Source organism: Salminus brasiliensis, chromosome 25, assembly GCF_030463535.1.
Source record: "Salminus brasiliensis chromosome 25, fSalBra1.hap2, whole genome shotgun sequence".
NCBI lineage: Eukaryota > Metazoa > Chordata > Actinopteri > Characiformes > Bryconidae > Salminus > Salminus brasiliensis.
Genome location: NC_132902.1, coordinates 11,781,228 through 12,069,585, shown reverse-complemented (window position 1 = coordinate 12,069,585; position 288,358 = coordinate 11,781,228). Strand labels below are relative to the sequence as shown.

Genomic DNA, 288,358 nt, shown 5'->3' with positions numbered 1-288,358 from the left:
TCTATTCTTGGCTGTAACACTCCCTGCTAGTTTCTAGCTGTCTCAGGAAACCTTGTCCAATCAAGAACGGCATGTCTGGGACTTCATGAAATGATGTCCATGGCCAAGATCACCACATTTATTGTCAAGTGTTGAAAATGTGTAAAGCATTGCTGCCTCTGAACTCGGGGGCGGTGAAAAAAACGTCCTCTGAAGTGATGAATCACACTTCCCTGTCTGGCAACCTGACAGCACACCGTGATCTCTAAGAGAATTGTGTGCTTCCAGCTTTGTGGCATTGGATTGGGAAAGCCCCCTCGTACAAAGCATGGTCTATAAAGAATTTAAGTTTATGTTTGATGTGGAAGAAAACTGACTGGCTTAAACAGAGAGATAATCTAGAATGCTGACTGTGAGCCAAAACCTATCCCCCAACATCAGAACCCAGGCTTACTCCTTTGGCATTCTCCTCCTTTGGCTGAATGGAAGCAAATCCCCACATTTATGAATCCAGTGGGAAGCCTTCTCAGAAGAATGGAAGGTGTTATACTGTACAGTAAATGTCAGTGGCCATGGTTTTGCCGTGAGATGTTCAGCAAGCACATACGGCTGTCATATGGGTGTCCACATACTTTTGGCCATGCGGTGTACACACATACAGTACATATGCTCAACATGTACTCTCTTTCCCTCCTTAGGCCTCGATCCTGCAGAATCTCCGCACAGCCATGCGCAGGCAGATCCGCCGCCACTCCTCACGTCGCGGGACGTCTCGCCGCAGGCTGGGTCGCCTCTGGAGTCGCCTTTTCCACCGCGGGAGCCGGCTGCGGGGTCAAATCCCCCTGCTCACGCCTCCCGGCCACGCGCACACACGCTCTCATGCGCAGGCGACGCCAGGCCTTCACAGTTACAGAGCGGCAGACACTCGAAGGAGTGACTTGGAGCGGCCCGGAACTGGACACACACTCGTCCCTTGCTCCAACGCTGCACTGGGTCTGGCTCTGCAGGCTCATGCTCAGGCTCTGCATTTACCCCAAAACGAGTCTCCCCCGTCCCCTCTCTCGCCTGCCTCACCACGATCCACCTCTGACACCCTTGAAGACGAAGATGAGGAGGACAGCGACCACAGGTCTCCAGAATTGGCAGAGGACCGATCGAGGTCCAGTCTGGGCAGTGAAGCGCCCTCTGCTGGACACAGAGACATGGGCAAACCTTCTGGAGCGCCAAACGATTCCTCAAATGGGATGTATCGCCTGCGGGTATCCAAGAGAACCGTGCAGAGTCTGGCTGCCGAGCTGGGAGGGGTATCGGTAAAGCGCTATTCCTCGCTGGCCATTTCTCCCCTTTCTTCCCCGGAGTCTCTGACCTCCTCCAGCAGCCAGAATGAGGAAGAAGGGGGCTCTCCGACGGACAAAGAAATGGAAACCTTTCCAGACACGTGCACTGAAACGCACTCTGACTCTAGACCGCCATCCAACCTTGATGACCACTCTAAGAATTGGTCTTTTAAGGAAACTTTGCCTTGCGAACTCACGAGCAGCGACGAAGAGGAGGATAATGTTCCGTTTGTTCATTGAGGAGCCTTCATCACATTTTCAGGTGGATTCATGTGGACACTGATGTGTGGACACATGGAGAGAAGGTGGCTGTGTGGAACACTGGATAAAGCTCTACAACAGGCATGACAACATGGAGTGTACCATTCCCATGCTCTGTTTTAGCAGGAGCTAATGGCTCTGTAGATTTGCGTTCATCTAAAGGTTGACAGAATGGCCTAGAAGAATATCATCACAATACTGTAATTTGATTGTATTCATAAAATGATATACTCACGGCTACTTTATTGGTAACACATTCCCTTGCTAGTGCACAGTTTAGCCTATTTCACACTTTTGAACTGGTAATGTTTGGGTTTTGTGTCATTTACATGAATGCCCAGATGCAGACGTTTGTACTTGCCATGAAAGTGCTGCTAACCAGGATATGATTCATCAGTGGGAAAAATACACATCAGTGAAAACTGAAAACTGTCACAATTTTGCTTTGCTTTTATGCAGAAGATGCCATGAACATTTTGTTCTGCTAAACATGTGTAAGCAAATGAGGTTGCAGGTCAGGTCCATGAGGTGCTTCACATCTAAAAACTATATATATATGTATATAAGTGATACATAAACTTTCCACTTTGTTTTTTACGGCATTCGTTTCACACATTACCCTCTTACTAATTTCCCAGGAATTCTGCTAGGTCTCCTTAAGGTAAATTGCCAGCTCACGCTTACTCTTAAGCCTCTTCCTTATCTGGTTCAAAGCGCCTGTGTGAAAGGGGCTTTTGAGACTGTAGCCTGTGTATTTTGCGATGCATTAAAACCTTTGTTGATGGTCTTAGCAATTCTGACCACATAGCTGCTCTTGGCCGGATCATTTTGGGTGCTGGACTTCTCTTCAACCTTGCAGTCACACCTATATGTGTCAATACCCCAGCAACACCAATGTGTGTGATGCACTCTACTATTACTATTAGTATGCTATTGTGTCACTACCACCATGTCAATGTTGAGAATGGTGCAACGCCCAAATAATGTCTGGCTAACAAAGACCTAGTGGTCAATAACTGCCCAATAATAAGTGGGGTTGACTGACCAATCAGCAGACTGGCGACATTATGTAATGGTAGACCCCAGCAGAGATTCTAGAAAGGTTGGTGCTTGTGGTAAAGTGATAGGTGAGTGTGCCTCATACAGTAAAGTGAATCTGAAAGACACTCTTAAGACTTGCGATGCAAGGCTAGTACTCAGCTGACTTCATTACCGATTCCATACTCAGCAATGCAGACTATATGGCAAAATAACAATATTTCAATATTTATTCCAGATGTCTGGTTTACAGTGGCAGCAAAAAGTATTTGGACATTTCAAATGTGTCTGCAAGCTCAGACTTATTAATTGGATCATGTACAAAGTGTACAAAGACATTTTAGAGATAAACATGCAAAGGTTTGCTTAGAAGTTTCTCTAAATGATGATGATCTGAAGCTCACCAGCCTCTCTCTGAGAGAACAGGGCTGAGTGATTTAAACATTACATCTTTTGTTAAATAATTGATCTAATAAGAGCAAGATTATTACGCTTGTTCAGACAAACAACCTGAAGATATCTGCTACAAATGAACATATGTAAAATTAGTTTTCTCTGAAGCCACAGTTTCAGAAAAATTCAGCCAAAAGTGGAGTAAGCGCAAATGTTACAATTTACCCCATAGACTGAGTTAAAGGTAACAGACTTTGGTTGCGTTCACAAAGCAGGACAAATTGCCATCTTTTTAATGTGACCTATATCTGACATCCTTCTGAGGAGTTTGTGCTCCTAAACTGAAAAGAGCAAAGCTTCACATGACCCGTTTTCCCCTCCTCCATCAGCACACATTTCTAATGAATGACGAGTTTAATTGACATAAAAGTCGCATGAATTCCGCTTAAGGTTTCTGATAGCAAACATGGTGAAGATGCGAAGTTCTCAAAGTAGTTTTTGTCACATACATAGTTCTACACAGTACAGCTAGCAGTAAAATGCTAGAGGTCTGCCATACGTTTCTATTCTGCCCCAGTTTTTTTCTTCATATTAGCAGTGTTCTTTTTTTTTTTTTTTTTTCTTCTAACTTGAACCATTCGCTACTCTGCCCCCATGATTTCCAGTGGTACTGCCCCGGTCCATCCTTATGCATAAGCATTCGCAGAATATTCACAAATACAGACAAAAAAGGCTGCGGAGTACGAATAGAAGGTTCTGTCCATATCTGTATCCGTATTTATCATAGAGCATAAATGAGCCTTAACTCTCCTCAGTGGAGGCTGTACTCGAGCCTGGCTAACTCGCACTTGTTTACGTTCTTCAAAACGATGCTAAAAATATCAAATCTTTAGGGTGTATTAGGCAAAGATGGCCAATAGCATGTTGAACCTGAAACTGATGAGCCTTTGAACCCACATTAGTTTGTGATCAGATAAACGCCACTTGATTTGACCTTTGATTTCCAACACATTGAAATTGTATATTTTTAAGCACGAATGTCCAAATACGATCTGGGGCCTCTGTATCTACTATATATATATATAACCAGTGCCGCTGGTGCAGCTGGAAAATGGGGAGCTAATGTGCAGCTAATGTTCTCACACTGTAGACACATTTTAGGAATGAAATTGGAAGGAAATCTATTTATGGAACCATAAAGATCCTGGCATACAGGCAGCACCTTTCTCTATGGGTTAGCGCTGCGATGTGGTGCTGACTCAGTGCAGTAACGCTCAGCTGAGGGATGTTATATCTTATTATTATGCTGTTCTAACAGAGCTCTGGGGACTCCTTCCCCTCTGAAATCTTATTCAAGACTCATGACTCATCTTTTTTTTTTTATTTCCTGAATGTGTTTTACTTTTTCATTGCCAGAGCCGTGCATGCACCGCCCCGACTACTACACTGAGCTTTACTGGACATTTCAGATGCAGGATGTTTGATACTCGCGTGATGGACTTTAATGTCAAATGTTTGTGTGTGTGTGTGTGTGTGTGTGTGTGTTTTATTCCCTTCTGAAATGTCTGAAGTCCGAGCCTTAACTGTACCCTGCTGCTGAGTGGTGCGCTGAAGGAGTTGCCTGCTTTCCCTTGTATGCCTAATGCTATGAAGTTGAACTACAGTTTCCCAGCTTCAGCCTGCAGTCATCTGCACTGCAGTTTCACTACAGAGTGATCTCTGCTCTAGTGCTTGTGGTTTAATCCGGGACAAAGCAGTCAGAAAACCCTGGATTGGAAGATGGTTTCGTATGTGTGATTTGCAAGGATTCCCAAACATGGCCATATTTCACAAAGCAGAATTCTTTATATATTTTATCTATAGTTCAATAATGTACAAGAATATTTCTGGCTTGCAGCTTAGTCTCCATCTGTCACATCTCTAACACATCTGTTGCGTCAGCGTCAGTTTAAAAAGAGGCAGTTGGCGTATGTGTTAGAGGGCGTGTTTCAGTCTTCGCCCTCCCAGTGTTTGGTGCATTACATGTGATTGGGGAGAGTGCTAATGAGTGGGTTGGGTAATTGGCTATTTAAAATCGGGGGAGAAAAGCTGGGCAGAAATTAAAGGAAAAATCAATTCTGCAGCACATCGACTTTAATAAAGGTCAAATATGGGAAATGGGGGAACTTATGGGGGAATATTGCTCTTGAAAATCATTTTGACGTGGCTGTGGCATCACACGTCTGTCAGTAACCGTACATGCAGGTCTGTGAATAAGCCCATGGTGGTCTCGTGAATGTAATGTGAACTAGTCAGCAGTAAATCCCCTTACTGTGAGTCTGATACGGCCTTCAGATGGCTTGGAGTTTTGTACATTGGCCTTGCGAAGCCAATACCATAAAGAACGAGTGGAGCGAATTCCTAATAACTTGATCTGCGCAAGAAGTGTATGTAAAGGCCTTCTGTTGTAAAAGCCAACACTTCATTTTCAAGAGGTGTGGCTTACTTTTATTTATTTATTTATTTTCATTAGAGCCGATGAAACTCTAAAATGTGTGTGGTGAAAGTACTAAAGCCCTGAATACGGGAAGCGCTGTAGTAGGTTGTTTATTGTGGCCACTGTTGGGCAGGATTGTGGTCAGTCTGTCTCTCTTTAGAGATCTCAGGAAATGTGTGGTGGTTTTCTGTGAGGGTGTTTTCATTACAGTTACAGAGATTATTTCACAAAGCAGGAATTCAGTTCGCCAGCTTGTCCAGGTAACTATAAAAATCCTGCTTTGTGAAAATAGCCCCCTGGTCTGTGTAAATTGTCAGTGTGATAGTTTTCCATAGGCAGCAGAAAGAGAGGGGAGATGTGCATGCAGAGCTGCTGCAGCTTGGATTTCTCAGACATGTACGAGGGTAAAGAGTGAAGAAATGAAGTAAGAAGGACTGAGCGTGTGAAGGAATATGTGAAGGAGAGCCTGTGAATCAAATTTGAATCAAGCCTAGTAGCAGCAGAGCTATGGATCTCTTACAAATTGAATTTCCCCTCCCTCTCCCTCTCCCTTGATCTCTCCCTCTCTTTTCTTATGTAACAGTTTGGACAGTAGCTGCCGGAGCTGACTAAACACGGGAAAAGGCCATTGTGTGAATAGTTCAAAGACAGTGGCCATTTAAGTGAGGTACTCATTTCTTGGACTCATGATGTGTCAAATGTATCATCACTGTCAGAACAAACCCTTGTAAATGAGTTTTTTGGATATTGTTTTTATTATTATTTGACCTTATTGGAAGCACCAGCTCATCTTTGTTATGTGGCCTTTTTTTTTTTTTTTAAGCAAAATGGACCAATAGAAATGGCCCAAAAATCAATATCTTGTGAAGTTATTGTTTTGGAGATACGAGGTTGCATTCTGACAGATTTTTTCCCCCATTAGCCAAGCTAATGCAGTTCATTGTGAATAACCTTCAGTGTAAATGATGTCTTTGAATGTCATGTGAATGTATGCACATTGTGTGCCTCTGGAATCTGGATTTTGCCCCAAGTTTGATGATGGACTGCCTGGAAGACAGCATTTATTGTCTTGTAAATAAAAACAAGCTGAAAAGAATATGGAGTGATGTCTGAGCAGTAAGGTGATGGTTTGCTTATATTAGTAACACACAGGTCGCACAGGTCTGCTGATAAACTCATGGTAGCCACTGAATTTAGTGTATTTATTAATCAGTAAATCCTCTAATTGTGACACTGACAGAGCACGGAGACTAGAGTTTTATACATTTGCCTTGCAAAGCGAATACCATAGAACAAATGGAGCAGATTCCTAATAACTTGATCTGTTTAGGAAGTGGATGTAAAAGAAACAAATGGCAGGTGCTCAAGCAGCTTCTCCTTGGCTTATACTGTAAGTATGTTTTGTATGTTTTATTTTTTTACTATGCATCTAAGCATGGACAAATACACTACAATTACTGTTTGTGTTGTAATCAACCAAGCTCTCTTAACAGTAAAGGTACCAAAGAGCATTATGTGACTTCATGTGCGACGTGCAAACGACACCCATAAGGAGACAGCAATAAGACCGTCTTGGGGGGCCTGGGATCGATTTGAGAACCACTGCCTGCTGAAAAATCCACCTCAAGGCCAGCTTTTGCAGGTAGATGGATGGTCCAAGCTGTCCTTGATAGTTGAGGTGGTTAAACAGCTGATCATCAAGTGAAAACGTACCCTATGGTGGTAAGCTGGCTTGCATTTGGTTCTTGTCATGCTGGTTGACCAGCTTAGTGATGCTGGTCATGCTGGTCTACCAGCATGGTCACCCTTATTGATACTGATTGTCTAAGCTAGGTCCGGTTTATCATACTGGTAGAGCAGCTAAATTATCAAATTAAAAACATACCCCTGGCCCTATTCAGGACATCGCTTCTGAAACCTGTCCTCAGGGCAGGGATGTCCACATGGTCCTTGTGTTAAAGTTGAGTTGGAGCAAAGACCTAGACCATCTGAAGGTCTCCTAGAACTGAGAGACATTGCTTTAGGAAATCAAACATGTGTGTCTTAAAGGAACAGTATGTAGTATTTTGTATCTTTTATAAGGCCAGCTTCAAAATCATGATGCTCCACTGATATGTAGGAGGCAGAGTAGTGTCTATCGTTGCTGCTTGGGGTCAGCATGCTGCACTATGTAACTCAGAAAAACTCTCACAAGAACTGTGTAACACTCCGTAATCCAGATCCCATAACATCACTCTACTGTCTCGGTCCACATGCTTCCTTCACTTTCAGTGACGGTTCTGTATCTCTCAGTACTTCCAGAAATTCCTGTGGAAAGCATGAATTGCACTTCCTGACTGTAAGCGGAGCCCAGAAACACGGAATACCAATTCTCCATACTGCTGCTTTAAAGAACCCTTTATAGCATGTTAATGTGTTCCAGTTCAGAACCCAGGTCTTCAAATCTGGACTTGAATCCAGTTTCCAGTCCTGGATTTTTTTCTTGTTAGTAAGGAACAGTTATTGTAAATGATTGGACATGCAGTGTCACACCCACAGGGATACATGCTGACACCTAGAATCAAGGTCCAGATTTAAAGAAGATGGAAGTGAGATTGAGAAATACTGTGTTTTCGAATAAGCACTTAAACTCAACCCCAAAGCATGGGTCACTTCTAGAGCATTTTAATGTAACATCTGCAAGCTGCACTTAGTGACCTAATGATTTAGGCCGTGTGCAAGTTTAGGGGGTATCACCTCTCTCTTCCATCCACTGTGGTCAATTACAAGTGGCATTGCAGAGCAATTTAAGCGAACAATTAATCGAGGTGCAGTGAGTAAGGTTTAACAGCAGGAGGGAGATGAGCCATTGGAGGAACTTTCCTTTAGGTCTACTGATATTGCTGCCATGAAGTTGTACGAGACTTGAGTCTCTGGCTGAGTTTCACAGCTGAGTGACCCTTTCTGCTCCTCAATCTGCGATCTTGTCTGTACTTGTGTTCTTGTGGTCTGTGAAAGCTCATCAGTCGCAGCCCAAGTACTGTTCCACTCAAAAGTTCACATCTAGCCAAGTTCTAGTTATCGAGGATGCATCAGGACGTGTCTTGTGTGCACCAAGTATCCCCGCAATTACTCCACGACATCCTCCCGTCCTCGGTACTACCAAGTTCACCAGTCCGAACCTGCCGAATCCCCCACGCTACATGGCTGTCCAGGCATGACATTTTAATAAGCAGTTCCTGCATTAATATGGTTTACATGTGGCTACTGAATGTACGCTCAAAAGAAAGTGCCACCCAGAGTTCTTTGAGCAGTGCTGTGGAAGAACCACTTTGACAAGGTTCTTCACACCCACACATCTCATAGAAAAGTGGTTCTCTGAAGCAGTGGATCTCAGGGCCGAACCTGCCGAATCCCCCACGCTACATGGCTGTCCAGGCATGACATTTTAATAAGCAGTTCCTGCATTAATATGGTTTACATGTGGCTACTGAATGTACGCTCAAAAGAAAGTGCCACCCAGAGTTCTTTGAGCAGTGCTGTGGAAGAACCACTTTGACAAGGTTCTTCACACCCACACATCTCATAGAAAAGTGGTTCTCTGAAGCAGTGGATCTCAGGGCCCCTGCGCTGTAGCTTTACATGGTTTGAAGCTTAATGGCTGAGTTGCTGTGATCCCTAAACACTTCCACTTTCAATAATACCACTCACAGCTGATGGTGGAATATCTAGGAGGGTGGAAATTTCACAAACTGGAGTCCAGTGAGCTCTTTAGAGGCATCCATTCTTTCACTAATGTGTGTAAAGACTACATGACATACATTGATTACATACATCTCAATGCAACAAGAGGTGAGTCTCAGAACTAGTTTAGTCTGAGGTTTTGGAATGACTCCACTGATTCTTTATGATTTCTGCAAGTCTTTATGATTACTAATCCACTGTACCATAACTATGCACACTAAATATGATGAACTGAGGAGCTGGGCACCTAGCTGAACATAATCCATCAACTGCAACCGAAAAAATGATGGGTGGTGGAACGGAGAGAGGGAGAGGGGGTTGGTGAATCTTTTCTGGATTATTTTCTATTTGATTTGTCATCAAAGGCCTCTGCTTACAGACTCCAACAGATGGCAGCACTCCAGTGTTGGCAGCTGCCACTGAATCCATTAAAGAAAAACGACCGGCTTTGCCAAGCGCTCAGTCGGGGAAACATAATTAAGACGTTTCAAACGTCTACAAAAATCAATATGTGTTTTTTCCAGTCTTCTTGTGGAGAACAATGTTAAACTCGGAGATCTTTCTTGTGTCCTGTTGTGTTCGGGCAGACAACCTGGGCTGTGCTGTCCAGCTCTTGCCACAATATGATGATGCCTTTGGTATTGAATCATAATCTGATATACTGTCTCTGTTGTTCTTTGTACATTTGAGTATAAGGCTAAAGATTTGCCATGGTTTGCAGTAAGGTGCTGAAAGTATGTCCGTCCTATTGTTTCTCAGTCCTCATTCAACTCTGCAGACCAACGTGTTGAAGCACCTCAGGAGTATTATTCAAAATTATTACTTGCAAATGAAAAAAAAAACTAACCAGTTTGGCACATGTTAACTCTCATGTCTGAGACACTGCTTTAACTCGAGTCTTCAGGCAGTCCTCTCGGGATCAGTTAAGGCCATGTTTCCCAACTCTGGGCCCATTATCAATCTGCGTTCTTGTGAAACATCATCCGTTGCAGCCCAAGTAGTTCCATTCAGAAGTTCAGCACAAATGCCCGGAAGTGTTCTTGCTTTGCCCGTGTTACTGTGGATTCATCAGAGTTCAGGGTTTAGTCATCTCCCCCCTCCAAACACATCTGATCCAACTAATCAGCTAATTAAGTCCTTATGGAGCTGAAGCAATGAGGTAAGAAAGGAGGAGGCTGGCACTTGGTTGAAATATGAATGGGAGTTCTCGTAACCATAGACCCTATATACCTCGTACTGCTCAAAATGGTGCCTGTTTACAGATAAAGTCCCACCAGGGTTGAGGAGCTAGAGGGGTAAGCCCCCTTGATGTGGAGCTCTGTGCAAGCGCAGTAACAAGAACAAACCTCCTTCTGGGGCTGAAGCCCCTTAAATATCTCGTCCTGCTTCTCAGTTCAACTCTGTGTTGAACAAACTTCTCTCCCATCTCCTCTCTTTCTTCCATCACACACCACACCAAATGGGAGGCCAGCTTCACGCTCACACCACAGGAAAGCCAACCTCAACTCAGATCCCAAAAATGTGCCACCCTCCTATTCTATCTCAAGGCATGTCTGCACTAGCATTGTTTTTTTTTTTTTTTTTGGGGGGGGTGCATTATTGAGCCAAACGCTATAAAACTATTTGTGAGGTTCTTGTCAGATTTTATCTGTGATTGAAAATTTGTTGCTGAAACGATAATTTGATCTTCAGTTTATTTTAGACTCTCCCTGTTCATAGAGATAAGAGCCCGGTCTAAAGTGGGTGTGTAGGAAAAAAAAATATGTAGGACAAGGACCAGAGTTGGGAAACTGATTTAAGGCAGTGGTCCCCAACCCTGGCTGTGGAGATTGACTGTTCAGGACACTACAATGCTTTCCTTACTTCCAGCAAGCAAGTGTGTGTGTGTGTGAAAGCAGAGGAAACACAAAAAATGTACAGGGCAGTGGGCCTCCAGGATCAGAGTTGAGGACCACTGCTTTAAGGTAAATGCTAGTCAGTAAAGCAGGAGTCTTCAGTTCTGGTCCTGCAGGGCTGGAGTCCAGCACAACTGTCCTGCTTAAACACTCTGATTCAAGCCACGAAACCTCGCTGAGAACCAAAGCAAGTTTGGGAAATGCCACAGTGTTGTGGTTGCAGAGTTTCCTTTGTAACAATCTGACTTAAAATGCTTCCACAGCAGTGGTCACCCACTAAAGGACACGGTTACATGCATTTCTGGACTTTTGAGAGAAACAGAACCGTCACTGAAAATGAAAGAATCATGTGGACTGAGGCGGTAGAGTTATAGTACAGGATTTTACACAAATATGACTCAGAGTTGCACAGTTCTGATGACTGTTGTCCAGCCCGCTTCACCAGAGCTACATTAGCATTAGTGTAGTGCAGATAGCAGCAGGCCGAGCCCAGACTAGCAACAATACAGATGCTATCCGTCCTGTTCGTCAGTGGAGCATCAGAATCAATTGGAATCTGGAAGTTACACATGTTACATATGTTGGAAGTATACTTTGTAGGAAAGTAGGATTACTGTTCTACGACAGACGTTGCTAATTTCTCTGTTCCTCAAACTAAAGGAGAAGGTTTTCAAAAATGTCACACCCATAATTTGTGAGCATTTGTGAGTTCACTTCTCCTGCTGAGACTTAAAATGCATACTGGCTGATTCCACAAAATCAGTGCTGCATGTTGGACAGTTCTACCATCCAGCAGATGGCAGCCTGAGCCTACACTCTTCCATAAAGGTGCTAAACAGCTGACTTTGTCATGTATCTTCTTTTTATTCTCTGAAGGACCATTCAAACCCTACAGATTTTCCTACACCTATATGTCCAACATTTATTTGTATGAGTGTGCACTGCATCTGCTGCACCATTTCTTCTTGTGTACACCAATAATTGACCCTGCTGACCATTACACTGCTTCTGCTGACGAGTTAAGAGATTACAACTAATAAATAACTGAGGTTCGGGAAATGGATCATTGAGTGTAATGAAGAAGAACAGAGAGCAGAGAGAAGCACACGTTTGCTGAACACATGCTGATGCTGCAAATGTAACATGTGATTTCTAACTGACAGGAAATCCTGTCCTTCAGTGTTGGCATGTCCTAGCTGAAGCTGGTACTTTGTCTCTAAAAGGGCAATGATGTGGTGGTGTGATGTGAAATGCTGCACTGTTGAGAAAAAACTGACCTGTGAATCTAGACATCATCTGTGTTTATAGAAGCACAGTTGATAATGGTAAAATATAAAGAAAGGCTTTTTGGGCACTACTTTGCTCAATAACACCAGACATGTGTGCACCATGACTTCAACCAAAAAAATCAGTTCTATTACAAAACAACATTTTAACCTGTCTGGCTCTTCCACACCAAAACACTCCAAATTACTTTATATAATTAAAATGGTTTGAAAGTTTTTACATAAATTTGAAGTATCCAGATGAAGCTGGTCTAGCTTCTGGATGTGCCATCTGCTCTGGATCCAAACAAATCCATTTTTTGCTCTTCAGTGCTCTTGTGTTGTAGAACTGCACTACTTACACAGTCTCACTAATGCACTCCTAGAAAGCGTTTTCTTGGAAGGCTTTTGTCGGAGAACATTTTCTTTAGGTTCTTTGCGATCTGAAAAGTGCAAAGAAACAGTAACACAGCAGCAATATTACAGCACTAGTGAAACAGGCCTCAAGTGAAAGCACTCCAAAATCCATAACCACACAGTCAAGGTTTGAAGATCCCTTTTTTTTTGCTTTCAAGTGTTTACAAGCACATGCACACAACACATTTCTCTTTAGAATGAAATTTAATGTGCTATTATTGTTACGCATAAACATCCTGTAGGTCTCATTTACAAAATAAACAAACTGGGGAAAAAAACACACTCATAGCACACATTCTGAATGTCTCACACGCAACTCCTCAGGAATGCCGTCTCTTTTTTAACCATATTTACACTGCTTGAGTCTGCGCTGCCATCCGACTTTCAGCAATGCGCTCCTGAACAGGCTGAAGCCGCACAGGCTTTTAGAGAGACAGAAAAGTGCTGGTTGGTGGCTTCTGAACGGCAGATAGAAAGGAAGTTCTAAGCCTGCGTTAACAAGACAACAATTTAAGACAACAACACACTGTCTAGCCTAGGCAGGAATTCAATGTTAACACAACTTTAGCTGGCTGGTAAAAGTGGTGGACAGATTTCTTTAGTTTACAGTGGTGTCCGATAATGATGAAACCAGCAGAAGCGATCTAAGAGAAGAATAACGTTACTGCTGTAACGTCACAGTGTTATGTCCTTTTTCCCTTCTGATGAAGTGGCCCATGTATGGCTGGGCCTATGAACATTTCCCTGTTCCAGTATAACCAACCAATCACTGGAAACAATCATTTTAGCACTGTCATAACAAGACCTTATATCTACAAAATCATGATGTTACAGAAGGTGGTGAACAAAACATTGTGTTACAACAGGGCCCATATGGTACCTTTTAGGTGTCAGGAGGAGGAAAACCTTAACTTTCAATGGTAGTCATTTTAGAGCATTTCCATTGATCCATTTATCATGGAGTTTAGATTTTGCATAACTGCTAAATGCAAGATAAAACAGCCAAAATACAGATAAATAAGAGTTATAGCAAGTACGCATTTATATAACTACATATAGTTAAATAATTATATTAATATAAATATATAATTATTTAACTATATGTAGTTATATAAATGTGTACTTGCTGTAACTCTTTTATTTAAAAAAGCAAGATAAATATGCCTCTCCATTCTTGTTAATTGATGTTTCTGCTGATTCACTCAATATGAATTACTCACACAATTTAAAGGACAATTCCAGTCCTGAGGACTTTCTGACTTTCTGAGAGTTTTCCCTGTTCAAACAGACCTGATTCAGGTCATGCAAATCAATGGCCCCCTAGGACTGGAGTTGTGAACTCTTGGGGAGGTAAACAAACCAACAACCAACAAAACTGCAAAGAGGATACGTAGTTTTGATATGACAGTGACAAATATGTTAGTTATCCAAACACATTAGTCAATAAAATGTCTATTCTGCTATTATTCGCTCACATTACTCAATTACACAATTAAAATTGACCGCCTTTAACAAACACATGTGGATAACAGCAACAGAAGGGCATAGAATTTCTGTAAATTTTTCATTGGCAGTTCTTAAGAATGTGGCCAACAGAAGCACGTTACAGGGTTGTCCATATGAAAAAAAACAAAACAACATATTATTAAATGTTAAAAAAACATTAAAGTCTTTTGCATAGATTATTAAAGGTCATTAATTGGGCCTTATTCAATAAATTACAATAGCTAAGTGATAATTATTTGTGCTTTGCACGAGTGCTCTTTCTCTCAAAAGCATACAGTTAAACATTTAGATCTCGCAGATCATGCTGGGGGGTGAGGGGGTGGGGGGGCGTGCTGGAGTAAAGCACTGGAGTCAGTTAGCTGAGCTCCTTCCATCTGTATGAGGTCCATTCACACACATCAGGTGTCCTTAATACAATTAAACATGCTTTCCTCATTTTCCAGGTTTTCCATCTACAACCCAGCTAACATGTTCATGTGGGGCCTGTATGGGTAGCCCAACTGGGAACCAGAAAGTTGGAATGGGACCAGTGTGGGCCCTATAAGGGTTGTACACTGCACATGGGGCCTAAATGGGACCCATGTGAGATTAAGGTGGAATGTAACAAAGGGACCTATTTGAGAAGCAAAATGTACAAACCCATTCAGAGCCCATGCCCATCTGATACGCACGTAGCACACATTCCACTGATCCCACTGATATTAGCCCCACATTAGCAAGTTGGCTAGGCAGGTTTTGGCAAATTTTGAAAATGTGCAATAAAACCCTGCAAATATCGCCAAAAGATTTTTAAGCTAGGACGAAGCTAGAATGTTTTTTTTGAATGAACGATAACGTATCAAGCCATATATCACATGATTCTCTTGTAAGTTGTAAGGCAGGGGAGGCTGGTGACTTCAAACGACTGGCCCTACAGATGGTCCACTGATGGTTCATTTATCTAAAAATGCTCAGCAACTGTTCCATACTAAACAACACCTAAACAACAATGTATTAAAAGCATTGGAAACCGTTTAGAAATGCCCATCATTTCCAAAAGATTAAAATCAGCTAATCATTATAATACACCACTTGTAATAGTGCACAAATGCAGGATGCGCTGAACTATTTATCTCATAATGAGACGTTCTCCCTTATTGGAAGAGGTATTAGTAACATGGTCAACACTGTCAATCAGGTTATATGAGGCAGATTTAGCTTATATGTGTACACTGTACACACACATCTCTATCATGAGTCATGAAATTCTTCACTACACACTGATCTTCAATATCTGACATCCTTCAAGCTACAGTAAACATCTGGATGGATGGATTAAACATCTGAACACATTGTTACCCCTGGTACATTGCTCACATTTACTGACGGTGTTTAAAATAATTAGCCATCTTACAAGCATAACTAGTGCATTTAGCTATTCCCTTTTTGTCTGTACAGTGTACTTGAGCGCTTATCAGAATATTTGGAGCAGGCGTGCTTTCTGAAGAACACGTATTGAGCATGGTGTTGCTTAATTACGTTATGCTTGACTCAAAGATCTCATAGTATTATTCGCATGGAATCATTTCACACTACTATTAAGTTTAGTGCATCATATACATTGATCAGCCATAACATTAAAACCACCTGCCTAATATTCTGTCTATTCTGCTATACTCATGGGTGTCCTGTATTAGCAGCAGATCCTTGTAAGTCCTGTAAGTTGTAAGGTAAAGCCTCTATGCACTGGACTTGTTTGCCCAGCACATCCCACATATGCTGGATCAGACTGAAATCTGGGGAATGTGAAAGCCATATTTACACCTCATGCTCTTTGCCATATTCCTCAAACCTTTCTCTTCTGTAGCTCTTTTGTGGAATTGGAAAAGACGGGCTGGCCTTCGATCCCTACGAGGATCACTAACCCACGGCTGCCCATGCCCATGTTGTGAATTCTCCGGCTGTCCTTTCTTGGAGAACTTTTGGTAGCTACTGACCACTGTATAACAGGAACATCCCACAAGACCCAATGCTTTGGAGATGTTCTGACCTGGTTGTCTAGCCAGCATAATTTGGCTCATGTCAAAGTGGCTCACATTTTTATGCTTGTCCCTTTTCCTACTTTTAACACATTACCTGTAAGAACGGACTATTCACTTGCTGCTTAATATATCCACCCTTTTACAGGTACCACTGTATCCAGGTAATCAATGTTATTCACTTTGCCTGTCAGTGGTTGTGATATTATGGCTGATTAATATTCATGTTCAATTAGCTGTCATAGAAAGAGTTATACAAATGATGTAAAAGCATTCACAAGCATTGAAAAGGATTGCAGGAGAAAGTGTTCTGTGGTTTTAAGGACACCTGATATAAAACTATGCATGCAAACATCATGTGGTACCACCAGCGATTACACTGCACACACTCCTAAATATAAAGGTTCCTCAAAATGTTAAGAGGTACAAAACCATGTGGAGTTTGAAAGTTAAAAGAACCCCCCATGGTTCTGTACCACTTCAAGGGTTCTTAGTGTTTAATGCCATAGAAGAACCACTTTTGGCACCTTAATTTTTATGAGTGCAGGAACTGAATATTGAAGAATAAAATCTGCAAGAGTTCTTCTACACAAACTTACTCACACATACACACGTACAGATCATGGGAGATTAAGGGTCTGCTGAAGTTAATTTAGAACAACAAAACCAAAGAGAAAATATCCTGTAGGCACGAGAGAATACATGCATAGTATTGTTTTTTTTTTCACAAAAAGAATAACCTCCAGGCAGAAAAGAGAGGAGGTTGGTGCAAACCAGTTCCTTTGAAAGCACAAAAGGTTCGTTTTACGCTTGCTGACAGAGGAGGCGGAAAAAGAGTGGGATACTAAACCAAACGCACGTCCTCTGCCAGGGCTTCTCCCAAGCGCTTGGATATAACTGGAACCTAGAGCACTGTGGAGGAAGCCATCTCCTCACCTGCAGAAAACACTTAACGGAAGATTAAAAAAAAAAGAGAAAAAGAACAAAAAGAACAAAAAAGAAAGGGAAAATATTCCCTGGAACATTTGATGCTCAAAGCTCTGACTTCTCCGTTTTCTCTGTTAGAGGTTCTGTCTCAGAAGGATCATCCTGAGGGAACACGACGTAACACACCTTCTGCCCCAGATACGTCACACGCTCTGAAAAACACACACACATACACACAGAGGCAATTCACAGGGTGAGAAAAACGAAGTGTAATACCAAGAAGTAATCCTGACACAAACATATAACAAAGATCATCTCTCATGTTAACCGTTTTAAATATTAACATTGTTATGTTTTTGCTTTAGATATCGTTCATTAGCCTCCTGTAACACACAGCAGCAGTTTTCTCTGAAAAGGAGAGGACTGCACACACACACATGCTTGTTATGATAAATGTATGATAGTAGTTCTCAAAGCCTCTTTGATGGTGCATATTTTTGCTCAAGCCCAACATTCACATTTAGGAAAAGGGCAAATATGAGGACCGTGTGGGTGCCTTTAGGGCCGGTTTGAGGACCACTAGGTCTGTCGCTCCCGCAGCTTTTAGTCTTTGTTCAGAGAGGCAGGACAGATTTCTGGTCCAGGTCATTTTAGATGTCCTCTCGAATTTCTTTCTTTTTTTTTTTTTGGCATTTAGGGTAAAAGCGTTGGTGGTGCCCGTTCACATTTTCTTAAACATTCCCATCTTAAAAGCAGAGAGTTGGAACTTTAAACAGACATTCAGGAGCATATGTTTACAGTATATGTTGTAGTTTAACAGTATCTGAACAATCTGAAGTCTGAACTAGTGTTGGTCAGCTTACACTAATGTTCTGTTCATGTTGTAGTTAATAAAAAAGTGCAGTGCAGTGGTAAAATGTAGTGTTGTTCTATTATTATTTATCTAGTTAATTATTGTCAATATATAAGTGAATATGTGATCACATAAATGCAACCCGTTAGACAAATGTTGCCTACCCTTCCAATTCAGTGTATTCTCAAGTGCGTTTTTCACAGATTTAGGAAACAAGTCAGATTTTTTCCTGTAGTATGAATCAAGCTTTAGAGGTCACAAAATGTCTCCCACTCAGGGGTGAGTTGATTTGCTAAGAAACTATGTTAGTGTTTGAATTAATCAAACAGAGTTAGTTTAGGGTTGATGTGTTCTTTTATTAAGCACACAAAATTCAGTTTTGTTCAGAGGACACCTAATGCAAGTCTCTCACAGCTGTGGCCTATTCTCTGTTAGTGTTCCTCCTTTTGACACTGACAACACACGACATGACTTTTATTCAAGAATGACTTATTTAAGGCATTTGTTTAAGGCTGGAGTTCTGAACAGATTTTGCTTAACACTAAAAAAGGTCTTTGTAGGGGACTGGGTAATAGGTGTAAAGGCCAGGAGGAACTGAGCGGAGAATAGGAGGTTGTGAATTATATATATATCTTTTTTATAAAGAAATTAGCTAAGAAGAAAACAAACTGGCTCCCAAACTTCAGTTGTCATCACATAATTTAACTGCTGGCTGAAGGGCGGTTCACTCACCCACTACACTGTAGATCCAACGTGGCTTTTCTGTCCAGTGCACTCCGATGAAGTAGATAGGCACCCCAGTGAGCATGATGACGAGGCCCATCCCGCACACCACAGGCTCAGAGTACAGACTGAAGCCCAGCAACACTGCCCAAAACACCAGGTAGCTGATAGGGACTATTAAATTCACCTACAGAGAGAGAGATTTAAAATTAAGAATACATTTAAATTTGGAGCAACCTCGCCAAATAGTTGTGCAACTCCTACAGCGTAGACAGGAAAATATCAGAGATATCTTGTGCATCAGACAATCAAGCAGGTATTTTTATGTCTGTTGGTCTTTATAAAATAAATGGTAAGTGATGAAGACTGCTGGAGCTGCCAGCCAGATTACCTTAATCGGCCTTACGAGTTTGGGTTTCTTCCAGCGATAGTACAGCAGCCCAGCGATGGTGACTCCATATGAGAGGTAGTTTATAAAAGACACGTAGTTGATCAGGTTATGTGTCTCACCAATACAGAGGATCACTATGGTTGCAGTACACTGAGAGAAAAAGAGATGCATGATTACAATGGAATAAAAAAATAAAAACAATTACATGTGTATTATTTTGTTTTTTTCAGGTCAATTTGTATATAAATGTATTAGTTTTATTATGGAGCAGGCAAGTAAGGCAGTCTTTAGATTGTGTTACTGGAGCACAGCACATTGGCCATGTTGACCCCAGCTGTTCATTCTTAAATTTTGCATTTGTATTCAGTTATATCCATACTTATATTACATACGTTTCATAAGGAGCAAATAAAATAATATATTGACAAATAAATAACAGTGTTGGCTGTGTCTCTTACACAGACAAGGAGAGCTGGGATCGGCGTGCAGTTCTTCAGATGAATCATGGCCAGCAGGTAGGGCAGGTGACCCTCTCTTGCTCCAGAGAAACATAACCTAGAAAGCAGAGAAGCTCACTTACAAATCAGACACAACAGCACAATTACAACAGGCTTTATGAAAATACTCTGAGAATACTTTGTCTTTACCTTGAGGAAGTGAACAGGTAGCCGTTAATCCCTCCAAAAGTTGACAAAGCCACGGAGATGGGCATTACCCAGGAGAACATCCCCAACAACTTCTCACCAAACGTCTGGAGGTCAACACAGTCTGTTAAATTTACTTTGCTCATTTCTCATTTTGGTGACACGAAATCAACCAACTTAATCAAAGCCCTGAGATCAGAGGTTACTCACCACAGCAACTGCATTGGACGCAAGCAGTTCCTCAGGGGTCATGGAAGAGAAGTAGGCGATGTTGGTAAGTGTATACACTAAGGTGACCAGAGGAATGGAGATGTAGATTGCACGTGGCAGATTCCTGCAGACACACACACACACACACACAATACAGAAACTGATGTTAATATGTGCCTGTGTGTTGTGTGTACTTGAGTGTGTAGCAAATGATACGACAGCCTACCATAATCTCACAAAACACATCTAACCAACATACCATGACCTTCAGAAGCAATAGCGTTTTCTGTATTAATGTATTGTATGTATTATGTATAATGTATTATGTGCTGGATAAGTTCATGGTGTTCAACTCACTTGCGTGGTTCCACCACCTCCTCCGTGACGTAGTTGAGGAAGTTCCAGCCACTGAAGGCGAAAGAGGCCTGCAGGAAGGCCAGGGCAATCTGCCCCACGGACGGATCTCGAATGAACTCAAATGCTGTCTGTGGCTCCAGAGCATCATAGTGCCCTATACAGGGACAGAGAGCGGGAATATGATGTGTTAAACCGTTTTGAACTTCAATGGACTTCAATGATCTATTTTACTATGTCATCTTAAATAAAATGATACATAGAAACTTTACCTGCCATTTTGTCCAAATATTGAAGGTTTTATTATTTATTTAAAATAAGATATTTATACACATACATTTTGGTGAGCTCATGTATGTTTAGTCAATTTTTACAGTTTATCTTTTGTGTGAAGAAATAGATAAGAATAGAGTAAAAGTTCTGCATTCATTCGCTTTATTAAAGCAACACTATGTAGCATTTCTACCTTAAAATAACAGGTTCAAAATCATGTTGTTGCTCCACTGACTTGTAACAGGGACAATAACGCTGCTGCTGTTACTACTCCAGACTCGGAACACTGCTAACTGAAGTGAGAACTCTGCAACTCTGAGTAACCCAAGTCCTATCTGTGTAAAATCCGGTAATATTACTCGACCGTCTTCAGTGAAAATACCTGTACTCTACTGTCTGTGACTATTCTGTATCTCTCAGCTCCTCCAGAAAAGTGTGTGCTTTAGGGATGGCTCAAAACACAACTTACACTTCCCGTCTGTACGGGGAGCCCAGAAGCAGGAAATGCCAATTCTCCATAGCGTTGCTTTAAAGCAAATGTGATCGAATCTGCAAATCATTTAAATCTGATACATGATCTGACATCTAACACTAGCACAATTATTCAGAGTGCTTCTTTGATTTGGAAAAAATACTTTATTAAATATCACAGTGACCTAACTAGCAGCATTTTGAGCAATGACTGGACAAATTCTTTAGTTAATTCTCTCATATTTCAGTCGTTCATTATTATGTACTTAACTTTTTACATGTCCGTGCAATAATTCTTTAAGCCCCCATGATTATACTTTAACTTTCACCGATATAGCCAACATTAACTTTCTTTGTTTGTGCATCAAGATGTTTTGGTCAAAATGTATCCTCAATTACTCATAAACAGACAGACATGCTCTGCACTTTTTTCTGTCTTATATTAACTCAACTTCTCCAGATCATTAGCCTGCCAGTGTGTTTCTTTGTTTGTGTAAATATAAAATCATCGTTTTGGTATTACAGTTTTCATTTGTTCTATAGGTAAAAAACACACCAGCTGGTCATGAGGGAGATCTGCAACCTACAACAAGCATTTTCACCATCTCATAAAATATCCAAGAACCTATATCTCCACTGCTCTAAATCCTCTCACCTTAATAATCAAATCTTGTCCTAACTCTGTTTGGATTATATAATGCAGCCTGTTAAGGCCAATCCAGTCACCCCAACTGTCATTGAATGGTGTGTTTAGAGCCTTGAGACAATCATTCAGATGAGCATGCAAAGTCCTTCAGAGTCTCCCTCTCGTTTACTCAATTCTTTTCCCTGTCATTTTGGGGAATGCCCAAAAAAGCATGGTTAACAAAAAGAACAAAAAGAATGAGGGAACGGAGAGCAGTGACTTGGACAAAATGAAAATTCACTCATAACCATCAGTGCAAAACATCACAAACTTAAATGAAGCCTAGCGCTGGACAAAACAATACATGTCCAATGGACAATTTCTACTTACTGACAATTGTGTGATTTTGTAAGATTTGAGGTTCAGCACACATTCATGAGGCTGACAAACGTCTTGATCATAATTTGATTAGTCAAATTTCTCAAAAAACGCAGGCCTGTACTCACACAAGCAGCCACAGCAAGACTAAAACTAAACTGTTTGCACAGCTCTGAGGGAGTTTTTCCTCGCCACTGTCGCCGTTGGCTTGCTCACTGGGGGTCTTGGATCCTTAATGTCTTCTTATGTTATGTTATGTTTTTTTCTGTCTTTTACTAATTACTAATTATGTAAAGCTGCTTTGTTAGAACAACAGTTGTAAAAAGAGCTATACTAATACATTTGACTTGACTTGACATCTGCAGAAATAAGATATCTGTAGTGAAAGGCTAATTGCCCATGGTTGTGTGGGTCAGATACAGTGTTCATAGAAACTACCCCCAATGCAATACTGGATAATGCCTCCAGGTGCCAGTAATGGTCATATGTTGACTAAAAAGATCCTTTAGTTAACGCAGAGGGGCCCTTTTTCACTGAGGGGCCTCCATTCCAATCAAGCAGAAGCTCACCTGAGTCTCCTTGTTTAATCAGTTGGTCTCAGCCTTCAGACACTTGATAGTGCGAGTTCCTGCTTTGCTGGAATAAAAACCTGCAGCCAGACTGGCACTTTGAGGATTGTGGGACTGGACACTTCTGAGCTAAGGTAAATGCCTAAAAGGAATATTGTAATATTTGTTATCTAATCTCTACCTGCTACATGCATTGCATTCGGCCAATTACAATAATTCCATTGCTTCAGCATCTGCCCATTGGTGTATATTTTGTAGCAAAATATCTGTTCTTTTGTAAATATAGAAAAACGGTTGTATTCAACTGTATGAGAAATATTAGATCTGAAATAGTGTTCCTTTAATTCACTGGATACGGCTTCACTTAACTCACCCCTGACTAAATTTCTTACCTTACCTCATTTTGAAAGGTTGTGAATGTAAACTTTGTTGTCACATAATATTAGTTAGCTAGACAACACAAAGATCATACAAATCTAAATAATCTAAAATAATCTAAAAAGACTTGAGGAAAGGTGAAGGTCACAATAAGACCTTTTACGCTTAATCAGAACTGTGATAACCAGAGTGTAAACTTTAACCTTTTGGAGTATGCTGTTCTAGAGATCAGCTGAGTGCTTGCTACAGTATGTCAAAAAAGTATAAGCAGTGTGTGTAAGCAAGCATTCACACACACACACACACACACACCAAGCATGGTTGGAGGACAGAAAATTCTCTACAAAGTTTTGAGGTCAAACAATGGTGTTTGAATTACTGACTCGGTCATGTGTTTGTGTGTGTGTGTGTGTGTGTGTGTGTGTGTTTATAGTGCTCCCCTACCCCACACTGTCAGCCCCCCACTGAAACTAAACTGAATTATTTTTAATCGTGCCATTTAATGCCTTATCCTTGACACAAAGGATAACCTATGATTATGCTTCCTTTAGGAGACTAAAAACAGACACTAGAAAAGTTGTAAAAAAACAAAGAAAAAAAGATGAGTGTAATGTGTGTGCCATGTATCACTGTTTTGAGGTTGGAGTTATATTAGATATTTTATTTTTTGTGTCTAAAACCATATCAATAAAGCCATAAATCATAGAAAAACAAGTTGACTCAATTCTGTCTTTAAACAGTATGCAACATCCTGTGGACTCTACCACCTAATAAAGAGTGAGTGAATGAGTTCAGAAAGGTTATGTCCAATATCTAAAGTCCAGCTTAAGAAGATATGAAAGATAAGGCCAGCTCCTTGGTTAACACACAAGCACATACCTTTGCAAATTTGTACCATGCCCACTACTATAATAAGAACAAGGGCGAGCAGTTTGCCGATGGTGAAGAAATCCTGAATGCGTGTGGCCCAACGTACACTGGAGCAGTTCACCCACGTCAGCAGCACTAAGAAAGAGGAGAGAGGGCAGAAAGAGCAGAGAGACATTAGTATATCCATTTGAAGACCTGAAGACAAACTCAGAGATTCAGGTTTGTGTTTAACCAATGTCAATCTACTTTCATTATATGCATGTAACTACAGGGTCAACCGTTGCTATAAGCAGTATATGGTGTTGCTTGGCCTCCTAGCAATTAGGGAGCCCTGATAGTATGGAATGTTTTTTTTCCTGTTCCCAAAATCACTTGTGTCAGTCATAAAAGAGGCAGGAAAAGACCTTATGAGGACATAAATTCTGCCATGATAAACAACTTGGTTCCTTATGAAGAGCAAAATTAATCTTGTTTAAAGCAGCATTCTGTAGGACGTGTACCATCAAAATCATTGGGATGCTCCACTAACTAACAGTGAGTCAGTTGTTGCTACTTCAAGCACAACACTCTGCCAACTGCACTATGTAGCTTTGGTAAAGCAGACAGGGCAACATTTGCAAAAACTGTAGAACGCTGTGTATCTCTAATATTACTCTACTGCAGTACAAGTCCACAGTCCACTTGAGCGATGGTTCAAAGCATGAATTACACTTCTCGACTAACATGAGCATTAAATACCAATTCTCCATTATGCTGCTTTAATTGAATGATGTATAGCAAAAGTAAAGACCATTGTAGTTGAAATAATAATCTAGCCATATTGCCCATCCTTGTTTGCTTATAATTTCTCCAAATTGCTACTTTAAAAGAAAACTAAAAAGGGCAGTCAATGTAAAAAGATTTTATTCCATGTTACTTTGGAGCATTTCTATTGGTCCATTAATCAGAAACACAATGTGAAGGAGAGCTGGTGCTTATAGATTATGTAAAAAACCTGAAAAAACATAAAAATGGAGAGTAGGGGCAAGTTGGTTGTTGCTTATGTCCAACAAAGTGATTAGAAGCAGCCTTCATAAATAATATATTCAGAGTTGTCAAGCAACAAAGTTACCTTTTTTTTTTGGTTATCTATACTTTACTGGAGGAATTATTTTTCAGCCAACATTTTACACATTTGCCTGTACTTTCTACTCCTTACATTTTAGAAATAGCCTCGTTACTCCTATTTCATTTCTGTTTGTTTTCATTCCGGCTTGTCATCATTCAAAAAAAAAAAAAAAACCTATCCAGATAAATAGCGTCATCTGGAAAGTGTGGATTTGATTGTGGTTGGATGAGAAGTATAAACATACACCATTCTGACACCCTATTGGTTTGTAAGCGATCTATCGCACCTGCACCTGTCACGTCACACTCCAGTAAGGACACAGCAGACATATGTAGCCTAGTATGAAGATTTCCGGGTCAGAGAAATGTCCCAACTAAGCCCTGCATTTACATTCTAATAAAGCTTATTGATCACATGCCTCTGAAGTTAGACTTTTTGCACCATTACAATACCTATAGGTAACTACATCATATTTTCCACTTCATGAAACACATGTTAATGCTCAGTATTGCACATAGATGCTCCTTTAATATATCTGATATTACTAAAATGCATTCATTTACAATGGGCAGATATGCAGCTGAAACATTTTTCAACATTAACATTTTAATATAATATTATAGTCATTATGACTTATGAAAAATGATTTTAGGGGAGGTGGGGTAGTGCACTATAGACCCCTGTGTTTGTTTTTCTTACATTACTTTTACTTTTATACTTTAAGTAGTTTTGAAACCAGTACTTTTACACTTTTACTTGAGTAAAAAGCTTAAGTTGATACTTTAACTTCTACAGAAATTGTTTTGCCTTTTTCATTTGTATGGATTTTGCTGCTCCTGGTAGATCACCCCCATTTGTCTCTTGTTTTCCTAATATGTTTGAAACACACACAATCAGCCTTTTCTGAATCTCAGGATTAGGCCTTTAAATACTATAATGAATCACAGTTTTTGAAATCTGCTGAATGCTTCAAACTCATACTTTAAGCCCATATCTCCACTGTGTTCATGATCCAAAAATGGACACAGGTCCCAAACCCCATGGGACCCCAAACAGAGAGTTTACAGAAAGGCTATAAATAAACTGAGGCCATTTACTGCATTCAAAAGAGATCATTGTAATTACAGAGAGGCTCTCTGTACAGTCAAGTACAGTTGAGAGCTGCTCATTCTCTCTCTCTCTCTCTTTCTCTATCTCACTCTCACTCAGCCACTATGTTGGCGGTGTTGTTGTGGTGCCACAAAGTAGGAGTCACGTGTTTCAAGGGGGACGCGTCATGCCGTGGGAGCAACGTGGCTAAGCTAGGCCACGTGGTTCAGATTACAGAGAGCATGGCTTGGGGAAAATTATAGTCATATGCGCTCCGTATGCTGAAGTGTGGTTCAGAGGCTTTCTCCACAGTTCCTGGAAAACACCACTCAGTTACTCCTGCTGAGTGAATTAAGGAAAATTCAATTAAGGAAACTGAGTAGGGATCCAGTCTTTCCTGACACTGTATGCCGTTGCATTCCACAATGGTGACAACACATCTATTACACAAATATGTCTACTCTTTACAGTATGACGTTAAGCTCTGCCCTAAAAAGTGACTCAATGTGTACATAAGTTCCATAATTAAACATATTGAGTTAGCACAAATAATATTTTTGTCCAGATTTACTGTAACAAAAGACATTTTCTTATTTATACCAGAATTACATGCTTCATTTTACTGATTATATGAAATGTGGCACTACTACTGCACTGCTGTTGGGAATTCATAACACAACACTGTCCTACAAAAAAAATATTATGATGATACGCTTCCTTGTTTGAAAGCTGACATGGGTTAAATTATCTTTTTTTTTTTTTTTTTTACAACTGATGTACCAATTTACTGTATAAAAGGCATTTTATTCCATTTAAATTCAGCATCATAGCTGAGACAGACTCTTTGCTGTTCTGTAATGTCAACAACAATTAAATTAAAGTCATAATCTCACCTTATATTTAGTGCTGTCACTCCCTGTATATTACAATGCTTTTTTCTTCCTTTTATTTTCTTGCCAACACTGTGGATGATTTTATTGTTACATTTGATACTATGTTAATATTGCTTATTTACCAAACGTATCCATTTGGATTTTTCCATTATTTGTTGTCAGAAGTACTTCTACTACTTTTCTTAGAGTCTGTAGCAGATTTCTTTTGCCTTTTCTGACATAGCTTGTTCATTTTGACACCCAAACCTGGATTGAGCTTTAGGTATTAATATGTTTCAGCTAACATAAACAACTTCAATGATTGTTGCCAAGAACATGTGCAAAAATCCTGCAGGGATGCTGTGAGCACTGCCATAAATGGAGTTATGACATAACTTAATTTTGGGAGATGGTCCGTGCCATCTCGTGGTCCTTCCACTCAGCCCTATATAAACCTTCATTCTCACAACGTGACACCTTCCGTCTTCTCCCTTCATTACCTTTTTCTCACCTCATGCGGGGGAGCTTCAGCTTCAGGCACCTACCTAGAAGCCGCTCCTAACTCCAGCCCAAAAGGCATCTGAGTGCTGGGATGTAATTGAGTCTATTTACAATGTGTATATAAAGATCTATCTTCTTTACAGCACCCCCCACCCAACACCCGGAATCAATAATCTATCTACACATCCGTCCATCCATTCATCCAGCTGTCCGTTCATCCACGTGGAAGTGATTTAAACATTTGATTCAAAGCATCTCTTTTTTCCAGTATCCCTCTGTTTTACAAGTGAATGTCAGCATCATTTTCACACAGAGCTGCTCTACAAAGCAGCTAAATAAAGCCCGTCAGCTGGTTCCTGTCTGGGCACTGGACATGCTGCATGCATACTCTATCTAAATGTGTGGGGGTCTACATGGTGTGTGTGTGTGTGTGTGTGAGCAGCCTGTTTCTCCTGCATCCTGTCTCGTTTCACAACAGCTCCGGTAGAGATCCGGTGCGTGGAGCTCCGGAGGTCCGTCTCCAGGGCTGGTTGCCGCCGTGGATGCAGCAATGCAGTGAGGGACACTGGGCAAAGGGGAGACGGGTTCCCCTCTCATCCATCACCGCCTGAAGCTGCCCGCCCACCCACACACCACACACACACACTTCAGTGCACACTCACTTAATGTACACACACACACACATCGGGTATCTGTCAGACCCCCCAAAACAAACAGCTTCCGATAGCACCCAACAAAACACGCGATTGCCAGATTTTTTACAAAACACACACACACACACACACACACACACACACACACAGAGTTGACTGGCAATGCTCAGTGCAGACTGAAACTGCAGCCGTTGGATTCAGATACTTTTCTTACACTCAGTATCACTCACCTGTGGATCCTAGACTTATGTCTGCAGCGCAACCTTCTCAGACAAACAGCATATTAAGAGTTAGTAACAACTTAGGCTTACTTCTTGAGCCAATCATAGAGTCATTGAACACAATCCCTTCATTCAGTCCATCTAAGCTGTTAGTCGTAGTTTCATGCAAACACAGGAAAAACACATGGAAAACGTCTCTGGCAGTGTAGACAGTGTCTCTGAATAGGAAGAATCCCTAGATGCTACACTGAAAGTGCACATGTAGGCTCCTAGGCTATAACATCTGCCAGGTGCTTCGATAGCTTCTTGCCTCCTTCTTTCAGACTTGACTTCATTTCCCTCTGTGTTGTATCTCTAAGCGGAAGTTGTCAAGTGCAGCCAAACAGTGTCAAATGAACACAAAGCTAATGAGAGGAGAATTTCAATGAAGTCCCAACTGCTCTGTTTTTCCTGCCAGGCTATTAGCACTCAGGCCAAAAGTAGAGAGGGTTTTCCCTATGCAGCTAATTGACCCATAAAACCAACAAAAAGACCCTCTAAATTCAAAGATGGAAAAGAAAGGACTTAAAACTCTCTGTGGTTTGGGTCTGGAATATGCAGCACCTACAAGGGCCTGGCCGTGGCCTTCGTGGCAACAGTACGAGAAAACCAGCCACACACCTAACTAACCTAAAGTCATTTATCTGAACTGCCCTTTTAAATGTGGCCAAAGATTTTTCACTTATCATTTTTAAAAAATCCAGATCTATCCCACAAATATACTGCAGTCCTGATATTCATTTCATCCCGGGAACTGCTGGACCTAAAAATGATCTTGCCATCTCCTTTGAGAACTCACTGGTCACTCCTTCTACAGAAGCTTGAAGCCTTGCTGTAGTCATGGATGATCAGTTATCGTTCTCAAGCCATGTTGCAAACGTAACTCGGTCATGCAGATTTCTCCTGTACAACATCCGGAGAATTCTACCCTTCCTCTCTAGAGAGACTGAAGACCCTCCTCTTCTGAGAATACTTGGGCGAATAGCAGAGCGGTCACCTTAATGACTTGTGTTTACTAATGTCTAAACTTAGAGGTATCTTTGAATTCTTAGTCTATTAAAACTAGCTGAGGTTTTTCTTGGGTAAATAGCAAAGCACTTTTGTAAGTCGCTCTGGATAAGAGCGTCTGCTAAATGTCTTAAATGTAAATGTAAATGTAATTTCATCAAACCTATAAATAAACTGACCTACTTACAGACCTCAATACAAATGAGCTTTACTTGACCTCCTCATAATTGGTTGATCCATTTCTGCTTAACAAACTACCACAGAATTCTGGAAGCAGGTTAAACACACTGTATGTTGTATGAGTGAATGTCATCCTGACATTCCCAATGGTTTATTATTATGAATCCCTAAAGATTCATTATGACTGCTATACTAATATAGAAGCACAGGGTACAATTAGTGACTGCTCTAAAAGAGTTAAACACTTTTTCCTTAAGTCACCTGGGACACCAGGACTTTTTTGTACACATCGACACTGCTCAAATAAAACCTTGAACCTTCTTTTTTTATAGTTTTTAAAGAAACATAATGTAGATTTTCTTACATAATAATTGATAACGAGGGTAAGGACTTAACAAACGATGCATGTGAAGCCTCTTTTCAAACTGCCGCCGTGGCAGAGGAAAACACCGGGTCCCCAGCTCTGCCACACCAGCTGACAGATGCCTGCGCCGGCCAACATCGCTTAAGAGTGGTAAAGGGAGAGGACGCCATCTACCCAGAGCCTTGGCAACTGTGGGTTTCTCGGACTCCGGCCGCTGATGGCAACCACATGCTTATCTGGACTCACATCAATCTGCAGCTACGACAAAGAGCTCAGCCATATTCTAAACAAAAAAAAAATTCACTGTGAAAATAGTTCAGGTCCAAACGTAATTCTAGTGCAGAATGGAAGGTATTTTGCCCCAATTCAAACAGGCTGACTAACTGTGTGCCTCAAATATGCTTAGCTCAGGCATTCGAGGTTGACGACGGGCCGAGTTGGAGTGTTTGTCTAAGACTGTTATGTCTTCAGCTAGGGCCTTGTAGCACTGCTTTTTCCCAGTAATGCTGTATCTGTGTACGTGTGTTATTCTCACACGGCCTCTAGTCGTTATCTCCCGGGTTTTAAACACAGGTGTCAAAGAACAAGGTGTTCTACAGAGCGGTTTGTTTGCATACATGTGTGTGGGTGTGTGTATGCTGCCATGTGCAATGTTATCTTACTCCATAGTTTTTCAGATCTCTCTCTCTCTCTCTCTGTCTGTCTTTATAACTCTCTGTCCTGCACTGTCTCTCATTTACCTAAGCTTAGAAAAGCTTACGGCTCTCTGAAGTTCCTGACAGGTAGAATGCTGTACAGCACACAAATGTTCAAGAAACTTAGTAGTTCTACGTAGTTCTATCCTTTTTTGTCGACAGGTCTTTCACGGCTACTACAAGGCCTCTATTGCAGGTCTGCAGGAGACTGTTTGGTGCACTGGTTCTGCTGTTGTTTGCTGTGTTTTACTGTGTTTTGTGTGTTTGGTATGTCTTGTTTTGGAGTTCTGGTTGTCTTTTGATACAGCTGTGTATTTCTGGTCCATCTAGGGTAGTGGCAATCGTGTGTGTGTGTGTGTATGTGTGTGACTGCGCAATCAGACTGCAGCAGGCTGACCTTGTGACATTCATTCAGAACATTCAGCAGGGGAGGGCATGTCTGTCTCGCTCTCTCTCTCTCTCACCCTCTTTCTCTGTCAATCTCTCTTGCTCTTTCCTTCTTTATTTCTCTCACATATACCTTCTAACACACAAACATTAACACACAGACAGTCACACAGTGCACAGCATGAAAACACGCGTAATATCAGGCACAGTTCGGTTCCAATACAAACACCAGAAGCTAACTTCAGCACATCCACCAAGCAGCCAGCACATATATTCTCACAGGTTCAAAGAGAAAACGCTGATGGGAGAAGGATGCAGCTTAGACTCCAAGTTGTTTCTCTGGTGTATAGGCCTTATTAGGCCTAACAGTGGGCAGTGAGTGGCTCAGATGTTTGAGAAACTGGGCTCATATGTCGGCTCATATCAATCCTACAGAGTTGTGATAGCTTTACAGTAAGAGTGTAAATCACTCCAGTGGTTCCAGACTTGCAATCATCACTCTCATACCTCCAGCCAGTCAACCTTGCATGTATAATTACTGGATAATAACATTTTAAAGTTCTATTGGATTCAGATCCGGAACCTGAGAAGGCCACTGAAGAACACTGAACTCACCGTCATGTTCATGAAACCAGTTCGAGATGCCAAATTCAGACCAGCCTTCAACTGTCCAGTTTTTGTGACCTTGTGTCCACTGCAGCCTCAGCTTTCTGTTCTCGCTCATGCTTTTCTGTTGACCACAGTTGTACAGAGTGGCTATCTATGCTCAAAAACTCAGAGATCAGAATTGTTCCCCATTCTGATGGTTGAACATTGACTGATGTAAACATTATCTATGAACTGCACTGCTGCTAGATGTCAGAACTTCTTACAGTCCCCCAAAAAGTTGCTAAATAAATGTATATAGTTTTTATCCTTTAACAATAAATGTTATTTATCAGCATGCCAGTTATGACACACATTAAACATAATTAAATATTAATATTTATGGACATAGTTTGATACGGTTTTGTAAGTATTCTCCTTGTGCACTGCTTGCACAGCAGAAGATCAACATTTATTTTTACTTTTGAAAATACCTTTAGAGTGTATTACATTCACTTATTTCATACAGTGCAAAGTCAGTGCAAATGAACTGATATCACTACCTTACACAGTGCAGCCCTGTGAACTCAGAATCAGTATTCTTCTTCTGTTCCTCTTTGTCTGGGCTTTTAGAGCACCAGGCACTCCACAGTGCTTATTAAAAGATCATATTTCATTCCCTTCTTTTAAGCTTTGACAGCGGATCTCGGCCGGGATTGGCTGAATTCGGCGCCATTCACGGCGCAGTGCTTCCATAACCTCGTTCGTTAAATTGCCCCGGCGACAGCCCAGCCCCAAAAACAATGCACAATGCGGCCGACACAAAGCCTGGCACCATTATAGAGTCTGACACTTCACCGTGTGAGGGTCAGGTGCTCAAACGCCATCACAGCCACACCAACCTTCTGCTTGGCGTCTCACATGAATCCCACATGGATATAAATCAAACCTGACAGCCTCAACCCAACCCCAGGTCCCTCCCATGGGTCCAATTAAGGCGACAAAATACTATATTACAATAGTACTGCTTCAAGTGAACTGTGATATGCTTACATTATGTTAAAACACACTGGAGACCCCTTCATGTTGTAAGGTCTGGCTTGTATAAACATTGTGCTACCCTATAGCACACTGATGAAGATATATAGGGTCACCATGAAGGCTCAATAATGTCATGCTATGAAAGAAATGAAAGAAACAGATGAAGCGAATAACACAGTCTTATAACAACAGCACATGTCAAGGTCTGGGATATATTAAGTGGTAACTGAACAGTTAGTTAGTTAGTTCTCGTAGAAGAGGAAGACCCGACCCAAGCGACTTTAACAAGGACTAAATACTACTAAATGAAGACCAAATATCCCAAAGACAAAGTCACAAAGACAAAAGCTGTTCAAAAGATTAACTTTTCACAGGACTGTATGTATATTAATAAAGGACTGATGGATTTACATTTAGAAATGGCACTTAAGAAGGGGGGGGGTGAGGGTTGAGACTTCCCTAAATATTTGCTATACACTACTCAGACAACTACTAGATTAAACAGAAAGAAAGGGGGTGGTTTTAGAGTACTCTCAGTCCTCCTTGATTTTGTCAGTCACTCTCTGGTGCTTATGATATGCTTTGGATTCCGCTGCCAAAAATAGAGACGGATGCTACTGGCCAGCTCTGCCAATCACAGTATGAGACGCAGTCTCGGAACTGGCCCATGAACAAACAACCACACACCCCCTACACACCTTCTCATATCCTCTGGCCATTAGTCCAGAACATACAGGCCTAAACCAGCTGAGTCACGAGGCTACTCGCAATACACACACACACACACACACACACACACACACACACACACACACACACACACATCAGTGATCACTCCTTCCCTGGGTTAATTCCACCAGCTCCATAAATATCCGACACTGACATGCGTCCTTCTGAGTTTACAACTGCCCACTCACACTCTGGATACTCACAGATGCAGATAGTAGAGAGGAGGCGGGTGGCGATGTAAGGAGGCAGGCAGTTGGGGAAGGCAGGCTGTAGCACATAATTTGAGAAGGTGAGGGCGATCACAGCCAGTGTGGTTGGGTACATGATCCATACTGCACTCCACAGCAACAAGAACCTAGGGGTGGAAAACATTATATATATATATATATATATACACTCATAACATCATACATATACACTCATAATACTGTTCAAAGGTCCACCTGTCAACAGCAGTTTACTGACAATATGGGAAAAACATAAAATGCTAAAAAAAAAAAAATGCTAATACATTATACATAATACATGTTATTTATTTTCTTTAGCAATGTTTAGGGCATGAGGAATGAATAAGAACCTAAAAAGAACCTACAAGTTAAGAATCAGGTGTTTTGTGACTACCGTGTCTAAAATCATATGCTACGTATCATGTTATAGGAGAACCTCTAAAAAATCTTTTTATTACAACATTATTTCTGCATAGTAAACCCAGTAACACAGCAATATTGTGAGCTCACTTAAATAATTCAAGCCTGTACCGCTGAACACCCACTACTGTGACTGTCTGCACAAAACAGAGCATAAGATAAGAGAATGTACAAGAACATCCTACCCCACCAATCCCCCGAAGATTTCAGTCACGTAGGAGTAATCTCCCCCTGATTTGGGGATTGTGACGCCCAGTTCAGCGTAGCACAAAGAACCCAGAGCGCAGATCCCGCCGCCAAGAACCCACACGATGAGTGAGAAGCCCACGCTGCCTGCATGTTCCAGAACCCCCTTCGGCGAGATGAAGATACCTGAACCAATGATGTTACCTGCAGACAAGACAGCAATTTACCAACAAGGCATTTAAATAACATGAAAACAGTGAACTACTGAGTTTTGTTACACAGCTAGCTAGTTTTTAAAAGTCAAAAAGGATCATATGAGATTACTGTAGTGTGTTTGTGCAGTTTGTGACATTTGTGAACGGGAAGTATTCTCATGCTCTCGCTCTATTACCCTCTCCCTCCCTCTGACTTTTTTTAACAGGACTGTATTTGGGCCCTCAAGTGCTGCTGGTTAAACATAATGATCTGATTAAAATCTGTGTTTAAAGTTGTGCCGTTGTTTATTCCTTCACAAGGACAGAGATCTGACCCTTGCTTTGGTGAATAGGCCGGCTCTCTCCAGCTGTCAAAATGTTCGTGTCACCTAACAGGCCAGTTCAGAGTAAAAAGACATAGAAAAAAAGAAAAAATGGGGAAAAGAAATAAAGGATTAGGGTTCACAGGTAGCTCAACCTAGAACCGACCACACGCAAGCAGCAGGTGAGTTTGGACAGAACAGCCCAGTGAGTAATTGAGTGAGTACACTAACCATTACGCCTGAGAAGCTTTGGACAATAGACTTCCCCCTGTCAGGACTGATCTCCAGACCTTCGCTGAGAGTCCGAGGGCTGCAGTATTACATAATCTCATTTGTTTGGTGTTTTGGGTTTGGGTGCTCACATGGATTATAGTTTGGTAGTAAGCGAATACTCGTTCTGAGCTTCCGTGAGAGGTTTCTGTGATGCGAGGGAAACGCTGGCACCAAGCTGGACACGGCGACCCCAATCACACTCGCTCAACTCTCAGAGCTTGCATTGTTTTTCTGAACAGCCAGCAAAGGTCAGAGTTACGCACATACACACATATATACACACATGCCGAACTAGTTTAAACTTCTTATCGAAATCTTGAAGTGGAAATTGTTTAAGAATTGAAAATATGCAAGACCCTTTGATATCTTCCATACATGGAAGTGAATGCTTACAGTTAGAGCAGAGCTCAACATCTTTATTTTTAGAAACGGAGAGATTTTAGTTTAGGATTCAAATTATGTATTTAATTATATGTTATAATTATAAGTTATGCAATAACTAACATTTACATTTAATGTGCAGACACACTTTAGCCTTTTCCTATCGGTTTTAACCACGCTAGCTGAGGCAAGGAGGAGAACTCGAGAAATTTGGGCTGGAGTTCTGGGGGGCTTTGAGCTGATGGGACCTGAAGCCAGACCCCCCTTGCCAGGTAGAGGTTGAGTATGATTGGATGATCAAGAGGAGCAGGGGCGGTGGTGGGGTGCAAGTTTTCGTCACGAGAACAAGAAGGGAGAGGAGCGGTTTTATAGTGTGTAGAAATGGAGGGGTGCATGGTCCTTCTCCCAAACTTTCAGTTATTACATAACTCTATGAAATGACAAAAACATGGCAAATGAGGTTTTCCCATTCCACAAAAAAGATAATTACCATCAAACTACCACTCTTTATTATTGCTGACACCCAGAATTTATTACTAGTGTTGCTAAATAACATATGAATATTTGTGTTTCCTCTGTTGAACCTAAGTAAACCAGGACTATTACTGGAAGACAAAGACAAAATGTCAAGTGACCACTCAAACCAGTTAGACTTGGGACAACACATGCTAATGTTGCTTAAAGGACTTGTCTCCTATCCTAGCCACCTAGCCACAGGACTATACGTTAGCAAATGCTCACAGTGTTTGACGACTGTCCCGACTGACTACTGCGGTTAATGTAGTCATCTTTAAAAAAGGGCTGACTGCTGTTGTTAACGCTGCTGTGGCTACACCACAGTCAATCACCTGCAGTTCGAAAAATGCCACCACAGTCCTGATCGTGATGAGCTTTCCTAGCTGTAATACTGAATACTGCCTGTAGTCACATATTTAAGATTTGAAATATTAATCTTTTTAATTAATTAAATGTTAAATCAGTCCCAGGCCCACAATCGATGCACTCTGTTGATAATTGTACATTAAGATTCAACACAGTTTAAGATGCAACCACTGGCTTTAGTTAAAGCTGAGTCAGTTAAAACTGCTCCCATTACTGACATGCAGGCTTTAGATTCTGCACGTTGCCAATAACTGCTAACAATTTGAACAATGTGGGATCAGACTGTGTGTAGCTGTGGACTGTATGTGGTGTTTTAATCGTGATCATTATCACAATTATGATCATTCTGCACATTCAATATGCAGGACAGCAAACAATTTTGGGGTCATTTAATGAACCACAGTCATCATTTGCAAAACCGATTATCCAATGTCACTTTTTCCAACCTCACTTTTTCCCTGTGTTGAAAAACCAAGATAAACTCTAAATGAAAACGAGAACAATTGGACATTTACATTTAAGGCATCTAGCAGACACTCTTATCCTGTGCGACCTATAAAAGTGCTTTGCTATTTAAATACCCTTAGTTAGATACTACTACACACAAGTCAATATGGAGACCATAATACTCAACACTACACTTCACCCAAGTGCTCTCGGAAGAGGTGGGTCTCCAGTCTGCATTTGAAGACAGTGAGTGACTCTGCTGTTCGGACACCCAGGAGAAGCTCGTTCCATCGCTTCTTTGTCAGGACAGAAAAAGTCTAGACACTTGTCTTCTGTGAATTTTAAAGGATGGCGGGTCGAGCCGAGCCGTACTTGAAGCTTCAAGGGCTCTTGGAGCGGATCGGCTTTTGACCATTGACATCAAATATGGAGGGGCTGGTCCAGTCTTGGCTTTGTATGCCAGCCTCAAGGTTTTGAATCTGATGTGGGCAGCAGCTACAGGGAGCCAGTGAAGAGAACACAGCAGAGCAGTGACATGGCTGAACTTAGAAAAGTTGAAGACAACCCGTGCTGCTGAATTCTGGATTAACTGCAGGGGCCTGATGGTGCACAAAGAAAGACCAGCCAGAAAGGAGTTACAGTAATCAAGTCTTGAAGTGATTGGAGAATTTATATGATCTTATGGCTAATTTATGCCACGGCTGCTGATTGATGGGACAAGGTTTGAGTTGTGTGAGTATTTAAAAAGCTTTGAAATTAGGGTCACATGGCCCTTCCTAAATCTGATTGTGAACAAGCCATAGCCCTAACAAGCCCATTAAAATCCGAGACCAGGCTGGCTGGTTGTTTTTCTTGCTACACATGGCCCTCACATGGTATTTTTACTTTCAATGATATATTGGATGACAATGGCCTGCATGCATTCCAGGCTCTTCCTTCCTGTTCTTAAGGTTAAGATCTGGACTGAAAGTTTACAGTGTACCCTGGAGCCCCACCTTATCCCATAGATGTGGAAAGAGTGGATATAAGAGACCCAATAGGGAATGTGTTTTAATAATGTACGTATCCTGTGGTTATCCTATGGGTATCCTATGTAGAGTGGGGGGGGGGGGGGGGGGGGGGATGCATGTTTGTTCCAACATATAGACTGTTAGACTGCCCAGACTTAAAAAAAAAAACTTAAAAAACACATTCCCTATTGGGTCTCTTATATCCACTCTATTCATATCTAAGCAAAATTAAACCTACCATTGAATTTTATCTAATGCCCTCATAAATAGAACTGCCAAGCATCCTTGGACAGGAACCAGGGAGAAAAGCACACAGTAGTGCACTTGATCCACTCTGTGCTGTAAGAAAGCTTGCACAGGATTATTAGACCAGGTTCTCATATGCAGTAGCTAAGGGGACCAAGCAATGTGCACAAATGGATCCTGCAGGTGGCTGAAATTTCCACAGCACTGGAGCAATCTGCTTATCAACTGGGACTGGGCGATGTATCATGATATGTATCATGATAGCTGGTGTTTTAGGACTGCGACCATGAAACAGAAGGAAAAAATCATAATAAAATCAAATGATAATTAATACACATATGATAATGGCATAATAGTCTAATTTTAGCTGCAGTCTCTTACAATACATACAGTTTCTCAGTGTTCTACCAATACCGACAATACCCACAATCAAAGATACAAAGCAAAGATGCTTAGGGTGCTGCAACACCCCCTGATTTCTGGATTATTAAACCGCAACTGCACACTAAAGAACCATGTGTGCTTGTTTAAGGGTGGAGTTTGTATTATTTTCTTTCATTTGCGAGACATGTACTGTTTAAGTTAATACTGCATTAAGTTAATCTGATGTCAAAATGCTTAGCGACTCACCAAGTCTAAGCAAACATATTATATCCTATGTTTTGAATTCTGAATGTTTTTACATGCATTAGCTATATCTGCTTGATAAAAGTCTGAGGAGGGCTGCACAATATGTCGTTTCAGCATCGTCATCGTGATGTGCACATGTGTAACAGTCACATTGCAGCATGTGCAATGTCACATAAGGCAAATGATCCGCTTACAAAGCTTATGGCTTCCAGTGGGCCAAAAGTCTTATTACAAACTTCTGGTACCAAGGAACAGCTGCACCAGTTTATACAGAAGTCCCTGTCGTTACTGAATAATACGCCTTACCGTGCAATAAGACGTGGAGTGGTAAGGGGTTAAATGATAAACATCATGCTACAACTTGCATGACAATTCACACTCTTCCTCTTTATTACGACAGATCCACAGAGATCGATACACAGAGTACATGGTGGCTCACTGACTTCAGGAGCAAGCTGGTGAAAATTCCTGTATTTTTAACTAGCACAATATATATTGCAGAACAACAAAATGTTATATTGTCAGTTTTTTTCCAATATTGTGCAGCCCTACTTTAGAATATCTTGCCACATATCATATTTGCAGAGTGTGAGCAGACCGAACAGCGAAAGAAAAAGAAAGGTAAACAAAGAAAAAGGCATATCCTTTTGCATGACATCATTATGTACATCATTTATACACTTCTAAAGAATTTTAGCACCCCCAACCCCAAAGCACCTTCTCTCTCCTCTGCCCACGACATGGAATTTATCATAACAATAACATATCATACTGGCTGACCTCATGCAAAGACACATGATGACGTCCAAGCCAGTCTTCCTGTCTCTACACACTCGACAAGAGGGAGGGAGAAAGACAGGGAGAGAAGACAGAAAGGTAAATTAAACTAGCTAAAATAAAGTCCAGCACACCAGAAACTCATCATGTTCAAAAATGTAAAACCACTGTTTATAATGGAGGCACTACTAAATTCCTTGCATTGCAACAGTACTACGTTAAGTTAAAGCCATATCGAGACCACAGACAGACACAGTAGATCATATGTGACTTGGAATATACAAAGAGAAAGGCAGTCAGTCTTTTGGTAAACAAACAAAAGCTAAGACTAGGTCAGCTAACATTAATATTCTAGCCCTTTACAGCTCATATCTTTCAGCTTGAAATCAGCCAGTTCACAGTGGGTGAAGACGCCAGATATAAAATGAGTCGAAATAAATAGTTCACAAAGCTTGTCTTGCAGTCCAGTGTCACTGTATTTCATCTCTTATGTGATATTTCCTCATTTTAGTACCTCACGTTCATCTCCTTGGGGGGGTTGGGTGGTCTGAAAAATTTCTGCAATCATGGATAAACAAGAACCAAAAGTGGTTCTTCTATGGAATCACTCAATTAACCATTTGTGGCACCATTATTTTATATAAGAGTGAAGTGGTTGGTGTGGTACCAATAAGAGTGCTTGGGCAAGACTCCAAACACTACATTGGTCTGCCTCTGTAATACGAGTAACATTGCAAGTCGCTCTGGATAAGAGCGTCTGCTAAATGCCGTAAATGTAAATGTAAGTACGCTACTACAACAGCAATGAGGACAGAAAATCCAATTCTGCCTAATGCATTTAAATGGACACAAATATATACAGATTATTACCTTTACTTTATAATGAGCACTTGTTGCGAAACAATGTTCTGTTTTGTATGCAAAATGTATACTGGATGCAAAGACATTTTCCAAGACCAAACAGCTACAAGTTCCCGACTGAACTGAGCCATATGTTTCCAAGCTTTCACTAATTAGATGAATTTGCCGCTTGTCCACTTAGAAGCATTCATAGGAAATAGACCCCTCTCTTACACCCATTCATCCCCCGTCTCTTTCAGCCAGTGGGAGTTTCTTTCAGAAATAAAGACACAGAGAGGGATGGAAGAAGTTACTGTTCGGAGTGAAGGAGTAACACTCCTATAGAATGGATGCTTCCCATGTCTCTGGCGCTCGGCCAGAAAGTCAGAAGCGTTCTTTCTTGAACGGACTTCGCAGCGTTGACCTCTACCGCTGCGGATAGTCCATCAAGTGCGGGCATTTAAGCTGGGCATGGCAAACCGTGAGGAACACGGTCAGCCTGGGACTGGAGCTCAGTTTACCAACAGAGGGGACGGTAAATGTACCTTTTGTGCCGTTCCGCGGCTGCTAAAAGGCTTTTAAAAGCCTCTGTTGTTGCAGTTGTACAAACCGGGCCGTTGTGGCTGAAGTCTCTGAACACTACGGTAGTGTATAACCCCCAAATCTTTTCTGTTCTAATGGTGGAAACTTCACCCACATGGAGGAACACACCCACATAGCACTAAGCAAAGGTTACGCTCAAATGACCTTTAGTTGAGTGGCTCTGAAATGTACTAAAGCTAACATTTTCATCATGTGTTTGAGTTACAGATCCAGATTTGCCTTAATGTGTCTGGGTAATGTGCTTAAGTGCCTCTGACGGTGGTCATCCAGCAGTCTCCCTTCATCATTTATCCATGAAGGTAATACACTTCGGCCTGTGTAAGCATATATGGATCTCTGCGGTCTGTGCAAAGAAGGACTGTTGTGTATAAGACCATGGCTTTACTCGTACTAGGGTGTGATTGAGATCTGATCATAGGTGTGGACAAAGAGGCTTAACTCAAGCTACCTGATATGGCATGAATGGCCAGAGGATCCTGGTGTTCCGGTGATCCTGGTATGTGCTGTGGCACATACACTATATGTCCAAATGTTTGTGGACAGCCCTATTAATGAATGCCTTTAGCTACTTTAAGTTGCACCCATTGCTGGCACTGATGTGTAAATGCACACACGCATCCTGTCTAGTCTCTGTAGAGAGGCACCGCCAATAGAAGTAGACTCTCTGGAGCAGATAAATATAAACTGACTGCCCCCCCCTCCCCCGAAACTGAGCTGTGAAGCAGAGGAACTGTGTTTTTCGGAAAGACGGTGCTCTATCCAGTACTTTTAGGTTGACTTAGGGAGTTGGGGATGAGGTGGGGTGGTGATCATCCAACATCCTGACCTCACTAATGCACTGACAGTGTCTATGATACACTCTGAAAAGCGTAAAGTGATGTAAATTGTCAAACATGCTATGACTATGCTTGTCATAGTGCCTGACCCTATCAGATCAAGAGTGTGTTCTGTTCTGATTTGCTGAAATGCAGCCAAAAACACACATATGGAGCACCCTTAAAACACACACAAACACAGCATTGCACCCTTAATAGTGTTTCTCCAGTTTGGTGAATGAAGTGCTCCACATATGGAATCTAAAAAAAAAAAAAACTTCATTCATTAAGACAAATAAAAGTCTTGTAGAAGACTAAGGCACATATTTATGCCTATGTGGTTTACTTGACAACAGTATGAATGGTTTCACATGCGCAACGCTCGAAAACCACACATACTTGTTCTGTAATAATCAATATCAACGAAAACGCTGGATTAGATATTACAGGAATCCAGCCTCGCAGCAGGCCTGAAATAGCACACACTCACACTGTGTATGTCACGTTTTTAGCCGTGCAGTTCTTCCTGTGGAGTGCTTCAGGACTTTGAGCATCACTTCAGAAATTAGTAGCTTTTAAAAAAAGTGGTCATACCGTACTTTTTTTTTTACATACTGTAAAAAAAAAAGATGCTGTACAGGTACAAACAGTGGAAATGTACCCTCAGAGGTACAACATGGTCTTTAAGGTACAATACATTCACATTCCTGTAACACAGGTTCATAGTACATGTCCCTTTTTCTTATCAAATAGAAATCTAATCTAAAATAAAAGCCTAACGACTAAACAACTAAAGAAATACGGTGCGAAACTAAAAGTACGCTACTGAAGAGGTGGCTCTAAGGGAAAGCACCCAGAGTGAGACATCCATGGGGGTCCAGTTTTGAGTCAGACTGCAAGGCTTTATGAGCACACAGCCACGTAACGTGCAGACTTTAATTTTGTAATTATTGTTAAAGTCGTTACATATGGGTTTACATTAAAAGTACAACTTTGTGGTTGTATTGCTTTAATGATTTTTTACTTCATCTTAAAAGGTGCAGCCACCCATTAAAAATGCTGTCATGTTACTTTAAACTTTAAATCTCATTAAACTCTAAATCTAGCTTTTTCAGCATCCTCAAAAGACATATTCAAGTATTTCACTCTGCTTTAAATCTAGATGTGGCATGAACATTGTGCTCACCGGGCAGCAACAGTTTCTCAGAGCTTGCCTTGTTCTCAAGTTCTCAGCATTTATTGAAAGAAAGTTATTCTGATCCAAATCTGGTCCAAATCTTTAAAAAGGCTCCTTACAGATGGCATCATTTATAATGAAGTAAAAATAACATTAAAGCAACACAGCCACAAAGTTGTACTTTTAATGCAACCCCATATGTAATGACTTCAACAACAATTACAAAATAAAAGTCTACACGTTACGTGGCTGTGTGCTCATGCTGCCTCTCAGAGTGGAGAGCTAGGAGTGCTGAAGCAGGCTCGGTTCCTGTCAGTGATCTCCTCGTAAATGAGAGGAATCTGGTCTCAGGTCAGCTCTCCTGCGCCTGAGAAACTTTGGGAATACGCTCTGTGGCCTCCTCAGACAGTTACTTCGGTGAAAATAGGAAGTAGATGTGCACTACGCGTAGACAGAACACAGACTGCGCCGCGTGCTTCAACACTGTACTCCTTATTTTCCGCATAGTAATATGACACCACGTGCTCCTGTGCGTGCATTACAACGGAAAGCGAGCAGAAGAAGCCGGGCTCGTTTACACAGCAGTGAGAAGCGCGGCGGTGCTCGACTGTTCTGTGTTCAATCCCTGGTGTGAAGTTAGGAGCTTTTTTAGGAGGGGGTTACAGAGGTGAACGTGTGAGAGATGGGAGCGCGCTGTAGCCACGTAGGCGCCGCACGCGCAGCCGCCTCTCCAAGAAATGATGCAACGAAAGAGAGTGAGCGCGCTTGCTCGCGCGCGCGAGACAGAGAGAGTGAGACACAGAGTTCACTGATATAGTTGCACTCTCCGCACAACTGCAATCTCTGTCCCCTCTACACCCCTCAGGTGTTAACAGGTAGCTAGCTAAAGAGGTGTCGCGAAGAGCTGCAGTTCTGAGGGGGACGCAGTGTTCACCTGAATGGAGAACCCCCGGCGGTGTAAATTCAGCACTGGAGGGTTCAGCTGCATTTATAAGGGGGTTACTTCAACACTACAGATGTTTATAGACTCTGTAAAACGCTGGTTTTAACGCAACACTGCCGTTTCCTCAGACGTTTCCTCAGCTCTCCACTGCGAAGCCCACCATAAACTTACCGACCGTTTTCCCTTTGTTCTCACCGCGTCCCTTAGCTAGCTAGATACCTGTCGCGAGCACAGGCAGGTGGCTAGGTAGCTATCTAGGTGAACCCACGTTTAACTTTGTCGCTGAGGAGGTAGCTAGCTATCTATCTAACTTATCCAAAAGGAAGCTCTCAGTCTCAGTCTCAGTTTTACACACACACACACACACTCTGCTGTAGTAAAAGAGGGCAGCTCACCTATGATGATAGCGCACGCGCTCAGCAGCCCTATTTCTTTTTTAAGTGTCACCCTCTCCTTGGAGCCGCTCTGGTTCGTCCCCGAGTCCAGCAGAGCTCCGGACTCCGGAGTTTTCGCACAGTTCCGCCGGTTCGCCTCGGTCCCGTCCATCTCGGTCGCTGACTTTCCCCGTGTTAAACTCCAAAAAGCAACATTAACAGCCCCCTGTGCCCCGCGCTCGCTCTCATATGCCGAAGTTGATGCACGGCGCGCGACGCGCGCATGCGCTGACTCGTGGTCCTTGACGACAGCGACCAACATGCAAAGCAACGCCGCTATTTCGTTTTCATCCCACCCGAGTTCAGGAACAGCCCGCCCCGACCTGCGTGAACCGCCCGACGACTGGCTGCTCGTTCATTCTCAAAACCGCTCCGCCAAACTAGCGGCCAATCACAGCGCAGGAGGGCGGAGCTACCCGGAATAGAGGTGTGTGTAAAATACCGCTGCAGGTCACGTTGTGGGAAACGGCACACCTGTAGCCCACCTGCTGCGTGAGCTCGGTTCTAGGCTCTGTTTGAGGTTTTACCGCAGAAATGTGCAGACCCTACTTAGACCCAGTAAAAAGTCCAGTAACCATGATCAGCATGTGCAGGCAGCGTTGAGCCTGCCTGTGGTTCAAGGGCGTTTTTCCTCCTGCTGGAAGATCGAGCCAGGGAGAAGCAGTTAGTTGGTTGCTTTGGTAGGTAGGGAATGGGTTAGGCATGTAGGCAGTTATGCATGTAATTGGTTAGGTGGGTCGTTTGGCATGTAGGTATGCAATTGGTTATGTAGCTAGGTAGGTAGGTATGTAATTGGTAGCCTAGAAAGGTATGAAATTGCTTACATAGATAAGTAGTTTGGTATGTAGGTAGGAATGTATGTAGTTACTTATGTAGGTAGGTATGTAATTAGATATGTACAGAGTTTGATATGTAGTTGCTTATGTAGGTAAGTAGTTTGGTATGTAGGTAGGTAGACTGGTATGTAGGTAAAATGTATGTAGTTACTTATGTAGGTAAGTAGTTTGGTATGTAGGTTGGCATGTATGTAGTTACTTATGTAGGTAAGCAGTTTGGTATGTAGGTAGGTAGGTAGTTTGGTATGTAGTTGCTTATGTAGGTAAGTAGTTTGGTATGTAGATAAGTAGACTGGTATGTAGGTAAAATGTATGTAGTTACTTATGTAGGTAGGTAGTTTGGTATGTAGGTAGGCATGTATGTAGTTACTTATGTAGGTAGGTAGTTTGGTATGTAGTTGCCTATGTAGGTAGGTAGTTTGGTATGTAGGTAGGAATGTAGTTTGGTATGTAGGTAGGAATGTAATCAGGTAGGTAGTTTGGTATGTAGGTATTTAGGTAGTTTGGTATGTAGTTGCCTATGTAGGTAAGTAGTTTAGCATGTAGGTAGGTAGACTGGTGTGTAGGTAGGAATGTATGTAGTTACTTATGTAGGTAAGTAGTTTGGTATGTAGGTAGGAATGTATGTAGTTACTTATGTAGGTAGGTAGTTTGGTATGTAGTTGCTTAAGTAGGTAAGTAGTTTTGGCAGGAATGTATGTAGTTATGTAGTGAGTAGTTTGGTATGTAGGTAGGAATGTATGTAGTTACTTATGTAGGTAGGTAGTTTGGTATGTAGGTAGGCATGTAATTAGTTAGGTAGGTAGTTTGGTATGTAGTTGCCTATGTAGGTAAGTAGTTTGGTATGTAGGTAGGTATGTAATTTGTTAGGCAGGAAGGTTTGGTATGTGGGTAAGTAGTTTGGTAAGTAGTTGCTTATGTAGGTAAGTAGTGTAGTATCTAGGTTGGTGGGTATGTATGTAATCATTAGGTAGGTAGGTTATTTACATGTTAGTATGTAGGTAGGTAGATAGGTAGGTGGGTAGGTATGTGATTATGGGTCTGTGTGTAATTGGTTAGGCAGAGAAATAGTTTCATATGTAGTTATTTAGGTATGTAATTGGTTTGGTAGGTAGGTCTGTCGGTATGTTGGTAGGTAGGTGGTTAGGGATATAATTGGTTAGGTAGAGAAGTATGTGTTATGTAGGTATGGTATCTTATGTAGGTTAGGTAGGTAGGTCATTTGGTATGTAGGTAGACTGCAGTCAGGGAGTTAGGTAGGTACATAGAAAGTTAGGCATGTAATCGGTTGGGTAGGTAGGTCAGTAGGTAGTTAAGTAGGTTGGTAGCCAGAAAACTGCATCATTACAGCAGCAGGAGCATGATGTTAGCAACATCAAGTGAGATATCAGATATCTAGACCTGTAACAATATTTAGCATTTATTAATTAGGGTTAAAATATTTTTATATTGAAGCTGAGGCTATGAGGTCTGTGGGGCTCCTCAGTCTAAACTTCTTTAAATGTGAACAGTTCCTTAAATGTAAGTGGAAAAATAAATCCTTTGAGTGTTTAACCATATTAATGTGCTGACTTGTCTTTAGTTAATCATTTGACTGAAAACAGCACTCCTTGTCTTCAGGTCATTACAGGGAAAAACACCTTGTATCATTTTCAGAATCTGTGTATGCTTCAAGCAGCAAGATTCATCCAAAGTGGTTTGATTTGAAATGTGCCATTCTAAAGAAACTAGCCAAGTTAGAATAGTTTACATCAGTGATTCTAGAGACTAGACACTTGAGACATGCATGTGTTTCTTTCTTGTTTTTTTGTTTTATTAACCAGAACTGAGTTCACCTTCACTGAGTTCACCTTCACCCTCCAAACTACAGTTTCCTTCACCAACATTCAGCTCAGCCCAACTGCTCGGAAGTGACGAAGACACACCCCAAAATCTAGCTGAACACTAACTGTTGTCACTAACTGTCCTCTTTCATTGGCATTCAGAACACAGGGCTGGAAAACACCAACATCAGGTAGACTTTCATTATAAAGCAGATATTAAAAGTAGACAGCTAGGTGTGTAGTTAGGTGTTAGGTAGGTACGTAGGTCAGAAGCTTAAGTCAGTAGATAGGTAAATAGGTAAGCAAGTAGGTAGGTAAATATGTTGGTAGGTAGGTATGTAGGTTATTAGCTGGGTAGTTAAGTAAGTAAATTGGTGTGCATGTGGGTATGCAGGTAAATAGGTAGGTAGGTCAGTAGGTAAATGGTAGGTTGTATTATAGGTAGATAGACATATATGTAGGTAGGTAAATAGGTCATTTGGAAGTTAGATATGTAAATAGATATGTAGGTTAGTAGGTTGGTGGGTATGTAGGTAAATAGGCAAGATGTAAGTAGGTAGATAGGTACATATGTAGGTAGGTATATAGTACATATTTAAGGCAAGTAGATAGGTAAGGAAAGTAGATTGGGTAGTAGGTAGATATGCATGTGGGTAGGTAGCTATATATATAAGTAGGTAAATAGATAGGTTGGAAAGTAGGTTGATAGGTATGTATGTAGGTAAATAGGTAGGTAAGTAGGTAGGTAGCTATATATATAAGTAGGTAAATAGATAGGTTGGAAAGTAGGTTGATAGGTATGTATGTAGGTAAATAGGTAGGTAAGTAGGTAGGTAGCTATATATATAAGTAGGTAAATAGATAGGTTGGAAAGTAGGTTGATAGGTATCTATGTAGGTAAATAGGTAGGTAGCTATATATATAAGTAGGTAAATAGATAGGTTGGAAAGTAGGTTGATAGGTATCTATGTAGGTAAATAGGTAGGTAAGTAGGTAGGTAGCTATATATATAAGTAGGTAAATAGATAGGTTGGAAAGTAGGTTGATAGGTATGTATGTAGGTAAGTAGGTGGGTAGCTATATATATAAGTAGGTAAATAGATAGGTTGGAAAGTAGGTTGATAGGTATGTATGTAGGTAAATAGGTAGGTAAGTAGGTAGGTAGATACATATGTAGGTAGGTAGTAAATAGATAAGGAAAGTAGATATGTATGTAGGTAGGTAAATGCCAAATGAATGTTGCATAATTGCAGCAGCAAGAGCATAACACACTGAACTGTACAGACATAAATGAAAGTATTAAATGTGTAATCCTGTTCTTATAATGCATTTAGACAATGCAAAAGTGCATACCAGTCAGATTTTGTTATTTGTTCAGGGAGGGCTAGGGTCTGCGCTCCAGTCTGACTTAAAGAGTAGCAACCCCTCCCACAACCCAGCCTCTGTGTTTCTTAGGATAACTAAAAGGTTCTGTGTAGGGGGTTCATTTACTGTAAACATCAGGACCACATGTGTTATTGGGCCTTGAGGTCTTACGGTGACAGGAAAGGGTGTCAATAGAAATGCATACAAGTTCCAAAGCTGAATTCTTCCTTCCAGAAAGAAGTGCACTGTGTGCTCCGGGGGCATAGCTAAAGGAAAGGAGGGTGGGGAGCAGGCAGAATGTACCCATATCCTGCCCTAACACATGCTGTTCTATCATTAGGTACTGCAGCTGGAGTGCAGTATTGCAATGTGAGTGTTCTAAAATTGATTACAAGACACACACACACACACACACACACACACACACACAAATCACAAACAACTCTAGCTTTTGTTTGAATGTGATAGTTTGGCTTCCACATTTCAGTGTGTAATAGGGCTTCAATAGCCTCCATACATGTATCATTGTGCTGCCACCAGTTCTTAGTAACACTACCAGCTTTAAAAATGACTTATGAGGCATTTTAATACATTTCCACTAAAACTCTGTATCGAGAGAGTCTCTGAGTTAGTCTCTGAGTGTTTTAGCTCAGTGATAGATGACGGTGGAAGTGGGAGGTCAAATATGATATATACATTGTTTGGCCATAACACTGATTATCTGCTTACAATGACAAATTACAAAGTGTGGGATATGCATATTAGTCATTAGTCAGAATACATTGTATATGTCAGCAAGTAAACAGTCAAATGATGAGTTGAAAGAAGAAAAAATGGGCAAGCGTAAGAATCTGAACCACTTTGACAAGTGGGACAACTGTCAGAGCATCTCCAAAACATCAGGCAGGTCGTGGTTGTGGGTTGTTGCTGGTATGCAGGAGCCAGTACCTACTGAAAATGCTCCGGAACTGGTGACAGGGTTACTGTAAAAGTTAAACTTGGCTATGTCTTGTGGAGATTGATGGGTCAGAACTGTTTTGGCAGCATGAGGGGGCCTACACAATGGTTTCAATGGCATGGCTGGTCAGAGTATATTCGTAAATGTTATTTTTCTGTACCTGCTGGTGCATGATGATGTAATCAGACAATGTTTTAGAGATGGGAAACAAAACCATTGCATTTTTTATGGAAAATTTGATGAAAATGAGATGAGTTCTGCCTGAAATGACCAGGAACATGAATTAGCGAGATAAAAACATAAGTGGCACAGCCATCTATATGGGTAGGATGGCCTTCCGTTTTCCCATCACAGGTGTCTCCTCGCTGGCGCAACAGAGTTGGATGTTAGTGCTCTCCTCCACTAACATCTAACAGAGCTTAGAATTGCCTCTAGCCCGGATACCATCAGGAAATTCTGTACCATTGGATTCCATGACACCCAGAAAAATGTACTCATAAAAACATGTTGTTTTCATTTTACCCATCTCATCTGTTAGGCACGATTGGCTCTCTTTCAGAACTTATTTAGAATAAAAAAAAAATAAAATGTCTTCAGGTTTTCGCAACATTCAATTTTATTAGATGTAGAATTTATTCATAAAGAGCTTTTTAAGGTGAGTTTTATGTGGTTCAAGCCCTTGGTAAGCAAGCTGACAGCAACAGTAGCATGGAATAACTCCCTGAGAGCAGGAGCAAGAACCTTTGAGCAGAATCAAGAGTCACAACAGGAGCCAATCCTCCTTAGAGTGACACCAGAAAGCAAAATAATAAGAGAATGGTAAATAAGGAAATATAATAGCTAATAAAATAACACATCATAAAAAAGGTCATTTTAACAAAAATGAGAATGAGCTTTGAACATTTAATGTATGATTTCTATAAGAAATTTAGTTTTAATGCTTAACATTTAACATTGTAAATGTGTACACTTTCAGAAAGAAATGGTAACTGTCACTGGGGTGATATCTTAATACTTTGTCACTGGAGTTGAACACCCTCAGGAACACACATTCAGTAATTAAAAGTTACAAACATGCAGCTTCCCCCCGAGGAAGTAAATGTAGGGAACTTTTGAGGTACACAATTACACTTTAACCACTTGAACCCTTTAAACCCTCTATGTAGGCACACACTATGTCATTACTATTAATATTTACATCACTTTCATAGGCCCTAAAATAGAACCCTGCAGCACTCCACAAAATCTGATAGACTAAATTCACTTAAGAGTAATAACTGAATCATTAACTCTGGGTTTACTGAGTTAAGGATTATTAGAATGCATTTACAGTGTTTTTACCTGCTGTGGGGGGTCTTTTACTGTATGACTGCTGACTTCAACCCAAACAGTTCACAGAAAGTAATAGTAGAGAGTGATATTAAAATGAATGTAGAATGCTTTATTGCTTTACAGAGTGATACTGTACAAGTACTGTAGGACACAACTCACACTCAGACCCTCCGGCAACTGAAGAGAGGGAAGTGCTTCAGATAGCTCAAGTTGTCATCAAGCCCACACTGAAACCCTGAAACTTGACTGACGGGACGACAAAAGGAGTGAAGAAGTGAAATGCTGTTGATCAGGTATGCATAAGTAAGGGTATCCAGTCTGATAAGAATGCATTGCTACAATGACAAATCCTGCAGCCCAGACCACACCTAAGCAAAGTACATTTAATTGCTTATAAAGACACTGTTAAACCTGAAGAGCGCCTCTTTACCCCACTCCCATACCCCGGTAGTACCTAGCCGTTAAGCTGAGGACATGGACAGGTTATGTACGTCCTGAACTCTCTTTTGTCATGTTTCAGAGGGCAGGTTGGAATCTGCAGCACTCATTCATGCCCACAGGCTTGTAACTGTGGCGCATTAATGGCGCATAAATATGCGTTACTGGCTTTTAATAAATAACCAGCGTTTGTTTGTCTTCCTGCAAACCACTTTTTTCATTGTGTGTGTGCATGTGTGTGTGTTCATGTGAGTATAAAGCGATCAACAAATCACGCCCTGAAGGTCTCTTGTGGTCCACATCTGCACGTTAATGACATCACACATGTGTGTTCAAGGTAGAAGGAACGCAGGGCTTGGGGCTCTAGTGCGTACAGAAGTTTACATGCTAGTGTTAACTGAACAATAAATACACACTATGTCAAACATCGCACCATGTATGAATATATATGTATACATACACTGATCAGCCATAACATTAACACCATGCTGAGTAGGTCCCCCTTGTGCCACCACAACAGATCATTTAAGTCCTGTAAGTTGTGAATTTGGGCTTCCATGGATCATGACCCTTTCTTGGTAGGTACTGACCACTACATACCAAAAATAAGCCAACAAGACCTGCCATATATGTATATGTTTGTGTGTATGTTGTGTACATATACAACATTGTGTATGTGTGTATATATGTAAACACATGTTGAGCATATTCAGCATTTTTGCCATCCGCTTAGCTAATATGTTGCTACTAAAATAATTTGTTTTCTTATGTTTTACTTTTAGTGACTTTGTGTCATAATGTGTCATAAAAATACTTATATTAGAAAATATTATATCATTTAACTCTTGCTGTCCTTTATTGAATTCTATTATAACATATAACATGTCCATAAAGGACATCAATAGAACAGCACAGTTAGGCATTTAGTATATGTTGTATATGTTGTATATATATATATATATATATATATATATATATATATATATATATATATATATATACTATATGAAAGAACCCTTTAAACAGCATATGATGGGCCAAAAGCATTATTACAAAATATTACCTAAGAAGTCCCTGTAGTGACTGAATAATACACCTTAGTGTATAATTAACCTTGGAGTGTTAAGGGGTTTATCTCACCTTATTTTCACCCTATTAAAGCTGCAGAACTGAAAGAGAGGGGCTGTAAATCCCACCCCAAAATGATAGGTCAGGATGATCTCTGTGTCCCTCACTCTGTCTGATTTACAATATCTCAATTTCCAGGATACTGTATACGGTTTTCGGGGATCAGAGAGCCACTATCAATATTGTGGGTGGGGTGGGATGTCTGCTATGTGCAGCCAGGTTGTCAGGTTGTTACTTCATTTTAGCAGTAGCTGTAGTTAAAGCAGCTGTAAAGACAATTGGCTCCCACTCATGGTACACATGCATTTCTGGACAAGCTGACTGGCAAGGTAGAGGATTTTAAGACACATATGACTTGGGTTCTGCAGCATTACGCAGTTCTCGCGAGAGGTCTTTATTAAAGTTAAAGAGAGCAGTAGCTGGTATTCCAGGCATAGAGTGGCAATGAGACACTATTCTCCCTATTAAAAGTCAGTGGAGCATCACAATGATTTTGAAGCTGTTATTTGAAGGTAAAAATGCTACATAGTGTTTCTTTAATATTTCAGTCCAGTCCAAGTCCATCCAATAAGTAATTCATGTTTCCAGTCCAGTTTCTGTCCGCTGTTCCAGTGTGAGGCTGCCTCTCACTCGCTGGTGTTTGTAATATTTGCAAATGTCAGTTCACTGAGCCTCAGGACGGGCTGGCTTTGTGCCTCTTTCCTATTTTCAGCTCCTGTCTCATCTTTGCCTGACAGTGGCGTGACTCATTTGTGTATGAAGGGACACGTTTCCAGAAACTGAGGCCTCTCTTGTCTTTGAGCGAGGATAATTAGCGGACACTCTCCTAGTCCAGTGGTGCTGGCGCTGTTTAGAGATTCCTCAGTGACCTGAGGATACTTTTGGACTCATGCTTTAAAGTGACAGCAAAAATCAAATGTGCACACTTTTATCCCAAACGTGTTCACTCTTAAAAACAAAGGTGCTTCAAATAGTTCTTTGACTGATGCCATAGAAGAACCATGTTTGTAATGAACTTGATGTAAAGGATCTTTATCTATTAAAAGGGTCTTCATTCACACACACAACTTATTTTGAGCCTGACTCTCCCAATAGTTTCCATATAAGTCTAACTCTTTAAAACAGTTTATTTGACCTTCTGACCATTTATTTAATGCATATCTGGAATTGATTAATTGTTTTTTTCTTTAACCCTTTTTTTCTGAGATGCCTTTAAAAAGACATTTTAGTATCTTAGACATCTGCATGTATTTTTCTGGTGCGTGTAGTGCACAGATTTTCCACCAGGGAGCAGAAAACATGTATAATATTTTATTTTCTTATGTATGTTATTTATTATTGTTGTTTATGTCATTTATTATATATATTATTGTTAGCATTTGGAGATGAATCCATAATTATGTATGGTCATTATTTATCAAATTATCACACTGATGTTGCAGAGGTCTCAGAAACTCAAATATGCATCAAATATAACCCATTTGGCTTTAAGTTTGTCCTGGAGCTGTGAGGCTAATGTAGCTAACAACTAACGGAAGGTTATACCTCACTCCACCAATTAGCATTGATGTGCACTGCATACCTAATTACTGCTACAACTGCCACCACTGTTTTCCATTCCCAGATGTTTAGACTACAGCTCATATTCAGCGTCTGTGACGTATCTAGAACTCCCTAAAGGCCTAGAGTGACTTTTCTAACTTTGTTGTTTTAAAATCAAAATGTGGTTTGGAGATCCCCAAAGCTTAAGAATCGTGTTGATGATAATTTCATTGGGAGTTTCCAGGTTTAGCCCCTTTGTTTCTAACCAAAACCAATAAAATAAACGTTCACTATAATATTTGCATAGTTTAAATTAGGAATTCTTATTGCTGAGGATCAGCCGATACAGATCAGATCTTTGTAGTGGTACACACCCAGGAATGATATATGTTGTTGTTGGTCTACAGATGTGAAATATCTGGTTTATAGTGTGTGAATGTGCTGCGATTGAGTTTTCTATAGTGTGTGTGTGTGTATTACAATTAGTGTTAGCTTCCACTCTGTTCTGAATGTGGTTCTCCCGCTGGTAAAACAGAGCGTTTCAGTGAGAGTTTGAATTAGTTTCTGATATTATGGTCTGTTTTCATGTTCTGCTGTAAAATAGCCCCACACTGCAGACTCTCTACCCTCAGTGCTGCTGGCTGAGAATAATTTCCATTAATGGTGCCTTGAGGACAACAGATAGCTGGACTGGATTATAATTCAAATGGTCAATCCCTGATTCATTAAAATATGCTTCATAGTTTAAATACAACAATTTTTATTAAATTTGAGAAATTACAGGCATGTATTTGTTTACTGGCCCAGAATCAGGGCTTTTCTGAAGATCTAGAAGGCACTGGTGTGCATTTGTGTGTGTGAGTGAGAGTGTGTGTTTCCTCAAGGAGTAGACCTGTCCTCCCATGGGGGCAGTGCGAGAGTTCCAAAGTCGTGGCAGTTTTTTCCCCCCTTTCCTCCTTTATCCCTCACTAATGTTGCCCAATGAACAATTACAGCGGAGGGCCTCACTTTTGGCTCGGACCCCACTGCAAAAGACAGGAAGAGAGGAACAGAGAAGGCTGTGTGCAAGAGAAAGATGGAGGGAAAGAGAGGAGGCGTTGGACTGTAAACAAATATGTCACAGTGCTCACATGTGTACACACACACATACACACACACACAAGGGTTGGTATAGTAATCAAATGGCAATTAGGATGCTTCATTCAGTATCTAAGCCCGTCTAGAGAACTGGGGATGTTATTCTGCACTATCTGCATATATTACAAAGTAATATGTCGTAATTGCAGCATTTATAACACTTTAATAACATATTATGAAAGACCAGTATTTTTTTTTTGATTATTTGAGGTTCTTCTATCTACTGTTGTAAAGACAACAGTTCTACACTGAAATATGGCAACTTAAAGAACCCTTTAAAAGTGATTCTTGCACCCAGAAGATGGAACCTTTTTCAATACTAGGTCAAACTCTGTTTGCCAATACTGTGTATTCACCTTATTTTGCATGACGATAGCAGGAGGAAGAGGAGCGTTTCATTTGAACAACACTGTTATGAACACAACACAAAAAGATCGGTGTGTTGTGGGGCACCCAAACGTCCATATGTCTGCTTATCATTTTGGAGGCGAAACCAACAGTCATCACTTTGCTCTAAAAAGCTCTAAATAACGTTAAATAGCCTATTGGAATGTTAAGTTAGAATAGCTAACTAATTGGTAAGTAGACCTAACAAGTAGAGAGTCTGCAGTGTGGGGCTATTTTACAGCAGAACATGAAAACAGACCATAATATCAGAAACTATTTCAAACTCTCACTGAAACGCTCTGTTTTACCAGCGGGAGAACCACATTCAGAACTGAGTGTAAGCTAACACTAATTGTAATACACACACACACTATAGAAAACTCAATCGCAGCACAGTGGGTGTGGGTGTGTCAAAATAAGGTGAATAAAAGAAGCCCAGTGCTGCCCTTGTTGTTTTTTGCACTGTGGTGAGCACATAAACGCAGCGTTGTGACATCACATTATTAAAGATGCAGATTAAAAGGCAGAAATAGCTGCCTTGGCTCTGAACTAAAGGGTTAAATAGACCACATATGATGTGCTATTATACACACACACACTTCACTTCAATAGCATCACTAGTGTATGCTTTTTAGATAGGTCAGTCAAAATGAACCCAGTCATCTATTAGCATCCACAGCCAGCAAGAACGGACACCCTCACATTAACACATAGACACACTAAGACATGCATATGTACTGTTTCTGCGCATGCACGCACACATAGTCCATATCGGTCACTCCTTTTTGAATAAGGGAAAATAGACTTCTTCAGACTTCCACCAGACCTCTCTCCTCTCTCAATAGTGGGCCATGCTCTTGCACAAAACATAATTTGTTAAGAGAAAGGCGAAAGTTCTTGGGGCGAAGGCAAAGGCTGCATAGCAACTGCACACTGCCTTAGCTGCTAGCAGTGGGGTCCATCACCTTCCGGCTGACCCTGGATCAGAAGCCCGGGCTGATTCTTACCCCACGTCCATTCAAAGCGTAAGGAGTGCTGACCCCTGCTCAGCTTTGTGCCTGGCCGGATAAAAAAGAGAAATGAGCGGAAACCTGTTGTTGTAGTGGTTATTCAGATGAGGGGAGGACCTCCCTGCTGAAAACAGAGACCCCAGGCCTTTTGAGACAGAAGTCATGGAGAGGCGGACAGACCATCAGGAAACCCGGCCCTGTTAGTGGCCTGCTGCCGTACGCTTGACCATGAAGTGTGGTGAGAAAGTGCAGACTACAGTAAAATTGCACTGTAGGCTTTCTAGCATTAAGGAGCGCACATTGGCCAGCGGTTGGCCTGTGGTTGCTATGGATGAGAGTGATTATTCAAATAAATTGGCATAACTTTGGTCAGTGCAGGGTACAATGAAATCTCAAGACTATCAAGGGATTCTAGAGAAAAACGTGCTGCCCAGTGTCAGAAAGCCTGGTCTCAGTCGTAGGTCATGGGTCTTGCAACAGGATAATGGCCCAAAACACACAGCTAAAAACACCCAAGAAAGGCTAAGAGGAAAACATTGAACTATTCTGAAGTGGCCTTCTATGAGCCCTGACCTAAATCCTATTGAGCATCTTTGGAAGGAGCTGAAACATGCCGTCTGGAAAAGGCACCTTTCAAACCTGAGACAACTGGAGCAGTTTGCTCATGAGGAGTGGGCCAAAATACCTGCTGAGAGATCGGAAGTCTCATGACAGTTACAGAAATTGTTTAATTGCACTGATTGCCTCAAAAGGTTCAAAAAAATATTAAGTTAAGGGTACCATCATTTCTGTTCAGGCCTGTTTCATGAGTTTATTTTTTAAAACAATTCTGTTGAAGCATGGTTTAAAATCAATGTCGGATTTTCATTTGTTCATTTTCATAGAATTTTTATTTATTATTACTTTTGTCAGATTCAAGTTATGTCTGTGACCACTGTGGGGTTTTCTTTCATTAACAGAGGGGTACCAACAATTTTGTCCACATGTGTATATAGGTCGCTCTGGAAGCAATCTAATGCAATCTAATCTAAACAGTGGTTTTGTGCTCAGGAATGCACCAATGAATCATGGGGAAGAGAGCGACAGACAAATTTGGTGTGACAGTCACTAAAAATGATACCATTATAAATGATAAACTTACACATTAGGCAGATTTGGTGGTCTGGGCTCTGGACACACACTTTAGGCGCCATCTACTGTCATGAAACCAAAGCCAAGCACCCTGCCAGTGGGTATTTGTTAAAATTCGGGCTTGTGTGGTGGACCACTTGCTAGCCAAAAGTGACACTCATGTATGTAATAACTCCAGCAATGCTGCTGTTCCTGATACACTCATACTAACACCACACACATCATCATGTCAATGTCATTACTGCTTTGAGAAGCACTCAAATACTTGTTGGATATATTTTATAATCTGCATAAAAAATAATGGGATGTTTGTAAAGGTGGTCTGCATGGCTAGGAGCTTGATTTCATATACATGTGGCAATGAGACTGAATGAAAGCCTTGAATTCAATGATGAAGAGGTATGTCCCAATACTTATATCCAAATAAAGTCATGTAATTGTGTTTAAGAGGTTGGTGAAAGTAGTACTAAGGTTCCTCCCCAAGGACTTATTGGTGTATCATGATGTGATCGCACGGGCAGGGTAGTAAACAAAGGTGTCAAACGTATTTACATTCATTACTCAGTTAGAGGTGCAGATACTAGGGTTTAAAAATACTTCTATAGAAGTTAAAGTATCAACTTAAGCTTTTTAGTAAAGGTTTCAAAACTACTTAAAGTATAAAAGTCAAAGTAATATAAGGAAAACAAACACAGGGGTCTGTGGTGCACTACCCCACCTCCCCAATAACCTTTTTTCTAAAAATTATAATGACTATATAGTCCTTTTAAAATGTTAATGTTGAAAACTGTTGGGCTGCACTAGACTGCCTGTTTCAGCTGCATATCTGCCCATTGATAATGAATGCATTTTGGTAATATCAGATATATTAAAGGAGCATCTATGTGCACTACTGAGCATTAACATGTTTCATGGAGTGGAAAATATGATGAGTAGTTACCTATAAGTATTGTAATGCGGCAAAAAGCCAAACTTCAGAGGCATGTTTATCAATAAGCTTTATTGGAATGGAATGCTGTGTCCTTGCTGGAGTGTGACGTGACATGTACAGGTGCGATGGATCGCTTACAAACCAATAGGGTGTCAGAATGGTATATGTTTATACTACTCATCCAACCACAGTCAAATCCACACTTTCCAGATGGCCCGATTTATCTGGATAGAGTTTTTCTTTTCTTTTTTTAACAATGACAAGCTGGAATAAAAAAACAAACTGAAATGAAATAGGATTAACAAGGCTATTTTTTAAAATGGAAGCAATGGAAGTATAAAGTCAGCTGAAAAATAATTACTCCAATAAAGTATAGATAACCAAAATTTCACCTCTGGTATTAAACTACAGTCTACTACATAGTGTAAGGCAGTGTTGCCCTCTATGCTACCAGGCTTGGGTGGTAATTGAACACATGTAACTGCACTACTTTATCAGAATACACTAAAATAGTAAAAAGAACAGAAAAAGTAAGTAATTAGAGTGATTACAAGCAGGATGACACTAAAAAAAACTCTACTCATTAAAATGAAACATTTAGAGGTAAGAAAGTTGCTAATGAATCCATGTAGACAAGCTAGCGCAAAACAACTTCTCAAATAATGCAAATAAATCATTATAATAATTATAATGCAAAGAAGTTATTATTCAAATTTACACAACACAGTAGTAATATTTGAACTTGAGAGCATTCAAAAATCACTATGGTGAAATAACCTTGACTGCCAGTCACAGCTTTCATGTCTTGGCAGGCTCTCCAGTAGTCTTTCACATTGCTGTTGGGCGACTTTATGCCGTTCACAGTATGCAAATATATATATATATATATAACAAATGCAATAATTATTGAAAGTAATCAGATTATAAAATAGATTTACTTTAATTCAGAAATTCTTTGGATTACATTAAAGCTATATTTTTAACAGGTAGTCAATACTCTACCTCTACTCTACACTACCTCCTGTACAACAACAAAGTCTAACAAGTTCAGTACTGGGTCCTTTGTCTCTTTAAAGGCCTGTATATGGCCCATACTTCAGATACCTGTCTTCAATAGCCATAAGTTATGTATAAACGTTGAATTTCAGGTACTGGATCATTTATAGAAGTTGCTAAAAATAGAGCATCTGAATAAAGCCAGGTGGTTTAATACATATCAAGCCATGGGTAATGTGCTGTATCATTAGCTCCATAGGGTCATAAATCAGACCTATGGTAAACACACTGTAGTCCTTGTTTATGAATGAGCAAACATGCTACCACAAGACTGCTGCCTTTTAACATCACAGTGTGGCAGCAAAACAACAGAACATCAATAAATTATTAATAAATGTATTATTTATTTAATCCATCTAGATTGTGCCATTCTCTTGTGTGTTTCTCACATCATCACTGTTGCCAGTACTGTAAACTGCAAGCACTATGGCCAGAGTATTTATATCCTGGCTTTTGGGATGCAGGTGGATTCAGCAGTAATAATGGACCATGCTTTCTGTAAGCAGAAACTGGCATAGGTTTGTTTGGCTCAGTTAGCAAAGTGGCAGTCAGAGGCTTTCCACTACTGATAATGCCTCAGTACTGAGAAAGTGGGTCAAACAAACATGACAGAAAGCTTTTATCAGCTTTTATTACCTGATCAAACCAGATACACTGTAAAAATAATAATAATAAAGGGGCAAAAAGTGGTCAAATGACTGGCAGCAGTGGCTTCCAAACAAATAAAATGCAAAATTGACGTCAAATATTCCTTTTCAAAATCAGTGGAAAATCTATAAACTTACAGACATTTTTTATTAAAGTTTATGCAAATAAATATTGTTACAAGTGTTATGTATGCTAATAGATGATGCCAGGAGCCAATGGGAAAGATTGATGTTTCAATTATTCAATTCAAATTTAATTCAATTCTATTCAAATTTATTGTCATTATACTAATACAATAATACAATAATATACTAACACTGTTAGGCTAAGTCTCCAGTGCAGAATAGGTAGGATAGACACAATAGTGCAAGATCAATAGACAAAACAGGAGACAGGGTGCAAAGACAATAAGTACAAAAATATACGAATAAAAATACAAATATGTGCAAATGTGTGCATGACGGCTGGCTGATTCAGGTCCAAAATAAGTTACTACACTAACAGTAAATGGAATAAATATGAAGGCCAGTGTGTTTTATATTAAAGCAGCACAGCTGATTCAGTTACCTGGAACTTATTCCGAAAGGATTCAATCCAATACAGGAGCAGTTTTTATTTTTCTATTTCTATCTCACACCTTTCCCATTGGCTCCTGGCACCAACCATTTATATAGTGGACGTGTCCTCTCCCCAACACATGGTCACTGTGTGTGATTGTTCCTCCCTGGGTACACTGAAGAAGGTGTTCAACTGTACTAATTAAGGAAACATCTGTAAAATAATGATGTTTTCTCTGCAGACCTTTTCATGAAAAATTCAATTAGAATATTTGACTGTAATCTTGCTAGTTTTGTACTTTTTGCCAGTCATTTGACACTTGGACATACAAACATAAACTTTTATATTATTATCTGCATGTTTAATAACAGATTCATTGTTGTTATTTTAACCCATTAAACAACCAATGGTCCGAATAGCCGAATAGCCCCACCAGTTTGTACAGAATTCCCTGTATTTCCTTAGTAATTTGCCTTAGTGTGTAATAAGCCTTGCTGTGCTAAGAGGTTAAATAAATATGACTGCAATCTGAGAAAACAAATTTTGTAAAAAAAAAAATAATACAGCATTTTTTTTCTTTTTCTGTATAAAATAGGAAATGTATTTTATTGGCAAAATACTCAAAATAACAGTTAATTTGTTAATTTAAAAAATTTTAACTTTTAAAAGGATTTAAAAGATTATTTTCCAAAGAATCCAAGAAGATTTTTTTCCAGTATACTGCTGTTGTAGTCTGAAACTAAGCAATAAGTCAGACTAACTAATGGGTAAGTCAGAAGGAACAGCTTCTCTTAATCATTTTGGCTCTGATTTTTATTTGGTGCATTCCAAGGTTTCATGTCAGATTATTAGGGAAAATTCCTTACTGTAACCTCCTTCCCATCAGCATACAGTAAGGAAAGTTTTTACAGGAATTACTTGTACCCATGTTTAAGTAGTCTTATTACACTTGTAGTGTTCCCTTTTTAGTTGTCCCCATAAGTCATGTATGTCTTGTTCTTGCCCTTCTTCAGGTCGTCATGAAACAAGTGTGACTGTGAATAACCACTGCTTATTTCAGCAATTCATGCTTGGAAAATGGAAAATCTCTCTCTTCAAAATGCACATCTGCTCAGTTTGTGTGCATGGCCTCAAATTCTTTCTTTGCATTTCCATTTCCATACAAGGCATGTGTTCATATCTTGGTCAACAACATATCAGAGCAGGGGATATGTCATAAAACCACCCCACCCACACTCAACAAAGTTCAACCTCCACTCCTAAGTTCAACTTCCACTCCTTCCATTCCACTCATACGGAGTTTCTCCTTTGCCACAGTGCAACAGATAAGAAACAATTATGGCACATATTTTAAAAAAAAAATGAAGGGCACATTCTTACCTTTTTCTAACAACTTATATAAGAGCCAGATACATAAACACACCACCAGCTCTGCTGCGAGGTTAAGTAAGCACTTAATAGTAAGCACTTATAACCCTCATAAAGAATAATGATCTTTTTTATTGATTGTGTGATGCACTATTCCCTGTGTCTTTGCAAATTCACAACACCCAATTAAACCTGGGGGTAGTTTTTCTGCCAAGGTCGAGTCGATATGAATCACAGGATCTTTTCTATGAGGTTTTAAACATGTTTGGTCGCACATGCAAACCATCTGCAAATGACACATACACACACACAGTCAGCCGATTAACCAATATGTTTAAAAGTTCATTTTTTATTTGTTTGAATTTAGTATTTCTGGGATCACTTTAAAGCAGAATCCACTGAGTATTAGGAATTTTGTCTTTGATATAATGAGTATTTGAGTATTTTATAACAGTGTTAAAAAATAATATTAAAAAAATGATATGCAATTTGTTCACCTCTGTCTAGGCCTACCCCTAATCTAGCCCTTTCCTAGTTCTCTGGGGTCTTAATGAAATAGCTGACATGCTTTTGTCCAAATACCACAAGAATTAAGCTCCCCTCTCATCTTGTCTAAACAGACCTGTCCAGGACATTTTCCTTACATAGGTCCTGTCCCATTACTTGCACTTGCATCCTTACACCTCTCATTTGCACATGTCTGCTAGGGGTGCAAGGTTGTAGGGTGTCCCACTTCTTAAAAATTCACTATCAAGGATGCTTACAAGCGCCTCCATGAGCACTTGATGCACTCCTCTTGTAAGTCCGCATCAGATCATACTTTCGTGTAGGCAATTACCCGATTTTTTTTGTGGGACATTCTGAAGTTAGGAGAAATAGCACTGTTTTGAGCACATTTTAGTAGCAGCAAAATAGCAGTATAAATAACTGTTAAATACAGCATCATGGTAAATGTATTTGCTGTTTAAGCAGCAGTTCTGTGTACAGGTGAAGGGACTGAGGCGAAGTGTGGCCCAATTCTGCTCACACCCCTTAACTCCAACCCCCTTCACATCAACAACTTCATAAAGTGCTTAGGGCTTAGGGACTGGAACTTGGAACTGGGACAGGGCCATAATAATGAGCTACTGCTACCACATCCCCCACCCACATTCATAACTCCTCCGACAATACTCCTGCCAGTTTTAACCCGTGACTGCCTTCTGAAACTTCGCCTTTGCAAAGACAGGGGCTGGAGCTACTCGGGGGGGGGGGATGGGGGTTGCTAGAATTCTAATGAGACGGTTTGTGACACCCACCCATCTCTGAATGCCATGTTGAATGCTCTTGTTTCTGAGCTATGTACCTACAAAAAGCTTGCTTTACTTAGTTCACAGTTTGTGGGCTGGTAGACACTTCAGATACCCAAAACGAATGTGCACAGACACTGAATGTGTTTTTTAATATTGCTTGCTGTAGAATGACAACTGTTGAGATTAATCCATCCTTGTGTCACAGAGGAAATTCCTCTGGCTAATGCTCATGTTTTGTTTAATCTGTATGAATCTGGATACTTCAGCATATATTAATAAAAATAAATATACCATTTATTATACCATTTATTGGTATAATTACAAGTCAAGTCAAGTCAAGTGGGTTTTATTGTCATTTCAACTACATACAGAGTACACAGTGAAACGAAACAACGTTCCTCCAGGACCATGGTGTAACATAGACAGTGCATACAGAACACAAGTGCAACACAGTACAAGTGCAGACAGACAACACAACACAGTACAGACAGAGAATAATAAATAATTGGTGGTGGTGTGCAAATTATGCAGTGTGTAATAAATATTGAGTCCAGTGAGGTAGTAATGTTATTAGTGCAAATGCTTTATGCAAAAATGCTTCCCATTTTATCTGGGGTAAATGGTTGGAGAGAGAGAGAAAGAGAGAGAGAGAGAGAGAGAGAGAAAGAAAGAGAGAGAGAGAGAGAGAGAGAGAGAGAGAGAGTGCATGTAGCAGAAAAGACATCAGTTCAGAAGTTGAGTTGAGTTGAGAAGTCTGATGGCTTGGGGGAAGAAGCTATTGCAGAGTTTGGTCATGTTGGACAGGATGCTGCGCTACCTTCTTCCTGATGGCAGGAGGGAGAACAGTGGTTTAGCTTTTATTTTGAATACTTTTATTTTCATTGTTTTTAACCACAGTGTTCAGAGCGCAATCTGGTGTCCTCAAGGCACCATAAAGGAGCGTCAGAACGTAAATAAAAGAGTGTGGAGCATAAAAACAGACCATAATATTGAAAACTTTATAAAACTATCACTGAAACGCTCTGTTTTACCAGCGGGAGAACCGCACACCTTACTTGTTTTTTTTAAACCAGCACTGAAGAACACATTCAGAACTGAGGCTAATGCTAATACACATGCCATAGAAACCCAAGTCACAGCACATTCACCCACTATAAACCAGCTATTTCACACCAGTAGTCAACAAACAACAACAGATGTCCAGAGTGTGTACACACACACACACACACACACACACACACAGGAAGTGACTTGACTGCAATGTTGTAAAGGAGCTGGAATCTGATTGGTCAGTGAGGAGAGTCAGACTGGATTATAAGATATTAAACACTATAAAACTGTCATTTTAAGAAACATCTCTATTAAACTAAATCAGTCAGTCCAGAATGTCTCCTTATAGAAACTCTTCCTGAAAATGAAGAGATTGTACTGCAGTATTAATCAGCAGCTCATCTTCTCTAAACTGTGTGGCTGTATTATTAATACAAACATAGAGTTCTGATGGGTATTCAGATTCAACTGGGGGGCAAAATAACTTAATCGGGACATCCCTAATTAGAATGCTCCTCACACAATGTTCCCAGTTAATAAAACACTCACATTATCAGTAACATAGCCAAACCTAAGAAGGTTGATACAACTGATATATAATCATTTTGTAATATGCCTACCAAATTAAAAAATTGAATTCATATTCAACTGTTAGAATAAACAAATAAAAGTTAGCAGAATGTTAAAGAAACATTACATGTAAACGTCCAGGAACATCCAGATTAACTATCCTAAAAAACAAAAGTAAAACAAAAACACTTTACTCAACAGAAATTGTTAGCTGAGATTAGCTTTATAGCATAGCTCCAGTGTAAACTAAAGAAGCAAACTTTAGACACTGAGAGTGTCTGTACAGATCATCTGCCTTTATTATAAAAATGTGAAAAGGTGTGTTTTGTGTAATTGACTCTTATTCCTGTAACACTAAACATTGGTCTTGTTTTAATCCTGCATTCAGTGGACTGTAAATGAACTTCAGCTCTTGGAGGGTTAAGGTCCAGCTGAACTGTGTGATAGTGTGTAGCAGAGTAAATAGAAGTGAACTCTTACAGGTTCCATATGTGCAGCGGTGTAGTCTGGTACCAGTTACTGCAGCGCTGACCTCAGTTCACCAGCAGTAATATCAACACTCTGGCAGAAAGAAACCTCTGGTCTATATATGTGTGTGTGTGTGTGTGTGTGTGTGTGTTTCCCTGTGTGTGTATGTGTGCGTGAACTGAATTATGTATACGCATACTGAAAAAATAAAAACCTTGGACAATCATGAAAAGCAATCTATGTCTACCTGTAAACTCTATATAACATTAGAATAAACTCAAATAAACATAAAGTCAGTGGTCAGTGAGAGTGTCTACCTGTAAAACTCTATATAACATTAGAATAAACTCAAATAAACATAAAGTCAGTGGTCAGTGAGAGTGTCTACCTGTAAAACTCTATATAACATTAGAATAAACTCAAATAAACATAAGTCAGTGGTCAGTGAGTGTGTCTACCTGTAAAACTCTATATAACATTAGAACAAACTCAAATAAACATAAGTCAGTGGTCAGTGAGTGTGTCTACCTGTAAAACTCTATATAACATTAGAATAAACTCAAAGAAACATAAAGTCAGTGGTCAGTGAGAGTTTCTACTTGTAAAACTCTATATAACATTAGAATAAACTCAAATAAACATAAAGTCAGCGGTCAGTGAGAGTGTCTACCTGTAAAACTCTATATAACATTAGAATAAACTCAAATAAACATAAAGTCAGCGGTCAGTCAGAGTGTCTACCTGTAAAACTCTATATAACATTAGAATAAACTCAAATAAACATAAAGTCAGTGGTCAGTGAGTGTGTTTACTGTAAAACTCTATATAACATTAGAATAAACTCAAATAAACATAAAGTCAGTGGTCAGTGAGAGTGTCTTCCTGTAAAACTCTATATAACATTAGAACAAACTCAAATAAACATAAAGTCAGTGGTCAGTGAGAGTGTCTACCTGTAAAACTCTATATAACATTAGAATAAACTCAAATAAACATAAAGTCAGTGGTCAGTAAGAGTGTCTACCTGTAAAACTCCATATAACATTAAAATAAACTCAAATAAACATAAAGTCAGCGGTCAGTGAGAGTGTCTACCTGTAAAACTCTATATAACATTAGAATAAACTCAAATAAACATAAAGTCAGTGGTCAGTGAGAGTGTCTAGCTGTAAAACTCCTTATAGCATTAGAATAAACTCAAATGAATATAAAGTCAGTGGTCAGTGAGAGTGTCTTACTGTAAAACTCTATATAACATTAGAATAAACTCAAATTAACATAAAGTCAGTGGTCAGTGAGAGTGTCTAGCTGTAAAACTCCTTATAGCATTAGAATAAACTCAAATAAACATAAAGTCAGTGGTCAGTGAGTGTGTCTACCTGTAAAACTCTATATAACATTAGAATAAACTCAAATAAACATAAAGTTAGTGGTCAGTGAGAGTGTCTACCTGTAAAACTCCTTATAGCATTAGAATAAACTCAAATAAACATAAAGTCAGTGGTCAGTGAGTGTGTCTACCTGTAAAACTCTATATAACATTAGAACAGACCCAAATAAACATAAAGTCAGCAGTCAGTGAGAGTGTCTTCCTGTAAAACTCCATATAACATTAGAATAAACTCAAATAAACATAAAGTTAGTGGTCAGTGAGAGTGTCTACCTGTAAAACTCCTTATAGCATTAGAATAAACTCAAATAAACATAAAGTCAGTGGTCAGTGAGTGTGTCTACCTGTAAAACTCTATATAACGTTAGAATAAACTCAAATAAACATAAAGTCAGTGGTCAGTGAGAGTGTCTACCTGTAAAACTCTATATAACATTAGAATAAACTCAAATAAACATAAAGTCAGCGGTCAGTGAGAGTGTCTACCTGTAAAACTCTATATAACATTAGAACAGACCCAAATAAACATAAAGTCAGCAGTCAGTGAGAGTGTCTTCCTGTAAAACTCCATATAACATTAGAATAAACTCAAATAAACATAAAGTCAGTGGTCAGTGAGAGTGTCTAGCTGTAAAACTCCTTATAGCATTAGAATAAACTCAAATAAACATAAAGTCAGTGGTCAGTGAGTGTGTACCTGTAAAACTCTATATAACATTAGAATAAACTCAAATTAACATAAAGTCAGTGGTCAGTGAGAGTGTCTACCTGTAAAACTCCTTATAGCATTAGAATAAACTCAAATAAACATAAAGTCAGTGGTCAGTGAGTGTGTCTACCTGTAAAACTCTATATAACGTTGGAATAAACTCAAATAAACATAAAGTCAGTGGTCAGTGAGAGTGTCTACCTGTAAAACTCTATATAACATTAGAACAGACCCAAATAAACATAAAGTCAGTGGTCAGTGAAAGGGTCTTCCTGTAAAACTCTATATAACATTAGAACAGACCCAAATAAACATAAAGTCAGTGGTCAGTAAGAGTGTCTACCTGTAAAACTCTATATAACATTAGAACAGACCCAAATAAACATAAAGTCAGTGGTCAGTAAGAGTGTCTACCTGTAAAACTCCATATAACATTAGAACAGACCCAAATAAACATAAAGTCAGTGGTCAGTAAGAGTGTCTACCTGTAAAACTCCTTATAACATTAGAACAGACCCAAATAAACATAAAGTCAGTGGTCAGTAAGAGTGTCTACCTGTAAAACTCCATATAACATTAGAATAAACCCAAATAAACATAAAGTCAGCGGTCAGTGAGAGTGTCTTCCTGTAAAACTCCATATAACATTAGAATAAGCTCAAATAAACATAAAGTCAGCGGTCAGTGAGAGTGTCTTCCTGTAAAACTCTATATAACATTAGAATAAACCCAAAATAAACATAAAGTCAGCGGTCAGTGAGAGTGTCTTCCTGTAAAAGGATTCAAGGATTCAAGGAGACTTTATTGTCATTCGCATCACATGTGGTACATGGGGTGGAACAAAATTGTGGTACCCAAGGACCCAGTTTTACCCAGACAGCAGTACTTAAATAAATAAAATATACATAAATATATAAAAATATATGTAAAAATGAAAATAAAATACAGAGAGAAGAGCATCAGTAAATGGAGAAGGTAGCAAAACTCCATATAACATTAGAATAAGCTCAAATAAACATAAAGTCAGTGGTCAGTGAGAGTGTCTAGCTGTAAAACTCCTTATAGCATTAGAATAAACTCAAATGAACATAAAGTCAGTGGTCAGTGAGAGTGTCTACCTGTAAAACTCTATATAACATTAGAATAAACTCAAATTAACATAAAGTCAGTGGTCAGTGAGAGTGTCTACCTGTAAAACTCCTTATAGCATTAGAGTAAACTCAAATGAACATAAAGTCAGTGGTCAGTGAGAGTGTCTACCTGTAAAACTCTATATAACATTAGAATAAACTCAAATAAACATAAAGTCAGTGGTCAGTGAGACTGTCTACCTGTAAAACTCCTTATAGCATTAGAATAAACTCAAATGAACATAAAGTCAGTGGTCAGTGAGAGTGTCTACCTGTAAAACTCTATATAACATTAGAACAAACTCAAATAAACATAAAGTCAGTGGTCAGTGAGTGTGTCTACCTGTAAAACTCTATATAACCTTAGAATAAACTCAAATAAACATAAAGTCAGTGGTCAGTGAGTGTGTCTACCTGTAAAACTCTATATAACATTAGAACAAACTCAAATGAACATAAAGTCAGTGGTCAGTGAGAGTGTCTACCTGTAAAACTCTATATAACATTAGAACAAACTCAAATAAACATAAAGTCAGTGGTCAGTGAGACTGTCTACCTGTAAAACTCCTTATAGCATTAGAATAAACTCAAATGAACATAAAGTTAGTGGTCAGTGAGAGTGTCTACCTGTAAAACTCTATATAACATTAGAACAAACTCAAATGAACATAAAGTCAGTGGTCAGTGAGAGTGTCTACCTGTAAAACTCTATATAACATTAGAACAAACTCAAATAAACATAAAGTCAGCGGTCAGTGAGAGTGTCTACCTGTAAAACTCTATATAACATTAGAATAAACTCAAATAAACATAAAGTCAGTGGTCAGTGAGAGTGTCTACCTGTAAAACTCTATATAACATTAGAACAAACTCAAATAAACATAAAGTCAGCGGTCAGTGAGAGTGTCTACCTGTAAAACTCTATATAACATTAGAACAAACTCAAATAAACATAAAGTCAGTGGTCAGTGAGTGTGTCTACCTGTAAAACTCTATATAACATTAGAATAAACTCAAATTAACATAAAGTCAGTGGTCAGTGAGAGTGTCTACCTGTAAAACTCCTTATAGCATTAGAATAAACTCAAATGAACATAAAGTCAGTGGTCAGTGAGAGTGTCTACCTGTAAAACTCCTTATAGCATTAGAATAAACTCAAATGAACATAAAGTCTGTGGTCAGTGAGAGTGTCTTCCTGTAAAATTCTATATAACATTAGAATAAACTCAAAGAAACATAAAGTCAGTGGTCAGTGAGAGTGTCTTCCTGTAAAACTCCTTATAACATTAGAATAAACTCAAAGAAACATAAAGTCAGTGGTCAGTGAGTGTGTCTACCTGTAAAACTCTATATAACATTAGAATAAACTCAAATAAACATAAAGTCAGTGGTCAGTGAGAGTGTCTACCTGTAAAACTCTATATAACATTAGAATAAACTCAAATAAACATAAAGTCAGTGGTCAGTGAGAGTGTCTACCTGTAAAACTCTATATAACATTAGAATAAACTCAAATGAACATAAAGTCAGTGGTCAGTGAGAGTGTCTACCTGTAAAACTCTATATAACATTAGAACAAACTCAAATAAACATAAAGTCAGTGGTCAGTGAGTGTGTCTACCTGTAAAACTCTATATAACCTTAGAATAAACTCAAATGAACATAAAGTCAGTGGTCAGTGAGTGTGTCTACCTGTAAAACTCTATATAACATTAGAACAAACTCAAATGAACATAAAGTCAGTGGTCAGTGAGAGTGTCTACCTGTAAAACTCTATATAACATTAGAACAAACTCAAATAAACATAAAGTCAGCGGTCAGTGAGAGTGTCTACCTGTAAAACTCTATATAACATTAGAATAAACTCAAATAAACATAAAGTCAGCGGTCAGTGAGAGTGTCTACCTGTAAAACTCTATATAACATTAGAACAAACTCAAATAAACATAAAGTCAGCGGTCAGTGAGAGTGTCTACCTGTAAAACTCTATATAACATTAGAACAAACTCAAATAAACATAAAGTCAGTGGTCAGTGAGAGTGTCTACCTGTAAAACTCTATATAACATTAGAACAAACTCAAATAAACATAAAGTCAGTGGTCAGTGAGTGTGTCTACCTGTAAAACTCTATATAACCTTAGAATAAACTCAAATAAACATAAAGTCAGTGGTCAGTGAGTGTGTCTACCTGTAAAACTCTATATAACATTAGAACAAACTCAAATAAACATAAAGTCAGTGGTCAGTGAGAGTGTCTACCTGTAAAACTCTATATAACATTAGAACAAACTCAAATAAACATAAAGTCAGTGGCCAGTGAGTGTGTCTACCTGTAAAACTCTATATAACATTAGAATAAACTTATGTTTTGTGCTCATGGTTGTGCAGATCTGGACTGAACTTTTGTCAGTAACTGTGTGTTACTTTTAATTTAGTGTGTAAGCATTCATAAACAACTGTAATCACACCCGTACTGCACTGACTCAGTCACTGCGTCTGTGTATTATCATCCTTTTCCTACTCCAAACATTTGACCTCATTTCTGGCAAAGCCCCAGAACATATCTCATGTCTTGGAGATGTCTCAGACATAAAGGTATACAGTGCTATCCACATTCATGCAGTTCTTATATGCATAATGCTTACAATAACCTATATAGGACATTTTACACAGTTAGTTCGGGCCATATGAATTAGCAACAAGCTGCTTGTTGAAGAACTATCAATTGGGCGGAAGCAAATGCTAACATTAAAACCTAGAAAATGTTAAATTATGTATTTCATACTTTATTTATTTTCCAAAATGTTGTTTAAAAGCATCCTGATAACACACATCCTCGAGTGTTCTTTTGCTTTTATACAGTAGTGTGCATTTATGGATTAATGGATTTATGAGACTCACTGCAATGTTACCATGCTTATGTTTATGTTTAAGGTTTATATATATATATATATATATATATATATATATATATATATATATATATATATATATATATAGTTTGTGTTGTGTTAGTTGTAATACATGTGTTCAATAAACTGTAACTGGCAACTCTTCTTGTGGGATACATCTGGACTGGTAACTCTATACATGGGACACATCTGGATTTCATTCTGGAGTGTTAGGCTAGTGAAAGTTCTCCGGCTCCTGCTGGAAAAAAAAAAGTCTGAATACAGCGTGGGAGCAAACCCTCCTCTTATGCGGAACATGTCTGGAGCAGTAGAGTTTAAGCTCTAATCCTCATGGTAGATTCTCAGAACCCAGACACAGACGGCCTCACATGCTCTCCAGACTATTGCTTTTACTAAAACCTTGACATGTGCTCCCGGACACACTCTTATTAGAGCTGCTTGAAGTGGCTCGGGCCTACAGCAGGACCTAAGCTAAGATTAAGCCTGGTGAGGCACCAACTGGTTGACGTAACATTTGGAATGAGGCCGTCTGTAGTCAGAGGGCAACTCACACACTGTGGAGGTGAAAGCAGTTTATATATTTTATTTTTGGCACGATTTCATTTTTTTCATTTTTTTTTTCCTAGAGATGTCATCTCTGATGTGGGGTGATCATTTGTTTCCAGTTATCTTGGAATACTATACTCCAGTTATCCAGCTAAAATGAATATCAGTAATCAGTTCCTATGGGGATTGGGGAGGGGGGGAGGGGGGGTTGACCCTAACTATCCTGTGACCCTTTATCTATACTCCACTCTGCACTGCCTTGTCTGTACACTAGATGGCGCTATAATTTCACTTTACAACTTCTACCAGCCTTCTACCAGATGTGAAGCCCAAGTTCTTCTTGACTAATCTGGTGAATCCAGTCTTGTTCTTAAGAAGTATACACTTGACTGAAGCACAACAATGCTTTAACAGCCATAATGAGGCACTGGCACAGTGCTTGGATTACTCAGCCAATTTCAAGATATAGAAAATAAATTTAGGTTATTGTTTTAATATTGCCGTGATCAATTTCATTTAGCATTTTAAATGCTTGCATTCAGTTATGCACAAAGGCCTAAAATGCATAGAACAACATGTAGACTCTATAGGACATGACAGCTGCAGCAGTGCAGTCTACAGCACATTACAGCCTCTATACACTCATGGACCACTTTATTAGAAACACCTAGCTTGTACCTCCACTCACTACTTACTCCTAAATATAAAGGTGCTATGAAGGGTTCTTTGAGTGATTATTAGGAGAGAAGATCCACATTTGAGTGCATTAAGAACCACGTTTGTAGTATGGAGGACCTTTAAATTGGCGAAGAACATTTACATTGACGGGTTTATACCTCAAAAGGTTCTTCACACACATTTTTCGATGATAGATCCTAAGAAACACTTTGTAGCACCTTTATTATCAAGAGATATTTAACAGACAGATGTACAATTAAACCCTTCAAGCTAGCTGTTTTAATCACTGGTCAGTTTCTGACCAGAACCACTATTCTCTGCAAAGCAGTGAGACTCACATGGTAGTTCTGATGCTGGAGTTGTTCAGAAGATTTTACACACATCAGTACCAAAATATCCAGCCAAAAGAGATTTTCTGCTGTGATCCTGACCACTGATGGCTAACGTAACTGGTGCATCAACCAGGGAACTGCAGTCTGCTGCAACTGTACTCCAGCAAGGTGGATCTACGAGGAAAACAAGGCTTCCTCTCCAGACAGTGAGGTTACCTATTACCTATTATTAAAAAAACCCTCTCAGTACAACTGAAACACCAGTAATAATTGCCGCATTATGAGCGAATTTGCATATTCCTCTCCTTCCTCATATTTGCATATCTCTCACAGCAACCTGTTTTAGTGTCATCAGAGATGCATTTGACTTCTGAGAGCAAATGAATGGGGCTAAACCCTTAATGCAGCAGTGTATAGTCCAATTTCACAAGGCTTCCTCTCCAGACAGTGAGGTTACCTATTACAGCAGGGACTGAGTAGCACTTTGCCATCATGTTGGCACTTTTTGAAAACCATCCTACCATTTGCAGCCTCTGCACCACAAAAATGATACACACCCAAACAATCAGCACCACTGATTTGCGTATCCCACAAGCATCTGCTCCACATACAAATGAATGAGGAATTTAAACTAAAAGGATCATTTCAGAAAACATGTTTTCTAAGATTCACCATTAATTAAAGAACTGCTCCATTGCTAGGAAAAGTAAAATTGAGGAATTATGCCAAGAATTTAAGAATGGGTAGAACCATCACCATCCCTTGCATTTGAAGGCTTCCCTATTGTTATAATTACTGGGCCAGTTTTGCTTCAAACATAGTGAATCAATTAAACGAACGTCCGGTGGCACTGCTTAGCACATTTACACCAAGGATTTTCCCATTTAGCAAATCTGCACATCAGTAATATCAGGCCAATATGAATGAACCCAGTTCAGTTTTTAGTCCTAATGCAGAAACAATTGTATATTATTTGATAATGGTTTGGTTTAGCATATTTTATAGAGTCCCACAGGTTTCAATTTTAGGGCCTATAAAACGGATGTTAAATATAATATCCAGGTAGCTATGAAAGTGAAGAACTGATGTGTGGGATTACATACAGAGTCGAGGACCTCGTTTACACCTGGTCACTTCATGGGTCTTGAGTATCTTGAGGATTATATCTGGATATGGCCAAGCCACATAAAATGTAAGAGTAAATACACTTAAGACACACATTTAAACCATTAAATCAACTCAAACCATGTCAGGGGAGGTCTTGAGACACATTTGAGTCTTGTTATAGCAGTGAAAACAGATCAGTCTCTCCAAGACAAAAAAAAACCCTCCTAATACAACTGAAACACCAGTAATAATTGCCGCATTATGAGCGAATTTGCATATTCCATCTCACACAGCAACCTGTTTTAGTGTCATCAGAGATGCATTTGACTTCTGAGTGTAAATGAATGGGGCTAAAACCTTATCAGGATATAATCCAGATAACAGACACATCAGGTAATCAGATGTAAATGGGGTCTAGGGGGTTAATGCAGCAGTGTATAGTCCAATTTCTTTTATTGTTAACTCCTCAAAACTGGTCCATAGTTAATGCACACACAAACACACACACACACACACACACACACACACACACACACACACACACACACACAGAAACAGACATACCTGAATCTCAGATTCAGTGGTAACCAAGCAACTACTGATTGCTGTGCAACTATTCAAGGTCTTTATGTGGCAATAATAGACAAAAGTGAAGAGGCATGAAAATCCATTCTGTATAAAGATGCTTTAAATGATGTACAGAAGGGGCCTACAAGAGCCTTTGGCTTTGAAGGTCAGAGCTGCTGTGGGACCGGAGTATGTTAGTATAATGTAAAAAAAATATCGCTGCCTCCAAGTCTGTGGAAAGGGATAATAAAGCCCAAGGCAATTTGGCCAAAGTGCCCTTTCTCAGGGTTACAAAGGCAGTAGCCAGGTCTCCTTAAAGTAGCAAACCTGTCCATGCTTATGTCCTATGATTATACATACTGATCAGCCACAACATTAAAACAACTCACCTAATCATCCTGTGCCACCAAAACAGCTCTGACCCACTGAGGCATGGACTTCTCCAGACCCTCACCTCTGATTTTGTCCTGTGGTATCTGGCACCAAGGTGTATCTGGAAATAAGCAGCAGATCCTGCTCCTACAAACTCATTAGTAAGCCTTGGACACTTACGACCCTGTCAAAGTGGCTATGATTCTTATGCTTGCCCATTTGTCTTGCTTCAAACACACCTCAACTTCAAGACCCTCACTCTCTGCCTAACGTGTCCCACTCAGGTGACAGGTAAAGGTGCACGTTTTTGTTCTCCGCATTTAACCCATCTGGTAGTGAACACACACTCACACACACATGTGTTAGTGGCAGTGAGTACACACACACACCCAGAGCGGTGGGCAGCCAACTCCAGCGCCCGGGGAGCAGAGAGGGTAAAGGGCCTTGCTCAAGGGCCCAACAGTGGCAGCTTGCCGAGCCCGAGAATCGAACCCACGACCCTGTTATCGATATCCCGGCGCTCTAACCTGAGCCACCACTGCCCCGTTACTAGATAATCAATGTAATCCGCTACACCTGTCAGTGGTTTTAATGTTATGGCTGATCGATACGTTTGTGTCATGCTACATGTGTCATGTACATGAAGAAATGTGAAGGCGACATACACTAACTAGTAGGACAGGTATTCCTACTCCTGAGTATGTTTTTATTATCCTGTTACTAAGAATAATTTTCATTCTCAGTAGTTGTTCCTCTCTCGATCTGCTACTGAAGACAGTCAGTCGGTGCACTTCCTCCTGCTGTTTGTTCTAAATATAACTCTGTTAAAACGCTGTGGGCTTTTATAAGACAGGTGAGGTGGGCAGGGCAGGTACACTCACTGTACCCACCCGGTTGCGTGCTCCTTTATCGTTTCCCACCCGTATTACGGCAGGCTCCGCCCTTACTGCGCTCTGATTGGCCAGAAGCGCCCCGCCGCCTACGCTTGGATTGGCTAGTAGTGATGAACGAGGCGGGGGTTGTCGGAATGCGGGTGGAGGAAAGTGGGAATAGAGATTGTTTGTGGCGGCTGACTGTCAGAGACTTCGCGTAGAGAGGGCTGAAGGTACCGGTCCGCTCACCTGTTGAATTACAGGGGAGACACCGCGATATTTATTTTTTTGCTTTCTGAAGATTTCTTACGCTGAGGTTGAGATTTCTCCGTCATGACCGAGGCAATAATCCCCAACGGACGCAGCCCGAGCGGCGGAGTGGCCGAGAACGGTTACTTCAAAAAGGTGAGAGAAGTTTCGCTGAGCCTCGGCGGGTCAGAAAGGCGAAGGATGCTAGTAGCTAACGCTAACGGCTAACGCTGCACTTTTTTTTTTTTTTTTTAAAACTATTTAAGGTCAAATTAACGTGTTTTCCAGTTTAGTTATCGCTAGCATAGCACAGAAATGCTGTAACGGGAGTTTTGTAACATTTAGCTAGCTAGCTAGCAAGCTAGCAGACTACGGGGTGCCTAACCTGGCGCTAGCTATAGCTAGTTATCGTTCAAACAGCTAGCTGGCTATAGCTAATATATTACTGAGGTAAAATCTAGTAGAAAAGTAGAAAATGAATACAATGCTAGCTATGCTACGTCTTTCTTCATTTCCTCTCAGTTCTGGTTTAGTATTTGACATTTCTAGGTTTGTGTTTAACGTCGGAGACATCACCTGAAGTAAGGGGCTGATGCTGCTTACACCATGTCCTTTACACCAAAACGATCAAATCAGCTTAAAAGGCTTAGCTAGATACAGTTCCTTGGCTGATCGATGCTGGGTGTGTTGATCAGTTCTGCGAGGAGCTCCGTGTCTTTTCCCCTCTACTCGAGCTGTTCAGCTGGTAGCTTTTACTTCTGGCTGAGTCGTTTTACTGTTAGGGGAGGAGGGTGGGTCGGTCCGGGCTTCTGTGCCAGCATGGAGGCAGTAAAGCTAAGCTTAAAAGAAGAAATCCGGACCCTTTTTTGGTTCCATGCTGCCTGGTTGTTCCTGAGGTGAAGATGTTTGGTGGAAGACATCTGGCAGGCAGGTGTGGGCGACTAGAGAGAAAGAGAAAGGGGCAGTTTGGTACCATCCAAGCATCATCTCAGAAGAGCCAGTCTAAGGTCATGACTCCTGTATGTAGACATCTGTGTCAGGTTCTAGTTGTCTCATCTTAATTAATATGACCGCGCCTACATGGATGATTAAATGCAATAAACTGAGCCAGCGTGTACTTAAACGTCCTGTGTGAGGCAATTTGGCTCGCCTGAGGAATCTGCCCAGCAGGGCGGGATGGTGTACCTGTATTTTTATTAGACAGCTGATACTCTTAACTTCTAAGGGGATTCAATTGTTTTATTGAATTTTCTAAAGACACTTAATAATTAGGTGTGTCCAGCTGGCACAGCCTGGAGTGAGGGAGTGAGGGAGGGAGGGAGGGAGTGTGTCTGAGGGTGTGTGTGACTAAAAGAGAGAGAGGGTGGGATAGATGGACATGCTGAGTTATGACTTATGCATTCTTAGGAGGGATTTATGCCCCCCTACACATTCCTTTGCAGTCTCTCCTGGAAGACCGACTTTCTTCACATGAAAGAATAGCGAGAATGAGGGAGAGAGGGAGGGAAAGGGATTGAGAAACATTATCAGAGGTGTTCCTGGGATTATACCGTGTGTATGTTCTTATGTATCTGTGTTTGAGAAAGAGATGAAGTGGTCATAAGTTATCTTGTTTTGGAAGTATCATGACACTCATTTGCTGTAATAACACTTCTGGCATCTGTGCGCGCCTACGTGTGTGAGGCTTGCGTTGACTGAAGAGTGTAATTATCTGAAACGTGTTGACTGTATGTTGCTTTAGCCGGTGGAACCTGTGCGGGCACATATTTGCGCAGGCATCCGTGTGTTTTTTTTAGTCTAATCGCATGTGTGTCTGAGCACTGAAAAGAGCCTTTGTCTCTGTGGAGCCTCGGTACTGCTTATGAACTGGAGCTGCCTGGGCTGTGTTGTCTGCCACTTCCTGGATGCGTTACAGTGAATGGTGGCCTAAAGTCCACTTGGATGATGAGATCCAGTTTTGGAAGATCTCACCTTCCCGTTTAAACTGACCATTCACATAAACACAGCCTGCTCAGTCTGTCTCAAATGTGTGATCAGTAGAAACTGTGTATGGAAACTGCCAGACCTATTGACTAGAGTGTGAAATATGCAGAATTAGTGTTGTAATGGCCTTGATTTTGATTTGGGGGGGTTTTTAAGGAAAAGAAAACACAGACGAGGAAATCCCAGAAGAATGTTTGAGTCTGATGGAAGTCGTCTGGCATTTCCTATTGACTTCTCTGCCCACTTGTCCTCTTAGTTATCTACACACTTGACAACACGTATGGCCTGAAGGGGTTATTTGAAGCAATGCCATACCGTGATCACGTTTGGTTCTCTATAGATGGTTTGTTCTTTAAAGAACCATTTGTAATCAGAATCAGAATGTGAAGAACCCACAAGAAACCTTTAATACAAAACACTTTTAGATACATACAGTAATATTAGACTGATATTGTAATTTGCTTTAATTTTAAAAGTTTTGTGATGTGTTTATAAAACTACACTTGCTAATACAATAAATACAATTATTTAAATTCAATACTAAGTGTTTTTTACTTAATATTGAATACTGTCATTTGGTAACTAACGTTACTACACCTGGTATTGTTATCCGTATCAAAATTGAGATTCTGGTATCGTGACAACCCCAGTTTCCAAGTAGATGATCATACAGTGGTAATGGATTTGAGGTAGTAGTTGTGGTCCAGTGAATCAGGAAAGTCCAGAATGGGCAGGCCAAATGGATGATCTAAGGGGTTCATTGTTTTGATAATGAGTTGGGTGGGGGGGTTGGTTTCAGTAGAAAGGGTGATGCCACTTTGGGTGATTGTTTTTGACTGCTAGATAATGCGGTGTGGCAAAAAAGGGGGTTTTGGACAGTAGATAATTCAGCATGGGCTGATTGCTTTGGACTGGTAGTGGAATAGTAAAGTTAGCAGATGTTTTTGAATGAATGGATACTGCAGAATGGGCAGATAATTTAGGACCAGTAGGGAATTGGGAGTAGGTGGATAATTTGGGGCCAGCAGATGAGGAATGGTGGAAATGGGTTTGGGATAGTATGTAATGCAGATTGAGGTGATTGGTTTGGACCAGTAGATACTGTGGAGTGGGAAAATAGTTTTGGTCCAGTTGATAAAACAGCATGTGCTGTTGTACTGGGCCAGTAGATAATGTTTAGTGAGAGGCAAAGCAATAGAGGATGGGACAAGAAGCTAGTGGATGGTTTGATTTGTAGTAAATGTTGTAGATTGGATATGATGGTGATGGTTTTGGACCTTTGCCTGTGAATCTGTGTCTGTGGCCAGAGAGACAGAATCGCCGATTCGGCATGTTCCCCTCGTCCTTCTTCCATTGACGTCGCATCTAGCCAAAGGCAGCGCACGGCCAAACCACATGCACTAATGCAGTGCAGATGCTTAGGCTTCTGCTGAGGCTGGGAAGAGATGCAGAGCTGTAAAATAACCCCGAAGTGTCTCTCAGTGTTCCAGACAGAGCAGTTAACCGAAATGATGATTAACATGAGAATTAGAACGAGAGTTGTAGAGCACCTTTTATTCTCTGGAAATGTAATTATGATATTTTAAAAACTGGTATCTGCTTTTAACTGAATTCATTATGGCTTAACATGTGTGTAGCCCAGCACCATCAATAGCAAAGCATTCATTTATAGCTAGTGCTTCAGTCTAATATAACCCAAAACTAAGAGCCAGAGAGAGAGAGAGAGAGAGAGAAGGAGAGAGAGTCTGTTTGCTGCTCTTGTTACCAGGACTCTGAGCAAGTGAGTGGGCTCTGTTATAAGGAGATATAAAGGGCTCTTTGGAAATGAAAGCAAGCAAATAGTGCGTATCGGGCATACAAGACATGCTGGGGCCTCCTTTTTTCTAGAAACCGAGGGAATGTGTGTGTCTGAGAGAAAAAAAGAGACATAGCTTTGTTTGGACCTTGTCATTGGCCTCTCGACACAGTTTCACTGAGCTGATAATTGCTTGCTGTAGAGTGTCCCACTGACTATGTGCTTTTGGAGACGGTCAGCAGTAACGCATGCTTGGTTTTGGTGTTCGAAGCATTGCATGAGTCATGAGTGTTCAGTACAGTGGGTCACCCTGGGCTCTAGGAACAAACCGTCTAGCATTTTGGAGAAATTAAAGGTCTGAAATCTTCTACTTTTGTACTTTTTAAACAGGTTACAGGCAATGTTCGGATGCAGGTCTTTTTCTTCTTCTGGGGATTTGCTCTTTTTTTACACTGAGAATTTGGTTTCGACTCTGGCCTGACTCACCTGGCTGTAATCATGAAATGGTTGTGAAGGCCGTCATTAGCTGGATCATATGGTTTGCTGAAGGACAGAAGGGTTGGGCACCACTGGTTAAAATCAGCATTACAGTAATTGTTCTTGGAGGCACTTTAAGATATCTCGAGTGACTGTCTTTTTGGTTTTGCATCTATGGACCTCTTGCCCCATACTGTTTAGAAACAGCTGTTAAAGACCAGAACCAGAATCACAAATTTACCCTCCGACAACCAAGCAGTGTATGTTAAAATGCAATGTTTTTTTCACATCAAATTTAGATAGCCCAATTCCACTTTCTTTTCCGACACTTTAAAAATTCTTTAAGATTCTTTCAAAATAAAGAAACTACTGGGCTCTGTTTAATTGAATTATGTCACTAATACAGATATAAACTCAGTTTATCATGCTCAAACTGCTTAAACACTCTACACAGCTGACAGCATGACTAGACACATTGTGAATGTGTACTATTTCAGGTTAGATTGAAATCATTTGTTGACGCCAACCCGTAACATACATGCATTTCTTTGTTTTTGGTAACGTGACCACACCTATCAACTGACAGTACAACATGTGAAACTCATGCTAGCTTCTTTGTTCTGTTTCTTAATTGCATAGCAGTGAAATAAAAAGTAGCTTCCCTAAAACACACCTCTTGTAGCAGGGTGATCTACCCAGTTGCCCTTGCCCTATAGAGATTTAGTTTTTTGACAGGAATGTTTGCTTAGATAAGAACTGTGAGTTCTTTTCTAGAAAGATACCATCTTGTCTCCAGAAGCAGTGATGAAGGCAACATTTCAGGATTTATTTAGGTGTGTCTGGAAGAAGACGTACATGATGTAATTAAAACTGGGAATGTCTATTTCTGTGAACTCTCATTCTCTGTGCCTTAATGTAACAAGGCACACCTTAGTGACATAGCACACACCCTGAGTCAGAAACTGATCTAGATGGAAGTGCGTAGGTAAAACAGGTGCAGGCAAAATGTTTTAACATGAACTGTTTAGCCGTTACACACTGCACAGGTTGTTTTGTGTTTTTAATATCAGCACATTAACTGCTTGAGTAATCCTTACTGCTGTCCTCTAAGACGAGTAAAGAAAGTTCAGATGTTCAAATATTTTTTTTTTTTTATTCCTTTCAACTTTCTTTGTCACGTTCTGTCAAGGTCTGAGGGAAGCCTGAGCTAGTTGGGACAGTGTTTGTGACAGGTGTGTGACTGAAATGACTGAAATAATTTGTTATACCTGACAAGTGTCTCTTGAGAGCTTTTTCTATCGAATGGCCAATGTATACAAACTGTGCATTTCAGGACTTTTGAACAGTACTTTGAAGCAAACTAAGAATATCAAGTAATATGTTGAGGAAAAAACAAACAAACAAAACCCAAAACAAACTTGTCTTTTTCTCTCACTTACCCTCCCTTCTTTCCTCTCAGGGCTGTAACCCGCTTGCCCAGACCGGCCGCAGTAAGCTCCAAAATCAGAGAGTGACCCTCAATCAACAGATCATCAAGCAGATGAGGATGAGAGCCGGGGCAGAGAACCTTCTCAAGTATGTACATACACAAACACACATGCACATAATCACTCATGTGGGCTGACCTGTAAGTGTTTTTTTGGGCAGATTTGGATACAGATTATTAGTAGACAAAGAGGCCAATAACCGATCTACTGGGTTGATATGTATTGGACATAAATTTAAAGTTTGCAGTGTGGAAATTTCTAAAACAAAACAAACAGAACATAATGTTTAACACAACAATGTATAATAATTCAGCTTCAACCAGTTCCTAGCACTGTAGGCAGGACTGTTAGAGGCTAGTGAAGCTTTGATTGACTTTTTAAGACATCATTCTTATTTCAACAAATTCAGTAAGGTTGTTGGCGGGGCATAGAACCAGCACTGAGCATATCTGAGCAAGTAAACAGGTTATAATTCTGATAAAAATGACTTATAAGTACACACATGCATAAATACACTTTTACACTCTTAATAAATTCATAAAACTCATTCAGTTGAAAATAAATTGAGGTCATCAGACACTTATTGGCACTTCCTTCTCTCACATCTAATAGCACATGCCCTTTGATAAGTTTCGATCATAAAAACTGCTCTGGGAGTTTGTAAGTTATTATTGGCTAAACCTCTCCCTGTTCTGGAGGAATTTGCTTTTTCTGTTTACATTGAACAGTTTCGGCCCTGTCAATCAGCTGTCGGTGAGCTCTACGTCACCTGACTTTAAATCAGCACGTGTATGTGAAAGACTGCAGAAGAGTTAAGAGACATGAGATAGTTAATCTTGTGTCTCCATCTAGAAGATTGGTGTATGCGATGTTCATTGTGGCCGATTCAGTGTTGAAGACAGATCTGTAACAGTGTGTCTTTGTTTAGGCCAGTGATGATGTAGGAAAAGAATGGTATGGTTATGTGTGTATCTCTCGCTCTGTGTCAGGACTCATACCTCTGTGACTCACCTGGGTTCACCAAAACCATGAAGAGTGTTACATCACTAATGTTTGTGTTCTTTTCCCTCTGGACCAGCTGCCCAGATAAACTTTAGCTAAGCCCAACTCGGGCTTGCCAACACCTCACTTTGATTTTAGTTGTTTATTTTGGAGAGTTTATACGTAATGAAACAAGTGACTTTACTGGTTAGAATGCAGAAAAGGGGTGTTTTGTTTAAACAAAGCCACAAGAGGCTTTGTACACTATCAGTGATTGGGTAAAAAGTAAAATGTCATTTTGCAAAGCCCAGCATGGAGTCTAGCTGTTATCCTACTGCATCACCACTGACCTCAAGCTCTCTGTGCTAGTCAACACACACAGTCATGTCATGCCTGTGTTAATTTTTGGCTCTTTCCTTATTGCAGTTCAGTCACTTTTGTGAGCGTCACATGTCAGGACTCTTCCGTTGTATCATAACAAAGTAATTAAATATAATTATTGAATGTAAGCCTGTCAGTTTTATGATTTTCTAATACAGAAATTCAGAAAAGCCATGGGTGATGCAGTTTAACATTATTTAGATCTTTTTGAGCTAAAAACCTCAAACAAAAATTTAGAGTGGGTAATTGTTACTAGGTAATTATTACTATTAACTGTCACGTAATGAAAGCAGCATATTTCTGATATCAGCTGACTAAACTTACTTTTTAGTTGTTTTTAGCTATTTGCAGAGCAGTGGTTCTAAAATGGTTGTAGTTACCTTTTATTGTCCTTATACAGATAAGCTCTACAGTACAATGAAATTCTTCTCTAGTCAGGGTATGAGCACAGGGTTTTGCTTAAGAGCCATACAGTGTCAATATGGCAGGTTTGGGTATTGAACCCACAAGCCTGTGAACAATAACGCCAGATAAAGACAATATCCGAACTTCCAATGAAATCAATTGACTGATCACATTTTATCAGCACACAGCACTTAGCAGGTTAGTGAGTGGATTTATTTTAGTTATATTAGTTCAGTGTTACAGTGAGGTCTTCAGGTTTCTCTGTGTACTGCTGACTCTTCTATTGATGTAGCTCATAACTTTTCAGCTCTGGTCTGAACCCAGCTGCTGTGCAACTTGCACCTTCGTGCTGATCTAGGACCAGTCTTGACTTGGCATAATCGTAGTTGAAGCTTTAATGTCTGAATGGGGAGACTGTTTTCAGGTCAGTGATCTCAGGCCTTGAGGCCATTGAGTTTCATTAGTGGTCTGGAAACCCTACAAACCCAGATTACTGCAGCAGGAGATGCCATAAATTTGGCCTCCCGTTGTTTGTGTGTGTGTGTGAGCCTGTTTCTAGCACCGAAACACACATTTTTTCTCCAAGACCACACACTCTTTGGACTTATCAGTTGCTATAGCGATGCTTCGTATGTTCACTGTCTCCACGGTGATGACAGACACACCTGCTGGGTTAGTCTTTATACTGAATAGTTAGATCCGCTGCTCTGACGTCAGTGTGGCTTCCAACTTGACATGAAGTTAGAACTTCTCTTCTTTTCTCTTCTCTTTGTTTTGAAGTTGGGGAAATTTAGGCTAATGAGAATACAATCTGTTGAATTTCTCTTTTATGAAGTACGGTTTGGCCTTCATTTGCTGTGGGCTGCCGCACTGAAACTCAAGGTAGCAGAAAGAGAGAGAGTGTTATTTAATGAACTGCATTCCCCATTACAGACTTAGTGTGTGCTTGTGTGTGTGTGTAAAAGCTTCAAAGCATATTTCCCAGAATGGAGCTGCTGTCTTTTCATTACTGGATTAATGGATTTACATTTGTAATTTGAGGGAGGTCAGTATGAGATGTATGTATGTGTGTGTTTGTGTTTAGTCTCCGATAGATTGGAGAAATAGTCTAAGAAAGCCTCATTAAAACACAGATTGTGTAACCTTTACCTACCTTAATTTTTCCATATTGCCTTTGGCATCCAGACACACACAGACGCACATCATCCATGCCACTATATTTCCTCATATTCAAATCAGACCAGGCAGCTTTGGCAGGTGCGGCACTAGCGAGTGTTGTGATGGCCAGTGGTCCTGGGAATATCCAAGCCTGTTTTGAAAGTTAATGCAGTGTGTACACAGGCATGGTCTCATCTACCTTTTAGTGCCCTGCCTAAGGGTCTAAATTTTGACCTACAGTGTGAACATACCTGCACCCTGCTGGATTGTTGGAGGTGCTATGAGTGAATTCTTAACAAGGGCCCAGTTTCCCACAGGCGTCCTGGTGGTAAGATTATCTAAACCAGTAGAGAGAGTTCTCATTGTTGTGATTGCTCGACCACTTAAACAAAGTTTGGGTCAGTCAGTCTGGTCTTGCTAACAACTAATGAAAGTAATTAGTCACAGATTAGCCTTACTCAAATTACATTGTGCTAATTGGTGACTACTAGCTTCCGTTCATTCTTAGCAGCATTAGCATGAATGGTCCAACTGCTCCTGTTTGGCCTAAGATTCTTTTGAGAAACTCTGTGTACGAATCTGCAATGTAGGTCTTAAAAATTCTGATAGTAATCCTGGAGTGAATGACCTTCTGTAATTGGCTAAAACCAATTCCCTTAGTAGTCTTTTACCTCTTCTTTGTTTAGAAAACTGAATTAGACTGAACATTGCAGTAATATGTTATGTTACATACCTCTGGTAAGACTAATCCGGCTCAAGCAGTGCCTTATAGTAGCCACATTCATAAATGTATACATGTTTGTGAGGGTAGTAGATAGTAAGACTGAATGAAGACAAACTAAACAAAAAAAAGGTAAAAGGAGGAGGAATGTTTCTTAGTGCGAAGAATGAAACACTCACAAGAATATTGTTGCTGTGGGGATGGGCCCCAGGCAAGCTGAGGGCTTCTCCTCAGAGGCTCTAACCTTAAGGGCTATAAGGCGTGAAGGACAAGGAACTCATTTATGTACGTGCACACTTGCGTACATGCACACACATCAAAGGAGGGAGTTGCAAGTGGTTTATGGGAGAAGTGACACCTAGGGCAATGCTTTAGTTTAGCACTCACCCTTTAACACAACAGGTCTGCAGGTCAAACTTGTTACAGATTGTGTGTTAAGTTTGTGCCTCAGAAGTGCAGACGTGCCTAGAAATGTGTGCGTGCTGTGAAAAGAGTTTTTTCCATTTGAATTTCATTTCAAATGCTGGCATTACATCTTAAACCAAAACCTATTAATGCACACTTTCCTATCTCTGAGCTAGAGGTGGGCAATATCTAAGAATATTTAAGGATATCAACAGTATTAGGGAACATTGATTAACTGCACATTTTATTACCAACAGTGTAGTACAGCAGTTTTTAGGAATCTGTCGCTACCGATGCATTTTGTCTGTCATGATATAGTTTTACCTGATTGTCCACCCCCACTCTGAGGTGAAGCACAAATGGATCAGGCAACAAGACAATGATCCAATGCACACAAGCAAAGCTACTGCAATGTAGTTATAAAATAAGAATTTTGAACTTTTGCCTAGTAAAGGTTGAGCTAAATCATATTGAAATGCAGGACCTACATTATGCACATACAAATAAAACAAATCCAGACAATCCAACAAACACAGACAATTCTACTCATATATAGTTGAAGAGTACATAAACCTACAATAGAAGCCGAGTAGATAAGCACTATGACTAAGAAATAGTATCGAATGTGTCAGTCATGTCTGACCCTCAGTATAAAATGTGAATTAGTGTCTTTTTTTTCCATATATGGCTTTTTTTCTTCTCCAAAAGTTGATGTTATGAAGATACAAAGTTTTTGCCCCACAGGGATGCTATGTAGATGATGAATGCACACCCCTAGGTGATGTTTGGTCTCTGTTGATGCTTTTGAAACTAGTCAATAAAAGGGTTTGTGATTGCTTTTCAAACTGTGAAATTTGATACAGGGTTAACACTACTCCATCAACCACAGTTAATGCTTTTTCTCTCGCTCTTTCTTTGTGTGTTCTCTCTGTGTCAGATGTCATGGGCATGTCCACATTCTTCTTATACCGTTGGTGTCAGCTGTGATGTTTTTTTTTGTTCACAGTAAAACTATTTTGGCATGTCTGTTTTAGTTTTTCCATATACCTGACCCACAATCCACGTTCAGATCAATATTTGTCAGCAAGACGACGAACTCTCAGGTTCTCAACAGCGACAAGCGGCTTATCTAGAGTAAACAAGCCATGAGAAGCTAAAACAGAAGGTGGGGGCTGACTGAGAAAAGCTGATGAATACCCTTATTGTCTTGTTTACATAGAAACGGTGGGACATCCGTTGAGATAATAGACTGACTCACAGGCCTTTGCTGGGCAGCTGGCCTGCTAATGGCTGGTGTCGATGTTTTTGAGTTGACCATAATATTTGATATGTAGTGCACCTGCTTGGTCAGCCAGTTTGCTTCTCCGTGTCAGCTGAACAGTAGGCCTAAAAGGAGGTTTCGTCATTTTGTAGTTTGCCATTAGTATCTGACCTTGTAAAATAATTGAAAATGCAGGGTTATTCAGGGGCATTCATTTTTCCTATAAAGAAACATTTTCACAGGCTTTGTACTCCATCACTTTTGCTGTGCCATCATTCTGTCATTCTGTGGTGAGTTTAACTCCAATTCCACCTCTTCCACTCTCTGAAACAAGATGAATTGGCGTCAGGCATCGTTAGGACAGTTCAGACACTGTCAAAAGTTTGATTGAGTTTCTGGCTAATCAGCACATAAAATCAGTGACATCAGTTTACCGGAAAAGTCCGGAAGTAATTTACTACTCAGCACACATGCTGATGCTAGCACCTCAGCACAGCAGCTGAGTTACTAGGTCATACTGGGACACTAAATGCCTTTGTGGGATGGTCTCTTCAAATGTAGCTTCTGACCTTATGTTATACAGAATATTGTAGAGACATCACTGTGTTTTAAGGGAAGTGGGCTCTTCTGAGGAAATAAAAGATTTGGATGTTTATTTGTTTTTTAAGCAGCATAGTTCTGTCAGGTACTACATATCACAGGGTCTGAGAGTAGCATATGCATGATTTTGTGTGTGTGTGTGTGTGTGTGTGTGTGTGTGTGTGTGTGTGTGTGTGTGTGTGTGTGTGTAACAGGTGCTTGATTGAAATGGCTGAGCTGTTTTTTTTTTTTTCCTCTGGAGAATTTGTCACACAGTTGACACACAAGTGTGAGTTTGTCTCCCCTGTCAAATGGTCAAACGCATAAAAATGTAGGCTAGTGTTACACACAAGTGCTCAGTGACACTACACACCACTCTCCTTGTGGAAAACTCTTCCATCTTCATATCTTGTAAATAATCTATTGACATCTTTTGTAATGTTACATTCAAAATATTTTGTAATATTACAGTGTGTGCAGAATTATTAGGCAAGTTGTATTTGAGAGGATTCTTTTTATTATTAAACAACAACCATGTTCTCGATCAACAAAAAGACTAAATATCAAAGCTTAATATTTTTGGAAGTTGGAGTGTTTTTTTTTTTTTAGATTTGGCTATCTTAGGAGGATATCGGTTTGTGCAGCGTAACTATTACTGTGCAGAATTATTAGGCAACTTAATAAAAAACAAATATATACCCATAATAAAATAATATAGACATAATATATACCCATCTCACTTGTTTATTTTCACCAGGTAAACCAATATAACAAAATTTAGAAATAAACATTTCTGACATTCAAAAACAAAACCACAAACAAATCAGTGACCAATATAACCACCTTTCTTTACGATGACACTCAAAAGCCTTCCATCCATACATTCTGTCAGTTGCTTGATCTGTTGATCTGAGTCACTCGCATTTCATCAGTCCATAAAACCTTAGAAAAATCAGTCTTAAGATATTTCTTGGCCCAGTCTTGACGTTTTATCTTATGTTTCTTATTAAAAGGTGGTCGTTTTTCAGCCTTCCTTACCTTGGACATGTCCCTGAGTATCGCACACCTTTTTGATACTCCAGTAACGTTGCAGCTCTGAAATATGGCAAAACTGGTGGCAAATGGCATCTTGGCAGCTTCACGCTTGATTTTTCTCAATTCATGGGCAGTTATTTTACGCCTTTTTTTTTTAACACATTTCTTGCGACCCTGTTGGCCCTGTTTGCCATGAAACGCTTGATTGTTTGGTGATCACGCTTCAAAAGTTTGGCAATTTCAAGACTGCTGCATCCTTCTGCATAACATCTCACAATTTTTGACTTTTCAGAGTCCATCAAATCTCTCTTCTGACCCATTTTGCCAAAGGAAAGGAAGTCGCCTAATAATTAAGCACACCTTTTATAGAGTGCACATCCCCTGATTTACTTGATTGGTAGTTGGCTTTCAAGCCTATAGAGCTTGGAGTAGGACAACATGTGTAAAAAGGATGATGTGATCAAAATTTGCCTAATAATTCTGCACAGTGTATTTTAAATCTTCTGTATGTACTGTAATGTAATCTATAATAATCTTGTTGCTGCTACATTATTACAGTCTTACAGAGATGTATACATCAAGTTGTTTAAAGATCTATTTCATGGAAAAAGAAATGTTTCTAACTTTTTTTGTAGTATGAACAATATAATTAAAAAATGTATAAATATACATGTAATTGCAAAAGCAGCCTACAGCAGAATAGAAAGCCTATAAGCCCTGTTAATTTACACTGAATTGTTTCAGTCTGAAGTGAGGCATGAGGCAGCCAGTCAGAACAAAGGCCAATAACGCATGAGTTTAGTAAAAATATCTATTTCTAAAATGGTAAGGAGAGGTTGGAAAATGATCACATAGGAAGGAATTATGACAAAACCATAATCATACACATACATATGTTTTTAATAAATTATTAATAGAAACATTAACATGCTACAAGGGAAAATGTAGAGTATGGGCCCTCTAAAGTCAGATGCTTTAAACCAAAACCAATGACGTTTAAAACTTTTTAAAGGTCTTGTTTCTCTTGCTCTCTCTTTTTCAGAGCCACATCCAACAACAAAGTGCGAGACATGGTAATGGTGGAGTTGAGTTACGCAAACTCCAACCTGCAGCGTCTTATGGAACAACTAGAGGGTCTAAACAGCTCAGTAGAGGTTTACCAGAACGTCCAGTAAGTACACACACACTCACGCGTAATGAGTTCTGCAGAATAATGACTCAGCAGCAGTGGGGACACTGCAGGACATTCCAGACCTCCTGCTATCCTCCCCTCTTCTGTCCTCTGAATGAGTAATACACTGCCTTAAACTTAGTTAATCTTAATAAGTATATTAACATAACCTGGACTCTCTCCTACACACGCACACAGATCCTCCCCTGCTCATGACTTGGAGAACCGGTTCAAGACTTGGCAATCATGCTCTTGTGAACCTGTTTGATGGGCAGGTGTACATAAACACCTGCATGTATGTGACATAGAGGAAGAAAGATGGATCAGGGAATAGTTCTTATATACACCATACAGGTGATGAAACTACTGAAATGCTAATGTTTCCTCATTGGCACAAGAGCCAAATTCTAAAAGTGTAAACACATGCAACATTTATGCAGGAGGGAAGGGAATTAGAATCCTATGGCCTTCAGTGAGTAGATGGACTGGCAGTGTTTAGATCTAGACCTACTGTAAATAGATGGTTTGTGTTTGTATATGAAGAACCAGCCATTTTACCAGAAAGGAACCATGTACTCATAGAGGTGTCTTGGTTTCTTTATAGAGCATTGCCTTTTCTTAAGAACCCTTGAAGAATGCCTTTAAGAGCATCTGAAGGACAAAACTAAGGAGTTTTAAAAAGAAGCGTAAAGTAATGTTTGGTTAAAATGGGGACTGCACAGAGAGCTATTTGTATAATTGGGTACAGTACACTAGTTGTTGTCTTTCCGTGTCTCTGTATAATTTGGCATTAATATTGGGCTTTTTGTGATGCATATTCAGTGTTTGGAAGTACTGCCAATGCCCACAATATACTGAATATATCGTAGCAAAATTGATCGTAATATAAAACCTTTTGTCATAAATGCACAATCCCACTCCTAAATGCGTTGTCTGTGCATCTGCTCTGTGCATATTGTAGGGTATTTTCTGTCCTTACCAGAAGGTCTGTAATGCAATAGAAATGCAGCTCAAGTGACTTCTGAGAGAGAGAGAGCGAGAGAGAGAGTGAGAGTGAGTAGAGTCTTTCTGTATTCAAGTGCTCTCCTCCTCTTGGACATACCTCATCTCCCCTGACAACCGAAACAAAGAGAATGATTAGTGGTCAGATGGCAGTGAGATGAGACACAGCCCTTTTAAAGTGTGTGTTTGTGTGTGTGTGCGCCTGTGCATGCCCTTGTCTCTGGGATACTTCACAGTGTGTGTGAAGGAGGCTTCCTTTTTTTCTCTCAGCTTAATCCCAATAATTCAGCATAAACTTAAACTTGCCTTGGATTTTGCACCTCTGATCCTGTAAAGTTTCAAAAGGACAGATTTGCAGCAACTGGATGTAGAGACACTTTGACTTGCTGCCGTTCTGTATCTAATGTTGCAGATGAGACTGAAGAGAGAGCAGAAAGAGCAAGAGAGAGAGCAGACAGAGTCTTAAAAGAGAGAGTCTATAAATACGTCTGTGTATATTTTTGGGATGTTGGTAGGCCCTTTAGTCGAGTTCTCTGGCACTCACCAGCCGTCCCTCACAGGAGGCCTCAAAGAATGCAGACTTTTTCTTTTTCCTCTCTCTCTTTCTATTTTGATGCTGTTGTTTACATTGTTTCCCTTACTCTTCCCCTTCTCTCTTCCTCGCTCACGGTTTCTCTCGTACTACTGCAGAACAAAAGTGTACTGACCAAAGAAAAACAGGATACTATCAGGATGTCAGGTTCAGCAGAGGGATCTTTACACTATATAAATTGTTGTTTAGTTAAGATATAGGTGTCTATATAATAGGTAATATTTATTATAGGACTCTATATCTATGTGTCCTGGCACTGCGCAAAAGCAAACCTTTGTCTGTGGTCGTGTGCATCAGTGGAGCATAACATGAACTGCCTGTCTTCCTTATCATATTTTACAAACCCTGTCATATCCAACCATCCTTCCAACTCATCCTATGTTACATTTGTGGAATATTTTCAGTGCTTTGTTTAGATGAGCAATTCTGAACTGGCTCAGATGTTTAACCTACACTGGAGCAGTTTAAAAGTGCAAGTAATGAAGACATTTCAGGGTTCATAATGTTGTCCAAAACAAACCAAATCAAGGCAAAACAAGGCTGCATCACCTGCTGAACGTTCAGGTAGAGCTGAGTAATGGGAAATTTAAATCTACACAAAGTGTAAATGGTTATAGTGCCTTGCTTACCTTTATTTGTTTATCAAAAAAAACCACAAAAACAACCCTGTCCTGGTGTTGCTCCTATGTCTCTCTGAGCATGCTCAGTACAGCAGCTTTCTAAGTAAAGTGCTCTTCGTGAAGGTGAATGACGAAAGTCAGTCAATGACCGAGTCAGTGACGAAAGCTTGTTCAGGCTGTTCAGACTGGCCACCTCATTATCTGGACCTGATGTTGTGTAACAGGTTGCCCTTTCTTGCTCTTTTCTTGCTCTTCAGCGCACACACAAACAAACGCACACTTGCATATTAAGTAGTGTTTGTCGGAACTGCGTGACCTTGTGAATTTCAAAAATGCACCTTTCTCACCCTCGTCCGCTCGCTCGCTCGTCCTGTGTTTGATCTCTCATGTACGCACACACACAGTATTTGTTGTACAGCCAGCATGCCTGTCTCTTAACATGAATGGCTGTAAAACTACTTTCGGTATACGAATGAAGTAGCAAGGTTCAGACGTTAAATTTCTATTTTAATCTCAGAACAGCTTTAAATGTAAATAAGGGTTCATTGCATGGGGTAAAGGAACATGGTTTAACATTAGCATATTGAAAATAAAACATCAGTTTTACCCTCATCCCCTGTGGTTAAACTGAAACTCTGTTAGCAGCAGTGAATGCTTGTAAATGCAGGGAGACCACAAACGACAGGGATAAATGTGGTATTTGTTAGAGTGCTTATTTGCATTTTCGAAGCCTATGTAAAATGAGCACTGTTATGGGTAATCTTGGGATAATGATTAACTAATGACATACTGTTCTGGCCTGTGAGAAACCAGCACCTGCACGATCAGTGGCTTTTCTCACGGATGCAGAAACAGTGTTTGTGTGTGTTGCCAGCGCATATAGGCAAAAAGGGGGTCATAGGGTTTTACCCATTCACAGCTAAAGAAAGTCAGGTCTTAAAAGGAAGTCAGTAACGTAAAGGAGGGAAACTGCATTTATGCTGATACAGTACACCATTCTGGCTGGTTGGTTGTTCACAAAATGTAGTTAGCAGCTTGTCCGTTCTCTATTCTTAAATTCTTGTTCTGTTTACACCTGACAGAAGTTCAGCCACCATCCCACTCATCCCTCTGGGACTGAAGGAGACCAAAGATGTGGACTTCTCTGTTCTTTTCAAGGTTCGTCCTTTTCATGAGACATACCAAAGAGCTATGGCATTTTCTTTCAGGAATTTGTTTTTTATTGTTCTTAACTTTTGAAACACTCTGCGAGATCACATTTCGTGTAGATGTTTTCATATTGAAAAGTGGGTCAGCTCTTGGAATGAAAAACTAATAAAATTCTTATTTGCCGTACTGAAAGCATACAGTAACATTTGAAGCGTGCCAAGATTGTGCTGGGTGTTTTCATGTTTGTGAAGGCCTTGCGGGAGGTAGAGAGACGGTTAGACGAGTTTGGCCTACTTTTTAACCTGTCATTTATACAGTCAGTAATGACCGTGTTGAGCGCTCATTGATGATCTGGCATGGCCGATGTCATTGTTGCGCTATAAGCTGCAGGCGTTTCAACAAGTTTAGTGGTGTACAGTGTGTAGGATTTTAAGTGAAGACTGCTTTGTTCTTTGGCAGGATTTTATCCTCGAACATTACAGTGAAGATGGTGCTAACTATCAGGAGGAGATAGATGACCTGATGGACCTCAGAAAGGTAATAACACTGTTTAAAGTAGTAGCATCAGTGTTTTCCCTGCCATAGAAAAGCCATAATCTCTATCACCCATCCCCAAGTGGCATTTTTGTTTTTTCCCCATTTATGTCTTGCACTTATTGGCTGCCAAAGAGAGCTTTGGCATTTTAAACCAGGACTCTTTGCAATTATTGAACTTGATCTTCTTTGTTTTGTGTTCTGAGCAGGCATGCCGCACTCCCAGCCGCAATGATGCAGGGATCGAGCTGCTAGCAAACTACTTCAATCAGCTTTCCCTCCTGGAGAGTCGTTTCTTTTCCCCCAATCGCCAGATGGGAATTTTTTTTACATGGTATGTTCCACATCTGCCTCCTTAAAGGAATAGTTCAACAAAAAAGCTAATGAACCTGTCCCTGGTGCAGTCGATCAGCCAAGACATGTTTGATATCAGAAGTCTGGTTCCAAATCCCATTGGAACAGCTAATTGACCGCATCTAGGATAACATAACCATAACATTTCATGTCCTCCTAATGTTAGGAGGCATTTCTGTGTTGGGAATGGTTCAGTATTAATTGAACTCCTTGTATAGTGTTGCTTCCTTTAATAAGTGATGCAGGCACATGTATCAACTAAAAACATGCCTTGATCAGAGGAACTCTGCAAGAAATATTTTCAAAGAAATGTTTGACTATGTTATCAACCAGGGACTCATTACATCTCGTTTTTGTATGCTTTGTATCTCTGTTTTGTGCAGGTATGACTCTTTTACTGGCGTGCCAGTGTGCCAGCAGAACATGTCTCTGGAGAAAGCCAGCATGCTCTTCAACATAGCCGCCCTCTACACACAGATTGGCACCCGCAGTGACAGACAGACACGCTCTGGCCTTGAGGAGGCCATAGCTGCCTTCCAGAGATCAGCTGGTTAGTCTTTATGCACTGGCTAAATATGTGTACGATTTGGACAGTGCCTTAAAAAGCAACATTTATATTTGCACGAATGTGGTGGCATACCAGCATGTATTACATCTATTTATGCAGCACAAACTGAAGTCATTTATAAATATCTGAGTGTTTATGAAGAAATGTAGGGTAAAAAAGCTAAAAGCTAAAGAGAGACATTTCCCAATGTTTTCAAAACAAACATTTATGTATATAAAATCCTCTTGTCATCAGTCACACTTAAACACACACAGCTCTTCTTTGTTCGTATTTGGCAAAAGGAAGGACCATATATGGTTGGCTTCCCTCTTGTCATGTTTGCACTTCTCAAAGGTAGCAATGACAGGCAAATGACAGACATACAGTCCTGCATAACAAGTCTATCTTATCTCCCTTTCACTCTAAATAGCACCTTTTCAAAAGCCTAAATGCTTCCCAGGCCCGAACAACAGAAGCAGTTGTTTCTTTTGAGTGCTTGTCTTTGAAGTGCCTCATGTTGAAGACAAAATATCAGTGTTGGTTGTGGCTATAAAGCAATAAAACAATGTTGTTTATCAGATATAAGTCATTGGACTTGGAATGGTTCAGTATTTTTTGGGGGTTGGAAAACATTTTTGAACCAAACTCTTTATTTGGTGAGGATGATGGTGAACATAGGCCCTTCTGAATGTGGGGGGACTTGGCTATTTCTCTTTATAAAAGCTTATGCTGTCTTGATAAAGACTTTAACATACACTCTAATAACTATTTAAGAATGTGCACATGTTCATTGTGTGTGTGTTTTTTTTTATTTTTTATTTTATTTTATTTATTTATTTTATTTTTTTCCCTCTTCACAGGTGTCCTCCATCACCTAAAAGAGACGTTCACGCACACTCCTAGTTACGACATGAGTCCGGCCATGTTGAGCATGTTGATAAAGATGATGCTGGCACAGGCTCAGGAGTGCCTGTTTGAAAAGCTTGCTTTGTTGGGGATCCGCAATGAGCTCTTCTGCCTCTTCCGAATGGCACAGGAAGCTGCCAAGGTAGTGTGCCCAGTCCAGTTCACTCCAATTTTTTCTTTTTTTATGTAATTGTATTACTTAATAGATATGGAAAAAAGATTCATGGTTTATTAATGGTTAGATAAGTCATTTAATCAACAAAGTAGTTAATAGATTAATTGATCTAATAATATACCTGAATGATCCAGCTCAACACAAAACCATAGCTATTGTTATACGTGTGTGTATCAGCTTCAGTTCCTGTAATTACACAAATGCATCTCAGTAGCTATTAGAGGAACACCAGCAGTTCATTACACATGTATAGCTAAGAGAATACGCTTTTACAGCTATTAAGAGATACTTTAGTTTTGACTCATGTAATTACAAAATTACATCTGCTTTTACACAAGCTGTTTTACTGTTCACATTTGAACCAATACCAGCACTGGTATCCGAAATCGCTTTGAAGTGAGGATAATTTTGTGTGTTTAAGTGCAATTTTACCAGAATTTATGTTTTCGTCAATGGTAAAGTGGGATTATATTCACTATCCTCTACATATGGAAGTCCAGAGCACTGTGTAGAGGGAATCGGTAACATGGTAGTAAACGATTTCGACACATCAAAAGTGTTTGGCATCCGCGTGTGTGTGTGTGTGTTCTCCATGATCGCTGGTTAGCCAGCAGTAGCAATCAGGGACCCATGTTAGGAGACATTAATTTGTTCACATTTGACTTGGAACTGCTAGAACCTTCTAGTCTTTTAGAACCATCAGTCCTGTTTTTTTGCTGTAGTCGAGCTGTGAAAATGCAACAAAGAAACTTGGTCCAGACCCTTTGTCATTCATGTCTGTGTTGTTTCCTGTCACAGGTGGGAGAAATGTATGACCAGGTCCATCAGTCAATGATCCAGACACCTATTAAAGACAACGTGCCCTTTTTCTGGTCCACAATGGCACAAGTGAAGAACCATCACTACAGATCGCTCGCTCATTACTTTGTCTCCACCGCCTTATTGGATCACCAGCGTAAGTTGATTGTCCAATTGCTGCTTCTGTTAGCTTTTACAGACCAGGGACAGATCAGTATATTCAAGTTCAGCTTTCTCACCACCCTCACGGGAAAAGTGAATTGGGTTAACAAGAGTTTAACAGGGTCGTCTTACTTTCAGAAATGTTCTAACGAGTCCAGGCTGATGTACAAAACTTTTATAAAAAGCCTTCTGCTAAGGTGGTGAGAAAGCAAGAGCCAGAACCTGAAAGGAAGGGAAGGAGGTGATAGAGTGAGAGGCAACAGGGTTATGCAATACCTTTATTGTTGAACAAACACACTAGGGGTTTTTGGCTCGAGGCTATGCACTGCTCCCACAGAGGGTAGAAACTTTATCAGCTCAACCCCTCCCCCCCCAGTACCAGGAACAGCAGCCTCCCAGAGCTGCTGATAAAGCACAGATCCCTGTGGATGCCTTTAGTGATGTGACTTCAACATGAAACAGACCTGCAGCACTCTGTCTGTGGACAGAGGCTTTTTATTTTTACAGCATGATTTTTTTTTTTTTCTCTTTTTCAGCAGTTGTAAAGCAGGCTTTCGGGGGCATTAGCTGTGTCAGGAAATGATTGGTGATAATGGTGTGCAAAAGCACTTGAGAAAATCAGATGTATAGCTATTTATCTGGTAGATATAAGTAGATGTTTGTTAAAAGCATCATTGCAATACATATAAATCATAAAGCTTTAATTAACAACAAATCACAATGAAACAGTTAGTTAGATTAACTATTTCCAATCCTCTCCTTGAGGAAGCTCAGTATTTACCTTTCCAGCAGCTGGCTCATATAATCAGTACTTCATTAACTAAAATCAGGTGTGCTTGTCAAAAAAAAAAAAAAATAATAATAATAATAATAAAAAAAAAGATGAGTCCATGCAATGACTTTGCTGTACAGCCACCTAACAGTGATATCTGAATTGTTACTGTTTGCTGCATTAGTGTGTTTTTTGTGTTTACTGGAATAGTTTGTGTTTTTACATGTACTGTTTATAGCTAAGGTATCTTTTATTGTGTGTGTGTGTGCAGTAAACCCCAGTGATGATGAAGATAAGCAGGAGAAGGCACTGTCTCAGCTGTATGATGCAATGCCAGATGGACGGTCACCTCTTGATGTCCTGAGAAGGAAAGACGAGAGACACCGCATAGGTGAGTCTTCATCGGTCCACTGCTAGTGCTCTGTATGAAGTATCCAGTTGGACAAAGTACAGCCTGTTTTCAGTGTAGCAGCTGTTGGTTTTTGTTGTCAGATAACACTGCCATAAAGCTTAACACAGTTTGAGACATGTGTGTGATGATTTTGCATTATGCAAACCTAGTGGTTATAGGGTATAGGTTTCCATAATTGGGTTCATAGCTTCGGTGCAAAATGAAAGAAGCCAATTTTAGGAACCAGAGCTGTCCTGGCTGATTTAAGGGAGAATTGTTTACGTTTACATTTTTGCCCAATCGTTCACTTTAAAGTACAGAAATTAGGATTCCTTAATGTAAGAATGTCATAAGATAAGATAATCCTTTATTAGTCCCACAGAGGGGAAATTCACAGTGTCACAACAGCAGAGGCGAGCTAGGTAGCAAGACACTCGGATGCAAAATGTAGATAAATTACCAATATATACACAATATATACAATATTATTTACAGATTATTTACAGAGAATTGCAAATTGACCCTTATGTGCACAAGTGGAGGCGGGGGGAGGATATTGCACATTGTATTTTTACATTGAGGGACCTCTATTTCCTGAACGTGTGTGTGTAGTTTAAGTGTGTGTGTATGTGGTCCGCTGGGAGCAGTGCTGGTTGTGGAGTCTGACGGCAGCAGGAAGGAAGGACCTGTAATACCGCTCCTTCACACACTGTAAAAATAACTATACAACTATAGAAAAGTAGAAATAGAACAGAATAGAAAAGTAGTGTCAAACATACCTAAAGCTAAACATACCATTACAATCACAGTAAAATAATATAAAATAAAATATGACCGTAACATGTCTTCACTTTTCGTTGCTAAAGGTAAAGCTCACCTGCAGCGTGCAATAAATGGTCAAGAAGAAGCGCTGCGCATCCAGGGGCTATGCCGTGACCGCCGGAAGCTGACTGTTCTCCAGGACATCCTGCAGGCCAGCCACAAGCGGTCTCTTGCCAAGTTTGAGGAGAACAACAAGGAAGATGAGTTTACTGACTACATGGAGGCACCGGACATCATCTGTGAGTCGAAGTGCAGGCCACATTAAAACAGTCATATGCACAAGTAGTGTTTCGGGTACACTATGGGTAAATGTTTGGGAGTTGTAGTCAGTAGGGTTACATGTTGCTTGAATGATTAAAAACACACATATTGGTTAGATGTTTATATATATTAAGTCTTTTATTTCTCAGCATTATTAGCCTACTTCTCTTTATTTATATTATGTATGATTTAAAGAGTTTCTGTGGTCTCAGTTAGTTAGTTATTGAGACTAATTACTGACAGTTTACAGTATTTTATTTTATTTTGGCTTTTAAAAGTATATTGGCTGATATTATTGGCTATCAGCTGTTTAAGATGGAGGTCTATAATGGGGAGCATTTTTCTGTTACTGACTAATTGTATTTGAGGAGAGGTTTTAGGAGCGGTCTTGTCCAAAGGTTTTAGTCCCCTGTGAAAAGTCGAATGAAAAAGCTCCTTATCCGGGCAGTTAGTGATTTACACAGTAAAACACTAATATTGGAATGAATAAAAATAACATTCATACAGAAAGTAGTGATTTGTATATGTCACTGTATTTATTAAAACATCTCCAAAGCTCTCTTTTCCAAAGAACTGCTTTCTCATTTCAGTGCTTGGATATGTTAAATTGGGTGAGCAGGTGACTAATTTGAACGAATCCACATGCTGGACAGGGTGTCTAGGAGTTCTTAAACTAGCTCACAAGATCTCAACTACTTTCTTCAATATGATAATTTTTTGTTACTTTTTATTGTGCTTTTCTGTACCTGCATCAGTTTTACAAGAAAAAACAAACTTATTGACTGAGATAAATGCTTTTACATAATGTGCCTCTGCACACTACTGTAATTTAAAATCAGGACATCTTGCGTCATTTCATAGGATCTCAATGCTTTACAATTATACAAAGATAGATAAGCAACTTATCTTATGGTAGATTCAGAGTAGAACTTCTACCTAAGATTTCATTTTCAGCATGTTCTGAGTAATAAAGCCTTACCTGTGTTTTCACAGTATAAACCTTACTAATCATTATTATTATGTCCTCAACTGTGGTAACAATTTGTGTATTGTAAAAACATGTATATTTATTAATGATCATACAAGAGCAGATGACAACAATATTAGGTGTGTTTATAATACAAACTCAAGGTAACGCTCTGTTTCCTTTTTCTCTCATGTTCAGCTAAAACCGAGCAGAAAGCTGAACTGGAAGTCCCTGCCTCCATTAAGGTGAAAGTCAAAGACTTGTTCCACCGACTGGTATGTGGGCTACTAATTTTCCCCCTAACATATTTTTCTCTTTTTCACATCACTCTTTGGGTCTGTTCACAGCATTGCTATGCTTTTTAAGATAACTGGAAATCACATACTGGTCACATTTACTCCACCAGCTGGTGTGCTGTGTCGAACGGACCCTTACAAAGACTTTCCACACTGTTCATACAAACTCGTATTGCAGCACACCAGAGGCCTGACTCTGGAAAGTCTAAAATAAGACACTGTTTCTCATGAAGCATTTTTGAGTCTGGCTGGGTTTGTTTGTACAGTGAGGAACTTGAAAAGCTTGAAGCCACTGAGGCAGTACTAACATGAATAACGATGGTGCAATTCATATTTGTTTAAATATTTCTTATTGTTTGTGCACTTTAACACTTTAATTTAATTTAACATTCAGTTTATAATAATGCTCCTGAGCTATTGCTGTGTCTGAATATTCCAATTAGTATGTGTCTGTAGGGACGCACCCACGTACTGTAGGCATACAAAGAGGTTGGCCGGTTATGACCATTATTTATTTATTTTTAATGTATTTAACATCTTGCTCAGCTAGACCAAACCAGTCTAGATCCAATTCATGTGCAGTTCTTCACTCCTTACCCTCTTAGTTTGCTCTGGAAGGAGACCTGAATCTAGTTTAATTTGGACTAGCTGAGAAGCACACAATAAGCCAGGTAAAGGGTCTGGTGTTTGGCATGTGTCAGCTGTACTGTCCTCATCCTACTCCATGTATGTTTTAACCTCTAAGAACAACCATTGAAGGAGAGCAAAAAATGACAAGTTGACTTTAACCTGAACTGTGTTTTATTTGGTGTGTTAATTACATTTACATTACATTTATGGCATTTAGCTGACGCTCTTATCCAGAGCGACTTACAAGGTTACTCGTATTACAGAGGTGGGCCAATGTAGTGTTAGGAGTCTTGCCCAAGGACTCTTATTGGTGTAGCGCAGCATACCAGACTGGGAATCGAACCCCAGTCTCCTACGTGGTGAGGTAGCTCACTAGCAGGTAGTGGTATTATCTGTTGCGCCACACCAACCAATTCAGCAGTCTTGTAACTTGTATACACCCTTAAAACTCATTACTTGGATTTACTTTGATACTTATCTGATGTGTGCTGCCACTGTGTCCTTCAAAAATTCCCCTTGACCGCAGGTTTCTCAGGACTGACTAATACTTTGGTCATAAAGTATATTACAGTCATCCACAAAATGTCAGTAAAGGATAGCAATATCCAACCTCTTATAAATGCCCAAGTCCCGCAATCTTGACTTCTCCTTGTTTGGTATTTAATCATATTGTAATAGGAACTTTGTTCCCTCTTGTTTAACTGGGTTAGGCATTTAAGAGGTCATTTTTATTGCAGCCTGGTAAGTTCCACAAGCTGTAAAAGCAAAGCACTTTAGCAGCTGACTGGTGCCTCGCAGGATGCAGCTACTTTCTCCCAGGCTACTGTAATGTAATGGTTCCCAGTTGTGATCCTGGCATTGATCTTTCCCACCTTTAAAACTTGATCCACTTAAAACTCTGATGCCCCCACTTCCACTCAGAAAGATCCAAAACAGGAACAAGTGGGGGCATCAGAGCAGGCAAAACACTAAAATGTGCAGAGCGGCACTGCTGTGTCTAAACGACCATGTCAGTGTCACTGCAGTGTTGGGAATGACCCACCACCATGTGAGGCCCTGACTACTGAAGGAGGTTAACAAAGATATGCAGATAAACAGATGTCTCCAGTCTGTAATTCTAGAATTAAATAGTGCTATATGTTAAGTGGAGCTGATAAAATGGACAATAAGTAGAAACAGAGGGAGTTGTTGATGTTATGGCTAAGCAGTGGAAGAATTTATAATAATTCAGTTGTCTAATTCATGTCCAGAGTCAGGAAACTGAGTGAATGTTAGCCCACTATGTCATGTTTATTTGTTCATTTGTTTCTTATTACACAATAGCATAACAATAGCAATCATTGTAAATATAGTTTTTCAGGTAAATGTAGATTTTTGTTTTGTTTGTTTTTTGTTTTGATGCCATATTGTGAACGAATTGTCATTTGATATTTGTGCCATATTGATGAGGATATTGCCATATTACCACGGCAGTGATTTGTTGTTGTGGTGCATTGTCAATGACTGTTTGGTGCTTTTGTGACACAGGGCCCACTGTCAGTGTTTTCAGCAAAGCAGAGGTGGACAGCGCCACGGACAGTCAGGCTGAAGGTCGAGGACAGAGACCTGGGCTTTACCCTGAAGGGTGACGCACCTGTTCAGATTCAATCACTGGATCCCCTTTGTCATGCAGCTGTGAGTGTACATACATGCACACGACAGCAAAACACAATCTTTCACATACAGAAAAAAAACTGTCACACAAAAAGTTATGTTTTTTCCCTCTACCTATAAAGTTGCCTGTTTTGCATTAGAGCAATGAAACGGATAACATTGCTGTCTAATGTAAAACATCTCCGAAATAGTGACTTTACATGAGAGGGCAAAATGTTCTTTTAAGTTGAAGTCAATGTAAATTAAGAGTTTATTCCAAGTTATTTGGAGCATTTATATTGGTCCGTTGAGCCAGAATTATTCACACAGTGTTCAGAACATCTACAGGGTTCAAACCATGGAAATGGAAGATGCATGTTTTTCATTGAACCGCAGCAATAAATAGAAGCGTAATCATTTGACTGAATAGAACCACCCTTCTTACTGTTCTTCTATATAACAGGATTGTGTTACACAATCTGACCAGCACATTCTTCACTTTTCTTTTTTCTTTTTTAAGCTTGATTTAACGAAAGAGCCTAAATTCTTTCTGCAGTGCACTCTCTGTCTGTGTACCTCTCTTTCTTTCACTCTCTCTCCTCATTAATAGTTTTGTGACGGTGAGCAGGCTTAATGAGAGAGGACAGACAGATTAGTGAGATTACATAACATCTCCCAGATGGGCCTTTCACTGTGGACCATCTATAATTATACCTTACCGCTCCCTCAGTGCTCTAAGCCTGCTCTCCCTCTCTGTCTGTCTGTCTCTCTGTTATAAAGAGAAGGCTACTGGCATACTGTTTGGTTCCCACAGGAAAAGAAGCAAAATTTCTCCTCTTTCTGATCACTTTCACACACACGGACACCTGTTTCTGGCTGAGGTTCTATAAAAGCTGTCTAGCTGTCTAGAGCAGCTGTGTATTTAGACAGTAATAGCTGTGTGTGTGCCCTCTTTTGTTGGAGCACATCAGTCGTCCTTACAAAGTGTGATGGTGCGAGACCCTCTGATAAGCGCTTTGTACATATTTGCAGTGTGATAAAAAATGGCCTCATTCACGCTACATGATTTACTGTATGTCTGTGTGACCTTTTCTTTTTCTCTCTCTTTCTCTACCCCCTCTCTATACTGTTATCACTCCACTCTCAGGCGGACGGTTTGAAAGAGGGTGATTACCTGGTTGCCGTGGGTGATGCAGATTGCAAATGGATGGGGGTGAGCGACGTCATGAAACTGCTGAAGGATGTGGACGAGGAAGGCATCGACATTCAAGTGGTCAGCATGCTGGACAGCAGCAGCCAGCCAATGGTAACCCTTTCTTTTCTCACTCTAAGCTCTTTCATGGCTTGATTGGATGAGAGATAATCAGTGATATGGCAAAAATATATCATGATATTAAAAGATATTTATTTGATATGTATTACAAAAAATGCACTTATTACAAATGCCACACACCAAATTATAAAACACTGTTTATAGTTGCATGTTGCAAAGCTTTTAGATTGAATGTGCTGTTTTCTGTGTAGCAGAAGTTTTTCCCCATAGGAATGAATGGAGTGCAGCATGAGGTGCACTTGTGTCACGATGAAAGAAATACAGCAGTACCGCCCATCCAAATTCTGATGGGAAATTATATTACCTGTATAGCAAACACTAAGTAACATCATAGCAACTGCCTGAAGTACCATAGCAACTGCCTAGAAATGTTATGGCATCCACCTGCTAACCACTTAGCAACCCAATAGTAACAACCTTGCAACTCATAAACAAGTCTATAGAAACCATCTAGCTACACCTCTAAGAACTACCTGAAATACCTTAGCAACTATGTAGCAAGAGCCTAGCGACTGCCTGGACCCACAAGCTGCAGTGCTGTCCTTCAGTACAGGCACTTGTGTAGTCAGTGTTTGGCCTCCAGAGTACTGCATACGTTATTGACTGAAAAGTGCAGGCAAACGTTTTTGCTTGTTTCCATAATCTAGAGGTGAAAATATTTTAGATTGAATAAAGCATTTTGTGATATTTGGAGGCAAGTGCAACATTATTAACCTTATAGGGTTAATATGTATAATCCTCTCTGTCCCCCCAACACAGCCAGCGAAAAGTGCCACGTACTCCGGGGGCCTGCCCAAGACTTACTCCATGATCTGTCTGGCCTTCAATGATGACGACAAGCACCCCAAAGCACGCCACGTGACCAAGAAGCTGTCCTTCCTCAGCTGGGGCATGAAGAACAAGCACAAGAGCGCCAGCACCCTCAGCCTGCCCACTACGGACTACAACGGAGCACTGCCCATCCACAAACCCTGCCCCACCTTCCCCAGCTCCTATAACGACAGTTCCCTCTACTAAACTCACAAACCCTACACACAGAAGACTGAACAAAATTTACACACACACTGATAAGTTGATTGTGGCATCGCGTTCTGTCCTGCAGGGAGGACGTGGAAGTGGATTGGTCGAAGGTGAAGTACTGAAGGAAAAAAAACAGACCGTTTGGCACAGAGTTTAAGGAATGTGCCAAGCTTGAAGTGGACAATGTTTCTTGATGTCAGCTGAGGGCATTTTATAGGCCTGAGGATGACCTCACTTGCAGTTACTATGTGTTACAAAATGGGATTAGATTGTCTGCATATGGTGTTAGGAAATTCAGTATATGTATACGTATATCAGCTCAGATGCACTATTGTGCCACAAATGGGAGGATGTTTAAAGCATCAACAGACTTATTATCTCAAGCCTGATGATGGGTTTAATCTTACCAATAGCTATAAGGAAATTTTAAGGATGCTGTGGTTTTAGGTTTCTGTCAATCGGATGACAGGAACCGCTGCTGCTGTACATGTTTTTTTCGTGTATGTTTTTGTACTGAAGAGTTGAAGATGACGAATGTGAGGTGAAGCTGTTTTCTTTGGTAAAGCATGATGTTTAATTTTTCAGTTACCTGTTGTGTGAGACTCTTGCTGGGACGCCACCAGTTTATTTCAGCTGCTGTTCTGCACTCCTGTCCTCTGTCTGCCCTCTGTAGTTGTTAGCATAGAAATAGAGTCGTTCTGCTGTTGTCAGCTTCTTGTGGTGTTTGGCTGCTGCCAAATGGGACATTTTCCATCCAGTCCTGCTCTCTAGGGACTCGAGGACAAGCCACTGAAGTCCACTAAAGTTCCCCTCACGCTGTAGGATTATAGATCTCTGTTACGAGCTTCTGGTGAGCTTCTGTTCAGAGGTAGTTCAGTGGGGACATTCTGAAACTTTGGCGTTTCGTGTTGTGTAGATGCTGTTGTGAGATTGTGGTGTCTGTAGTGTGAAAGGTGTCGTGAGGTGTTGTGACTCTTCCAGTGCAGTGATTATATATATTTTATTTTTTAAAACATTAATGCACATGTAAACTGTTGAAGGTAGACTCCGGTGGTGCTTGGGTTAAATATATTGCCAAACTCAAGCTTGAAGGTCTTTTAAAAAAAAAAAAAAAAAAGAAAGAAAGAAAGAAAAAAAAAAAACATTTACTATTTTTCTTTTAACTCGTTTCCTATTTTTATGTATTCATTAACACTTTTCAAAGTGTTAGGTGTATCTGACTGTCTACAAGGTAGATTCTTATACATGTTTGATAATCAAATAATTAAAATGCACCTAGAGGAAAAGATTTATAATAAGTATGTATTCTTTTGGAGGCTTTCGATGTGGCTGGGTGTACATGTTTAGTGGATTTTTGACGCCACAGGTTTTTGAGGCCTACTGCTTTCCTTAAACTGTGTGAAACCGACTTTGTGTTCAACCAAGTATTGGAATTCTTCCATCTACAGCTTTCAAGTCTCTTCAAGTCTCTCTTAAACTGTCTTCTTCTCTTCTGAGACAGAATAGCCAAGTCTGTTCTCCTGGCGAAACACTCCTTCACTCTGTGTTATGAATGTCCTTCTCTTTACTGGAGTGTCTTCACTGGAGCAGAACAATGTAGAATCCACTATTAACACCAAATGATATTACTGATAATGATATTATTAAGTCCTCACAGCAGGTAGGAAGGTCAAATGTGCAAGTTGATTATTATAAACTTTATTTTATAACGTATTTATGTTTATATGTTATGGGTTAAGTATTGATGTATTCTTGACAATTTAAGGAGGAAAAAAAGCAGCAAAGGGCATCTTCTCCACAATGATACTGTATCTGTGGTGTTTTTTTTGTTTGTTTGTTTGTTTGTTTTTTTTTTTTGGTACGGATGGTCTTTCTATTTAACCAGGTCACACTCCTAGCCCAGCACCTTCCCGTTTGCTTTGCCCTTGTGCTTGCTTTGCTGTCGCGCTGCTCTCCTGTCTGTGCGCAGTGGAGATTTGGTGATGTGTCTTATGTGATTTGTCTTTTGTCACTTTATGTTGTATACATGTAAGCCTAAAGTTAAATAAACATGGGGTGATATTTCATCTTGTGAATTAGTTTCCCTTGGCCTCCATGCTTACAGTTACAGATATTGTGTTTTTGTGGCTGTAGCTGGATGCATTCAGATGTTTTTAAGTGTTACAGTGTTAAACATTCGAAGTCTGAAGTGTAATAATTGACCAACTGCTATACAATCAGCTTATAACTAGAGACTGAAACATCCACCCCAGGATTTTGTTCCAACTTCCTAAGCTAAGATGCGGCCTGAGCTGTGTCCAAAACTGTGCCTTATTCACTATTCCGTACAGGCGAAAATCCGGATTACTGTACAGAGCACTCTTATAGGGAACAGAATTCAACAAGGAACTGAGCAATTTCAGACACATTATGAAGTCTTTGAACACACAGTCTTTGAACCCAACAATGCAGTGGATTATGGATATTCCATATCCGTTTAGTGTACATTATCTATACACTACATATTACAGGGCATTGTGGGATTGTTACAGTGCACTGAAAATACAGCACCATGTAATCGGACACCACTACAAAATGGCTGAAGCCCAAAGTAGTGCGCTGAATAGTGAATAGGGTACAGTTCCAGACACAGCTCTGATGGGCAAGTCCGTTCCTTCAGCAACCATCTTTGCAAAATCCACCAGGCAGTTATGCTGCATTCATGTGGTATTGGGGTTATGGTAAATATGAGGTTCTGACTTGAACACTCCCTCAAATCGTAATTTCTAGTGGGAAATCCGTAGATAATTTTGATTTAATGAGCTAATGACCTTCAACTCTCTATCATGGCGGAAAAGACAGAATTTGGATGTATTTGATAGTGCATAGTTCTTTATTTTTAACAATGCATCTGCTGTTAATGGATGTGCAAATTATTTTAATCTGTAATCTGTGTACAGATTGTCTGCTAGCGCAGTGCAAGATATTAATGTTACATTAGCCACCATTTTATTGTTTTTAAATATTATTATTATTATTATTATTAACAAAGTTGGAATTACAAATGTTACATTTGTAAATCCGACTTCAAAAAAGTGGGAAATAGGACCTTCGTTTTGTCACGCGTGCAGCATTATTTCCAGTCATACACGACAAGGCTTCTGCCTCTACAAATGAGGAGAGACCACAATATTGAAAAATGAAGGTCTAACTACCATTCAACATTTGTCATTTGGCTCAATAAAGCACAAATATGGGATTTTCCAGACTGTTCTGGCTATTGCGCTTGCACAGTAGTTGAAATAGGGGGAGGTTTCTTCCGCTCACAGTTTCAGCAGCAAGCTGATTGGCTCATTTTGTTGAAAGGCGGGACTTTTTCCATAAACAGGTCCTATGTTGACCATCGTGAGAACTCTCATTCATATTTCAACCTGTGACCAATCTTCTCATTTATAAGAAGAGCTGCCCAGCCAGTTGAAACCAAGTCAAAATCTTGGGGTGGATTTTTACTTTCTGGAGCTGAATGTTCCATCTCCAGTTCTCTAAAAGGAGAGCACAGCCATGGAAAACAGGTTGAACATGGCTCATGGTGGAAAATATCACGTCATCACAACCTGAACAACCGGAACTGGAATCCACTGATTTTTATCTTTACTGATTGTATCTTTAGACGCTGGCCTCACTCTGTAGTTTACAGTGACGACTATTCCTCGCTTCTTTCTTCCAGAGATTCTCTGAAAGTGGCAGGCCGAGTTTTTTCTTCTTAAAGCAAACAGTTCTCAGAAAGCTGCTCACGTCCCCCGAGACCTGGGCCTTGTTTTTGCGAATGAAACCTGGGTGTAACATGGCACCTGCGCAAGGAATAACGAGCAGCGTTATAAGTGACATCCTCGGGCCTATTCCTACGAGACAGTTTACTGGTGAATAAGTGATCCTGAGCTGTGCTGTGATCACTGTTCATGTAAATACAGTCACTGGAATATAAAAGGCAATACCTGAAGTTCTGTGTCTCATTGAGGCCAAAAGGTTCTTTTGAAATCTCACTCGTTTAGATGTTTATTTGAAGACTATCTGAAGATTTCTTTTTTGTGGTGAGATCTCTGATGACTCCTCTGTGATGGTTATATTTCTGCAGGTGTCACTGCACTGTAGAACAGTGCACCACCAATCAATTCATCAGACAATCAACCTTTACTTTCATTCGGAAATGCAATAAGAGGGTGACCCTCATTTTTAATGCAGCCAAGCATTTACATTTACATTTACATTTACATTTTCGGCATTTAGCAGACGCTTTTATCCAGAGCGACTTACAAAGTGCTTTGCTATTTACCCAAGAAAAGCCTTAGCTAGTTAGAATAGACTAATAATACAAAAGATACCTCCAAGCTTAGACATTACTAAACACAATACAATAAGGCGACCATAGAACTATTCGTCCAAGTACTCTCTGAAGAGGTGGGTCTTCAGTCTGCGTTTGAAGACAGCGAGCGACTCGGCCTTTCGGACATCCAGGGGCAGCTCGTTCCACCACTTTGGTGCCAGGACAGAAAAAAGCCTGGACGCTTGTACTTACAACTCAAAGGGAGTGGAAAGGATTAATCAATCAGGTCAAGCTAAAATGAAAGAACTACATAAATGAACGGATAATAAAATCAGCCAACATAAATTGCAAAAGAATTCATAAAACAATTAGGAAACTAAGAAAAGGGGAAAATAAGTAAGTAATATTATAATAAATTCATACAAAAATACATCTAACAGGGCTCATTCTTCATCAAAAATACATCTAACAGGGCTCATTCTTCATCAAAAATACATCTAACAGGGCTCATTCTTCTGTTCCTTTCTTTTCTGTAAATATATTTTTTCAGCTCTTTATTACCTTTATTACCTTTAGTACTTTTTACTTTTTTAATTTATCCCCTACCCTATTTATTGTTTAGTGTCATTTTCCTTTAGTTTAAGACTGTGTTCTGTGTTTCTTTGTTACTTGTCATGCGTGTTGCTCTCACCAAGACAAATTCCTTGTATGGGTAACATACTTGGTGAAATAAAGAGATTCTGATTCTGATTCTGATTCTGATTCATACGGATCCTGGAAAACCTGGAAAGTCATGGAAAATAATCATGCTAAAATCCAGTACTGAATGGTCCTGGAGCAAAATTGAAAAAGTACTTAAACATAATGGAAAAAAAAATTATATAAAACACAAACTTTTATAGTAGCATATTTTTTCACATGACCAATTGCTGCCTGTAGTTCATATGACCATTCACAGTTTTGGCCATGGCATCATGAATGTGCATTATGTTGTTAACTAGCGAGCCTGGACAGTCTTTCAGCTACTAGCGTGGACCAAACATTCCCGGAGTCCTGGAGTTTTTGTTTTTTTGGTACTTGAAAAATCAAGGAAAGGATAATGTGAAACTGGTTAAAGAGTATGAACCCTGATCCAAGTTAAAAACAGTGACAGGCTTTCTGAAGGAGGCTGGAAACTAGAGGTTTAAAAGGATTAACATAGATCACTGGCCAGTGACCGTCCCCCAGGCCTCAACTTGACCTCCAGCATGCATGTTAACTGCCATTTCTTAATTACATGATGAACTGAGTGAAAGACTGCCCTTTTTATAGGCTTCTCCTGCTTTGTGGGCATCAGTGATGCTAAGCTGAGCTGCTTAGAGGTGCCTGTGGCTGCTGATTGTTTGAGGAGTCTGAGTATTTATGAAGCTTTAAACTTTGCACCACCTGCCTTCCCTACTGATGATTATGGATAAGCCATCACTCTAACAAGCTAATAAAAACCTTGATACCTTGTACAAGTTATTAGAGAGCTTAGATCTGTTGGTGTGCCCAAGGTTTTGCATGCTGCTTCTTCCTTTTTTTACTGTAAAGGGGCCTGAAACAAAAGGAAGATGGCACACCCTGCAAAAGCGCCAGGCAACAGATAACACTACTACATGCCACTGAGCTGCCACGCCACGTAGGAGACTGGGGCTCGATTCCCGATCTGGGAGACTATGCAGTGCTACACCAATCAGAGTCCTTGGGCAAGGCTCCTAACACTCCTTTAGCCCTCCTCTGTAATACGAGTCACCTTGTAAGTCGCTCTGGATAGGAGCATCAGCTAAATACCGTAAATGTAAAATTCCTCCCCCCCCCCCCCCACCTGCATAATGTGAAAGACTAGTGGAGAGTCTTCCAAGACATGAGAGCTGTGATTGGCAGTCAAGGTTATTTCACCATAGTGATTTTTGAATGCTCTCAAAGTTGAAATATTAGTACTGTGTTGGTTAAAGTTCAATAATTGCATTATAATTATTTAATAATCATAATAATAATAATTTAATAATAATTTATGTGCATTATTTTCTGCAAATAAATGCTCAAAATAGCAATATTTGTATTTGTATTTATTCCCCTAAACACACTGCCTATAAATAGCAGTGGTGGCACAGCGGTTAGAGCACTGGGTTATCAATAACAGGGTTGTGGGTTCGATTCCCGGGCTCGGCAAGCTGCCACTATTGGGCCCTTGAGCAAGGCCCTTTACCCTCTCTGCTCCCCGGGCGCTGGAGTTGGCTGCCCACCGCTCTGGGTGTGTGTGTGTACTCACTGCCCCTAACGTGTGTGTGTGTGTGTGAGACATGTGTGTGACACATTTCGCTGTACAGTGTACACATTACAGTGACAAATATGTGCACCGTTACCTTTAAAGCCAGAGACTCTGATCATGTAGGGTGAATCATGTGGTCTGAATAAGGTGTATCCTTATTATTTTTGTCTGTAATCACATCTGTATGCTATGTTACATGTACCTATATGATTGAACTCATTGTGTGTTTTTTTATTTGTATTTTTTATTATTATATAACTTTAATAAAGTTTGCAGGGAGTTCATCACCCTCATCAGGACAGACATCACTGGAGCAGCACAGTGAGCTAGTTAGCTTATAGCATCAGCTACGCTAATGAAAGACTGACAGCTGTTCACTCACCTCAGCTCGTCGTTTACAGTAATTTAACCCACACGGGCATCAGAAAAGTCACTGTTGTAAACAGAGCAGCAACACTGTCGATATTCTGACCCTAAAGACAGGACTAGTGCGGGACGTCCTGTTCTAAACACAGCCAGGCAAACTGACCTGAACCGACGTACAGTGAATGAGAGCGGCGCACTGTTAGTCCCGCCCACAGGGGACACTGATAGGTCTACTGGGTAAAAGGAGGGACCAATCAGGATGCTCTGTGTCACTCTGTCACTCACTCGCTCCCCAAAAAGTACGCCCGGGAGCGCCTTACATACAGGATTCCCATTTCCGGAAATTATTATTATTATTAGTAGTAGTATTATTAGCTTCTATAAATGCATTAAAATTATTATATGACGTCTTAAAAATAAAAAATAATTAAATAATAAATGTTATAAGGGAGTGTAACTGAGTGTAACTAAGTGCAATACACCCCCCCCACACACACACGTGCAATTAAGAGTCATTTGCAATAATCTGTAAATAATATTGTTATTACTTTTTAAATTCTTATTTATATTGTGTACATAGTGTAAATCATTTTTCTACATTTTTGTAACTGAGTGTCTTGCTATCCCTTTCTGCTGTGACACTGATAATTTCCCCACTGTGGGACTAATAAAGGACTATCTTATCTTATCTTAATTATCTTATATTTCATGAATTTAAATTAAATTTACAGAAATATCACTACAGACATTAAAAGGGAAAGCAACGTTTTACCAAACTGTAAAGACGTGTAACTGATTAAACGTGGGTCAGTGTTTTCCGCACTGTGTTCCAGACATTTGATTAACAGTCCTCTTGTTTTTAATTGGACACGTTTCCCAGAGTCTGTGAGAGAGAGAGAGAGAGAGAGAGAGAGAGAGAGAGAGAGAGAGAGAGAGACCTGTCCTTCAGCTGTGCATCACTTACTCTCTCCTCAATGCTGAATGTGGTGCACTAATGGCCTTAAAATTATTCCCAGACAGGGCAATACTGGAGTGTGGCCTGGCTATTAAAGAAAGGGCTTCTGCAAGCCAATAGTGATGTCAGAGGGGTTTAGCTTGTGTGTGTGTGTGCATGAGGATTAGAGAGAGAGAGACTTCTTCATTTAACCCCTTTATTACGCTCTAAGAACAGGTAAGAGACAAGAGGCATTCAACATATTCAGCAAGCACCAGAATCCTAGAAATGAAGTAGGCATGGTCTAGGACAGGGGTGGAATTCAGGTAACGGGAGGTAATAGGCCACATTACACACAGTCCTTCATCAATATGAAGATCCTTATGATCAGACTAAAGTGAGCTACTGAAACCAGTGGCACACTGAACATCAGTGCGCAGTGGTGACTCAGTGGTTAGAGCTCCAGGCTATTGATGAAGGGTTGTGGGTTCGATACCCGGGCTCGGCAAGCTGCCACTGGTGGACCCTTGAGAAAGGCCCTTTACCCTCTCTGCTCCCTGGGTGCTGGAGTTGGCTGCCCACTGCTCTGTGTATGTGCTCGCTGACCCTAGTTCACTAGTGTGTGTGTGTGTGTGTGTGTGTTCACTACCACAGATGGGTAAAATTTACAGTGCTAAATCACATTTCATCCCCTGTAGGAGCACTTCTTCATTACAAGAGCACCTAATTGGGCACTTTATTGTTTTCTCACAGATAGGAGAACCCTATACAGCACTGCATACCATTGTCTCTACAGGAAAGGGCACCAGTTGGGACACTGTAGGGGACAAAACCCCTATACAAATAGGAGCAGCATAGAAGGCACTCCATAACAGCACCCTTATTTGTTGAAAGTGCACTCATAGAAGGGCACTCACTAAGACACATGATCAAATTTTCAGGCACATCATCATAATTTATTGCAGTTTATTATTGTAGCAGCCTGGAGGGCACTCGATCTTTTGTTTTCCCCTGCGAAGTGCAGCCAATAGGGAGCTTTACAGATGCTTTTACAGATCTGCCCTTGAGTTTGACTGGCTGTTGTCCTGCCTCCCGGCTGAAATAGAGATTTCAGTTAAACAGTTGCTGTTGAGAACATGGAGTGTGTCCCAATTGCGTACTAATGGTTTTGGAGTATGAGGTATGTAGTATGGATGAAAGTGTCAAAGTGGAGTATACTCAAACAGCCAAGATACATACTCCAAGAACCGGTCGGTTTTTAAGTGTGGTTTTAATGGACACTATTATCCACCTCATCTGGAGAACTTGCAGTGACAGAGAATAGTAATGCTTCAGCACATCTTGTTAGCACTAACCTGTAAAATAAATCGGTCAGCCAATATTTGCCATTTTTTAATATATATATAACGCCGATATCCGTGTTTAGTAGTGCTGATTTAAGTCAGGCACGTCCGCGGTTATAACCAGTGTTATTGGTGAAAGAGAAGTAGAGTTAGGAAGACTCGGAGACTGTAAATGAGTACAAATTAAAGCACATTTCTTTTTACATTGTTCTGTAATGTTTACATAATTTCCTTCACGCAAAAAATGAAAAGAAATTAGGGGGTTGCTGCTATGTTATTTGCACTAAAAGAGATTTTTTTGGTGCAGCTAAGTCAAGTTTTTTTTTAGTTGGTTACTTGAGGACTGTTTTATATCTAAATGTTGAATGTTATTTATTTTTTAAATATATTTTAGTTGAATTGATTTTCATTTTCAGTCATTGTCAGTGTTCAATAAATGAAGATGTAAAGTTCAGAAATGTTGTGCATTCAACTTCTTGTTATTATTAGTGTGACATTTTAGCATGCAAATAAAGTTGAAAACATAATTGGCCAAAAAAAATCGGCAGCACATAGCGGCCATCGGCATCGGTTATAGAAAAACCCATATCTGTCGATCTCTAGTATGTTGTGCACTAATCTTCCAAACCCACCCTATTAAGATTAGTATATAGTCGAATACCTTATTGTATTAATGTGGGTTAGTTCTAACAAACCTATATCAGGCCGGTTCGTTTGTTGACACCCAACATTTCCTCTGAAAATAGTTGCCCCACTTTCCTGCAATAACAGCCTTTACTCTTCTGAGAAGGCTTCAGAGAAGGTGAGAATTTGATTGAATTCAGCCATATTAATGAGATCAGGCATTGCTATCGGATGAAAGCCCTGGTTCACAAATGGCACGCAAACTCATTCCACAGATAGATGATGCTCCCAGGGATCATTCCAGGGAATTCTTCCCAAAAAGCCTAATGCTAGGGATGTGGACACCTTACATCGGGCTTAGCTTGGTGCTCCAGAAAGTCCTATTCCATTTGCAGTGCTTCTCTAAGGAGATCATTCTCGAGCTGCATGTCAGCAATAGATGCACATTAAAGTAGCTGAACTCGCTAATTAGAAGGGGATATTCTGAACGTGTAGGATACATTTGCCTGCTGGACTGGAGAATCATTGCAGGCATTGGTAAGCAGGCACATTACACATTTCCCATGTGGCTCAAAATTCAGGTCCCATGACAAACCTTAAATAGCACTGCTACAGCTGGGCGAGTTTAGGCCCACAGTACCCTTGTTAATGCCATATTTGACCTGTAAAGACTTAATTGGGCAGTATTTGGCCCAGAATAGTCTGCTATCTGGGTTGTAGTAGAAGCTAATAGAACAGTACAGGGCAACAAGTCTGGCAATAACTTGGCAATAAACCAATTCATATGGATTGTCATGCCGCAATATTCAAATTTCTTATTTTTCTCTCCACATCTGTACTATATCATTTTCTTTTGACATTTTGAACAGCCCCCAAAGCCCATGTAATGGACCCCAAACACTGCAAACACTGATGACATTCTGGGGAATTAAAAATAAGCTCAATAGCACTGGCCATGGAACAGGTCTTGCTCCTGGACTCCCCCTACACAAGTGTAAAGGAAGTGTAATTTGCAGGACTTTCCCCTGGAGGAGCTGAGAGATACAGAAAGTGAAAGAAGCATGTGGACTGACGCAGCGTTATACAGTTCTCGCAAGCATGTCACTGCGTGTAACTATCCCGCCCGCTTCTCCAGAATGACATAGTACAGTTAGGCGCATGCATCGCTAATCTTCCTATTACAAGTCAGTGGAGCATCAACATGATTTTGAAGCTGTTATTTTAAGAGGAAAAAACTACATATTGCTACTTTAATCAGCTACTGGTAAACTGAATGTTGCAGGTTGTAGGTGTCTGCAGGTTGCAGAAATTGAACAGGTCTGCTCTGAAGCCAACCCTATCTAGATTTGTACCCAATACTTGCTCACGTCATCTAAAAATCCCCCCGACCACATGTATTTTCCCAGACTGTGCAATGTCTGTTGACATTGTAAATGGATAATGAAATAATGTGACCCATTAATATTTACACAAATATTTGCACCCATCCTGGTGATGAAGTGATAATGGCCAGGGGATGATAAAACAACTCCTGTCAGCTGCTATATTTATCATGTGTAATGAGACACTCTATACATAGACAGGATACGTTATCAGAAGAGTGTGTGTGAGAGACCTAAAATAGATGCATCGTAAAGGATGCCTGACGCACAATAGGATTAAGAAGTGTGTTAAACCTAGACTAGGCCTACTACTACTACTGACCTCTATACTGACCCAGAAGATCTGAGTTTTTTTATAGATAGAGATCTTAATCGGATGAAACCTAGCCTGTAAATAAATGTGCCTGATAAACTGTTTAAAAAAGGTAAGACAACACGGAGGACTTCTGCTGATTTGTCAACATGTGGGGATCATTGTGTGTGATCATTTGTACAGTTGTGCAAAGGTGTGTTTCATGGCCCAAAATCCTCTACCAGAAGGATAGAATAGACTGACATAGAAGGGATGATGTCCAGGGTTAAAGTGGTCAGGCCTACTGAGCAGATCCACAGGATTTCTGGACACTAGGCGGCTCTCAACCAACATAGGATTTAAAATACACCATATGTCCAGATTTCTGTGGACACCCCTTCTAATGAAAGCATTCAGCTACTTTAATTTGCACCAATTGCTGAAACATATGTGTAAATGCACATACACACACACATACACACACACACCTTTAGTTTAAGACTGTGTTCTGTGTTTCTTTGTTACTTGTCATACGTGTTGCTCTCACCAAGACAAATTCCTTGTATGGGTAACATACTTGGTGAAATAAAGAGATTCTGATTCTGATTCTGACACACAGCTTGTGTACGCCCTGTAGAGGAGCACTGCCAACTAGTACTATGTCTAATGCCAGGAGTGCCCCCCCCCCCTTCAAGCATTGAGCTGTGGAGCTTGATTTCAGAAGAAACAATGAATGAGCAGGTGTCCCAATACTTTTGTCCATATAGTATCTGTTGGCCATTACACTGTAATATAACTCAATTCATTCTGGTTCAGACTACCGTTTTTGCAAAATTTTTTTGCTGAATTTTAAATAATAAGCCAATCTTAGCTTCATTGCATTTCCAAGGTTGACAGAAAACGAATGTGGTGACCAGGGGGCCAGGATTTATTCATCTGTCCGTGGGGTCAGCTATAATCTTAATGTTGCATACACTGTGACGCGTCAGCAGATTACACCCGACACCTGATTGACCTGAGTGCTAGAGTTTGGCTCATTCTTGTTAGGTGGACGGTCCAAACCAGATGGTTATAGATGTGGTGAGGATGGGCTAAATGATGGCTATGCAGAACTGGATCATCAAGCCTTGTGGCAGATTGAATTTCTTCAGCTACCTCAGAAAGAACATTCACTGCTGTGCTCTTTTTTTTGGCTTTGAAGACCACAATCCTCCCCTACTTCAGGTTCCTGCATATAGTGGTGCCCAGGAACCTGAATGACTCCACAGTGGAAACCACACAGCAATGATATTTAGGGTGTTGGAAAGTGTAGGGGGCATCAGATGTCCACCATCATCTCTACAGTCTTTTGTGTGGTCAGCAACAGGTGGTTCTGACTGGCCTGGACTGAACAGGGCACCAGCTGCTCGACTTCTTGTAGGCAGACTCGTCACTGCTGAGAATTAGGCTGACCACAGAGCGGTTCTGCAAATGTCAGGATCTTCACAGACATCTTAGTGGAGAAGCATTAGGTGGTGTAGAAACCAGAGAGAAGGGGCAGACAACCTTGTGGTGATCCAGGCCAGAGCGTTCGTTTTTCTAGCCAGGCCTGCTGACTGCTCTTTCTCAAGAAAGTCATGATTCACTGGCACCTGCTATTAAAAAAACAACCAGTGAACATACATTAGGTTTATGATGGACATATGATGGAAAATGATGGACATTTAACGGCCCTGCTGCTTAAATTGGTTGACCAGCTTATCCCATGACCAGCACAAGCACAATTATTCACCAGCATGACCAATTCACCTGGTCAAACACCCATACCAAACTTGGTCAAGTTGGTCAGGCTGGCAGACCAGCTAGTTCATCAAACTCAAATAAAAACATAAGCTAAGCTGGTCAAGCTAGGCTAGGTTTGACTTCCCTGCATATACCTTTCTAATGAGCGCTCATAGACAGTTTAAAAATGATCTCCATTTATTTAATAATCTCCAAACTGTCTCAGGTATCGGCCATCAAGCAGCAGCGGTCAGCTATAGCGAACTACTGTACCAGTGAGTTTGAGTGAGTTTAGAGTGAAAATGTGGGCTTCCAACCACACATTTCTACCATATTCATGAGAACATGGACATGGACAGGTCTAGCATAAGACTAGTATTTTGGGCCTCTTTTTTCTCTTCATGATAGTCAAATAGACTGTCATGTTTAATCTTCTAATATTTTGCTCATCTTCTCTGTGTAAAATAGTCTTAAACTGCTTATATTATTATTATAATAGCAAATGCTTTAATACCCTTCCTTTTATACCCTCTTAGGAATCGGTGTAGCCAAAACACACCTGAACTAAGTGATTTGAAGGGTATCTAAAAACACCTTTAAAGGCCATGTGTGTTCCTAATAGGCCATATTCTGTCTGTTTTGAATGAATGTAATGGACAGCAAACCTAAGAGCTGAGAGTTTCCTAGTGTCCTAATGTCCTTTACACACATTAGGCCTGCAATTAAACCTTACTGATAAAGCCTAATGAAATGGCTTAGTGTGCTTTTTAAGACCAGCAGTGTCAAGTAGCAATTCTCTGTCAGAATCTTCACAAATAAATAAAATAATAATAATAATAATAATTAAAAAATAATAATAATAAACTAACATTTAACACTGGGATGAAATGGGATTGTCTGTTAAACTCAAGGCATCCACTCACATCCAACACATTTTCTCTAAGTGTTTAATATTAGTGAACCCTTTATGGTCCAGCAGCAGCAGCAGCAGCAGCAGCAGTCTACTGACCTAGCTAGTGCACCACACTTGCGGTAGAGCGTCGTTGAGAATGAACCGGTGCTGCGCTGCCTCTCTCTGAGGTACTGAGGTGAAGGTTGGCGCTCCCCCTGCTGGACACTGAGCGCAGTGTTCGAGCCACTCCGGCGTTGCTAAGCGGATTAAAGCTGGGCGCTGACTGGCTGCTCAGGCTGCTCTGCACCAATACAACGAGCTGTTGCTTGAAGGTCGCCGGAGCTGTAAAGCGTCTGGATACGCGAACTTCAGCAGACTTGGACCATGAGCTGTGTCTAATGTCTGAAGATAGCTAAAGCTAGAAATGGGTTTTTGAGGCAGAAAAACGGCCTAATTACTTTATTTGCACGAATATCTGTGTAGGTTGTTCCGAGTCCGGATAGTACCCGAGCTCGCCTGGCTCGGTTGTTGCAGCGGCGGCTCACCAAGTCTCACCAAGTCTCACCAAATCTCACCAGAACAAGGAACTTTTCCACCATGTCCAAGTTCAGCTTTAGTTTCAGAAGAAGCGAGCGGAAAGCCTTCGTGAGTTTGAACTGAATTGATCTGGTTACTGTCTGAGAGACACTCATCTCCGTCCTTTCTGGCTGTGTTCGCTGTGTTTTCAGTTCGCTAACGGCTAAGCTATGCTACCAGGTCTCGTAGCTATAGCTAGCTGGCTGGCTAGCTAACATTGGCCAAGCTTACAGCTAAAGTGCTCAGTTTACTTTAGCTAAAATTAGTAAAAAGGTATTTTTGCAACACAATTCTGCTAAATGTCGCTTTAGACAGAAATTCAGAGTAACTTACACCCACCAGATCCTTTTCCTGCGCTGTTTTTCAGGGACCTCCTTAACGCTCCTATTCGCATTCCGCAGTTTCCCCTCCGACCAGAGGAGGGCAGTACATCGTTTAATTAGCCAGGTCACTTAGTCTGTTAATTAGCTACAATGAAATAAAAATATTCTCAAATAATAATTAGTTTATTTGAGGAACTCTTTGTGCCACCTGCTTTTTCCTCACTTGCTTTCTTCAGTTCAGCCAATGTAGAGAGCTGTGTCTTCTGCTACATCCCACCTCCCTTTCCAGCACATTTCTTTTTATTGTATTTAATAATAATATAAATATTTTTTATACCACCATTTTTAATAATATTTAAAATATCCCCCCAAAAATATATATATATATTTATTGTTTTTGACTGTGTTTTTGTTTTGTTGCTGAAATTTCTTATTGGCACTGTTCATTCATTTCAGCTCCAGCACCAGTGTGGTTTTAGACTGCTGTCTCTGTCCCTGTCTCTGTCTCTGTCTGCGACCAGCTGTACATCACTGTGTTGCTCCTGTGCTGTCACTGCATATTTCTGAAGTTACAGGGTCTTCTCAGCGGTGAACTGACTCCACTCATCCATCCTTAATCCATTCTTAATAAGGGCCGACACCCATCATGATTTCCCCTGGCGTTCTGCTTCATCAGCCCTCAGAGCCTGGTTGTTCCTGATGATATTTTGAGAATAGTCAGATTAACCATCTGACTGACTGTAGATCAGTACATGTACCTCTCCCTTTCAGCCCTTCTGGTGTTTCTACTTTTGTGATTTGCTGATCATGTTGTTTTTTGGTTTAAATGTACTGTACTGTAAGTATTGTGCATCTTCAGAACTAATGAGGGATGCCACTCAGTAGTCAAGCTTATATAATATTTTGTCATTTGAAAGGATGGATGAGTTAAATATCTGTGATACTGACATGCTTCATATTTTAGCAGAGGTCAGCAATAGTGAACTACTGTACCAGTGTGATAGGTGTGTGTAAATCCATTTATTCAGTCTAGCATGAGACTAGTATTCTCTTCAGTCAAATAGACTGTCATGTTTAATCTTCTAATATTTTGCTCATCTTCTCTGTGTAAAATAGTCTTAAACTGCTTATATTGTTATTACAGTTAAAGTGATTATTATTATAATAGCAAATGCCCCTAACAAACCCTTCCTTTTATACCCTGTTAGGAATACACACCTGAACTCACCTGAAAGGGGTGTCTACATACACCTTTTAAGGCCATGTGTGTTCCTAATAGGCCATATTCTGTCTGTTTTGAATGAACGTAACATTTCCTTGTGTCCTAATGTCCTTTACACACATTTGGCCTGCAATTAAAGCCTATAGAAATGGCTTAGTGCGCTTGTTAAGGCCAGCAGTGTCAAGTAGCAATTCTCTGTCAGAATCTTCACATAATATAATAATAATAATAATAATAATAATACTAACATTTAACATTTAACCCAAAAGGTTTTCATTGTGAGTCTGCCACAACTCTCATAGAAGATGTGTGTTTACTTGCGATGATAGGCAGTATTCTAATATTTGTATGTTTCTAATACTTTTCCCCTGTATATAAGTTGTATTACGAGGGCATTAACTCATTCAGACAGGAATATTAGCATTCAATTCAGTGATTCCTAAGCAAATCCTTAGGGTCTAGCAAAATATGCCACATTTCTGCTGTACTCTAGTGTGTTGTGAAGTCTGGTTAGAGAAACTGATTTAATGAATGTAATTCTGAAAGCTCTATGGTCAGGTGTTTTGAAATAAACTGAGCCATAGGATGTCTGAACTGGCACTGAAAGCCACTGGGGTAGAATTAGACCAAGCTGACTGGAAACGGGTCACATGTCATTCATTATTTGTTCATATGTGATGTTGTACTTCTGTACGTCTCTGTAGAAGCACATAGCTCATGGCTTGATCCCTGCTGCCACCATTGCCCCCCGACCTGCTGTTCCCCGCACCCCTCCCCCTCGCAGCCCCAACCCCTCGCCAGAGAGACCAAGGTACACAAACTCAACTCATCACACTCTTTCTGTCATCCCCATCCCTGTTTTTCTTCTCTTACTTTCAGAGACGAGCTCTCCACAGACTCTTTTTCTCACAGCTCACATGAGTGAGAAGCTCAAAGAGAAAATAGTCTGTTTTGTGAAGTGAATCTGTTATGAGATGTATTGTACTTTATGTTCTTGTTTTGTTGAATTAGATACTGACATTCCCTGTTATCTGCTTCACACTCATTTACGAGTCAAGATGAGACATCTTTATAATGTTTTAAAAGAGCAGTGTAAAGTCTCTTGAGATTCTTGTAAAAAATATCATTTATCTCCTTATAACAGTCTCATAATGATGGATTTCAGCTATATTAGCTAAGGTCAAAATGTTCAAGGTTTTAAACATGAAGATATGATTTTTGCTGTGTAAATCAATCATTCATAATCTTGGTCCTAGAGAACCACCCCCAGCATATTTCCTATATTCTCACTTCACATCAGAAAGGGCTTGTTAATTGTTGAATTAGTTGGATCAGGTTGGTTGGCGTCATGGCAATCTCAAATAGAATTTTCCAACCCTGCATACCTGACTAATTACTGCCTTGAGAAGTCCTTGATTATCTAAAGGGCGTGTAAGATTTGGGATGGAGATGAAATTTACAGGCAAGTAGCTGTTCAGGCAGGGGGCTGAAGATGACTGCTTTAGAAAGTGCAGAGCAGTGGTCATTTGGATTACTGTGGGGCTTTAATAGTCAAAGTAATACATTCAATTAAAATCACAAGCCTTTAATTAATAACATAGACGAGATGGGTCTTTAGTCTGCATTTGAAAACAGCATGCAGCTCAGCTGTTTGTTTCACTAACTTGGTGCCAGGACAGAGATGTCTTGAAAGATAGTGGGTCAAGCCGAACAGTACTTGAAGCTCAATAGGCTCTAGGTATGGTTCGGCATTGGATCATTGCCGAATCAGGAAACTGTATCATCCTTTCAATCTAAGCACTTTTCTTTCTCTTTGTTTATATCTCAGATCTGCTCTGGCAGCGGCCATATTATCGTCCTCCTTGACGGGAAGAACCGTTGCCATGCCCCCTGCCCGCCACAGGTCCTATTCTGAGAGCGACTGTTCACACACAGACAGCCAGGCTGGGTTTGAGCCTTACGCCAGCACTGCCCTCTACACCAGGTAATCTAGAGAACTGTGTGAAACTGTGCCACACCTCATCATTCAGTTTGCCATTTATTATGTCGACTCTGTATTTGGAGTTCTATGTCTAAAATCAAAGTGTGTGTCTGTTGTAGCTGTATTATAGCAGGGTTCAGTATACTAGGCTGGAAATGAAGTGTAGGTTCTGTTAAAAGAAGGAAAAGCTAAGAAAATAATATAAATTATTGGGTAAATCCGCATGGATATGCTGAGTCAATGCCTTTTTTTTATTAATCAAGACAGAGCAGTAAATGTAAAGTAAGTAAACTGACTGACTGAGCCTCATTTAAAGCCATTCTGAAATTCCTCTCTCAAAAGTCAAAAGAGTCCAAAGAGAAGATAATAGCTTTTTGAGTAGCATTTTCTGTATGTGTGTAGAGGTATCAGGCTTGCTTGTGACACCAAACAGGTTTAAAAGCATCAAGATTCATTCAGGGATTATTTTTTTGGTGTGATGGTGTGGTTTATGAATATAACACTGCACGCAAATGAGCAAAAAAGTGTAACTGCACCTATATTGCATTATAGACAGTAAAACACACCAGTGATCCTTGTTTATGAATGTGTAAACATGTAACCACAATGCATTTTCCTCTTAATGTCACAATCAAACCCGCTGTCTCCCGCTGTATTCTATAGAAATGGACCAAAGTAACTGCAGTTGTCTTGCTGCTCCAGATATTATACTATTGTCTGGACCACAAATAATGCTCTCTTTTCCGTCCATCCAGAGATCACTGGCCAGACTCTGTGGCAGGCAGACCTCGTCTGCCCTCTCCAAGACCTGATGATGATGATGATAATGAGGATGATAACGAAGATGAGGAGGTGATAGAAGGAAACGTGGAAGGAGATGAAAGTCATGTGTATCAGTCCCTAGAGAGACAGAGCAGAGGTCCGGATATCGAGGCTGTTTATGCCACGCCATTAAAGAAGGTAGCGTTGTGCAGTTGTTCCTGATTGATTGCCTTTTCCAGTCGGCTTCAGAGTTTTGTGGCATTGGCTCTGAGCATCCTGCAGGTGGCACCAACAGCCCACTGGATTGATGCCCTGCATACACTAAGATCATAGCATGCTGTGTCGGCTCAGTGTCGATGCTGTGGTTTACACTGTTGCACTCATGCATTGAAAATACACCATCAATTCTGCATTAGGGATTTCTGTGTGTCTATTTATACATAGTGTATTAAATGTCTCCTCTAGGGCTCTTCTCACTCACAGCTGGACGACGATACTGACAACTCTGCATTTGATACCGTCTCTCCTTTAAACACTGAAGGTGTGTCCCTGAAATGTGAATAAATGATCACATTAAATACGTAATTTTTACATTACATTCTTCTTTAGTTTGCTGACTTTTTAAGCGGTAATTCAGTTGCTTTAATACATTTTATTCCTGTAAAAATTCTGTACACACCGATTTCAGTGCGTAATTTCAGTAAATGCACTACTACCTTAGTTTTAATACAGAACGGAATGCCGTCATTAGTAATTTGCTACAATAATAAAAGATTTTGTGGAACTATGCTTTAGAAATGTACTGTCTAGCCTCACTCCAGGCTTTAAAAAAAACATCCCCCTCATGTAATTGGAGCAGTTTAATGACTGTAATTAATAAAAATGTTGTATTGCAGAGGAAACGGAGGTGGAGGAAGGAACTGCCAAAAAGGTAAGAGAGGCCCCCGTGACCCTGTCCCTTCCGTCAGAAGCTGCTAATGTGTTTAATTAAGTTCATTTTTGGGTGTTGGAGCTCATTTCCTGACACTACAGAGATGCTGGGTATGGCGGGCCTGGGGGCAGAATGACCTTGAGCTGCAGACCTTGAACTGCCTCTACAAGGACACACACATGAAAGATAATGCAAAAGGCAGGGGGCCAGTGAGAGTAAGAGACAGACAGACAAAAATGTCCACTTGAGAGGTAGAGAGAAAAAAAAGAGAGGAAGAAAAAAGAAAAGGATGTGTGTGAGAAAGAATGAGAGGGGAGAGATGAGAGAGAGAGGAGATGCTGAAGACCGCTTCAGTGCTGTCTGCACTCCCTGCAGTGGTTGGCTGGAGGTTATTAATATCCCTGTCATGTTTGCTAAGAGGCTAACTCACTAGCGGGGTGAAGCAAGAGGATCTGGTGGTCACTACAGCCCACCAATCAGGCCCTTATCTCCACACACACACTGGTTTCCAGTGTCAAGACACGGGGACATACATATGTGTATATATTATATAAGTAATAGGAGACCGGCAGTATACAGTAAATAGTCTAATAGGTTTGTTTCTACAAAATCTGTGCATTTCTGTCCTGAAATGTATGAAAATCAGTGTACACACACATACACCCACAAATACACAGCACACAGCTGTCTTGTTGCCTGCTGCCTGCTGCCCAGACTCATTACTCCATGCTCCAGCACCCTAAGCACACTCATTCATACCAAGCCATTAATGAAAGAGCTCATTTCTCCCCTCCTCATCTGACTTAGAACATTGTTCTTTGGTGAATTGGAGTTGAATTAGCCTTAATGCCAAAGCCACGGGGGTGCTATAAATGTTCCATTTAGAGTGCAGCAACTGTGCCCATCACTATCCACTAACCTCCACATGCTATTAAGTGTCTTCCCACCAGCGACATACTCCAGTCATTAGTGTGTGTACTCTCTGTTCACAGCAGCCTCCATCACCATCACAGGCAAGACCCTCGTCCTACAGTGGCATGGCATCTCCAGGTAATCCAGCTGTGGAATCAGGTTCTTCTAGATCTTCAGTACAAGTAATCCCAGTTATTTTTACTAATCATACATGCTCAACAGATGGTAAACCTAGCTGTTACTTTAGCTTAAGCTGCAATGTTGTCTCATCTATTTTTCTTAGATTCTCCTTCTGTTGGAGTAGTAGGAGTGCTAGAATCAGAGTCCTCTATTATTTAAAGTGACCTTACTGACGGGGATGGATCTTAGACCAGCGCTCCTACACTGAGAATTATATGAGAACGGGGCCAAAAGAGTCTGTTACTACATGGCCCCAGAGGCTGTGTTATAAAGAGAAATTTCTATTTAGGTATCACTATCAAAACGTTACAGACTGATAGCAAAGCCGCAGCGCTGCAGTTATCAATGGCCTATGTCTGGAGAGAGATGCATTACACAATTACATTGAGAACATTGTGCACAAGTACCTCCAGAGAACTGTCTGGTCACAGGTGCTCTAGATGGTAGGGTTTCGACTCGAGTTTTAGTCCTGACAATGTCAAGAGTCCAAGAGAGCCTTTTTAAACACAGTGTCCACTCATTATCATTATCATATATTATCATTATTATTATCTATTAGACATTCCTACCTAGTTGGTCCACCAACCCCTTAGTTCCAGTGAGAGGAACTCTTAATGCTTCAGCATACCAAGAGATTTTGGTCCTTTCATGCTCCCAACTTTTTTGGGGTGGCCCCTTTCTGTTTTAACATGACTGCGCACCAGTGCACAAAGCAAGGACCATAAAGACATGGATGAGGGAGTTTGGTGTAGAAGAACTTGACTGGCCTGCATGGAGTCAGACAGAACACCTTTGGGACGAATTAGAGCGGAGACTGCCAGCCAGGCCTTCTCGTCCAGCATCAGTGTCCGACCTCACAAATGCGCTTCTAGAAGAATGAATGGTCAAACATTCCCATAAACACTAAACTCCTATCCCTTGTGGAAAGCCTTCCCAGAAGAACTGAAGCTGTTATAGCTGCCAAGGGTAGCCCGACACCATATTAAACCCTATGGATTAAGAATGGGATGTCACTCAAGTTCAAATGCGTGCGAAGGCAGGCGAGCGAATACTTGGCAATATAGTGTATGTACAATGCAGAAAAAAGTATAGTAGGCTCTAATTGAAAAATGTAGTCCGTTTCAGACTCTGTGCACTGTGGAAAAGACATTTTTAATATGTGTGTTCATTTTGAAAACCTGACTTGTGATTTTTCCATCCATAAACGGACTGAAGAGGATGCATGTTAGCACTTAGTTTTGCAGTTATTCAGTTATTGCGTACAAAGGGAGAACTAGATAGGCAATTAAGTGAATAAATGCTTGATGAGGAGTTCAGGAAGTGTAACCTGATAATCACAGACTTAAACATAGCATTATTATGTAAAGATTAGAATGGCAGGACTGCTAGTTCCTTCCTGCTTCTGATTGTGGTAAACCTTTTTTTTTTTTTATATGTAACTCACAAGCTAAAACTAACTTCAACTCATGGCCAGACCTTCTTATGGTTTAAATACATGGTCATTTGTTCAAAGGGAAAAAATAAGCAAATTTAGAACCCCTAAATGGGGTCAAATGCTCTGTTCTGCCCCGGTTAGAGAAATGAGATGCCAGGTCCATGAAATCGTGATAATAGCCTCTCCACGTTTTTCTACAGAAGCTACAGGCATTGGTTCAGCACGTGGCCCATTTATCACAGACTGGCCTCTCTAGCTCGTCCACTTCAGCTGCTAATTGTCGCAAGTCCTGGACTTTTCCAAGGGGTAAAAGAGACAATGTGTTAAGGGGGGAAGTGGTACAGTTCGGTTTTCTTTTCACATTTAATTTCAGTGTTTTTCAGCTTCTCCCTATGCTATATTCCATTTTTAGCGGCGACTATAAAAGGGCTTGGATACAGACAATGGGCATACAGGGAATGAGCATGCTTGGGCTTGTTAAAACCCAGTGGATGTAAGAGAGGAAGCTAAAGAGGGAGGAAAGATAGAGAGACACTGGTACTTCACTGAAGCCACATGATTTTCATTCCAGTGCCGAGTCATCAAATGTACATAAGGGGTGCTTGTTGTTGACAAGAAAAAGAAGTGTCTCAAAAACAGCTTTTAAGCAGTTGAGAGCTTCTGTAGTTTCCAGGTTGTTTCAGTGGCAAATCATGATACAGCCCCAAGGTAGTTTCAGAGTTGTTTTTCATGATTGCAGAGCACCAAAAGGCCCAGAGGCCATGAAGTGAAGTGCACGTCTTTTAGGTTATGTAAAAAAAAAAAAATCACATCTCCTGGAGGTTGTTTTTCTGAGATGAAATTCAGTTCCCTTACAGACTCCCCTGGAGTGCTGGCGGAGGTGGTACAGAAAATGCCTGTGTTTCGCAGCAGATGAAATGATCTGTTTTGGGGCAGGGCTATCAGGATGTGCATTTGAAATGGTGCTATTGTAGCTCACTGCCGTGTTTTAGGCAGCCATTCCACACACTTCAGAGTGTTGCATCACCGTGCTGGAAACCCAGGAAAGCTTGTCTTTACCAGCACGTGGGCAGCCCTAACAAATAACAACAGATATTTCAACAAGGCAATGCAAGATGAAGTCTACTGAGCTTTCACAATTTCTGCACAATTCGCTCATTGTACTCATTCTCAAACTCATTCAGAGTATATTAGTGTGGAATGGTTAATTGTACAGTGGCAGGAATGGGAAACAGTGGTTGGAAACTAGGTGTTTCCTACACATAAACTCCCTTCTAATGGATGCAGTCGGCTACTTTCAGTTGCATCCATTGCTAAAACAGATGTTCAGATGCATGCACACACAGCTTGTCTACTCCCTGTAGAGAACTACTGCCAGTAGAATAGAACACTAGAGAGTAGAACACTCTCTAGAGCAGATAAACATGAACCTATTGGCACCACGCCTAATGCCAGACATGGGGTAAAGGGGTATAACGCCCCCCACAAATTGAGCTGTGGAGCTGTGGAGCTATATTGTTTGGAACAAAGATGGGGCTCCATTCAGTACTTTTGGGATGAGTTGGTGAGTCGGGGATGAGGTGGGCTGGTGATCAGCCAACATCCTGACCTCACTAATGCACTGAATGCAATCAAATTCTCACAGCAGTGCTCCAAAATCTAGCAGAAAGCCTTCTCTGGACAGTAGAGACAGTTACTTCATCAAAAACAAGATGAACTGTTCTTTAATACTCTTGTATAATTTCATTAGAAACAATGAATAAGCAGATGTCCCAAAACTTTTGTTCATATTTTGTATTTATGGTTCAAAATTGCTGCAGTTTAAATTCATATAAATTCTATGTACTGCCCAAAACCATCAGTGAGCCTACGATATGTTTTATGATTTTAAATGTAATGCTGATGATGGTTAAATTTGTGGTAAATGGCTTTCTCACCATTTATCTACATTGCGCTGCATGTGCTTCTCCGCCATGAATATATAAACATGTTTCATTTAAATTCTTCAAACAGGGCTTTCAACTCTTACACACTGGGCGTAAGACTCACCCAATTGGCTGTAATCTCATGCCACACTTGACTATTTCTCACACATTATTAACAACGTCTGAATGAATTTGACTACAGCTGTGCAACTGTCGATTCCACTAATCACCATCACTCTGGATTGGCAGCGGCAGCCTTCTGAATAAGTTAAGGAGAGCAACATAGCAATTTCTTTTAGACAGTGCTATGGCTTATCTAGTCCTGAGTGCAATCTCGCTCTGTTTTGTCATACTTTCCTAATGTTTGTTTCTTGATAAACAACCTATAACCAGTAGCTGGATCGTGTCTTTCCCACACATTTCCCAACAACACAAGATCTCAAAGAGTTTTAAGTCTTCCTTAAATTTCACTTAGTCAACTGTGTGACATATTGAATGATTTAATTGTGGGCTATCCATCATTGTTGCGATTTGACTTTCTTGAGTGAAGAGACGGGACAAACTAAACCATTCCTAAACATGTGAGAAACTGGGGCTTCATTAGATTTGAATAGTGAGCACTTTTCCCCCCTTTGATGAATTATAGGTTAGCGATCCATTCAATAAATATTTACTTGGATGTAAGTTTAAGGTCAAGTGTCAAGTGTCTAAATCAAGTGTCTGTGAAGCATCTAAAGTGTTTTGATTTATTTTTTTAAACCATAGCTCCAATAACTTGGCGGTTGAGACAATGGACCATAAACATACTGTACACTGGAACAGTGAAACACTATCAGACCAATTCAAGTGTAAAGTATGTAAGTTTGGTGCTTGAGGTGTACTTAACCCAGTGAATGACTGACTGAGGGAAGTGCCTAGCTGATTACAGCGGTGAAGAGGTTGTAATGTTGTGAGTGATTAGAATGGGGTGAAGAGAATGGGCTAGAACCCTATGTGTAACTCCAAGTATAAAGGTGTAGGATTTTTACTTTTGTACTGCCTGACCATTCTGCCCATTCATCCTTTCTTCCAGTTGCCTGTCCATTCCTCTGATCTTTCATTCGCTCTTTCTCTCTCAGATCTGAAAGAAGACCTAAGCACTCTGTCTCCAAACTCTCCCACAACCAGCACTCCCAAGAGGAAGACCTCGATGATGAAGAAGAGCCCAGCAAGAGTCAGCGAGAGAGATTGTAGATCAGGTAAGAGGGTAAACTGTAATTTCCAACAGTAAGGCTTTGTCAGTTGCTGTCACTGATATGTTGGCTGCTGACGCTCTGGCCATTTGGATTTGTTGAGTTCTTACCAGCAGCTAAATATTGGACTTCTTTCAGAGGTGGTCTGAAAGTAGTTAAACGAACACACCGACATACACTCTCAAGCAAAAAGGGTTAGTATAGTATAGTAAATTATAGAATGTACTGTCCAGAGAATGTCCAACAGACAAAGGTAAGTAACGTAGCTAGTATCAGAAACCTGAGTTGTCTGGACGTTTGTCCTTTTAGTCTAATTGAGGATACTAAACTTGACACAGTTTGAGTGAGGGGTGTGATGACTTATCATACAGTTTGCACAATGCTAAGCTGATGCTATAAGCTTTTGTCCTTTATTGTGATACATGCTAGTCACATTAGTCTGGCAGTCTCAGAGAAGAAATTGTTACATTTGATCAAAGTCTGACTGTAAATGTAGGTTAGGGTTAGAATTAGCTAACAATATAGGTACAATTCAAAGCACACTGCATAATGAGCCAGTAAAACTCTTTAAACACTGTTATTACCCAAGTACAGCAGCCATTTGTCGACTCTCCTGGGTAAATCATTCCCATGGGTGAGATAAACTGCGGAACTCTAGAAATGACCTCACTGCCGCCTGCCCCACTAATTCACCTTTCATTCTCATTAGTGTGTGCCGTTGCTAACCCTTCCAACCTTTGCGCTAATTAAGACATGGTTTCATACCTCACCTTCCGTGTGTGTGTGTGTGTGTGTACTGTATGTGTGTATGCATATCCATGTGTGTTGATCAATGCTAATATTATGGAGTTTTGACATTTGAATTGTGTGTGTGTGTGTGTGTGTGTGTGTGTGTGTGTGTTAGCAGCTGAGCCCTGCCGAAGCCATGCCTGTGGCAGAAGCTCTGCAGGGTGTGTTAATGGGGCTGCTCCTCTGGCAAGCTGCTATCACACTGATCGTGAACTTTACAGCTGCCTTTGGCATTAAAGGATGGCTTACAGTCAGTTTTCTGACAAGGCGTTGGCTGCAACAACGCAAGCCATTGTCACTTATCGTGGTGACATTCAGCTTAGCACAAAAACATTTATGAGGATACTCTTGCGCAGGCCTAGGTAGCAGCAACGGTTCTATCTGCGAACAAATGGTCATATTGTGAATGTTTCCCCATTTGTGGAGAAGTTCATTCTTAAAAAAGAATATTAATTCATTAAGTGATGCTTTAAGTTTGCAGTGTACATAATGCTAATTGATAAGGTGTAGCCCGCGAGCTTAAAGTACAGCTCAGCTTGACCACCCAGGTTTCTTTCTGTCCTGGCACCCAAGTGGTGGATTGAACATCCTCTGGGTGTCCGAACAGCAGAGTCACTCTCTGTCTTCAAACGCACACTGAAGACCCATCTCTTCCAAGAGCACTTGGGTGAAGTGTAGTGTTGAGTATTATGGTCTCCTTACTGATTTTTGTATTTAGTAGTATCTAAGCTTAGAGGTATCTTTTAGATCTAGCTAAGCATAATTTCTGAGTGAACAGGGAAGCACTTTTGTAAGTCGCTCTGGATAAGAGTGTCTGCTAAATGCCTTAAATATAAATGTAAATGTAGTTCTCTGTTCTCTGTGTCTTTAGGAGGTAAAGTGTAAGTAAGACATGGTTGGACATGGTCCATAGTCCCTGTTAGAGCCTGGAAAATATATTGATTAGCCCATGATACCAGCTGATATTGACAACCTGTGGTTTTGTCGATATTGGCAAAAACCCCAGCAACAAACTGATAATTAGCAACATTTTTGTCACTGGGAATCCAATATGTGACACTCTATATTTAGTCTCCATCAGAGCCCTGTGTATATATAGATATCTCAACTGGCCAGTAATATTGAACAATATTGATAACCCATGGTTTTGCTGATATCAAAAGCACCAGTAACTTGCTGATAATTGGTGGCTCATTTTGGACAGGACAGGGGTTCAAGCTCACAATCTCACAGTTGGGCTAAACTGAACAGATGTGCGACTGGGGAACTCAATAAGTGAGATCCCCTGTTTAACTACACCTAAAGGCAACAGTTCTGTATAGAAACATGACTATTGGTTAAAGCATTTTTCAAATACTAGGACGACCTTTATTACCTCTCTTTGTGTCTCCTTGACCGCGTTGATTGCGTTTGTATGTATGCAAGAAAGACTGTTCAGCTGTTGTACTGTAAAACACATTTATGATTCTGCATGAAGTTAGTTCTGCAATATTGTCCAAAAAATAAATAAACAGTAGCAGAGGTATCAGTGAATTTGAGCTTTAAGGCTATAAATATAAGGGTTAAGGATTACCGTTACCAAACGTAACATTTAGCATGTAAATAATACAGTGTTGTTATAACACAGATACAAATACAAAAAAGATGCCACCCTCTTGGACAGAAATCAAGCTTAGACCAACATTTAAGTTTGGTGTGTGTGTGTGTGCAGTGTGTGCAGGCAATAAAGGACTGTGTAGCCACTTGGGCCCAACATAAAAATATAGCTACTTCTGCCATTATATCTGTTGTTTCCTTTTAAAAGACCTGGGGTCCTATCTTACACCCTGCACAAGGCATGTCGCGATGCTGTCACCATTGCTATCTTACACCTCGCCTATAGTCTATTTTCACACCTTCCGTCTGCATAGTTTAAATAGCAACGGTGCTTCAGGTAAAGTTCTGCTGTATTGATATTATGGGAACGGAAAACACAGGTGCGCCACTGACTAAAAAACAACCTAGGCAGATGTCAACAGTCAGACGTTCATTGCTATCTTGGCAGGTGACACGCTGATTGGTTTATTGCACATTATGCCCAAAACACACCCATGATTAATTAAGAGTAGTACTAGTACATGCCTTTTGCACGTTTCGAGCTGCGTAAGGCGGACTTGCCCCGTCGCTATGATTGCAAAGGCATACTGACAGGACCTTAATTAAGCTGTGTGGTTGGCGGCTCACCCAAAGATTGCTAAAACAGGGCCCCTGATGTCTCTGGGCTGTTCTTCTCATTACTTTAATATGTAATGAAAATAATCGAACAACCAAAATTTAAAAAATTATAGTGCATCATTACTCTGATTTAAAAAAAAAAAAAAGTAATAAGCTTTACCAATCAGCTTTACGTTTACCAATTAGTATGCCCCTCTCTTGGAAAGAAATCAAGCTTAGCCAACATTTAAGTTATCCTGGTGTGTGTTATGTAATGCTGGAAAACACAGAACTGCATCTATAGATTTAGCTCTTTCTTTTGCCATGCTGTATCCTCTTCCATCTGCTCTTTTATTTTCTTCGGTCTGCCTCTACCTAAATTGCTTTGCCTTGCTGTACTGTAATCAAACTCTTCTGGTCTGAGTTTTATTTTTGGTTTGTGGAGTTTATTACGATATATTGCTCCAAGTCTTTTATTATCTGATATTCTGTCTTTTCCTCATCTATTGTGTGCTGTGTTGCATTGATGTCTGATGTGTTTTGTTGCTGTGTTGCGTAAAGCTATCGTATTTGTGTTCTCCTGGCATGTGTTGCAGTGGTGCTGTATTTGTGTTGCTGGGTTGCACTGTATGGTGTTGTATTGTGTGTTTCTGTGTTATGTTTTCTTTGCTAATCTATTCTATGTTGTTTTTCATTGTATGTTGTGGCTTGTTGTGACATTGAGCCATTTTGTCATGCCGTATTGCTTTACTATTCTCACTATGCTGTGTTATGTTGCGTTATTGCTGTGTTACTGTTCCTTCCATGTTTCTCTGTTGTGTTGTGGTGTTCTGTGTCACTGTGCCGTGTGTCTGTGTTGCGTTGTGTTGCTCTGTGTTTCTGTGTTGTGGTTTTCTGTGTCTCTGTGCTGTTCTATGTTGCTTTGCTGTGTTCCTGTATTGCATTATTTTGTGTCGTGTTGTTTTGTGTCCTTGTGCTGTGTTTGTGTTGTCGTTATGTTGTTGTCATTGTCGTGTTGTGCTGTGTGTTTGTCATGTTGTGTTTCTGTGCCGTGTTGTTGCACTGTGTTCTGTGTCACTGTGCTATTTCTGTGTTGCTCTGTGTCACTTTGCTGTGTGTCTGTGTTTCTATGCGTTCTGTGTCACTGTGCTGTGCGTGTGTTGCGTTGTGTTTTTCTGTGTCACTGTGCTATGTTTCTGTATTGCATTGTGTTGCTCTGTGTTTCTGTTTTGTGGCGTTCTGTGTCGCTGTGCTATGTTTCTGTTTTGTGGTGTTGCTCTGTGTTTCTGTGTTGTGGCGTTCTGTGTCGCTGTGCTATGTTTCTGTTTTGTGGTGTTGCTCTGTGTTTCTGTGTTGTGGTGTTCTGTGTCACTGTGCTATGTTTCTGTGTTGTGGTGTTGCTCTGTGTTTCTGTGTTGTGGCGTTCTGTGTCGCTGTGTGTCTGTGTTGCGTTGTGTTTTTCTGTGTTGTGGTGTTCTGTGTCGCTGTGCTGTGTGTCTGCGTTGCGTTGTGTTGCTCTGTATTTCGTGTTGTGGTGTTCTGTGTCACTGTGCTATGTTTCTGTTTTGTGGTGTTGCTCTGTGTTTCTGTGTTGTGGCGTTCTGTGTCGCTGTGCTATGTTTCTGTGTTGTGGTGTTGCTCTGTGTTTCTGTGTTGTGGCGTTCTGTGTCGCTGTGTGTCTGTGTTGCGTTGTGTTTTTCTGTGTTGTGGTGTTCTGTGTCGCTGTGCTGTGTGTCTGCGTTGCGTTGTGTTGCTCTGTGTTTCGTGTTGTGGTGTTCTGTGTCACTGTGCTGTGTGTCTGTGTTGCTTTGTGCTGCTCTGTGTGTCTGTGTTGCGTTGTGTTGCTCTGTGTTTCGTGTTGTGGTGTTCTGTGTCACTGTGCTGTGTGTCTGTGTTGCGTTGTGTTGCTCTGTGTTTCTGTGTTGTGGCGTTCTGTGTCGCTGTGCTATGTTTCTGTTTTGTGGTGTTGCTCTGTGTTTCTGTGTTGTGGCGTTCTGTGTCGCTGTGCTATGTTTCTGTTTTGTGGTGTTGCTCTGTGTTTCTGTGTTGTGGCGTTCTGTGTCGCTGTGTGTCTGTGTTGCGTTGTGTTTTTCTGTGTTGTGGTGTTCTGTGTCGCTGTGCTGTGTGTCTGCGTTGCGTTGTGTTGCTCTGTGTTTCGTGTTGTGGTGTTCTGTGTCACTGTGCTGTGTGTCTGTGTTGCTTTGTGCTGCTCTGTGTGTCTGTGTTGCGTTGTGTTGCTCTGTGTTTCTGTGTTGTGGTGTTCTGTGTCACTGTGCTGTATGTCTGTGTTGGTAGGTGGCGTTGTGGTGTTCTGTATTGTGCTATGTTGCATTGTGGTGTTGTTATGGTGTGTTACGGTATGATGTGCTGGGTCATGCTGCGTTATGCTGTGCTGTGCTGTGCTGTGATGTGTTGTGCAGAGGCGAGTGAGGTGTACCGCTGTGCTGTGGAGCTTCAGCAGGAGCTGGTGCAGGAGCTGAGGTCACGTACTCAGACTCTGGCTGCAGAGAAGGAGGTGTTGGAGAGGAGGTGTTCACAGCAAAGCCAACAAATCCTGCAGCTTCAGCAGCAGCTCATACATTCCCCCAGGGAGAGGAGTAACTCCACAGGTGGGCCTAAACAGGCCCCACACGCACACACTACAGAAACCCATGAACTGCCACTATCTAAATGCACACACATTATAATAATTAATAATAATTAATAATTCATTATTAAATCTCAAAATTTTGAAACACATAGCGATGTTGCAGTTTAATATCATTCTGATTGTGAAAACGGTGAGTTTTCATTGGCTTTTTCATGGTGTGTGACTCAGCATGTTGGAGGGGTTTGCTGCATGTGTGTGTGAATGTATGAATTAAATAGTATACAATAGTAGTTGTATTTTTCATTAATTTAATGAATGAGGAACTAAGTGTCTTCTGTGTGTGTATGTGTGTAGGTGAGAGCTCTGAGCTGCTGAGTTTGAGGCAGCAGGCACAGGAGCTGGTGGATGAAAACGACGGGTTAAAGATAACTGTTCATCGGCTCAATGTGGAGCTCAGCAGATACCAGGCCCGGTTCAGACCACTCACCAAGGATGAGGTATGACCATAACAACAACAAAAACCTTCAAAACAAAAGCCAACCTTTTTTCATTCATTGTTAAAAGATAACTATTTCCACCCCCTGCATTGAGGGTGGAAATAGTTATTTGAGCCGCCACTAAAGGACACACTTTACACATGCATTTCTGGACAAGCTGATAGGAACAGAACCGGCCTCTGAAGTGAAAGAAGTATGTGGAATTAAGGTGGTAGAGTAATATTACAGGATATAGCATGAATATATCTGGTTTTGCAATGTTGCACAGTTCTCAGAAGGGATGTCCTGCCCACTTTACCAAAGTTACATAGCGCAGTTTCTGACAAGTCAAACCCAGAGTGGCAATAATACAGATGCCTTTCTCTCGAATACCAGGTAATTACATCATACACTACATTGCCAATATTATTCGCTTGCCTGCTCGCCGCACGCATATGAATTAAAGTGACCTCCATTCTTCATCCATAGCATTTAATATGATGTCGTAAGTGCAAAATGTGCATACCTGTATTAAGCAATGAATGTAAAGTCCTCTGCCAATTCTACAGCATAGGTGTTAATGACTGCCCACTTGTCCAGCCTGGCCTGTTGGAAGATGCTGGGCTCCCTTGTACCTGCGCCAGACAAGCTACCGCTCACCAGGATGACCACCTAGCAGTCCCCTGCCACCCTCGTCAGACTACCATGCCATCATGTTAAACATGTACATGGACACTAACTATCTGCCACTATTATCATTATCATCATTACTCTTACTATCACTATTATAATTATATAGGTTATAATATATTATGATTATGCTGCACACCTGAGCAGTACAACAATTTCATGTGGTGGTCCGGTTATTTGTTATTATTTTTTTAATCAATAATCCATAAATAGTTCTGACCAAAGGAGGATGGGTCCCCTATGTGAGTCTTGGTTCCTTCCAAGGTTTCTTCCTCCAGTTCTGAGGGAGTTTATCCGTGCCACTGTCACCTTTTGCTTGCTCAAGGGTTGTCTTGGGTGTTTTTTATGTCTTGTTGATCTCTTGTCCTATTACTGATTACTGATTCTGTTGAAGCTGCTTTGTGACAACGCCAGTGTATGTGTGCAGTCATGAGTGGTTGGAGGTAATGAGGTTAGCTGTGCAATTATACAGTAGAAAAAATATCACAATATGATTTTAACAAAGTGTACGGTGCAGGCGAATAAGCATTACCAGCTAAATATTCAAGCATTACAACCTTAATGTTGTAAAGCATTGCATGAGCTAGTGAAGAGACTGGATCAGGGCTTCGATTCTGTATTGTGTGTGGCTATGGTTTTGTGTGTGCTGCAAGTGTGATCAGATTAATGGCTCATACGGTACCTCTTTCGAGATGGCAGATGTTGAGGAAGTGGCTAGGATGTGTAGGGTCAGAGGAGATGCTGTTGGCTTTCCTCTGGTATTTTATGTAATAGATGTCTTGTAAGGGTGGTCGTGCAGCGGCAGTGATGGTGGTTTTTATTTTGAATGTTGTCTTCCATAAGGGTCAAGCACCAACAGCATTTTTATCCTGTCTAAACAACCCAGAATGGGTTTGTGTGCCTGTTCTATTAAATGATAATGAGCCACTGCTCACCCCACCCTGTTTCATAACTCTCCCTGGATACATGAATGTTTAGAATTTCCTTTGAAATGTATTTTCAGTTGTCCATGTTGGCACTAGCTAGCTAATGTTTACTTCACCTTGAGTTCACTACTCTCTCGCTCTCTCACTCTCGATCTCTAATACATAACAAACGCTAGAAGCCCCATCAGCTGTAGACACATTGTATTGCAATTCCGTATACCTGTTAAACCTCTCATTTTCATCCTTTTTATATCAGGTCAACTTAAAAAGTTAGAATGAGTGGAGTTGAAAAGATTGTTCACTTACACTTAATTCCACAATAATCTACCATTTATAAATAGTTCAGACACCCATCAAAGTTGCATGTGTATATTGAAGTGTACACTAGTCTGTGTAAATCATTCATACGCAAATACAGACAACCTCAGTTGTCCAAATTTAGTATGCAAATCATGAACATTTTTATTTATGAGACTTCAGGCCATTTTGTTAAACAAGACCAATTTTTTGGGGCTTTGAAAATCCCATGGAAAATCATTGTGACCTTAGTTCCCCCCTTATTAGTGTATTAATTTGATGCATAGCATATTTATGTTTCCCTGTGTATGTACTCTTTATGGACTTTGCATAAATTTTGCCCAGAAATGTTTTCGTATTATGTGTGTCTAAGTAATTATGTCTGCAGCAAGTGAAGATGGGAAGAGGAATACGTACGTACACATCCAGAGCTCCACAGCTCTATTCTGCGGGGGCCTTTATACCTCTCTAGCCAATGCCTGGCATCTGACATGGGGCCAACAGGTGGATGTTTAGTCCTGTTCTGTTGTTTAAAAACTAAAACAGGCATGAGCGCATAGATTTTATGTTGAGTAGTTACAATAAATAAGGCAATAAATAAAATAAATAAATAAATAAATAAATAAATAATAATGGTGAAACTGGGTTTCACAGTTTTGCAGGTGTGAGTTCCCTTTTCTAACTCATGAAGCTCTTAAGTTGGCTCTATTTCTCATTCTTTTTTCATTCAGCTCACTGCCTGTACTTTCTTATGGCTGTGAAATGAAAACGTACATCACTAATTAACGAATGAGTTGAATTAGGTGTGGTTTAATGAGTAGCGATGCTCACACCAACAACAACAACAACAACTTCTTTTTAAGCAATTCCTAAGATATTTGAATTAAACATTGCACGTTCATAATTGTGACATTTGGGTCTCAGTGTAATTTGTCCAGCATCTAAGTGAGGTTCAAGAATTTGGACTCAACCTCAATCAAGATTTGGGAAGATTTGGCCGCATCAAACTCCACTGCCTCAGTTTTGTTTTAAGGCGTCTCTGCACTCAGCATCTTTGTAATGGTGGAATTAGTAATGCTATCCTTACCTGCGGCAGGTGAGGCCTGCAGTTTCTTAGATGTTCATCTGAGTTCTTTGTAGCTTCCTGGATGAGCTGTCATTGCGCTCTTAAAGAAATTTTCTTAAGCAGGCCACTTCTGGGAAGATTCACCACTGTTGCACTTTTCAGTTTGAAGATAAGGGCTCTTACTGAGGTTTGCTTGAGCCAGAAATGGCTTTGAAATACTTTCCAGACATAGTGTGCTGCTTGTTTGGACCATTTGGTCTACTAGCCTACTATTGCTAAAAAGGTCCTATTGAAGTAATGTTTAGATTCAATAGGGTTGGCAGTAATCAAGGCTAGGTGTTTCAAACATTAAAAAATAGATGAAATTGAAAATACTTTTTATTTTATAAATCATGTCAGTAGTTCCAAATCCTCCACAATTGGATACAACACTCACTCACGCCTCTCACCCCCACCAAATGTTCACCACTGACAAGGGATTAATTAATAGCAATCAATTTATACTTGTAGTCACTCTGTGTGAAAATAATCCAACAAATCCAATTTTACCATAATATAGATTTGTAATGTAAAAGGTAGGGTAAACTAGTGGAGCCCTCTTTATTGGCAAACAACCTCAACCAAACATTTTCTGTAGCTGCTCATTATTTCTGCACCACAGTTGGAAAACATTTGGACCCTGTCCTAATGAATCCTAAAATGAGGAGCAGGTGCAGGCAATTACTAGTGAGTGATTCCAGGGCAGAGACAGAACAGGAAGGGGCCAATCAGGACTGGCAGAATATGAGGAGAATCCTAAGGGGAGGATTTAAAACTGGTGGCTGTCCCAGAGTGGTCACCAACCCTCTTCCTGGATACAAACCACCTTGCAGCGGTTTGATAAGACTGCAGGATGGATCGGCCATTCAGCTAATCAAGCCCTTCTGAAAGCAGAAATTAGGTTAAGCAGGTGGGTTGGATTAGGGTTGGAGTCTGGAGGGTATATCTCCAGGAGTAGGGCTGTTGACTGCTGTTGTAGAAGGAGACTGAGAAGATGTACAGGACTGTTATGTGGGAGGAATTCAAATCTTGGGATACTTCTAGAGCCTTGTGGGTCACGTTGACACTAATTTTCTAATCTGTAGTGGAGAGGCGGGTGACTGGGGGCGAAGTCCAGTTCAGTTTGCAGATTCCCCTGCTCTGACAGAACTACTAAACCTTGCAATACGTTTATTCACCCCTTCCCTTGTCAGCAAACTCATTCCTATATTGTTACTATGGCAACCAGTGTGGCTATGCTAGAAAATGTCAATATAGTCGGATCATTCAAATCTGATTTGGCCACTTTTCAGTTGGAAAATCTGATTTAGGAAACAAAACTGATTTACCCTGTAATGAGTGAACACAGTCATAGAAGCATCTGTTGAGGAAAGCTTGCCTTGGATCATAGTGGAAGGAAACGTTCAAACTGTCAAGACATGACAAAAAAGCTAAATAAGAATAAGAAGATAATGAGCAAGATTCATAAAATGCACTCCCAGATTTACTGTCACATTACCAGTAATATGGGGTCCTGATTCGTAAACAAGGGTTACCAGTCTGCTTTACTGTTTACGTGATTTTTGACATTACATTACTTACACTACTTTCAGTTTCCCTCATCACTATTCAATCATTTTTCACAATTAGTAATGCTATCCTTACCTAAGGCAGGTGAGGCCTGCAGTTTCTTAGATGTTCATCTGAGTTCTTTGTGGCTTCCTGGAAATTTTCTTAAGCAGGCCACTTCTGGGAAGATTCACCACTGTTGCACTTTTCTCAGTTTGAAGATAAGGGCTCTTACTGAGGTTTGCTTGAGCCAGAAATGGCTTTGAAATACTTTCCAGACATAGTGTGCTGCTTGTTTGGACCATTTGGTCTTCTAGCTACTATTGCTAAAAAAGTGAAGTAACGTTTACATTCAACAGGGTTGACAGTAATACGTCATTACCAATTCAGAAAACACACCATCAAGCAAACACATCCATGTCTGACTATAACTTCACCGATAGGAAAGCACAATAAACTCAATTATCCTTGCTATTATAGTCTTAAACATATTTAATTACACAGACAAATCTTAATGCATGTAGACACTATTTCTTAAAATGACCTAACTATTACATTTAATATTACACTGATATTTAGGTTTTTTATGTGTTGCAGTATTTTATAAACATACCTCTGCTTCTTTTCCTTTGGATCCATTGGATCCTTGTCCAATGAAGCGCATTGGTAATTTGATATGAATGAGCTCATTAGCTTGTCAGTTTTAAAAATACCCATCTCAGTAAAGAAGAAGCACTGTGACACTGACATTATGCATAGACACACATTTTGTGTGGTGTAGTGATGTTACCACTGACCAATGAGTATTTTATAGTATTGGACACTTGATTGATTGCTAGGGTGTGGTATAATGCTAATGAGCCTGCTTGTGACGCAGGAAGAGTCAAATCTGAATCCCAGACAAATCTATTGTAGAAAAATACAATCCCACAAGAAAATAGTATAGTATATGGTTGGGAAGGCACTCAAGGTATCTAATCTAATCTATTTGAACAAGCACGAAAAGGGGAGTTTTCAGGATATATCCCTTTAACAAACATGGCCTTTTCACAAATTCTAATTGTTCACATTTATTTTCCTCTCATTGTGCAGGATTTGCTGCTTATATCCAATGTGCCAAACATGGGATTTGAGTTGCCTGTCCGAATAATGGCCTATGTGACATTTTGGCCTTGAACAGTATTATGCTTTTATTTCTGTTGGTCAAAAGCCAGTAATTATCCGCAGATGGATGTTGGTGGGGTGGGGAAGTGGGGTGGGTGGTGTAATCCAGAGGTCAGCCAGTCCTCATAATCAGGAAAACTGAGAAATGTGTGTCTCTGCCTCTGAGCTATTTGTCTGATACAGGCCGTTTTTTTTTTCCCAGAGACGAGAAGGATTGGACTGAGAGGTGACATTACAGTAATGATATGCCGCTTTGCCTTTCATCTCTGTGAGCCTGATTAATGCATTATAGATGTTAGTTTGCCTGGTATTATAATTTCAAAGCAGCATTAACTTGAGAGGTTGGGCAGATCAGATTTTTCAATGCGGAAATTGGAGATTGCTGTTATATGATGGAGAATTCTCTTCTGATCCTTCCTCAGAACCTTTGCAGAAGTATGTTGCCATTCCCTGCATTTCAGATATGAGATTCACGCAGGCTACTTTGACCATGATGATGATTGTGATGATCATGAAGGTCATATAAATAAATATCACGTTTGTTATTTGTGGCTGTAGTCTAGAATTGAAGAAACCCAGCAAATGTCTAGACTCATCATCTAAATTGTGAACAGACAAAAAAAACAGGCAAAGACAGCATTTGCTGGATTCAAATAAGCACTGCTGTAGTGTCAAGCCATGCTTTGAGGAATATGTGTCATTTTGAAACATTCACTGGGTTTACTTTGTACAAAGAATTAGAGGTTAACAGATTTTAAAAGAAGGGGTTTCATTCTCTCATAGTAAATACTTGCACATGTTCAGTGTACCAATTATTATTATTATTATTATTATTATTATTATTATTATTTATTTTTTAAATAAATACTACTGCGTTTAGAATAAATGAGCCGTCCACCAAGCATATTTCCACAACCAGTTTTAAAGTACATACAAAGCACCTTGTTTAGGATAATACATACAGACAAATATGCAGGTATGCTGAAACAGCCTCAACGGTTTTCAGAATGTCCATTCCATGCTCCAAATCTTTTACCACCCCACATGATGTAGAGACAGTTCATCAGTCTTCCATCTGAAAAACTGTAGAACAGACCCTTAAACAGTCGAAGCCAGTGTTTTGCTCAAAGAACCAGGATGGCCAATAAAAGTACAAAGATATATAATCCAGCTTTGGAACATCCCTAGAATCAAATCCAGTAGACAACAAAACCCTTGTTCAGCCAAAGAACATAATGTTCTCCAACAATGGCCTAAGAAACATGTTTTAGGAGCACAAACAAACAAATTACCCTCCAAATCTTTCTTCCTATCCCTCTTAATAATAAAACTGGGGGTGAACAAAACCATATTCGCAAAACTAAGACAGTGACTGTCGCAATTTAATTTTTTGCAAATCAGACCCACCAAGCGGCATTCATATCAGTATCCCTCTAAAGGATAAGTTCAGATCCATTCTTTTTAATATTCATCTTATCTCCCAGAATCTTGGCCCAGCACAAAAGTACACAACTTCGCTAGGCCTTCGCTAACATTGCTTGCTAGGTGGGCTTGTTTGAGGTATGCATGGTTGCGTAGGTGGGACTTTGTAAAGGGCAGACATGCGATTGGAGCCATTGGATCCAGTCAGATCCCACTCTCCTCACTTCCAGGTCAAATGTAGGGGCCGCTACAAATGTTTTAGAGGGGCTGACAAATTCTATTAATCTGTTCGTGCTTTTAGCTGTTGGCTCCTGCGTGAATGACTGGTTTGATCATTCCAGTTAGAGGACAGCTGAATAAGAAGGAACAGAATGAGGCCATGTATCATTGATGAGGGCTCAGCGAGTGCTCTGATTGATGGACACGCACGTTTGGAGAATGAGAATGTGCCCTTCATCCTCCACATGCAATGGCATAATAAATGAATCTACATTTTTATTCACTTCTGATTTATTCAGACCATTGGGGAATCTGGTAATTGGAAGAGGAGCAGGGACTTTTAAACAAGCCTGGCATGTCTGTTCTAAAAGGCAGGGGCACTGTGCCAGTGAAGAACCAGTAAGAAACACTTGATTCATAAACTGGAACTCTTTGTACCTTTCAAGCTATAACGGCCAATTTTGCATGTTCAAGTTGCTTTCATTCACATGACATTCCAGGGTCACTCATAATGATTAGAATCAAGTCATGTCAAGTCAGGTTTATTTATACAGCACTTTTTATAACGGGCGTTGTCACAAAGCAGAGAGCTCCGGATCAGAGCTCCAAGTGAGGCAGCCAATGCCGACAGCGGCAAAGAAAAACTCCCATAGAGCAAGAAGAAGAAGAAGCCTTAGAGAAACCGAGACTTAAATGGGGAACCCATCCTTCTGTGGACAAATCTAGATAACAAAACAAATACCACAGCAAAAGCATGAAGAAATAATTCTTGAAAGGAGTAAATAAACAGAAGTGAGCCCAATACTGCATAGAGGTACTCAGATTTAACTACTGAAAACCAGAGTTTAATATTAGCAGTCTTATCAGGCGGGATAAGGAGAATTAGAACTGCCATGTTTACGTCAATATGTAAAGAACGTAACTAAAGAATACGTTAATGGAATGAGTGAAGCATGCTGGTTTTCTGGCTTGACTGGAGTGTGAATGGCACATGCAGAAATAATGCTCAAAGGTGGTCTAGTTGGTCTGGAGGGCATACACCAGTATCAAACCAGACAGAAGGGTGTTTGTGTGTTCTGGACTAACCGGTGCTTGGTTAGGCTCTTAGCAAAACAAACTGCCCGCAAGCCATTACAGTAGCAAAGTAATAAAGTGTGAACCTTTTTTTTGCATCATACAGGGAAAGTATGTTTCTTAGCAATATTTCAAAGATATGTGGATCGAATTCTGTCAATATGGGCGTCAAAGGACCGATCAGAAAATATCGTAACACCAAGGGTACCTGGTGCCACTGAGAATCTATGAAGATTAGACCTTAATTCAGAGAATCTGTTTCTAATGTTTGTTTTTTTTTTGTCCATGCATAAGGACATCTGTTCTGTGAGTGTTTAGCTGGAAGTTATTTGACATCCAGCCCAGTTGAGCTGAAATGCATCATGTGGCTTGGCCAGTATAAATACAATTGTGTATGATCTATGTACCAATGTGCGAATAACAGTGGCCAGTGGTAGCATGTATAATGTGAATAGTGATCCCAGATCAGAACCTTGTGGGACACCAAATTGTTGTTGCTGAGATCAATTGTTTAGTTAGATTGTGTTTGTTTATAATTGTGACACATTTGTATTTATTTATACATATTTATTTATTTATTTTAAATGTATTATTATTTAAATATTTTACTTATTAGATCAAAGGTTTCTGCATACAGGATTAGAAACATCACTGTTAACTGTTTTTTCAGAGGCACCTTCGAAGATTTTAAAGTCATGTTTTTGATATAATAGGAGGAATAGGAAGTGGCCAAGCTCCTCATTAACAGGCTGCAATCTGCTGTAATCACTAATACCTAATAAATATACTAATAAATATAATTTATTGCAACCAACACTGAATGCCCAGCTTACCTTTGGCTCTGATGCAGTCATGATGTTGATCATCTTTGACCACTTAGAGTGCTTGAACACTACTTAACCTGGATGAAAGACAGATGAACAAGGCACATAAAATGATCAACATGCAAAACAAATCCCTCTCATTAAAAACAGGTTACAGAAGCAAAAAATCATGAAGACGAAACTCCCATAAAGCAATAGACTCAAAAGAAGAACCTATGGTGGAATTATGCTAAAATAACTGAATTAGCATCAGTCTTGTTCCAAACTGAAAGGCTTCCCAATGAGAATTCCCTCGCAAGTATGTAATTTAGCCAAAAATCTATGCCTAATCGGTTGGTGGGTGGAAAAGCGATCCTTGTCGGGGAATCCCAGGCTGGGTGTCTTTTGTGGCTGCAGTCGATTGACTAGTATGGGGCCAAAGGCAGGAGTATAAACACGAGAAGGGCAAAAAGAGAAGCGTGTCAATAGAGGCCTGATTTCCTTCCATTTTCATTTCACACTTCACATCTGCCTACTCCTTCTCTCTTTCCCTCAGGACTCAGTCTCTCTCTCTTTTTGCTGTCTTTCTTTGTGTCTCTCTCAGCAGGGAGCTGATTTAAAGTTGAGGGAAATTGCTCAGTCTTCACACATGGTGACACATGGGCCTTTAAGCTCCAGCAGACAGTAGCTTGCTGTGCTACTGAATCATTGAATCTCTCTCTCTCTTTTTCTCTCTCTCTTTCTTTTTTTCTGGAGCCTATTACAAAACTGTTGATTGCTGTTGCGCAGTCTCAACCAGCCCTGCGCTGCACTCTGAGCATTGTTGTGCTTAGGCTGTACTTACATCTTTAAATCACTGGGGAATAGGGGGCAATGAAGAGAAGAATCGGGAGCAGAGAAAAGAAGAAAGAGGCAAGGGAGTGAAGAAAAACGATATAAGGGGGAAAGAGGAAGGGAACTGTCACAGTCTGCGCTTGAACCTTTTGTGCCTTCATCTCCGACCTGGCAACTCCCACTTATCACCTGCACCTGGCTCTTATTGGGGACTCATTAGGACTGCCATATGTTGTCACTCTCATAACGAGGGGGTAACTTTCTAGAAGAGGAAGAAAAAAGATTATTATTTCTTGTATAGGGCGACACAGTGTTCTTCTTGTGTCCAGGGTTTACTCCAGGTGCTCCAGGTTTCCTCCTGCCTCCTGCTTGCTCAATTGAGCGTGTGTGTAAGTGAATGGTTGTGCTTGTTACCCTGCGATGGACTGGTGTCCTGTCCAGTGGGGACTCTCGCCTAGCACCCAGTGATTCTGGGTGGGCTCTGGACCCACCGTGACTTTGACCAGGAACAAGTAAATGAATTTCCTATCATTCTAAACTTCATCATTTAACTTCCATATGCCTTCTCTTCTTTGCTGATTATACAATGTAACTGCGGCCTAAGCACAACAGTCCTCTAAGTGCAGCGCCGGGTTAGTAGGGTGCGCAAGAGCGATGTGACTACGTTGTCCAGCTAGGTGACAGGACTTACTGCTGCAGGCTGTTGCTCTGGGCGTTAGGGGTGGGATTAAGTGCATGCAGACAGTATCAGTGACACACTTCATCCATTTGAAGTGCTTGTTTTGGTGAACCTTATATAAGATCTTTGTCTAAACTGAAGTTATGTTAGCCTCTCAGCTAAGGCCTTGTCAAGATCACCGCACTCGTGAACGTTTTACTGTCCCTGGACGTTGGGACTGGTAGATAACTAGCCATGTTTAGAAGAGCAGACAGAGTAGTTTATGGGAATTAAACGTACCTGCAGTCTTAATGATGTACCGTGCAATTAAGATAACATGCAGCAATCAATTTTTGTAATTTAAGACGCTTTCACTATGCAGATTCAGATGTCCAGGTGTTATAAGCCTTTGTCAGTGCACAGATAAATGTGCCTTTGATACTAATCTGATACTCTGTCAGAGATAAATAATACTGTACTTTGTCTGTGTGTTTTTGTGTGTGGGTTATTCATCCCTTCAGAGATGGGCTTGCTCTGAAATTTGCAGTGGCAGGTTGTCCTAAAGGGGCCTGAAAAAAAAAATCTCAACTGTCTTTATTGGTCCTGCTGTCTAAAGCAGGCATATCTAAGGCCTTAGTAAGCTGGAAAGAAGTACTTGATGCTGGCAAGTGCAAAAATGTGATTTGAATGAATGTATAGATAAATGGATATATGGATATATATTAATCTCAAGGAAAATTGGAGCATTAAATACCAGAAAAGATGTTTTTGGACACCAGTTCTAATGAATGCATTCAGCTACCTTAAGTTGTGGCCATTGCTGACACAGATGTGCAAATGCATGCATGCACCTTGTCTATTCCCTGTAGAGAATCGCTGCCAATAGCTGCCATAAACATCACCTGATTTCATGAACATGACCAAGACCATTTTTTTTTAGCAGTCAGAGAAGATGTTTAATACAGTGGTCAGATTTCTTTCTACAATGTCCAAACGTCTTAGGATTAGACATTTACCAGAACAGTATTATGGACAGTCATGTCATTTAACATGTAATAGTATGTTCTCATTTTGCAATGTCTTTCATTTAATCTATGTTTTTGTCTTTTGTAGAATTAACATGTACCAGCGCTTCTTATTTGTTATCCTTATTTGGTAGTCCATTTGCTGGGCAAACATTTCTTACTGTATCTAGTTTCACATCAGTTGAAATGCTTTATGCATAATTCAGTGTGTATTAATTAGAAGGCAGCTTTGTTGAAAATGAAATGATGGATAATATTCCAATATTGCCAGCTTGACTAATTCTGAACAATGAGTCGTTTAAGAGCTAAAAGAACTGTCTGTTATCGGTGAGCTGAGCCGATTGAGGTAGCTCACTGACAGGAGCGAAAATGCCCGTCACAAGCTTTGTGAGAGTGCTGGGCTTTTTCACTGCTTTTACTGTAAAGCAGCCCGCATTCTACAATTGCTAACTCTACGAAAACACAGTTCAGTTCAAAATCTAGACCTCAGCCTAATTACGGAGAATGAATTCGTACAATGGAGTAAGAGTAAACAGCAGTGTGACTCATTACTAGAATAAAGATTGAAAAAGGCTCAATAATAATCATATGCACAAAGCCCCAAATAAGTAACTGTGTCTCATTAAGAGAAATCTTCTTCATTCCATATATTTGCACTTGTGAAGATGTCATGTTTTTGCAGTGTGTGTTTGAAGTCAGGCTTGTTCCCGACGCGCTGGTATCAGCTGGAAGCTGATTATCTAAGTCTGGCCCAATTCTGTTCCATATGCCACCCACCAGTAACTCACATTATGCCTAATCAGAGACACTTCATACTGGGAAACAATGACTCATGCTTTTTCCTCGTCTCCGTCTCTTTCTCTTTCTTCTGTCCTCCCCTGTTATTTTATGTGCTCTTTTTGATGTTTTTTGCTTTATAGTTTAGCTGGATGTCTGTAGAAGCTCAACAGTGTTAACAGTACCACCTCCTTAATTTGGCTTACATATCGGCCCCCTGCTAACATGCTATGCTTTCCAGTTAATAGCTATACCCCCCTGAAACATCACTTTTAGTTTTTTCCCCTGTCATATAAATGATTGTATCGGGTCCCATCTGCAGGAAAATGACTTCCAACACACTTTGTTTTTATAATTCAAGCTATTAAATGTTACAGAAAATAAACCTGCAGTCCTCATGCCAACAATTTCACCCACAAATCTTGAACAAGCTTTAAAAATCGAAATTTAAAATGTACATAACTATGGGTGTTGGATCTTAGGAGAATACAGTACTTTTGGATGCTTCATAATTCTTGAAAGTCAGGCTCTGCTATGTGAAAATACAGACTAGTGCACAAAAGGTCTGCTGTGAACAGTTAAGTGAATAAAAGATGACCTGATTTCCAAAAGGCACAACGTTGAAGATGAAAGATTTCTTTGATAATTTAAGCAAGATTGACTTTTTTTTATATCCATCTTTGACAATTTCAGAATACAAAAAATGAAAAGCGCCTTCAGCATGACCAATCTACCGGCTTAACAGTGTAGGTGTATTCTTTTCATTGAAATTCTGCAGGCTTTTTATTCTGGCCATACAGGGTTTTTTTTTATTTGCCCCTATAGCAATCCTACGAGCAGTTTTCTTTAAAGGTTTTCTTCAACTTTACCTCCACTGTTAACCCACCTTTTTTATTACATGACAAACTAAGAAAATGTCTACTTGAACCCCCCCTAGCCTTTTCCTGCTTTATAAGCATCAGTTATTTTAATTTTGTGTGATGGGCAGCTGATTAGAGGAATCTACGGCTGCTGGTTGTAGATGCAAGGTTTTAGTCAAGTATTTCGTCAAATTTAAGTCAAGTATTTTGAAATTATTATCGCCTGACCTTTCCTAACAAGGACCGTGAACAAGCTGTAGCCCTTAAAAGCTAATAAAGGTCTAAGAACTAGGTAAACTTTTAATTTCTAGATGTTAGCGCTGGCTTTAATCTGATGGTGCTGTGCTGCTGACAGTGCTGTACAACACACTACAAATATGCAACTGAGCTTAGTTTTTGATGCAGTTAAACACAGAGAATTTATGTTTTATGTTTATTGCTGTGAGACTAAAATATTTCTTTGACTGAATACAGAAAATTATTAAAATGGTAAATATTCTTTTAAAGTGAAATAAGTCAAATAAGGAACAATGCTTAAACGTGTTTGATGAGGCCATGTTCTAAAGGTAACCTTAATGTTTAAAACAAATGATGTTGGATTGTACATTCCTTATTTTTTTTCTGGGATCACAGTAAGGTCAGATATTGATTGTAACAGTCTAAATAAAAATGTATTTCCAAAATAGTTTCCTAATTTTAATGTGATGAGATTTTAACCGTAACGTAAAATGCTCAAAGAATATAAAGGAGGGCTGATGTGTTCAAATTATGTGGATAATGAAAACTAGGAAAAAATTGGAGATACATTGGCAAGTTGTTTTGACATGATAATGATTATGTTTCTGAATAAATGTATGTTTCCTGTAGGTTTTAGGAATAAACTAATTTTGGCCCATTTTTGTCAAATTAGGTTCTGCCTGAATTAGCATGCACGATTTGTTCCATCTCTATGAAAGTACATAGCTCTGGCCTATTTAACTTAAAAGTCAAAAGTAAGTTTAATGATATATTTACTGCATAGTGAAATTTAAATCATTTTTAAAATCATGTAAGACTACTTTTCCTTTGGGTCTACCACTTTTATATGTTCATTAATTGTTCTATACTAAACCCAAATAGAACTGTTCGGCCTATGAGTTGCTTTGAGAAAGTTAAGAAAGACTTAATGGATATGTTCTAGTGCTAGTTTGAGTGTGAATGAGAAGGAACTGGAGTACTGTACAACCAAACCGCCATCTGTGATTATTTGTGATTCTGGCTCTCATACCGTTTAACTGGAGCCATCGCCTAAAGCTGTATGCTAGCAGAGATGCACATCCTAAGGGCAGAGTGACTGTAGAATGATGTTATCAGCTGGGATTGAACCCATGGCCTTTACTTCATGGTTTATGGCCAACACTGTTTGCACTGCGGTACTAAATAGAAAGTGAGGGGTTTCTGGACGATTCAGTAGTTACTTGGTTTCCTGCCTTTCTAGCTACAGTTTATGGTTGTTTAGAGATAGAGTTTGGCATCTGTAATCTTTAATGTTGTTGTGCTTCCCTGTTCCCCAGTGTTCTCGGAATTGTGGCCTACCATTGAAGGGACCTGCACCTCCATGGCTGGTAAGAGAGACTGTTGCACATTTACTCGTGTGAGCAAAATCCGCGTAGGCCCCACAATACAATATACTCGAGCCGCGAGACACTGCAATATATTGGGATTTCTCTTACTGCAATATAAAAAAATATTTTATCCACAGCAAAATAGCAGGTTGGCTACAACTAAACTGGGACAAATAAATAAATCTAGTTTGCTCTAATAAAGTGAATCATTCTAATAATTAAAGTAACAGAGTGCTAGTAGCACTTTTCTACCCGCCTCTGCTTAGTTCTAAGCAGGGATTTAATTTGGTAACTTGATTTGTAATGACTCCCTCATGCTCTTATCTCTCTCTGTTAGAAATGTCAGTGTAAATGTTTGATAAAAGATTCATTTGCTCAGAGTTAAAAAAGCTCGCTCTACTACTTCTTTGAACGTCACCTATTGCTGTGAATGTGTGCCACATTTAGGCCTCATAACTAAGGCTGTAAGAAGATAAAGAAGACTAATGGCTAAGGCTTGTCACTGTATTCCATAGAGCTGCTTAGGTACTAAGTTTGTGACACTTCTGCAGTGTAGAACTTTGCTGTGGGTTTTGCAGCGTTCTGTGCTTTCCCTAAGGTGCGTTTTGTTGTTTTCTGTTTTGCCTGCAGCTGAATATGAAATATTTATCGCCGCTTTTATTGGCTTATGAAGACCAGCTGGCTGAGAGAGACAAGCTACTCAAGTCTTGTGAGGTCAGTGTGTGGTTTACCTACATAGTCCTTGGTGCGTGTGGGAATGTGGGTTTAGGTGTTGTAGATGTTAATGTTTTTTTTTTTTTCTTTTTAAATGAATGCACCGACATGTTACAACAGTTTAACCCTAGAAATTCACACTGAAGTCCCAGACCACTTTTTGAATGTGTCACCATACAGAAGAGAGGTTATTTGGTACATCATTAGTATTAGTCTTGTTTCACTCTTGCTTAAAACTCCAGCCATTAGGAGGTATTAATGCACACACCTACTATTGAAGTGCATTTTAGATTTACAGTTGTTCAGATCCCTTCTGCCATCAGGAAGAAGGTACCGCAGCATCCGGTCCAATAAGACCAGACTCTGCAATAGCTTCTTCCCCCAAGCCATCAGACTTCTCAACTCCAGAGACTGAACTGATGGTTTTTCTGTTCCATACACACACACACACACACACACACACACACACACACACACACACTCACTCTCTTTCTCTCTCTCTCTCTCTCTCTCTCTCTCTCTCTCATACACCAATCATTTACCCCAGACAATATGGGACGCAATTTGCACTAATAACTATACTACCTCACTGGACTCAATATTTATTGCACACTGAATAGTTTGCACACTACCCCTAATTATTTATTATTCTTTGTCTGTATTGTGTTGTATTGTCTGTCCGCACTGTACTGTGTTGCACTTTTGTTCTGTATGCACTGTGTCTATGTTGCACCATGGTCCTGGAGGAACGTTGTTTCGTTTCACTGTGTACTCTGGATGTAGTTGAAATGACAATAAAAACCCACTTCACTTGACTTGATCTAACGGAAGCACCATTGCGCCACTGCAGAATAGAAATTGTCATATGCATACAGTCATGTGAAAAGATTGGCACCCCATGAAAACATTAAGTCTTGGCCTGATGTTTTTTTGACAGCAAGAGTTTCCTCCTTGCACACCTCCCAAGAACATCAAACTTGTGCAAGCTCCTTCTAAAGGTAGATACTGTACATCAAGTGTGGCATGGCACCTTAGGATTGTTGGATTGTTTTTATGCATCTTGAGGCTCTTGGGCTGAACTTGCCAGGACATCCTGACCTGGCCAAGTTGACCTCTGTTTTAAATGTTCCTTGCTTGTAAAGTATTTTGCGAACAGTGGATGTTTTTTAATTGGTTTTTAAATCCCTTCCCAGACTCTTTATATATCTGTATATATCTTCAACCTTTGGATCTCACCATGATGAAGCCACTCACTTCAGCTAATCATCTGCACCTGATTTTAATTTTAGACAATTTAAGTAGTAATAAATGTGGGGGTGTCCTAACGTTTTTGGAAAATTCATTCAAAATTATGTTTCATATATTTATATTTGTTAATAAAAGACATGATATACATATAAATTATATATCTATAATAACATACCTTGTTGGTACACCTTATAAGATTACAGCTAGTGAATGTACATAAAAGACAGTGGTGGCTGGTGGTCTAGTTTGGGTGTTAAACACAGTGATGGAGACACAATTTGCTATATGGGCAAAAGGGCATGGAGTCACCTGATGGCATCCTTTCTTTGCTAAATTCAGTAAAGGGGTAGTTATGCTCACAATGCAATCTCCGGTAGATGGATATCGAAGGAAATCCTGAACTGGAAGCAACTCTAATAAGAAGTTCTTTACTGAAAAATAAACTAGCTTTTATGAGTAGCCATGTATGGAAGGTCTTTTAGCATTTGTTTTTTTTAATTGTTGCATACATCGTAACCTGACAAATGTATCAAACTATCAATAGCTAAGTTAAAAAAGCTAACTTATTATTCTCTATTCTCTATTATTCTTCTTTTTCTTGTCAAACATTGCATTTAAGTGGCTCAGCAAATGTAGTGACCTAGATATATATATATATGTATATCAATATTAATTGTATAATGAAGTAAGCCTTGAAAGGCTGTACGATACAGTTTATCAGAAGTAAAGTTGTTCTTAGGCTTAGTATTACTGTAGATGGAAAACCACAACAAAAACAATCTGACCAGTATTTTATAAATGATGACATTTATTATTAGTAATATTTTATATTTACACTATTCTTCCACCACACAATGTAGTCCAATGTAGTTAAAAACAAGGACAAATAATTAGTTAAAAACCCAGTGTAAGCTTGGTTGCCAAGCCATCTAAAGAACATATTAGGCTATAGCTTGTATAGAACTATAACTTACTGATTGGGAATTACGGTTTACATCAATGTGGACATTTCCATTGATAATTGCACTTTTCTTAGCTGATGGGCTGCAGAGGCTTGGCTCTGAGCAAGTGTGCTTTGAAGAAGCAGTACAAGCAAGGATGTCTCTTTATCTTGGCTCATTATGGTTTGGGTGACTGTAGAGACGATTTGCTTTGTTGGCCAGTCACAGCTATAATCTCACTCCCAAGCCAACATCAGAACATTTCTGCACGATTATACTTTGCAGACAGTGCTTTGTGTGCTGTATTGTTTATAGTTTTATTGTCCCCCCAGCATGGAACTGAGGAAGTTGCTTCAGGCTCTCTGATGTACCTAAAGAAAACATAAAGGTTTATAGAATGTTGCAAATGCTAGCCTATGCATTGTGCTATTATACACTATTTGAAAGTAACAAGAACTTTACGTGCACTCTCAAATCTGTCCATAATCAGATTTTTGTAGTTATCTGATCATTTAAGGGGTCATATGAAGAACATACTCCTATTTCTTATCAGAATAAGGTCTAGCAATCTGATTAATCAGATAAAGAGAGCTGATTTTAGCTTAGTGATCAGATCTCTCAGTGCATGCTTTTCAGTGCTTTACCTTGATCTATCTTGGATTTCTCAGTCTGTGCATGCATTAAATAAACCATGGTACCGGAAATAAGCAAGCAGCATTTAACACAGCTTTAACACTTTAACACTTTTTGGAGCGACACCTAAAACAACAACATGAATGGCAAAATAAACATCTTCTAGATGTTGATTAGTGTGGCTTGATGTGTCAAACATCATGTAAAACCCAAATTTCATGTGTCACGTCTTATTCTTGGAGATTATTGGCTGGATTATTGCCTGACTCTCTGCCTGACCTGTAGACCTGGTGTTCCCCATTTTCTGATTACTCAAGTGCATAAAAACGCGTTGATCGGATGACCACATCTGATGTTCTGCAGTTATCGGATTGTGAAGTGCACTCACTGTTTGTAACGTTTGTCCTATTTGGATGGTTATAAAAGGCCAGTACATTTGGAAGACGAAGGGGGCAGGACATTAACTGTCCCCCAGCAGCTTGTACATGAATCCACTGTCCCGTTTCCTCTGGGGTCTTGAGGATTTCTAGCGACTTTATTAAACGTCTAGGTGGCTTCAAACCATATTTGACCTTGTGGGCAAGAAACCTGATGAATGGACATGTTTCAGTTGTCAGTTGTCCTCTTTGATTACCAGATGTTGTACATCAAACCAAACCTTAGCCTGGTGGTATTTCGAACTGTCTTAACCCTCTCTTTTTTCTGCTTTGCGCACTACTCCAACAGGCGTTTCTACATTTCCAGCTCGCCACTTCAGTCAGTCTTTGAAGAAGGAAATTACGTTGTGTCTAAGCATAACAGATTCCTCAGTCAGTGCTGATGTAGAGTGCGGTACATTTTGCTTGCATTCGTGTTGAAATAATAACCATCAAGCTTGTACAAAATTAACAGATGAGAAAAGATCTTTTGTGGAAGACGAGTCCCTGTTTATGTGATGTTACAGCTTACAGTCTTTGTGCAGCATTAAAATACATTACTAACCGCCCTCCATACCACCCCTCCAAACTTAATCAGCTGTACCTGCTATTGCATCAGTTCCCTACCAAGCACTCATTACTTTTAAGCTGATTTGAGGTTGTTTGAAGAGCAGTAGATCACAGTTTCAAATAGAAGTGAAGTATATGCAGCTGACACTTGTTGAAGCTAATGTAAAGCTACCATTGTTCACATCTGACAAGTAACTTAGCGTCTCAACAATCCATTGAGGTCAATCCGTTGGTGCATAGTACCATGTCAGAGTTGAAGTTCATTTATGTTCATATATCTGATTTAGTATCATAATACTCTATGCTGCAGAGATAAACTTTGCGGATGATCTGTGTGTTTTATTTGTAGTGATGTTACCTCTAATTTCCAAGTCATCTGAATCATATTGACCATAATGTTTGCCCAATCAAAAACTAACAAAGTATGTATGGTGGTTTTCGTGTAGTATTCCAGCATAGAGGGGTACAACAGAATGCCCCCAAGGCTGCCTGCACCATTTGTTGTGACTAAACCAAGTTACTTGCTTTCAGAAACCAACAAAAGGTGCAACCCAAAAATGTGAAAGCGGCTTATGAACACGTGGTTGCTGATAGTAATTCCAGGGGCCCTATCTGACACCCTGCGCAAAGCGTGTCGTAAGGCTCATTGCTATCTTACACCCCGCCAACAGTCTATTTTCACACCTTCTGTCTGCATAGTCTATATAGCAAAGGTGCTTGCAAATATATCTACCTGGATGGGCGTGGTGGTCTCAAAATGAGGTGTGTTCAGGTAAATTTCTGGGGTATTGGTATCTTGGCAACAGAAAACTCAGGTGCGCCACTGACTGAAAACAACCTAGGTGGACGTCAACAGTGAGACGTTCATTGCTATCTTGCCAGTGAATTGTCAACACAGGCGCGTGCAGCCCAACATGCGTACCCCCCGCTTGTTACGCACACATGGACACGCAGCAGTGCACAAACCCATATCACGTGCCAGTTGGCAGCTATGAAGACTTTTACATCAACAATAAACAAAATAGAAAATAAAGTAAGATAATATAAGCACAGCAGGCTAAGGCGCTTACACTATGGCCCGAGGATGGCAAGTTCCATAGTGAGGGTTATGCTGCTTTGCCATCAGCAGCGGGAGTCCGTGAGAGCACTATTGGCCATGCTCTGTCTGGATGGGTAGATGAAGCTCTCACCCAACATCATCCCATCCTGATGCTGGCCGGCACGGGCATCTGTTGGCTGATATATCAGAGCTGGGGATCCTGCTGCCTAGTGATGCTGCATTGGCGGCATCGGAGGAGGCATGTGCTTATCCTCTTCTTTTTAGTATTAGCAGCATTGCAAGTGATGGGGGCTATCCGAGTGAATGGGTGGATTAATTGGGAATAATAGGCAGGTCACTGCCTGGTCATGCACCTGTTCAGCCGGGCACAGCATAGCAAGTCAACATAGCAGCTGAAACCATAAAATTTGCTTTTCCATTCATCACTGTGGCATTTAACTGGTGAGGACTCTGGGTCTAGCTCTGATTTGTTGACTCCTTAGTTCTATCCATGGTTAACTCAAATCTGACCTCAGAAATTTCTATTTTTAATGTGCTGCAACTGGTCAAACTGTAAGTAAATGTAAAACCTTTTGTTATATTGGTAAAAAACCTGGTGCATAAGACAGAATTCCATTGTTGTGGGGCCATCATAGGTGTGCGTACATGGAGTACCTTTACAGTGGGTTTGAACACGGCTCAGTCAATCAGTTTTTAGAAGCCGATCCATCCATTTTATGAAGTGAAGCGAATCACTTGTAATGCAGTGGAAGTGTAAAGTCTGTTTCCTCTTCTTACAGGAAGAAGTGAAGAGGTTGAGGGTGCGCTCAGAGGAAGTGATTCAGGAGAACGAGAGACTTCATGCAGACCTCAGCAAGAGAAGCAGCATTAGTAATAAAGAGTGGTAAGAATGATTTCATGATTCATCAAGAACGGAACTGTTAGTAGTAAAAAGCAGTCTGTCTGTCACACATGCAAACTAGGGATGGTATTACCAACTTATCACTATTAGCAGATATTTAAAGCTAAAGACCCATGGGAAAAATAACTTCCTTATGTTACTTTACAACAAGAGCCTCTCTCTTTTTGTGCAAGTCAACTTTCCATTGTCCTACACTCAATGATTGAGGAAACTTGTAAGCTGATGCCCCCAGTACATGCTCGACCTTTTGTGTTTGTACTTATTCTTTGATGCTGCCAAGATCTCCAGGTGAAGTTTTTTTCTCAGAGACTGACTTTGTGGACTTTAGTGCATCAGCAAGTGAATGATTATCTGTGACACAACAAAATAGCATTATCGATTCCATCAGACATGGCCAATGTTTCACCAGCAAGTGAAATCCTCTTGACTCTCTTTGACTGCCAAGAAAGGGGTGAGAACTTGCCGTCTTCTCCTATTAGAACAATCAGGTGTCCTCCTTGGGTGCCTCCATCTGAAAGATTTCCAATAGATTTAAGTTTGAGCACTAGTCTGTTTGCTTCATAGACCGTCTGCACAGTTGAAACTCAGAATATCTGACCTATCTTGGACCTGATCTGGTCCTTTACCTCCTCACAGAGGGATGAATCTTGTTCCCCAGCTTATAAAGGGTCACAAAGCCACAAGTCACAAAGTCTATTCCCACATAATGATGAAATGATCATTCCCCCCACGTCCAACAGTTGTGACAAGCCTTTGTGTTCCCCCTTCACCCCCCCACCCCTCCCAACAAAGTCATCTACATGACATGCAAGTACCCCAGTTACAGTGCAGTCCTGATCCAGCCCATAGAAAACAGCGGGATCCTCCTGCTTTTAGAACTATTTGATTCTTGATTCTATTATACCAGCACTATGATGCATCTTCTAGAGCGTACACACACCTTTTGAGCTTCCATAATGTGCTTTTACAGTCAGCCTCAGGGGACACACGGCAGTTCAGTTCCCTGTAGAAATGCAGATGTTTTTTGCCCATGGAATAAAATGTCTACTGTCTTTGACAACTAACTGCCAGACGTAGTTAAAGTGACTCTGGAGCTCTGACACTTCTAACTCCTCAGAACCTCCAGCCACTAACCGTGCTTTAGAATCTGTGTCTTTGAGCGTGCACACCCATCTAGTCGAGATGCACTTTTGTCCCTTATTCCTGACCTCCTCAAACACATCGTTATCTCTCCAATTCCTTATCTGTTCTTGTTTGGCGAGGTCAAATGATCTATTGTTCCTTGTAAATCCTCACTGAAATGGGTGGTATTAACATCAGTAACCGTGGATTCTACCTGAAGACTCTCTAAATTATTTGTCAAGGATATGTCAACTGAAGCTGTACTGCCTGCAACACTGGTGGGCTCAGTTTACTTCTGATTGAAGCAGTTTGTGTATTTTGTGGCTTTGACACCTCCTTTGCCTTTTGACGTGTGTAAAACCCCACTGACTCAATCTCTGTATTGTAGAACTCAGTACCATGTTCTGTACCACTGTGTGTCTCTGTATTGTCATTTGAGTGCTGTGTTTTGTTTTTATTCTGTACCTGGTTGTGCCTGTGTGCTATTTGGATCAAACCTGCTTCACCTTGGTTACAGTTTCTGTGCCCTCCATGTCATTGTCTGTCTTTGCACAGTGTTTATGCCACATAGTATTTCCTGCATCATCCTTTAAGACATCATTTATGGCATTGCTCTCTCTATTCACTTTTCCCATATCTGACAAACACCACTATACTGACAACTCCTGGTCCTTTCCACTCTGGACAGTCCGCTCTCTTATATGACACTGTCACTCATTTCATATTCCTCGTCTATGTGTTGTAGTTGTTTTCGCAGTGCTCTCTGTATTCTTTCCGAACATCCTGCCTCAGTATAAGCCTTTCTGGATGCATGTAGAGCAGAAATGTGTTTTGCAACCCATTCCCTTTTTGTGGTGCCCAGTTAGCACAGAGGGCAGGTTGTTGAGGACTGTGGCCGTGAGCATTTTGCATGGTGTTCTTTGCAGTAAGGGCTCAGTCTAAAGCAGTATCCCAGTATCCCACAACCGCTAATTGTCTTCACTTATTATGATTTCAGAAAGTGTTTGGTTTTGCCGTTTTTCGTAAGTCCATTGCTCTGTGGACTACGTTCAGCTGTTGTATTTTATTGTATTATTGATGAAGCATGTTCAGCATCACCAGTAGTTTGTTTAAAAAAACAGCACAGCCAAGAAAATAACATTCAATTCCGTCAGACATTGCCAGTGTTTCATTACTGACTGATAAAAAAGGGGGTAAGAACTTTCATATCTTCCCCCCCTAAACAATCAGGTGCTTTATTTAAATGTAGCAGAATCTTTGCTGGGACGCAATCTGAAATCGGATAGGTGGAATACACTAGTTTTCCTTCCCCTTAATTTAAAGTGTCTTTAACTGTGTGTTTCTGTCTTTCTCAGATTCTTTATCTCAATTAGGTTTTGTTCAGTGACCTAACTGTCTAGCCATTTACATTTAAGGCATTTAGCAGAGCTTTACTATTTACTATTTGAAGACGCCCCTAGTTAAAAGTATATTTCAAAACCAGCCTACCTTACAAGCTAACGATGAAGCTCAAGTAAAAAAACAGAACACACTTGCTTGGCTCCTCCTCTGCAATTCACACTTTTAGCTGACCTGAAACTACACCTGAATCAGCACCTCAATCAACTAATGAGCACCAAGCTTCTATGTTAACCCCAAGACAAGAGTATTAGCAGAATCTAGTTAAAAGTATATTTAAAAACCAGCCTACCTTACAAGCTAAAGATAAAACCCAAGTAAAAAAAAGCAAGCACACTCATTTAATTCTTGAGCATGCAGTGTCTGTTGTTGTTGAACCAAAACACTCTTGTCATGAAGATTTCTTTGGTGGGGGATTTTTTGGTATACAGAGCAATGTTGCATTGTTTGCCAAACTACATTAGCAGTTTGAATGCTAAAATGGCATTAGGACGGCTTCATTGGGTGCCGCTGTTCAATAGAGATTATATTCTCGGTCATGGACACACTAATGTCTCTCATAAGATGTTCAAAATTTCAGTGTGTTTGGTCTTTTTCTTTTTTGAGAAACAAATATTTGAGTTTCACAAGTAAAGTGTTCATGCCAGCCATTATTCAAGTCATCCATCACAGTTTCTCTTCCTAACAGTGCTGAAGCCAAGTAGTTCAGTAACTCTGGTCCAAATAGCGACTTCATTCTTCCACCTTTTGATGGTTTCCTATAATCAAATGTTGGTGGGACTGTATAGTTGCTGTATAGGTGTTACATGACAAAAGATGAACTTTGGAGACGAATATTCAACTCTTTGAATATTATTTAGCTGAATATAATACAACCAAGTTAAGGGCATATGAATACAAGAATACATTGTTGTATAAAATAACATAACAATCCTGATTTATAAGTAGTTTGTGACTAATCTGACCCTAATCTAAAGTCATATCACAGGCATATCACCGTTTTCTGCCTCTTCCAAGGTCTCCTTCCAAGTCCCAGAGGGTTAACACATTTGAGACAGAAGCAGATACAATCTAATCCAGTGGATTGGGGCAATTTAGACATATTTTATTATGAGAATCGACTAATCCTTTGTTTTTACCATTGTGCTCTAGCAGAGCACCTTCTAGCTTACTTTAGACAATCTTCACAGCCCGCATCAGTGGGAAGCATTTTCAGTAGGTAATCTGCAGTGTAATCTGTTTTACAGTTAAACATGAACACTAGCAAACTAGAAATATATATTTTTTATATATATAAATATATAGAAAAACAAAGATCGGGTTAGATCTGTATCGGTCTAAATTTATTAGCATTAAGGTACATGGATCAGGCTAAAAACTGGATTGAGACATTCCTGGTGTTTTTCACCTGTATGTAGTTTATTACCTCTCTATCCCCCGGGTGGTTGTTTTTTTTTGTTTTTTGTTTTTTTTTGCAGAAATGTTCTCGTCAGTTTGCATTTTTCTTGTTTTCTTTTCCTTTGCTTCATTTCTTGCTTTTTAATAGGGCTGTACTTATTATTAGGGCTGTAGGGCGGTACCAGTTTTTCCAGTACCAATATTGTATAAGTGTTCCACTTTATATAGGTTGTACTTTTTTACATTATATTCCAAATAAGATATAATAAGATTGAAAGAACAGCACTTACTGGTTAAGTAACTGCACATTTTAAAAGTTTCAGAACTAAAATTGCCACAATGCAGAAATGCTTGCAAGTAGGGGAGCATAATCTTGCTAAGCTTGACCAAACATCTTTTTAATCTGTTTAAAATGCACATTTCAGAGCAGTGGAAAAATGCCGGTTTAAAAAAAAAGTGCAGCAATTTCACATTCAAGTACACATCTCGATGTAAAAGGGCACTAAACTTCAATGTGTGGCCTTTAAACAAGTTCCTAAAACTCAACTTTTGGTTTCAGAACAAAACCAAAAAAAAACCCACATGGAAACAGTATAAGATTCTTTAGACATCTCAGAACAAGATGAATGAGTCTTGAACTGTAAATAATATTATCATATCTAATAATCAGTCTGGTTTTAGAAAACAACACAGCACAATTATCACAGCACTGAAAGCAATAAATGTTTTATTGCATCTTTAGATAAAGGGCATCATTGAGAAGCCCTTTTTTATTGATTTATCGAAGGCTTTCGAAACAGTGGCTCATACAATAACGAAATCTAGACTCATGAACATTGGATTATCTGAAGATGCTATGTTATGGTTTGAAGATGATTGATTTGGTAGAATGCAGTGTGTGCAGGCCGAAGGTTTTAGGTCTTCCTTGTTGACAATAGATAAGGGTGTATCTCAAGTATCAATCTTGGGCCTCTGCTTTTTACTGATAATATTAACAGTCTTTGTTGTCATGTTCCAAATGCAAATTTTCATTGCTTTGCTGATGATTCTGTCATCTGTTGTTCAGCACCTAATCAAAATCAAGCTTTCTGTAATTTACAAGATGTTTTAAATAATATACAACATGCTTGTTTTAAATTTTGGCAAAACTGAAACAACGTTGTTTACAATATCAAGGGACATGCCTTTAAACCTTTAGGCAGCCAGTCAGGTTGACAATGTGTCTACATACAGACAACCTGGTTGAGTAGTAGATATTTTTAAATATCTTGTCATTTAAGCCTCATATAAGCTTCTGGTAAAGAAATTGACCATAAAATCAAAAATAAAAAGTCTTCTACTTTTTAAACTAGTAATTACTTAGGGAGATTCATGCTTGTATTGTTTACACTCATTAGACACTGTTTACCAGAGTTTGGTTTATAACAGATTGTTGCTTGTTTATCCATGATTGTGTTCTTTATGAAAGAACATATTTTGTCCTAAGTTAATCTAAAATAATATATACTAGGCTTATTGCCTTAAGTATACGTATCAAAAAGGAAATGGAACTTATGGCTTGCGTTCTCAAAAATAAATGAAATGAAAAATAAAATTTTCCACTGTACGTACTGAATTAGGAAAACAAGCTTTTAGTTATGCCACATCGCTGTACTCGAATTTGGGACAGAGCATTTTATAATCGCAGGAACTTGTGCCACTACATAGTTTTAAAAACATTTTACAGATTGTGGGGTAGACGTTAGTTTTGGTTTCACAATGCAGTTTAACACCCTAAACTCTGCAGGATACCAATCATGTCTGTCCTGACACCATCATCTACATGTGCTGCGTCCCCTTAGGCTTAAAATGGATTGGTTTGTAGAGGGGCATTCATCTGATGTTGGCATGTCATCCATTTGCCTTTCAGATTAATTTAGTGCTAATGCTATGACATTAATACCCGCAGCACCAACTTCCAGTGCAGTTCTCCAGACTAGTTCAAATTCAGCAAATGAACTTTCTTGTCCCGCAACAGTCATATCATAGATAGATAATCGTTCCCAAGTGCTCATGCTACTCATTCTTACTTCTTTTCTAGTTATTTTTCCCTTCTTATTGTGTAAAGGGTGACAATAGCCTGACTCAACTTTCTGTAATCGCACTAAAAGGGTTAAACTATTCAAAAAAGTGTCTAAACACTGAAAATAAACCAAACCAATCAAGCCCTTTGAGCTTCAAATACAGCTCGGCTTGACCCTCCATCCTTTAAGATCCACGGAAGACAAGTGTCCAGACTTTTTTCTGTCCTGGCACCGAAGTGGTGGAATGAACTTCCCCTGGGTGTCCAAACAGGGGAACAGGGGGACAGACAGAGTTGCTCTCTGTCTTCAAACGCAGACTGAAGACCCACCTCTTCCAAGAAGACTTGGGTGAGGTGTAGTGTTGAGTATTGTGGTCTCCATACTGACTTTTGTGTTTAGTAGTATCTAAGCTTAGAGGTATCTTTTCTTTTCTATTGTAGCCTATACAAACTAGCTCAGAATATTTTTTTGAGTGAACAGTGAAGAACTTTTGTAAATGTGGATAAGAGCGTCTGCATAATGCCTTAAATGTAAATGGTAATGGCAGAGGAATACCAGATCTCTGGCTCAACCCCCAACTCTATATTTTTAATAATTTTGTTTAAAGCAGTGAAGAATAAGCCTCTAACTCTAAAAAATTTTCAGGCAAAAGTGTTGCAGAATTCTTTCACGTTCTAAAGAGTTGACCATGGTGATATTTCCTTATGTTAAATATGCAAACTAGTATTCATGTATTCGAATAGTTCAGGTCAGTTTTATTTTATTCATGTAGAAATTCACTGTACTATTATTTTTCTCCCCCCAATGTAGTGCTTATCCACAGAATCACACAGCGACGGATCGAGTAAACACACTCCCCCACACACACTCACTCTACAAGAGCAGCATCATCAGCAATAAAGTGCTGCAGTGTTATCCTCAGCATCTCCTTAATATTCATCAAAGCTATCAATTATGCAGTGAACTCTATCTGTGCTTTATGTAGGCCTTGAATATATTCGTGTTATTGGTCACGGAGACTCTTTTTACTTATCACACCAGCACACACTCATCACTCATATTCCATTACTTAGCAAGAGCACTGTACCGACTCCTCAGGGTTATTAAGAGACATTTAGGTGCCATTATATAGTCTGTTGAGCTCCACTATTCTTTCTACACAGAACGTTTCCTCTGCCTTGGTGTTTTAGCTCTAAAAAATAGAGTGAGGTAGAAAAAAACACACGCCAGATTTACCCTTCCTGCCGCCAACACCACAGTGTTTCACCAGTTTCCTCAGGGGAGGAGAAACACAGCTAGATGGCTGATCCCAGTGAAAATGACATCCCTGAGCAGCAACCAAAACCATTGCTTCCAGACTCATAGTAAGAACTACCAAACCACTTGATTCATTAATTTTCGTAATTGATTATTACATAATATCCAAACAACAATGATGCAAAACAATAATAACACTTATTATTATTATTATTATTAGTAGTAGTAGTAGTAGTAATAAGAATAATAATAGTAGTTATTATTATTATTATTAGTAGTAGTAGTAGTAATAAGAATAATAATAGTAGTTATTATTATTACTATTATTATTATTATTATAAATAATAATAAGAAGAAGAAATAAGAAAATTAAAATGTTTTTCTGATTCTTAGTGGATTATCTGTGCACTACATGCATCAGAAAAATACATACATATTTCTACATTTCTTAAAATTTTGTAACAATAATAATAGTAATATTTTTGAGGCAACTCTGAGAATAAGGGGTTAACAGTTTTGTGTTCTATGTGCTCTGGGCTCTAAAATCCACCTGATGTGAATCCATGTCATTTTGTTCATGCAAAATGTAATTTAATTCATTAAAAAAAATATTCATAATGAAATTCATAATGAAAATAATCATTAGCTGGAAACAAAACCATGCAGCCAAAAAACCCTGTTTTCATTCTTTTAAACGTCAGTATGTAATAATAATAATTATTATAATATTAATAAACAGCAGCAGCGGAAGAAGAAGAAAAGCAACAGCAATAGGAAGAATTGTAAAATACTGTATACTGTGATATCGCAGAGCCGTGATAATTTCTAAGATGGTTATCATACTGTGAACATCTCAAACAGTTGCAAGCCTATAGCTATAGCTGGCAGTGCAGGGAAGCTTGTTTGTTTAATACAGTTTGCTAACAGCTAATACAGCATGAGTACTGTACATAAACAGTCAATTACAGCACAACTGCCACATTTTTACAGTGTAGAATTTTTATCCTTGTTACTTTACATTGTGGCTTGTATCTTATAGAATCTGATAGGAGCAAAATCTGTGTAGTGGTGCAACAATTCCAAATGCCCTGATAACTGTAATTCTTTTCTTGAGGTACAGTGATTCTTGAGGCACAGCTATGCAGTGTGTGTGTGTGTGTGTGTGTGTGTGTGTGTGTGTGTGTGTGTGTGTGTGTCAGGAGAGGCCAGTGAGCTGCATAGTCGTTTTTAAGCTGTGTCAGGGTGAATGATGAAAGCACTGCGTCAGCCTCAGGCCCATTAGAATCATGTTGCCTGTGGAATAAAGAACATCAAGAAGTTCAAATAAGGTTCCCCAGTGGTCTGTATGTGGATCCGTACCGTTCACTCTGCTCAGATGAACCTAAATCATGAGGATAACAGAAACCTTAATGAGTATTATAGTAAAGTTCATTTCTTTGCACATCCAGTTTATTGTTTTGTGGATGAAATGCAAAAGACTTTTGATTCAATCAGCCTTGAAGTCTTTAATGAGGAAAGAAGTAAAAATATGCCTTATAATAAGGGACCCTTTATTACCCTCTTTTGCATATCGTCACTGTTTTTCATACAGTTTATACAGTGTCTTGCTCACAAATCCAGCTTTTCCCATTCAGAAGTGAGTTCATTCTTGTTGTGGTGTTCTATACTCATTCTTTTACTCCACAAACCTTCTACTAACCATCACCAAACACAGACTTCCTTAAGTAACCATCTTAAAATCTGACAATGAAAGTAATCACTGTCCTCAAGGCAGTGCATGACTATAAGAAGATAGTCAAGCATTTTCAGCTTGCAGTTTCTACAGTGAAGAATGTTCATAAGAAATGGGATCTGAAAGAACAAGAAACCCCTCTGAGGGAACTACTCATATGCTGGGAAGACATCATAACCCTCATCTGACTTTCCATTAGTTTTGGAAACAAGTGCAGTGAACTGATGAGTAAACAGGCTGTGGATGCCAGGTGACCCAATAATATCTCATAATTAGAGGCATTGTCCAAAGAAGGTAAAGGGAAGGTAAGGTGTCCTTAGAAACAGACCGCGTTTATGATTTCGATCCTTTGAGTTTTTATGAAGGACAACGAGTAACTGTGCGGTAAGATTTGCTGAAAAGGTTGTCTTTGATGTTTGATTAACTCCAGAGGCTGTGCTTCTATTTCTCAATAAAAATTCAATAACGTTTGGTCATAGATGCCCTAACTTTCACATAAGACTCATAGCAAATCTGATTTGACTGTCATTCAAACATAATTCCATTACTTTTGGAATTAATTTTGCTGTCCATTTGAAAGTGAAACTTAAGATTAGCAGTGGCTGCTAGTCATTGCCCATGCAACCTTATTCACAAAACATCCCTACAGCCTCCATACTGAAACCACTTCACACTTCACAATCTCCGGGAGCATAATATCTCCATCTCTCATAACAGCTCAACCTTTTATAGAATCACATTTTTCAGACTGATTTCTGAAATTGTATTGAGATTGCTTCATGCTTTTGTGGGAAGATAATTCATTTTAATGCCCTTTTCATTTGGAATGAGTTTCAGATGCTACTAAATTGCTGTCAGAGATGCCCTTGAGCATTCAGAGCATCACTGATTGTATTATTATTATTATTTTTTTTTTAGTAGTTATGAGACTTTCTGATGAGTTTTGCAAATCTGTCTGTTGATGCATGTTGCTGTCTTGTACCTGTCTAGAACTCCAGGACCAAAACTAAGGGACCTGATTGCGTTTGAGGTTGTGGTGTTATCTATACACGAGTTCTAGTATCTAAAATATTATTGAATACATTATTGCTCAGCAGTAACCTGGGTATACAACATACACTGTAAAGAATTACTGTATCTGCTGTACTGCCATATGTCATGCTCCCTTTGTTTTTGCTCCTGGTCTCCGCCTTTAGCCCCACCTTGTTGTTAGTGTTCCCACCTGTTTCTTCTTTGTAGCCCTTTGTAGCCTTTTATTAGTTTGAGATGTTCCTTGTAGGTCTGAGTGTGTGAGTGTGTGTCTCAGCAGATTGAAATAAGGGTGGAATTTCACAGCGTTCCTGAGATTTTGTTTGGTTTGTTTTGTGAGACATTTTTATTTGAAAAAGTGTAATGATCAGAAGAGCTATACACATAAAGCCCCCACATTTACCCTCTACATTGGTGGTAATAATATTAAACTAAATTTGGTACCTTACACTAGTAGTAACAACAAGAACAACAGCAACAATAGTTGAAACTAAGTACTTATTCTAAACCATCTTCAGTATTTAATCAGGCTGCACCTGTTCCTGTTTTGATCTTATTCATCTTAGCTGTTCTACATAGCAGGAGAGCGATATGTATGTGTGGCTGGACCAGAAGATTCAACTGCGGTTTCAAAATTATGCTTTTGGCTGCCATGAGACAAGGGGGGAAAAAAAAACATTTCTTGATGTATTGACGATGGTTCTGCATAGTAAAAAGTTAATCCCTTGGTCTTTGCAGAAGATTCTTCCACAGAATCTTAAATAAAATGTCTTGAACCTAAGCTTTAGCTTTTTGCTAAAAAACGTTGCACCCTTTGCTCACACAGACGTGCACATGCACACACAGATTGTCTAGTCCCTGTAGATGGGCAGGTATTGCATTTTGGAACAGATAAGCATAACCCTATTGCCACCATGCATAATGCCAGACATGGGCTAGAGGGTTATAAAGCCCACCAGCACTGAGCTGTGTAGCCGTGGCACTGTGTTCTCTGGAATGATGGATGGTGCTCCGTGCAATATATTTGGGATAAGTTAGGGAGTTGCAAATGAGGTGTGCTGGTAATCATCCAACTTCATCCTGGCTTCACTATTGCTGTTATCTCTGAATGCAATGAAATGGTCCAAATCTAGTAGAAAGCCTTCACTGGACAGTAGACGGTTACTTCAACTTTTTTTTTTTATACCCTTTTTTATTATTTCGACCATGTGTCCCAATACTTTTGTCCATATAGTGTACATTTGAGTGCATTTTACTTTCCAACAATTATGGTGTTTCATGTTTTGGTGGACTTGTTCCCTCATATTAAAGCAGATGTTACAGCTTTATGGACTGGTACCAGTGCAGAATGCCAGTATATCATGGTGTGATTGGTAGACACTACTATTTTGTTGGTAAAAATAACATAATTGTTGTCTTAACTATGTATAGAAATACAGTGGTGTAGCAAAACTGTACAAATACAGTAATTAACTGTGCTTTTTGCACTTTTAACAGTGTATAGATCCACATAAACTGTTTCTGTTTCACTGTTTCTGGAAGGACTGCATTGGAGTGTGTGGAGTTACTGCACTTGATGATCAGTAGCTGGCCATCTATCTCTTATTAACCTTTCTGCCTCTTCTCTGCTTTCACACGTTTGTTTTTCCACTGTGTGTGTGTGTGTGTGTGTGTGTGTGTGTGTGTGGGTGTGCATTAGTGTGTGTAAAGCTGCCTCAGAATGTGAAGAGCTGCTTCTGAGATTTCACTGACCTTTTCTCCTTTGTTCTATATTCTATAGTTCTATAGTGTTTGTTTGTTAGTAACTGCTGCTACACCTGTGAGGCTAATATATTAAATAAAATGTGTAAGACAGGCCATTTTCCCCAAAGAGCCTTTTATTAATATTAGGGTTTTGAGCGCTAGTAGTAATTAGAGCTGGATTAGTTTTTTGAGCAGGTGGTGTAATTTGAGTGATTACTGGTGAGATCTGCGATTTTTATCCATTACAAATCTGCAATATGTAATTATTACAAGTCTGCTAAGTAATAAATCCATAGCTATCTCAGTCCTGTTTGAAACGACCTCCCAGTAATGTAATAACACAACCTGCTAACAAACAACTAACTGTTAAAATGCCTAAACTGGCATCTTAATCCCTCAAATCTAGTACAACTGTAATCTGCAACACATTCGGCCTAATTATAATAACATTTTAAAATACAGTATCCTAAAGGTTTTAGAGACTTTTAGAGGTTTTAGATGTTCTTCAGGAAGATTTGGCAGAGATTTTGCCTAGAGATTTGGTCCACTGTTCTACTGTGCAGGAGTACCTGCAGACTGTTAAATGTTAACTAACTATCTAACTTTTGGCTGCAATAAGCAAAGGAATGTTTTCAGATAATATACAGAATTGATTCTGATACCAGCAAATCTTGGAAGCAAAGATCACACCAAATGTGAAAAAGCTGAAGATGAAAAGAGAGTGGCAGTTCCCTAAAAAATGCTCAGATCTTTATTAAGTTAACAAACCTAAGTTATGAAAAAAAAAGCATCTAAGAAGTTTTAATTCAGGCTTTTGTAAATCCGGCCCCTAATTTTGATGTTTTTCATTGAAGCTTGAGCTTAGATGACTCTCAGGTGGATTCTCTATAATCTTCTCATTAGAGGTCTTTGCACAAACTTCTGGAGTGTATTGTCAGCTCCAGTGCATACTGGCATTAACATAAAAGGGTGATAAACGCTAATAATAAGAAATTATAAGTCTCCTGATATACTTTGCAATGAAAAAAACTTTGTGTTAAATTAGAAAAGAACACAAAATAGGAGCATTTTCACTAGTGCTTTCATACCTTTTGGACCCAGCTGCCTGTATGTATGTGAAACAGTATGTATGTACAGTACGTTACAGTAAATAACTGTGTGTTTCTGTTTAGGAGGCAGTTGCAGGATCAGGCACGACTGGTGTTGGAGGAGAATGAGGTCTTGATAGAGCAGCTGGAGCTGCAGCACACTAAAGCCAAGGAAACACACGCCAAACACACTCAGGAAGGTGAAATGTTGATCCACACACACATACACACACAAACCAATATCAAAACTCTGTTGTTTTGTCACACTAAACGCTACACCTTCTTTGATATTCCTGCCTGATGAAATCTGAAATGGTCCCAAACCAGAAATCCGACATTTCTCTAAAACCTCAGATCTGTTCCACTTTGTAGGCTTCATAGAAAATTACATGTTTTTCTGATTGGCTCTTTCTGAGAGCTTCAGAATTGTACTGCACTGTTTATACACTAAATGTCCAAATGTTCATTGACACCCCTACTTATGAACACATTCAACTATTTTACGTTGCATCCATTACTGACACAGATGTGCAATTGCGCGCACACACACATAGCTTGTCTAGACCTGTATGGATGGAATGATGGTGCTCCTTCCAGTAGTTTTGGGATGAGTTGGGAATGAGGTGAGGTGGTGATCATCCAACATCCCTACTTCACTAACGCTCTTGACAGAATCTTCACAGCAATACTCCAAAATCTAATAGAAAGCCCCCTGCAGGATAAACTTGAATGAGTAGGCGTCCCAGCACTTTTGTCCATGTAGAGTGTATATTCTACACACTGTACATCTATTCCTCTTTTCATCTGCAGGCCTAATGTTTGTTTTCCACTTTAAAGCTCCCTTTATCCCATTATCTGTGTCGCCCTCTCTGCAGTGTGTAAGGTGTCAAAGCAGGTGATGTTGTTGGAGGCAGAGAAGCAGGCTCTGGAGGCGGAGTTAGAAGCGGTACAGAAAGAACTGCATGCTCTGAAGGTGGAGTTCCAGAAAACTCGCTCCACACTGGAGAACTCTGTCAGCTGGATGGAACACAGCTCTACCACAGACAAACTTAAACGGTACAGCTGTGTGTGTGTGTGTGTGTGTGTGTGTGTGTGTGTGTGTGTGTGTGTGTGTGTGTGTGTGTGTTGGGGTACTAATGTAATGGCTGATTGGTGTATAGGACCCTTTTTGAGGGTGCCATGTAGGGCCCTATACATAAGGTTTTACACCAATGCGAAGAACCCTTTAATTACTCAAAGAAACATTTAAGCATTCAAAATGTTCTTTGAGTTGTCAGGTTCTACCATTGTCTTCACTAAATAACCACTGAAAAGCCTGTTTCTTAAAGAGGGTATGTCTTTATTACACCAGCATAACTCATAACAGTATGGGGGTTCTAAAATCAAGGCATTTGTGAAATTTATGAATTTCTAAATTTACCTTTCAGTCTTTACTCGTGATTACATTCACTTTCTTTCCTAGCAGAAATATTTGCCAGTTCTTACTGAATAATATGCCTTCAGATTAAGAACTAAATGATGATCTGAAAGATATATACAGCTACTGGTTTTACTATATATAGGCAATGATTTTAGGGAAATTGACATTTGTGTTGTATTTTATAAACCATGGACAACATTCTCCCTAAATTCCAAAGAAAATCTTGCTATTTAGAGCATTTATTTGCAGAAATGACAGCTGCTCAAAACCAACTGCTCAAATAATGGAAATCATTATAATAATTATAATGCAAATACATTATTATTCAAATTTACACAATACAGTACTAATATTTGAACTTTGAGAGCATTTAAAAATCACTATGGTGAAAAAACCTTGACAGCCAGTCACAGCTTTCATGTCTTGGCAGGCTCTCCAGTAGTCTTTCACATTGCTGTTGGGTGACTTTATGCCATTCAAAGTCTGCAAATTCAGCTCACTCAGCTTTGTTTGATGAAATGCCTGGAATAAAATGGCAGTCGTACACGTAGAGATGCAAACTTAAGGAAAAATAAAAATTGAAATAAATTATATTGAATCTTGTATATAATGTGTGTGTGTATGTATATGTATATGTATATATATATATATATATATATATATATATATATATATATATATATATATATATATATATATATATATATATATATAATGTGTGTGTGTGTATGTGTGGTTCAAATCCTGGGCCATGCTGCTTGCCATCAGCAGTCGGAGTCTGAGAGGGCAATTGGCCTTGCTCTCTCAGAGGTGGTTTGACGGCACTTCCTCCCCACATCACTACTAGCGCGATGCTGCTCAGCACAGGTGTCTGTTAGCTGTTCTGTATCTGAGCTGGGGAGTTTGTTGCACGTTAGTGATGCTGCATCAGCCATGTTTGCTGGCTTCACATGTGTTGGAGGAGACATGTGCTAGTTTTCACCCTCCTAGTGTTATGGACCTTTTCTAGTGATAAAGGGAGATCACATGAATGGGGATTGGGTAATTGGCCTTCCATACTGAGTGAGATAAAAATAAATGATTAAAAAGCAGTTGAAAGAGGCCAGACTTGCACATGGATCTGATCTAAGTAAAATAAATATGAAGTAAGACGCTGTTGTAGGAGAAATGATAAACTTTACATCCTGCCCTCCTGCTCTGTCTAACCCCCAACTCAAAAGGGGTTACAGCATGCCCTAAAGGGGGGGGGGGTGTTCTTTGTTGGGGGGGATGCAACCTGGCTGGTTAGACCAATGCTTAGAAAATAATCTGGTCAAGATAAAAGGACAGTTACTCTGAGTAGAACTGAGAAAGAGAATCCCAGTGGGGGAGGTATGGTCTCCTTACACAAAAACCCCAGTCCTGACTCGCTCTCTCTCTCTTTCTCTATTTTGCTATACAACCTCCAATATTTCCATGATACTCTACAGGTAGTATTACTCATAGGTGTTAGTCATATGTGGTGTTTGCCTCTTTTATCAGTCATGTGATTCATTGTCTTACTTTACCATTAATAAATCCATCTGTGTGACTTTAAACCAACATGAAGTTTAGCCTATGTGTTGCATTAGTTTATTCTTCTAACCTGTAGGTAAGGTATAATCCTATGCTAACTCTTAATAATGTTCTTTGGGCGCTCACGTTTTTTAGACAATGCTCATATAAGTGAATGTTTATGGAGTCAGTATATTCACACATTTAATCTTCACCTGTCCTGGTAACCGTCGTTGGAGTATACAGGACAATACAAGACACAACCCTAGACAACCATATTCACCATTTGTGTTGGAGACGGATGGAGTTTGGCCTCCTCCTTTAACCCATCCATGCAGTGAACACACACATACACACTAGTGATCAAGCACACACACAGTGACTGTGAGCACACGTGCCCGGAGCAGTGGGCAGCCATTGCTGCGACACCCAAAGAGAAGAGTGGGTTAATGGGGTTGTTTAGCAGTGGCAGCTTGCTTAGCCCAGCTATCAAAACCACAACCCTGTCATCAATAGCCCGGAGCTCTAACCGCTGAGCCACCACAGGAGTATAAAACCTTACACTGTACATTTGTCATGCAGTGTCACAAAACGAATACACAATAGGTTCCATCTATAAAACATGAAGCCAAGTTTTCATCTGCATGTTTTAGATATTCTGTTAAGGCAACTCCCATAGGTAGAATAATGAAACACTGCACTCAAGCACTTGTCTGATTTGCTGCAGAAGCTTCTGTTTTTACCTATACACCAGCAAGCAAAATAATATATCTAAATAATTCAGCTGCATTTGAGGTGGAGGGGCTCATGGACCAGATAAAGACTGGAGATTACATATCAGACAGACACTACAGGACTTAACTGACCAAAGCCCACGCCTTTACTGATTTATTCAGTTCTTAGCTACTGTTCTACCGCCTTCTAAGCTTCACCCATGAGAGCAGTTAAAACTGAAAGAAAAAACGGAGTTCATTTTGGTTTTTTTTTATGTCTGATTTTCTTTCTTTCTTCTTTATTCCACTGTCTGAGCTCTAGCATCGACCTCAAAATGAAGATAGAAAAGATAAAGGGGGAGAAGTTTTTCCTGCAATTGATTAACTGCTCAAATCTGTAAACCTACTCTGTGAATAGTTCTGTAAGTGTGTGTGTGTGTGTGTGTGTGTGTGTGTGTGTGTGTGTGTGTGTGTGTGTGTGTGTGTGTCTCCGCCTCAGAGAGAGCGGGGGATTGAATGAGAGGCGTAGAGTTCATCTGAAGGGAAATATTCTGCCACTATACTGTGATATTCTTTAATCAGGCAGCACATGAAAAGCCATTAGTGGATTTTTGGGGAAACTCATTAAAATTTCAACAAATACAGCAGGAGAGGGAGATAGATGACAGATAGAGGGAGGACAGATTAGAGAGAGAGAGAGTGAATGACAGAGAGAGAGTGAATGACAGAGAGAGAGTGTGAGAGAGTGTGAGAGAGTGTGAGAGAGTGTGAGAGAGTGTGAGAGAGAGACTAAGAGGAAAAAGTAGAAGGAGATGCATTGTCCCAGTATTTAAAAGCAGCCAGCTCAATTCCAGCACGCACACACACACACACACACTCTCACAAAATCATAGTCCTCCTTGCTAGTCTTATGATGGCTGTATTAAATGACCGGTCACATTGACTAATACTGGTGATTTTGTATGAATTCTCCAGCGCTCTGAATGGCTGTGGCCTTATCGCGGCTTCATCTAACCACAGTTCACTTAAGCATTAGCTTATTAGCTGGAATTAACAGTGTGGTTTACTCCGAGTCAGGCATTTGCAATCTTGATCTGTTGAAGGCTGTGCAGGCCAAATAAAGGTTAAGACAGTTTGCCCAAAGCAAACCAAGATGGCCAGCAACGAATGGAAGCCAGTGGCAATCAATTAGTAAATAAAATGATAATTAGTGGCTAATTCAGTTTCTTTTCGTTTTTGTTTTTTACTGAACTTTTACTATGAAGAGGAACTGTATTGCACTGTATAGACTGTATATTGTTGCTGTCCAGTTAAAACATGTATCTCTAAAGTGGTGACTTTACAGGAGAAGGCAAAACATCCTTAACTTTAAATGGAGGTCAAGGTAAAATAAGACTTTATTCTGAGTAATTTAGAGCATTTCTTTTGGTCTATTGACACAGTGTACAGAACATCTACAGGGTTCAAACCGCAGAGAAAACTAAAAATGGACATAAATGAAGATAAATGATAATCATCGAACAGCAGCCTTATACAAACGTATGGGTATGGGTGAGTTTTGGAGGATTGGATTGCATTCAGCAAGCGGTGTGCTAGTGAGGTCACCCCACCTTATCCCTAGCTCTCCCACTCCTCTCAAAAGAGCATCATTCCAGAAAACATAGCTCCACTGCTCCATAGCTCAATATAGGGGGGGGCTTTATGGCCCTCTAGTCCTAACCTGGCATTAGGTATAGTGCCAATAGGTTCATGTTTATCTGCTCCTGAGAGTCCAATGCTATTGGAAGTTAACAAGTGTGTGTGTGTGTGTGTGTGTGTGTGTGTGTGTGTGTGTGTGTGTGTGTGTGTGTGTGTGTGTGTGTGTGAGAGAGAATTTGCACATCCGTGTCAGCAATGGATGTAACGTAATGTAGCTGAATGCATTCATTAGAAGGGGTGTCCACAAACATGTGGACATATAGTGAAGGTCTAAAGTACTGGTTTGAAGAGTAGCTTGAAGGTCAGAGGACACTTGAAGGTTTGACCTTCAACCCCCCCCCAACACAAAAAAGAAAGCACTAATAATGCACAGACTAATGTGACTCCCAATCTAATTATTTTTTTCTAGTAAATCCAGTAGAAAGCCTTTTCAATGGACAGTAGAGACAGTTACTTTCCTTTTTAATACCCTTGATTTCAGAAGAAACAAAGAATGAGCAGATGTCTCTGACACGCGTGCTGAATGAGCGTGCTATCTGCCACGCAAAAATAATCATTAATCACTGATATGTTACAGTAAAATTGCAGGTATTGTTTTGTTAAAATTGAGCAATCATCTGCATATCCATGCTAATGAGGGTATGTACTTGTGTTCTGCAGACAAATGGAAGAAGAGGAGAGGACGAAAAGCAGTGAGATAGACGAGCTACAGGTTCATGTGAGCGCCTTGCAGGCTGAGAAGAGGACACTGCTGCTGGAAAAAACTAACCTAAGCACAGACGTCAAACATCTGGAGAGCGAGCTCGAGCTAGCACGCCAAGCTAATAGGTACACACCCCCTTCGCATGCATATAAGTGAAAAACCTCATATCAACTGTAGTGTTCTCCCTCACATATGTGTATATGTGTATATACACACACAGTCATGCCAGAATATTATAACCACCTTCCTAATAGTGGGGAAAAACCACCCTTGGCTCAGGTGACAATAGTGGGACGTTATGAGAGTGTATATTAGGTGTCAGAAAGTGTTCATTGTAGAGGTTAGCGGTGTTCGAACCTGTGCCTTATTCACTACATGCAGAAATCCAGATCGCTGTATAGAGAACTGTTATAGGGAACAGAGTTAGACGAGGAAAGGGAACTATTTGGGACAAATCGTTATGTGTGTGAACTCATTGCTGTGCAACAGCAGAGTGTGTTGCATAGGCGGTTGCCACATTGCTTCAGTGGTTTCCAAAACCACCCAAAAGTAAACAGCAAAAACAACAGATGTTCAGCATTTCAATAACTATTAACCAAACCACCATGGCCTATTAATAAACCGGGCCTATTAAATATCTTAAACATGGCCTAATAATATAAAAAAAATGAATCTGAATATAATTTATCAATTGATTATTAGTGTATTATTGTAAAATATTTGTATTTGCATGTGTATATTCATGTTAATCATTTTTTGTGGCAGAATTCAAATGTTTTCATTTTTTATAAATGATATCATAACTTCTATAATAAAAACTTGCTTACCTTTATAAGCAATGCAGCATCACTTGTCATTTCCTCAGCAACTTTAGGCGCATCAAACTCTTGATACTTAAGCAGCAAAACTAGTTAGCTTGGTAGAAATCCCTGATGTCAATCTTTCAAATCTGCCCAATTTGGTGGGAAACGCCCAATCTGGCAACACTGGTCAGATAAATAGTCCAATGTTGGTCTTCCTCAGAGAAGCTGCTTGTGAATTTTTTAACCAAACATGATGAATTATGGGTATTCCATATTCTTTTAGTATACATCGTTTGCTCTGTAGTCGTTGCTCCCTCTGGCATTAATGGCCTGTGGGGCACCACTGTTATGCCGGTGGGAGGTTTAAATAAGTCAGCCTTTTTTTTGGGGGGGGGGGGTTATATATGCTTTTGTTGTTTTTTATTATTTTAATATGTTAGAAATTAACAGTATTATACACAGGCATTGTGATCTCTGTTGAGGATGTTATGGTTTTCTTATAGAAAATCAACAAAACATGTCATGTGACCAGGGGTTCCCAAACCTGTGCCTGTAAATACAAATTGATATTCAGTGTGTCTCTGTGCTGCTCTCTCTGTAGAAAGGCTCAGAGGCGTATAGATCATCTGAAACTGCAGATTGAAGACTCTCTAGAGAAGGAGCTGATCGCTCATCAGTACCTCGCCAGCGTCGTCACACTCGCAGAGAAAACCACGCATGAGAGAGATCAGCTTATACACATGGTATTAAACACATACACACACATACACATATACACACACAGGCACTACTAGTGCAGAATAAAAAGAAGGAGAGTGTAACCAAGCTGTCTACACCAGATATATGGATATACGCACATCCTTAATGTGAAGTGCTTATATCAGTTTGTGTCTTTTTGGTAGGCATCAGTAGTCTCCCCTTTTTCCAGTGTGGATGATTTATTTATCCATCACTCCCAAACTGGTTTTGGTTTCTGAGTAGTTTCCATACTTATGTATGGATACCTGTGTCCAGGGGCTCCATTTATCAAACGTAAATGCTTGAGATAAGTTCTTGGCGTATATGTATGACTGAATTTTTAAAACAAAGTGCTCAAGAATTCCATGTGTTTATGTATGTGGCACGCTGGAACTGCAACTGTGAAGTGTTTGCCAGGTTGCTAGTTTACATTGATCTTTGCATGGATTTGATCATTTTTTAAATTTGTTTTATAATACAAATGTCATGCTTATAAATGTTTCATAAATGAGGCCCAATGAGCACGCCACAGAAATGTGCTGGTTGTTGCTTGAAATACAGTCTTGGACAGAAATATTGGCACCCCTGCACATCTTTCAGAAAATGCACCTCCCAAAAATGTGTTGGTTTCTTGGGTATTCATTTTTATTTGTTTGCATTACTTTGCATGGAACATCACAAAGAGCAGAGAAAAAAGGCAAATCTGAGATCATTCCATGCAGAACTCCAGAAAGGGGCACCTGTTCAAAATTCAGTGACTTTTTAAATTCAGTCCAAACCTGTCTCCGTTGTAGGTTGTTTGCCTCACTGTAGACTGGTGAATTTCTAAGGTTTTTGAAATCACTTTGTAACCCTCTCCAGCTTCATGTAAATCAACAATTTTTAATCATTGATCCTCTGAGAGCTCTTTTTGGTGAGGCATGGCTCGTATACGCATATTCTTCTTGTGCGGACCAAACTTAAAATGTTTAAGGGTTTTTAATCAGTCAAAGTAGCTCTGGTTCACGCAAACTCATTTTCTTCTTATTATCATTTTTAATAATCATTAATAATACTTATTATTAAATTGTATTATTGTTATTATTATTATTATTATTATTATTTAAGGCACATTATATTTGTCAATATGCTTGACTGGTGTGAGGATCAGATCACATTTTATAACAAATTAATGCAGAAAACCAAAGAATTCCAAAGGGTTCACATACATGCATTTTCTTGCCACTGTATGTGGAGCTCCTGGAATAGTATCTCATGAAGCTTCACAGTAAATTACAGATCTCTGAGTTCCCTGAACATTTATAAACACATTAGATCAACCTCTTACAGAGAGAGAGAATAAATAAATCCAAGAATGGTAATTTCATCTTTATCATTATCGTGTTCATATCCCAGCTTCATCATCATTATGTTCATCTCCCAGCTTCATCATCATTATGTTCATCTCCCAGCTTCATCATCAGTGTGTTCATCTCCCAGCTTCATCATCAGTGTGTTCATCTCCCAGCTTCATCATCAGTGTGTTCATCTCCCAGCTTCATCATCAGTGTGTTCATCTCCCAGCTTCATCATTATTATGTTCATCTCCCAGCTTCATCATCAGTGTGTTCATCTCCCAGCTTCATCATCGTCACTGCGTTCATCTCCCAGCATCATCGTCACTGTGTTCATCTCCCAGGTTCATCAGCAGTGTGATCATCTCCCAGCTTCATCAGCAGTGTGATCATCTCCCAGCTTCATCAGCAGTGTGATCATCTCCCAGCTTCATCATCGTCACTGTGTTCATCTCCCAGCTTCATCATCGTCACTGTGTTCATCTCCCAGCTTCATCATCGTCACTGTGTTCATCTCCCAGCTTCATCAGCAGTGTGATCATCTCCCAGCTTCATCATCAGTGTGTTCATCTCCCAGCTTCATCATCAGTGTGTTCATCTCCCAGCTTCATCATCATAATCAGTGTGGTCATCTCCCAGCTTCATCATCATTATGTTCCTCTCCCAGCTTCATCATCATTATGTTCCTCTCCCAGCTTCATCATTATTATGTTCCTCTCCCAGCTTCATCAGCAGTGTGATCATCTCCCAGCTTCATCATCAGTGTGATCATCTCCCAGCTTCATCATCGTCACTGTGTTCATCTCCCAGCTTCATCATCGTCACTGTGTTCATGTCACAGCTTCATAATTACTGTGTTCATCTCACAGCTTCATCATCATCATCAATGTGTTCATATCACAGCTTCATCATCAGTGTGGTCATATCCCAGCTTCATCATCAGTGTGTTCATCTCCCAGCTTCATCATCGTCACTGTGTTCATCTCCCAGCTTCATCATCATCAATGTGTTCATCTCCCAGCTTCATCATCATCAATGTGTTCATCTCCCTGCTTCATCATCTCCCAGCTTCATCATCATCAATGTGTTCATCTCCCAGCATTATCATCATCAGTGTGTTCATCTCCCAGCTTCATCATTAATGTGTTCATAGACCAGCTTCGTCATCTATGTGTACACAGTAAATCACAAGTGGTATGGCTCGTATACGCATATTCTTCTTGTGCGGACCAAACTTAAAATGTTTAAGGGTTTTTAATCAGTCAAAGTAGCTCTGGTTCACGCAAACTCATTTTCTTCTTATTATCATTTTTAATAATCATTAATAATACTTATTATTAAATTGTATTATTGTTATTATTATTATTATTATTATTATTTAAGGCACATTATATTTGTCAATATGCTTGACTGGTGTGAGGATCAGATCACATTTTATAACAAATTAATGCAGAAAACCAAAGAATTCCAAAGGGTTCACATACATGCATTTTCTTGCCACTGTATGTGGAGCTCCTGGAATAGTATCTCATGAAGCTTCACAGTAAATTACAGATCTCTGAGTTCCCTGAACACTTATAAACACATTAGATCAACCTCTTACAGAGAGAGAGAATAAATAAATCCAAGAATGGTAATTTCATCTTTATCATTATCGTGTTCATATCCCAGCTTCATCATCATCATTATGTTCATCTCCCAGCTTCATCATCATTATGTTCATCTCCCAGCTTCATCATCAGTGTGTTCATCTCCCAGCTTCATCATCAGTGTGATCATCTCCCAGCTTCATCATCGTCACTGTGTTCATCTCCCAGCTTCATCATCGTCACTGTGTTCATCTCCCAGCTTCATCATCGTCACTGTGTTCATCTCCCAGCTTCATCATCGTCACTGTGTTCATCTCCCAGCTTCATCAGCAGTGTGATCATCTCCCAGCTTCATCATCAGTGTGTTCATCTCCCAGCTTCATCATCATAATCAGTGTGGTCATCTCCCAGCTTCATCATCATTATGTTCCTCTCCCAGCTTCATCATCATTATGTTCCTCTCCCAGCTTCATCATTATTATGTTCCTCTCCCAGCTTCATCAGCAGTGTGATCATCTCCCAGCTTCATCATCAGTGTGATCATCTCCCAGCTTCATCATCAGTGTGATCATCTCCCAGCTTCATCATCGTCACTGTGTTCATCTCCCAGCTTCATCATCGTCACTGTGTTCATGTCACAGCTTCATAATTACTGTGTTCATCTCACAGCTTCATCATCATCATCAATGTGTTCATATCACAGCTTCATCATCGTCACTGTGTTCATCTCCCAGCTTCATCATCATCAATGTGTTCATCTCCCAGCTTCATCATCATCAATGTGTTCATCTCCCTGCTTCATCATCTCCCAGCTTCATCATCATCAGTGTGTTCATCTCCCAGCATTATCATCATCAGTGTGTTCATCTCCCAGCTTCATCATTAATGTGTTCATAGACCAGCTTCGTCATCTATGTGTACACAGTAAATCACAAGTGTTCCAGGTCAGTCATTGTATTCTTATGCAGTCTTCATCACCACCATAATCATCATCATCATCATTGTCAAGTTTATTTTCCATCTTCATCAACCTCACTGTACTGTTTAATAACTTCATATCACACTTCCATCATCATTGTCCTTCAGTCATTATGTTCATATTTCAACTTGATCATTGTCATGGTCTCCTCATTATCATCATTGTCTACTTAAGTCACTGTGTTTATATTCCATCATTCATATATACTCCATCATCATTATCATCATCATCATCATCATTTTTCAGTCTATCATTTTAATATTGTTCATCATCAGCTCTATTGGAATTCAAAGTACTCTTTCTGGCAGTGCAGAATTGTCGCATCTGTATTTCATAAGAAAATGATGGCAATAAACTTTGGTCAGTTACTGCAGTGCATGTAGGCTATTGATTTTCTAGTGTTATTGTTTTTACTATTGCCTAGCTTACCACTCTCCTTCTTTCTAATAATGAGTATGTCCCCAAGATCTATCAACTTATTTATAAACATAGACATCCAGCACCTTAACCTGCCCTGATTCTCCCTGCCTTAGAGCAGTGGTTTTCAACCCTGGTCCTGGAAGACCCCCTTGCCCTCCACATTTTTCTCTGCAGTGTTTTTCTCTAACACATTACCTTCAAGTCAGGAAGGCTTGGTAATTATCTGATTACCTGGATTAGGTGTCTTAGGAGCAGGGTAAACACTAAATTAGGACAGGGGTTCTCCAGGACCCTCGCTGTAAACCCTCGCTTTTCTGGAGAAAAAGGCCTGACAAACGTAACAGCTAATAATATACACTACATGGACAAATGTTTTTGGACACCTGCTCATTCATTGTTTCTTCCAAAATCCAGGGTATTAATTTTTTTTTAGCTCATCATGCTGTCTTGACTGTTTGGGGCAGTCTTTACTGTGCCTTTCTACTTTTTTTGGAGCATTGCTGTGAAGATTTGATTGCATTCAGGGACAAAAGCGTGTCACTACCACCTCATCATCAACTCCTCAGGTCATCCCAAAAGTTTTCTCTACACCATCATTCCAGAGAACAGAGTTTGACTGCTCTGGGGGGCTTTCATACCCCTCTAGCCCACGCCTGGTATTCGGTATAATGCTGATAGATTCATGCTTATCTGCTCCAGATAGTCCTATTCTGTTGCTAATACTTCTCTACAGGGACTAGACACGTTGTGTCAGTAAAACTTAGGGTATAGCTGAATGCATTCATGAGAAAAGGTGTCCACAAACATTTGAAGATTGATTGAAGAATAATACCTCAAGCTTTAGCTTCAACTGGGACTGTCATTTTGGGGTTTTTGGAGGGATTTATTAAAAGGTCTATTATTTTCTTCTCTCTCTTTTCCTGCTGCCCTAAAACCATCTGTCCTGAAACCAACCCCAACTTTGACCTTTCCAATGGTTTCTTCTCACCCCCCCCCCTCTCTCTCTCTCTCTCTCTCTCTCTCTCTCTCTCTCTCTCTCTCTCTTTCTTACCCTTCAATTCTAACTCTCTAATTTACTCTTGTTCTCTGTGTCTGCTTCTACTTCTTCTTCTTTCCCTTCTTCTTATTCTTTTCCTCCTTCTTCTGCTTCTTCTTCTGCTATTTCCTCTTCCTCTGCTTCTAATTTTTTCTTCTTCTACTACTTATTTCTTCTACTAATTCTGCTATTTCTGCTGCTTCTGCTTTTTCTTCTTCTGCTGCTTCTGCTATTTCCTCTTCTGCTGTTTCCTCTTCTGCTGTTTCCTCTTCTGCAATTGCTTCTGCTTCTGCTATTTCGTCTTCTTCTTCTTCTGCTGCTGCTATTTCTGCTTCTGCTATTTTTTGCTTCTTTTTCTTCTTCTGCTGCTTCTGCTTTTTCTGCTTCTGCTGCTTCTGCTATTTCCTCTTCTGCTGTTTCCTCTTCTGCTGTTTCCTCTTCTGCCATTTCTTCTGCTATTTCCTCTTCTGCTATTTCTTATTCTGCTGTTTCTTCTATTACTGCTTCTTCTGCTTCTGCTATTTCTGCTTCTGCTGCTGCTTTTTTTTCTTGTTCTGCGTCTGCTTCTGCAATTGCTTCTGCTTCTGCTATTTCGTCTTCTTCTTCTTCTTCTGCTGCTGCTATTTCTGCTTCTGCTATGTCTGCTTCTTTTTCTTCTTCTTCTGCTGCTGCTGCTGCTATTTTATCTTCTTTTTGTTTTCTTCTTCTTCTGCTTATGCTTTTCCCCTGCTTATTCTGCTTCTTTTCCCTCTCCCTATTCTTCTGCTTTTTTTCATTTGCTTCTTCTTATTCTGCTTCTTCTGCTTCTTTCTGTACATCTTTTTCTTGTACTCTCTCCCCCCTCTCCTTTTGTGTGTGTGTGGGTAGCTGAGTAATCCCCTCTTTCCCTCCTCAGGCCTCATGTTTAGAGAAAGACAAGCAGGGTGTGCTCACCCGCATCATCGAGGGCACCGTCCGCCTGGGAAAACTGCAGGAAAAGGTCAAGGTATGAGCAAACCCCTGCCACCCCCCCAACACACACACAGTTCTTTCTATCAGGTGGCCTTGTAAGTGATCTAGACATTGTGTGTGTGTGTGTGTGTTTTCTATACAGTATGGTGTATTGATTCTTCTGACAGTGTCCTAATAAAACACCCAGCACAAATAGAATGAGAGAGAATGCTGACATTGACACACACACGCACGCACGCACACACACACATCAACACAACATAATCAAAGGTTGGCACTTCAGGTACACGTGTTTGGCCAATTCCATCGGTGGTGATCAGAACAGGGGTTGTGATGTCTAATTTAAATTTAGCAAGTTTATTTACTATCCAGCATAAGTCAGTGTGTAATGTTTAAACATGGTAAACTATTTATAAATATAAAAAATGCACAATGTGGGACTATTTTGTTTGCTATTTTTTTGGGTTGTGTCTAGAATGGATTAAAAAAAAAAAGTGCCAGGGTAACATCATCTTTTTAGAGCCCTCTCTCTCTCTCTCTGTATCTCTCTGTATCTCTCCCTCTCTCTCCCTCCCTCCCTCTTCCATATAACAATCCTAAACAGATGCCTGGTTTGTACATGTCTGATGGCCGATGAACCTCCCGTGTGGAGGAAATGTGGGAGAGGGCAGTAGAATTTTATTCTGCATTATTTAAAGCTGATCCATGTCATAATGAGTGCATGAAACCTTTGCTGTCAGACCTGCCTAAGATCAGAAGTGTAGACTGGATCAACCAATTTTCCTGCACTGCTGCATTCCAGATGGACGGGTGGACGATCCCCTGGGGTGGCTTCTGTCCCTTCTCCCAAAAAGGGAGATTTGTGTGACATTAAAAACTTCTGTGCTGTGATGATGATAAAATCTTCTCAAAGGTCCTGGCCAACTGCCTTAAAGATCATCTTTCATTAATTGTGCACATCTATTGTACTGTGTACCAGGACGCTCAAATATGGATCTAGTTCTAATGGAACTTTTCAGCCTTTGTGATGTGAACTTTGGCCTGATTTCCTTGGCTCAGGAGAAAGCATTTGACCACTTGGACCATGACCTTTTGGAGACCTGGACTAATTTAGGATTTAGGGAACAGTCTGGTAGTTAAATTGAGTTGCTGTATTTCAATGTATATTGTCTGGTTTGGTGGGAAGGGGGTTGAGTGAGCTGTTAGGCAGGGCTGCTGACCATTGTCAGGTCAGCTCTATTTCTCATCCATTGAACCTTTTCTTATACAACTGAGAGAGACAGTAAAAGGGGTCAGAGTCTGAGGATGGAGCAGGTCCCTGCCTTCTCTGTATCATTTTATGCTGATGATGTTACTGTGAGAGGTGAGAGGAATATACCGCAATTGCAGGATAGCCTTCATTATTCTGAAAAGACATCCTCAGGCAAGGTTAACTGGAGGACGTGTGAGGCTTTGTAGTGTGGAAGGGGCTGCATGCCAACTGGCCTAACCGGGGGCCTAGTGTAGGGGGTACATGTGGGTTGAAGGTGCTGGGAATTTACCTAGGCTTGGGGGAGATGGTCACAATAAATTGGGAGGTTGTTCTACAGCAGACTGTTAGTGTCATATAGGGGTAGGGTGCTGATCATTAACTTAGGATGCTTAGTGGCATCCACCTTGTGGCACCAATTATTGATGTTAAATGCCCCATCTGGGCTGATGGTGGACTTCTTTTGGACTGGATACCACTGTGCTAAGGCTGCAGTGTCCTATCTACCTACTCATGAGGGCAAGCAGGGTCTGGTGGTCCTTGAAAGTGTGGTTTTGGCTTTCAGGTTGAAGGCTGCACAGAGGCTACTGTACCATGGTGGTATAGGATGGAGGGAGCCTGTGTGTGCTCTGCTGAGGAGAACTAGGGGTAGGGGGCTGGACTCACTCTCTCGAGTACTAGGAGCTGGATCCTGGGTGAGAGAGGACCCTTGCTTTTATAATCCCATCATAAGGATGTGTTTGGTTCCATCACTGAGCCTCAGGAACTGCTTCATGTCAGCTGGAGTGAGTAAGTTGGGCCACCTGCTGATTCTAGGTTGAAGGCACTTTCTCCAGCAGCCAGAAGGATACTGACCCAATTGCCAAGTGATGATCGTCCAGCCTTCCCATGGATACAAGTGTCTGCAGCTGTTGGTGACTGGCAAGAGGGCCTGACTTTTTTTCTCTACTGTCAGCAGCAAGACTCTGTATGAGGTTCTTTAAGAGCGGTAAGAGAGCCCACTGTGCCCAAAAGAACTGGGGATCTGCAGTGGAGGAAAATCCATGGGGCTCTGGCCACAGACAAGCTTGTTGGTCATCTGAACCCCCTTGTTGATGATGGTTGTGTGTTTTGACAGTAGAGCTGGGTTTTTGCTGGGTGCATGCACCAGGAACCCCTGTTTGAGTTGTTGAGGCGTTTCTGTGTAAAGGTGCGGGTCACTTTTACAATGGACACGGTCATACTGGGTTCATGCTACTCTTTCTCTTAGCGTCAGAGGTCCTGCCTGTTGAACATTTTGTTTGGACAGGTGAAATGATCAGTATGGCTCTCATGGCAAAGTAGCCTTTGAGGTGACTGACCCTGTTCCTGTTTAAGCCACTGGTCAGACCACGCTAGAGTTTGCGTATTACAAACTGCTGAATGATTTGTTAAGGTTTCAGACAGTGTGGTGTGTTGGTGATGCTGTGTGTACTGTGTGCACTGTGGTTGACGATGAGTAGGCCGTTTGGATTGTCCATTTGTAACTTGGGGGGGCGGGGGGTTAGAAAGGGGGTGCGTTTTTTATGGTGTAACACTTTCTTTTGCATGATGTATTAAAGTATTTCTGGCTTTAGAAAAGCCTGTTGTTGTAATACTGTCATTACATTTATTTTGACTTATAAACGACACCATCTAACACAGCTGAACATTTTGGTTTCGTTTCTTAATAATAGCTTTTTTTTTTTCAACACTTCAGACATCTATTTATTTTTATGATTGAAAGTATCACAGTGCCTCCAACACAAAGTCTGTGGTGCTAGAAAATGCACTAGCGCACACACAGAGAACTAGAGTGGTATAGGCAGTTATAAATGGTGCTGCCGTGCGGCTGAGGTTTTATTATGTGTTGCTAATGGTAATGTGTAAATAAATCTGTCAGCCTCGGTCAATAGCCCTTACAGTATCAGTCTGCCAAGTCTGTGTTTAAGTTTGTTAAGTGTGTGTGTGGTTTGTTCTTTGTTTTACTGTCTCTATGGAGTGTAAATGGTAGGAAAACATGACATTTCTCAGGTTATGTAAAAAATATTTGTAGAAATTCGAAAGCCTTTGTTTACCTTAGATGGGCTTTGGCAGATAATATTGTTAAGTAATGATAATGACAAAATGACAGATTTGTTATGAAAGAGTTGAGGCAGACTGTATGTGCTTCTTATACTCGATATAACACCACTACAAGAACTGCTGTGATTTAACCCATCCATGTCCAAAACGTGAATTGGGGGTTGCTTGCCTTCCTCAAAGACACCTCAACAATGGATGCTGAGGGGGCATACCTATATCCTTTGGAAATGATTTCTGTGGATTAGATGGTGTCCTTTGAGTCACTGACTTTGGCCTTAATGGAAGGTCTTGATGGTTCAGTGAAAAATCCTCATGAAGGCTTATGCTGAGTCTTTTCTTCATCAAACTTGTGTTGATGAAGGTTTTGAGCCACTTGTGTAGTTGACCTTCCATCAGCGGTGGAGAAATTTGCTGGCAGTCTACCGGTCATGTTATCAAGCGTTAGGAAAGCATGTGGGTGGTTTATAGGAAACAGCATTGTGTAGCCATGCTTCATCTCTGTGTGTGAAATACGATATTCACATGCTGAGATATTGTCAGAGCATGAGGCCTGAACATTCAGCTGCTTCAGTATTTTCCAAATGGCAGGACCTTGGAGATTCTCTCTCTTCTTTGTCTGTTCTGTGCTGTATGGTGAATCTTTAGCGGTTTACTGATTTTACCAGCTGACACAGGGGCTGCTTTTAGTACTGAGCCCTCTGAGGGGAGCAAAAGCCAGGCAATTGGTATTGTTGGACAGATCACCAATACCAAATACCAAAATGCTAAGTGTGAAACTGTTGGTGGATAAAGAGACGTTGTGTAGTGTTTACTCCCTCTTTAAATGGAACATTGCCTGTGTCTAAGGGCATCCATTTTTTTAATATATGCAATGTATATTTTGCTGCAAATGAAGCATTTTCTGCACTTCAGCCAGATTTGAGTTTCATTGTATAGACATGCCAATGATGAAAATGCCAAATAGCAATACTATGGTTGGAATTTGCAGTTGTCAGTGGCTTTACAGACCAAAAAAAGAACAATAAAGCATACAAATGGACGGTGCTAGACATGGGCAAGACCTAATGTAGGTGTAGTTTAGGCTTATGGATGATTATAGATGAGAGAGAAAGGAGTTGTGTTTTAAGGTGTGGTTTGAATATGAACAGAGAATTAGACTGTTGGACCAGTTGGTTAGGAGAGTTCTAGAGTCGAGAAGCAAATCTAGTAGTGCTAGAGAAGATCAGACAGAAAAGAGGCAGTGAGGTTTTTGAGGGCCATGAATGGCTTTGCTCAAGGGCCCAACAGTGGCAACCCAGGTATCAAACTCACAACCCTGTCATCAATAGCTCAGTGCTCTTACCACTAAGCCACCACTTCTGTATGTATTTATTATATTACAGGACGCTAGTGAAGATGAGAGCGGGTATAGTTTATTAATGCGACACTTTGATAAGGAAGAGCCAGTATGCTGCCTGTGGAAGTCTGTGGAGTATATTTGTGCAGTGATGATTGGAATAACAGGATTGTGTTGTGTGCTAAACCTGTAGCATAATTGGGTTATATAGAAAGACAATGAAAGAAAACAAAAAAGCAAACGAAGAAGCTGAGCGTTACGTTGTGGCGTAATTAAAGTCCTGTCTTGAACCCAGTTGTGATGATTTGCCAAGGCCTCAAACAAACAGTTCATGCTTGACAACCTTCTAATATATCTGATTTTGCTCCATAATTGCTCCAGTTAACAAGACATGAAACAATTAATTTTAAGGGGGCAATTGCATTGATGGTTTGCATTTTTAATATTTTGATATTCCAAATGCAAATCACCAAGGCAATTGCCCCTTAAATCATTATTCTTTTTCTTATTCTTTTGAATACATCACATTTTATATGAAGATCTAAAAGCAACTGGTACAAATATGCAATAACAGATAGAGTTATATATAATATATATTGCAATAATTTGAACTAAAACTTCAGATCTTCCTAAAAGTCCTAAAAGTGGATAAGGAGAACCAAATCAAACAAATGAGAATATTAGACTTGGTCTTTTATTTATTGAGGAAAATGATCCAATAACTGTAACTTAATCTTTCCACTAACTTTTGATTAGTCCTGAACTTCAACTTGAAGGGGTTTTAGCCCATTCCTCTTTACAAAACAGCTTGAACTCTGTTATGTTGGTGGGTTTCTTCTCATGACCTGCTTGCTTCAGGTCCTTCCAACATTCCACTGGATTTAGGAGGTCTTAATCCCAGGTCTTGGGACCTTGTCCATTCCAAAGCATTAACTTTACTCTTCTTTAACCATTCTTTGGTAGAACGACTTGTGTGCTTAGGGTCATTGTCTTGCTGCATGATCCACATTCTCTTGAGATTCAGCTCACAGACCGATGTCCTGCCATTTTCTTTTATAATTGGCTTTCTCTTTGTAACTCTCCAATGCAAACCATTGTTGTTCAGTGTTCTCCTGATGGTGGACTCCTGAACATTAGCCTTTATGACCTGACAGACTGTTACACGCCTTGCTCTTGGCATGATCTTTGTTGGTTGACCGCTCCTGGAAAGGGTAATAATGGTCTTAGGTTTGCTCCATTTGTACACAGTCTGTCTGACTGTGGATTGGTGGAGTACAAAGTCTTTAGGGATGGCTTTGTAACCTTTTCCAGCCTGATGTGCTTTAACTCTTTTTCTGAGGTCCTTAAAAATCCCCTTTGTCGGTATCAAAATACATTACTACAAACATTGTGTTGTGAAGATCAGACTGATGGATCCCACTCACACCTGATTGTCTTTCCATTGATTGAAAACACCTGACGGTCATTTCACCTTCAAATTACCTGCTAATCCTAAAATATGTAATATTGCATTAAAATAAATGTCTAAAGTCTTATATTTTTGCCTTGTTTGATTTGATTCTCCTTATCTACATTTTGGACTACTGATTTAATCTGATCTGATTAAAGTTTAGGTCAAAGTTATTTAGAAATATAATGTATAAATTATCAAATTAAAAAAATAATAAAAATGTAAATGTAAAGGGTTTACAAACTTTCGAGTATCACTGTAGTTATGCACAACTAATCTTGTTGTGTTCCTGGAAGTCTATTTTGTGGTGTTTTGTCACGTTGCATGAAGCGCTCTGAGTGTTTTCATCCGTTTGCTGCCACATGACGTCTCCCTGAAGCTCTCTCATTCTTTTCCTCTCCCACTTTTCTCTTCTGCCTCGCTCTCCTGTTTATGCGCCCCCTTTCCCTTTTCCTTGTCCTGTCAGTCTCCCTGCTGCTAATTAGATGAGCAGATGCTTTCAAAGAAAAAAAAAGTACAAACAGGAAATAATCACGAGGAAACCACAGAGGAGACAGCAACAGGAGACCGAATGAGATGGTTGTGCGTCATGCGTCATGACTGAGAGAGAGAGAGGAAGAAGAAAATCAGAGAGTGAGAAGGTGTTAAAAGGGAAAGGGGACTGGAAGGTGAGCATGATGATTCATGTAGAGAGCGGAATTGTAGGGAGAACATTGCATGGGTGGGTGGTCTTCCTCCCTCTCTCTCGCTCGCTCGCTCTCTCTCTCTCTCTCTCTCTTTCTCTCTCTCTTTTCTGCAGTAATTTGTTCGTGTCCGGATGTTGATGCTGTTAGGTGTCATGAATATTTCAGTTGGGTAATGAAGCTTTGCTATTTTAGCATCACTCCAGTCAGACTACCAAAACAAGCCTTAATTCAAGTGTCCCTCTCTTTCTCTTTTTTCCTTTTCTCTCTCACACACACATACACATGCACACACAGCCCCCTACACACTTGTTTCCGTACAGTATTACAGGGTTGAATGTCCAAACAAACAACCTTATGTGATTTAATGTTTTTTGTTAATTATATGATCAGCTTCCTTTTACATTGTGTGAGTATTTTATGATGAATAGACCTATTAAAAATCTCCAGAATTACTTGAAATAAAATCTCTTTACATCAGACTTAACCTTTAACAGACTTGTTTGTTTACGCTGTAAAATTGACCATTTTGGAGATCCGAGTGGTTTTGAATAGTGACTTTTTCTGGAGAGCAACAATAATTTTGTAATGGTCTGTACAATAAGCCATTTTTACATATGAACTCCAGAAAATGTCAGGTGAGAATCAGGTTTGGACATTTTCTTCAGTTACCCTTCCACACATCTAGCGTACAGCTGGAGATTTCCCGTGTCAGATGTGTTCTGACTACAAGGGACAGTGCCAGTGTAGTGTGTGTGTGTGCATGAGGTACGGCATGACCCACTGTGAATTCTGTGGTAAATTACTTGTTCTGTTCACACATGGGCTCACACAGACATTATCTGAACTTTGTATTAGGGAGCTGGCAGGATAAAGTCTGGGTAATATCTGGTACAAATGACTCAGACATTTGCGTTCACATATACATACATATACTTCTCCGGGTTAAAGTTCTAGGTTACAGTGCATTTATGAAAGGGGCTATACAAACATTTTTAAATTTTCCTTTTCTTGTATATTTGTCACTGTGAATGGTTTTTAATAGTGATATAATTGCAATGTAATATTTAATATTACAGGATTGCTGTCTTAACTCTGTTTTTGTGATAAAATCAACCATGTTTACTATTATGCTCAAGGAAAACATGGTCTTGGCTCATGCAAATCATGAAAAACCGATAGGTGAGATCTCTTCAGCATCAAACAGGAAGCAGCAAAGATCTGTAGGTGTTTTAGTTGTTTTCCATTACAAACAAACTACCACACACACAAGGGCAGAGTTTGCCAAATCATCATCTGTGACTAAAAACTATGAGTAAAGACAGATTGTCTTTAGATGTGAGATAGTGTTAGACTTTAGTCTTTTAAATATAAAAGTCTTCTAGTAAATGATTAGCATAACACACACTGTAGGCCAGTCTTATCCTAAAAGGGCCAGTCTGGCAGCAGGTCATCATTTTCAGATGAACCAAGGCACACCTGATTCCACTTGTTTAATCTGTTGATTGTAGTCTTCAACCAACTGACTGTGTGTGCTCCTGCTTGGTTGAAAAGAAAAACCTGCAGCCGTAATTTTTCATTTGTGGATATGAACTTTTAAAGGTTACGTTTTCTATGACCTAAATCCTTTTCTGCTTGGCTTAGAGATAATACTGCAGTTCACAATAAGAGCATCTTGGTGTAGTCATGGATGATCAGTTAACGTTCTCAAGTCATGTTGCAAACGTAACTCGGTCATGCAGATTTCTCCTGTACAACATCCGGAGAATTCTACCCTTCCTCTCTAGAGAGGCCACCCAGGTGCTCGTTCAGTCTCTCGTCACTTCCAGACTTGACTGCTGCAACTCTCTTCTGGCTGGTCTCCCTCTGCGCACCATCAGGCCCCTGCAACTCATCCAGAATGCAGCAGCACGGGTCGTCTTCAATGTCCCTAAATTCAGCCATGTCGCTCCACTGCTGCATTCCCTTCACTGGCTTCCTGTAGCTGCTGCTCTCATCAGATTCAAAACCCTGACGCTGGCCTACAAAGCCCAGAAAGGACCAGCCCCTCCGTACTTGATGGCAATGGTCAAAAGCCGATCCGCCCCTAGAGCCCTTTCAGCTTTAAGTACGGCTCGGCTTGACCCTCCATCCCTCAAAATCCACGGAAGACAAGCGTCCAGGCTTTTTCCTGTCCTGCACTGAAGTGGTGGAACAAACTTCCCCTGGGTGTCCGAACAGCAGAGTCGCTCGCTGTCTTCAAACGCAGACTGAAGACCCACCTCTTCCGAGAATACTTGGCCAAAGAGTAGAGTATTATGGCCTCCATATTGACTCGTGTTTAGCAGTATCTAAGCTTAGAGATATCTTTAAATGTTTAGTCTGTTCAAACTAGCGCTAGCTTGCGTCTGCTAAATGCTGTAAATGTAATTTAATAGACAGTCATTTACATTCAGCTTAGAGTTCATTTAATACATATTCAGTTAAATGTTAGTTGAATATCGAATGGGTATATACGAGGCGTCTGCAATGGACCACCAATCTCACAAATACTTTTTTCATAGCTCTGTAGACAACTTTTAGAAAGTACAGCTTGTGTAAATTACGCTCTGCAGCAAAATCTAATTCACCCCAGGTTTTCCTCTGACAGCTGCATGTAATTGCAAGGTCCTTTCTAGGAGTGGGCAGTGGCAGTGATTTTCTCCGTGGTGTTGCAAGCAGCAGACTGGAGCAGTCTGAATGTGCTGTGAAAGACCTGATAGCATTATTTCTTTTTTAAAACAGCTGTCTACAGTTTGGAATTTAACAGTACTGCTGTGTTTGAACAGTGAACTAATGGTACAGAGTTTCTCGAGAGAACACAAGAAATATGGTATAGGGTAACCTGCCTTCTCATAGCCACATAAAGTCATAGTCCTAGAAAGGTAAAGTGCTTCTCAGGAAAAAACACATTCTTGATGTGGGCAATATGAAAAAAGTCATATAACATCTCGTTTGTACAATAGGTATTAAATTTTCTGCTGGGCTCCTCCAAATGTAGTTCCACTGGTTCAGCCAGCAGTTAGCTTTGGGCACGAAACATCCAGAGAGCAGCAGTTCTGTGGATGGAAGCATCTTGTTAATGAGAGAGGTCAATGGAGAATGGCCAGACTGGTTTGGGTTCCACTTGTCAGCCAAGAACAGAAAGCTGAGGCTGCAGTGGGCACAGGCAGTTATAGACTGGAAAAGCATAGCCTGATCTGATGAATCTCAGTTTCTGCTGAGGCACATAAATGACTTCAGTGGCTGTCCAAACCAGTGGATCTGAATCCATTAGAACACCTTTGGGATTTGCTAGAAAAGGACATTTAGTGTATGACGGTGCTCCTGAAACATCTTAATTTAAGGAATTTTTCCAACATCTTGTAGAACCCATGGCATGAAGAATACTTATACTCAGTATAAGTCTGGTATTCCTAATAGTGCTCAGTGAGTGTATATCGGTAAGCGCCAGTTGGAACAAAACCTCAATAGTGCCACACTATAGTGCCTGCTACCTGTTTTCCTTGTTAAACATTTCTATTTGGTTATTGAGGTTAGGGTCTGGTCTCAAGAGGAACCCGTACGTATGTGACTAAAAGGCCATTTCAGAATTCGTACAATGTTTATCACATATGTTTTTAACCCTCGTTCATATGCACAAATAATGGACACAACCAAGAGAGAGTGTTACAAAGCAACCAGTGAAATTTTATTACCAAAACCTAAACCTAACCCACTACACCTAAACGTAATTGTAACCTAAACTTAGGCTAAACTTCACCTAACCCTGGCCTAAACTCTTACCCTAATCCTAAACATAACTATAGTAGAATGTGAAATTCTTACAGTTTTTAAACGATTCATCCATGAATCGCTTTTGTATAAGCTCCAAATGCTGTGGCGTCACTGTTTTCTTAATTCTTCTTCGAGTACATGACAGGCTGGGTTGTGTGTATTTAGCCACATTTTCTTTGTACTTTAGTGGTATATGTACGTGTTTTATGAGATGCAAATTCATTTCATGAGAGACTAGTGTTTAGGGTTTAGGGTTATACTTAAAAAAAAATCAAACCCGAGACATATGGGACAACGTCTTACATTAAACACAAAGCTTGTAAGATAAGATAAGATAAGATAATCCTTTATTAGTCCCGCAGTGGGGAAATTCACAGTGTAACAGCAGAAAGGGATAGCAGGACACGCAGTTACAAAAATTTAGATAAATAAATAATTTACACTATATACACACAATATAGATAAGAATTAAAAAAAGCAAGGTGAAAGCAATTGTGAAAGACATTCCATGTTTTATTTGAAGCTTGTGATCAATATATATTTTACCTTGTAGGTAGCAGTTTAGCAGTGATTCCTTCAGTAAAGAGCTCTGTCACAGAGCTGCGGCCACTACACAACCGCTTCCTGTCACAGTCAATGACTTACGAAAGATTTTCAAAAGACCTACAGTGATGTTTTTTTAATTTCTTTTTATTTTATTATTAGTTAATCTGGCATGTTAGGCATGTTCGTAAGAAGGAGCTCGTTTAACTGTATCTACATACACACCACTGAGAAAGGAAATCGAATTTGGTAAATTTTTACTTTTAGCATTTCACAAATTATTGATGAAAAATAAACTAAAATTACAGACATGTATTTCTAATTACAAGAAATGTGAAATTGTTGGGTCATCTCTACAGACCTACAGGGTTCCTCATTGCATCCCCAATGCTTTTCTTCATTATGCTAATTATGCCTTTTCTTCTTTTGAATAAATAATAGCATACTAAATAGTCCTAAATAGAAGAGAAATAAATAAAGATAAGCAAGCATGTGCGTGTGTGTGTATATTTACCTGTAAGACTAATGTGCCAGTATATATCCTGAGTAATGGAGCCATGTGTCTAGTCCATTGGCTGTTCTTAGTGTATGGTCATATGGACATTTGACCTTCATTTAAACGAAATGAAGAGATAAAGGTAATATAACTAAAGCAATAAAACTGAAGAAATGTATTTTAAAAAATCATGTTAAAAATGTTAATAATAGAAGCAAAAAGTTAGAACACAATGACCTTCCAGTCTCTGACATCTGACAAGTTTTTAGACAGATGGTCTCACATTTTCCTTAAGCCCCTCTGATACAATAAAGAGTTCCTAGTGAATTCTATGTTGAAGAGCTCTCCAGGCCCTACTACTGAAAAACAGCCCCAAACCATGCCATTTCCACCTCTATGCTTCACAGTTGATATGGGCTCTTGTGCTCAAATGCTGTATCTGTTTTTTTGGGTTTTTCTTTTACGCCAAACATGTTATTAATTTGTCCAAATTACATTTAGGTCTAGGTGTTCTCTGGCAAACGTTAGTCTTGCTCTGAAGGGTTTTTGACTGCAAGGGTTTCCTCCTATGAAAATTAAGCGTGTTTGTGTGGTCTGTTTCTGATGGCAGATGCTGTACTTTGACTTCAGCTGTGGCAAGATCTACCTGTAAGTCCTGCGATGACATTTTAGGATTGTTGGAGACTTCTTTGCGCATTCTGAGGTCTGCTGTCGGCCTGATCTGCCCATGTTGGCACTTGTTGCACATGTAAATGATGAAGCGAACAGTGGAACGGCTGATTTCTAATTGTTCTGAGACCTTTTTAAATCCCTTCCCAGACTCATCTGCATCTACAGCCTTCTTTTTCATCATGGTGGTAACAATCCCTTTACCAGTCAAGTCATAAGACTTGCTCCTATTCATTGCATTTTCTAAATGATTTTAAAGACATTCCTTCAGTTATGTGTGTTTGATTACATTCCCTCCATCCCCCAATATTGTTCAAGTGAAGATAAAATGTTCATGCATGAGAAAAGGTTGAATGGGGGGTCCTAACATTTTTGCATGACTGAATGCCTAATATAAGTCACTCCCCTTGCTTTGCCCCCTTTACTTTGATATAGACTGGAATCAGAAGGCTATTTTTAATCAATATCAGTGGTTTCCGTGACAAAAAGATGAAAGACCTTCAGAGGAGAATGAGGGGATGTGTCTGCAATACAGGTTTGATTTTCTGCATTGTTTTAAATTTCATTTCAAATTTAGTAGCATTACAATTAATAGCATCCATAGTTTGAAAAGCGATGCCGTGGGTCAAGTAGTGAGGAGTAGTAGTGAGGAAGTTTAGGTGAAGGCATGAACGACACAATCTCCCGTTTTAATCAGAACTCAGAACCTGTAGGACAGTGTTGGGAATTGTGTGGTGAAGTAAAATCCAGCCACTGTAGGACAGGTGAAGGTGTTTATCTTTCTCTGGAGTGTAGCTGGCTGCTTTCAGAAGCTCTGTGTTCTGCTTTGCTTTCTTTCTTATCTGAACTGGCTTCTGCTGTTCTGTTTACTGTCGTCATGGATACAGGCCTCAGTGGATTCACTTCTGAAAGCTTTTTATGGCACCTGTTCACTAATATTGCTTTAGGCTGTAACCCCAGATCTGTGATTGAAGGCAGTACGATTCAGGCTGTAATTTATAATTTATTGTACAGGATAACTCTCTGGCACTTTGGGACAGTAATGTAACGAGGTATTACAAATGATTGACCTGGAAATGTAATAAATTTCCAATAATGTAATAAAGAATTGCATTATTGATACAATGGTATTAACAGTTGAGACATTATATTACATTAGTATGCAAGTTATTACATTATTAGGTTTTTATGAAATTAAAGTGCACTGTATTATTATTATTATTATTATTATTATTATTAACGACTAAACCCTACATTTAAATGGTGGTGAATTAAAGATGCTTCCAACTTGCTTTGTTCATCTGTTTAAGCTTTTAGCTTTAGGCTCCTGTGTCCATCTACCACTGACTTTGATCTCTCCGACTATCGGTAATGGTCACAGATTGCGTTTAGTGGGTTAAAGTCAGGGGGAAAATACGCAGTGTTGACTGTAGTGCAGCATGCAGAAACTGTAGGCACCTAAGCACATTATTTAATGCCGAAAAAGAGTTTTTGCTTGTATAAACTCCATATCACATTAGAACAGATGCAGGTAAACATAAATACAGTAAAAAGTAAGAAGTTGTCATTTTGAAAAATAGATCTTGTGATCTAGTTTCTCCTGGATGCCCCCAGCCAGTGTGTGGATCAAATCCAATAGCATCTCACCTGATTTGCCATCATTAAGCATTGGTTTACCAAACCAGATTTTGGATGATGACTATTAATAATACTAGGCTCCCATGAGGAGAGCTGTGGAAATGTAAAATCCCACTTTTTGCATTCCTGTTTTGTATTAATATTTGTATTTATTCTAATATTAGTGTTTTGTGAAAAGGTTGGATAGAGAAAATCAGGTGCATTGTGCAATCTAGGCATTGTCTTAATAACTAATAACGGCTCATTTGAGGTACATTGCGGTTAATGAGACTGTTAGAAATCAATTGAATTGAAATGAATTGAAATTGCTCTATTGTAACTCTGTGTGTGTGTGTGTGTATGTGTGTATGTGTGTATGTGTGTATGTGTGTGTGTGTGTGTGTGTGTGTGTGGAACAAAACCGGCTAGTCTCCGTTCTGTTCTCTAAACCCTTCATGTGACGTGAAGCAAAGTTTACGTGCATCCTCCTTGTGGTCCTGATGTGAGGTGTCTCTATGGCAACAGCAGGAGCAGAGGGGATTGGTTAGCCTGGCTTCTGTGACTCCTGAGAGTTCTGTCAGGATGGAGACAAGTAGAAGATGCTATAGGCTATATATGTGTGTGTGTGTGTGTGTGTGTCTATAAAAACACTTAAAGACCATCTTGAAGCAGATGGACGTAATGGCTGTTTTTCTCGTTCTTTTCCTCTCTCTCTTTTGCATTTCACGTCTGACAGCATGTGATTTGTCCTTGGTCGGAGGCTGAAAGCCAGCTGAGCGCGCTCGTTGCTTTGGATATTGGAGGCTTGTGCGTATGTTCTTCAGAACAAGAGCGCAGAGATAGACTGCGCTCTGTGACAGCCTTTCACACTGTGTAATTACACACTGCATTCTGACATTGTGTTGTTCTGCAGGGTTATATTTGAGTCTCTCTCGCTTGCTCGCTCGTGCTCCCTCTCTCTTTTCTGGTTCTCTCTCCAGTGCTCTCGGAGGCAGAAGTGATGTGACAGATTGCATGCGATGGATTGCATGACCTTTGAAGAAAATAAAAGTGCTTCATGCATGGCTTGTGAATGAGGTGTGTGTGTGTGTTTGTGTCAGTGAGGCAGCGAGTGGCAGCCATTTTTCTTAGCTGATCATGTCTGATAAAGTTCAGGAACTAATGTTATTAGATTTTATTTCTTTTTATTTGTTTGTTTGTTTGCTTGCTTGCTTTAAATCCATAGAAGTTTATAGTCTTTACTTTAGTTTTGCTATGCTGTTTAAAGAAACAGAATAGCATCTCTCGCTATATGCTACTTCAGGGTCAGCATGCTGCTAACTGCACTATGTACTAACTTTGGAAGCAGGTAGGAAAACACATTTGTGAGAACTGCGTAACGCTGCAAACGTGGGTACTTTTGGTGTCAAATATTGTAATATTACTCTACCGCCTCAGTCCACATGCTTCTTTTACTTTCAGCGACAGTTCTGTTGCTCTCAGATTGTCCAGAAATGCATGTGTAAAACGTGTCCTTCTTTAAGGGTGGGTCAAAGTCGTAATTCCACTTCCCGACTGTCCCAGGAGCAAGAAATAACAATTCTCACATTATGCTCCTCTAATTAATTAATTAGCCGATATTATTTATAATTATTTAATATTATTTATAAAATGTCAGAGACTAAGTCTGAGTCTAACCTTCAAACTGTTTTGGTATTTGCTGTGTGGTGAAAATGTATGTCAAATTTGTAAAGGTGCACGTATTTGTCACTGTACAGTGTACACTCACCCAGAGCGGTGGGCAGCCAACTCCAGCACCCGGGGAGCAGAGAGGGTAAAGGGCCTTGCTCAAGGGCCCAACAGTGGCAGCTTGCCAAGCCCGGGAATCGAACCCACAACCCTGTTATCGATAGCCCCGCGCTCTAACTGCTGAGCCACCATGGCCCCCCTGCCCCCTTTGTGAGAAATAGGCAAGCTCTGTATGCTACACTATATGTCCAAACGTTTGTGGACATTCCTTCTAATGAATGCATTCAGCAGCCAGGTGTGGGATAGAGGCCTATACAATTCCACAGCATTGAGCTGTGGAGGAGTGGGACTGTGTTCTCTGGAATGATGATGCTCCATCCATTACGTTTGGGATGAGTTGAGGTGCTGATCATCCAACATCCTGACCTCACTCTTGTTGCTGAATGCAATCAAATCCTCTCAACAGTGCTCCAAAATGTAGTACAAAGCCTTCCCTGGACTGGACTACACAAGTGTTTTTCTGTGCTTTGAAAAGAAAACCTAAAGTTGACCGCAAATGACTTTGTAATAGTAGCTCTTAAGTTCTCAAAAAGACCATCGACCTTGACATAAGGACAAAAAGTGTTTTTTTTTTCATTTAAACAAATATAAACAGCAGAAACGCACTTAGAAGTTGCTTATGATTAGTAAAGAGGAATAGATTCTGTACTACTTGTAAGTAATTACATTTTAGTTCATTCGACATGCAGATAAGCATGTCATCCACAAAAGCTCATGTTCAGACGTAGTTGAGTATGATCTCATCAACTCATCAGAAGCATCTGCAAAAGCTTGAACACTGTCTTTTAAGGAAGAAGAGTGGCACACCACCAAATACAACAAAATTCTGAAATTCATTTTTAAATTTCCAATTGTTTTGCTAATAATATTATTTTTCTTTTTCTTTTAAATGAATTTTACTTCGCAATTTTATATAGCTTATTATCCAACCCACTCGTTGGTACTCTTCCCCATCACATGTAATGCTCCAGACACTGGGAGGGTAAAGACTGACCCAGCGCCTTTTTTCTGAACGGCCATCAATGCAGCGGCAACCGACAACCAACGCGCTTGAGGGAACGCACCAGGTACCCAGCTCTGAGGCATTGGCTAGCAGACGCCCGTGCCAGTCCGCATCTCACGGAAGTGATGTGGAGAGAGAGCAAGCCATCCTCCCACCTGGATATAAATGGCCAGTTGTGCTCTCTCGGGCTCTGGCTGCTAAGATTACATCAGAAAAGATGCATAATAGACATATTTTGAGATATGTGAGCCCCAGTGTAGGTCTAGGTATGTAGGTATGAGGGTTTTATACTGCTGACTGAGCGTGTCTCCTATTAGAAATATATATTAACCCTTGTGTCGTCTTAAAAGTTAAAAATGTGTCTAACAGCAGAGACAAAAAATTTAAAAATTTCAATTTGAAATGATTGACTGAATGACTTTGCCTAGAGTAACCCAACCATTGGAGAAAGTGATACACCACCAGTGTATGTATGTTGTCTACAGGTATTGAATATAAAGATGATACAAGGGTTAATAGAACTGATATTCTGTTGTTTTTTTAAATACAGAGACACCTTTTAAAACTGTTTATAGAAATCGACTATGACGCTACAGATATGACAGCCCACGACTGCATTAAACATGCTGGAGCAGTCCTTTAATAAGATCTCCTGGTGCATGTACTTAATAGCTGATTCCAAATGATCATTATATTACACATCTTTGGAGATGACGGAGCCTATACCGGTATAAATGTGGCATCGTTAACACTCCCCCAGCCCCCAAAGTCCATTAGTGGATGAATCAAACCGGATGTGAGCCAAATGACTCGCTCAAGTGCTGCGCCACACTGCTGCAGTCAGTAATGTCGAAACCTTTTTAGCAGATTTCCCACACTTCCCTGCTGGAGCTCCAGCTCCAGTGCTAAAATCTTCTAAATGCTGCTGAGAGCCTTCAGAGCCCTCAGAGCACACTTGTTAAGATACACACTCACTTTGTGTTAATCACGCTCTTAAGCAGAGTGACTTACCCACGCACAAACAAGCACACACAAATAGACACACACACATACTCACACACACATACTGCTGCAATCCTTAAAGCAACATGCACTGCCAGTGCTAATTAAGATTTCAGGGTTGCCTTGGCAGTGCCAGGAGAGAGGTTTGATTGAGGCCGCAGGGTGTTTGTGTGTGTTTGTCTGAGGATTAGAGATATCTCTGCTTGCCAGGATCTTTTTTAGCAATGAAAGAAGTGAAAGTGGTGGGAGAAAGAGGGAGACGGCAGGTTGGAGGAGCAGAGAGGAAGTAAGAGAGATGGATTCCTCTATAAGACGTGTGGAGAAAGTGCCCACCAGGAGAAAGAATATTGCGTCTAAATAATTCAGTCGTCATTAAAATTCATGCAGCACATTTGCCTAAAACGGCAGAAAAAAGATGTTGAATATTTGATTGTGTGTATAAATACAACCTCAGATGGAATTTTGTGAAGATGAAGGTCGCTTTTAGATGAAGCGGCATCGTGGGACTCACTGATCTAATTAACTGTTTTTAACGAGAAGGAGTCAGAGCTTGTGGTGAATGAACTTGATCAGTGATGCAACAAAATGTATGTAGGCCTAGGCTTCAGTTCTTCACCCTAAAACTGCATTACTCTCATTATTAACAATTATTAATCAGTTTTATAGACCCTAAAACTAGGGATGCACCGATTTAATATTAGGATCGGATATCTGTCCCAATATTAACAAAATTAGTTGGATCGGGTATCGGATTATTAGGACAATCCAAATAATCCAATTATTTATTTAGGAGGGCTAAACCACAGGGGTTAGGAGCAGGCCCGATATTTTTAAAGCTTTTCAATATATCACGTATCTGCCTTTGAAATGTCTTACAGTATTTGTCTTACATTATCTTACTTAGTTTATAATTTATGTGATTACTTTTTATGTGATTACTATTTTGGGTGTTTCATTAGTTGTTTGGTAACAGACATAACAATTGATTACCAACCTTGATCAAGTAGTTTAGTTTTTGCTAACTTTAGATAAAATGAATTCCTGAATTAAGTTCAGGATAAGTTTCCATTCTGGGAGACTGTACTGTGCCACACCAATAAGAGTCCTTGGGCAAGACTCCTAACACTACATTGTCCCTCCTCTGTAATACAAGTAACCTTGCAAGTTGCTCTGGATAAGAGCGTCAGCTAAATGCCATAAATGGAAACGTAAATGTCTAAAGAGACACACAATCTCAAGCAAGAGGTTTCTGTAACATGGCCTCAGAATCTTTAATTAAGGCGCTGTGAATTTAACAAATATTAACAAAATTAGTTGGATCGGGTATCGGATAATTAGGCCGATCTATGAAATCGATCCTTTTTTTTTGTTGGTGTGAGACTGCACTAAATATTTACATGTTTGCAATGTTTGATTACTGCCATGTTACTTATTTATTCTCAGGTCTAGCTGCTAGATTTTATTTTGAATTACTGTTTACATTAAATATTTAAAAATAAGACTGATTACTTTTTGTGTGTTTGACAAAGTGGAGCTACTTATTTTCTTATTTACATTTTACTTATTTTAAAATACATTTTAAGAAATTTTACACAATTGTTTATCATTTTAGTGACATTGATGTTAATTTGTTATATTTTGTTCCACAAAGTTAGTAAAGCAACGTTTAAGTCAATCCTGATGCCTAAGTCTCTCCCTCATGGTGAGGTATACGTTTTATTAATTCAGCAATGCTATCGGATTGGTATTGGGTATCGACCGATCTTCAAAGTTTATGTATCTGCGAAAATGTTACCAAACAATTCATAGTTGTTTGTGCATTAATAACAGTATTAATGACAGAATAATACATAATAAGATTAAATTTCCTCACAATGCTATTGGGACAATGGTAATGGTATCAGATTGGTATCGGATCGGCAATGGTATCGGATTGGTATCGGGTAATGACCGATATACAAAGTCTATGTATTGTATCGGAACTGAAAAAGCCGGATCGGTGCATCTCTACCTAAAACAGAACCCTGTGGGACTCTTTTGTAAAAATGTTACCAAATAATTCATAGTCGTTTGTGCATTAATAACAGTATTAATAACAGAGTAATAAATAATAAGATTAAATGTCCTCACAATGCTATGCTATTTCATGTTTCATTAAACATGTTGTTGTACTCATTTTCCTGTAATGGAGTAGTAACAATATTAACCCTTTAAAGCCTGAACCATAATTCTCACAGCACATTTATTAAACAAAGTACAACATGCAGAACACAAAATTATTTAACCCCTTCTAGTCTGAGTTGCTTAAAATTTTAATCAATTAATTTCAAACTTTCAAACAAAATTGGGATGTATTTTCTGCTGCATGCAGTGCACAGATAATCCACTAGGGAGCAGAAAACATTTATCTGACTTAATTTGTCATTTATGTAACTTATTCTTATTTACTTAATTTTGTATATATTATTGTTAACCCTTAGACATTATTTAATCATTAGTTAAGATGATTCATTATTTGATTATCAGTAATTATGATTTTGTACTTTTGATACTAATTTGTATCAGTTATACACATCATTTGTATCAATAATACACTTGGTTTAAAGGGTTAATTCAGTATAAGGGTTAATTCAGTATAAGCTATGTAAAACCGACCACTGTGCTGTAGACTTGTTGTTTTTCACATAGCTTATACTGAATTAAATAATGTTAAGATGACTGACCGATCCATACTCTGCACGCAAAGGCACCCATTCACTGCAACCGTTTCAAGGTTGGCTAAGCTTGTCATCAAGCTAATGAGAAAATGTAGCGTGTAACTCAGTTGTTGTCAAAGCATGTGAAGGATTCTAATTAGGCTACACTCCATGTTTGTAATGGAGACCACAGAGTGTGTGTGAAGAACCTTTCAAAGGCCTAAATGATTTTCCCTTGAGGATCTTCACACATTCACTCAGGTCTATTACAGACATGGTTCTTTATCAAATCAAAAGTGGTTATATTATGGCATTGCTCAAAGAACCACTGTTATTTTTTTAAAGAAGCACCTTTATTTTTAAGAGTATTAAAAAAAGTATTTTTAAATAGTATTGTTATATAACATAGGATTGGCGGTACTCTTTTACTGGTGTAATGGAGCTAATATTACCATCTCTGAGGAAGACCAACGTTCATATTGTTCATACGACTCAACAAGGAGCTCACACACACAACAACGTGTCTGAAATCCTTCACTACCATGTCAAATTCTGTATCCTGTAATAGTGCTCTATACAGTGATCTGGACTACTGCATGTAGAGAATACGGCACACTTTCGGACGCAGCTCTTTTTCACATCTTTTCTGTCACCATGACAACATCAGTTAGGACTGAATTTTGAATCTGGGAATGGTTGTAATTCCTACTTTTTGTGGCTACTTTAAAGTTTCTAACACATGTACACATGTTCCCTGTTCCAGTGGTGATGTGGCTCTGGTGGAAATGATGGTCGTCAGCCTGATGGATTCCAGTCTAGTCTGGATTTCACCACCTGCCGTCATACGTCTAGCTGGAGAGCCAAAATATTTGTTGATTCACTTGTTGGCATATCTGTAGCGATAGGTTGTTTTAATTGCAGGGGGTCCCTGTCTAACCCTGATCCTTTCTCATCATGGGCTTGGAAACGGCAATACAGAAGAACAAGATAGATTTGAGTGTGTGGTTTGATTTAGGAGGGCTAACGCTTACTAGAATTGGAAACAGAATTAGCGGTGCAGGGACACCCTGTTGGACCACAGGGGTTAGGAGCAGGCCCGATATTTTGAAAGCTTTTCAAACTACCAATATATCACGAATCTGCCTTGTTTTGAAATGTTTTACAGTATTTTGTATACAGTATAGTCTTGCATTGTCTTAATTTTATGTGATTACTATGTGTAACAGACATAACAATTGATTATGAACTTTAGATAAGATGAATTCCTGAGTTAAGATAAGATGTGTTCATGTAACATAAATTTGTGAAAATCAAATTTTGCCCTTTGCAGATTATAATTTAGGGTGTTTAGTGCGGTGCAGCAGATAACACCACACCTGCCAGTGAGCTACCTCACCACATGGGAGTTGTGGGAGTTGACACTGTACTGTGTCACAGTACAGGGCAAGACTCCTAACACTACATTGTTCCTCCTCTGTTATGCTCTTATCCAGAGTGACTTACAAGGTTACTTGTATTACAAAGGTGGGCCAATGTAGTGTTAGGAGTCTTGCCCAAAGACTCTTATTGGTGTAGCACAGCATAGTCACCCAGACTGGGAATCGAACCCCTGTCTCCCACGTGGTGAGGTAGCAGGTAGCACTAGCAGGTAGTGGTATTATCTGTTGCGCCACACCAACCAACCTTGCAAGTTGCTCTGGATAAGACCATCCGCTAAATGCCATAAATGGTAACGTAAATGTCTAAAGAGACATACAATCTCAAGCAAGAGGTTTCTGTAACATGGCCTCAGAATCTTTAATTACAGAGCTGAGCAGGTGGCAGGAGTCTTAAGAGCATGGAGACTCTCCCTCCATGCTGAGAAACCTCTGAAAGAGAGTGACCAGAATGTGAGGGATCAGCCATGATTTTCCACATCCTAGATCTTCAAGTGTAGAGAGCTTGCAGCTGTTGACTTTTTCTGCACATCGCCCAATTTGCAGAATCTCACGCTTGGGGTGCGAAGATGCAGAGCCGAACCAGATGGATACGGAGGATGTGGTGATTGATCCTATTATGACAGTGCAAAACTAGACCACAATGCCTGAGGCAGCTTAAATGACCTGAGGTGTTGCAGTAAATACAGGAGCTGCTTAGCCTTTTTCATGCTGCATTTGTCCTGTTCGAGGTCCTCCTGAGTCCAGGAAGTTGTAAGACTCTGCTCTACTCACTGTGCAGCCCTGCAGTTCCTGTAAAATCAGTTGAAATCAATTGTCATTTTAAGGTCGTGTTTTTAAGATTCAACCTTAGGTTGTTGGCTTTACATCATGACACCAATTTACCATTGTTTGAGATTATCCCAATAGGTTTGAGAAATGCAGCCATTGATGTTGATATAAAGGTGCTTCAAAGGGTTCTTTGAACAATGCCATAGAGGAACCACTTTTGCTCTACAGCGTTGCTCAAGGTACCCTTTGAAGCACCTCTGTTTGGAAGAGTGTCCAGAAACATGGTCACACACCCTGACCTACTGTTTGCTGTTGGTCAAGAGGAGGTGGATGCAGTCGAGGAAAGGAAGAGGAACATTGAGCTGAGTCTACAAATTGCGCATGGGCTGTTCTGCAGAATGTAGAGTAGAGCAAGACTAATGGCGTCATCTACAGACCTGTTATCCCTGTAGCTCCTGCAAAGCATCACGGTTTTAAGGTGCTGTACTATAAATCTCTCAAAGCACTTAATGACTGTCAGTTTAGGCCGGAGAGCTTCTGCTTTTTGGAGCTGGTTTGATTATGGAAGTCTTAGAACACCTAGGCTCAACACACTGGGCCAGGGGCTGATTGAAGAGGCCTGATTGAAGAGGATTGGGGGGGGGGGCTGTTTAGCACAGTACCTGAGTGTTGCAGCTGACACACAACCAGGGCAAGCTGCATTCTTAATCTTACTGAGGCCACAGCTGACCTGATGTTCAGTGGTGGTGATTGGAGGTGGTGGGGGGTTGATGGGGCTGTAGAGGTTAGAACGGGCCGGAGTGAGGAGGCTGCAGACTGTCAAATTGCAGAAAGACTGTAACTAGAGTTGGGTAAGGGTGGCTATAGCATTTGATTACTCTAAATGTAAGTATTTTGACAAAAACTATGTGATGCTTTCTAGGAAGCTTCTCCAGCTTCACAACATGGTTTGGTGAGTTGGCAGAAGAACCTATTGAAAAGTGTTGATCTGTACCTTGTGACGGCAAGCCTGTCTGACATGATGCAATTCAGGTCTTCAGCGTATTGATTGTAGCCTCATCTGAATTAATTATGAAAAGGACATCAAAAAACAACATTGTCGCTCACTGATTGATCAGCAGATTCTTGTCTAAGCACAAATTCAGGGTAATATGAGTCAGTTTGATTGAACCCTGGTGTGTTTTTGTGTGTGTGCGCACACTTGTCTGCAGCAGCAGGGAATTCTTGGTAAGCCCGCTGGCTGTCGCACACTCTGCAGTCCCTGTGATGAATGGCTTTCATTCCAGCTCAGAGCAGAGGCTCCTACAGGCAATTGGGTGTCAGGGCAGTGTGTGGAAAGGCCATGTTGTGATCGGAGGTTTAACCATCAGTGTGACCATTTGGAGCGGTGGGCTTTGGAAAAGGGGGTGAGAGTTAGGGTTAAAGCAAAATCAGATTTCCTCTTACCACAAATGAGGTCAATGAGCCAAGACCTGTTAAGTGTGTAAAGTTTGCTTCTTTAGTGTTGCCCTGTAGCTGTGAGGATAATGGAGCACTGAGCAGACTGCATCCTAAACACCGCACACATAGACCTGCTTATGTGGTTAAACTATATGTAGTTTTCCATAGGCATTCCTGTAATTGGTTTCTGTCATTTGCATTGATTCTCTTTCCTGCGATAAAAATGGAGATGACGTTCATTATAATTAAGCCTAAAGCGGACTGAATGAACTTTTTATTAAGGTTGGCCACCTATTGCAGTGCTCTGCAGTATAATCTCCCTCTATTTCTTCCTGCACACGTGTTGCATTGTTGTATAACTGCAAAATGTTAAGAGTTTTAATGAATTATTGATTCTCTTACCTGCAGAGTAAGTCCCTCTGCTGTCACTCTTGTAATTAGAAGTTGTTAAGATTCCATTCACATGGAATAGATTGAGAATACATATACATGGAATAGATTGAAAAAAATCATTAACATGAACATTAGTACTTCTCTGTTACTGACTTCAGAATGGAGAACTTTTTTAAATATGCCTGGTATCTTGAGAGCTGTTGGGACATTAACATTGGGCTTGGATGTCCTGTTTGCATTTGCACATCCAGCTCAAACAGGGTGAAATCAAATGGACTATTTTCAATCCCCAGTTGGCAGTTATGGCTATTCGGAAGGTAGCTGCAGGTGCAATTATGGGCATGTAAGTAATTAGTAATTGGTCTACTAGTCGAATATAATGGCTGGTCATTTATTCTATATACATAAAGTACTCCTTCCAATTCATTTTTTTTGTTGTCAGCAGCACCCATGCATTGCTATCAGGGACTAGACAAAGCTGTGTGTGTGCGTTTGCACATCTGTGCCAGCAACTTTAAGTAGCTAAATTGCATTTGTTAGAAGGGGTGTCCACAAACATGGTGCTCCACCAAATTCAAATTATATTAATTATTTTTAGGGATGATTTTTACATTCACTCAAAAACAACCCCAGAATTTGAGACTTAACAAGGTTTGCTCCTTGTCCAACAAAATAGCACTAGTCTAGTGTCAGTACACCTTTGAAACAGTTGGAATAAAAACTTTGGTGCACTGCTATTACCACAAAACCTTCCATTGCTGCTCCATTAAATAACATGGAATATCCAGTTTGCTGTCATCAAGCTACCATTATAAGGTAAATGCAGTTTATCAAGCAGTAGAAATAATATTTTTACCCAAAACATTCCACAAATGGCCCAAACTTTAGTTGATAATTGATTGGAAAGTGTAGCATTTCCAGATTTTTCCATTATCCTTCCACTTTTTCCTTTAAAGGCAAATTCAAACGGGGGGTAGCAAGTCTTCTCTAGGGATTTGTTCAGCATAGGATGTTTGATTTAGCTCACCAGACCAGTTAACCTAACCCCACCTCTTCATATTCATATGATAGTCCTCCTTACTGTTATTGCACTTTCATACTGTATACCTCTCATCTAGCTCAAGAGAATCCATTATGTACTGCATTCTTTAGGTGTCTCATTGTGAATTCCCTCAGCACCATGGCCATCATGTCAGGTATCATAGATGGAATAGCATTTCATTTTATACCATTTCATTCCATTTCGCTGCCAATGGTTAAGCGGGAGAATGGGAGAGGCAGAAGATGAAAAAGAGCAAGAGAGCAATGCAATATAATACCAACGTCCTCTTAAATGTCAGCACATCATTTTGTCCTTTGGGTTTCGGTTGGATACTTCAGCTTAGCTGTGACCCCATTTACCGGCATGTATGTAATGTGATGAAACTGTGAAGGACTCTGCAAGGATGCGGACTGCGCACCCACTGACTGTTGGCTATGTATCTGTGCACTTATAAGGACCATGGGAAATACACCACGCCACGTCTTAAAGCCTGTACAATGTCTTAAAGCAAATCCTTTATTTAAGCATCTCCCTTTCCCACAAGGGTTACTGTTTCCCCCACAGCGGGTGTGTTTTCTAACCGATCACAATGAATGTTCCCCACCAAGACACGTCTGTCAGAATGATCAACAAGGCTGGTCGTTTCATGATACGCGGTTCCGTACAGTGCAGAAATAGAAATAACCACAGTATTTTGACATTATCCTGCATGGCTTGTTAGCTCTTTAGGGCTACATACACTGAGGCACATATACTCCTCCGGGAATTCTGGGTAAAACACACATTTGTGATTGTTAATGCTTGCTTAATAGATTCTCTAGAGGGTGGACATTTGTTCATTTGGCTCCTCGAGTTCTTGTACTGGCCGTTCTGGAGGCCAGATGCCAATTATGGAATGTTGCACGAACATCGCTAGCCATGTGTTGAGGCTTAAATTTGCTACTAAAAGGCATCTGCACTAGTCAGTGTTCCTCTTTGACAGTTACAGTTTCATTGCCAGGCGTCCTAACATTGTTAGATGGCAGATGTTTACATTGTCTCCTGTCTGTTGAGAAGAAAGACCGTTCTGAACAATATAGCGTAGCATAATAGCCCTCAGCATGTGCGAGGAAGTGTCATTTGTGTCGCTGCTCGTCTGTCACCGCTTCTTCTTTTGTACTGTCAAGTCGCATCGCGTCCAATCAGCTTCTGCTGGAGCAGTCGCACATGCCCTGGCACAGGCACTGGCAGAAGCCATATACAAGACAGACCGTGAGACTGGAGGGCACAAGGCTAACGCACACGATGCCCAGTGTCACTCTCTGGATCACCAGCAAGTAGATGCCCAAGGGCAAGGAGCCGAAGTAGAAGAATCCCAGAAGCCACACAAGGATCCGGGGTACGTGATTGCAGAACTTGGACAAGGCGTCCTGATCCATGGCCCCACTGTTCGACGCCACAGACACAGAGTCCAGACTGTGGTCGCCGTAGTAATCGGAGCTGCCGTTGCGGCTGGGTGAGCGTTGCGCATCCCGCTGGACCTCCATGATGGTGATGACCAGGCAGTTGGAGGAGTCGTGGGACGGACTGTCTGTGGAGGACAAGCTCTTGGGCGTCAGTACTACCTCTTTGCTGTGGTCAGAACTCCAGGACTTATCCCTGACCACCAAGCATGACATGATGTTGGAGTCGTCCGGGAGTCCGGCCACTTCGTACTCGCTGACATGCGTGTCGTGACGGCAGAAGGGGCAGCAGATGCAACCAGAACCGTCCCCCATGTCCAGGATCTTGTTAAGGCAGCGGGCGCACACGCGGTGCAAGCAGTCCAGGATCTTGGGCTTGCGGTTATGGATGTTATAGCGCTGGTAGCAGATTTTGCACTCCAGCTCATCGCTAGCACTAGTGGCAGCATTGGAATTAGCATTAGCGTTACTGCAAAGGTTTGAAGTTGTGCTAGTTTTGGGGTTAGGGCTACCACCAACACTAGGGTTGGTGTTAGCATTCGGATTAGCATTTGCAGTGGGGCTAGCATTAGCACTGGGATTGGGGTTCGCATCAGCAGGCCTCTCCTCTGGTTCAGCCTGAGCACAGCTCATCTTGGCCTCATACTCTGCAAAACAGACACAGCATGTTAGGATCGAGGTTCGCCCTTCAAAAAGAACAGCACATACGTTTTTGCACAAAACAATTTTGCACTTTTTTGATTTAGTTTAGTGATGGACTTTCTTTTGGAAGTTTTTAGCTAGATTCTCTTTGTAGCCTGCAGCTCTGAACATCTAAGAATTATGATTCTACAACACTGCCGTACTTTCAAACTCCTCACCTTTTTGATGAAATTAACTGTTTTAAATGATAAGTTTAAATAAAAGGTTAGATACATATTGGAAAGGGTGAGAGCCCCCCCCAACAAAGCACAGTAGCAGAAAACAGCTTGCTAATATGGTATTTATACAGGGTGGGCCATTTATATGGATACACCTAAATAAAATGGGAATGGTTAGTGATATTAACTTCCTGTTTGTGGCACATTAGTATATGGGAGGGGAAAAACTTTTCAAGATGGGTGGTGACCATGGTGGCCATTTTGAAGTTGGCCATTTTGAAGTTGGCCATTTTGAAGTTGGCCATTTTGGATCCAACTTTAGTTTTTTCAATGGGAAGAGGGTCATGTGACACATTAAACTTATTGAAAATGTCACAAGAAAAACAATGGTGTGCTTGGTAACATAACTTGTTTATAAACATAACTTTATTCCTTCATGAGTTATTTACTAGCTTCTAATGTGCCACAAACAGGAAGTTAATATCACCAACCATTCCCATTTTATTTAGGTGTATCCATATAAATGGCCCACCCTGTATATAGGCTATGAAAAGAGTCATTTTGTGAGCTGTGAAATTTCTTTTATTTGGGTATCTGCTTTCTTTTTCTTTTCAGCAGTTTTTAAACACTGGGCGAAAAAGGTTAATCTGTTGTAAATTATTGTTGTCAGCAGCCAAGACAATCAGCATCCATTAAGTTTTAGTTTGAAATGAATGTAGAGACACATTTCTGATGCTTGTGGACTGTCTATAAATTGCATTTCAGGTTTTTCAGGCAATTATCGGGGCCCAAGCACTGCACGCCATTACAGAGCCATTGGAATACAAATGATGAGCAAACTGCCACCTGTTTTATAATAGTTATCAGCTCTTGTACACAGTAACCATTTCTGACCATGGTACATACTCTCAGAAAAAAGCAGGTAGCAATGATATGGTACCCTCAATCATATGTCCTAAATGACATAGCATTTAACATAGCTGTACCACATTTCTGTGCCTGTGTTTTTACATTTTTTAAGTTGCATTGACCTGTACACTTTTTTGTGGGGTTTGGTTGTTTTTTTGGTAAAATGGTACACATTACATCTTCCTCCAGGGAAAGTGATTGTAATGTACTGTGAAATACAGGATCAAATGTTAAAGACCATATTGGAGCCTTTGGACTTTTGGGTTTTCTGTGGATTAAGCAACATATCTTTTACAAAAAGCTCAACATACTTACATTACATTTACATTTAAGGCATTTAGCAGACGCTCTTATCCAGATCGACTTACAAAGTGCTTTGCTATTTACCCAAGAAAAACCTCAGCTAGTTTGAATAGACTAATAATTCAGATACCTCTAAGCTTTAGACTCTACTAAACACAAGTCAGTAAGGTGACCACTCTACTATTCGCCCAAGTACTCTTGGAAGAGGAGGGTCTTCAGTCTGCATTTGAAGACACCCAGGGGAAGCTCGTTCCACCACTTCAGTGCCAGGACAGAAAAATCCTGGACGCTCGTCTTCCGTGGATTTTGAGGGATGGCGGGTCGAGCCGAGCCGTACTTGAAGCTCAAAGGGCTCTTGGTGCGGATCGGCTTTTGACCATTGCCATCAAGTACGGAGGGGCTGGTCCTTTCTGGGCTTTGTAGACTTAAACATTCAAGAATTTTAACATGACTTGTATCTTCCAAGTTTTCAAACTAAATGCATGTAATAATCCTAGCGCAATGTATTATTGCTGGGCATTACTGTATTCTTTCAGCGATGCTTCCACCAGATTCTTCTGATGGGTTTTCATGTCAGATTACAATGACGCACTTTTTTTGTTTGTTTCCTTTTTGACTTGCTATATCGAGACAAGCTCCTTTCTGATGTGAATAGACCGCAAGCTGACATCCTTGGACATTTTACAAATGTGGGCGCAGAGAGAACAGAAGAAGAGCCGCACGATATTTCTGCCGACGTTCAGCGATTCAGTAATTTGCATGCCTTTGTCACTGTCACTCAAAGCTTTAATGGCAGTGGTGAACAGACTTGTAAAAGACATCTGCTTTAAAATGAGGTTCTGGCACTTCGTTAATGTCTCTTCGAGGCAGCGATGCTGCAAGGATGCAGAAGTTTAGTCTTGATGTACAGTTTTGTCGTTATCATCAGACTTGTTTGTGAGTGGCAAATATTTATGATCGTTCCCACTGTTCGTGTTTGAGTATGCAGGGCATCAAAGGCCTAATTAACCTGCTTTGGTAATCGCTGTTTGCAAAATTAATTGTGAGAGGAAGCTGAATGGAGGCTTGGGCTTTTCTTTGTTGTGTGTGTGTGTGTGTGTGTGTGTGTGTGTGTGTGTGTGTTTTTTTTTTTTTTTTTTTTTTTTTTTCCCTCAGTGCCACTCTTGTTTGCTTTTCTAGTGCCTGAGAGGAGCGATTATACTGTCAGAAGAAGCACAATTGTGAGCGAACTAAAAACCCACAGCCCTCTGGGCAAATGGCAACCCTGTTCCAGCCTGTCTCTCCACCCCCACCCCCCTCCAAAAAATACCCCTTCTCCATTATTAAAACCCAGAACACGGCCGCATAATTGCATTTCTAAAAGCAATTTGTTTTGCTTTGCCGAGTGGAGCAACACGGTGCGCAGACACTGTTGATTGAATTATAACGGGGGCGACAGCTTTGCGGGCTGTTGTACTTTAGGCGGCCTTGTAAAAATCGACCCTGTCTGATTAAGCCAAGGCAAGGCACTTTATTTCAGATCTTTGGAAATCTTAAAAGGAACGCTGACTCTTAAGAATTGTGTGCCTTAAAATAGTGGACATGTCCAATACTAATAAAGTATGATGTAGGGGAAAGCAGGACAATGCACAGATGAATGGTTTGTTATGCAAGCAACCTTCACATCTCGTTTATGAGTAAACGTAAACAACCGCTCATGATCAATTCTACAGAAACCAGTCTGTTCAAACATTGGGCAGGATTAACTGTAGAGGTATATTGATAAGAGTGCAAATAGTTCATTCCAAGCATTTATATTGGATGATGAACTGGAGGCTGTCCTTTAGCGTGTGCATAAAACTCTAAAGGCCATTCTAGCAACCTGTTGTCATAAATGCTATCTTCCAGGCGTTTGTGTTCTGGCGCAGCAGCATCACAGTGCACAGAAGCGGCTGTAGGAGTTAGATCGGACCCTCTGGAGCTTGTGATGGAGAAGCACATTTGGTGGCAGACTGATACAGCTGTGCTGTGTTAAAGAGCACCACGTGAGAGCATTTTATCTTACTACAGTAAGGCTCAGCAATGAGTCTCAATACAGTAGGGGCACTACTCTCCTGCTGACTGAATTGTGCTGAATTACACTGTACGGCTCAATGTTACCAGAATTTTGACATGCACTGTGGTGTATTTCATGATCTGCTACTGTTATCACACTTTCACTTTCACACCCCACTTTCATTATATACTAAAAGTCTTGCTACTACTCTTAGTTAAACAACCTAATGCTGCACAGTGCCAATAGCAACTGATGTCCGCATGCTAATTTATTGCAGGAAATGTATTTAAAAATCATTGCTGTCTCACAAAAAAAATGTTTCTTTGCAGGAGAAAGGGAAAAAAGCTTCGATTTTTATTTTAATTCATTTTGGAGCATTTCTGGTGGTCCAGTCATCATGAGATTGTGGCAGCTGATTCAAATTCAAATTAGTTCAAAAAGTGAAACACTGCAAAATGAAGATACATGTAGGCTACCTCACATTCTCTCACATTCTGCTCTATTCTAACTCTAGCCTCACATGTCTGTTTATGTGCAGCTATATGTATTGCTACTGTAACTCTGCAAAAAGAGAGAGAGGGGGGGGGGTGGATTGTTATCGATTAACCTGACGTTTCCTTTTTTTCGATTAGTCGATTAATCTAACAACTATTACTCTAATGTGAGTGTGTTAGGAATTTAAATAATTTCTCCAAAATAAAGCAATTATTTCTTAAACACATGGAATGCACTTAAGGGCACTATTCAGTAACAAAAAATACTTTAGTGTTAACAGCTTTACAGTCAAACATAAAATCTCTGGTGATTGGTATATTGGTATATTTTAGTAGTCGAATTGGTAGTGACAGTAGTGGTGATTGGTATATTGGTATATTTTAGTAGTCGAATTGGTAGTGACAGTAGTGGTGATTGGTATATTGGTATATTTTAGTAGTCCATTGGTAGTGACAGTAGTGGTGATTGGTATATTGGTATATTTTAGTAGTCCATTGGTAGTGACAGTAGTGGTGATTGGTATATTGGTATATTTTAGTAGTCGAATTGGTAGTGACAGTAGTGGTGATTGGTATATTGGTATATTTTAGTAGTCCATTGGTAGTGACAGTAGTGGTGATTGGTATATTGGTATATTTTAGTAGTCCATTGGTAGTGATAGTAATGGTGATTGGTATATTGGTATATTTTAGTTGTCCATTGGTAGTGATAGTAGTGGTGATTGGTATATTGGTATATTTTAGTTGTCCATTGGTAGTGATAGTAGTGGTGATTGGTATATTGGTATATTTTAGTAGTCCATTGGTAGTGACAGTAGTGGTGATTGGTATATTTTAGTAGTCCATTGGTAGTGACAGTAATGGTGATTGGTATATTTTAGTAGTTCATTGGTAGTGACAGTAATGGTGATTGGTATATTTTAGTAGTCCATTGGTAGTGATAGTAATGGTGATTGGTTTATTGGTATATTTTAGTTGTCCATTGGTAGTGATAGTAGTGGTGATTGGTATATTGGTATATTTTAGTTGTCCATTGGTAGTGATAGTAGTGGTGATTGGTATATTGGTGTATTTTAGTTGTCCATTGGTAGTGACAGTAGTGGTGATTGGTATATTTTAGTAGTCCATTGGTAGTGATAGTAGTGGTGATTGGTATATTGGTGTATTTTAGTAGTCCATTGGTAGTGATTGGTAGTAGTCCAACGATCCTGCTCTTTTTATTTTCCTATCTTTGCAATTAATTTTTTCCATTGCCATCAGCCTGTCAAACCTGCACCTCCAAGTCTTCTCTCCACAGCTTAAATTACATGTGTGCTATATGACAATATTTTATCATATAGTGATACATCTTATCATGATACACAGTACACTTTTATGAGGGTATTGAGGATATAGTGAGTAATATTTTTTTTACTGCCATCAGCCTGTCAAACCTGCACCTCCAATCTTCTCTCCACAGCTAAAATTACATGTGGGCTATATGACAATATTTTATTGTATAGTAATAAATCTTACCAGTACACATTTATGAGCATATTGAGGATATCCAAGTGCTTAAAAACAACTACGCTGTTCATTACAAAGAGTGCAATTAGTCCTGTTTCATGAATTTGAGGCTGTAAAAATACTGTGGTAGAGAGTGCAGTAACACAGTGTGTTCCAGCATTGCTTACAGACAAAATAAATTGGGAATCGTTTGTTTTCAAAGCCTGACTTTCTTTCATGGCTATAGGCCAGCTGTAAGTTGTTAACCAATGACTTGCTCCCTAAAAACTGTACATTATTCGTCAGCTTTCAGTTCATTTCTATTCCTCAAAAACCCTGAGAGTGCACAGTTTGAGAGAGTTCAAGTACGGCTCGGCTCGACCCGCCATCTCTCAAAATCCACGGAAGACGAGCGTCCAGGATTTTTTCTGTCCTGGCACCAAAGTGGTGGAATGAGCTTCCCCTGGGTGTCTGAACAGCAGAGTCGCTCGCTGTCTTCAAACGCAGACTGAAGACCCTCCTCTTCCGAGAATACTTGGGCGAATAGTATTAGTAGTAGAGTATTATGGTCTCCATATTGACTTGTGTTTAGTGGTGTCTAAAGCTTAGAGGTATTTTTAAATTATTAGTCTATTTAAACTAGCTGAGGTTTTTCTTGGGTAAATAGCAAAGCACTTTTGTAAGTCGCTCTGGATAAGAACGTCTGCTAAATGCCTTAAATGTAAATGTAAATGCACTGCTTACCTCTGTCCTATTTGAGGTCACTGGACTGTGCATCATTTCAGGTTACTTAAACTGCTTAATATCAATAAAAACTGGAAAAATAATTGGGCTGTCTAAAACTTTTTACCAGCAATGTATAGGTAACATATGTAAAGCGCTTGCAGTCTCTCTTGTATTGACACATATACACATTCTGCCTTTTCCTTCCTTGAGACCATTAGCTCAAACATGTTGGTCGTTTGCTAAACAAAGAAGAAACTCAGGCTCAAAGGTTTCTGGATTCTGGGTGTTCTGCCTTAGCCATAGGGCTTTTTTCTCTTTGTGTGTGTTGTTTACTTTTCAGTCAGATCAATAAGTGCTGTTGAGGCAGCTCGCATTTTCTTTCCTAGCGAAAAAAAAAAAAAAAAGAAGGACCGTGAGGCATGGAAAGATGAACAGCATGACTTGGAATAATCAAAATGTTGCTGGTAAGAAAAATAAACCTTTCTGCAGAGAACATTTGCTAGTCTTAGCCTTTCTGACAGTTCGCTTGAGTGTGTGTCAGGTAAATTTACCTGCTGAAGCCGCACGGCAATTAGAGGGGGGATGAATAGCGCGATAATGGTGGGTGTGATTAATGCAGTAATAATGAGTGATGTGAGTGGCGCTGATGGCAGCGCATTAACCTCCGAACTATGTTGATCAGTGCTGTGCTTCACTCGACAACGTTCTACGCATGACGCACACTCTGACTAGGGCTGTCTCTCAGCACAGATGCTTATGTCCCACCTGACTGCCCAGCAATGAACTCTGAAGAGGGATAGAGGTCTGTTGGCCGTCTTGTGCCCAAAAAATAAACCTGTTTCAGGTTGATGTTTCACTTCCAACATTAGGCCTAGGTTTCTAAAGAGTGCCTTATATGCAGTAAATCTGTTTCTATTTGAGAAATAATGTACATGTCTTTTGTAATGTTTCAGTCCGTAGCTACGTTTGGAATAGCTCCCAAAGGTGGTCCCAAACCATGGCTGTTGAGAGGGATGTGTGGACTTGGTGAAAAGGTCACAGCAGTTCTTTCCCCACACTTGTGAAGCTCACCTGAAGTGGGTTAAGCATTTCTGCAAGCAGCAGCAGCAGTAATGAGAAGAACGTCTGCACAGAGGGGCTGACAGACAATTAGGGGAGGGTGGGTGCTGGTCTGTGCAATTAGAGTTTAGGTATGCTGATGATGACTTTCAGTGTACAGTGTACAATGTACAGTGTATGTGCATGAAGTTTTGGTGTATCCTGGCATTTATTGTCACTGTATTTACAGACTTGTACACTACAATTCATTTCTGTTCGTTACATATCCCATCTTTAAAAAGCCAGGGTCAGAGCGCAGAGTCAGTCACAGCACTCCTGGAGCAGACAGAGTTAAGTGCTGTGTTAAAAGGCTTTAGCGGACCAGAGCAGCAAGCCCACAACCCAGTGATGATCCATGCGCTCTACCCAGACATCACTACCCCCAGAGGCTAAGTGGATTTCAGTGCTGGTTCTGTATCTCTCAGCTTGTCCAGAAATGCATGTGTATGGCTGTCCATGAGGATGATGATGGGCCGCCACAAACGACAAAACCACCAGAATTGTTGTCTATTCAGCCCTATTGAACACCCTGTTGAACACACTGCTGATACGTTTCCAAAAGTGTTTCCAGACATTATTTAAGAGTGAAAGACCTGGTGGAAGTGTCTTTCCACACATGGGTTTTGCCAACATGAGCAAACACAACGGTCAAACTTAGACAGTCACTTAAACACGGTCAAACGAGAACTCCCTGTGGGGCAGTGGCGGGGGGTGGTTAGAGCTCTGGGTTATTGATGACAGGGTTGTGGGTTCGAAACCCAGGCTCGGCAAGCTGCCACTGTTGGGGCCTTGAGCAAGGCCCTTCACCCTCTCTGCTCCCCGGGGCTCACCGTTTTGGGTGTGTGTGTGTTCACTACCACAGATGGGTAAAATGTGGAGGACACATTTCGCTGTATCTGAATAATGTCTATTAATGCCACGTAGGGGATACCAAAGGCAGAAAGGTGACCGATGGTCGGAGTAATGCTAGAAAAAAAGACGAATCCATGCAGAAAATTTCAGGGAAAGTTTAGCATCCATAATAGACACACCATATTCATTGGCAGTGCTGCATGACGGGACAATCAAATAGTCCTCGAAGCCTGTTTTTCCTCGCCAGGGCTGATGGAGGGTCGAGTAATATATGACGGGTGAAGTTGACCGCCGAGAGTGAGGGAATAAGTAAAGGAGAAAGGAGGAAAATTAAATTGTCACTGATGCAACGCGGGGGTGAAAGTGTTTTTGATATGCTGTTGGCTTTCCAAGAAAATGAGTCCTGAATTCCTGGTTTTGAGATGAAGCGGCAAATAGGATCCATTTTCCGCCTGACAAGTTTGGTAAGGAAGTAAGCATTCACTTCAGCGTATTAGAATGACTCTCACAGTCCAGACCCTTATTCTGTAGCTCCCAGTGAGAGACCTTTTAAAGAAGATGGGATCTTTGCAATCTGAGATTTGGAGTGCAATGCCAACAAAAAGAGAGTCGGAGATCAGGGGAAAGAAGGGGAATGAGATTTCTGTTTTACTGAGTAGAGAGGGGCGACACTAAGCTCACTAAGCTATGAGCTGTGATCTTTACACAGTTAAGGACTTCTCAAGTGGATTTCGTCTGGCTGCGAGAGTTCTTCTACTAAGGGAAGAGAAGTTGAAAGTCGAAGTTAAGTCTGCGAAGAAATTCTTCTACACCTTTGAATGCATATCAGCCAACAACCTACACAAATCTTAGCAAATGTGATGCCTTCTTAGAGCAGTATCACAGTAGTCTGTTGCAAATGTTATTGTCATAAACAGTATGTTTTTCTGAGTACATCATAGATATTGTTGGTACTTATGCAACCTTGATTAACTGCTTATTTCATCACAAGAGCATAGAAGTACTGTTTATTACTGTGAGTTTTTAAGTGTTTATGGAATATCATGATAAATACTGTGTATCATGAACATTTCCTAAGTATCAGGATGTTGTATTCTTGCCATATTTGCCTCCAATAGCATAGTATGCAAGTTGTCAATATATTTCAATATATGTTTTTTGAAATAAAAATAAAAGATTTTATATCCTGTTATTAGGTCAAAAAATTGTTGGACACCCCTGTTCAAATCAAATACATTTTTATTTTGTAAAAATAAATGATTGAATCCTCTGAACGAAACTAAAATATGTGATCTTTGACCGTTAATTTCCAGAATTTAACATATTGGAAACAAATAAAACACATAATTAATGTGCCATTATTTTTGCACATGGCACATTATATTATGAATATGTTAAATTGGACAATACAAATCATTTGTGCAGAGGATGTTAACAAATTTAACAGAAAGATCTAAGAATTAATACACTTCTATTAAAGCAGCAGTCCTTAAGATTTTTTCATAATATTGTAAAAAATATTGTAATATTTGAATAAATGGTATCAGTGTGCTGCACAACCATCCCTGCAAAAGCCTAATAATTACTGTAAAAGCAGAGTGGTCTGGTAGGTTTTCTGGCCATGTGAGACTTTTATGTACTTGCATTACATGCATAGGCTCTAAAAGAGGATCTGGCACCGTTCACTGGATACTCGAGCAACCACGGTGCTGCTAATGGTGCTGGTACACCCACTGTCAAACCAAAGAAACTTAGTAAATGTAAACTTGCAATGTCATCCACTCTGAAAGAAGTCTGCAATGCACATTTTTAGAAGTACTCTTCGCATGCTCAATGCTATTACACATTCTCACCACAGAGGTCTCTAAATCTCCACATCCCCAATATTTACGGACTGTCGCTTTAACTGAAAAATTCAAATGTATATGAAAGAATATGATGACTGAGACGTGGTTGGTTTCCTTAAGAGTCTTAGTATCTGTTTTGTGTATCTTGTGCGTGTCAGTGTTTTATATTGTATATTAATGTGTTATAAGTCTCGGGCAGGTCACTCTTGTAAAAGAGATCATTTGATCTTAATGGAACGTCCCGGTAAAAAAAAATTATTTACACTTTCAATTTGACCAGGGTTGCTCAGATGTTTGTGCTTCCAGAATGACAAACAGAGCTGTAGATGTCCCCTTAAAGACTGAGAAAGATGCAGAGCACCAATACTGTTATTATACAATTCCCATCCAGAGTTTCCTGTGTTTGAAACCAGGTGATTAAATTTCATGCAGATAACATACTGTTTACAGAGAAATAATCCACAGGTTTTTATTACACAAGTATTCCAGTAGCCTCAGCCAGCATGTAGTTTCTGCTACACTAAATGTGAAAATCCTACAGTGTTTTGGTGATGAATTCTTAATTATAAATAAATTATTTTGACATTTGTAGTCACTTTTGTATTCTGCATGGATTGTGAGATCATAAAAAAAGAAAATGTAATCTTTTTATAGGTTACCTTTTTCGTGAAGTACATATTTCTAAAATAAGGTACATCATAGGAATGACTTCCCATAGGCATGAATGCAATTATTATCCTCCTGCTCCACTGCATATGACATGAAATGTGTATTAAGTCTTGGCAGCAGAAAGAGTAGGTTTCTTTTAATGATTAAAATGAGAAGTCAATTCTATATAAAGCCCTATTCATTCATATATAGATGATGGTTATGAATTCTCTATGACAGGTTAGGTGTACAGAGTGAGACTGGCTGGCAGTTGAGGCAGCCTGGCATGGAGCTGAATTAATATTTTAGAATTTGTGGCCTGTTTCCTTGAACCTCAGCTTTAAAGCAATCTGCATCAGACTTGAGGTTTGACAATCTATATACAGCCTTCTACAACCTTCTGCTCTGATCTTGCGAAGCTTCAGCTCCAAACCGTGCACTAGTCTTAAACTTCAACCCCTTTTACACTAGTCTTAAAAATAAACTACCACCTTCTGCGCTGAGTTCAGGCTCTAGGAGCCTTAATTCTTGAACTTGCAAACCAGGATCATTCTCCAAATCTACCAATTTTATTTTTTTTCCTGAATTAACTGCCATTGATCCTCTAGCACCAGGTGGCCTAGGGACATTTTTAGGTTTGTTAATTTCCAAACAGAATATGGCCTAGTTTAGTCATTGGTGGTTGGGCTTCAACCCACTGTTTTTTTTTTTTTGTTTTTTTTTTCAGTATTTCGGCAAAACTAAACATATTTCTGTCCAAATATTGTCCGTTTACTTTTACAATAATACATATTGACATCTGGGCTAAGCAGAGAACTGTGTAAACCAGCTTTCTTTTCCGAACAGTTCCTTTAATTGGTAATTGGGTGATTATCTGATTTAGTTTCTGAAGTGTAGGTGCTCGGTTTCATGTTAATAGTGGTTCTCAGTTTAAGATCTCCTCATGAAAGTGCTTTGAACCCCATGAATCCAATAAGTCCATTTATTGTCTAGAATATTTCTCAAGGGAATTCGAATTGCTCCGTCCAGCTCCTTGTTTTTTGACACCAGTGCATATTACCCAAGATCACTGAACTGCTATGCTCATTTACTCTCACCAGATCCAGCCATCCCTTATTGTGGAAGACATGTTCTCTTGTGAGGCAATACCCGGCTCAGTGTAGCCCTATCTGTGACACTTAATATGATCATTTCTTCAGCAATAATGCAATATTGCTTCTGTGTGCCCTAAATGCCAAACGTTTATCCCATTAAATCGGCCACTAAGGCTTCTAGATAGGCTGTAGTGCTTCGGTAATGGCTTTGCTAGCGCCACTTCAAGGGATGTTTGGAAACGAATGTTTGTACAGAACATACACACCATGAATTTAAATAACGCTCAGCGTTTATTCCAGAATGTTCTGCTCATGTTTTTATGGACCAGGACTGACTGACAAGCCCTGGATAATGTGTGTTGCAATAGTGGGGCAATAGTGTGAATTTATCTGTGTTGTTGTCATCATGATGATCAGTATTATCTAACTTTTGTCGTTCACCACCTATACTTAATTAAACCTTCACATATAGATTAGATTTTGATTTAGTCTGTGAAGAAACATCTTATAATTCATCTGAACCATCAGAATGTATGCAAAATTTTCTGAAGTTAGCTCAGACAGTTACCCTCACTTAGTCTATCAGCTTATTAATGCCCTGTAATGATCCACTATACTAATGGTTAAATGGTAAGAATTGGACATGTAGCTTATTAAGCAAGCTGTTCTCTAGAAGTTATTTTTCCCAATATGCCAGTTGTCCTCTTTTAAGCATCATAGTGTTGTTCCTTGTCAATCATCTTCCATAACCCATTCCATTTCCCTGTCTCCCAGACCTTGTATCTTGTTTTCTGTGGGGAAAATCTGTGATACAGTTAGCAAAGGCCTGTTCCCTCTGTAGATTTTCCACAGCCTTATATGATATTCATATGATGTGCAAACTACATCACTTTCAAGTGCTGAGGCACTTTTAATCATATCATCATTTATTTAGCAGAATTTAACACGAACCTGAGGGAGAACAGGAGGTGAGAGAACAGAGTGAACAGCGGCGTGAGAATAAGAGTCCCACAAAATGTTGTTTGAGGCATAGAAAAACAGTTGAACTGTTGAAAAAGAAATGTGTATCTGCAGAAACATTATAGGTGCTTCAAGAACCTTCATATGAGGCCTACAAGATTGGTCCATTGAAAGTTTTTAGCTTGTTTGTTTGTTTTTATGGTTCTTCTATGACACACGTTCTTCACTCCTAGTCCTGGAGTGCTCGCTCCTACCATACCTGATCCAACTAACCCTCTCTTTAACATGTGCTTTCTGAGACAGGGTGCAGGGAAAACAAAGGCAGGCGAATGCCAGGTGTACTCCAGGACATGAGTTGGGAGCCTGTGTTAAATAGCATCACTCCAAAAAGAAAAATGTCGTCATTGCCTTCAATGTAAACATACTTACAGTGGCACCCCTGATCAAATCTTCTTTTATTGTAAACAGCTAAGTGAGTAGAAGATAAACTGACCTTTGAAAGGCATCAAGCTAAAGATTATACGTTCTAATTCTATACATTTTAAGCGAGATTAGTGCCCTTTTTTAGGTCCTAAACCCTAATTAGCTTGTTAGGACCACTGTCTGTTCACAGTCATTGTTAGGAAAGGCCAGGCAACGTGAATTCTAAAGCTTAGGGTCAGCCTCAGTCCTTGCCCCAACATCAGCAGCATCCATGAGCTACTTTAAGCAGCTGCATATCACTTTGAATTAATCAATAATCAATGCTTGCAAAGCAGGAGAAAGCTAGAAGAACATAGCAATGCATGTTCAGGTAGCTGTTTCCTCAGTTCCCAATGTAATTAAGAAACAGCAGTTAACAGAAATGGGTGGAGGTCAAGTCAAAGTCTGGAAAGGTAAGGATTGGTAATAAGGCAATTCAAGACCCCAGATTGACTGCGGAAGATTGAGCAGACTCTGGTAATGGTAATGCACTATTCTACTGTGCAGTGACACCTGCACAGTTGTGGCCATCATGGAAGAGTCCTCAAAAAACTATTACTGTATCCTCACCACATAATTCAGCATCAGACGTTTTCAGTGGACCATTTAAACCAGCCTGCCGCATTTTGGAAACAATAAGTCCTTTGGACTGATGAAGTTAAAAATTTAACATTTACTGTATGTTTGGAGAAAAAGGTACAGAATGTCATGTGTAGAACACCTCTCCAACTGGAGTGGAGTGATCATGCGGTCGGCTCGTGTTGCAGCCAGTGGCACAGGGAACATCCATCTGTACAATTCTATGAGCTGGCAGCTGACTTGTCAACCATAAACTGAAGCAATGACTCAGAACAGCATATTATACCATAGAATCTGGCTCCACCTCTCTTACATATTCATGCAAACCGTAGCTGGTTGAGAATATGTCATATAAGTGTCATGTTCAATCACTGCTAAAGCGTGCCAACACTTTCTCCATATTAGATGTGAGTGCTATGTGGAGGATCATCCCTTCAGATGGAAATGCAGACTACACAAATTTGCATGTCGAAGTTCAACTCAATGCAGCATTCGTTCTGCAAGTCTACATGGAGACTAATGGACAATGGAGCTGGATAATGTGTGTGCCTCAATATTTTAGGCCTCTATTACAGATTAGAGTTGCGCATTGTACATTGCTTGCTAATCGTGATTGTAATGGCCTCTGCAGTATGGGTGTGCGATATTCTGCCGATAACGATAATTAGACAGTTCTTTTCATTATTCAAAATGTCTTGCAGTCTTGCAGTCTTGCATTGCACTAACTTTTTATTTACTTAAAACTGAAGCATTCAAGTAAATATAATACATAAACATTGTAAGTTTACAAACTTGTATCTATTTTTCACATTAAATAATGTAATAATAATATGTAAATAATGTAATTTAATATGAATGTACTCTATTTATATTACATTATATTTATATTCCATGTTATTTATTGTCATTTTCAAAGGTTTTAAGTTTTATCATTTTACTTTATGTATGTTTAAACATCTTAAATACAGGATCTGTTTCACTTAAACTGTAAATTACATGACTGCACTGTTTCTTATAGAAGCATACAGGGGTCACACTTTATGGAGGTGGCACATTTTGTCACCCCTCTACGCTTCTAGAAGAAACAGTGCAGTCACATAATCTGATAATGGCTCTCTGTCAGAATACGTGACTGCACCCAAGTAGACATCTCAGAAACTACCCACTGAGGTCGCAGGATTCAACGGTCACAGGTCCTTGGCTGGTTTCAGCTTGTAGTGGGCAGCGGCCTCCTGTTTAAAGTTTTGAATAATCTTTATATTCAGCACGGAGGTTAGTTTGCAGATGGTGAAATATGTTCGTTGTCGAGTTGTCTTCAATTGCAACTGATTTTCAGCATGGTTTGCAGAAGGCCTCTGTGTTTTCAAAGCAAAACCACCTCCAAGCTAGTGAGGACGAGCCAGGTCTAGCACCTGAATCTAACACCGCAGACTGGCAGGGTGTTGGTGCTTGTGTTTTGTGTCCTAGCGCAGTTTGTTCTCTCGTTTTTAACTCCAGTCATTCCCAGGCAGAACACTAGCTTGTGTTGCGGTGAACTTGTAGATAGCCTATGGTCTGTGCACATGCGCTGTAGTCTATCCTATCATGCTAACGGGCGCAGTGAATATGTGAACTTATAAGGCGTGTTTTTGAGTGGTTTCTGTAAAATGAGTAACCGACTCAATAATGTCTGCTCGCACATAATTAAAACAAAAGTTGAGATATTGTCATATGTATTGACGATACATATCTCACACCCCTACTCTGCAGTATTGATGTGCAGGTGGCCATTTGGATGCTATTGAGCGCTCTACTGAATGACAGTGGTTTTATTTGAGGTCGTTAGAATAAATTGACCTAGATCAATTTATTCTGGTTGGTCTTTAGAAGTATTAAATGATCTGTATACACACACACACACACACACACACACACACACATATATATATATACATGACAATAATGCTTTAGTCCACCAAGTCCACTTTGGCTTTACTGTACCTTTTCTCTCATTTATGAAGCCAAATAGGAACTTCATTAGGGAGAGTCCATTTTCACAGGTTTCAGTCCCTGATATTGGCCTGTATGACTGAACTTAAGAACAATCATTTTGTAAGCTTGTGCTGTTGCCATGGTTGCTCTCTACCCTCTTGGTTCCCAGTAGGAGGCAGCTTTTTCCTCCGATGAGCCTGCTTACGGCCGTTTGCTCAGTGCTGCTAATCTCCTGTGCCAGCTGAAGTAATTGGATTCCAGCAGAATGGTGAGGCCTCAGTGAGAACTGTATCATTATTCTCAACCTCGAGGACTGGCTTTCTTGGAAAAAGGAAGATGCAGTCTGTTTGCGGATTGACGCATATCAGCCCACCTCAAAGGAAGTGTCTCTTTATAGGCTGTTCATCTGAGTTAGGATCGTGCAGATGCTGTTCATCTGAGGTAGGATTCTGCAGGTGCCGTTCATCTAAGTCAGGATTTTGCAGATGCCATTCATCAGAGTTAGGATTCTACAGTTGCTGATCACCTGAGGCAGTATTTTGCAGATGCTGTTCATCTGAGGTAGGATTCTCTAGGTGCTGTTCACCTGTGGTAAAATTCTGCAGGTGCTGTTCACCTGAGGTAGGATTCTGCAGGTGCTGTTCGCCTGAGTCAGTATTTTGCAGATGCTGTTCATCTGAGGTAGCATTCTGCAGGTGCCGTTCACCTGTGGTAGGATTCTGCAGGTGCCGTTCACCTGAGTTAGGGGTTTTGCAGATGCTGTTCACCTGAGTTAGGGGTTTTACAGATGCTGTTCACCTGAGTTATTAATCTACTGTTTTTTTTTATGTAAATGATGATATAGTCACTGTATAACACTTAATGAATTAATCAGCTTAACTGAGTTAATGGGATTCATGTGTCTTATTTTACCTGACATTATAGAGCATAAAGCTCAGGGGCTCCTCATTCCCCACTTGTTCTAATGACCCACACTAACAGGGCGATGGCTCTAGGGCCAGACCAAGCCTGCCAGGTCTGAACATGCTTAGTTCTAATTTGCACCTTTTATAAACGTTAATGTATCAGCAACCGGCTTGCTGTGTGTGTATTTGTGTGTGTGTGCATGAGTGTGAGCCTACCAATGACGTAGGTTGGGGTAGTTAGCGCTGCTTGAGTGCTACACCTTTGCAGTAGAGGCAGATGTGTTTGTGTGCTAGGATTGGCACAAAAGCTTGCATGCCCTGAGGCACTCCATAAGGTGTACAATCTAGCTCTCTTCTCTCCTCTCTCCTGTCCTCTCCTTTTCTCTCCTCTCTTCTTGTTTTCTCCTGTCCTCTCCTTTTCTCTCCTCTCTCCTGTTCTCTCCTGTTCTCTCTTTTTCTCTCCTCTCTCCTGTCCTCTCCTTTTCTCTCCTCTCTCCTGTCCTCTCCTTTTCTCTCCTCTCTCCTGTCCTTTCTTTTTCTCTCCTCTCTCCTGTCCTTTCTTTTTCTCTCCTCTCTCCTGTCCTCTCCTTTTCTCTCCTCTCTCCTGTCCTTTCTTTTTCTCTCCTCTCTCCTGTCCTCCTCTTTTCTCTCCTCTCTTCTTCCTATCCGTTTCTATCCTGTCCTCTCCTTTTCTCTCCTCTCTTCTTCTATTTTCCTGTCCTCTCCTTTTCTCTCATCTCTTCTTCCTCTCTCCTGTCCTCTCCTTTTCTCTCATCTCTTCTTCCTCTCTCCTGTCCTCTCCTTTTCTCTCATCTCTTCTTCCTCTCTCCTGTCCTCTCCTTTTCTCTCATCTCTACTTCTTCTCTCCTGTCCTCTCCTTTTCTCTCATCTCTACTTCTTCTCTCCTGTCCTCTCCTCTCTTCTTCCTCTCTCTTGTCCTCCCCTTTTCTTTCCTCTCTTCTTCTTCTTCTGTCCTGTCCTCTCCTTTTCTCTCTTTCTTCCCCCTCTCTTCTTCCTCTCTCCTGTCCTCTCCTTTTCTCTCCTTTTAACATTTAAATTTAAAATAAAAAATAAAATCTTTTTATCTGATAATAATGCCACCTGTTAAGGGGTGGAACATGTTAGGCAGTAAGTGAGCAGTCAGCTCTTGATGTTGATTTATTTTGTATTCAAAGGTTTTGCGTTTGAAATGTAAAACGTCTTTTAGCACACACCACCCCTCACTTAGCCCATTCATGACTGGACCAACTTAAACCTTACTGCAATACAATTGTAAGGTGGTCAGGTGGTTTTGACCCTCTGGGGTCTATGAATGCGGCAGTGCATTAAATGCGATGTTTCCCTTTCCATTGCGGCTTATTGCCAGACCGGACATGACACACATCCGGAGTCACAAGGCTGTAAAGACTAGTCAGAATACTCATCTCTGCTTCTCGTCATGTCTATCTGGTGGACTCGCGTGTCCGACATCTGCTTCTCATCTGTGATTGCTGGATTTCTGTGTCCGTCAATGGGTTTGTGTGAAACTGACCAATAGTCACTATTTTATTTATACGTTCCTCTATTTCTGTATCGAGCAGCAAAACAATTCGTCGGTGACTTATTTATATTTTTCATGTTTAGGGTCAGAGTATCTCTTTACACAGTGGTCTAGTTCCCAGCTCATTATAGAGAGAGCTGAGATCTTCTCAGTTCTGAACAGCTTGACTTAAAAAAGGTGAATTTGCAAAGATATGCAGAAATTGAGAAAATGCCCTTAGACTACAGAGGGGTTAGTGTTATGGCTGTGCTATATCTATGTATTTAGAAGGTGTGGTTGAAATGGTAAAGAGTGATAGGCTTTTCTACATGTAACATTTACATATTACTTTCAGCAGCACAAAGAAATCATGTTAAGGCAGAAAATGGATGCTAAAAGGGTTAAACCAAGGCCATGCACCTCCTTTATCACTTACTTTACACTTCTGCACTTGGAAAGCTGTTTGTGTGTGTGTGTGTTTTCCTCAGGTCATTTGGGAGGAGAGAAATCTAAATCAGTAATGCCATTCAGAGGTGTGTTTGTGTGTGTGAGAAAGAGAGAGAGAGAGTGGAGGGTGGGTAGGGTGGAGAGAGACTGAGACAGATAGAGGGAATACCCAGCAAAAATAGCTTGTTGCAAGTGTAATTGGAAGAGAGCAGCGCTGTTTGGGTAAGGTGTGTTATTTCTCCACCGACAGTGTGTCCTTTCACTGTGTGCCAGAAAGACAGACCAAAGCAGTGTGTGAGGAAAGTGCGAGAAAGAGAAAGATGTGTGTGTGTGTGGGGGGGGGGGCTGGGTCATTTTGTGCAGAGGACACTGCAGGCACTGCTGCAAATGTCAGCATCCAGCAAACATCCCTCCACTAGATGCAGCGCCTCTTAACCTCTCTCACGCAGATATGCCGACACTCATCTATCTCCGTCCCTCTCTCTCCTCCTGCCCTAATTATCATGAAATTGCGAGTTGATTTTCTTTCCCAGAAATTCCAATCGATATATGCATGACTTAAAGGGGGCAGGCAGCTTTTAATTTATGTTGACGGACAATAAATAAATAAATAAATAAATAAATAAAAATGGGTCCAAAATGGAGCAAAATGTTTTTTTCCTCACGACAGCGGTGATTTGTTCCCACACAGCAGCTGCTGTCAGAAAGGTTAATTGGCGTGCCGCATGGCTGAAGATGTTTGTATATGTCGACTGCCTGTCTATCTAGGGAACGTACCAACAGCTGCACTGCAGGGCTGCGCCTGTGCTGTGGTTTGTGGTTTTCTTTTATGTATGAGTATGTGCATGTTTTAGGATAGAGTGAGCTACAAAGACATAATACTAGTATTACTAGTATTGGCATGCCGCCCAAAAAAAGCTCTGACCTTTCAAGGCATGGACTCCACAAGACCTCTGAAGGTGTCCTGTGGTATCTGGCACCTAGACCTTAGCGACAGTTTCTTCAAACCCTGTAAGTTGTGAGGCTGGGCCGCCATGGATCTCACCAGTGAGCTTTGGGAACCTAAGACCAGCACTTTTGGAAGGTACTGACCACTGCATGTCGGGATCACCGCACAAGTCCTGCCAGCCGTTTTTGCCGGACATGCTCTGACCCAATCATATCAGCCATCACAATCTGACCCTTGTCAAACTGGCTCAGATTCTTATGCTTATGCTTATTCTAGGACTGCCATTGGAGCCAGACAACCAGAATGCTATGTTTGATTGGAGTAAGCTCATATGATCACTGATATGATTACTGATGCACCTAAAAATGACCCTGTTTACACATGGTCACTTCATGTGACTAGTGTCTGGATTGTGCTTTTAGCCACATGCGGTTACATTCGCGGTCAAAAGCGTCTCCAGTGAGACTCAATTCTGATTGCTGTGTTGGGAGGAATATGTGAATTCGCTCATTGCACAGCAATTATTACTGATGTTACAGTTGAGCTGGGAGGGGTTTTGGTTGTAGAATGTGTCTTGTTGAGACGAAAGTGTTTACACTGCTATAACATGGCTCAGATGTGGCTCAGACCACCTCCTGAAGTGGATGAGTGATCGGATTTGTATCTATTTTAAATGAGTCCATGTAAACTGGGTCAAAATGAACTGCTGTCCACACCCCTAACATAATTGTTGTGTTTTGTTTTTTGCTCCTCACATTTCCCAACACAATCCCACATATTCTCAGGGCTATACAAATCTATCATTCTCTTATTGGCAGATCAAGTCATTCTCAAACAGAGGAGATTCCTCCTTTTCAAACATATTCAAAACTGATGGTAGCATCAATGTATGACATGCAGTTGTATACAGAGGTTCTGATCTCGTCTTTTACTCCAAAGCATAATCAATTCTCTGACTTACCAAACCCTGAGCTAATCCTCATGAACCACATGCTCTAGTATGCAGCTGCTAAGGGTCTGAAGGTGAAGTAAACGGGTGCCTACAAAGCAGGGGAAAGCTATAAAAAGATATCAGTGCACTTCCAGCTCTCAACTTCCATTAAGAAATGGCAGTTAAGGGCAACTGGAAGTCGAGGCAAGATAAGGAAGACCAAGAACAGGCTCAGATAGAACTGCTCATATGGTGACCAAAGGCAAAGAAAGCCCCCATATGACAACAAAGGAGAGGGTGTGGCACTCACTGGCACATGACGCTGGAGTTGAAAATAAGCTAGCTATACAACAGGAGAGCCATCCAAACATACCATTAAATACACTAGGGACTACTTTAAGAAATGGAACTGCTGGAGGCTTCAGGAAGGGTCCTCAAAGTCCCTTGACTAGAACACCACTGAAAATCTGAGGGTAGGTTTCAAACATGATAGTCCAAAAATAGAAGGACTAGTAGCTGGCTGATGTTGGTTGCGCCAAGGTCAACATCATGATAAACATCAACAAACAATTTATTGTACATCTCTACTCTCTGCATGTTGGTTTATGATTTGTTCATTATATGTACTGTTGTTACTACATTTGCAATAGGTTGGCTTGTGAAATGTCACAAATTGAGATCCATAAAGACATGATTTGACAGGTTTGGCAAGGAGGAACTTTAGTGGCCTGCACAGAGGCCTGACCTCAACCTCACTTGAACACCTTTGGGATGGATTGGAAAGTCAGTGCCAGACCCCACAGATGCTCTTTGAGTCTGATTTAGGAGGCTGGTTTGATCCACAAAGGAGGGTCCAACCCCATATTAATGGAACTATGGTTTTGGAATGGAATTTGCAGCAAGCTAATTGAGATGCTAGTTGATATGGTTGGGCGTCCACATACTTTGGCCTTATAGTGTATTCAGAGCTGGGTAAAGTTAAGTTGGCTTCAGTGAAATTGCATTGCATGAAAGAATCTGCTTAGAAAAGGCCAAACACTTCAAGATGATTCAGCGCTAGATTCATACACTGTGTATTGAAAGTTGAAATTATTTGGCACATTGCCACAGTGATGAACTTTCTATCTTTTTGGAGCTAATGTCTTGTGGTGACGTTCTCGCATTCATAAACAGGGTTTACCAGCCTGTTCTACTGTTACTGTGAAGCGTCAGGTTCCAGGTTTAAACAGTTGAACTGGTTCTGGCTAATATGACAAGGACATAAAGCTAACTCACTAAAACCAGACAGGGTTTCTCAAACTCCAGATGAAGAACATCTTTAATTTAATGCATTTTAAGGTTCCTGTTAAGCCATCGCGAAATTCCTCCCTTCAGATTGGCTTTTTGCAAGACTGGCCTTGCCTGTGCCTTGTAGTATGTTGGCTTTTGAGCATAGCAATTCATCATGGTGCGTGCATGCCCTTGCCAGCTTCCACTCAGGTAAAATTTATCAACAGGCGGAAACTGTTCCCAGACGGATATGTGGCTTCCAAGGCTTGACAAAACCTACTTGTGATTTCTACACAGCACTTCAATAAGCTCTAGTTAATGCTTGGGTTTTAGCATATCTAATGCTAAGTTCTCTCACACACACAAAGGACGTATTTCCCTAATAAAACTAATCACGAGCTTTAGTCCAGTCTGTTTCAGATTATGTGGAGACTGGGGAGTTGGAATTAGTAAACTGCTGTTGTATTTGATGTTGTTGGATTCATATGAATGGCAAAATGATGACGATTGTATTACTGATTGATTGTATTAATAATTATTACACAGACTCTTTTTAAATATCCGTTTTAGTTAAAGTGTTGACTCCAAAGTAGAAAAACAAACTGGGAATTCTTCAGAAAGACTTAAATAAATAAATAAACACTCATAGTGTTACACTGATCAACCTTAAAAATGACCACCCCTGAGAGGTGAATTGAAAGACATTGGTTATCTTTATCTACAGTGACCTCTGTCTAGGGGTGGGATCTATTGGACAGCAAGTGAACAGTCCGTTCTTGAAGGTGATGTGTTAAAAGCAGGAAAAATGGTCAAGCATAAAGATCTGAGACACTTTAACAAGGGCCAAATTGTGATCGCTAGACAACTAGGTCAGAACATCTCCAAAACATCAGGCTGGTCTTATGGGGTTTAATACTAGTATACAGTGGTCAGTACCTACCAAAATTGGTCCAAGGAAAGACCAACTCCAAAACATTTGACCCTTCCTCACCCACGTGCTTGTTCAGTCTCTTGTCACTTCAAGACTTGATTCCTGCAACTCCTTTCTGGCTGGTCTTTCTTTGTGCACCATCAGGCCCCTGCAATTAACCCAGAATTCAGCAGCACGGGTCATCTTCAACGTTTCTAAGTTCAGCCATGTCACTGCTCTGCTGCGTTCTCTTCACTGGCTCCCTGTAGCTGCTGCCAGCATCAGATTCAAAACCCTGAGGCTGGCCTACAAAGCCAAGACTGGACCTGCCCCTCCATATTCGATGGCAATGGTCAAAAGCCCATCAGTACCAAGGACTCTTTGAGCTTCAAGTACGGCTCGGCTCGACCCGCCATCCCTTAAAATCCACGGAAGACAAGCGTCCAGGCTTTTTTCTTTCCTGGCACCAAAGTGGTGGAACGAACTTTCCTTGGGTGTCCGAACAGCAGAGTCACACACTGTCTTCAAACGCAGACTGAAGACCCACCTCTTAGAGGGTCCTAGGGTTGACGTGTAGTGTTAAGTATTGTGGTATCCATACTGACTTTTGTGTTCAGTAGTATCTAAGCTTAGAGGTATCTTTGGATCCTAGTCTATACGAACTAGCCAAAGACATCTGAGTAAACAGTGAAGCACTTGTGTAAGTCACTCTGGATAAGAGTGTCTGCTAAATGCCTTAACTGTAAATGTAAACATAAAGGATATCAGTGAATCGGCAACAGGGAAATGAGCACCTAAGGCTCATTGATGCGATCATTGATGCAATCCACAAAGCCTTGGTACCAGATACCACAGGATGCCTCCAGAGGTCTTTTAGAGTCCATGCTTCGAATGGACAGATTTGTTGTGGCGGCACCACAAGGGGGGCCTGCTCAATATGAGACAGGTGGTGCCTGGTGATGGCACTGACCTGTCTAACTTTGAGCTTATCCTTCAGGGGGCTGGCCAGCTCCTAAACCCTGTGCAGCAGATGCTGCTCAAATTTGCCCTGTCACTGCGCTTCTACTCCTCCACTATCCACTCCTTCTAGCAGATTGCACCCAATGAGCCTCCTCCACCTGCCTTTGTTCAGCGTCCATATGGAGTAATCATGTGAAAACAATGAGCAACATGGCTTCAGAGCGGCCCAAACCATTCCTGTTCAAAGGTGGTCACACGCTGTTTCCTTCAGCAAATCCTGGCACTCCTGTAGGTAGTGCACCAAAGAGTTTGCTAGCTTCTCCTTAGCAAATGCTGTCCAAGGTGAACAAAGGGCTGATTAACTGCATCCTGCTGCATTACCTCCCACATCCAAGTAAGACTAAAGTCTTCTTGTCTGGCTATGGAGTTGAGCTAGCTTTCACAAACTAGGAGTACAAGGCCAAAGATTATACACAGGTGCTGAAGATGATGTGGTGCTAATTCAATATTACTATTACTATCTCTAATTCATCAAATATACACTGCCAGTCAAAACAATCAGCAGGTAGGAAGAAAGATATTTTGTTTTGTTTTGTGTCTGTTTTCATTTGCTTTTTGTTGTGTATTAGTAATTATTAAAAAAACACATTTTAGCAATTAATTTCAAAAAAATAATTTCAATTATTGTTTTTGTCAATTCAATTGTTCAATTGTTGTTTTTGTCACTTCCATGATATAGTTTTCCATTTATTCCTAACCTTTTTGTTTTTATAGTACAAACACTAGAATAAGTCATTGGGTAAATTCCATTGCTGGAGAAATGCCATTTTTCTCGCCATATGGACACACGCCAGGGTGTAGATAAGATGTAAATAAACAATGCAGTTTGTGTCTTGTGCCCCTTCTGCTTATGTAAGTGATGTTATAAATTCAGAGCTGGAGTTAAGAGAGTTAAGGGAGATTCATTAGGCAGTTTTCTGCTGCAAGGCCACTTGGGGGTTGACTGGGTCAAGGACCTGTTCGCAAAAAAAAGTAGCGTGGGCTTGATAGCACTGTGCGTTGGTCTGTCTAGCATTCTAGCATGGAAAGAGTTTCAGAGACCTTTGCAGATCCTTAGCCACTTATTAAGCTGTAGTGGAAACTTGTAATGGATCCATGATATAATGAAGTTGACAGAAAAAAGGAATTAGTAAGTAAATGTTAAGCACTCATATGTCGATAAGTCGATCATTTATTCACAAATATTTTATCTTGAAGTGTTAAAGGTAAAGTAGTATCATATCCTGCAGAATTGTACTTTCAAATATAAATAAAACACCTTTAGTTTGGTTTTGACCAAGTCAAAGGATTAATATAGGCTAACAAACAAACATTTTTAGTCAAAACTAACGCAGGTGCCAATTCCCAACAATGTTGTTTATTAAGGATTCACTATTGTATCAATATATTTGGAGGTATATTGCAATCGCAGCATGTAGAATTATATGACATGTTGTCTAGCCCCAGTGTTTTCTGAGACTCATTAGCCATATGGACCTACCTCTGATTTACTGGCATCCATTGGATCGATCACAGCAACAAAATATATTTCTAAATACATAAGAAATGATCCTAGTGTCCAACTCCCACCCACTAGCTAGGTCTCTCCAATCACACAAAGCTACAAACACTGGGAGGATGAGAGCTAGTACCTGTTTCTCACATGAAGCACCACCATGTGTATTTTAACTACGGGCAATGCAGTTTTATCAGACAGCTCAGTACACATGGAACATTCAATTCTGTTAAGTCAGCTAACAGATGCTACTACATGATATGGGGAGAGGGAGGTCCACCCTATAATCTGTTGGAGCCCTTAAGATCATTTTTTAATTATATTTTACTATTTTAGTATAACCTCACCCTTACATGGTGCCATGGATGTTTAATGTTATTTCAGACACTTTATTAGAGGATTCCTAAAGGACATAACAATCAAATCTTTCTATTTAATTTCTCTTTTTTTTGTTAATGAGACACAACTATCAAATAAATTGGTTAGAATTGAAAGCAACATAAAATTTCTTCCATAGTAAATTGTAACTACACATACCTTGCCAGATTCATAAAACTCTATTTGGCTATTCATAGAGACACCATGGTGGCGATCGAGACACTGCATAACACTAACTTCCATCCTGTTACTATATTTATTTTTTGGTTAAATAAGTAAAGGTTTTGTACCAAAAAAAAACTATCTGATAACTTTTACTCGCTTAATCAGGTTGTTAAAGCTTTGGCTTTACATTTACCAAAATAAAAGGCCAAATGATTCAATTCTCAAAGCTCTATAAATCCTCAGACTCCTCAAACCTTGGCCCAACAATCAGCAGCCATGGGCTCCTCTAGCAAACAGCTAACTGAAACTTGCAGCTAACAGAAACAGTGGAGGTCAGGTTGAGTTCTGGAAGAAGAAGAAATGAAAACTGTTTATAGGATTTCTAAAAAAGGCTAATTGAACATTGGACTGCAAAATAACTATAGAGAAATTTAGCAGACTCTGGAGTGGTGGTGCACTATTCTACTGTGCAGCTACATGATTCTTCATAGAGAGTCATCAGAAGAAAATCTTTCCTGCCTCCTCATCATGAACATTTCACTGATAGACAGAAGAATGGATTCAGTAAAATACCAGCAAATTCTGGAAGCAAAGATCCCACCATCTGTACAAGGGGAAAGGGCTGAAGATGAAAGGATAATGGCTTCTACAACAGAATAATGATCCTAAACACACCTCTAAAAATCCACACTGAACTACCTTCCGATGCAGGATGAAGATTTTGCCACGGCTCTCACAGCCCCCCAACCTAAGCATCATCAAAAACCTGTGGATACACCTTTAAAGAGCAGTGCAGTAAGACGGACCAAGACTCTCAAAGAACCCCAAATGAGATTTGAAAGACTCTGGGGACTGTAAAACAGGAGGAATTGTTAAGCCCCTTCTGAAGCTATTTTGCATTGCATGTGTGGGCTAAAGGGGTATAAAGCCACCCAGCATGAAGCTGTAGGGTAGTGAAACTGTGTTCTCTGGAATGATGGTTGGGGATGAGGATAAGGTTGGAGTAGAGACCATCCACCATGCTCATGAATGCTCTTGTTGCTTGAATGCAATCATATTCTCACTGCAATGCTCCAAAATCTAGTAAAAAAGACTTTCCTGGACAGTAGAGACAGTAACTCCAACGATAGCAGGATAAACTGTATACTCTTGATTTCCAGTGTCATACGCTTTTGTCAATGCTTTTGTCCATATAGTGTATGTGGGTATACTGTAAATCAGCCTCCTTAGAGGTGGACATGTGCTGCATACCTACCTACACACCACTACACTAGTATTACAGATCTATTTCCACTTCATATCTTTCCTTAGTGGCCATTGTCCAGTTTCCGTTGTTCAGTTTCCATTGTTATTAGTTCCTCAAATGCACAATAGCACCGCCACCCTACTCTTGAAGACTAGCTCATGACCACTGAGAAATCTTACATCCGCCCAGCCCTCCACATTCACCTGGGGTGTTGCAAGCCATGAGTTCCACCGCATCAGTGCATGTAATTTGACCTTGCTGTAGTAAGTCATGGGTTTGTGGGTTTGTGTGTCATTGCTACTGAGGCGTTACCTGCTAAACACAATCATCTTATGTCTGCCACTAAGCCTGCATACAGCTCCTGCTACCGAGAGAGAATGAAGGCCAGATGTACAGGTACAGCGCAGAATGTCCATTGATGCGACCTTAATATGTGCCCGCAATCTTTTGAGTTTGACATTCGTCTCACACCAAACTAAACACAACAGCACAGGTTAAGAGGGGAGAAATGAGTGAAACACGCGTTACATATTAAGCAGGTATAGCAGACCCTGCTGTGTTCACTCACTAAATAAACTCCACCTTGAGGCAATGTCTGAAAGGTGGGGCTGCTGGTTTTACCAAGGAATATGGACTGGATGGATAAATGAATGAACACAAAGACAGCAGGTGGATGAGATTATTGCAAGTTACAGTTACAGTAGCCCCTATAGAGGTAGTCAGTACACCCTGTAGTGTGCAAACATTAGCATGTTTGATGTGCTTTTACAATAAGACTACAATTCCTGTAGTGACACGTGTAAATCCACTACAATTCCCACAATACCATGCAAATCTAATGCCTAACAGCTTAAAGTTTACCGGTGGAACTCACACTTCCACATTGCATTCACCAGTGTCTGTTCACAGCATAAGGTCATCTATAGCTTACTGTGTGGAGTATTGTGGTTGTGGTAAAAGGTTTATTTTTGCTCATAATTTCATTAATAAATGTAATGTTTTATACTCATTACACATAACGTGGCCAATTTCAACTCAAATTAGCTCAAATTATTAGAATATTTCATTTGAAGTTTGAGTAAATTACTATTTAAACAGTATACATGCTGCATATCTCTTGCTCTAGTTCAGCACACGCAACCACAATCATGAGGAAGACTGCTGACTTGACAGTTGGCCCAATGGTTTGCAGACCATGAGATTACTATGCTAGGTTGGCCTGCCAACTCTCCAGACTTGAGAATATAGAGAATCTATGGGGTATTGTCAACCGGAAGATGAGAAACACCTGACCCAGCAATACAGAGGAGTTGAAGACCAACCTGGGCTTCAATAACATCTCAGGAGAGCCACAAGCTGATTGCCTCCATGCCACGCTGCACTGATGCAGTAATTTGTGGTAGATGAGCCCCAACCAAAGTATAAATGAATATACGGCTTGATCTTATAAAATATTACTGATTTTCATGAGCTTGTGAAATCGGTCACTTCACTTGATGAATAATACCTGATTCACCTTATTAAAATTAAATATGATATCACATGATAACAGATATCATATTTTTAGATGCACTAGTCTCTTTAGTTTATCACACACACACACACACACACACACACACACACACACACACACACACACACACACACACACACTAATTCAGAGGGGTTAAACAATCCCCAAAACTGCCTGTTAAAGCCAGGTGTCTCCATCTGTATCCTCCTTGGAGAGGCCACTCTCTGGGGCCAGACATTCAATTGCCAACCTACAGTTTCCACTGCAATGAGGCTACATGGACAAAAAGGGAAACGCGGCGCTTACTTCCGAAACAAATGCAAACACACGCTTGGGTTGACTCCTCCTCCTTTATGTGTTTTCTGGCTTTAGCTCTGAATGATTTTGGTGATAAGGTCCACATCACAAACAACTTTCTCAAAAAAAAGTATATAATACAGAGCTTTATGCTTTATGTATAATACAACACAATGCAGACCCAAAATGCAATGTCTGGTGAAGATGTTGGATTTCACAATGATATACGAAGCAATTAGTTCTGATGTCTGTGGCTGAATGTGCAGCGAGTAATCCGAAGTGCAACATAAAGAAAAAAAAAAGAGAAACGAGAACTAAGTGAAGGTGATGAGGGGAAACCCACAAAAGCTAAACTCTGAAGCTAAAAACAAACGAGGGCTCAATGTGTAGACTAGCTGCTACTAAGCTAAGGCTAATTGTAAACAAGGGGCAAAATCTTGAGAAGTCAGAGTCAAGGAAACCAAAACTGGCAGAGCGAAACCACATGTGCAGTGCTGTGCTACAGTCCTTAACGAGGGAGACAACAACACGGCTCAGGTGTCAGTAGCTGCGGTGGGGTGGATCCAGAGCCATTACTGCTTCACACGTTTTACACAGTGGGAGGGAGACAAATCCTACAATCCTTAGAACGTTTGACAGGATGGTCAATAAGGATAGAGTAGTTTTTAACAGCATGTGTGTGTATATATGTATGTGGAGTCCCAGGGGTGATTTATGGGGGTCATAAAGATGACCAACTATCATATATATATATATATATATATATATATATATATATATATATATATATATATATATATATATATATATATGTGTGTGTATTCACACCTGTTTATAGCTCTCATTGCCTTGGGATGAAAACTGCCTATGAAGACCTTGGTACAACCAAGTGTCTTCAGACTGAGATAGGACACTGATACTGAACAATTGCTACTGAATACACTTTCCCCTACACCTCTAGTCTCCTGACTCTTCTTCCTGGCTCAAGAATAATCTATGAAGGGACATGCAGGCTTAATTCTAACTGGACTGGAAGTTGTGTCAGTCGACTTGTTTTTCTGTGTATGAATATTATCTGCAATGTTACATTCCCTTATGAAAGAGCTTTAATGCAAATACGACCTGTAAGGTAGAGATGGTACAACTGTAACTACTCTAGCTGATGGGTACAAATCTCTGTTGTAGGCTATCCCAAAGTTGTTTAGTAGGGTTGAGGTCAGGGCTTTGTGTGGGCCGGTCATGTTCCTCCACTCCAAACTCACCTAACCTTAGACCATGACTTTGTGCACAGGGGCACAATCATGCTGGGACAGAGAAGGGCCTTCCCCAGACTGTTTCCACAAGGTTAAGAAAAACAAAACATACAACTGTCTAGAATGTCTTGGTATGCTGAAGCATTAAGATTTCCCTTCACTGGAACTAGCAGCATAGGCCAACCCCTAAAAAAACAACTTCACAGCATTATCCCTCCTCCACCAAACTTTACAGTTGGCACAGTGCAGTCAGGCAGGGGGTGCCATTCTTCTGGCAATTCCCTCATCCTGGATTTGTCCATCAGAATGCCCGATAAAGAAGAGTGTTTAGTCACTTTACTCCACTCCACCTGACACTTTGCATTGTGCTTGTTGATGTAAGGCTTGCATGCATTGCAACTGCTCGGCCGCAGGAACCCGTGCCATGAAGCTCCTGATGCTCAGTTTCTGTACTGATGTTAATGCCAGAGGAGGTTTGAGACTCCTCGGTACTCGGCGACCCTGCTCTGTACCTTTAGATGGTCTGACACTCCTAAACGTTCCTAAACGCTTCCACTTTTCAATAATACCGCCCACAGTTGATGGTGGAATATCTAGGGGGGAAGAAATTTCCCCAACTGATTTATTTCAGTGATCATTTTATAAAGGTTCAGATATTATGTTCTGTTTTCATGTTCCACTGTAAAAAAAAAAAAAAAAAAAAAGCTCCATAGCTCCACACTGCAGACTCTCAGCTCTTTTATTTACCTTCTGAGAACGTCCGCACTGCTGCCGGCTATACTGGGCAATAATGTGCATTAATAGCACCTTGAGGACACCAGATGGCGCCCTGAGCACTATGGTTAAAACAAAGAATTCGAACTGGAATGGGATTGAAATCCGGATCCATGTCCCCTGGATCAGAGCTGGACATCCCTAACATTAATATATATATGATGACCTTTTGTCCCTGCGACACTACATTTGATGACACTATGATGACACTCCATTTCCTGTACAGTGCAGCTGTGTGTGTTGGTGCTGCTGCTACAGTTGTCTCACTAAAGAGGATTATTGTGAAATGGGTTTTTTCTGTTTATCCTCTGGAACACTGTAGTGCTGCACCACTGCAGTCAGAGAGAGAGCGAGACTAGAGCTGATCCCTCCTTGTTTAAGGGTAATTATTACTCATCTGCAGAGAGGGTCATTTCAGAGAGGTTTTTTGCGTCTGCTTGCCCACAATGAAAACACACACACACACACACACACACACACACACACACAGCCAGCGCTATTGAGCATGGTTTGTTGAGTATGAGAGCGTTATTGATTGGTGTGTGAGGGGAGCGGCCGGACGTATCGACAGATAGCCGTGAACTAGAAACCCCAGTGGGGCCAGAGACACACAAACACACATACGCACACACATACACATACATACACACACATATTACTTCACTCTCCTTGTCTTGAGCTGATTCTCTGGAGGGCCTTTGAGCAGAGAGTTATCTATGTTACAAACCATCACTGCCAATCAGTTAATCAATGTGTGTGTGTGTGTGTGTGTGTGTGTGTGTGTGTGTGTGTGTGTGTGTGTGTGTGTGTGTGCGTGTGTGTGTGCGTGCGTGCGTACGCATCACACACAAAGTGTTAGTAGGCGTTGGAAACTTTCTTCCTGGCAAAGTTCCCAGCATGCTTTGCTCCCTACAGGCTTTGATATCTAGAGCTAATTTAGTTTAGCATCAGTAACCAAGGAGAGACGCTGTCTCTCGCTCTCTCTCTCTCTCTCTCTCTCTTATTCTCTTTTTCTGCATGTCCCCTCATTCTCTCTCTCTCTTCATTTCTCTCTCTCTCTCTCTCTCTCTCTCTCTCTCTCTCTCTCTCTCTCTGTCTGCATATCCCATCATTCTCTCTCTCCTCATTCCTTCTCTTTCTGCATGTCCCCTCATTCTCTCTTTTTCCTCATTCTCTCTCTCTCCCCATTCTCTCTCTCTCCCTCTCTCTCTCCCTCTCTCCCCATTTTCTCTCTCTCTCTCTCTCTCTCTCTCTCGCTATGTGTCTGCATGTCCCCTCATTCTCTATTTCCTCATTCTCTCTTTTTTCTCATTCTCTCTCTCTCTCTCTCTCTCTCTCTGTCTGCATGTCCCCTCATTCTCTCTATCTCTCTCTCTCTCTCTGTCTGCATGTCCCCTCATTCTCTCTCTCTCTCTTTCTCTCTCTCTGTCTGCATGTCCCCTCATTCTCTCTCTCTCTCTCTCTCTCTCTCTCTCTCTGTCTGCATGTCCCCTCATTCTCTCTCTCTCTGTCTGCATATCCCATCATTCTCTCTCTCCTCATTCCTTCTCTTTCTGCATGTCCCCTCATTCTCTCTTTTTCCTCATTCTCTCTCTCTCCCCATTCTCTCTCTCTCTCTCTCTCTCTCTCTCTCTCCCTCTCTCCCCATTCTCTCTCTCTCTCTCTCTCTCTCGCTATGTGTCTGCATGTCCCCTCATTCTCTATTTCCTCATTCTCTCTTTTTTCTCATTCTCTCTCTCTCTCTCTCTCTGTCTGCATGTCCCCTCATTCTCTCTCTCTCTCTTTCTCTCTCTCTGTCTGCATGTCCCCTCATTCTCTCTCTCTCTCTCTCTCTCTCTCTCTCTCTCTCTCTCTCTCTCTCTCTCTGTCTGCATGTCCCCTCATTCTCTCTCTCTCTGTCTGCATGTCCCCTTTCTCTCTCTCTCTCTGTCTGCATGTCCCCTTTCTCTCTCTCTCTCTGTCTGCATGTCCCCTTATTCTCTTTCTCTCTCCTCATTCTGTATCCTTACTTTCTCTTCATCTCTCTCTCTCTCTCTCTCTCTCTCTCTCTTGCCCCCCCCCCCCTCTCTCTCTGTCTGTTGTTCTCTCTCTCCCTCTCTGGGTTATTAGAGAAGTATTTTTCTAACATGCTAATCGTTCCTCTGTGTGAACATGTGTTGATGTATGAACCGGTCAGACCCTCTTCCCCTGTGAAGGTGTGTGTGAGGGTAGGGTCAGTGTATTGGAAAGGACAGTGCTGCAGTTTAGTCTGCCTCTGTTTCAGTTGAGCTCTACAGCAGATGCAGTCAATGTACTTGTTGCTGAGGCAAACAGGAGGCACTACCGCGTTCAAGCTAAATGCTGCTCACACCAAGCAGTGTGGAGCTGCAGTGGCTGGAGGGTGTGTGTGTGTGTGTGTGTGCGCAAATGTCATTTTTCTTCCCACCCGCTCTCTACCTTTCTCTTCTTGTCTCTTCCTCCTGTTTCCTGTCTCTCCCTCTCTTTTTCTTCTTCCCCTTTTCTCTTGTCTCATCTCTTCTCTTTTTGGTATCTCTTCTTCACCCTTTTCTCTTCTTCACCCTTTTCTCTTTCTCTATTTTCCTCTTTTCCTGTCTCTTTCTCTATTTTCCTCTTTTCCTGTCTCTTTCTCTATTTTCCTCTTTTCCTGTCTCTTCCTCTCTTTTCCTCTTTTCCTGTCTCTTCCTCTCTTTTCCTGTCTCTCCCCTTCCTTTCCTCAGTTCTTATCCCTTCCTCTTCATTTCTCATTCCTCTCTTCTTCTCCCTTCTTTCCTTTTTATTCCTGCCTCCTCCTTTCTTTTCCTCTTCATATCTTTTCCTCTCTTCAGTAAGATTCACCTCTTTCTAAATGATTTCTATGACAAATCATTCATTGTTTGAAACACAGAACTACTGATATTTGCATATGCGTACACACACACACACACACACACACACACACACACACACACACAAACGCGCACACACAGAGCCTTCAGAGAATCCCACCTCTTCCCAAAATACAGCACAGCTGTGGCTCACGTCATTACTCAACCAATTCCTAGACACTGTGTTTTTATGGAGATAACTGAGACATTACAGAATCACATGGTCAAACTAAGTAACTCCAGCATAATTGCAACTGTGTTTTAGTTCCAGAGAGCAGAAAGCAGCAGAATCCTCTTGTTCTGTAGTTTTACCTAGGAAGGGTACAGGGGTTCAGGATCTGAACTTTTTCATGGCTGGAGAAATCCAGCAGCATTGCCATGATTAGTTACAGCGGGCTTTAGCGTGTGAACAGAGAGAGCTCCTACCTTCTCGGGTTATCTGCTCGTCTGGCTCCTCCGAGGCTCTCGTGTTTTCTCTGTTGCCTTCCTCAGAGAGTGTTTTGGAAATACTCCACTGTGACGTTCATCTCACTGTTGCATATCCTCCTGGCTCTACCATCGCTGAGCGTGTGTGTGTGTGTGTGTGTGTGCACGCGCTTCTGTCTGCACCTCTTTGCTGGTGGTTTATGTCTGACTCTCTGTGTGTGTGTGTTAGGTGTTCAAGCAGCAGGCGCGGGCGGGTGTGTGTGCGCTGGACCAGCGCTTGCAGGAGCAGGAGCAGGACTTTGCGGGCAAAACGGCGAGTTTCCAGCGCGAGATCCAGCACCTGCAGGCTCAGCTCAGAGAACGACAAGATCAACTCCACGGCGCGCTGCAGCAGAAGAGGTCTCACACACACACACACACACACTCTCGCTCTGTCTCAGTCACTCTCTCTCCCTCTGCTCTCTCTGTCACTCTCTCTTACTGTCTCTTTCTGTCTTAGCCGCTCTCTCTCTCTCTCTCTCTCTCTCTCTGATTGTATTTCTCTCTCAACTATTCACTCTCTCTCTATGTATATGTCTCCAGCTCTCTCTCTCACTCTCTCTGAGTGATGCTGCAGAGCAGATGAGAGTGGCAGTCGCAGCAGCAGCGCAAACCAATAACAGACAAGAAGAAAAGAGAGGGAGGGGAAGACAGAGAAAGAGGGAGGGAGAGAGAGAGAGAAAAAAAGAGAGAGAGAGAAAGAAAGAAAGAAGCTGAAACAACTGAAGGGATTTCTCTTTTGTGTGGGTGTGTGCCTCTCTTTCTCAATCTCTCTCTCTCTCTCTCTCTCTCTCTCTCTTTGTTTACAAATCATGCTTTATTGGCATGAAAGCATATAAAACCTATGTTGCCAAAGCTGTACAATACATGACAATTTAGTTATTATCAAAATAAAAAAAAGAATAAATCAGTAAAAGAAAGCTTTATAAAGTTTAAAGTATATAAATATGACAATACATATAAGCAGAAAATCAATACAGACATGCAACAAAAAAATAATAATAATACAAAAACGTTAACAGTAAAATGAATGTGGATTATTTGAAAGTGCATTTGAATATCTGGAATTTAAAATATTGATTACATTATTAAATATATTCTGTAAAAACAAATTATGTGAAACCCTGTAAAATTACAGTTGAGTATCTGTAATGACAACTAACAACCCAACTGTTTGTTTAAGTAGCATAGCAATAATGACAAATGTATTGTTAATAAATAATATTATTTATTTATTTTTTACAGGCAGAATTTGTCTGCTTCCCTAAACGACATTTAGATTTCTATAAAAGTACAATAATTATCTGTAATGAAACATGCAGATAGTTATATAAAGGGTTAAATCCATACTAATCAGTAAAGCTTTTCTTTGTAATTTTAGGCTCAATCTGATTAGTTTTATATTTTTGTGTACTTTTACATTTAGACTCTGTAATTCTGCTTGCCAGTATATCACACCTGCTCTCCAGGTTGAAGGATTGCAGCATGTAAAACCTTCAGCAGTACCCAATCAGTGATCAGCCCCAACTTTAACATAAGAATTTGGACACAAAAGGCGAAATTAAAGTCAAATATCCTAAATCCAAATCAGTGGGAAAACAAGACATTTACAGATATTTTGGATATATTTACAGTGGAACGCTGTTATTTTACAGGTGTTTTCAAATTTTTTTACAATCAATAAAATAACTGCAAATGGTTGGTGCCAGGAGCCCAGTTTTCCTCAAAATCAGAAACTGCACTGATGTTGGATTTAATCCTTCCTGAAAAAGTTTCCACATAACTGAGTCAGCTATGCAGTGTTTTAATAATACACACTGACCTGTGGGGTTTGTTTGTGCAGTACTACCTCTGAGTAGTAGAAACTCATCTATCCCATTGGCTCTTTTCACCATCTGTTTGCATCCAGGGCCAGTCACTGACATTAGCAGTCTGTTTGTAATGACTGACTTCTTGGTCTCAGTGTTGTAGGCTATAAGAGTAAGTTACCTTTTTCTGTGTTGCTGTGTGTTTGGCAGATAGTTCAGATTTTACTGCAGAACGTTTAGTGTTTGTTTACTGAAGGTGTTTAATCACAATCATTCAGGAATAATCTGTAAAACAATATTGTTTCTATCTGTCTGCCTGTCTGTCTGTCCATCTGTCCATCTGTCTGTGTGTCTGTCTGTCTATCTATCTATCTATCTATCTATCTATCTACCTGTCTGTCTGTCTGTCCATCTATCTATGTGTCTGTCTATCTGTCTGTCTGTCTGTCCATATGTGTATCTATATCTATCTATCTACCTGTCTGTCTGTCTGTCTGTCCATCTATCTATGTGTCTGTCTATCTATCTGTCTGTCTATCTATCTATCTATACATTTCCTATTCTCTCATGCACACCTTGTATGTATGGGTATGTGTGTATATGGTGTGTATGTTTGCCTGTGCCATAATTGTCCCTGAACCATCTGTTCTTCACTCATTTTCGCTATTTTTAGTTAGTAGTTTGTTCTAGCATAACTCCAGTTCATGTTTGTGTGTATGTGTGTGTATACAGGTTTTACCTCAACACTTCTCATAGTTTAACAGGCTACCATATAACAGGCTCAGGTCACACACAGTATCTCACATTGTGTATTTTTTAAAGAAAGGGCAGGAAAAACTAAACAGACAAATGCTTAGCTGGTCACAACATATCTCTCAGTTCACTGAAACCAAATTTGCGGCATTCATTAACTTAGGATGCACGTTTTATTCCAATATATCTTTGGGAATATAAGTGTCTATGAGCATTGGCCTGATGTGTATAAGCTTAGGCTTCCTATGTGTTGTTTGCTCTGTGCTCTGAATCAGAAGCTGGATACCAGCATAGTTTGGTGATTTGTTCTGCTTAAACAAACTCACAAGTCTTACAATGAGAAAGACTGAAAGTAATGACTTACTAAAGCTGTTCATTAGTTTTCCAGTATTACAGCAACACAATAAAAACACACAATTATACTAGTAACACACTGCCACAATTTCTCCCCTCTGGAAAATGTCTCGCTTTTCTGAAATAATTAATTATACAGATTTACAGCTTCATTTACAAATACCTTTTCATTTAAAAATCATGCAGCTCAATTCTCATAGTCTTAGTTACTGGGGGACACATTTGTGTCTGAGAGTGGTACTAATCAATTAAAAAACGCTCATTAGTATGACTTCAGCGACGCTACTCTGTACGTGACTGCATGCTGATATTTTAAAGGGTTCTGTTATGCGCATCATTTAGGGAAATAATAGAAAGTCTGACCAATCAAATGTCTGATTTATAGCTGCCTGGTCCTTCTCTGTGATTTGTAGAAGGACCTACACATGATTCATTAAATGTTACTGTTTAGGTACATGTAACTGTAACTTCTAGATAATTAGAAATGGAAATGACAAGGGGCACAAATATGGTTGTCATTAAAAAAGCCTTAATCAAGGCTCGTCTGTGACTCCAGCTCCTTAGCCAGAAATGGAAAAGGTTTGTCCGTAGCAAACAACTGGCCCAACAGGAGCTGTTCTGGGATCTCTGGGATCATCATATATATTTGTATACATGCACATGGAATCACAAGGGATTTGAACATTTGAGTTGTTTAAGGTTTGCAGCTGAATTCCTCCTAGGGTCCTCCGCTTGCGGCATAACCAGCAAGCCGATCGTCAGGAAAGGTAGGACTATATCCATAAACAGGCGGCATGTTGAGCGTTATGAGAACTCCCATTCCTATTTCAAACAGTGGCTGAGCTCCTCATTTATAACATCTCTGGTGTTACTAAGCACAAATGTTAGCTTTGGGCCCTAAAAAAAAGTGTTATTACAAACTATCTATTACCAAAGAGTAGCCCCACCAGTTTGTATAGAGGTCCCTGTAGTTACTGAGTAATTGTTAAGGGGTTAACCGGGGTGCCCAAACTTTTGCATGCCTCTTTTGTTCATGCTGTATGTAAATTTTGCCTGTTGCAAGTTGTGCTAAAGTGCAGTATATATGCACCATGTTGTTGGAAATGGAGCTTGAAGGCTGTGTTTCTGGGTCATTGGGGTACGAGATGAATTCACATGTGTATACACACTCTCGAGTGGTGGGAACAGGCCTGTATGTACCAGACTCAGACAGACAGACAGTCAGGGCGGGAAGTGGATGCCAGTTGAGGACAAACTTAGACACACACACATACACACACACACACCACATTCTCTCTCCCTCTCTAGCTTTAGCCCTGTTTGTCAGGGCTATTCATTTTACACACCGAGCTACGCACAGCTGCTCAGTTGGAGTGTGAGCTCCGCTGTGAGCTGAGGGCTGTGGGCTCTGAGCCAAGGCTAGTGACGTCCCGTTCCGAGGCAGAGTGGTTCCAGGACAGGTCACACCTGCGCAGCTTTATGATTCATTGACCATAGAATAACAAAGTTGTACTTTTTTTTCCTCCATTAAAAGAAGAGATTATTGTTAAGGCGAAAAAATCAGCGTACAAGCAAAACCAGTATAACCAAAAGCTAGCAGGTTAACCTCTCTGTCACTATGTCAGCCTGTCTTCTTTCCCTCCGTTTGTCAGTCTGTTTATTCGCGTATTCTTTTGCCCATTTGCAAATGATGCTTGCTCTTTTGCTCATTTGCAATTGTACGGACTATCCCTTTAACTTCTGCTGCAAAGCAGGGATGAACAAAGATGTCAACGTCGTTCATTAGAGTTTTAGGCCCGTCTGACCTGGCCCGGCCAGATAGGTCTGACTAGCTTGTTTTTTAAGCTGCATTTTAGCATATTTTTATCCATTTTTTTTAAACCATATTTTGTTTAATGTTTAATGTAAATGCTGATTTATGAACATCAAATACTGATATGGATGCTGATGGATCCCTCTGTCCGTACTCGTTCATTTTGTTCATATTTGTGCACGTTCTGTGAAAGCTTACAGAGCAGTACCCCTGGAAATTATGGGGGCAGTCTAGCCAATAATTGAAGACATGTCCACTGCTAATATTGAGTCACATACTGACACATTGAAACTTGTGCTGTATCTTTTTTACATCGATTATGGGTGCTTATCAAAATGTCCATCACCTTCACCATGTTTGTTGTTGTCATAAACCGTCAATGCTGAACTGGCCTCTAGGGGATGTATTGCTTATTATCAAAGGCAGTGTAAAAGAGACATGGGCGTATGTGGGCAGTGATGGTTACAACATTTGAAACTGACATGTTCATTTTCATAAATGGAATATAAATGAGTTTTAACACTGAAATTTAGTATCATACCAGCAATTTTCATGTTTTAAACTCTGGGGCCTTTTATCCATTAAATGATACTCAAAGATACTCAAGAGATTTGAATTTTAACCTAATGCTGTACACAGGATTTGTAAAAATAGATTAAACAAAGGTGCAACTGTAACTGTAACTAAAAACATCACTTATTAAACCCACCTCCAATCAAAGGTATGTGACATATCTGTGTGTTAAGTTATCTAACTGATCAAACAGCTTAGGAATAGTATTTGGTTATTGTTTAATCTGTGAATATTGAGAGTTAATTCAACTGTGATGTGAGTGCAAAATCACAAAGCGCTTTTACCCAAAATTAAGAATGACAGCACAGTGTAAGCCTATTTGCTAGTTAGCTAGCTTAGCGTATTTAAAAAAATAGTTGACTGACAAATTGTATGGCAACAAATACACGACAGTTGTGCTAATAGCTAACATGAAATGCTGAACTTATTTAGTTTTTATGTCAGTCAGTCAAAGAATAGAGATTACAATTACAATTAAAATAAAAATAATTCAAATCAGTAAAGTTGAAAATAAGAGCCAATAATAAGTCAGCCAAATTAAATAAAATAAAATAAAATAAAATAGTGTAAATGATCAAATTAATAACTTTGGTGTAAAATAGGTCAAATAAAGATACAAAACAAAAGAAATCAAAATAAATGCAAAAAAAAAAGGTGGAGTGATCGCAAATAAGCTGTACTGGAATTCAACAGAAATTAACATCACTGATAAAGGTACAGGCTGAGTGGAAGTAGTTAGAGATTGGACGATTAGAAAAGGAGCAACCCCAGCGAGTGGAGCTTTAGAGTACCCTGAATTCCAGCTCAAAAAGCAGATTTTCCAAGTTTAGTCGAGTCACTTGAACAAGTCTAATAACTTGCATTGTGTACAATGAATATTGTTGTTGTGATATCACCTGTAAACACTTTGTAAACAACGAAAAAAGCCAACTCCCCAAGTGATGAGTGATGGGTATTATAGGAGTCTGCAGTAATGAATCTCAAAGCTGAGTGATATACAGACTGTTAAGATTTAAGGGTATTGGCAGATGCATATCTGTTTATCACATCACCCTTATCCAGGATTCACAGTAATGTTGCTTCATCAATCTCTTTCCTCGTGTAAATCAGAAAGCACATTTCGGTTCGATAGAAGGAAGCAGGTTTTTGCCTCAGTTTACCTCTGAGCTTATTAATGTGGAACCTCAAAGGATAAGTCTAGGTAAGTAAGACTAATTCATTAATATCAACCAATATTAATCCAGCTAAGGAACAGCGATCTGACAGCGATTCCACTGTACTGACACTAGCCATTTTTCTCACTCTAAAGGAGGTGATGGACATTAGCTGGTGCATGTATAGTCAATACTCCAGCTCCACTAGGATTCCACAGCTTACTGAAACTGGTGACTGTCAGCCTTATTTATTTATTTTATTTCCTTTCTCTTTTGTATATGTTGTGACAGCTCCACTAGTGAAGTACCTTTTGGAAATGTGTCTTTTGATAAATCAATCATAAACGTGGTGTGTGTGTGTGTGTGTGTGTGTGATTTATTCACATTACAAAAAAAAAGACAGCTCCATCGTTGGCATGCCCCTCCAGCTGAATTGCGTACAGGACTGGGTACAAATGAAAGCCATTTCTCTTCTTTTCATGCTTTATTGATGCCAAATTTTCATCTTCCTCATCCAAATGCAAGCCTTTGTTCATTTTTGAATGTATGTGATTTCCCATTCTGATGGGATGGGGCACTTTTTAGGGAGGAAAAAGGAAACTCGCTATCTTTCAGTAAAACATGAACACATTACGCAGTTATCATAGCTTTGAGTTGGTCAATTTATTCAGTTTATTTGCAGATTAGAAAAGACATGGCCAGAATATAACAAAACAATGACAGCACTGGTGTAAAACCCCGCCGGGGTTTGTGCAGGGATCTTCACGTACAATAATTTAAACAATGTTAAAAACTCAATTACGATAAGGGTAAATAAATACTTCAGGGCATTGCTTGAAGTGTGGACAAGTATCTGTACTCCCCTTATTTACATGCTGACCAGAAATTATGTGCACTTCTTTTGAAAGAAGATTGAAGAGATATGAAGTTAGAGAATATATTAGTATTAGCTCATATTAGCTCATATTGGCTAAAGTGTGCTGCTAGTGGAACAACGGCTAACGGAGTGACCCATTAGAACTTAAAACAACATTTGTGAACAAGTGTAATAAGCATTGCGGTAAAACCATTTACTGCATTAATGAGCGGCTACAATTCTCTCACTAAATCAGAACTCAGTAATAACTAAACAGCACAGTGATTTATCAGTCTACTCAGGCTTTAGTAGAGTTCAGTAACACTGAGATACATAACTGATCAGCACAGTGATTTATCAGTCTACTCAGGCTTTAGCAGAGCTCAGTAACACTGAGATAAATAACTGATCAGCACAGTGATTTATCAGTCTACTCATGCTTTAGTAGAGCTCAGTAACACTGAAATAAATACCTGATCAGCACAGTGAACTATCAGTCTACTCATGCTTTAGTAGAGCTCAGTAACACTGAGATAAATAACTGATCAGCACAGTGATTTATCAATCTACTCATGCTTTAGTAGAGTTCAGTAACACTGAGATAAATAACTGATCAGCACAGTGATTTATCAGTCTACTCAGGCTTTAGTAGAGCTCAGTAACACTGAGATAAATACCTGATCAGCACAGTGATTTATCAGTCTACTCATGCTTTAGTAGAGCTCAGTAACACTGAAATAAATACCTGATCAGCACAGTGAACTATCAGTCTACTCATGCTTTAGTAGAGTTCAGTAACACTGAGATAAATAACTATATGACTATATATATATTCATAATACTTATATTTCAATACATCACAACTAAGCATTGTATCTCAATACTATTAGATTTTCAGTCTACTGTGGATTGTATTTTTCAGTCCTCAGTCTTTTCAGTGTACTGACCATTTCCAGCCATTTACATCCTAACAGTCAAATTTCCTTTTAATTAGTGTCAATCCTGTCATGTAAGGATTACACCAGCCACTTGGGTTATCTTAGCCCATTTATTTCCTGCTTTCCAATGTGAGAATTTGGATGGAGGTTGGGTGATTTGTGCCTGCTTTAGTAGAGTTCAGTAACACTGAGATAAATAACTGATCAGCACAGTGATTTATCAGTCTACTCAGGCTTTAGTAGCGCTCAGTAACACTGAAATAAATAACTGATCAGCACAGTGATTTATCAGTCTACTCAGGCTTTAGTAAAGCTCAGTAACACTGAAATAAATACCTGATCAGCACAGTGATTTATCAGTCTACTCATGCTTTAGTAGAGCTCAGTAACACTGAAATAAATACCTGATCAGCACAGTGATTTATCAGTCTACTCATGCTTTAGTAGAGCTCAGTAACACTGAAATAAATACCTGATCAGCACAGTGAACTATCAGTCTACTCAGGCTTTAGTAGAGTTCAGTAACACTGAGATAAATAACTTTTCACATTAGTGAAAATGAGATGCATGTCTCCAGCTTTAATTTCCTGTGTCCACATCAGTGCAGGCCTTAGTGAAGTACAGTGCCTATACTTTCCCATACAGATTCTGATTAACTCCTTCTGGAATAATACTGAAAGCATTCTGTCCTACTGGAACCACACTAGGCACACTAGACTCTGCTGACCCGAAAGCACTGCAACTGCAAGTAATCTGGGTTGCCCAGCATAGGATTTATACCAAATAACAAGAGCAGCTGCCTCCAGAAATCTCTCAGCATCAAAATGCAGAGCACCCCAGCCACTGCCTGTAACATCTGGTAAATGCTACAGGAAACAACCAGGCTCAGAAACAGTCTCTTCCCCAGAGCTGTTACTGAACATTGCCTCCTGCCCGGAGCTTTTACATGAGCATTGCCTCCCACCTGGAGCTGCCACTTGACTAAAACACTGCATCTCATCACCATCTACCCCAGGACCTTTAAAAAGTACTCAGATCTTAGTACTAATCTAATTTTGGTAAGATATTATCGATTGGTAATGCCAAATTAACAACATTAACCATTCGTAGCTCCTCCTAGCAGTAGCAATGCTCCTCACACTAGGAGGGCAAGGACGTAACAAATGCCTTCTCCAGTTCATGCAAAGCCAGCCACTGCCTCTTTTCAAACAGCTGGGCAGCTGACAAGGAATGTGTGGAGACCCCAGCTCCACCGCACAGGCTCACAAATGCTGAATTAGTGTCAGTGATGGGTAAAATGTGGTGAAGAAGCGAGGAACATGGTCAGCAACGATCATCAGATGTTGCAACCGAGCGACCTTCACTAGCCTGGACTGTTGACACAAAGCAGGTTGGGTCCATCGATTCAAGTTGTTGATGGCAAATTCTGACCTACCATTGGTGAGCATGTGCCTACTGCAGCTTAACCTTTCTGTTCTTGGCCGACCAAAGTGGAACCCAATGTGATATTTTGCTGTTGTAGCCCACCTGCCTTAAGGTTGGGCATGTTGTGCATTCTGAGATCCTTTTCTGCTCACCACAGTTGCAGAACTGACTCTCGCTGGATTTTTTCTTTATTTCAGCATCCTTACTAAACTGTTGTGTTAATTATTTTTTAGTGTATAGCGGGATACATTCTGAACTCATCTTTAGTTTTTTTTAACTGATTTTGTGTAAGTACAGTATAGTTTCATATATTTACCCAGTTCTAGATGTACGAGTTAATACTAAACAGAGGTGGCAGAAGTACACAAGTCCCATACTAGAAAATAAGTAAAAGTTGAAGTATGGTGTATGGTTGTCTTTTTTTTTTACTCAAGTAAAAGTATAAAAGTACTATACTTGAGTAATACAATAATGCATTTTGCACAAAACCATATAGACCTGTATATAAAGACCTATGTTAACCCCTTAAAAAGGCCAGGGCCTGCCGGTGGACCGGAAGTGTTATTTCAAACTTCTATTACCAAAGAATAGCCCCACCAGTTTGTCCCTGTAGTTAATGTAAAATACCCTTTAATGTGTAAGAATACTTTCTGCATTATGCAATACTATCTGCATATATATAGCCAATTTCTACACCTTAAATATGCCTCCGGTTTTGCCCCTCTATGGTTGCCTTTGCCCCCCACACCACATTCTAGACACTGGGATTCATGATCAATATTCAGAACCCCCGTGCCTTCTTCAGCACCGTAGCCGTACTCACTAGGATATGGCTCATGAATTTATTAGACATTCAGCCTACCCTCTGGGCACCTGTTGAAATGTTTGCTTCATTAATTGTACTATTGTTCCCCTTTAATAGACTAATTGTGCAGTGTGATAGTAATATCGACCAGCTGGACTATAAGTACATACTTCTAAGTGTATGTACTCTGTATTCTTTGACAACACTGTTAAAGGACATGTATTGTAAAGGAGCATAGCGTAGCACCGGGGGGTAAGCGATATGGGATAAATATATCACAGTACTTCCAAGAATTTTATATCGCTTTATTAATGATATCTGATATGTTGGCACATATCTAGGCTCTCCCTATAATTAAACATGCAGTTGATCAGTGTACTAAAAGTACTATATCCATGATACACTCAGAAGAACAAAAAGCATGTTTAGAGATACTGTCATTACAATAACATTAAATATTATCAAATTGCCCAGTGATACAGAGCAGAGTATTGTACAGTATTTTCTTGAAGTCCAGGTGGTCCGTATAACAGTCATAATGCAAAGTGAGTGTAAAAGCAATGGCATATTAAAGGTGAAAATTGTTCCTTGTGACTGCCAGAACTTTCTATTCTATATTTCTATATCAGTCTGTCATAAGCAGTCAGTAGCCCCCAAATTCAAAATAAAAGCAGCTCTCCTGGATGATGTGGCTGGCTGGACAACCCGACGAGTGACTTTTACTGCTACTTGAATGGATAAAAGCTGTAAATGTAATGCAGTACTAAAACAGGACTAGAGAGCGTATGAAATGTCAGTTGGTTTCGTTCAAGTCTGTCCCTGAACACCAGTAGGGCTACTGATCTTTGCTCAGAACATGATTACTGCAAATCTTTCTCGCAAATGCCACATTCTGTCACATTCTGTCAGAAAAGGCTATAATGAGACACACCGCAGGCGTGTGACATGTGGTCTCTCTCTTTCTCGCACACATGCATCTGCTTAATTAGAGACCCTTAGAGCAGCTGAGCGAGCCCTCTCCCTGCAGTACTAACTGACCGAGCAGTTAGTTACCTACCACAGGCAGGTAGATTGTTGAACTGACTGACGTTCATGTTTCTGTAGGGTCGTGACTGTAGGCTCCTCTGGAGAAAGTAGCTGCTGCTTGATTTACATTTAGATTAATGGCATTTGGCTGATGCTCTTATCCAGAGAGACTTACATTTGAGTCATCATCCACAGGTATAGTATATAGTATATATAATAATATAGTGTGCCCTGCCAGGGAAGCTCTAGTTTGCCATAGAGCAAGCAGTGTTGTTATCCACTATACTACACTATGAAGACATTAAGAGCATGATTTATCAAAGGGTTCATTTTACCCCAGATGCAGTTGATTTAGCCAAGACATGTTGTGTATCTAAAGATCGCTTCTTTAGTTTAGAATTAAAGATGTTTTGATTAAGCATGATTAAGCTCATGTTGGTAACAAAATCTCAGCAATTTAGGCAAACTGATGCGGTTTAGAAAACAGTGTGACCAACTTAAGTCTGTTAAAACAAAAACAAAACACAAAAATAGCAGAGCTGAATGGTGGGACAGCCATTTGGAGGAACCGGAACCACTTTAACACCTTAGTATGTGGTTGTAAAATTAGAACTATGAAACATGTCCTTGCTGATCGACTGCATCTGGGGTCAGTGATAACTCATGTTAATTATATTTTTCACCAAACTGTTCCAGTAAAAGTCTCAGGAGACAGGGTAGAGTCTGTTTACTCATAAAATTGATTGTCAGGTTCTTGAGAAAAATAACTGGCCTCTTAGATCATAAGGTATTTGTTCACTGCGCTGATTTTCCACACCCAGGTCCATGTGATTCAGCTCAGTTCTTTAGACAGCCACTGACACTGAAGAAAGTAAGCTGGAGTGCAGTTCACTAGCACAAAGACAGTTCGCTGTGTTGGAAAAAAGACATGGATCCACAAAGAGTATGTTCTAATCAATGGTAAATCCATTAAACTTGTTTACTCAATTAAAACGTACCTTTTTTGATTAATCAGTAGTGATTACTGACTAATCACTTTCCAACTGGTCTTACTCATGCAGGAAGGTACATTAATGTTAATATAGTGCTGTGCCAAACTTTTGTGAAAATTACAAGCTACTTTATTTTGGAATTAGGCATTTAGCTTTGCTTAGAAAAACATTAATTTTTTTTATTAATTTTTTTTATTTTTTGTTTTTTTGTATGAGATATTTACACATCTCTGCTACACATAAAAAAAATAGGATTCTTTAGTGGTTTAGTAACTGTAGTTGTTCTCTATATAACCACCACAAATCAGAGAACCATTTGGATGCTTAACTAGTTCTTTACTAGATATTATTTTGGCAGTTAATTTAAGTTTTGCTTTGTCTTTAGGTATAAACAGTATTATTTTAAATATGCTTCTTTCAGACTTATCTTGGTTCATTGTGATGGGAAATTAGATTTTACTATTTCGTTTGGAGTCGGATTGTCGACGTGTATCTCTCTGTATTATGTTTCCTGCTCTTCCTCTCTCTCTGCACTGAAACATTACTGGTCAGTGGTGGCTCAGCGGTTAGAGCGCCAGGATATCGATAACAGGGTTGTGGGTTCGATTCCCGGGCTCGGCAAGCTGCCACTGTTGGGCCCTTGAGCAAGGCCCTTTACCCTCTCTGCTCCCCGGGCGCTGGAGTTGGCTGCCCACCGCTCTGGGTGTGTGTGTACTCACTGCCCCTAACACGTGTGTGTGTGTGTGAGTACCTTTTTTACCTTTACATTAATCTGGCCACAGGCAAGTTTGTCTGATCGAGGGTCTGCCTTGCGCTTTGAGAGGTGGTATGTACAGAGGATTTTCACAGTGGTGTGCGAGTGAAGGGCAGCAGGCCTCTAAATCATCTCTACACCAACTAAGCTATGTTTCTTTTACAGCTTGTACATGGCAGCTCAGTAGTTGATGGTTGTTGATTACTGGAACGTGTGCTGTGGATTGAGATGTGTCAACAGTAGAGGCAGGTTCAGGGAGTCTTTTCAGCTCTTTAGCAGGGCTCTGAGTGGCTCAGCGGTCTAATGCGCTAATGCGTCTAATCACTATGGCCCAGAGGTTGAATCCCAAGCCATGCTGCTCTGCCATCAGAGTCTGAGAGAGCACAATTTGCCATATCAGATGAAAGGTAAGGTGGGCACTTTTTCATACTGTTTTCAGCTGAGATTGATCAGAGCACAACTGAAAATAAGCATGTCAATTTGCAAAAAAACAAAACACCTCCCAAGACATTTAAAAAACGTGGGCCAAAACCTTTACTTATCATACTGTGTACATCCTAAAAAAAGTACTATGGAGGTTTATGGGTAGCAAGTTCAAATTCCAAGCCTTGTCATCAGTGAACGGAGTCTGAGAGAGCACAGTTGTCCGTACTCTCTCTCCAGTGGTGTAGATGGTGCCTCACATCCCTCTTAAGCATCTGTTAGCTGGTGTGGTGTCAGCTGCACAGTAAACATGATTAGAATCCAGTTATATTGTATTGCAGTGATTGTTCTATAATACTTGTAAGTTCATGTCTAGAATTACCCTTACTGGGCAAGTCAACCGGCTGGTTGACTTGCGTATCTACTTTTTGAATGGGTCATCTGAGAAAAAACCCTGAAAAGGCGCAAAATGAGGATCCAAGAACACATTTATTGATGCATATTTATTTGCATATGTTTTTCTTAGTGTTACTGTTGGAGTTAATGTGCATGTGAGAGAGAGAGTGTGTAAAAGCAGCACTACTAGTTATTGAGAGGGCTCTATTGTAGTTTCATTTGAGTACAAGTATACAGTGGAGCAAAATTATGTTCCACCAGGACCATGGTGCAACATGGAGCAACGCAGCACTGCAGTAAGACTGTGTAGTTGCTGAGATACTTTGTAAAGTTGACTGTCTTTCCCACCTTGGTGTTTCTGTAAGGGCAAGTGTACTGTATGTAAGTGTGTTCGCTGTATCTCACAAGCATCTGAAATTTACATTAAGTAAGGCTGTAGTTATTCCTGCACATAAGGTCAGGGATTGGGTTGTAACAGAATACAAGTAACAGCATTATGTAAAGTAATTATGCAAAAAAAGCAGCTTCTGTTCCAGTTACAGCAAAACAGCAGACATCAGAACACTGCTATATTGTAAAATTGCAAGACTGTTGCACTAGAAAAGGGACAGTAATGATTAAAGTTGTGTTTTTCACCCTCTACTAATTTTTTTTGCAAACTTCATGTCATGAACTCACTTTGACAACCCCTGTTATCTCTTTGGTTGGCATAGCAACAGCCAAGCTGACCGGATGATTGGACCTCAGCAATTTGAACTTTCTGCAAAAGTCAAAAGGATTAGCTGCTGCTCTGCTTTGTCACATAAAGTTAAGTCTAGAATTATTGGCACTTTTTGGATTGATATTTCATGCTTAAACAAATTGGTGAGGTGCTGTTTTTTAGAAGAAGAAAAAGATTCTTTAGAGGTGAATTATGCCTGCTTTTTAGACACCCTCATTGTGGGTATTTGGTGAAGCTTCTCCTCACAAGAACAGCGGCCTCTTACTGTAATGCTTAACAAGGTTGGAGAACACTTGCAGGATCTCTGATCACTCCCACTCACTTTTATGGACTTTTGTATCCCCGCATCCTTTTCTATGTGGAATGTGATGTGGGTTTGAAGATCCAACTTTCAGTCTTCTGAGAATTAAGGCAATTTTTGCCAAATGTGACAATAGCAAACAGTTTTTGTCTCAGACATCACAGGATTCCTTTTCCATAGTTCTAGTTCCATTTATTTTCCAAAGTTGAGGCTCTGTACAGGGCTTAATAAGCCCAATAAATGGTGCGAATCACCATATAGCCATTAGTAAGCTTGACCCAAAAGCATAAATGCTTGTTTGGCAATGGAGAAATAAAATCAATAAAAGTGCTTTCTCTCCAAAGTGTTCCACAGGGTTGTGTACTACTACACTAATCTGGTTAAAAAAATAGAATTTGGCAAACAACATGGAAAGTCAATGGCACTGGGCGAATTCTGAAGGATAATACTTTCATTTTGCCATCAAATACTTTTTGAGGTCATCTTTTGAGGCCTCTGCTTCTGTCTAGCCACTATGACTGCCCCTATTGTTAAAGGAAGGCTCCCAACAACACAGTTCCGAGACAATCCCTGTAATTTATCCTGGTTCTAACAGGCAGAGAAAATCCATGTAAAAATGCCCAGAACAGAACATGTAATCAGATTTGTTGCATTTGTGCCTGAAACCTGGCATTACAAGGGTTAGAGCATCTAGTCCTTAGTCTTTACAGCACGTAATACAAAACCTTGGATACAAACACATGCACAGACGCATCCCTGAGAGCTCTTTCTCTTAATTCTGTGTGTAAGTGTGTACATCTTTATGCATGTCTTTGGTCATGAGCTGATCAGCTCCTTTGGCTCCATTGATTTCCACTTTGTTTAGCTGCTCGTGTGGCCCAGGGTATAAACCTAATGAATAAGCTCTGCTCTGTGTGTTTGTATGTGTGTGGGTGGATGAGAATGTCTGTTGGATTATTGCATTAGCAGTGCTGAGTAGTCATTTTGTGCAATTTCATTTCAAACACACTTGCAGCTGTGGTGGTGGTGGTGGCAGAAGACGTTGCCCACTGCTGTCATTACCATGAATGATGGCTGACAGTTAACATAACTCCATGACATAATTCCATAGCTTTTTATGTGCTGTTCTTTTCCCTTAGGTAAGAGTTTCTCTGAGGATACAGAGGTGTGCTCCAGTCCATGCTAGAAGGGGCTTGCCTTGCAGAATCTCAGCTAAGCTGCCAGTATGAAATAGAGCCTTTGTATTTCAGGATCACTGCTGCATTAGATAGATTCACTCTGAATAGTAATGTGTTATTTGCATGCAGTCACAGTGATGAGTCTTCACAGCGCTAACTAACTGTTGAAGTCATGCCCTAAAGCTGACATAAAACACCCATCAAGGCTCAGCTTGTCTGTTAGGTCACTGCAGTGACACCAGAGTTAAGTGTAAGGTGGTGACCTTGTGGTCAGAGAACACAGCTAGATGTAATACAAAGCTCTTACACCCCAGTTGCTTTGTAGAGACCTGGATTGCACTCATTCCTTCTTCTCATTTTTTAATAAAAACAAATCCTGACACTTCAGTATTTTCCTTGAAGAGGTTTTTAATATTTGGCCTAGGCCAACAGAATTCTTCCTTTACGGGATTGATATTTGCCCGCAATATTCACATTTGACCAGCTCCAAGATCTGCATCTCATACAGCAGCAACTTCATTAACTGTCACCATGCAAAGGGCAAATTCGTCCACATGGTTGTGTAGTTCCATAAAAAAGTTCCATGATTCTTCAATTTGCAAGTCTCCCATCTGTGTGTTGTCTGTGGCCAGGCCCTCTCATCATTGGTGCCTGCTGTCTCTTGTCCGTGTTCAGTGTTTTAATACCTCCTCGTGTTTTTCATGTGCCAACATTTTTGTTTGTTAACTGGTGTTTTGAGTTCTCCTTGGAATCCACTGCCACTATTATGGATATTATGGATATTATGGAAAATTAGAATTTGGCAAACAACATGGAATGTCAGTGCCATTGGGCAAATACTAAAGGATAATAGTTTAATATTGCCATCAAATAATCTTTCAGGACATCTTTTAAGGCCTCTGCTTTTGTCTAGCCACTATGACTGCCCCTGTTGTTAAAGGAAGGCTCCCAACAACACAGTTAGTTAGTTAACACAGTTGTTAGATAATGCCCTAGAATTCCTTTGACTGGACAAGTCAACCAACTGCATATCCTCTTCCTGAATGGGTCATATATATATGAAGAAAATGAGGGTCCAGTAGCACAATTCTATTAATAAATAATTTGCTAATACTTTACTTGGATGGTCCATTGTAGATGCTTTGTAGATGCTCACAATACATTCAATTAACGTTTGGCTGAATGCGTAGTGAATCCAACTGAACTCTAGGTTGAATGTAAATGATTTGTCTATTAAATATAACCCTACACTTAACCCTAAGCTTCACCTCATCATTTTAGGGTTAGGGTTGTATTTAAGGTTTAGCATGGGGTTAGGGTTAGAATTTAGGGTTTATTCGAGGTTAAGATTAATGTTAGGTGTACGGTTACATTCAGTAGACAACTATTTACAAACTTCCAGTTGCATTTAACACATTCAGTTAAATGTCAGGTATCTACGAGGCATGAATATTGGACCATCCAAGTGATGGTTAAGCGAATCAATCGGATTTACCAGCCTTTTTTAAATTCAACTCAACAGTTACAGTTTGGAATGAAGTTTTACATTAGGTGCAGCTTCTTTAAACTTTAAAAAGCTTCTCAGCACTCACACATCTACACCATCTACAACATATGGCTCTTTAAATATTCATCAGTCAAAATGTTCTATATAGAATTGGCTTCAAGCCACACCAAAAAAAACCCTTATTTTTGAAGAGTGTAGTTCCGAACACTTTCAGACAATTACCATACAGTGGACTTTTCAGGTCATGCTCATCGTCCCATCCAGAGTTTTTGGTTTGTCCTTCTTCCTCTTCCCTCCACACACCTCTCCTCTTACATACGTGGCTTTGAGGTATTGAGCTAGCCGGTCAATACCCTCTAGCCTCTTTCATGCCATGACTTTGAGTTTCATTGTTCAGGCATTTCACCTCTCCCTGACTTCAGCTCTAATCCTTCTCTCATGCTCCCTCTTTCCCACATCTTATTCATCCTGAGCGCTCTAGTCTTCTCTCAAATCAGCTCAGGGTTAACAAACCCCAGATGAGATTAACCTGGATGTGTTATAGTAGAGAGAAGCTCAAACTTTGGGCTAGTGTTGTGTGGTACAATGTGAAACAGTACAGCAATACTGTTCTTCAAATTTTGTTGCCCAATGTTGCACTTGATTTGTGTAAGAAGCTGCTGGTGAGTCATCTCTCCCAGCACCAAATTCAGTTAGCAGAATAAGATGCAAAGAAGCACTAAAAGGAGTTCAGATTCAATACAGTGGTTGCACCATAAATATTGACCTCTTGCCTGCCAACCTAAAAGCAGGGCTGTAGAAGTGAAATATGGCACGTTTGCATACAAATCAAATGGAAAATCATTTAGGTTGGAAGGCTACCAATTAGAATGGGTGTTTAGCAGAAGTAGATTCAATTTAGCAGCACACAAATCTTCACTGCTGGTTAAACTGGAGTGCCTTCTTGTCTATTTTTGGATGAGGAACTGAGGCTGCCTCTTCAGATGAGTGAATGCTACAGCAAACAATGAATGCCGATGGAAACTCATTTCAGTTTTTTTAGTTACAGCAACATTATCTCTGCTTTTAATGCCATTATTAATGTTCTTGGCAAGACGCTATGACACTTGTATTATATTGAAGCTTAACAAGATATACACAGTCTTAGCAGAATGCAAAGACTGCACAAGGTTTGAAATAACTCAGGCCAGGACGTCACAGATGTCACATGGTAGGGTTTTCCAGCAAACACACAACATTGTCACTACATTGTCCAAAGTTTTCTCAACAGTGTTGTTACAGCGTTTTCATAACCTTCATCATTAGGTAACATTGCGTCTTGGTCATAAGACTACCTATTGGCAACTTTCTAAAATTCCAGTCATGCTGCATTATCCATTTTCTGACAGTAGAACACATCATATATTTTAGAACCTTGTGACAATGTTGTGGTCACCAAAACAGTAGACAGTAGATTGTCACAGCGTTATCACAGCCTAGCCGTGTTAGTTTAGTTAGTTGTCAGTAGTCAGTTGTAGCAGAGTGCAAAACAATAGTCATGGGTAAAGAACATGTCCAAAAGGGCACAATAATAGGGTACTGGCTGAAGGGTGGTAGCATCTTGGAAACCTAACCTAACTTTGTGGAATGTTCTTGCGCCGGCTTATTTAAGGTGTACCAAGAATAGACTTCTCGCCCATTGAGTGCCTCCCAACTGCACTACAGTGGTGTTCCACGGGCCATTGATGCCAGGGGGGAATGACGACTCTGGCAAGTGTCAGAGCAATCGATGCACCACAGTGGGCCAGTTAACCTCAATAATAAACACCTTCCATCACCTAATGCAGTCCATGCAACAACATCTCATCTGAGCCAAGGGTGGTTATCCACACTATTTAGTAGGCTGTTTATTTGTGGTCTAAGGTAGCAATACTTTGATGTAGATCAAAGTACCCCAGCTGGTATTGGACATTTTTGTCTTGTTGGACATTCTTGTCTCCCCCATATTCCTTCCTTTACCCATCATTCTTAATAACAGATCTTTCTGTTCTTGCAGCTTCTTCTTTCATGGTGCAAAGAAACACTATAAGCTGTATTGCCCTCAGTGTAGTGTATAGGAATCTATCGGAATGGCCATGTGAATCATTCTAGATATGAATATTATAGAGCTTGTTGGTTGATTAGATAATCCCACTGAGAAAATCAGCATCTTATCACTTGTTATATAATGTGAGAAAGACACCTCTGATGTGAGAAAAGTGTTTTCACATTTACAGATACTGCTGAGTTGACAGTTACCTCCTGCTCACTTCTGTAACTGCAATATAGGCTAAACTGTACATGTCATACAAACATTTTAATCAAGTAATAACAATCCCCTGGACAACAAACAGCATTTCAGAAATGTCAAAGCACTTTACAAAAAGTGACAAAAAGTTTATAGGGTGGGGTGAGAGGAAGGATGAGTGATGGGGGAGAGGGAGGTTGTGACATTGGTGGGGATCAAACTATTTTTAAGCTATCTATGCAAATTTGGCTTAAAACTTCATAAGATTTTCACACAGGTCCTAAAAGTAGAAATGAAGAACCAAATAAAATGTATACTTGGAAAATTCTTCCAATATTACGTATCTGTGAGTATAAAAGTATGTGAACCTTAAGGATTAGCAGATCAATAGAAGATGAGAAGTGTGACATAGCATGAACAAAGGCCATTTCTGAAGACCTCAGAAGAAGAGTTGTTGATGCTGATCAGGCTGTAAAAGGTTACAAAATAATCTCTGAAGAGTTTTCACTCCATTAATCCACAGTCAAACAAATTTTGTACAAATGGAGGAAATTTAAGATTATAATCACCTTCCCCAGAAATAGTCAACCAACAAAGATCAGGCTAAGAGCAAGGTTAAGTCGCAAAGGAACAAATATGAATTATCCTGTTTGTAGAATGCATAAAAACCTTATCCCATCTGTGAAACACAGTGTTGGTAGTATCATGGTTTGGGCCTGTTTTGTTGCACCTGGGCCATGGTGGTTTGCCATCATTAATGGAACAATGAATTCTGAATTATAACGGCAACATATAAAGGAAAATGTCAGGACTGTACATGAGCTGAATCTCAAAAGAGTATGTGGGTCATGCAGCAAGACAATGACCCTAAACACACAAGTCGTTCTACTGAAGAATGGTTAAAGAAGAGTTAAGTTAATGTTTTAGAATGGCCAGGTCAAAGGGGGTCACAAGAGGGTCTCACCAGATACTGCAAGCAAAATGCAGTGGCACGGGTCGTCTTCAACGTTTCTAAGTTCAGCCATGTCACTCCTCTGCTGCGTTCTCTTCACTGGCTTCCTGTAGCTGCTGCCCACATCAGATTCCAAACCCTGAGGCTGGCCTACAAAGCCAAGACTGGACCAGCCCCTCCATACTTGATGGCAATGGTCAAAAGCCAATCTGCACCAAGAGCGCTTTCAGCTTTAAGTACAGCTCAGCTTGACCCTCCATCCCTTAAAATTCACAGAAGACAAGCGTCCAGGCTTTTTTCTGTCCTGACACCGAAGTGGTGGAACGAACTTCTCCTGGGTGAGTCACTCACTGTCTTCAAATGCAGACTGAAGACCCACCTCTTCCGAGACCACTTGGGCAAAGAGTAGAGTACTATGGTCTCCATATTGACTGGTGTTTGTTCAGTGGATTCAGTGGTCCTTGGACAATTGATAGCTAAGTTGGTTCAGTGGATTTATGCTGCCAAATACTGACCTTACTATCTGGAAAATTCATCAGACCGAGTGATGTTGTCCAGTCTTCATCTGTCCAGTTTTGGTGAGCCTGTGCTCACTGCAGCCTCAGCTTTCTGTTCTTGGCTGGCTGAAGTGGAATCTGTCTTCTGCTGCTGTATAAAAAGGTTAAAGGTGTTGTACAAACTGAGATGCTTTTATATAATTTCAAGTAAACTCTGGAGACTGTTCTGTGTTTTCTGTGCTGAAAATCCCAGGAGATTGGCTGCTATTGAAGTAATCATAGTCAATTATACCACGCTTAATAATACTGAGATAACACATTATCCCCCATTCTGCTTGTTCTCTTAATCATCTGTATGATCTATTGCTTGTTGAATGTATTTCTAGAGTGCAGGACCATTCTTAGCATAGTAGTGAAAACACATTTGCCTGCTTGTCATGTTTCTTTATAACATTTATTTGTTTTCCACATCATATTTTAATTATTTTGGACTTGTACACAAGGTATACAAGTCTTTACACAGGTTATTGGTTATTAATTTCTATCATGGCCTGCAAATAATTCAAAGTAAAAACACAAGCCGGTAGAACTGGCTGAGATGTAGTGCGTATTTAGTCATTATTTATGTTTTTTTATTATTATTATTATTTATGTGATGTGATTTTAGCAGGTAGGGAGGAAGCAACAGTGATTTATAGCTGATATAAATGATCAGCTCTTATTTTGCTTCTCAAAGTTGATGCAGTATGATGGATACACTGCATGTATGTGTTTACAATAATGCTTACACAAAAAAAATTAATAGACTCTTTCTACTCTAACCTTTCAGTCTGCTTTGATCCTGGCCTCTTTCTAATCCTCAGTATTTATATGTTCCTCTCCTTTGTTCTGTGTTCTGTCTCGCTCCCCATCTTCCCATCGTTCTACTCACCTACACTTGTAAAAGAGGGTTTCTTCAAATTCCTCAAAAAATGGTTAAGCATTTGAATAAGCATCAACATTGTTAAGGGCACCAAGTTCCTTTGTAAATATATTGTGAGAACCTTAGCCGGTCCCTCAACACTCACTCCATAAGCAAGAAAGCTCAGCAGTGTCGTTGTTTCCTCCTGAGACTGAGGATAGCTCATCTCCTCCCTCCTATTCTCAGAATGTTCTACAAAAGGGACCGTAGAGATAATCCTGTGCAACTCCATCGCTGTCTGATTTGGAAATAGCACCGTCTCTGACTGCAAGACCTCACAGTGGATAGTGAGGACAGGCTCTCTCCCCTCCATCAGTGACATACACTGCATCCATGAAGCCACCAGCATTGTGGACGACCCCACACATCCCACACACAAAAGTCGTTTCCCTGCTGCCATCTGGCAGAAGGTACCGGAGCATCTGGGGTATTACTGTCAGATTCTGCAGTACTTCTCCCCCAGGCCATTAGATTCTCCCTCAACACTCAGAGACTGAACTGACTCCTCACACACTAGTACAGTCTCTGATTGACGCACTCCCGCTTTGCCTTTTTCCACAGGTTTTTAGGCCATATTTGCTGCTGAATAATGTATTTAACAGAAATACTGTAGTCTTGTGTAGTGGTGTGTTGTTTGGTTGCACCATGGTTCTCCAAGAAGATTGTTTTTACTTCACTGTGTACTTGTATTAGGTTAAAACAACAGTAAAGCCTCCTGAACTTGACCTTAGTCCTTTGGGCTGTTTAAAGGGTTATTCATAGACACAGAAAACCTTCTTTAGTGAACTATATAGAACCTCTTTTGTTTACAGTGTGCAAGCATACATACATTATGCGTGAATTCTGTATGTATGCCTGTTAACTGTATCACTACGCTAAAAGCATGTGACCAAGATGTGAAACTAAAGTCTGTCATTAAATCAGTAATTGAATAATCTGCTGATCATATTGAGCCTTACTCAAAGAACATTTCTCCTGAAACTCCATCTATGCAGTTTTCACAAAGATTCTGGCATACACCAGTGTTTTCTTGTTTGTTCGTTTTTTCGGTTTACGAGAACAGTGGGATCCATCATCATTATAAGATGCAGAGCTGTGAACAACGCATGAATCTGACGTAGACTATTTGTTAAGACTTTTCTCAAGAAAAAATTAGCAGAAACATAACACTCTGTTCCCCCTAAAATGATAAACACTAGAAAGGCCAGTACAGTTTATCATACACCTAGATTATCTAATCAATTTTTCATTAAAGTACCACCATGTCAGTGTTACTGCAGTGCAGAGAATGACCCACCAAAGAATTCCTGCTCTGTGGTGGTCCTGTGGGGTCCTGACCTTTGATGAACAGGGTGAAAAGGAAACTAACAAAGTATGTAGAGAAACAGATAGATGGACTCCAGTCTGTAATTATAAACTACAAAGTGCTCCTGTATGGTAAGTGGAGCTGATATAATGGGCAGTATTTATTCCAAACCATATCCTAAAACCATACTGTGTATATTTATTTGTGTTGATTCTCATAGTCATAAAAGTCTCAAAATGGGAATAGTAAATTATGATGTGATACACAAACTAGATTCTCCCCAACCTAGATTGTACAGAGAGCAGCTTTATACCAGATAGTGGTGATAAATTAGATTTGTACATTCCGGGAATCTAGCTCTTCACAAACCCACTGTTTACTATCTAAAAGGAAAAATAATCTATAATGTGACTGGACTAGGTAACAGACTCTTAGCATTTGTCTGGATATCTTACAGATGTTGAATTGGATGTTGGAAGTCATCGTTCACTGTGGTTGTTTGTGCTCTGTTTCTGGATTTACTTTACTGCAGTAATAAAGAGATGCTAAGTGGTGCTCTGAGACGGTGAGCAGTACTGGAAGTTAATCATAGAGAGTCACTGCTGAATATTTGGGCAGTGGTGTGTGCACTTCACAGTTGCAATTCAAATACTAAATTTGGCTGAAATGCTCATCCTTAACCCAAATCTATTATGACAAAGTAACACTCCCTCTCTCTTTCCTTGTCTCTCGATGTTGGTGTGTCTCTCTGTTCTAAATCTTTAAGCTAACAGATCAAGATATCTGTGTCCATTGATAAGGCCTCATTTAGCATATGCTGAATTTGCACATTCTGGAACAAGAGAGATGGAGGGGGGTGGGAGGGCACCTCCAGAGGAAAGCTGAGAGTCTTGAAGGAAGTAAGCTTTGCACAATGACCGTTAGGTGTATGAAAATAGGAGAATTAAAGGTAAAGGTGCACGTATTTGTCACAGTACTATGTACAGCGAAATGTGTCCTCCGCATTTAACTTATCTGTGGTAGTGAACACACACACACACACACACACACACACACTAGTGAACTAGGGGCAGTGAGTACACACACACACCCAGAGTGGCAGGCAGCCAACTCCAGCGCCGGGGAGCAGAGAGTGTAACGGGCCTTGCTCAAGGGCCCAACAGTGGCAGCTTGCCAAGCCCGGGAATCGAACCCACAACCCTGTTATCGATAGCCCGGCGCTCTAACCGCTGAACCACCACTGCCCCTTACACAAATCTATTATTAAATATGAACTATTACAAGGCCAATATACACAGTCTTTCATTTCATGTGTCCGTTAAGACGTCATACTGCTGTTGTTTTGTTTGCCTGCCTGTGTTGCAAAAGAGGTCAAGTCTCAATGCCAGTCATCATTCAAACAGCTCACGCTTCCTTTGTTAGGCACAGATGTTTACCTGTTTCATTAACACTGTTGAAACTAGAGGACAGTGTGATGCTGTCCTGCTGCTCTTAACATCCCTTTTTCCAATAATTAAAGGTAGCTGACATAAGGATTGCTGTATATTACTTTGCTCTGCAGAGCGACTAATTTGATTTCTCGGAGAGTAAGAGGTCATTGAAATCTTAAAGCTTATTTCACTTTATAACCTTTCATTAACTGTTGACCTTTTTTCTTTTCAAAACCTTCAAGACCTTTTTTTCTGTTCATAATACATTTTCTAGCCTGGTCTTAAACTCATCATCCTAACCTCATAATTTGGCTTCATTTCCTTCTTTAAAATCCCTGTTGTTTTCCTACAGGGAACTTATCACTGCCACGAACCAGGCCTTCATATTAATGAGTAATCCTACAGGTAAAACTCAAAAACTATATGTAACAATTTATTAAATCACAACAGCTCTCCAGCCAATGTTTCCTCAACATTCCCACCCATTTTCGTTCCACCTCTTGAGAGAGATGTTTTTGTTCTCGGCTTATAGTTTGGTATGAAGCCGCTGGCTTAAAGGAGTGTGCGATAATACCCATTACTCCTCTGAATCTGCACACCAGCAGTGATTTAGTCTGAACTCTTGAGCCCAGTGATCATCAACAGAAAACAGTATTCACATTTGATCCATCTTATCTCCATCCCCCGTGATGCTATTTATGACAAATGGACAGAAGAATAGAAATCCGTAAAGTAATATTTATGGTTGGAATCCTTGAATGTCGGTTTGTGTATATATCAACAGAGAAACAGAAACCATGAACATGCATAAAGAAAAGGATTGTATTCATGGCCTTTTTAAGTGCTTATTAAATCAGATCAGCGAGTATTTGCACCAATGACTGTAGAGAACATGGATGCTGTGGTTCCATGCCTTTCCATTCTGAATGGAAATGAAGCCAAAACTGTCCGCCATGTTGTCAAATATGCATGCATATGCAAATATGCACCCAGACTGGGCGATAGAGATCAGAGGCAGAGCCAGCCTCACCTACTCTTTTTTGGTAGACCTGCCCCCTTCTCCATGAGCAAGACCGCCATCATGTCACATCATGAAAAGCCAAGGCTGTTTTTTTTTTTCATAAGAGTAGCCCAGTCTTCTGGGCTGAATAAGCTTTTAAAAACAGATTTCTGGGGAAAATAATCGTCCCTGCGCTATTAGAACATTTCTCATTTAAATTTTTCACCCAGAAACCAGTTGCGGCTGTTAGAAGTAGACACTGGAGACAGAAAGATAGTTTAGATAGAGAAGAAAAGAGGAGGCTGTTTTGTAATTGAAATATAGGGGGGAATATATTGAGCTATCAGAGGCGCTAGATCTGTGGTTGCTTCATTTTTGAGAGATATTATGCTGTCCAGTTATACAATTTTCTTTATTTTGGCTGTACCCCAGCTCAGATGATTTGAAATGAAGATCCACAATGGAGAAGTACAATGAATATGGAATTAAAATGTAGACTTTCAGCTTTAATTCAAAGGGGTTTAACAAAACGTGCTAAAACACTAACAAGTAATGTTGGCAAAAGTAATTAAAAGTAATTTTAGTTAAACCCCTTGCAGTGAAGGCTTTTTGATTGTCACTGTACAACTACATATGGACCTTAAACTGGCAGTCCTTTATCTAGTAGCATTTTATGCATATGGACTTGCTTGTAAAGTTATGTTCTTTCCATACATTCAGCTTCACAGTTGTCAATCATTGGCAATCAAGTCAAGTTGGTTTTTATTGTCATTTCAACTACATACAGAGTACACAGTAAAATGAAACAACGTTCCTCCAGGACCATGGTGCAACATAGACACATTGCATACAGAAGTGCAACACAGTACAAGTGCAGACAGACAATGCAACACAATAATAATAATAAATAATAATAATAATAATTAATGGCAGTTTTATTCCCAAAAAAAATATTTCAGCCTTAATCTGTACGTAGACTCCTGTTTTAATCTTGAGGAAATGATTGACTTATGATTGGGCAATAGTGACCTTATGCAAGTTACAGACAACTCTTCAGATGAAGCTCATAAACAGTTCTTGGTTCAAACCTATGGTTTTAGGAAACATAGTTAATGTAACTTCTTACTATTTATTTTACAGTCTTTTACTTTATTATATTCTGTTGTTTTGCTCTCTGCTACCCTTCTGCTGCAGTAAAATACATTTACGGATGAATGTATGCATGTCTGCATGTTTACAGTGGTAGACTCTGCTATGTCTATTATCTTTTACTGTGCATTGTGAGCTACTGTATAACTAAGGGCATATTCTTTGTATGTGGAAATATATTTGGCAAATTCTAAAAATATATATATATATATATTTTCTAATTCTGAACTTTTCATTATATGGGAGGCTCTTCACACAAAAATGGCACTTTGAGAACCTTCCACTGGAAGAAAAGCGGTCCTTCTGTGGCATCGCCTCAAAGAACTGTTGGCACTTTTGTGTGTTCTTAAGGGTGCAGCATTCTCAGTGTTTTCACATTAATGTTTAAATACATCAATACAATTCAGCAATAAAGGCTTTCTTCTCAAAAAGTGAGCGCCTACAAGAGAGTTCAAAGCTTGGCCTGAGTATTTCTCTGGAGATTCTGAGCATTTGTGCTTTCAGAGCAAGTCTTACTAAAAGGCTTATTTGAAATGATGAAAGTAATAACCACCCACAGGCGTAGTCCTCTGGAGTAGTGTGGAATTTCCTAGTCAGCAATGTGTTTATATTAGAAAATTATAATATATAATATATTCTTAATTATAATTATATAATATTATGTAATATATAATATAATAATTTTTTATTAGAAAATTAGAAAAAAAACATTAGCAAAATGTTCCCGAGCAGGACAGTGTTTTGTCCTGTGTACATCTTTAGGTTTTTAATGAGATACATAGAAAATATATATATCCGTGTATCCATCAAGCTAACACTCCTACACACAGAATTTATATAGCATGAAATTAAAACTGTTACTACGCTTTAGGTCTATTATGCACACTGTATTTAACAACTATCCAATAAAGCCGTCCCAGAAAGTGAGAGTGCTCTCTTTCCCCAGACCCGCTGCCAGACCAAATACTGGACACCGTTTAGTTATATGAACTTCCCAGTATGGGTTAATTGTCACTCAGTGGAGGACAGCTGCTTAAGAGGTGACCAGATGTCAAAAAAAACTCCCTGTTACCAAAACATGGCAAAAAAACATGGTACTTTTACCCCCCTACTCCTCCCAAAGATGTTTGAGTTTGGTAAAGTATACCAAAGCTAGCTTACAGATCAACAGTGGGAAGTACTAGGTAGGATGTTTTTCCATGTATCAATGGGGAGGAGCCCTCAATGTCTCTCTCAGGTTATGTTTTCTTAGTGCCCTTTATAGTGAGAGCTCACAGAAAATTAATATTATGCCTGAAGGTTGTAACAATCATGACCTGTATTAAACACAGCATGAAAACGGCTAATTTTGATAATGGCATTCGTTTTTCTCATAGTTTCTTGCTGTTTTTTAGAACATGAAATGAAGCCTTGGCCAGCAAGTTGAAGCATGTATTTGCCTGAGAAAAGGAGATCTGCAAGAAAGTGTGAGACCTTTTCGCTGTTTCATCCTCTAGTGGGCTCTTTTTTTAGGAGAACAGATTGCTTTGCGGGTGGTGCGGGTGGGTGTGGGTGTAATAGAGAGAGACAGAAGCAGCAGGACCAAAACTGTGTCTGTAATGTATTTCAAGTGTGTTAAACAGCTGTGTGTGTCTGATCTTTATCAACACACTGGGGGCAGAATTTAACTGCTATTTAAACTATTTCAACCGAAATGATTCATTGTGTTTCTCATTACACAATCACACAGCACGATGCTGCTGAAGCTCAGAGTGGAAGATCACTGTGCAACAGCCTGTTTCAGTGAGTGTGTGTGTGTGTGTGCACACGCATGCACGTGTCTGGCTGAGGTCTCATTGGGGTTTCCAGTGCACAGCAACCTGTCAATAAGGCAACCATCACACATCAATAATGGTCTCAGCAGCATTCTGTGTTTGATGTCCCTAGATGGGTGGCAGAATGACAAAAAATAACCTTGGCGGGACATTGTGATGTTTCATTGGTCCACAGGAGGTCATTTCTTAGATGAGAAGAACCACATGGACCTGACTTGTAACTCTTCGCTTACTCACTCACTCGCACACAGGCTTCTTCACATGGGGGCACTGTTAGTACTGAAGTTGCGTTTGGTGCCTTGCGTCAGTGACACTGTGACGTTCACCTTGACATTACGTTCAAATGTTCAATTCAAACATTTCACTATACATCTATTAGACTCAGTTTGAACGCTATGTACAGATGTCCTCACCACATCCATCACAGTGTGGGGCAGCTCAGCCACCAAACACGACACCCACAGACTGCAGCGCATCATCAGGTCTGCAGAGAGAACCATCGGTGTGAAGTTACCCTCCCTACCGGACCTGCACACGGCCAGAACCAGGAAGCGTGTGGAGAACATCGTCCGTGATCCGTCACACCCTGGACATCACCTGTTCCAGTATCTTCCCTCAGGTCGGCGTTTCAGCCAGTTGAAGATCAAGACCTCCAGGCTACAGAGAAGCTTCTTCCCACATGCCATCACACTCATGAACAGCTAAACATTACAACACTACATTCTGAATACAGTCTATTACATACATACATCCTATCCAGATGTTCTCACTCTTCTTTCTCTGTACTGCACTTTATTTATCTGATAGTGTCTCAGAACAATCTGTACTACCGTCTCAACCAGTGTCTCCTCTGTTCTCCATATTTATATCTATTTAATCCAGTCTGCACTGTTCTTTACTGCAGCACTTAGCACTTTAAATATACAACTCTGCACATGTTAAGTTTACAGGTGTGTGTGTGTGTGTGTGTGTGTGTGTGTGTGTGTGTGTGTGTGTGTAGGTTGGGTGTGTTTGTTACTTCTGTAATGTCAGTTATCGTGCACTGTGAGCTACTGTAACCAAAAACAAATTCCTTGTATGTGTAAGCATACTTGGCCAATAAAGTCCGATTCTGATTCTGATTCTGATTCTGAATAACCCCAGTGGGTACTGGCCAACGTGAGACGTCTATCAGTTTTGAATAATTTAAGGCCAGACATAAAATAGCACATGCAAGATGTAATATTATTTATATTTCTGTGATTCTCAGTGATTTAAAACCAACTGAGATCAGAAGGAAATAAGCAGGCTCTGAGGTGAGGACCTGTTGGCTTCTGTTATAAGTGTGCTGTTATAAATGTGCATATTTCATTACAGACTATCTACTGTATATCAGTGTCAATAAGGTACCAAAATGAGCATTCTCAGGACCCAAGGCCATGTGAAACTCTAAGGGGACAAGGCGTTGTTCACATAGTTCCGAGCTTAAATAGGAATGTAATATTTTCTTGACCTCCTTTTTCTAATGGAAGCACAAATGAAATGATGAAACCATTCATTTAGACCAGTGGTTCTAAAGAAGCTTCTAGAGAACTACCTTCTCACAGGTTTTAACTTTAACTCAGACCTAGCACATCCCATTCAGCTATTAGTAATTAGTTGGATCAGGTGGGAGGACAATTATGGTTGGATCCACAGTCTGTGGGAAGGTAGCTCGCAAGTAGGAGGACTGACTTAAAATGTAACACCCTGATGGCCTTCTCCAGATAATTGCTTAATGCATGTACAATTAAAAGAGGATTAAGATTTAGATTTAGTTAAAACTCAGATTGTGCTAAGATTCAGATTCAGATTGAGTGCAGATTGAGTTAAGATTCAGTTCAGATTCAGATTAAGTGCAGATTGAGTTAAGATTCAGAATAAGTTAGAATTCAGAATAAGTTAGAATTCAGAATAAGTTAGGATTCAGATTGTGCTAAGATTCAGATTCAGATTGAGTGCAGATTGAGTTAAGATTCAGTTCAGATTCAGATTAAGTGCAGATTGAGTTAAGATTCAGAATAAGTTAGAATTCAGAATAAGTTAGAATTCAGAATAAGTTAAGATTCACATTCAGTTCAGATTCAGACTGAGTGCAGATTGAGTTAAGATTCAGATTGAGTTAAGATTCAGAATAAGTTAAGATTCAGATTGTGCTAAAATTCAGAATAAATTAAGATTCAGAATAAATTAGGATTTAGATTAAGATTCAGACTGAGCTAAAATTCAAATTAAATTCAGATTAAGAATAAAAAAAGATTCAGAATAAATTAGGTAATTTAGGTATTTTAATTATGTAGTAATACTGGATCACACACAATGTATGACAAAATCAGTGAGTGCATTTACACATGATAATTTCATCATAGTTTTTGCAGTAATCTGATCATTTAAGTGGTCATAAAAAAAAGCATGCGCCGACCGTGGTACCAGACATAAGCAAACCTGTTGATTGGATAACTGAAAATTTCTGCTGTTATCAGATTATGAAGTGCATGTAAACACACTCACTGTTTCTTCAGTACAATAGTATCCAAAAAATATTGTTATGTCAACACATTTTTTGATGTGTCTGTAGTAAACATCAAGGACAACTTTAAAGCAGTCCTGCTGGGTTAGATCGGTAAATAATAATCACCTCTCAACAGAGTGGCATGTAGAGAATGCTCCCACTCACTCTAAACCACACTGATAAGCCACCTAATATAGGCTAAATATGGCCCATAGAGAACAACCTTTAAATTTAGCCTTCTAAATGGAAAAATAGTATCAACCAATCTGATTAATAAAACATCTTTTACCTACTACACGCCCAAAATTGTTAATTTATGCCAGTGTTGAATATTATATCTTATACCCATATATTGACATATGGGTTAAGGCCTAGCTTTTACAGGTAGGAGAAGTATTCTGTGTTTTTGAAAATATCTTATTGTCTCTGTTTACTTGGCTTTCACAGGAGGTCATAATTGACATACATAATTGACCTCTCAGCTTTGTTCCTGTGTGTGTGTGTGTGTGTGTGTGTGTGTGTGTGTGTGAGAGAGAGAGAGAGAGAGAGAGAGAGAGAGAGAGAGAGAGAGAGAGAGAGAGAGTGAGAGTGAGAGTGAGAGAGAGAGAGAGAGCGAGAGGGCAATTGCACATACTCTGGCAGCGGCACTCTGGGCTGTGCTCAACAGATGGCTCAGCTAATTGATCTGTCATAATGACAGCGCATGGGCCGATTCAACAAGCACGATGATAACACAGTTTACGTGCGTGAGTGTATTCCTTTGTTCCTACAGCTTTTCCAGACCACCATTTAAAATCGCCACCGTGTGAGAACAAGATCACCAGTGCAGAATTGTTCCATATGTGAACAATTGGAAAATAACTCAGTGGAGGGCCCGCGTGGTATTCCAATACCAATGATTTCTGTAAATTTATTTTTTATTTCATTTATTTATAATTTTATTTACTGCCAAAAGGAGAACTGTCCAATCAGTGCCATAACGTGCATCTCCCCCTTTGGTTGGGAATCCACCAGCATAACTAGGAAGTGACAGCAGAATTAACCAATCATGCTTTGATGGGTGAAACCATAAGAAAAAATATCACTGAGAGCCTTCTAGAGGCTGTTAGCATGCTATAAACTAATGCTAGCTAATGTCTGGCTAATAATATTAAATATTATATATATATATATATATATATATATATATATATATATATATATATATATATATATATATATAAAACTTATTAAAGGTTCGGGACCAGATTTCTCCTTCCAAAAGCCAAAAGCTTCTGAATACGAGGTGCCTTACACTTGAACACTACCGTTGAAAGGATACACTGCACATATGAGTAGACTGGGCGACAGCGGTTGAAAAGTGAAGACCAAACATCTATTACGGTGGTTGGCTGCAGTACAACTTTTAAATTTGCTTAATCTCATGTAAGTAAACGGAGCAGAAAGGAAACCTTTATTGAAAATGATACATACAATATTTTTTTTGCCACATTAATATCCCCCAGTGTTTTACTTTACATTTAGTGCTATAACATTTTGTAGGAGTCATTTGCTGATATTTAAAGGGGTGTGGCAAAGAGGTGATTGGTAGCTGTGGGCAAGTAAAATGCACAGGTATTTAAAGATAATAAGTGGCATAGTGGTGTAGTTACACACTTGGTTGTGGCAGGCAGCATGGCGTTTTCTCTCATTTCTGATGAAAGTCAAGTTCCTTCACTGTGCTCGCTCCCAGTATAGATACAGACAGAGGGCTTGCCAGTGAGAAATATGTGTGGGGTTTGGTGGTCACATGGCTTTTTCTCACATCTCTACTGTGCCTGCTCTGGCTCAAATTTTCCTCTTTCCTTTTGGCTTCAAAATGTCACAGTAGGAGTGAGTGGGGACGTACTGTCTACTCTTGTGTACAGTCTATATATATAGACTGCACGTGGACTCTTGTTCACGTGCATAACCTGAAAAATGTGTGGTGTTTCTTTCAGGGTAGGGGAGTGTAGGGCGGGGACTTTGATGACTAACAATGATCAGTAGAAAATGTCATTATATGTGGGGTCTCACGTTTTCAACATCGGTTAGGATTCTTAAAATCCTGTAGTCTGGGCCAGGCGTAAACAAGGTAAGTTGCTCTTAGCATTTAGTTTAAAAAAAAAATCCCCCAAAACGTCTCCGCAAGGACTCCGCAATCAGCAAACAAGAGCTGTATCACTAGGGGGCGCTAGTTTATTCTGAAATCAAGGGTTTAAAAAAAAAAGAGTTTATCCAGCTTTGGCTGAAATAACTGCCTCTACTGTTCATTAAGTAACAAGAGCATTAGCGAGGTCAGGATATTTGATGATCTCAACCCCACCTCATTCCCTACTCCCCAAATCATCCCAGAAGAACACAGTTCCACTGCTCTACAGCTCAATGCTGGGTGGTTTATACCCCTCTAGCTCATGCCTGGTATTAAGCATGGTGCCAATAGGCTCATGTTTATCTGCGCCAGAGAGTCTAAAATTCTATTGCCAGTACTTTTTTCACACAGGCCGTGTGTGTGTGTGTGTGTGCATGTGCACATCTGTGTCAGCAATGAGTGCAACTCAAAGTGGTGGTCGGTGTGGCGCAACAGATAACACCACTACCGGCCAGAGAGCTACCACACCACGTGGGGGACAGGGGTTCGATTCCTGCTCTGGGTGACTATGCTGCTCTACCAATACCAATAAGAGTCCTTGGGCAAGACTCCTGGCTCTTGGCCCACTTCTGTAATACGAGTAACCTTGTAAGTCGCTCTGGATAAGAGTGTCTGCTAAATGTTTTAATGTAATGTAATGTTAATGCGTCCACAAACATTTGGACATAGAGTGTACACTTTATGTGGGTTCGTGTAGTAGCTCACAGTAACTGGCCCATGCAGCCTACAGAACTTAAGCCCCGCCCCGTCACACGGACGTTATAAGGAGTGTTTCAGCCCAGACTGCTTTTGGAATGACTGATGCAAGGCAGCCAATCAGAACGGAGGCTGCCTGCATATGATCAGACAAGTGAAGTAACACCAACAGCCTGTTTTAGAGGGATTAAGAGGGGTTGGCAATTGGAGGTGGGTGTAATATGGTCATGGTGGTGTAAGAGTGGGTTGGAATCTCTCTCTCTCACTCTGATGACGCTCATGCCTCGCCTCATTTGCAGATAATGACAGTTATTGTTACACAGCTGTGGCTCGCAGAGGCTTTGTATAGTAGCGCTCTTATCCCTCTCTCTGCCTTTTTCTTTTGCCTCTCCTTCTCTTCCTTTTACATCACTGTGCGGTTGAGGCTGAGTGCATAATTTTGTGTGTGTGTGTGTGTGTGTGTGTCTGTGTGTGTTTGCTGTCTTCTTCACTCTGAGTGTTGTGTTTGGACATGTCTGTCAGGTCTAAATGTTCTTCACTGTAGCCAGTAGAGGTCTCTCTCTGTGTGTGTATGTGTGTGTGTGTGTGTGTGTGTGTGTGTGTGTGTGTCTGACTGTTTCTCTGTGTCTCCCTGTCTCTGTCTCTCTCTCTCTCTCTCTCTCTCTCTCTCTCTCTCTCTCTCTCTCTCTCTCTCTCTCTCTCTCTCTCTCTTGGCTGTGTTCAAAATGTAAGGCAGCTGCCTCGATGCCTTGCTGCCTATGCTGTCTCAGAAGTCAGTACCTTAGAAGGCAGCATTGTGATGAAGGTACCTACAACCGGATCCCGCATTAGACAGCTAAGCGCCATGATGTTGCCAGGATACAGATAACTACTGTCAGCTGGCGGCATAACCAATTAAAATCATTAGATATAAAAGACCAAAATCCGTCCGTTAAAATATTAAAATATGTAGAAATAAAATATTACAGCAAAATAATAGCAAATAACCTACATTTATACAAAATTGCTGCTTGCCCATGCTCACCCAGCGATTACATAAGGCAGTGCAGGATACATCTATGCTGCCTTCACTAATCAGTAAGCTTAGCAGGTAGCATTTTATACGAACACTGCCTGAGTAGGCGCTTGTCTCTCTCTTCTCTCTCTCTCTCTCTCTCTCTCTCTCTCTCTCTCTCTCTCTCTCTTTGTCTATGTCTGCCTCTTTCTCAGTATGTCTCAGTTGGTGCATCCAGAAACTTTTGCTACTGCTCCTGTCCTCCCCCTCCCTTCCTACCGCTCCTGTCCTACTCGGAAAGAACACTGAGGAATCGAGGAGCGGAAAGAAGCAGGTGGAACGGAGAGAGCGAGCAGTAATTGGGGAAATGGGACAGCTGATCCCTTTCAAATCTGATGTTGACTACTGTTGAAGTGAGCCTATCACAACATTTGCTTTCAGCACACCCCTAAAACTCCAGAGCCAGTCGCAGTCGCTGCACAGAGCCAGCACATATATATACGGCAATTCTGTCCGTTTGATTGCAGTAATTGTCTAGGTCACTGTCTATACTCTCTCTCTACTTGTTTCTCTCCCCTTCCCTCTCCCTGTCTTACTCTATATCACACAATCTTCCATTTCTCTCTTTCTCTCTCTCTCGTGTGACTACATTAAGCATGACCTCATTTTTTCTGTGTCTTCTCTCTTTCTCTCAATTATTGACAATTATTGAATTTCAGTTGCCAAAGCTAACAGTAACAGGGCTTAGTTGAACCACAAAGTAACAGCAGCTCTCTCTCTTTCTCTCTCTCTCTCTCGATCTATAGAGCAGTAGAGAGTGAGCTGGAGGTAGTGTGGGAAGCAGCTGCGAGAGAGAATCAGCACCTGCAGAGCATCGTGATGGGGGTCAGCAGGGCAGATGGTGCACTGAGTCCGGTCACTGTACCGCCTGCTCTGGGCAGCACTGGCATCTCCCCTGCTTGGACACTGCGTCTGCTGGACAGTCTGGACCAAGCTGACCGGCCTTCCAGCACGGCACTCCCTCTCTTCAGACCCAGACAAGGCGGCCCTCCATTTCCTGTCCGGCACAGTCCAGCGTATGAGTCTGACAACCCCTCATCTGACGAGAGCCAGAAGAACGGACTGGACTTCTACTCTTGATATGGTGCACTGATGAGGAGGGAGCTTTATTACCAGGCAGATAGGAAGCGCTGTGTGAGGCCAAAGATGACTTACATAAAGAGACTAATGTTTTATATGGTTGCTATGATGGATTCTGTTTCCTCATCTATATTATCCATCTCCTTGGTTTGCTCCCCACAGTGAGCTCTCCCTGCTTTGAAAGATTGACTCTCCAACACTTATACATTAATGTTCATATTTACTTGGAAACAATACTGAACACTTTTAGTTTACATATTTTACAATAAGACAAAATGACCGATGCTCTGTATCTGCTTGGCAGTAATTTAGGACACATTGCTCTCATATTGCTGTATAAAATGAGGAGCTGTGTAAATGTTTGGAATCACCATTACAATTTTTTTTTATTTAATATAAAAATGATTATGTATGCAGTGTAGAGTTAAAGGTTACAAATGATTTGCCAACAGCAATTTTACGATATTTTCTTCATTATTAGTTAGCCTTATTAGTCACCGTTCCCCTCTGCGGTCATTGGTCCATGTGGCATCACTGTTATGCCATTGGGGGCACTCAATGTGTAAAACATTAGTTTTCAGAGTTGGCGGTTTCCGAGCTGCTACCACCCTTCACCCCGGTACCTTATTATCATGCCCTTTTGATCATCAGTCATATTACATCTTATGCCCATAACGTTCATTTTGAACTCTGCTACAACTGACTGGTGTGCTCGCTTATTCGTACATGCAGTAAACCAGGCTGAGTTCATTCCAAACCAGGGGTGGTCATAATATTTTGATATTACTGTATATATGCAAATATATAAAGGATTCACTGTGTTTATCTCTGCTCCATCATATCCATGACCTGCACTGCACTGTGCTGTCATTGCCAACTGCTTCTATATAGCTCCACTTCACCTTAATATATATGTAAAATAGGCCAAATGTGATTAATCAATGAAGCAATGGATGCAAATGATATATTCCGTAGTAGTTTGATTGCCTGTAGCACACACACTTCTTGCTATCTGTAAATTGCTGGATGAGTAGATTTAACTGCTGCAGAGTGATGTCCTTGAGAGGCAGACAGAGGTTGATTGAATGTACTCCTCTCTCCACAGATAAAGTACAGAGGTCCAGATTATTGCCTAAGATTATCATCTTAATTTAATGATCTTGTCTGAATGATATGCTAATGTTGTTTTTGCTTAATTACAAGGAGATGAACTGAGTGCCTGAGTAATTACCTCCATGTCTTGCCATGGTATTTTTGTCTGTTTTGACCGCTTTATGATTTGAAGACCAGCGTTATGGCATGTTTCACATTATAAGGAGTCTGGGTGAAGGTAGGTTAATGTATTGTCTGATTTTAGGTTACCTCTCCCATTCTGATGACTGTAGTTGGCTGAATGTTTATTTGCCTATTTATTTTTCATATAGTGGAAGCTCAGGCACATATCCATTCCCCCATAAAGCTCTGGTAGCCTTACAGTAACAAAGCAGTTATACAATATTGAAAAATACAGTTTATTCTGAGTGGAAAATGTCCAATATTTCTGTGCTTTCAATGCTTAGAAGACATACAGCAGTCTCAGCAATACACTACAGCACCTGTTTGCTTATGTTCACTTGTTTACTAAATAACACATCAAATAATTAATACAATTAATTGTGATTAATCACATCCCTCTAATTTGATCAAAGCACAACCCTAAGGAAAGATTGTTCATGAAAGCAGTGCAATTTTATGGCTATATAAGTGAACACTTGATCAGAATGTTCAGTTGAATCTGTACATTAAATCTATGGGATGAATACACTTTCTAAACTACATAAAGTGAGACCAACCGTGACAAACAATGATATACTGTATATGCTATATTTACATTGTATATTTAACCTGTATCACATCAGTGATCAGCCTGTCTGTGATTGTAGACTCTTGCTATGATTCATACAGTTTGTGGATTCTTGTTACAGTAAAGAATCCTTGAGGGAATTGAGGGGAACTGACACTCTCCATTGCTTTTGCTTTTGTTAGTTTGTTGCTTGTTGATTTCTCTACAGTATCCTGTGAGCTGGTATTTCAGTAAAAAAGGCTACAATCACAGATTCGGTCATAGCATCATACAGCATGCAAGCAGTGAGGCTTCAGCAACACATCAACCACCAGAAGAATGTGGGGAAATGTGATCTTGGTGATTATGGGAAAGGCATGATTGTTGGTGTCAGGCTGGTTTGAGTACTGTCCGAACTGCTGATCTCCTGAGATTTTCAGCACAACAGTCTCAAGAGTTTTTAAGAAAAAAAAAGCAACCAGTGAGCAGCATTTCTGAAAACACATAAAAACGCCTTGATGAGAGAGGGGTCAGTGGAGAATGGTCAGACTGATTTGAGCTGATACAAGCTCGACAGTAACTCTGTAATAACCACTTTGTACAACTGCTTGAGATGGATAGAATACAACAGCAGACCACATTGGGTTCTAAACAGAAATCTATACACAGAAATTGGGAGCTCACCAAAACTGGACAGCTGAGGACTGGAAAAGGTAGCACAGAGTAACAGTGTAGGGGGTGATTTTTTTGGCACGCTTTGGGCCTATTTATAACAATCAATCATCAACTGAATGCCACAATCTATTTGAGTATTGCTGACCACATGCATCCTTTCATGGCCACAATTTACCCATATTCTAACGGCCGGCCACTTCCAGCATGATCACGCATCACTACACAAAGCAGTGTCCCGAACACAAAAACTAGAAGGAGCTGTTGTGCGACTGTACAAACAGATTCAGCAGGAATTCAGTACTATCCTTTTACAGACTGGTGAAAGCTAAAGAGGAGAGAAACAACTGGAATCCAGGCACTGAAATGTGTGGGAGCTCACTGAGTGGTGAAGTCACGCTCTGAAAACAGGAGGGGAAATCACCAAGCCCACTATAGTTGTGAATTAGGTCCAGGCTAAGTTCAAGTAAGTGAGAAAACTAACAAACCTGGATGAAGCAGTCTACTAAATGAGCCTGAAAACAGTTAAAGAAGACCACTCTCTCGACTTTGTGCTCTCAAATATAAGGGTTTATCCTAGTCGTTCCTAGCTACACATCACTGTCCATGGATCATTGGTTCTTTAGTAATTGGGACATCGGGTCCAATTGCCTTTTGGCAGATTGTTGGAGAATGTTTTGCCACTTAGTCCAACTAGGGGGGTCGTGTTCCAGCGGGAACGTGGTGTCAATGCATACCCTTTATAGAACAGGAGATTTCCAGCATGAAAGCTGCAAAATCTGCAGAAATCAGAATTGGATCAGAATTTAAAAGGAAGGTTTCCAGCAGCTTGGGAAATCCATGCTATGAGAGCAAAGAGAGGCCTTAGCTTGTTGTAATATTGCTTAGTAAATGGACATAGTACGATTGTAAGTACAGAATTTGACGCTGTCCAGCACGGCCTGTAGTTACGGTTAACCGCACTAGTACTGTGCGCTTAGACTGTTTGGAAAAAATGATGTCTTGCGGTAGGACAGTGAGTCAGCAGCCACACAATTACAGGACTATGCAGATTAGGCTTTTCTACATCCCACCTTCTAAAAACGTCAAATTCCATTCCAACGTCATCTGTATGACCAAGCCACTGTTCACAAGCTGCCAATTTAGCAGTCCTTATACGTGCCCTGTGGTCTACCCCACCTCGTCACTGTGTCATTACAGAGTCATACAGGTCCGTAATGGAGCCCTGCCAAGACTGTCAAAGGTCATGTGTTGCACTGGTTGACCGACCTCGAAGACGCCATAAAGTAATCCACCCGAGGCAGCTATTTAACCTCCCAGCAATACAGAGCTCTGATCACTGATCATTTCTCTGATGCATGAGCAGCCACACACTACACACATGAATTCTGACCTACAGGTTGAGGACGTTCAGAGAAATTGCTTATAATTGGGTATAAGATTTTATACTTGATAGTTTTTACAATACATGTTATCTGTCATCTGTTTTTCTGAGGTTTGTGAACCAGCTGGATCAGACAGAATACACCAGTATATGAATAAAATAATAAAAATAAGAAACAAAAATAATGGTCTCGCACCCAATCATTTACATGTTACTGTGCAATTCTTTGTGATACATGCAGTTGTTCTGTGTTTCAGTAGTACAGACCAACAGTATGCTCAGAAAAGTGTATTGTTATATTGCTCACCCCTAATGTTGGGCCTGTGAATTGAGTTTCATGACAATTTCATATTATTTTTATTAATTTAGGCACCAAAAACAATCATTCATTTTAATATTTTCCAACCAGAACAGAAATGTTTTTACAGGCTTTATATGTTTCTATTTTTTAAGTTCAGTATCTGTCACTGTGTACTACAGCAGGTGAGGCCATTCTCCAGAAGCTATGTAGTCTTGGGTCCTACAAAATTCAATGAGAATTACTGTCCACAAGACAGTTACCACTGGTAGTTCTTGTCGGAGTAAGCAGGAAAACAGCTTTTAGACTTATTTTAGAGTGCTGTGAATGTTCACAGGTGCCCCATACAGCTTTTAGAATTTGAGCAATTTGAGAATTTATAAAATCAAGTCAAATTTGTGCTGGTAGACTATAAAGCAGACGTTTGCTTCAGTGTAGTGAAAGCCATCTGCTCATCCAGTGTTTTTTCTAAAATCAAGTGTATAAATGAAGGGCATAACTGTGTTGGACACTGGGTGGGTTGAAAATGACCTTCACATTGTTACTTCTCTTGGCTGTTCTCAACTAACTTATTTCATGAATAGTTAGCTGACCCTTTAGCTGATGCTTGGCATTGGGCTTGGTTGCTTCAGGGTTTTGTACAGCTGCTCCTTAGAGTCCCCATCTTTTGGCAGAATTGGACACTTGTCCAACAGTGGGTGCACGTTGAGAAAGCTAAACTCACCAATTAGAAGGGACGCCTGATTACCTTTCGACATAGTGTTTGTAAATGTCATATTAATCATCCCCATATTCCAGCCAAGTCTTTTCATGCCTTACATCAATACTCCTAATTCTGAGAACTGCAGCAAGCACGTTATGGTTGGGCTACATCATCCCACACAAGGCAGAGAGTGACTCCTACTGTCAGATCTATTCCCTTTCAAAATGCAGTGAAATGTC

General features: G+C 40.2%; 5 protein-coding genes and 1 long non-coding RNA gene across 7 annotated transcripts in view; 3 read left to right on the top strand and 3 right to left on the bottom strand.

The window, feature by feature from the left end:
* The window catches only part of lrp3 (low density lipoprotein receptor-related protein 3), a 34,280-nt gene extending 27,716 nt beyond the window's left edge, over positions 1–6,564 (top strand). Inside the window, exon 8 of the mRNA XM_072671507.1 lies at positions 678–6,564. Coding sequence (XP_072527608.1) covers positions 678–1,556 — 879 coding nt within the window. The 3' untranslated portion in view covers positions 1,557–6,564. The remainder of the gene's footprint in view (positions 1–677) is intronic.
* Positions 6,565–13,906: 7,342 nt separating this feature from the next.
* On the bottom strand, positions 13,907–44,436 carry slc7a10a (solute carrier family 7 member 10a). Its single transcript, XM_072671354.1, has 11 exons — positions 44,216–44,436; positions 34,279–34,483; positions 33,650–33,801; positions 23,984–24,109; positions 20,414–20,567; positions 20,057–20,180; positions 19,850–19,953; positions 19,661–19,757; positions 19,203–19,352; positions 18,821–18,998; positions 13,907–17,447 (listed from the first exon to the last, which is right to left on the bottom strand). Exons 1-11 carry the CDS (start codon positions 44,364–44,366, stop codon positions 17,341–17,343), a joined length of 1,548 nt encoding a protein of 515 aa, XP_072527455.1. The 5' UTR covers positions 44,367–44,436; the 3' UTR covers positions 13,907–17,340.
* Positions 44,437–76,085: 31,649 nt separating this feature from the next.
* rhpn2 (rhophilin, Rho GTPase binding protein 2) lies at positions 76,086–107,013 on the top strand. The gene is made up of 15 exons (XM_072671478.1): positions 76,086–76,303; positions 81,862–81,977; positions 89,858–89,986; positions 93,283–93,358; positions 93,809–93,886; positions 94,093–94,217; positions 94,621–94,787; positions 95,645–95,832; positions 96,664–96,820; positions 97,869–97,988; positions 98,855–99,049; positions 100,237–100,313; positions 102,492–102,638; positions 103,744–103,902; positions 104,689–107,013. The coding sequence occupies exons 1-15, from the start codon at positions 76,232–76,234 to the stop codon at positions 104,944–104,946; spliced, it is 2,064 nt and encodes a 687-aa protein (XP_072527579.1). The 5' UTR covers positions 76,086–76,231; the 3' UTR covers positions 104,947–107,013.
* Positions 107,014–117,391: 10,378 nt separating this feature from the next.
* On the bottom strand, positions 117,392–120,108 carry LOC140547978 (uncharacterized). The gene is made up of 2 exons (XR_011978535.1): positions 120,049–120,108; positions 117,392–118,120 (listed from the first exon to the last, which is right to left on the bottom strand). It is a non-coding gene; the product is annotated as an uncharacterized lncRNA (long non-coding RNA).
* Positions 119,676–287,269, top strand: cep89 (centrosomal protein 89). 2 transcript variants are annotated; one of them, XM_072671306.1, is made up of 20 exons: positions 119,676–119,784; positions 121,965–122,071; positions 123,089–123,244; positions 123,997–124,201; positions 124,469–124,544; positions 124,900–124,934; positions 125,927–125,984; positions 130,505–130,624; positions 136,021–136,209; positions 136,545–136,687; positions 151,622–151,672; positions 152,303–152,386; positions 158,034–158,137; positions 171,070–171,185; positions 171,861–172,041; positions 177,010–177,177; positions 178,457–178,598; positions 184,847–184,936; positions 246,749–246,918; positions 282,907–287,269. In XM_072671306.1, the coding sequence occupies exons 1-20, from the start codon at positions 119,737–119,739 to the stop codon at positions 283,238–283,240; spliced, it is 2,577 nt and encodes an 858-aa protein (XP_072527407.1). In that variant the 5' UTR covers positions 119,676–119,736; the 3' UTR covers positions 283,241–287,269. The 2 variants fall into 2 exon arrangements, with proteins under 2 accessions (XP_072527407.1, XP_072527406.1); XM_072671305.1 differs by lacking the exon at positions 136,021–136,209.
* LOC140547977 (E3 ubiquitin-protein ligase RNF182) lies at positions 210,790–247,118 on the bottom strand. The gene is made up of 2 exons (XM_072671307.1): positions 246,520–247,118; positions 210,790–212,482 (listed from the first exon to the last, which is right to left on the bottom strand). Exon 2 carries the CDS (start codon positions 212,466–212,468, stop codon positions 211,575–211,577), a length of 894 nt encoding a protein of 297 aa, XP_072527408.1. The 5' UTR covers positions 212,469–212,482; positions 246,520–247,118; the 3' UTR covers positions 210,790–211,574.
* Positions 287,270–288,358: the final 1,089 nt, after the last annotated feature.

Coding starts and splice junctions, on each gene's coding strand:
- LOC140547977 (XM_072671307.1), bottom strand. CDS start 212,468: ATGAGCTGTGCTCAGGCTGAACCAGAGGAGAGGCCTGCTGATGCGAAC.
- slc7a10a (XM_072671354.1), bottom strand. CDS start 44,366: ATGGACGGGACCGAGGCGAACCGGCGGAACTGTGCGAAAACTCCGGAG. Junction 20,181..20,413: donor GAGGTGGTGGAACCACGCAA/GTGAGTTGAACA, acceptor GTGTGTCTGCAG/GAATCTGCCACGTGCAATCT. Junction 19,758..19,849: donor TACCTGTTCACTTCCTCAAG/GTAAAGACAAAG, acceptor TCTGCTTTCTAG/GTTATGTTTCTCTGGAGCAA.
- rhpn2 (XM_072671478.1), top strand. CDS start 76,232: ATGACCGAGGCAATAATCCCCAACGGACGCAGCCCGAGCGGCGGAGTG. Junction 76,304..81,861: donor AGAACGGTTACTTCAAAAAG/GTGAGAGAAGTT, acceptor CTTTCCTCTCAG/GGCTGTAACCCGCTTGCCCA. Junction 93,359..93,808: donor ACTTCTCTGTTCTTTTCAAG/GTTCGTCCTTTT, acceptor GTTCTTTGGCAG/GATTTTATCCTCGAACATTA.
- cep89 (XM_072671306.1), top strand. CDS start 119,737: ATGTCCAAGTTCAGCTTTAGTTTCAGAAGAAGCGAGCGGAAAGCCTTC. Junction 123,245..123,996: donor AGCACTGCCCTCTACACCAG/GTAATCTAGAGA, acceptor CCGTCCATCCAG/AGATCACTGGCCAGACTCTG. Junction 124,202..124,468: donor ATGCCACGCCATTAAAGAAG/GTAGCGTTGTGC, acceptor TGTCTCCTCTAG/GGCTCTTCTCACTCACAGCT.